Genomic DNA, 232172 nt, shown 5'->3' with positions numbered 1-232172 from the left:
TTATCGGTTGTGATTTTCAACCCTAGATAGGAGAAATTGTCAACGGTCTCAAAGTTGTATTCTCCTATCCTTATTCTTCTTGTTTGACCAGTGCGGTTTGATGTTGTTGGTTGGTTCGTCTTCGGTGCTGACGTTGCCACCATATATTTTGTCTTGCCTTCATTGATGTGCAGCCCAAGATCTCGCGCCGCCTGCTCGATCGAATTATGACCATATACACGATCATTTGACGGATAGTAAAAATTTTTTCATCAGAAAATAGAATTTATATTTTTTACCGGGAAATCGTTGCAGAAAAGAAGCACACCGAGTTCGCCGTATTTCCTTCAGTTTTAGCGTTAACACACGGCCGGTACGCACCGAGGCCGAGATCTTCTCGTAAAATACGACTCATACTTCGAGTTAAAACCCCCATTTCCGCTGACATTCGTTTCTTTTTGCGAAGAGAATTGCGACGAACACGCTCACGCACAACATGCACGACATTCGGGCGACGTACGGAGCGCGGGCACCCCTCCTGCAGCCTGTCAACCACATCAACTGTTTCGCGGTATCGAGCGAATGTCCTGAAAACGAATCGTTCGTTGGCCGGCAGCTTTTTTAACAATCTATGAATCTTTTTCGGGGTATTTCCACATTGGTGCAGCGCAATAATTGCGATTCTCTTTTCGTAGTTACCGAAATTCATCATGTTGTCGTTCACGCGCTACTGACCTTCGGAACCTGAAGAACCTGAAACGGTGACATTGAATAATTTAGTCATTATTTTGAATGCGTCCGCATATGCTCCCTACGGTCGCTGAATAACACTTCATTTTCATTAATCCAAAGTACTAACTGAATTCGAAATACCAAAAACATATGACATAAATCATACAGAGTAAACATTAGACGATATAAATTGTATATGTATAGTCTTAGAATGATCCCTTATTTTCAGTAGACAAAAAGTAAATTCCGTGTCCTACTTATATTCATTCTAACAAGTTTTTTTTTAAATGTTTAAAAACACCTTTTAAACGATTTCAAAGTAGAACGAAAGGAATTTGTTAATTCAGGAGTGCTTAAAAGACTTCTGATTTTATCTAGCAATACCAGTGTTTTATAATATGCTTTCGTACTGTTATTGCGTGCTCATGATCCCATAAGTTTGTGGACATTTGCTACCACTTTTGTTTATAGTTGTCATGACCTGCTTTCACAGTAAGGTGCAGCTTTATATCATATACAGTCAAATAGAGCCTTACTCTCGTATGGATTGAAGTAACACGGGTAATATGTTTTATTAAGCGTCAGCGCTGTTGGGTTTAAGCTCCTGTCGTTCAAATGTTGCCGTATTCTGAAATACAAGGCACTAACCGCTTGTAGGAAAATTCATCTTTCAAGAAGGACCCAAAAAAGATGCATACATTTCTGAAATTTGAAATTTTTCTATGAACCCGGAATTAGTTAGGTAAGTATTCTTTCATCAGGAATTGTACATATATAAACATACTATGTCTTACAACCAGACTACAAACTACATAATCTACATCACACCAACAACTTCTCAAAGGGTAGTTTTAAATAAGTTAGCATGAGATTTGGATTGGAATGTCCATGCAAAATTAAATATTATCAAAGTGAAAGGCTACGGCAATGTAATGAAACTAAACAAAATTAATTTCGCGAATTGAGAAAGTCTAATCTTAAGGAATATCAAAAACATATCAAGGGATTTATTTCCCCCCAACTGAAAAGAAACATATCATTTTAACTTTGAAATTTGGCACTACATATTCAACAATGAAGACTTAAAATAAGTGATCTAGGCACTAAGCAATATTATATTATCTTAAAACAAATGGCTTTTTGCATCGTCCTGATTCTCCCCAGAATTACATGACGGAATATACTGATTTTGGAAAAATAAAATACGTTACAACTACGATGGGGTCTACGAAGGAGAATAGAAGAGCCATAAAATTGGGAAAATTATTTCTAAATATGATAAATCGTTAATAAAAAAAAGTGTTGGAAATATGAATGTCGATGTTTTATCGAAAAATCTAAAATTATATCAAAATACATATCAGAATGCATATACATTACAATCACGTAAATTTTCGTGAAATATTGAAAATATCTGGCAAGAAAAATATTAAAAAATTATTATTGTTAAATGTATATTTTCTCGATGTTATATTATATGCTTAGATTTAATTGGCATGTATACTCAATGGCAATAAATGTAAAGTAATTTATGCTTTCTTGGATTTATTTGACTGTCTTGCATTGACATAAATTTTTGGAAAGAGCTTCGGCAGTAAAAAGATGTTTAAATTCGAAGGTCCATAATTTCAACACACAGTCTGTTATAAATTAAAATTTATTGAAGGGGCAGAATTAAGACTGTTGAATTAAACAGACAATCATTGGAAATCAACTTGATGAAAGGGATTTTTTTAAAATTAGCGAAACGTGAATTGGTACTCACGATGGAGCATAAAATCTGGGAAATGCCTGCTGAACCAACACCAGCAGCTCTATTACCAAACACTATCTCCATCTCTTCGTATTGATCGCTGGGAGTTCTTTCCTCATGAAAAACTGCAGACGGAGAAGGATAAAGGTGAGTCTCCCGCCCTTAAAAGCGAGGCAAAATCTACCAACTGGTCCTCCAGGTTGGGGGTTGGGTAGGGCTGTCGACCCTACATGGAAAACTGAAGTTACGAACAGGAACCTCGGACTGGACGGATAACACAACGACGAACCCGGCAACGACAAAGGAATAACGATTTGCGCATTTTCTCATGGAAAGTGCGCTCCCTGTACAGACCGAATTCTGCTGAGCAGCTAGCCGATACTCTAACCCAATATAGGGCTGATATAACAGCGTTACAAGAGATGCGTTGGACAGTGACCGGTTTCCTGGAGAAGAGCCGCTACATCATATATTATAGTGGCCATCCAGTAAACCATGTGCTCGGAGTAGGGTTTTTAGTCAGCCAAAAAATGAAACCTGCTGTTAACGGCTTTGAAAACATAAGCGAACGGCTATGCACTCTGCGCTTGTGAGGCAAGTTTAGACATATAAGCCTCATAAACATTCATGCCCCTATAGGGGAGACTGCAGAGTCGGAGAAGGATACCTTCTACAAGGCAGTAAAACGAACCCTCGAAGCCTGCCCCACATATGATATCAATCATACTTGGGGGTTTTAACAGCCAAGTAGGGAAAGAGCCCGTATTCAGGCGGTACGTTGGCTCCCATAGCTTACATCAAAATACAAATGATAACGGACTGCGGATTATTCAATTAGCAGTGTCACACGAAATAGTTGTTGGAAGTACCTGTTTGCGCGGAAAGCGCAACAAATGTGGGCCTCTCCAGACGGGACCACTTTCAACCAAATTGACCACGTGTTGATCGAACGCCGCCACCTCTAAGCTTTGATGAATGTCAGAACATATAGGGGGGCCGATATAGACTCGGATCACTATCTCGTTGGCATGGTGCTCCAAGCTCGAATAACAACACCATCCAGAATCCCCTCTGGCAATCAAGTGAGAGTTAACACTGAAGCCATCCACAAGACAGCCCTCCGCAACACCTATAAGAGGGAAATGGATGCCGCAAGAACCGCAATCAACGGAGGACCTGGAGATGAAGCATCAACAAATGATCTTCACAACCACTTGAAGAACGTTTTCATTGATTGTGAACTAGAAAAGTACAGGAAGCAACCGCACCAGGCGCGCAAGTTTTACCAAATCAGCAGGATGAAACCTTACACACCTCGATGGTCATCCTGCCGAGACAAAGAGGGAAATCTGATTTCCGACAGAATGGACATATTGGAGCGATAGGTTGAGTATTTTGAGGTCTCGCCAACTGAAGTCGACGGACAAATACTGCCACCACCAAACATTGAAAAACAATCCGTGCAATTCATCGGCTTAAAAACCATAAGTCGCCAGCAGCCGATTGAGTTACAGCCGAATTGGTTATAATTGGAGGCGGCCAATTACACCAAGCGGTTCATCAACTAATGCTCAAAGTAGGGGATAGCAAATCAATGCCTGACGACTGGCAACAAGTATTATCTGTCTCATACATAAAAAGGGGGATATCATGCAGTGCTGTATATATAGGGGTATCACGTTGCTGAGTACCATCTATAATATATTCTCCTCTATCTTACTAGGCCGGATAGCGGATACGCCCAGAATATCATTGGCCTATACCAAAGAGGTTTCACTCCAGGCAAATCAGTAACACATCAGATTTCCTCTGTTCGGCAAGCGATGGAAAAACTGTTGGAATATGGATATTAGCTGCACCATCTTTTCATCAACTTTAAAGGCGCCTATGATAGCATAGCCAGGGTAAAACTGTACACGGCCATGAGAGAATTCGGTACCTCGACGAAATTGATAAGACTGACTAGGCTGACCTTGACCAATGTACGAGGCCCGATAAAAACAGCAGGATCACTCTCAAGACCATTCGACATCAACAACGGTCTAAGACAAGGGGATGCCCTATCATGCGTTCTCTTTAACCTGACCCATGAGAAAGCGATCCGTGATGTTGAGGTAAATGAAAGAGGTGCGATCCTTTTTAAGTCCAACTAACTACTGGCCTATGCTGACGATATCGACTTCATGGGAAGAACCACCCGAAATATACAAACTGCCTTCATCCAGATCGAGCAAGCGGCAATCGGTGCGAGATCTTGTGCTGCACATCAATGAAGGCAAGACAAAGTATATGGTGGCATAGTCAGCACCAAAAACCAACCAACCAACAACAACAAACCGCACTGGTCAGACGGGAAGAATAAAGATGGGAGACTGTTATGACGGTTATTGGCAGCCAACAGAGCCTATTTCACCTTACAAAAACTGTTTCGCTCGACGTCTCACCATAGGGTCAAAGCTCTTACTGTACAAGACAATGATCCCCATGTATTCCTCGTAAACTTGGGTTCTTAGCAAGAAAAATTGCGAACTCTTGTCCGCGTTCGAGAGAAGAATCCTTCGAAGAATTTTTGGCCCCCTTGCGTGAGGATGAACGACTCCGTAGCCTACATAATGACGAAATCTATGAGCGATACCATGACCGTCCGGTTGTGGATAAAATCTGGCTCTCCGGCGGGTCACTTGATCCGCATGGATGAGGATGATCTAGCCCGGAAAGTCTATAAGGGCAATATCTATGGTAGAAAAAGAAGACGAGACAGACCCTGCCTGAGATGGAGCGATGGCGTAGGTCAGGACGCCAGACAACTTTTAGGGATATCGAATTGGTCGGCGCAAAACCGGGATGTCTGGAGTTCTTTATTAAGGCAGGCCTAGACCGGATACCGGTTGTTGCACCGTTGATGATGATGAGTAATGGAGGTTCCAAAGGATGTTAAAAATGTTGCAATTGTTAGTTTGTCACAGGACAAAGACGGTCAGGAAACTTTTAAGACGAGACAAACTGGAAATTAGGGTTTTGTTTAATAAGAGCAACGCACGCGGTTATGTGCTCGAACAATCACCCTATCCTCCATATCTACCCACATCCACCTTCAACTCTTTCTTTTTCTCAAGTAAAAGCTTCGATGTCAAAAATTGGAAGACAATAGATGGGCAACAACTCCTGCTGCTGTGTTTAGGAAAAAAATCATTAAACCATTTATTTCTTTACAATTTTTTTTTTGTACTTTCAATCATTCAATCATTCTCGGATCAACCCTTTTATTTACATAATTTTTCAAAAATTTATTCGGCAAAAGATTGAAGTTTGGACTTATTGGTCGGGCTGACGATGGTAGCACACTCCGGTGCGCTATCCCACTACTGCTTTCCACGGGAACTCTTGGCTGCTGGCTGTCGCCCCTGGCCCGGTTCGCTCCTCCTTAGCCAACCTGAACACCTGAGACTCCTCTCTGGCGCCCATATTGATGGTAAGCTTAGTGCGGACGCACCGTCCACATATCCTAATCCATCGCACAGGACCCCCGACCTCAGACCATCCTACAACCTGACCTCCGAGTAGCCGGATTACAGAAGACGCCACGCTTCCAGTCGAGAGTAGTTCACTTGAATTGTGAAGCGTTGATAAAGTTTATTGTTCTAATCTAAAAGAAATTAGTTACCCCTTTATAGAAAAGCTTTTTCAATAAAAAAAAGTTGACTGGTATCCAGAATTTCAATTACTTAAGCTCATTCAAATGAGAGTAGCATTTTTGTACTTAATGATTTCACAGTAAGTTTTCTATTATATACAAACTATAACAACAAAAAGATACGATATTTTTAGGAAAAGATAAGGCTTTGAGTAAGTTAGCCAGCACTTTTGCTATAACTATTCATGTCTGCTCTTCTACCAGACAGTTTAGCAGAACACATTCTAGGCTTTCATTTCCGTACACTTGGTTCGATTCTTCTCTTTCAGTTTTAACTCTTTTTTGGCATTTCAGAATAAATGATTTTCATAAAAACGTTTTTTTCGTCGTTCCGATTTGGGAAAATGTATGATTTCGAACATTCGTCTTCGCCTTCATTTAAAAGCATTAATATATTTTCAAAATTTGCAAGCCTCATTACAATTCCTTATAACGCAAAAACATGGAGTTATACTCATTAAAAAAGTGTGGTTGCACACATGGTATAGCCATATTCAACAATCTAGTTTCTTTTTTGTGGTTTTTCCAAAGTATGAGTACAAATCTGAAGTAATAGAGTGTATAAATCGTGAGTCAGAAATGCAATTGTCCAAAAATAATTGACGAAAAAATGGCCGGTTATGGGGAATTGAGTCAAGTTCGCTTGAACATTCATCCAGTAATTGACTGTTAAGCTATACATATGAGGTGGGCAAACAAATAGTTGCAGCAAAGGCGCTTACTGACTAAAAGCGTTATCTTTCTTTCTCAATGTCGCACATTTTTGCATTGATTACACACTATTGGAGAGTTGATACGATATCAATAAGCACAACAATGTTGTTGCCATTTGAATGAGCTTAAACGTCTGGAATACTCGTAAACAGTGAAATTTATTTATATCGAAAAAGCTGTTTATTTCTAAGAAGGTAACTAACTTCTTGTAGATAAGAAGAATAAATGTAAATAAGGCTTCGCAATTCAAGTGGGCTGCTCTCGACTGGAAGCGTGGCGTCTTCTGTAATCCGGCTACTCGGAGGTCAGGTTGTAGGATGGTCTGAGGTCGGGGGTCCTGTGCGATGGATTAGGATATGTGGACGGTGCGTCCGCACTAAGCTTACCATCAATATGGGCACCAGAGAGGAGTCTCAGGTGTTCAGGTTGGCTAAGGAGGAGCGAACCGGGCCAGGGGCGACAGCCAGCAGCCAAGAGTTCCCGTGGAAAGCAGTAGTGGGATAGCGCACCGGAGTGTGCTACCATCGTCAGCCCGACCAATAAGTCCAAACTTCAATCTTTTGTCGGATCGATTTTATGGATATAATTTTGTTATTGAAAATTCCCTATTGAGGGTTAATAAAACTGATCGTTAGAAAATGACTATATGTTTTTTTACGCCGAAATAGTAGTTTCACCTGCCAAATTACTATATCCGTTTAAAAAAATTAATTCGGAACTCTCATTTGTTAATTGTAATGGTTAAAAAATTGAATTCTCACAAGGGGGAAAAGAAAACGCGGTGATGTCATTGGGCCACCCATTTGAATCTTATCTAAGTGAATCCATTCGGTTAAGTGTTTGTTACTTTTCAAGTAATCAATCAGTTTTTAACAAGAATGGATAATCCTTCAAGTTACTTTACATTTCGGCAGCAATGGCAACCAGATATATAGCAAGTTCTGACATTTCTACTTCAACGGCAACAAAACGTACGTTTCTGAAAGATTCACAGGCAGCAAACAAAAATGGAATCGCACTGAGCGGGGTTCGAACCTTGAGTACGTTGAATATTTGGCAGTTTCTGTTCTCTTGTGACTTGATATGAACTTGAATAATAGTGACACAAAATTGTAACGCAATCGTATGTTATCAATTAAGATTAGAATTAAAGTTTAAAAAATGTTAACTCACATTGAAATGATCCTCACAATTTAAACCTCCAAAGGAGCTGGAAACTGGAACTCAAAAATGTTTCTGGCAGATGGTTGTGGAGTTATTTGTGCAGCAAGGCATGAAACAATATCTCATCGTCTACCTTAGCATTTCACGCGGGAAATTAATATTGACAATTTTGTATTTTTATGAGTTGAGACATCACACAACATGGCGGGGGCTTTTCAGTCTGTTTGAATTTGGTTGAAATGTAAAATGCTGATAATTTCAAAAACACATTTTTTTCAAAAACGTTCTTTGAGAGTTTTGTTAGATTGTACAATAGAAGTGATTTCCGTCATTAGTGAAAATGAAGCGGAGAGTCTATTCTACTAAATTTCCCAAAGCTCTTTTTGCGGGTCAGATGGACTACGTTTTATTAATAATTACTCTATTTCGAAGTAAATGGTTCTTCTTTATTAGAAATCTAAACAAGTTGGAAATTGGATAGTGCATTGTGTTATGAGCAGAATATATTTGCCATGCTGCTTTCTGATATACATGTACCTAGACTACCATAGCCTACTATTCCATACTTTGACTTTATAGCTTAACACCAAAATCTAAGACAATGCGCTAAGATATTAACCTCATGCCAGGAAAGTTATTTGTGTAGAACTGGGTCGGGGGTGAAAATGATTCGCACTCCTCTTAAGAATAGAAAAGCAAGCATATTTGTTAAAGTACTTAATCAGGGCGACTGTAAAAATGCTCTGAACCTGCGGGATATCATCCCCTATCCTCCCTCTCCACAAGCTTGACTATTTGGATATGACTCTGCGTAGAACAATGAACAAACTTTCATAAATTACTGCATATTGACTATGTACATATACAATTCATAAATTTATTAGATAAATGAATCCAATTGTGATAAAAAAAATATCTTGTGGACTTATCTAATGTGTTATATATTTCCCTTTTCAAAGACTTAAAAAGGTCGTATCAAGCTGGCAGTAAAAAAGAAAGGAATAATTCGATGTAGTTGAATAGATGCGAAGCAACTGTGTTGCCAAAGTGAGAGAACTAAGACTAAAATACATATATGTGCGGAAAATAAACGAGCCTACTATCTTAATTCCATACCAAACATTGTACATACTAAGACAAGACGCCTTATACGGGCAGCTGTATAAGATAAGGACGAAGAATCCAGCCACAGTATTCTCACCTTGCTGTAAAATCTAATTAAACGAACTTAAGGGTTAATATGTATATTATAAATTGTATTGGCTTATGAGAATGCGCGATGGCGAAATCTATCCCGGTTGGCCTAAGTCCGAATTTTATATGTCACATTTATGTTACGAAAATCTAAAGAAAGTGGCGGAATTAACAGTAAAAATCCACCCGTAATTAATGAAGCTCATGTGAAATGTGCAGTGGAGTATTTGCACGCTTCTATGTTAGAAACACTCTCGAATTTCCTGGGGGAGAGGGATCTTTTTGACATTTCAGTCCTTCTCATATCATTATATGTGATTCCATGTGTCCTTTAATCCGATGTATGGCAGTGCGAAGGAACATGAAGTTCAAGTTAAGAAAAGAACTAGGTGTTTTTCCTTATACTGTAAATATTTTTATTTTTTCTCCCGCATACAATTGTTTCGGAGACCACGTGCCTCCTTCCTTAGTGCTAGTACCTAATTTAGATCACGTGCCTAATAGAAATCTCTGAGAAAGGAGGCACGTGGTCTCCGAAACAATTGTATGCGGGAGAAAAAATAAAAATATTTACAGTATAAGGAAAAACACCTAGTTCTTTTCTTAACTTATATATCAACTGTAGCCAACTGTACTTGAGACCCGAATGCTGCAATGGAGATCCTGACCTACCGCACCCTCAATCAATGTGTCTTTTACTTTCGATCATTATTCCCCTGCGCAAATCTGAAGGCATGGTTTTGTAATCAAGTATGGCCTACGTGCTAAGTGTGGGTTGACACGCTTGATACATTTAGATGGCATCAAGTTGTATGCTAAAAGTCTATTGTAAGTAGTACACATATCTAGCCATGATATTCGGAGAGAATTTGGTCAAATGTCGAATCTAAGCCATGCACAAAGGGCATCAAGAGTAGTATGCTCGACATAGCATTGTTTATCTCCGAACCCAAGTTATGATCGAAATAGATTTCTACAAGTACCTAGGAATTCCGCAAGAAACCCACGGTCGACTTTGCGATTTGAATAATGCTCTGCTGTCCAAATTCCCGAAGTCCCAGATTGCGAACTGACTCCATTTTAACCATTTAACGGATCCATCTTTCAATCCTCTGTGTGAGGTGAGGTTAGTCCAAGAACGTATCGGTGAATGGAAGTCGAAGGCACATCAATTGTCTCTGGCAGCCATTTGTGGAAAAGATGGTCATGTGTTTGAAAATGATGTGCTGAGATTTAGGAATTTATGGGTGCTATTTAGGACGGCGTGGTCGCTACACGAGCTTATAAAAAGTTCATAATGAAAAGGCGGGTGGAGAACGACCAGTGCAGAATGTGCAGTTCGTAGTTAGAGATGTCAGACCATTTGATTTCTGGCTGGATTAAGATAGCACCGATGCAATAAACGGGCAGGCATAATGCTGTATTTAAGGTGATCAACCTTGCAATCACGAGAACATGCTCGGTTTACCGATATGAGCCACAGGGCGGACTCAATAGTTCTGCTTACAGCATGTATTGGGACCGGGAAATTTTACCCGAACGTCATATGCCACATATCAAGCGTGACGTACTGTCAATTGACAAGATGGGTCGCACCGCGTATATTATTGATGTTACTATCCACCATAATGCCACTGGCTCCGAAAATCAAAGAAATTTGGCATCTCGAAAGGGTGATTGTAGTTCCCATAATATTATCAGCTGCAAGAATTGTACTTAAATCTTAATGACCTGGGACTATAGAAAGATACTATTCTGCAAATGTGCTCAAAGTTGTCAGGGGCCCCTACGGGGCACTTATATATATTTTTTTTGGTAGTTAGAATCGTCCGAGCTGAAATGCTTGGCACTTAGTGCTAGTATTATTATCTATAAAAACCGCCATCTGCCGAGATTATGACAACTTGGAAAGAAAAAGAAATGCATGTGAACAGGGAAATGTACCTCACACATTCCAACCAGAAATTATTGAAAGCCTACAAATGCTATATTCTCCGTACGACGCACTCTCAATGGAGAAAATGTCCTTGCGGCTCGTTAACGTATCGGATTTCCCTTAGTGGATGTGATGCCACCCGTCGCAACTGGAGAACATCGGCACCAAAGATCTGAAGCGTCCATAGGCGAGGCTCCCTGGATTCCGCTTCCTCATTACAGGAGGGACACGTATAATCTTGAATAGTTCCTATTTTGAACATATGCCCAGCTACTGAATTATTTCCTGTTAGAATGCCCACAATACTTTTGCTTTTCGACAGGATAAACTTTGCGGTACGCATGTTCGGTTCTGGCAAAAAAAAGTTTTTGGTGTGTCGAGCAGCATTTAGGCTCTGCCACTTGTCATTGTGGGAAGCGTGTTCCCAGGTTTTGAAGACAGACTTAGCCAGTGCTAATTATACTCCAATTGCTGGTTCCTGTCCCGGCATAGAGGAGATTTACGGCTCTTTCGCTAAAGCATCCGAGATTTCATTTCCCTCTACGTCACAGTGACCAGGTACCCAGAGTAGTTCCACCGTATTGAATCTAGAGAAAGAGATCGAACGGTTTCTACATTCCTGAATGATTTTCGATGTGATCCAAGGACTACTCTACACCTTAAGTGCGACTTGGCAATCACTGCAAATTGCGATGCGCCTGTCTTTCAACCGCTCGTCAATTGTCCAGTTTGCCGTCCTTAGGATCGCATAAACTTCGGCTTGAAAAACCGTTGCATATTGTCCCAAAGAAAAAGTCCACTTCCCGTTTTTATTCGAGAAACTTAGACTCCAGCTCCCGAAACCTGTTCTGATTTTGAGTCATCGGTGTAGAAGACTTCCGTAGATCCCGCCACGCATTCCTCTAGGATTTCCCAGTTCTCTCTAAGCTTCAAGGTAACTTCATATCTTCTACCAAATAGATGTATGGGGACACAAGAATCGGAAGGTATTGTAAGAACTGGATTCAGTACTCCAAGTAACTACTAAAAGTTATTATAATTAGGCCATATTAGTAAAAATCAATTGTTTCACAACCCCAAAAGACGATGAGCAGCTGCTGTCGAATTTGAACATGATAAAATTCAGCAGCTTCTTTCGAACATGTGTACTATTTTTGTGTAGATTGTCTCGCGCAGCGTTAACCAAGGATCTGCGCATTGATTTCATTAAGTTAGTTAGGCATCTAGCTCCTTTTGAATGATCTATCTTTCTTTCCATTTTTATGGCCTCTCCATTGCACACATTTTGTGAAACCAAAAAGCACTCCGGCTTCTCATAGAGTATTAGCATTCCCGATTGCACTTATCATAAGTTCCTTTATCTCATTTGAAAGTGTTTTAGTACGAGGCATCTTTTAAAAATTGAAGAAAAAGTTTTCAAAGTTTTCACTAGTTAAAAATTTTACGATTTCAATTTTTGTTGGATTTTTTTTTGTTTTTTTTTAAATTTGAATTCAGAGCAATGATATCCATGCAAAAGAATGTACAGAAAGCTTCAACACATTTTTTTTTAAATACATCATACAAATAAAAATTTTACAACCATTTGATTATCTTCACAGAGAAGCTTCCAAAGTTTTGACCAATGCTGTATAGTCGCCATTTCTATAGCATAAGCGAATTCAGGGATTGCTGGTTGCCAGTCCGCAAACCTCTGCCCTTTTCATTCCCTAGCAGGAGTACCTTGAATACATTCTGCCCACCACAGCTTACAGGGGAATCACCACCTCAGCAATCGATGTAGAATCTATGCCACCTTTCCCCTGTGACGCTTAGGTGTTATACGGTCATTCAGACTATGCTGACTCTTCCTTTCTCTTATTCCAAACGAGCCTCCCAATTATTGGAAAAAATCGATATTTGAAGGAAATCTGTTGAATAAATTCACCACTTATTTGTTTATAATTTAGCTGAATCAAATGCCTGCTTGAAATCCTCTACAACGCAGTTTGACAATATCTGAATTATCAGAACCTTTCATTTAGAAACCATCTAACAGTTCAATTATTTTAAAGAGCAGGTCCACCACAGGAATGTTTGTGAGATAATATTCTGCAGAGTTCAATAATGCTTAGATCAGGATTTTTATATATCATCTTTGTCAGAAAGACGAAACATTATGAAGATTTTGGTTGCTAGCATATTCAGCGTTTAACAGCTGAAAGCCTCTCGCATTCAGCTATCAACAATGGAAATTCCCCGACAGTTTGACAATATTTCCTTTTGTTGTAGCCAACCAGCTGTCTAATTGCAGGGCGACTGTCATATGTGTAGGAGATACAGAAATAGGCGGTTCTCTAGTCAGAGTTGTGTAGTGCCCCGAGTTGTATTCAACAAGCTCTAGATTATAGTTTTGGATAGTTAAAGACTTACACAAGTAATTCACTTCATCTGTAACGAAAATGGCAAGTGATTTAGATTTGGACAAATGCTACCAAACAATATTGACATTGGTCGATGAAGCCGGCAAGGTAATTCGTACTTCGATTTTGATTGTTAATTGAATTAAAGTATTTTGGTTTCGATGTCGTAGATAGTTGCAAGCCGTAATTCGGAGCGGAAAAGTTATGAGCAAAAATCAGGCGATATTGATTTGTTGACAGTTACAGATAAAGAGGTAGAAAAACTACTTATCGACAGAATTAAGGCAGATTTTCCCTCTCATAAGTAGGTTCGATTTATCTCAATTGATTCACAATATAATGTGCTTTTGTAAAATGCAGATTCATAGGGGAGGAAGGGTCCAGCTCTGGGGAATCGAAATGTGTTCTCACGGATGATCCGACTTGGATAATTGATCCTGTCGATGGCACCATGAACTTCGTCCACAGCTTCCCGCATTCCTGCATTTCGGTTGGCCTATTCGTTAATAAGGTTGGCTCAAGTTATATCTAATCGTTTGTGGTGTGTCACAGTAGAGTTTGGTTCTATGCAGGTGCCTGAAATTGGTGTTATATACAATCCCATGTTGAATCAGAAGTTCACAGCCCGTCGAGGCAAAGGAGCATTCTACAATGGAAATCCAGTTCACGTCTCAGGAGAAAAAGAACTCAGCAAGGCATTGATAACCAGTGAATTCGGAAGTTCCCGAGACCCCGAAAAGATGCAAGTTGTTAACGAAAACTTCCAGAATCTCTCCAAAATAATTCACGGGTAAGTTCCTTCCTCCAAATCCCGCTTCATATGAGCACTCATTTTTTTGCTCTATCATTTTCAGATTTCGCATACTAGGAGCATGTGCCCTGGATATGTCAATGGTGGCTATCGGAGCGGCCGATGCATGCTACGAGATGGGAATTCACATATGGGATATCGCTGCTGCCATTCTCATTGTTCGAGAAGCGGGTGGAGTCGCAATCGATCCTAGTGGCGGAGAATTGGATGTGATGTCGAGAAGATGCTTAGTTGCTGCGTCGCCGGAACTGGCAGCAGCAATCGCCAAAAATTTGAAACAATACTATCCAAAGCCACGAGATGATGAATGTTAATCGTTGTAGATGTTTTGCTGGATACGGACCACCATAACCACTGGAAATGATCCGTGCCCCAAAGGAGTAAGAGTAACTAACAAATGGCGGCACTTTCTCAGGTGTTTCCTACTTTGTCTCACCATAATTAACTAAAATAAAGCGTGATGTTGATCAAAATAGTTTGTTTTATTAAAAATATGAGGAAATGGTATTGTCTGGCCATAATTGGCTTACTCTGTTTACGATTATAAACATGTACATGATCACGGTAATGACTGGTTAGTCCTATAGACAAATTCTGTTACTATGGCCATATACATGCTCAGAGGAGGCGGTGAGGAAGACGGGGCGGCAACCCTGTTGGCCAAACAAAAACCAAGTGGCCGAGGAGAACCTCCATAGTGGTGGCACCGGGAGACGCTGTACTCACTTTGGCTTGCCCTGCCGTAATGCAGTAGGCGAATGCCGTCTAATCAGGGCGATCAGACCCGAGTCTGCGCGGGGACTCATCTGAAGTGGCAAATTGGTCACGAAACCTCATCAGGGGTATACTGGTACCATGGAAACCGAGATAGCCCCTCGACTCTCATACTTCGGGTGAACTCCCGTTGTATGTGAGTACAGCTCGGTTATTTGCGGTTGGTCCCCTAGTGGGAGCTTCATGGGGGTTGTTGGTTATGCTCAAGCGAGAAGAGACCTTCGCGCCTCGGCATTTAACAAATATAGATAATAAATTTGAACATTTTACCCATGAGTAAAAAAGGCGACCCCTCACTGCGTAGAATAGCTGTAAAGCCCCTCATTGATCTGAAAACGTTTTTCAATCACGAAATATCACGAAGGTTGAAGGTATCTGAAACCACTGTACGACTTATAAAGAAGAAAGTGGAGTCAGGTCATAAACTAAGCCCGAAACGAAGGAATAGATGGTGTGGGAAAGATATCTAAGGAAAATTTGCCTAGAAAACAGTGGTAGCACAAGTCAGATAAAATCTCAACTGGAAGATGCTAATGTAATTGTGTCTGAGCGCACTGCACATAGAAAATTGAAGGATTTACATTTAAAGGTCTGCCGACCCGCCAAGAGGCCCAAGTTAATGGCTGCGATGAAAGCCAAGCGTCGGAAATGGGCAAGATAGTGGCGTCATAAAGATGCCAACTTCTGGGAATCGGTAAGTTGATATTAGATGCATCATTTTCTATGAAATAATGAAGCACTGATACGTAGGATATTCATTTATTTTTCTATTATTGATAGGTCTGCTTTAGCGATGAAAGCACATTTGAAATTTTGCAGAATAGAACTCAGTTTGTGCGCCGTCGGCCTGGAGAAAAATTTAATCCTGACTGCATTGTTCAAACTGTGAAGCACCCTACAAAGGTTATGATCTGGTCAGTTACCAGCAGCAAAGATACTGGACGTTTGTACGTGGTAAAAGGCATTATGAGGCAAGATCAGTTCATAGAAATCTTGGAAACTCGGTTGGTTCCTCAGCTCAGAGAGTGGTTTCCGAATGGGGAGCCATACATTTTCATGCAGAATGGGGTTCCCTGCCACACGGCGCGATCTGTGAAAACTTATTTGCGAGAGCAGAATATTTCTCTATTGGATTGGCCGGGTAATAGCCCCGATATGAACCCAATTGAAGATGTTTGGGAGCTGATGAAGAGGGAAGTGGCTAAAGAGGTGATCACAACCAAAATTCAGCTTGTAGAAAAAATAAACCATGTGTGGAACTATCATCCTCAATTGCAGGATACAGTACAATCTTACATTGGCAGCGTGCCGCGCGGAATTCAAGCTATCATAGCGGCAAAAGGTGGCTCAACAAAATATTCATATTTTATGGCATACATTTCAAAGTTCTTTAGCAGTTAATAAATACATATTTTTTTTAAAAAGTTGATGTTTTATTTTTGTTAACAATTAGGTTATTAAATATATTATACATATAAATTACAAAAATGCGTCTATTAATAAATTTTAAAGCTGAAAAACACCCGATAATTAAGATTTTGCATAGAATCTGCAGTGCGTCTAATAATATGGCCAGGGACTGTATGAAATTAGGCCCGTCGAGAGAGAATTAAGTTCCGCCATGTCCAGAACTTTCTTGGGCAACGCTAATAGATTATCGAAATTGTATTTAGATATAGTTTGGAATATTTAGTAAAGTGTTTTTTTCTGAGTCGTTCTCACAAAAGAAAAAGACAATCCCAAAAAACGGCCTTCGCACGGGATGACCTCCTTAACTGTGCAATTTCGGCAGGCTCTCTCGTGCGTGCATCTTTTTCGTTTACGACCCTGCCTATGATCAGATAGTTTTTACAAGGTTCGACCAGTGATATTTGAAAGTCGCATTTGTGATTATATACGGGTTTTCCTGATGATAGATGTTACCTTAAGTTTTTATCCTGCTTTGCCATATTTTTCTTTCCACCATATAGTAAATTTTACCAAAATGTATGTTTCTATGACTTGAATGGTGATTAGGCTTTCATAGCATAGTCTGCGATTGCAACGTTAATCATTTTTGATTATAGTCATAATCATTGATTACGATTATGCCCAACTGCGTCTAGGAAAATGTGGACTGGAAATTGTTTGCTCACGCAACATATGTGTGAGAGGTGGCAATCTAACAATCAACTGAAATATTGTAGAGTCATCATGTGATGGGTAAGTGTTGATTTCAAGTGAACGCTTCAATGAGCAAATATTCTCAGTTCCCCTCGTAATCAGCTAGATATCACTACATCATTCTCTGCAAGTATAAACGACCTTGGCCGTGCAACTTTTAATAATGTTCCTGATAATATGATAATGTAATGATTGTCTGTCCTTATTACAGTCCGTCGAGGCTTTGGAGTTTATCTTTCAGTGCTTTTCTCAGATTTTCAGTCTTCACGCGAATATGTGGTGTTGGAAAGTTTATATCAACTTTGAGAATACATACAATGACTTTGTTGTTTCATCATTGGCTTCTCGAGTTTAAGCTTTATCTGCGGAAGTCGTGTTCGACCTGGTCTTTGAGATGGTCTTCTGACATCAAGCAGAAGAATGAGCTGGGTAAAGTTTTTCCTGACCTATTATCTTATATGCTAGAGGCTTGGATTTTTTTGCAATATAATTTGAAAGTTGGAAGATGCACATGGAAAGGTTTTTTAAATCTAATTTTTGGTTTTGTTTTAATTTAACCAATTGAGATGGTTTTCATTACAAAAATTCTTATGTTGTTTTAATAAGGGTGCGGGCGCATATACACAATTTTCTTATTAAGTCTGTTGAATATTAATTTTACCAAGTAAATTTAGTGGTTTCCCTAAATTCCCAAATATTATTGGGTTTATGAAGTAGTAAGTTTCTTTTTACAATCACTCAAATATTTTCAATAGAGTTGTTTGCAGGCCATGGTAGGCTCCCATTCCCTAAAGTATCTTTATATTCCATAACCTATACCATGTTATTCCTTGGTATCAGTAAATCCCAATGCCGCCTAGAAAGAATATTAATTTTCCTTCGATTTAGGCAACTCCCCGTCTCACTGGTACTCCCGAATATTTGGAAGATCGCCCTCCTTGTTTGTACCTGTATGTGCAGAACAGAGGAGTTAATCTCAGAAGGACCTCTAGCAATGCCGTTGGACAAGTTCTCATTGCCCCTCTGATACACACGCAAGCCAGTTTTTGAAGTTTGTATAACTACCTGACTGTTACCGGCCCATAGGGAATCATTGGCCGTACAGTGTATATCTAGTGCAACATTTTCGGGATGCATCCCGATTTTTTCCCAGCAATGTAACTCGCTTCACTACCATGCCAATATAATCTATGTCAATGGCTCTCAGGTGATCAAGCTTGTGTCTCCTAGTGAATGGTGCTATATTGGTCTTGGCTGGATTGATGCGCAGCCCGGCCTTCCTGCACCAGTTACTGCAGTTCGGTTTCGATTCTGTCACATAGGGAATCCTCATATTTGTCCCTACAGATTTCAATGCATTTCAGTGTTTGTTAGCTCCTCTAAGAGTTCATCAACTACCAACTCCACATTAATGGTGATAATACCCCACCTTGCGGACAACCTTGAGTAGTGTTCATCTTTTTCCCTTCAGCCTTTGTCCGCTTCACAAGGGCGGTCGGGTTCATCGTGATCGGTTTCGCCATTTGGCCCTATCAAATGCGTCGTTTACAATCGACTTCGATGTTCAGACTAATCTTGGCAAGTGAATTCCCGTTAGCGCGAATTACATGACCATACCATCGAAGACGCCTCTCTCGCAATTTTTCCACGATCGGTGCAACTCCATAACGATCGCGGATATCCTCATTTCGGATGTGATCAAAACGTGTCACGCCACTAGTCCAATGCAACATCTTCGTCTCCATTATCGCAAAATGCCGCTCATTGTCTTTTATAGTCGGCCAACACTCAGAAACGTAGAGAGCCACTTGCCTGTTTCATGGGGATCGGTCGTCAAAAATTCAGTTTCATTTAGATTCAATCTGAAACCGTGTTGCATAAGGCGATCATTCCATTTTTGGAGAAGTTGCTCAAGATCATTTTTGTTATTAGATACTAGGAAACCACCATTTACATAAAGTAGTGTATAGTGCGTTGGATGTTGGATGTCGTAGAGCATACCAGATGAGTTCGTGTGGCACACGGTCATACGCTTTCTCTAGATCCAGAAATGCATGTAAAGAGGGCGATACTTTCACGGTGTTTCTCCTTGAGTAACTGCCCAGCGTGTATTGCGTCAGTAATTCCTCAGTTTCTGACAAATCGGGTTTTCAAGGTATGGGAAAGTAACTGGATCGGACGGAACTTTAAACATTCTGCTGGACTACTTTTCTTTTTCCACTTTCTTTACTGAGCCACAGTGTTGGGTTCCAGCTCTTCGCTTTCCAGAGCTCAGATGCAATGTCGTCAGGTCAGGTGAGGCTTCGTAGCTAGAGCAACTTCAGATGAGTCCGCTGCAGACTCGGGTCTGATCGCCCTCCTCGAGCACGTGAGGAAGTTGCGCTGACTGGTGGAACTGCTCCAATGTCGGCAATGATTATGGAAGTGGAGGATGAGTAAATTCTTCTACCCGTTGCGGCTCGATATTTGATAAGCAAAGTACCGTTCTTGTGATTAACACAACAGAAGTGTTTTATATCCTATGGGCGTTAGTTTCGGCTGTTGCAAAGTCGTCACAGATCTCTCTCACCATTCCGAGTGTCCAGTTTCTCGTAAAGATTTTTGTAATGGCCCGCTTGGGTGACAGCGACTGCTTTCTTTGCTTCCCAGTTGGCATTCTCATAAATTTACAGATTGGCCAGCGTTTTATCGTCGAGAAATCTGTGCTAGAGGCGTTTATTTTCACGCACCTTTATTTCAACATCGTCATTCCTAAGCCAAGTATCTCGGTTGATGTACTGCTTACCCGGCTCGGTGACCCCGAGCCGTTGCAGAGGTCGCTTTGTGGATCGTGTCTTTCATTTGGTTTCACGATTCTTCGATATTCGTAATGGTTGGTAATCGTGTAAGTGAGATCATATCTTCTTTTTTCTCACGAAATCGCCACCATTTAATGCGCGGCGGGCCAGTGCGTTCCTCACGCTGCTTCATAGGTAGCTTAATTCGCAGAATGGCAATCAACGGCTGATATTGAGTTGCGATGGTCTCATAGGGAACGACTTTGCAATCAGTTACGGTGGTAAAATGTCGGCGTCTTCTGAGAATATAGTCAGTTTGCGTTTTACTGTTCCGACTGTAAAATGTAGGAAATTGAGACAATCGTTTGATGAACGATGAACCATGTATTCATAAATACATAAGTAAGCCACCCTTATTGGGCGCTCCGAACCCCTTTCCCGCACGGCACCTGTTACCGTCTATCTTTTCACCCACACGGCCATTAAAGTCATTGGCAATGATGATATAGTCGTCAGGAGGCACGTGACAAGTCTTTTCATCGAGAAGTAGCCAGAAGGCATCTTTCTCGGCATAAATAGTAAAAGAACCTATCAAAACAGAGGATAGGTAATAACAACATTATTACATCAAAAAGCTTGGCCTGCCCGAAATTAATTTACTTCAGGAAAAATTAATGTGAAACATACATTTTTAGTGGATCCGCAAAATGTAATTTCAGCACCATTACACAATGACAACAATATAACACATTAAATTGGGCCCATAATAATAAAAGATTCATTATCAGCTGTTTGCAGGCTATAGATTGCATAATCAGCTTGAGTTACAAGTTATGCTGTTGGTTCGTACTTGAAAACCATTATCTTCCCAATTAATAAACGCTGCAACTTATAATAACGCAAAATTCCAATATTTTCCTATTCCGTGCCCCTTCATACTCGTATAATCAGTGAATGACTGGAAATCGCCACTTATCTAACCACATTTTATCAGAAGAAAAATTCTGCAAAAAGTAGGACCCCAATAGGAAAATATTTTCTACGACTTCGCGGTCAGTTTAAGCGGTAAAGATAAAAGATGATTTATGTGATACAAAAAGTAATTTTGCAAAAAGATTGAGGTCTGGACTTATTGGCCGGGCTGACGACGGTAGCACACTCCGGCGCGCTATCCCACTACTGCTCACCACGGGAACTCTTGGCTGCTGGCTTTCGCCCCTGGCCCGGTTCGCTCCTCCTTAGCCAACCTGAACGCCTGAGACTCCTCCCTGGCGCCCATATTGATGGCGAGCTTAGTGCGGACGCACCGTCAACGTATCCTAGTCCGCCGCACAGGACCCCCGGCCTCAGACCATTCCACAACCTGACCTCCGAGTAGCCGGATTACAGAAGACGCCACGCTTCCAGTCGAATGCCAATGTTTTCAATTGTCACGTGCTTGTTCCGATGGTTTGTATCTTCACTACGAAAGTATCTTTCAATCTAAGTATATAAAAGTAAAAGCTCGTCATAGATTGTGTGAGATGTATTGACTGACATGCAACATTGCAGAAAGAATGGGAAATTCTTGAGAAAGAAATCAATATTACAATGAAACATTGCTATTTGCAATTGCATTAATTGATTTTTTATGAGTACGGATGTTGTTCAATGAATGAAGTTAGACTAGAAACCAGAAAACATTAAATTGAATTTAACTATTTCATAAAATCTGACTGTACTCTATCTTCGGATTCTACCGGGTTTGAACCGCGGGCTTTAAAGTATGTTCATATTTCAACGGTTCAACGGTTTTTAAGGGTTTGTGTAAAACAAAACCTTATTAAAATTTACTGAAACCCCCCCCCCCCCTTAAATTCATCTTAGGATTTCCGAATTTTATATCAGCATAGAGGACAATATTTCGAATATACATGCTAAATTCCATGGAAATCTCGCCATTAACGCCAGTAATAGCAGTTCAAACTTAGCAATTTCGCGCGAATTAACTGCTTCCAAAGCCGCGGAAATAAGATGCTGACGTCATTATTAACGAGAATAATTGACATTCCCGTGAAATATGAAAGTCGCATTTATGAAGAATCTACTTCTCTTTATCCCTTTTAAGGTTTCGTGTAGAACACTTAAGTGAAATCTAATCCTCGAGAGATGTCCCATTCCGGTATCTGCTCAAATAAATTTACTAATAGTATATTACCAACTTTTAGAAATTGACTGAAAGACTCCCCTTAAGTTCATCCTAGGTGTACTAAATTTTGAACCGCGATTTAATCAGCCAATGAAGAACTACGTTATGCTCCTCACATGGGGAAACACAAAACCTTTTGTACCTGAAACGTCAAGCTTCCGGTTTCCCGACTTGTTTTATATGAACCGCATACTGCCATCTGTTTCTGTTGGCAGTACCTTGTTTTATAACAGGAAACTCACGGGATAAGACGCAGGCTGTTTCACTGTGCGAGAAACAAGTGAATTTTTCCAATGTTTTTATTGTGTGTCACGTTTTTCGTTATTTTGTGAGTTCTTTTCACTTATCTGATAGTTAAATATGTTTATATTATTTATTATAGAATAATTATGAAAATCCAAAGAGAGTTTGTAATTATCTCACACGGTGTTAGCGTGACGCCAATCCGCGCAAAATAGTGCTACTGAGCTTATGTGCAACATTTTTTGTGGGGTGGTGTGTAACGCTCATTCTTCGATATTTTATCATTATTTTATAAAAAAAAATATATCTATTTTAAGTGTTTTAATTCGTTTTCGAACGTTTCTAGGAACTATGCTATGAAAATATTATATCAAAATAAAGCTGTTGGTGTTCCGGTTAACTTTGAACCAATTTGGGCAGCAATTAAATTGGTGAAAGGCGGTCATCCAATAGAATGGATTGACCATTCGACTAGCGATGTATGATCCGTCCATGTTTAATTGGCCATTTCTTCCGATTTATATATTTAATTCGCCAGAGGAAAATGAACTGATTTTGTACGTTGTGAAATGTCCGAAAATGAATGATGGCCTATCCATAAATGATATTTGTAGCTTGGCTTACGAATATAGGAGAAAGTGGGTGTGTGCGATACCGGAACGGTGGACGGAAGTTGGTAAAATGACCACAGATTGGTATTACAGCTTCCTGGGCCGCCATCGCAATATATCGTTGCTGCAACGATCGGAAGGATTTTGCAAAGCATCGGTAGACGTTTTTCGCTAATTTGAAAGCTATCTTGGAGAACACACAATTTGCGGAATACGAAATCTGGAATATCGATGAAAGTGGCTTCACAACTATACCGACTCAACCTGTGAAAGTGGTCGCACAGAAAGGGACCAAACTTGGTTCTTTCCATGTAGGCGCTGCTGGTAATACCATTCCACTTTTTTTTGTTTCCTCGCAAAAACATGAAATCCATTTTCGCGGCTGGATTTTATCGTTTTCCTGAAGTATTTCATGAAGTCCACTTCGGCCTCGAAAGACAAACCGCTGCTGTTAATCATGGACAATCTCATGTCACATGTTTCGATTGATGCTATCGATCTGTGCATTGATAATGGCATTACTGTCTTGACAATGCCGCCTCATTGTAGCCACTGCATGCAACCGTTGGATGCGTCTGTTTTTGGTCCCGTCAAAAAGTCATACGCGGTGAAACTCCATGAATGGTATCTCAGTAATGCTGGGCAAAAGTTCGAGATACACCATGTAGCGTAGTGGAGTGATTGACAAGGCCTTAATTCAGAGCTGGACGGTCTTGAATATCCGAAAAGGCTTCTCATCAACGGGCATTTTCCCTCCAAATTCTGACATATTTTCAGCTGACGATTTTTTTGTGGCAGACATTAGCAGTGAGAATCTAATGGCAAAAGAACCCGATAAAGAGGGAAATGTGTGCAATATGGTTTTCCTAGACAACGATATGGACATTGGTCGCACTGGAATGGTGCCAACAATAGTCTGATATTGCAAGCACATCAACTGCAACAGCATCTGCATGTTCTACGCTCACCACAGCGTCCACATCCCAATCACTTCAGACAGCATTAGTTGGCGTTGGCACAGTTCGTTTTGCTCCCACACCAAAAGCCAATCGTGGCAGAAAATCGTTGAAAAGCAGCATTATGGCATCGTCACAAAATCGCTCTGATTTGCAAAAGAAATCCAATGAACGCGCCAAGAAAAATTTGACGCAATTACCGTGGAAGCAGTTCAAAGATAACATTCAGCCACCCGAAAAACGTAATCGCAAGTCCTCTTCATCAGATGAAGAAGTTGGAGGCTTTTGTCCGCCATGAAAACGAGTTTTGTCAAAAAAAAAAAAAATGAATCGAAACAATTTAACTTACTGCAGCACTTATCAATATAATCTAAAATGTGTTGACATGTAAGGTCGCAGCTACTTCACTTGTGCTGCTTGTTTTTCTCTTCAAACTCCAAAATTTGATTAGTTTCTCTTTAAGAAGTTCATATTTATGTAGATATCATTGCATTACCTGATTTTCACCCGGGATGGTTCAACCCCATATTTTGGAAAAACTCCAAAAACGAACTTTCAGAAAATTTGAAGAATTAATAGAAAAAGATCTAAATTTAAAAAAAAGTAATGATGCAGAAACTTAGTATTTTGCCTCCTTTATATGATACAACCATTTTATGTGCAAACATTTAATTTCCGGATATTTTTCCGGAGTGACTCTAGGTGCTGTCCGCCACGGCCGACAAATCCTACGAGGTGTACGCGCGCCCCTTGGTCGCGAAAGTGTCTAGAGATACACGTCGGGAGGTGGAAGACCTTAGGTCAATGGCAACCAAACTTGCGGATGCGGTCTCTAAACTGATGGCTACTGTAGATACTTTGCGTTTGGGAGGTAGATGTCGATCGCAGTCACGTTCGAAATTTGCTTCCTGAAGAAGGCGTTCGGATAGTCGCAGTTCGGGATCCTCATCGGCCCCAAAAATTTGCTGGTACTACCATAAATTCGAGGCTCAAGTTCCTAAATGTACCACCGATGCAATTTCAAAACGACGAAAAACTAGGCTCACTTGGTGCCTCGGCGGCGACCATCCGAAGAGCAGTACCACATCGCCTTATAATTTTCGACCGTTCTGAGCAGACGTTGCTTTCTGGTCGACTAGGATACTCAGGCGTCGGTTCTCTCCGTACCCCGTCTAAACACTTGAAGCCCGCAAAACTTGAGACTTGCTGCCGCAAACTCCTCTACCATCCACACTTACTGCTACAGGCAGGTGGAGGTGAGTCTCGGATTGCCCCAAAGTTTTCGTGGCGATTCTATTTGGTTGACATTAGCACCCCCCTTTTAGGCACATACCTCTTGTGTTACTATAGGCTGTTGTTGGACTTGCAGAATAAAGCTTTGATAGACCCCGTAACCTCTTTAAAGTCGTCAGGAAAAATTTCCACGTAAAAGACACTCTTTCCATTGTTTTCGAGAACATTACCGACTATCGCATTCGTGAACTCTTCCGAAAATAACGCAAAATCACTACTGAAAGTAGTGGTCTCAAAGTTGTCCTATCTTTATTATTCTCGTTCGGCCAATGCGATTCGATGTTGTTCGTTCTTTGGTTTTTGGTCCTGACGTTGCCACCATATACTTTGTCTTGCCTTCATTGATGTGCAGCCCAAGATCTCGCGCCGCCTGCTCGATCTGGATGAAAGCAGTTTGTACGTCTCGGGTCGTTCTTCCCGTGATGTCGATATCGTCAGCATAGGCCAGTAGTTGGGTGGACTTAAAGAGAATCGTACCTCTTGCATTTACCTCAGCATCACGGATCACTTTCTTCAGGGCCTGGTTAAAGAGGACGCATGTCGTAGACCGTTGTTGAATGGCCTCGAGAGTGATTGGTCAGGGTGAGGCTGGTCAGTCTTATCAGTTTCGTCGGGATACCGAATTCTCTCATGCCCATGTATAGTTTTACCTTGGCTGTGCTGTCATAGGTGGCTTCATAGTCGATGAAAAGATGGCGCAGCTGATATCCATATTCCAACAGTTCTTCAATCGCTTGACGCTGGGAGAAAATCTGATCTGTTGCTGTTTTGCCTGGAGTGAAGCCTCTTTGGTATGGGCCAATGATGTTCTGGGCGAATGGGGCTATCGGGCCTACCAAGAGAGCGGAGTATGTATGGTTAAAGAGAGGCTTGGGTATTACCAGTGCCATCAGCATGACATCCAGCAGCTCTAAATGCATTACTCAATTGGCAGCCCTTAGACATATATATTCAGAGTACTACAATGAGAGCAACTTATAGACTAATTTGTTTAGTTCTATGCAGGAAAAAGAGGACTTGGGGGACATAGAACATTAAAAGAGTTTTTGCAATGCCTTTTAATTTTTAGATCCCCAAACATCTGCTTGGTGGAGAAAACTGGGACGAACTACAAAAAAAAGTCAACAATTCTACGCCAACCGCTTAAAACAGGGTTCTGGAGCAAGAGTCTACTTTTCGAATAGGAACCTGGGTGATTGACGAGCGTTTAAAGGGCAAGTACATCGCAATCTGCAGCCTTAGTTAGGCTGCAGTAAAGATGTTAAGCAGTCATTTGATCATCTCAAAAATTGTTCAGGAATGTAGAAACCGACTGAATTCTGTTTCCTCCTTTGAAGATTTTAGGAGGCATTTGATTTTGAATAGAGAGAAGTTAGTCATTCTGAGTTCTGAAGCCTTCGTAATAATCACTCTTCTATACTATACTGGAAATCTCTATTAATGGAAATTCAAAACACGCACAACTTTTGATCCATTTTTATAGCTCGGAAAGTCGCAATCTTTTCACCTGTAGAACAGACCACAAGCAGATATTTTATCATAAGACAAAATCAAACGACTTTTTAAATTATTGTAAAATCAATTCATTTATATATTTCATCCCAGCAATTTCAGTATCGGCTTACACTTTGTAATAATTCATACCAAATTGAAAGATTAAAGCGAAAAGTTTTTTAATAATACCATAAAAATACATAAAGTTAACATTTGATACCAAATCTTCCAGCTCTCCCAAAAGATACAGTTTTCTCGTTAAAAGAACTTTGACTTATTAATATATATTTGAAAATATCATTACGCACAACTACTTTACAGATTGATTGTTTAAAATTTCATTAATAGTTTCACAGATATATTTTATTGGCTTCAATATTCGTCTATAATAAGATATTAGGTTTGTCCTTTTTTAATGAGTTCTAAAAAAAGTCACTACTAACATCCATTTTCATTAATTTTTCTATTTTTTTTCAAGTAGATTTGAATCTTAAAAGTTATTATTTTTGAAAAAAGTTTGACACATTCATAATGATAGACTATATATATTTATATATACTTTCTTCAGACCATATATTTTGATAAGAGCTTGATAGCTTCCTTATCGTATCAATAATTTTAGTAAAAATGTTCTCAAAGCACTGCTAAAAACTTGTTTATCTTTTTGAATAATAACTAATCAACTATAATTTATGCATTTATGTTGAGCTTGTAATAAGTTATGTTTTGTAAATTTGAATATTAGTACATATTTCAGAAGATACAATATTTTGGTTTTTCGTACGCCCATTCGTTAAGTTATTTATCTAATGCAAAACATATTTTACAAATATAGCACCGTCATTACATTATTAATAAAATATTCCAGATTCACATTACACTTCCAAAAGCGTGAAATTATAGATATGACCATCATTAACTGTAAGAACTATCGTAGATCACTAAATTGCAATTCTTATATATCTACAGCGAAGCAAAAATAAATGTTAATCTATTGGGTGAAGAATCTTATTTCAACCGTGTCAAGTATCTAATATAATTCAATGATAAACTCGATTTCACTGCAAAATTTCAAAGGGACCGAGAAATGAATAACACCTTCCAGATATAAACCATGTCAAACTAATTTAGAGAAGTTCACAGTGAACAACTTAAAGCGAAAAGTAGAAAACCTCTCGGATAAATCTATCTATTGATGATATCCGAAACGTCCGTATTAAAAATTCTAAATCAAACAACTGCGAGCTATTCATAATACCCATTCAACATACCCGCTCCTACCGAAGAATAATAGGAAAGAATTTAACGCTGTCCAAATATTTGTAATCCCATTATCAATATGTTCCAGAATTAACAAATAGCACAGGCGGTCAAAGGGTAGTTTACGTCCTAGGGCGAAACGTGGATTGGTACCCACGATGGAGCATAAAACCTGGGAAACGCCTGTTGAACCAACACCAACAGCTCTACCACCAAACCCTACCTCCACCTCCTGGGAATTCTTTCTTCATGAAAACTGCAGACAGAGAAGGATGAAGGCGAGTCTCCCGCGCCTAAAAACGGGACAAACTGTACCAACTGGTCCTCCAGGTTGGGGGTTGGGTAGGGCTGACAACCCTACACGGAAAAACGATGTTACAAAGCCACAGAAGGAGCCTCTGACTGGATGGATTTTACAAGGACGTGTTCGGCAAAGACAACGGATTAACGATTTGTGCATTTTCTCATGGAAAGTGTGCTCCCTGTACAGACTGAATGCTGCTGAGCAGCTAGCCGATACCCTGTCCCAATATAAGGCTGATGTAACAGCGTTCCAAGAGATGCGTTGGACAGGGACCGGTTTCCTGGAGAATAGTCGTTACACCATATATTATGGTGGCCATCCAGTAAACCATGTGTTCGGAGTAGGTTTCTTAGTCAGCCAAAAAATGAAACCTGCTGTTATCGGCTTTGAAAATATAAGCGAAAGGTTATGCACTCTGCGTTTGGGAGGCAAGTTTAAAAATATAAGCCTCATAAACGTTCACGTAAGAATCGGAGAAAGATACCCTCTACGAGGCAGTTGAGTGGATCCTCGAACAAAACAAAACAACAAAACCAAAATTCTCATTCTGACCGGTCACCGCGTTCTCCCTTTCGGTGTTAACAGGTACAGCGTCGGAGACGTCGATCAATTTGTATATCTAGGAAGAGTAGATTAGCCAACGGTGGAACCGAACTGGATGCAGCCCGACGCATTAACAGCGCTAGATCCGCTTTTGCTGCCCTGTATAAAATCTGGAAATTCAGTTGCCCCAACATAAGGATCAAGTTGAGGTTGCTCTGTGTAGTGTTCTTTCTGTGTTGCTATATGGGAGTAACAAATGGAAAGTGAACCCAACTATTACTGAAAAGCTCCAAGCCTTTGATAAATTTATAAGCGATACCAAGACCGCCTGGTTCTGGATCAAATCTGGCTAAATAGGTTGCGTTGGGCGGGTTACTTATTCTGTATGGGTGAGGATGATCCAGCCAGGAAAGTCTATATCTGTGCTTAAATAGCAAACGTGAAGGTCCTGCCTGTGGAGGGATATAGAACCGGTGGAACTCGGTGCGAAAGCGGGTTGTCTGGAGTTCCTTACTAAGGTAGGCCTGGGCCGGAATTACGTTGACAATAATGATGCCAAACTTTACTCCCCTCCACTGCTAGCCAGGCTGGAAACCTGGCCCTGATATATTTCTGATACAAGAGCGATGGACTCGGTTTAACAAAATCTGGGGTAATGCATCCTCTCTCTCATGAAAGATTCTCAAGAGCCAACCATACTGAGACAATTCCCATGGACTAGCTACTGTCATGTTATAATACCAGGTTAAGAGCAAGAGCAGAAAAGTCATAGTTGCCTCTACTTATTTAGCCTGTGATTTTTTTAAGTCTTCCGTCGTCACAAGAACTAAGCGATCTGGTAGTGTTTGTAGAATGAAATAGTCTTGCTTTCTTGTGATGCGACGTCTCCCTGTCAGACTAGCGTTACTTAGAATTCAGACTGATTATTGCAGCGAACAGACCAACCGAATCCTAAAAAACGAATTGGGCAAAGTTTAGTGAATTTTTTGCCAAAAATAGAGCAGTTCTCTAGGCGCTTAAGAATAGAAGAACAATTGGGAATTCTAGATCGCCCATTTTGAAATTGAGAGGTTTGTCCTATTACCCGAGGTTAACTCGAAAAAACAGTCTCCTAATCAAACCAGGAACTGCAAAAACGCAGGAAATCAACTGGGCGACTTGTGAATTGTGCTTGTTAAAGCAATAAGAATTAAGACTGAAGTTGCGAAGCAGATGTCAATGCAAGATGCACCATCCTCAGCTACTGGCCTACGCTGATGATATTAACATTATGGGAAGAACAAACCGAGATGTATAGTCTACCTTCATCCAGATCGAGCAGGCGGCGCGAGATCTCCGGTTGCATATTAATGACGGCAAAACAAAGTATATGGTGGCAACGTCAGAACGAAAAACAACATCGAATCGCATTGGTCAAACGAGAATAATAAAGATAGGACTTCAATTTTGAGACCATTTAAAATTTCTCCTATCTAGGGTCGAAAACCACAACGATAACAACTATGACGATAAAATCTGCGCATGGTTGTTAGCTGCCAACAGAACCTATTTCAGCTTATAAAAACTGTTCCGTTCCAAACGTCTCACCATAGAATCAAAGCTCTTTCTGTACAAGACTATGATCTTGCCAGTCCTCATGTATTCCTCGGAGACTTGGGTTCTTAGCAAAAAAAAACTGTGAACTCTTGGCCGCGTTCGAGAGAATGAGGATGAGGATGGATGATTCCATAGCCAACATAACGACGGAATCTATGAGCGATACCATGACCGTCCCGTAGTGGATAAAATCCGGCTCAATAGGTTACGGTGGACGGGTCACTTAATCCGTATGGATGAGGATGATCCAGCCCGGAAAGTCAATAAGGGCAATATTTATGGTGGAAAAAGAAAACGAGGCAGACCGTGCCTGAGATGGAGCGGTGGCGTAGGTCAGAACGCCAAATAGCTTTTAGGGATACGGAATTGGTGAACTTCGGCGCAAACCGGGGGTGTCTGGAGTTTCTTATTACGGCAGGCCTAGACCGGATACTGGTTGGTGCGCCGTTGATGATGATGACAAGCGCACAAGGAAGAGAGATCGGTTTTCATGTTCACTGACATTAATTACAAATTTGTCACTAAGATCCAGGCAAGAAAAAAGAGTACTATCAGGCCCTCACGAAGGATTGTTACGACACGTGTAAAATGGGAACGGAAGGCGCTCTTATAAAAAACCACACTTGGCGATACGTTAGCGGAATAACACGGGCCACAAAAATCCGGACTAAGGGCAAGTCAGAAAACCCTCGCAGAATGGACCACTGAGGACCGTAATAACAATTATCGTTAATGCAACCACCTAATTGGGTCTGGGCATTGAAGCGCGTAAGGACCCTAGCAGGCAATGTGGTCAGCATCACACTCGGGCGCAACTATAAAAATCGTCACATTTAACTCCGCGTCCTTGGTCTCCCACGCCCAACGTGCCACCACACAAGAGTTGGTCGATGCTCTGACAGCAGACTTCTTCTGTGTTTCAGAGACACATTTGAAAAGTAGGTACATCGTTAATTTTACCGGACATAACATTATCCGGGACGACACCAACAGCGGTACCGCTCTTTTAGTCAGAAAAGACTATGCATTTGAGGAAGTCTCCATCAAAAACCTGCAAACCTGTTCCGCGGAACGGCCTTAGTTAAAACTAACAACAGAAGACGCATCTCAATAGCTGCAATCTACATAAACTGTAACTCTCCCTCTGAACAACTGGGCCAAGACTTACAAAGCTTGAGCGATCTCCAGTGAAAATCTAAATACCTAATTTTTGGTGGGAACTTTAACTCACGGCACACTTCCTGGGTCGATTTGGCAAAAAACCGAAATAGGGTTGCCCTCGAAAAATGGATCCACAATCAAAGTCCATTAAACCAGCTTGAGATGATCTTGCCAGATACACCCCCAAGGCCTGAAAGTCAGTCAATACTTGACAATTTTCTAATGTCCGCAGACGCCACTCTCACACTGCAGGTGTTAACGTGTAAAACTTTACCAGGAATGTCCGATCACTTCGCAATTGAAATCAAACTTTCCTTAAGCTCTCAACTACAAAAGTAGGCAGAATTAGCACCCCAGCTAAACCTGAGAAAAATCATTGTCTCGCAAAATCTAACGGACAAAGAAATCGATGAGGCCATCACCTTGGCTACTGATGCCATCAACTCTGCTACACGCAGAAACTTAAAGCTGCTCAAAATGGATGAGCTTCAGTTCAATAAACTGCCGCACGAGATAATAAAACACCTGAAAGCCACCCAAATCTGGCGTAGAAATCTCAAGCGGAACTTCCACAAAAATGGCAACAGTACTAATACCGAATATAAAGTGTTAAATTCTCGGATAAACTGCCTTAGTACGTTAAATGGTGGAACAATTTCGTAGCAAGGAACTCACCCGCAAGCTAGCAGATGAGAAACCCGGATCTAATATGTTTGAACACATAAACAGGCTGACAGGCCGCAGCAAATCCAAAAACTTCGTTCTTACCAAGAACAATGAAAACATCGGCAGCGACGCTAGGAAAGCTTAAATACTCGCGGAGTCTTTCCTAAATCAACTGAACTCTCCTTCGCCTAGTAACAACCGCCATCAGTTCGATTGTAGACACGACAATCAAAGACTTTCTTCGTAAGCATTCACTCAAATCAACTACCTTCTCCACCTATAACCCATCCTGCAAACCAAATGACCCAAAAACTTTTTTGAACTTATCACAGCTCGCAGTCATCACTAAAAGCCTTAACGGCAAAAAATCAACCGGACCAGATGGAATAGCAAATATTGTCATCAAAAACCTCCCTAGGGAATCAATGAAGTTCCTTCTTGCCGTCTTCAACAACTGCATCAATAATGGTTACTTTCCCACTACTTGGAAAGTAGCAAAGATAATCGCCATTAAAAAAAAGGTGGCTCTAACGAACCACAAAACTTCAGGCCCATCTCTCTCCTCTCCAACTTGGGCAAGCTCTTCAAAAAGCATGAACAGTGGGGTTAGTCCAACATTGCGATCGGAAAAACATTATTTCGAACTATCAATTTGGGTTCCGGGCAAAATGATTATTCCGATTTCCTACCGGTCACTTCTGGAGTACCGGAGGGATCCATTTCAGGACCTACACTCTATAACATTTTTACAGCCGACGCTTCAATCCCTGAGAGCGGCACAGAATTATTACAGTTCGCTGATGACACGCTTATCTTCTCGTCGAGCCTCCCACCCGGTAAGGCAGCTAATGCTATAGAGAAATACTTAACAGATCTCTGCAAGTACTACCAGATCTGGGGGATAAAAATCAACGAGGCCAAAACACAGGTTATTACTGTTCGGAGAAAATCCAGATACTTGGGATCTAGATCTATCCACAGAAAAGTTAAACGCTTAAAACTACGCATCGGGAATACCGTAGTAAATAGTTCACAAAAAATTAAATACTCGGGAATGCTATTTCATGAACACCTACGATTCGACCCCCACCTTAATCTTGCTCTAAGTAGAGCACGCGGTGCACTATGTAATATCTACTATTTTCTTCCTAAAAGAGTAGGACTTTGCACTAAATCTAAGCTGACTCTATACAAAGTCCTCATTAGATTGACTCTTTTCTACGGAGCCCCTACATGGATCTCTTGTTCGACCAAAGCTATGAAGAAGTGCGAATCCTTCGAGCGCAGAATTTGGCAACACTGCATCGGCTTGTCGTACAATTGGAAAACCAAGAAGTGCGGCCGCAACGCCGAAGTGTACAGGCGAGCAAAAGTTAAATCTCTTCGAGAGTTCACTCTCAACCTGTTAGAAAGATTCTTCGAAAGAATGGAGAATCACCCCAGTCCACTCATGAGGCAACTTTTTCTGGAGGGTAACTCCACCTCATTGGCCACATTCTTAAGGCCTTGCCAAATTCTGAGCTCTGCATTAAAACCCGCCATTGTTTTTCTCTTCGACACTCCTTGCCTGGTAGGGGTGCACATAGGTTAAACGTGGAATTGTGAGCGCTGTTTGAAAATTAGATATAAGAATTAGATTTAAGTATTATTTATTAGATTAGATTAAGTTAGAATAAGTAAGTAGATAAGCCTTCTTGCGCTGTAGGTGCAGGCGCAGTTTCAGTTCATGAATTGTGAAGATCAATGTGTAACGTAAATACACCGTAAAAAGTAATGTCAGAGAAGGACGGGTAGGCCAAACATTGTAATAGCCACCCGTTTTTTAAATATTTAACTATGATACATAAGCTACATTTAGGCTAGAAATAAGAAACAAACGATATGTATTCAATGTAAGTCACTGGTTTTTTTCAATAAATGATTTTAAAACCAAAAGCCAAACCCACGAAGTCAGTCTAGTATTAGAGTTAGAACAGATCGCGTCGCCTCGATTGTACCAGTTGAAGGAATCGTTCTATAATTAATTGTGCAATACGGTTGTATAAGTTATATTAAAGTTATAGAACAGATTTTTGTCTGGCGCTACGCAATCCAGTGATACGAGTCTACGTAACATATGACGGGTCTACGTAAAGCGAAGTACGTAACAATTGGTGACAGCGGTGGGATTACGTAAAGGAAAGAACGTAACAATACATTCAAAAGAAATAGATAAATCCGGAAAACTGAACAGCATTATGGTAATTGAACTAGCAATATTCAACTAAATTATTTATTATTATTTTCATGCAAATCATGGGATTTTTTTACTAGCAGTATTAATAGTAGCACTTTATTTACAGCTACTTAAGTCAAACTAAATGGCCAATTTATTTATCGGTCTCTTTGAAATGGAGCCAGATCTTTACAACAAAACCATAAATAGATACTAGACTTCACCTGATATTTATTAAATTTCACTGAATCTTTTACACATTTTATCAGTTTAATCTCAGATTCATCTTCAAAACTGAAATTTGATTAAATAAAAGTCTGAACCTTAAGGCTAGTTTTGAACATACACTGGTAAATTTTTCGTCATAAAAATTTTCATCAAATCATAATTTAATCATAATTCACAAAACGTATAGAAGATATATAAAAATTATCTTAATGTAATATGATTGCTTCATTTTATATCATTACATCCATTAAATAGAAGATACAAATCACATTCCTTTAGAAGCTTACAAAGTCTATAGAAATATATATATACGCAATTTAAAGGTTGTTAAAAAGGCATAGATCACTAATAGAGTATTGACCAATCAGAAAATAGAAATGACTAGGATACCAAATCATATTGCAGGCAGACAACTTTTATGTAAGCAGCGAAATTTGTAAATGTACAAAGTAGAGGGAAGGTGCTAAACAATTACAGAAGACAGCTATTTATTGTGGAAGCCGTTCTTTCTGAGAACGTTAACAGTAGTCAGTTTTCATACAGAATCCTCATAATATCAAGATTCTTAATTTCCGCTGGTGCAGGTAAGATGTCTTCAGGCCATTGTGAGGAGGGGTCCAGATCACAGGGCAATACTCAACTATGCTTCGAACGAAGGAGAGTATTGAAGAGGCTTGGGCATACTCAAAGAAAAAAGAAGTATGGAATATGAAGCCAGACTTTCTGGAAGCGTGCCTGTCCTTAGAGGAACTCATTTTTGAAAGTTACACCAAGGCCTTGGGTAGACCTCAGCTATGATAAGGAATGACCACCTAGAGAATCAGGAAACGAAGTGGGAGGGGGTTTAAGGGAGTAGTATATCGGGTGACATTTTCTGTCTTTATTGCAAATTCATTGTTAATACACCTCCGAATCAGAGTGTCTAAGTCCGACTATCTATTGAGAAACCTTAAAAAAATAGCTTAATGTCATCGACCTAAAGCAAGCAAGAGACAGTGGGAAGGGACGGAAGGTGGGTCATGAATAATAAAAATGATAGCGGGCCCAGAATAGATCCTTGTGTTACACAAGAGGAAAGAGAAAAGGAACAGAATATGCAACTATTAAATGAAACACCTTTGGAACGGCTAGAGAAGTAGGAGTCGAGTAATATAATAAGTAATAGGCGAATGCAGAATAATGCAGCTATGCACAGACGCTTCGTGTGAATAACAAAGATAAAGGCCTTCGGAAAGTCTTTGCAGGTAGTCCACACTTTTTGTCGAAAATTTAGACATTTAATCATGAATTTGGCGAAGTCAAGTTGTTTGGTAGCAGTAGATCGAGGTCACAGAAACCCGTGCGGCTCCTTAATTGTAAGGCGACCAAAGTGAGCGGTCAACCGGCCGTTCACATTTTTTCAAAGATTTTGGAACCGGAAGAGGGGAGCGAAGTAAGACGGTAAGTCTGGGTGGAAGTATGACACCTGTTGTATAGAAATAATAAGAACGTTCCCATGGGCTAGGAAGATGCTAATGCTAATAGTTTTGTAGTTTTGTTCGGTTCCTAGTAAAAAGAGATTAGGAGGGCTATCTGGAACAGGTCCAACATTCGTGTCAAGATTGCCAGGTGCTCGATTAAGGAAGAGGCAAGAAAAGGTGTTAAAAAAGATGCGGCTCTTGGACAACTATTAACAAATAATAAACATCAAAGAAATAGCTCTGTACGTTTTTGGTTTTTGGAGGTGCATTCGATAGCACATCGCATGTGGAAACACAGAATACCCTTATCCTCCCTCCCTGGCGTTGTGGATGGCCAAAATGTTAAAAAACAGGCAAGTAAAAGTATCAATAGGCATCAACTCTATTACCACAACCAAAGGTGGGATACTTTCATCGTTAATATGAAGTATAGCAATTAACAAATCCTTTCTCTCTAACAAATATGGGAATAAAGGTCTAGGGTTACCTTGATGATAATTAGGGGGATAAATATGAGGACACCCTATATGGCTGAATTTAACTTGGATTGGGAAATACTGACGCTGAGACTGAGTGATTGCCACACACGCATCATTTACTAAGAAGCGTTAAGAACCATTCGAGCAGAGGTCAGCAATTAGGGAAATATGTTAAACCAAGCACTGTAGCTATGAGAATATGCTTAACGATATTCCTGGGGGTCCTTCTGTGATTGACTCCTTTCCACCTTTATATACAAATACAGCCGAAAAGGAAATTTTCAGAAGGCGAAGAGTTATATAAATCTAACATAGAGAAGATTAACACTCTTTCTAGACAGTATCTCGAATTATTCATATCGAGGGACATCATAACAATGAAGTGTTATTTCGATAAGTAATTTGAAACATGACAAGGAGAGTATACAGTATAGAGAGAGAGTATATCATGATGACCTAATGGATCCTTCGCAGTATAGACAGTGGGCGCTGTTGACATTACCAGCATTTCTAGGCAGATATATACGCCTGAAATAGGTGTACATACTTTTAATTCCAATATTTCTATAGGTTGCAGAATATTGCGATCCTGACAGCTTAAAGACGAACTGTTGAAGACATTATGCTGGGCGAACTTACCAGAAATGGATCAGTCCAGAGTGCACATGAAAATAGATGAACCAAGGCACTCATAGGATTGTTGGGACTTCACGCCTTAAGATTATAGTGGGAATAACTACAGATCTGTGCAGGCTGAACTGCCACTCATGAAAGCAGAGGATATATTCGGATATTCTCGGCGGATTCTTTGGGAAAAACAAACTTCCACACAAGTTCTGGGACATACCTACTCAGTTTGACGGGCCATCCCACTTTACTATCAGTATTGCTGGGTAGAATATCGTAGCCGTTGACGAATTTATCTATTATATATCGGGAGCGTTGATTTTGTCAGTGGTGGCACTGAACTTGATGTCGCTCGACACATTAATGGCACTAGATTCGCCTTTGCTGTTTTATCCTAAATATGGGGATGCAATTATCTCAATAACAACTTCAGGTTGAGACTATTACGCGGTTATGTTCTATCACACATTGCGGAAGATCGGCAGCTGTAGGAATGCTACGCCATGCGATGGAAAGCACTATGACAAGATGGCCGAAGAGTGGGTCGCCAAGAAACACATACTACAGAACTGTAGAGGAGGAGTGTAAGCTCCTCGGGAAGTCTTGAAGACCGCGGTTTACGCGATATACTCCTTTAAAGGGTAAGTGGCAACTATATATACAGCGCTGGCACACTAACAAGAAGAGTTCTACGGAGGATGAAAAGCGAATGATATGAAACATCTATACACGTGAAAAAAAAGTAACAAAATTGCTTGGTCCATAGGGTGTTCGCGCAAAATTTCAAAACGCGATTAAGCAAAACCAGGAAAATAAAAGATTTCCCAATTCAAGACTTTGTTGGCCAAGAAACACCACAGAAAGCGAATACTCTCTAATTGTTCGCAATCATTGTATGACCCTTTTGCTACTTCTACGCAAATAAGACCCGCAATGTAATAAGTTTTGGTGCAAATATTTTTGCCAGAACCATCAGACAGCGACTTTTGAAGAACAAGCTCAGAGGATGTCAAAGACTGGAAAAACCAATAGTTATACGTAGTAACCGGAAAAAACGGCTAACCTTCGTCAGGAGGCATATTTACTCCCCGTTTTTACTTTTGCGATTCAGTGATTTGCAGTGATGAACCAAAGTTCATCGTATGCGGTCTTGATAGCAGAACTTGCATTCGACGTCCTCCCAATAAGAAGTTGGAACGTAGGTACACTAGGAAGTCGGTGAAATTTGGTGGCGCCAGTGTTATGATATGGAGCTGTTTCAGTAAATATGGAGTCGGGCTTATTGTCAAGATCTAGGGGAAACTTAAAGCATTAGCCTAGCGGAATTTGCAGTCAGAGCACCTTCAACCATTCCTAGAAAACCTCCCATTGTCAGTTTATTCAAAGGCAACTCTCCAGCAAGACAACGCACCCTATTATAAGCCGCGATTTGTACAGCAAGGGTTCAAGGATGAGGCCATTTCAACCATTGACTGGCCTGCATAAAGCCCGGGTTGAAATCTAACTGAAAATTTATGGGCAATAATTAAGCAGGTAGTTATGAGCCTGAAATCAACCACTGTGCAACAATTTTTGGCCAACATCGAGTAGGGGTGAAAGCAGATACCGAAGAATATATGCGAATAACTTCTGTTCCTGTTATATGTATATAACGGCGATATTTTGTGAAGTAATAAAAACTTGTTGTTTCTTTTTCGTTGGTGTGGGTATTTATTCTTGCAAATACCGATATTTTGGGAACCACTTGTTCAACAAGTTTTTATTACTTCATTTAATTAATCGTTGTAAACACCGCATAGTTTCACTCTGATATTTTGTGGTAATTTCACAAAAAGGATATCCAACCAAATATCAAGTAAGTAAACAACTTACTTTTTCAATTATTTCCATGATTTCTTCAAATTTATTAAATATTTTTCCGTTTTTTCTTTGAGGTGCGTTGATAGCTTCATGCAGCTTTTTCTACCTTTATTTTTATAAGGAATATTTCCACACGTATATTCCCTGAATTAAAAGCAATTTTATTTTCAAAAAAGAAGTTAGGATATAGTATCAATAAAAAAATGTGTAAATTTTCAACAAAATCAATAAATATTTGCTATATATATTTATTCTGTTTTGTACGTCTTTAGGCGCACGTGCCAGGGTGTGCTAATTAGCGTGCCACCCCTTTATATTGAAAAGAATGACAGTAGGCATCTAGTTTGGATTCATATCTTACAAGGACGCAGCGTAGAATCTTGTTGAAGACATGTGGTCAAAGGGTAATATAGGCCCCAGGGCGAAATGTGGATTGGTACCCACGATGGAGTATAAAACCTGGGAAACGCCTGCTGAACCAATACCAACAGCTTTACTACCAAACCCTATCTCCACCTTCACGTGGTGACCGCTGGGAGCTCTTTCTCAACGAAAAGCTGCAGACGGAGAAGGCGAGTCTCCCGCGCCTAAAAACGGGACAAATTTTACCAACTGGTCCTCCATGTTGGGGGTTGGGTAGGGCAGACAACCCTACAAGGAAAACAACTTGTTACGAGGCCATAACAGGAGCCTCGGAATGGATGGGGACATGAACCAGATTCCAAATCGATGGGTTCAATATTTTAACGACCAATGCCGCAACACAATCTCTGAAAATGGAAGAAGCAGGGGCAATCCAGGAATCTTCCCGAAGAGGACAAGGATCCACTTCAAAGGGTTAGGAACAATAAGCGCCTGGTGTGGATGGAATACTTACAAAACTACTAAGCTTCGTTTGCTACTAAACAGCGTTTGGTCTAAGAAAACTATGCCGAAACATTAGCGAAAATTGTAATTTACCCTCTTTATTGAAAAAGGTGCTACGAGAATTATTGAGAGATATCTTTGATGGGTACATGTTACAAAGAACTGACAAAAGATATCGAAAAAAGGTTGTGCTTTTTTGAAAAAAAAAAAAAACAATTATTGGCGAATATTAGGAAGGATTTTATATAAGAAAGTCAAGAATCGATCAGATATTTTCAGCACAACCTATACTGATGAAGTGGTGGGAATATAGGGGGAATGGCCATCAAATTTTTGTTGCTCATCGATTGCTCTGCACCGTACGGAATATTATCTAAATGTGAAGTTTCAGCGAACCTAAGAGCTGAAGTAAGAAAACCACTTTACAGAATGCTTCGCACAGACTTCGAATTAAACCACGGCGATAGGCCGCCCCAACATATTTCAACATTGATCCGGAGTATCGAAAGATACCAATGGATTTAAATGGTACGGTACTGTACAAGTCATCCTAGATATTGCTCTTTACGGATTATAGAAATATCCTGGTACGATCAAAAAAGAGGGTGGAGGAGGTCCTGATGAAGCTTGACGCAGTAGTGAAGTTGGCTTAAAAATCAAATCAATCAAAATCATGACGAAAACCAAGTGAAAGGCGCAAATTTGGCAAAATGTGACACTGAACGGTTTCAACTCCTAACTAGTCGACAGTTTCTTGTAGGTAGGAGCAACTCTGATAAAGGATAAAAACGTTCGTCGAGGGCTAAATTCGTCAACAAAACAGTTCACCTCGTGTTGCCAATTATGAACAAATCGGGAAACCGGATGCTGGTCGCTTCAGGTATGAAAGGTTTTGTGTATTTCTTGTAAAAAGACATTTGAGTGTGCATTTGCCCATTAGTACGTAGTTCATAATATATATATATGTGAGAGTATCCACTTTCGGGTGATATTGACTTTTATAGCCTTGAATTTGCAAGGAAACGACAACTCTGACCTATTATAACTTTGTCAGTAATAGTGTGATTTCCACCAAACTTAGCAGAATCATGCATGTTATAACGTACATTACTGCAAAATTTCGTGGTAATAAGATGAACTTAAGGGGGGTTTTGCAGCCAATTACTAAAAATTATGGTAATATACTATTTTTAACTTTAGTTGAAAGGATATATGCAGCCTCCTGATTTTTTTCAGATTTTTCGGTTGGGTAGTTACTGAGAGGTGCTCCGGATAGCTGAGTGGTTAGAGCGCAAGGCTGTCGTACGGAAGGTCGCGGTTCAAATCCAACTGGTGGCAGTGGAATTTGTATCGTGATTTGACGTCGGACACCAGTCGACTCAGCTGTGAATGAGTACCTGAGTCAAATCAGGGTAATAATCTCGGGCGAGCGCAATGCTGACCACATTGCCTCCTAGTGTACCGTTACGGTCTACCTTTCAACAAATGTCAAAACTATGACCAACTTCGGAGAGTAATAATCGAGACCTTTTATTTGATACCCCACATGGCTATATTTGGTGAAAAAAAATGTACACACCCCTTTTGTATGTATTGGGACCCTCCCCCTAAAATTCAGCGTAAAAGAATGCAACTCACTGTATGCGTCAGCGTTTACAGTTCTCCCCTTTTCACCAAATTGTGTGTCAATCGTTATAACTGCCTCCGAGAAAAATGCGTGTGACGGACAGACAGATAGACAAACAGTAAACCGATTTTAATAAGGTTTTGTTTTACACAAAAACTTAAAAATGAAAATTTGTACAGGAAAACAAACTTTATAAAAAATAAAACTTTGATTTACCCGATCCTGTGTCATTGAACAAGATGTGGACGATAAACGAGACCGGAGAGTAAAAATCAATCAACGTTCACATCCCAGGAGAATCTTAGGTCCAGTGTGGGTGAATGAAGTACAACAGTGAGCAAGTCATGTAGAGCGTGGGGACGACACGCGACGGAAGAATTGTCAGGCTCACACCCCAAGGTAGGTAAACGATCACCCAGAAAGAAGCAGGTGGGAGGAGTTAGTGGACAACGCAAATTATACATTACTCGGTTTCTGAAACTCGAGGATGCGGTTACTCGCCCGAAAAGAACGGAGATGAACACTTCGGGAGGCTAAGTGCCGGTATAGGACTGTAGCAGCATAAAAATAGGAGATAGTAATTATTATTATCGTTGAAAACGAAGTGATTACCCTATTTCTTAGATTTTACTGAGAAAAGTAGAATCGCTCCTTGTTTGGAGTGCGCAAACTTTGAAGCGATGCAACAGGTATGTCATGAATGGCGTTATTTGGTTCGGTGATCATAAAAGTATAGCGATTTTGCGGTTTAGATTCAATTATACTAAGAAGTGAGTCTGCATTCGAAACCCACTTTTAAAAGTAATTCTTTTCGGCATCTTACACGGGGACATATATTTCGAGTTTATAAATTTTATTGAACAGGACACCGTGGTTGGCCAGCAAGGTACTGTAATTGATTGACAGAATAAATAGAAGTGGACTTTCAATATACTTAGCAACGTTCGAGCTGGTGACCTTTTGCTAAATTGCATGTTACAATTAAGTTACTACTCATCGACATTAAGCTGTTATTTTTGGACCTTTGATCGTTTTCGGGGACAGGTTGGCAACAGATCGACAATATGAATGTTGTTAGATTTAAAGACGGTTTAAGGAATAAAAGGGTCTTTAAGATTAAGCTCCCATTACTGAAATGATGAATGATAAACTGATGAAAATAACGAAACCAAAAGATTATGCTTTTTCTTTGTATATACTTTATATCAAAACAAGAAATACAATATTAAATCGAACAAAAAATATTCCAAAAAGAAAATTTTTCTCGGTAGTTTTGAGTTTAAAACGCTTAAAAATTTATTATAAATTTATAATATATTCACTTAAGTCTAGATAAATTACAAAAGTAATAATTAAATGTTAAAGTATCAAATAAAATAAACAACAAGAGCATTTCCGTGATATGTGGGAAAATTTAGTTAAACAATTATTGATTGTATAAGAAATTTCAAACAAGAAAACATAATTTTCATTGGAAGTTCAGTTCAAGGGTAAAAGCAATACGCCCTAATATTGCTTTCGAAAGAGTTCTGGCCTTGAAAAAACCAACCTCCCAGCACAAAGCCTTTTATTGAGTAATCGACTAACTACTAATAGCCAAATTAGATTTCAGTAAAAGCTTGAGTGATTGTAGACTTTAGAATTCAGAGATTCAATTTTCTAAATGCTACTCACAGTGATAACGATTTAACTACTGTTATAATTTTACTATATATTTTATAGTTAAAATAATACGAAATTTTGGCAAACTTCCAATTGCTATGGATTAGGGTTGTATCTACGTAGTTACCAGTATATTCAAAGTTTCTCTACTAAATATACACATAAATTAGAAGTAAAAAAAAAACAAAGTTTCAAGTGAATACGTGTAATAGCAGATAGTCTATAACATATTTTAGCTAATATGATTTAAGTTAACCGTAAATCATTGAAATTAAGTTATAGGCAGCGCGACTGCAACAATATCTTTTAAGAACATGCATTAAATAATATTTTCGCTAGTTATTTCTCTCTATAACATTGTGATGTCAGTAGGTGTTATAATGATATTGTATTTATTTGAAAATAAATAGATGTGTATCTAAGATGATTCCCAATGTCATTCTGCCTACTGATATTATCCTTTTTTCCTAGGTTGTCTATATTAATTCCTTCTTTGCGTCATGTTACTGATGTTGTTGCTTCAGATATCATCATCGGTTTTTGGAATGTCGAAAATCTCAGCAAAGAGTGGAGGCAGCCTTAATTTAGTCCAATTATTTCTAAGCCAGTCTAAATGTGAACAATGTTTGGCACCCAATGCACGCAATTCTAAGATTTTCGCCTCGAGTGCCGGCATCAGTTGCAACGAATTTGTAGATCCAGGACGTGATCGGACGATTTGTACTCTCAGGGCTTCAGCTATACGTTCCCTGGTTCGTGATATGATTTTATGTTCAGTTATTCCAGAACGATCCGATGCTAGTAGAACCATGGCGGAAAATAGACCGATTTCAGTGTCACTTAAGTTATAGCAGTTTATTGCGTTTGAGAAGTTCAGAAGTGATACCACAAAGTCATTCTGGAAAAAAAAAGAAAATAATATGAGTTTTGTTGAATAAATATAAAAGTCCGGTAAAAATGAATAAATAAATGACAATGTTCGGTACAAGTTATATAAGGATGTTTACGATACATAAGTCTAACAAGGGCTTTTGTTTATGGGTTCCAAGAAACTGTAGTGGCTATGTGGAAGAGATTTTCATGATGACCACCTGGATTGGCTATGACCAATAATGAGGGCAAAGCTATCACAAAAAACTTAAACAAGTCGGGAAACCGGAAGCTTGACGCTTCAGGTTAAAATGCTTTGTGCCATTGGCCGCTAGCATTGACTCGAGATATTTAAATCGTTCAGTTCTGTCAGCGGCGTTGACCTGCCCAGGTGTACTCTTAGGATGAACTTAAGGGGGGGTTTTCAGCCAATGTCGAAAAGTTGGTAATATACTATTAATAAGTTTATTTGAGCAGATATCGGGGTGGGACATCTCTCGGGGATTAGATTTCACATAAGTGTTTTACACAAAGGACTAAGGAGAAGTAGACTCTTCATAAATGCAACTTTAATATTTCACGGGAAAGTCAATTAGTCTCGTTAATAATGACGTTAGCATCTTACTTGCGTGGCTTTGAAAGCAGTAAATTCGCACGAAATTGATAAGTTCGAACTGCTATAACTTTGGCGTTAATGGCCAGATTTCTATAAAATTTGGCATGTGTATGCGAAATGTAGACCTCTATGCTGGATGAAGTCCTTGGATGAATTTAAGGGGGGTTCTTCCGCAAATTTCCAAAAGTTGGTAATATACCATACTATTAGTAAGGTTTTTTGAGCAGATATCAGAATGGGACAAATTTTGAAGCCTAGATTTCACCTAAGCGCACTTTCCTGTTTTTTTTCTGATTTTTGGATTGGGTAGTTTCCGAAAATGAGTCCTGTCTCACTTTAAGTGCGTACACTTTGACTCCTTACTCACGCACTTTGCAATTCATGTCAGTTTCGGAAAGTGCAAATCGAGACCTTTCATTTGATACCCTACACGGCTATATCTGGGGATTTTTTTTTTAAATGCCGCCTTTGCATGTATGGGGAGTCCCCCTTTAAACTCAACCTAAATTTATGTCACTCGCTGTATGCATGGGATTTCATAGTTCCCATCTGTCCACAAAATTTCGTTCGGATCGGTTTAGCTGTTTTGGAGAAAAGTGCGTGTAACAGACAGATAGACAGTGAATCGATTTGAATAAGTTTTTGTTCTACACAAAACCTTAAAAAACTGGCAAAGATGACTGTGTAGGCTCGCCAACACATAGATGCAGCTCTACGTGCCAAAACGGGGTTGAACGCCTCTGTGCCAGCCAGGCACGCAAATGGTGAGTGAATCCTATTGAACATTTCAATCTCTCTCACGTCATGTGCGCAAAAGTACGCATAATTCGGTGCGCATCTCCATTTGAAATATTTAATGGGAAATATCTCAACAAGTTCTGGGCACGCAGCTACATTGGAAAGCAAAAAAAGTCCTGACTCGACCACGAGCGCGGAAATGCAAAAACTTGTGATCCGAATGCTCCGATTAAGAGGGAAGATCCATGGCGAATCACATCGTCAATCGCTGTCTCGCCAGTCTCCGTTGTTAATGAGGCGCTGCCTTTGGGATTCCCTCCTTAACACGGCATTTCCCGGCCATTGTAATTGAAAATGTTCTTGATTGAGCTTGAACTAATATGTCTTGCCCATTTCCAAAAATGATTAGAAAAGGACTTTGATCAATGTATTATTTTGAAAATATAAAAGATGATAATATATCTAGTGTAACGTGGTCGTCGTCCTGACTGGATTCGACACTTATCTCAGTCGTAAGTTTGGTTCACACGATTCAAGGTGAATGTTTTCATTTTGAGATTTAGAGATTGCGATATTAAATTATGACATCAGGATACGAGCCGAACCGAGACCTCAGCTCCTGTTTCGGTACGCCGGCTCAAGGGGTCGTGAAGTGACGTGGTGCTGCATTTCGGGTAGCAGTCGCCAGAACTCTTCCCAAACGCAAAGCACCAACGGCCTCTGCAAACTCACAGACAGTAGCTGTTAATGCTGCCACCATTTGGCTTGATGTGTAGTTAGGCACTTCGCCACCCATGGGTCGCACATGGACCTCATGAATTTTCACCGCAGTGGCGGCTAACGTATCCAAAGACCCTGAATCCACACATGCCAGGATGGTCTGTGTGCTCTCCGGAAGCCTCTGCAGCCACAAAGACTTTAGCACCACCCAACCGTTTCATTTCACGTAGCAATTGGCTGGGCGCACGGTCACCTAGCGTTAGCTGACTAACCAGTAAAGTTGTAGTTTAAACTGTATTTAGGTTTCCTCTATTGCTAAGAATGTTCAGCTTCTGGTCAATTGCTTCAATTCCAGCTTGCTCAGCTTCTAGTCGTGAGGGGATGCTTTGAGGATTTTTTCCTGGGCTAATTGTTGTTGTATACTCGTTCAAGACAGTGCTATATCCAAAAGTGCTGATATTACCGATCATATTGGATTGAGTTGAAGGATTGTCAGGGTGCTGCCTCTTCAATGTGCCCAATTAATCAACTTCTTTTCACGTGCAGTGCGATAAATTCAGATAAAAACAATAAATAACCTCCTCTAAACTCGTCTCCTAGTTCAGACGATTTTCAAATCCGCGAAATCTTCTCTTTTGCAAAACTTAAAATTCTGGCTACGGAGGGCTGGATCCTCCGGAGACGATTTGATCCTTGACTCGGAAATTATTCCTTTAGCGTGGGAGCTGCACCTTTATGTTCAAAACTCCAATTATTTACACGGGAATTAACAAAACTAGTAGAAAATTAATATTCTACTATCTATTCTATTTTCTTTGTTGGGATGAACTCTATAATTCGAACACAAGTTTCTTATCTAAATCCACAGTTATAAGTAAGGTCTAAAATGACATTGACGGTTTTTGTTCAAATTTTATATTTTAAGTTTTAATACAATTGTTGTTGTTGTGGTTGTAAGTTTTAGTTGTCCCACGACATCCCAGCAGGCTAACAGAGAGAGCTAAGTTCTCTGGTCCGGCACACGATGATCGAACGTGGGAACGAGAATTGGCCAGGCCTTCGGCCTATGTGTACCAGCTGTCACTCGGTTTTTGGACACTGGGCCTTGTGTTCTTAGACTCGTTGTAGGTTAGATAATCCCCCATTGAATGTTTTTACAATTGCTACTCTATTTGTTGAGATGTAACCTGGTACTTTAACTTGCTGTTCCGGAAAAATTGCCCCAAAATCTTTGTGCTTTTAATCTCGACGTTGCCTGGTATTCATCTTGCTAGTCCTTCTTGATTTTATTCTGCATCACTCATAGTACATCCTCAGCTGCAAAGGATGAAACCATGGTGCTTCCGCCGATTAGGACTACCTTTTGCTGCTGAGTGTACCATCTTGTTCAACATAATTTCACTTTTAGCTGGGCGCCACAGTATTTTTATCTCCTCGAAGTTAGAATTCGCTATTGTGTCAATTATTTTCCAGAAATGGGATGTCCGATGTCTTGCTTCTCCAGAAGAGTGCAAGCTTTTAGAGAGTCTGTGATTATTGCTATCTTCTTTTTTATCTTTCTTTTGCCATTTGCATGGCCATCTTCACCCCATTCAGTTCAGCAGAGAGGGCCGTCATTGCTTGCATCTTGTAGGCAGCTTTGACTCGAGGGTGTTCAGAGACCATTGCACAATTTTAGGCCACAGCCGATGTTGCTGCATCAGTTCCTTATAAGCCAAAACACCTGTTCCTGAGTTTGGTGATTTCGTTTTGAATTTTAATAACTACCTAACCATTTCTGTACCCACTCATGCCTTGCCCTGACTCACTGCAGACCAGAATGTTTCCCACTCTTCTTTCCTCCTCATAGATCTTGAAGCTATTAAAGGCTTGCTGGAAATTCTTATAAGTTACCGATAGACCATTTTTAGCTAGGAAATTGTCTATGACCAGGCGATAGGAGGAGGGAGAAGATCTTTTGAGCCTTATCAGTCTCTTGAAAGCCAATAGCGTCCTTCTGAACTTATGGAGGGGTTCGCCCGCCATAGCATGAGCCACATGATGTGGTGAAAACTTAGTTAAACCTAAGCATGTTTTCAACTGAGACGCCACAATGGTGGCTATTCCGTTGTCCAGGTATTTGGGCATCAATAGCATGGAGGCAGCAGCATAATCAAGCATTGGTCTCACAATGGTCGTAAGCAGTTTTACGGCTCTCTCAGATTTGAATCCCCATGAGAAACCTGTGGCAAAGTTTACTACCCTCGAATCCTGTTTCGGGTTTATGATTGTTTTATTGACTGATGTACCAAAATGTTACATTGTTTGCCATTATTTCTCCTAAAAGCAATAACGTTAGATTTATCTCTGGTTCCAGGTGAGTTTCAGGGTGTTACATTTACTCACAAAAAGGTCAACCTGTTTTTGTAGTAGCCTGATCCACCTGTTCATCTCCTGGCCCCTATAGCAAGGATGATAAAGTCATTTGCGTATTGGAAAATGTCAGTTGAGTTTGGAGTGAAGCGAGGTTGTGTACAAATTGAAAAGTACCGGATTCAAAAAACTTCCTTGGGGTAGGCCTCTGTTTACCGAGCGCGACCACTCATCCAACTTCAACTTCCTATATTCCAGGAAGCGCATGGTCCAAGAGTATGGTATGTCACATAGCAATTTCCGTTGCCAAAAATTATCATTTTAACCATAACCGGAACAGAATTTTCCCTGTCAAAAATTGTTTTTCGATGTCATGGCATTCAGTTCTATGCAGCTTGCTGTCACTGACATTAACCCTAATGGTTTTATTGGGGTATGTCACCAAAACCTCTAGTTTATTCATACGGGCATGGCAGCATGTAAAATTTCACATAAGGCCGATTCATACAGTCGATAACTTGAGATATCACTCAAAATCATAACTAGAAGATAGAATCTGCATACAGTCTGCACTCCAACTAACATAAATTTTAAGCATTCCTACGATAGCAGCACTCTTGTCTGCATGCTTGAATTAACTTTTCAATCATTCCGTCTTACGATGGACGTTTATAAAATAAACCATTTTAAAATAAACATTTTCAATTCTTAAATTAATTTGAAGAGCTTGCAAAAAAATTTATTACTAGAGATGAAATCTCTATTTCCACTTTTCGTTGCTAAATTAACGTCGGAGTGATAAGGCTTTAATTAGAAATTATATGAAAGATACGGGTGAGAAAACATGAGACGTCAAGGCGACATGAACTTTTTGATTGTGAAAAAGCGAAAAAAGTATAGCCATACTGTATTTTTATATGAAGCAATAGAATTGGAAGGAATCGCTGATGATATTATCATAAAATAAGTTATTGGACCACTATAAAAGAGATGCCGAAACCCGGGATTGAACTGGGGACCTTTAGATCTTCAGTCTAACTCTCTCCCAACTGAGCTATTTCGGCGGTATGTGCCGGATTTCAGGCGCGAATTGGGTTTAAATAAATCGTGAATACATTATTAAATAATATTTTCCCTGGAGTAACAACCATCTTCCTGCAGAATGATTTTATGAGTAACACATAAACATAAATTGGTCGCGAATCAGCTGACTTTTTCAGATTGTTATTTCTCTGTTAGAGAAAGTTCGTTTTAGAGAATTTAATACTTTATATATACGGGTTTTCACACATTCTGGATTTCCCATCTAGGGAATCTATCTTCCTTATTGAAAATAATATGTAGATATTTATTTTTATCCAAGAACAAATTTAGGAAAGACTTGCTACTTATCCATTAATTAGCACCCACTTAACTAAGATTAAATATTTATACTTCCAAGAAATTTGTTGAATTATATTATTAGAGCATGATTTTCTTAGAGAAGTGCCATAACAACAATTGGATAATCAAGGCCTTTCTTCCTCTAATCTATTTATTATTGTCTGCATATTTTAAATGACGAAGCCACTCCCTGTACAGACCAAATGCTGTTGAGCAGCTAGTCGATACCCTGTCCCAATATAAGGCTGACGTAATAGCGTTGAAAGAGATGCGATGGACAGGGACCGGTTTCCTGGAGACGACCTGCTATTATAGCGGCCATCCAGTAAACCATGTGCTCGGAGTAGGTTTCTTAGTCAGCCAAAAAATGAAACCGGCTGTTATCGGCTTTGGAAATATAAGCGAAAGGCTATCCACTCTGTGTTTGCGGGGCATGTTTAGAAATATAAAACTCATAAACGTTCACGCCCCTATAGAGGAGACTGCAGAGTCGGAGAAGGATACCTTCTACGAGGCAGTTGAACGGACTCCCGAAGCCTGTCCCAAGTATGATATCAAAATCATACTTGGAGATTCCAACAGTCAAGTAGGGACGGAGCCCGTATTCAGGCGGTACGTCGGCTCGTATAGCTTACATAGGGATACCAATGACAATGGACTACGGATTATTCAGTTAGCAGTATCGCACGAAATGGTTGTTGGAAGTACCTGGTTTGCGGTGAAAGCAGTCCACAAACATACATGGGCCTCTCCAGACGGGACCACTTTCAACCAAATTGATCGAACGCCGCCACCTCTCAGCCTTGATGAATGTCAGAACATATAGGGCGGGCAATATAGACTCGGATCACTATCTCGTTGGCATGGTGCTCCGAGCTCGAATAACAAAACCACCCAGAATCCCTCTCTGACAATCAGGTGAGAGTTAACACTGAAGCCATCCACAACACAGCCTTCCGCAACATCTATAAGGGGGAAATGGATGCCGCAGTAACCGCAATCAACAGAGATCCTGGAGATGAAGCATCAACAAATGATCTTCACAATCACCTGAAGAACGTTATCATTAATACGGCCGCAAACATACTTGGCCCCAGCCTCAAAAAGAATCGGAACGGCTGGTTTGACGATGAATGTAAGCTAGCAACGGAACGGAAGAATGCTGCACACCGAGTAATGCTGCACTTTTAAAGGACGCGGACATGCCCGGAGACTTATCACGAATTCCGTCGAGCGGAGAAGCGACTTCACAGACAGAAAAAGGAAGCCTGGGAGAACCAACAGGTCTGTGAACTAGAAAAGTACAGGGAGCAACCGCACCAGGTGCACAAGTTTTACCAACAAGTCAGCAGGATGAAGCCTTATACACCTCGATGTTCATCCTGTCGAGACAAAGAGGGAAATCAAATTTTCGACGGAATGGGCATATTGGAGTGATGGGTTGAGTACTTTGATGAGCTGCTGAACAACCCGAACATCGGCGAGTTGTAGATCCCGCCAACTGAAGATGACGGACAAATACTGCCACCACCAAGTTTAGAAGAAACAGTCCGTGTAATTCCTCAGCTTAAAAATCATAAGTCGCCAGAAGCCGATGAAATTACAGCCGAATTGGTTAAATATGCAAGCGACCAATTACACCAAGCGGTTCATCAACTTATGCTCAAGGTATGGGACAGCGAATCAATGCCTGATGACTGGCAACGGGGCATTATCTGTCTCATACATAAAAAGGGGTATATCACGCAGTGCAGCAATTATAGTGCATGTTGCTGAGTACCATCTATAAGATATTCTCCGCTATCTTGCTAGGCCGGATAGCCCCATACGCTCAGAACATCATTGGTCCATACCAAGGATTCATCACTCCAGGAAAATCAGCAATAGATGACATTTTCTCTGTGCGACAAGCGATGGAAAAACTGTTAGAATATGGAGATCAGTTGCACCAGCTTTTCATCGACTTTAAAGTCGCGTATGACAGCGTAGCCAGGGTAAAACTGAACACGACCATGAGAGAATTCGGTATCCCGACGAAATTGATAATACTGACTAGGCTGACCCTGACCAATGTGCGAGACCAGATAAAAACAGCAGGATCACTCTCGAGATCATTTAACATTAATAGCGGTCTAAGACAAGGGGATGCCCTATCATGCGTCTTCTTTAACCTGGCCCTGGATTCTGGAAGTGATTCGCGATACAGATTTAAATGCGAGAGGCACCATCCTCTTTAAGTGCACTCAACTACTGGCCTACGCTGACGATATCGACATCATGGGAAAACAACCCGAGATGTACAGTCTACCTTCATCTAGATGGAACAGGCGGCGCGAGATCTTGGACGGCACATTAATGACGGCAAGACGAAGTACATAGTGGCAACGTCAGAGAAGAACGAAGAACTTCGAGTCGCATTGGTCAAACGAAAACAATGAAGAGAGACTACAATTTTAAGACCTTGAAAATTTCTCCTATCTAGGATCGAAAATCAAAACCGATAACAGCTATGACAATGAAATCCGCGTACGGTTGTTGGTTGCCAACAGAGTCTATTTCAGCTTACAAAAACTGTTTCGCTCGAAACGTCTTACTGTCCAAGACTATGATCTTGCTAGTCCTTATGTCTTTTTCGGAGACTTGGGTTCTTAGCAAAAAAAATTGCGAACTCTTGGCCGCGTTCAAGAGAAGAATCCTTCGAAGAATCTCTGGCGTCCTACATGAGGATGGACGATTCCATAGCCTACATAACGACGAAATCTATGAGCGATACCACGACCGTCCGATTGTGGATAAAATCGGGCTCAACAGGTCGCGGTGGGCGGGTCACTTAATCCGTATGAATGAGGATGATCCAGCCCAGAAAGTCTATAAGGGCAATATCTATGGTAGAAAAAGAAGACGAGTCAGACGTTGCCTGAGATGGACCGATGGCGTAGATCAGAACGCCAGACAGCTTTTAAGGATATCGAATTGGTGGACCTCGCCCAAAACCGGGATGTCTGGAGTTCCTTAATAAGGCAAGCCTAGACCGGATACCGGTTGTTGCGCCGTTGATGATGATAAAAAAACTATAACTTGTTTGTTATAGCTCAACGACATTCTGTAGGAAATTTCAAGGACACCAGTGGAAGTGGGGCGAATCTTTAACTATCATAATATATATGGGACAAACGCAACTCATTAAACCCTGTTCTAAAGTGGTACGGAAGATACCAGGATGGTACCATCCCCTAGGAATGGCGAGCTTACGCTGATGATGTTGACATCGTGTGTAGGAATTAACGTACCTTATTAAATGAAACCTATTTTTTGGAACGCCCAAGAAAATTACGAAGTGTTAGTCGGGGAGGAAGGTCTTCCATCGGTCTGATGATAATGATGAATGATTCCAATGCGACTAAATCGACGAACGATACTGTGACTCTAAAGTCGTGAATAAAATTAGACGCAATAGGTTTTGGCAAGCGGGCCAATTTATCCGAATCGTCGCAGAAATTCTTAACGGAAAAGCCCCATTATGAAGGTAATATGTACAATATTTAAGCTCAGAGAGAGCGAGGTAGGCCCTTTTGTTTTTCGGTCTTCTCCTCAACTCAGTAAGTCTACCTCAAAGGAAAATTCACACAAGCCGCTAAACCGATCTTCACGGGATAATTAGCATAATTTAAAAGACACTACGCTATCTTCCTGGATAGAGAGTGAGCATTCAACAACATGAATAACCAAAGCCATTAAGTAGGCTCCAACCAAAATATGAAGGGATGTCTTACGCATTGGATAGTATCCATACTAGGAGCGAGGATAATTTAATCTGATCTGGTAGGCAACAATTTGACCAGGGCTGCGAGCAGAGAGGCGCTCTAGAATGTCACCTTTTCTCCGACGCTCTGTCGCCTTTATGAGCGTAGGCTGAAAACTTGCGGACTCGGCATAAATCAAAGAACCATATGTGTAGATGCTATTGGGGTTCTGCAGTTCTCCACCGCGGATGCAGAGAGAAGTACGACGAAGTACCTTGGCAACTCTGTTAATTTCCAACGCATTGTACCTAAAGAAAGCTGAGCTTCCAGACGTGGGCCTTCCAGTCATGGCAGAATGGAGGATCGTGGATATGTTGCGGGGTTATGCCACAGTATTCTTCATCGACGGACGGTAAGTGGAATCGGAACGGGAGTATTCTCAGATAAGTACAGGGTAGACGAGTCGTACAATTCTCCAGGATACGCCAGTGTATTCTAAGCGGAGCTACTGGCGGTACTGGATACTGGCTTTTCGATGGCTGGGGCATGATCCGAGGTCGATGCGTAACAGTCATTCTGGTCGGTAGCCAAGCGGCCATTAATGCCTTAAGGCTGGTGGCCCAGTGTAGAAACAGCCTGAATGATACGCTCAAAGTCACCTTCCGCTGTTTTCCCGGTCATAGAAATATAGAGGAAATGTGCAGGCCGATGGAGCTCTGCTTTAAACAGTCCCTCGGTGGGGGAAGTCTGCATCCTACGGGTGACTGCCAAGGATAGAATCTATTTACTTTACTTCTCTCTCTCCAAAGGGCTACGCCGCCTAGATTCTGTCCACCTTTCCTTCTAAAATCAGTCACGGTTTTAGGAGTTTGTGAAATCAAAGTGACGCACTACAGGGATAATTCATCGTAGCGTTCATCGGTTCATCGTAGCGGCTGCTTTAGTTTAATTATCCCCACACTTATTTCAACATATCCAAGTACGTCTGAAGCAGATTCGCAACATGGGATTGAGCATTGTAATCACTTTATCCTGCTTCAATACTTGGTTCAAGCGTATCAATTGCACCAATCGTCTATGATAGATTATTGCGGTTTTGGCAGGTCATGTTGCACTGTTTATAGCTAATCCCTCTAAGTATATATGACGAACTTGAACCTTGTTCGGTCGTAGGCGTGGAACGTGCCTGGAAACTGCATTTTTTCTGCAGTTAGGGATATCAGGATCAACTTTTTATCTATCCTTAGTCACAGTGAATTTTAGAAACTCCTTCCACTTCCGTATTTCAAGCAGCTGTTCATAAGGAATCCCTTATTGGGGGTCATTCTTCCTACTTTTGACATAAGTACAGATCAATTCTGCTAAAGGTAGAGAAGTTGAGGGTGAGTTTTGGTACGAAAAGACATCGCCCTTAGTGGTCACAAATGAAATATATAGGAGATTCCGAAGAATTCGCGGTACGCCGCTGTGCAAGCGGATAGCAAAGAAAACAGAGATTGGTGGTAGGAACTAAGTAACAACATCTACCTCATAAATCAATGGGGCATTGGAATGGTGGGATTTCTTAAGAAATAATCGTAAATCAAACATTATGGCAATGGTAATTTTATTGCTGGTTTCATTTAAGGCACTTTAAAATTGGTTATCCGAATTTAAAGACCCAATAATAAAAGCTGCGAAAGTTTAAGATACAAAATTTTTTAAAAAATATTTTATTATACTCACATCATAAATGATTTCCAAATGTTCTCGCATCAAATACGCTCCATCATCAAAAGTCAATGATGTGCCGGTTATCATGCGTGCGACATGCGTTAGCCAAACTTCAAAGAAACCTAACTTAATTAATATCAATTGATCATCTTGGGTAAAATCACAGAAACCAGGTACACGTTTGGCAAATTCAACAACATGTTGTACACCTGGTGTAATTCGTGTGGCATATTGTTGCCACAACCAGATTTTTTGCTCCTCAATCGTTTCCGATAATGAAGCGATCTAAAAATAAACATAAAAATATCACATTACTCCAAGAATTTGCATTTCTGCATACTAAATGTAGTGGAATAGATTGCGCATTGATTTATTGTTGATTCAGTTGGGAAAGAACCGAGGTGTTTCATTTCACTCTCATATTGAAGTTCGAGTTTATTTGCTTCCAATATTCGCGTGGGTGCCAGCAATATCGACTTATGTGCCTTTACCGACATATCTACATAGGTGTATGGACAAACGCATGAACTATCTGTCTTGAGGTCTTCAAGTAGCGAACTTCAGTATACATGGACAAACCACAATGTTCTATTGAGAGAAACACTTTGGAATTTTAACTTAATATGGTTGATACGAGTATTCAACGTTTTCCTAATTTAAAAGGAGGACAAGGACAATTAGGTACTGCCAAATGGGCACTTCAAATACTTTCTTCCTAAGACTCTTACGATCGTTATTGCTGGTAGGATTTTTTTACTTCGAAAATGGGTCACTCAGCGACTTTGTTGCACCTTAGTGTTTGGTACCTCAAGTGGTATGCAAGGAAGAAAGTCAAAATATATGTGAAATGGAAACAGGATACTCTCCTTACAGGTTTTTATATATCAAGTGCACAATGCGCAATGCATTCTCATTAACCGTCGGTTTTGCTATTATCATTGTCATGATACGTACCTCACATTCGTCCTTAACACTATTTTGCGGCAGGATTATTGGTCGCCGAACTAATTCACGAGTTTGTTCCTCTGTGTACGTACAATGGCTCCGATGTGCCTGCGAGACACATAGTATTACATCGTAGACAGAGAGCTCGGTAGAACCGGGTATTTCGGCATCGGTTGCTATTGAAGCTGTGCAGCCTAGTTCGGGCGGTGATGCAACTGAACACATTTGGGGAGTTGTTGGTGTATTCGGCGTTCCAGGAGTACTTACTCGAATACTTGAATCGTCTGTACCGTTTAGTTCACGTGAACGTTTTGGGACTCGACCATAGCGAACAGCTGAAAGGAAAAATTGAAATATTTAAAATAAAACTGCTGCAGTACAAAGGAACTTCAAGGATAAAAAAATAGCTGACAATATCTGGAGTACCTATGGTTGGAATTATAGGCAAATCACCAAATATGCGTTTTGACCTTGCGTCAATCAACGTGACGCTGAGTTAAAATTATACAAAAAGTGGCGAATCAGTTCAAAATAGGTGGGTGTGTGTGTGTATGGTAGGGGAGAGGCTACAGCTTCTGAGCACTCAGGCCGTTTTGGCCCATTGTAGATAGGTAGTGAGTGGCAACTGAACTTCTAAGGAACAGATTTTCCCAGTCAATACATATGGCTGTAATATAATACAAAAACAATAACCGATAAATTTCGAGAGAAATGCATCTGAATAGGTTTTGCGAATTGATGCCGGTCCGCCATTAAGCAGATGGCCGACCTGGGAATCCCTCGATTGTTAAACAAAATTTTTGAAACTTTATTGCTACCGAGACGTTAGCAATGCCCCGAATAGGGACTGACCTCACGACAACGACCTTGGGCTATCGAAAACGGACTATGATTGATTTCTGGAATGTGCGCACGCTCCTCAACAACGAGAGGGTACCCAGAATGCTCACTTTCTCCAACTTGAGCGAGAATTCCTGCGACATAAACTGGACATTCTGAGCCTTGAGCGAAATACGATGGCGGCACTCTGGAGAGTACTCCTCTTTCGCTTGTCACACCAATGGAAATGTGCTTTTGTACTCTGGAATGCTAAGTGTTAGTTGACGCGAATCCGGTGTCGGGTTGCTTCTGATATCTACCGCAAGGTGCGTTCTCTTGACCAGGGAGCCGGCAAATTAAGGAGCATCCCAATTGTACAATGTTATGCATCAACGGAGAATGTAGTGAAGAAGGATGTCTACCACGAGCAATTAAACACAGTTCAGGAGAAGCGTCCTAAAGGTAACATTGTCGTCGTGATGAATGATCTGAATGCCAAAGTGGGATCTGACAACACCCTGTTCGAGCATGTGATGGGAAAGCACAGCCTTGGCGACCGTAACAGTAATTATGAGAGGTTCGTGGATTTCTGCAACTTCCACCGCGTGGTCATTGGTGGTGCATTGTTCGAGCACAGAGCCTGCCATTGGGTGAGTTGGGTTTCAACTGTTCGACGCCGTACGAGCCATCAGATCGACCACTTCGCGATCAGCAATAGATTAATAAGCTGTCTTCTGGATATGTGTAACAAGAGAGGCGGTGATAGCCGCCTCTAAAGGAATTACCATCTGATGGTCGCTTACGTTCGTTTGCGTGTTGCGTCCGCCACTTCTCGCATGGTTGGGAAGCTGCGACCCCCAAAGTTCGACACCTTGGACAACCCAGCTATCGCTCGACAGTAGGAGAGGTATCTCGCTAATCGATGAGCATTAGGTCGCCATCAAAAATGCCCTTTTCTCGGGTGCTACACAGGTTGTCGACCATGTCCCGAAGGGGCTTCATAAGATCTGGCTAACTGCGGAGTTGTGGAAGCGGATTGAAGAACGGAGGGGGTTGAAGGCTTAACTGACCGCTGCGAGTGATGGGAGTGTGAGGAGCTCGAATCACGATACCGAGTGAATCTTGAGAAATTCAGCGTAGTATACGCCGTGAAAAGAGAGAATTTGCTATTACGCTGGTCGCGGAGACGAAGGATGCTGCAGATTGAAATGACTATACAGCATCACCAAAGAGTTCGCATGAGGTTGCAAATCTTTCTACGGTGAGCGTCTCGAGAAATCATGGGGGGAGCTGAAGCGCCTTTCAGGCAACCGCGAGCGATTGCGCGTAGGTGCGCTATACTCCACCAAGGAATGAAAAGGCAACCATATAATATTATTTGTGTTTTGCTTCAAATTGGAGCACGATTTTTTTAAGTATTAGTATATTTTTTTTTATTGAATTAAAAGCTTATATATTTACTTTATCTATGCATTTCTGTTTTACTTCATACTGATAAAATTCCGGGTGTTGCTCACTCTCAATTAGTAATTAAGACTACCAAAACCATCTATGAATCAATGGAAAATAAATGAAATGCATATTTTATTGATACAATATGATAAGGTGTCGTGCAATATACCCAACAAAATAATGGCGGCCTGCCTTTTGTCAATCAGCTTTATTTGGTTCATTGGCAACCAACTTATTTTTCACTCTTTTCCAAAGATTCCAGCTTTAATGTTTTATGCCTAGGGGTAAAATTTCTTTGGGTTTAATATGGTTTACGATTTTGGCAACTACTTTACTTTTTCTAATCCTATGACTATCATCAAATCAGAATATCAATGGTTCATATTTACCCTTAATCCCAAGAAATACAACATCCATTGAAGGCGGTCTAAATACCACTCTGTGACTTTTGAGGCAATATTTATGGTAGCAGGTTAAGTAAGCAAAAATTGTCTTCAAGGGATACCAGGAAGTACTGGCTATCTTGGCTAGGATTAATAGGCGAAAGTAACTGGTGGGTCATTTAAATCTTTAGAATGTGGTTTCGCTATACTTAAAAAACCTAAGTTATTCCATGTACTCTAATGCATTGGGCCTGTTTTCGGAGTTTTTACCACATTTTTTTCTGGTTGAAGGATGAGCATATCAACGGTTGTCGTCTTTCAGGACTTCAAAGGCCTGAGGTTTGTCGACACTCATTTTGGGCGTTGATCATGGAGACTAGACAAAACCAAATTGGGGCTCTGGGAACCAATTGGACTAATAAAGTAGTCGTGACTCATTATCTTATCCCGATTACGTTCTCTATTGATAGTCTTCGAAGTAGAACAAACATCAAGTCAAGAGGTACTACCATGGCTTCTTCAAAGAAGTTGAAATATCTGATTGTCTTTATTTCGGCCTAAGATAGTCGATTTTTACCTCCAGGTGGTGACCGAAATGGCAACCTGGTAGTAGGAGAAAGATGGACCTGGGAAGGACACCCAAAGAAAAACAAACAAGATTGAATCAAAAAACCATTCAATATCGATTTGGACTTGGGGATAGCTACCCAAACTTATGAGAGAGCATGGCGCGAATGCATGACGAACACCGACGCCATATATTGCCAGCAGACATGCTTTGGAAGTAATAGGAACTGGTTCGCATGGGCGTAAAATAGTGTTCATTGAGGCCAGAAGGACAATATGTATGGTTGAACAGGGAATCTTAGGCAGAAAATCAGTCTGGATTCAGCAGTGACTTATTAACATTCCTGTAGTACAAACACAAATAAACGCAATCGCCTAGGAAAATCAGGTATAGGTAAATAGTGTGCGCACCCAATCACAGGTACCCATACAGGAAAGGAAATTTACATAAAAAACAACGTAAAAAATTATATATAATTAATAATAGATAAGACAAAATTTAGCCGAAGCAATTAGAAAGATTACATTATAAGAGAAAAGGTAAACTAACGAAACAGACACCTAAACTTCCTTCATAACCAGAAAAAATAGTTCCGTGAAGCCTGGCCGAGTACGTAACTGGAAAGAAGTACCAAGAAGAAACACTAAGGGTTACCTATAAAAAAGTCAAGGCAGTCCAAAAGGAGGTTACTCAAAACGGGAATCAAGGTGACTATCCCCCCACATGGAACCATATCAAAAATTAACGCCTGTAAACAATACCTAAAGGAGAATCACGGTATAAAGTCTAGTACCAAGGCAAAACAGGGACACTAATTATCAATCGGACAGGACGGATTTTAAAACGACGGACCCGGCAACGACAACGGAATAACGATTTGTCCATTTTCTCATGGAACGTGCGCTCCCTGTACAGAAATGAAGCTGATGAGCAGCTAGCCGATACCCTGTCCCAATATAGAGCTGATGTAACAGCGTTACAAGAGATGCGATGGACAGGAACCGGTTTCCTGGAGAAGAGCGACTACACCATATATTATAGCGGTCATCCAGTAAACCATGTGCTCGGAGTAGGTTTCTTAGTCAGCCAAAAAATGAAACCTGCTGTTATCGGCTTTGAAAATATAAGCGAACGGCTATGCACTCCGCGCTTGCGAGGCAAGTTTAGAAATATAAGCCTCATAAACGTTCACGCCCCTACAGAGGAGACTGCAGAGTCGGAGAAGGATACCTTCTACCAGGCAGACGAACGAACCCTCGAAGCCTGTCCCAGATATGATTTCAAAATCATACTTGGGGATTTTAACAGCCAAGTAGGGAAGGAGCCCGTATTCAGGCGATACGTTGGCTCCCATAGCTTACACGAAAAAAACAAATGATAACGGACTGCGGACTATTCAATTAGCAAGGTCACATGAAATGGTTGTTGGAAGTACCTGGTTTGCGCGGAAAGCGGTCCACAAACATACGTGGGCCTCTCCAGACGGGACCACTTTCAACCAAATTGACCACGTGTTGATCGAACGCCGCCACCTCTCAGCCTTGATGAATGTCAGAACATATAGGGGGGCCAATATAGACTCGGATCACTATCTCGTTGGCATGGTGCTCCGAGCTCGAATAACAATACCACCTAGAATCCCCTCTGACAATCAGGTGAGAGTGAACACTAAAGCCATCCACAACACAACCCTCCGCGACACCCATAAGAGGGAAATGGATGCCGCAATAACCGCAGTCAACAGAGGACCTGGAGATGAAGCATCAATAAATGATCTTCGCAGTCATCTGAAGAACGTTATCATGGATACGGCCACAAACATACTTGTCCCCAGCCGCAAAAGGAGTCGGAACGGCTGGTTTGACGATGAATGCAAGCTAGCAACGGAACGCAAGAATGCCGCATACCGAGTAATATTGCATTCTCAAAGAACGCGGGCACGCGTAGAGACTTATCACGAACTCCGTCGAGCAGAGAAGCGACTTCACAGACGGAAAAAGGAAGCCTGGGAGAACCAACAAGTCTATGAACTAGAAAAGTACAGGGAGCAACCGCACCAGGCGCGCAAGTTTTACCAACAAGTCAGCAGGATGAAGCCTTATACACCTCAATGCTCATCCCGCCGAGACAAAGAGAAAAATCTGATTTCCGACAGAATGGGCATATTAGAGCGATGGGTTGAGTACTTTGATGAGCTACTGAACAACCAGAACATCGGCGAGTTGGAGGTCCCGCCAACTCAAGACGACGGACAAACACTGCCACCGCCAAGTTTAGGAGAAACAGTCCGTGCAATTCAACGGCAAAAAAATCATAAGTCGCCAGGAGCCTATGGAATTACAGCCGAATTGGTTAAATATGGAGGCGACCAGTTACACCAAGTGGTTCATCAACTTGTGTACAAGGTATGGGACAGCAAATCAATGCCTGACGATTGGCAACGAGGCATTATCTGTCTCATACATAAAAAGGGAGATATCACACAGTGCAGCAATTATAGAGGTATCACGTTGCTGAGTACCATCTATAAGATATTCTCCACTATCTTGCTAGGCCGGATAGCCCCATACGCCCAGAACATCGTGGGCCCATACCAAAGGGGCTTCACTCCAGGCAAATCAGCAACAGATCAAATTTTCTCTGTGCGGCAAGCGATGGAAAAACTGTTGGAATATGGACAACAGTTGCACCATCTGTTCATCGACTTTAAAGCCGCCTATGATAGCATAGCCAGGGTAAAATTGTACACTGCCATGAGAGAATTCGGTATCCCAACGAAATTAATAAGACTGACTAGGCTGACCCTGACCAATGTGCGAGGCCAGATAAAAGCAGCAGGATCACTCTCAAAACCATTCGACATCAACAACGGGCTACGACAAGGGTATGCCCTATCATGCGTCCTCTTTAATTTGGCCCTGAAGAAAGTAATCCGTGACGCCAATGTAAATGCGAGGGGTACGATCCTCTTCAAGTCCACCCAACTACTGGCCTGTGCTGACGAATTCATAGGAAGATTGATCCGAGACGTACAAACTGCCTTCATCCAGATCGAGGAGGCGGCGATTGGTGCGAGAGCTTGGGCTGCACATCAATGAAGGCAAGACAAAGCACATGGTGGTAACGTTAGCACCGAAAAACAAACAGCCAACAAGATCAAACCCCACTGGTCAAACGGGAAGAATAAAGATAGGAGACTACATATTTGAGACCGTTGATAATTTCCCCTACCTAGGGTCGAAAATCATAACCGATAACAGCTACGATGACGAACTCCGGGCACGGTTGGCACGGCACCAGAAAAGTCTATAAGGGCAATATCTATGACAGAAAAGGAAGATGAGGCTGACCCTGCCTGAGATGGAGCGATGGCGTAGGCCAGTAGACCAGAAAATAATGAAGAATACAAAGACGTATAGAAAGAAGATAAGTCCAGACGCGGTTTAAAATACCCCGCCGTTAAAAGGAAGGTAACGCGACGAGAGAAGTCGTAAGGACACGTCTCCTTTAAACAAGAGGAGATGTCATTCGTCATCAGCTTCACACACAAAAAGGCGCTTGAGATGAGATAGTATCGTTTCTCATGCAATGGAAAACATTGTGGGAAAAGATCAAATAAGTTAGCGTGGAGTTACCTAGATAGTGAAGTCATCTGTAGCAAGGGGTGAATTAGTAAAAGAGGAGTCAGGAATCGAATGATTCCAAAGGGAATCAAAGTTTCGATAGAAATACGAGACGTTTAAGTAGATAACCGTAGCTGTAGTCCGAGACTGCCTCCCGCAAAAAGCAAGTTAATGCAAGATTCCACGCGCCGTTTGGGTCAGGGTCTGATACAAGGTGTAATGTGCCAAGTGTTCCCTCTTGCTTTGCATCGGGAATACCCTGCCGACATCTTCGATCGATCTAATCCAATCAAATGTATAACAAGCAGATACATATTACTGAAGGTGAATTCTTATACCTCAGGCAGGCGTTATGTCAATGAGTTAGTTAATATGGTCAAATTAATATAATTATATCTAAGTATTTCTCCTTTTTCTTGAGAATCGTGGTCAGCGCTTCTTCCACTCCTTGAAGAAGATCGACATATCTCAGTCTTACAAATGATTGCCGCTGGTTTTCAGGAAATCCCGGAACGATATACATAGATAGATTAATTTGGCATCAGTGCCCAAAGTCTATTGGGTTCATTTTGCGTAAGCGTGGTGATGACTGATACGTCCTATTTCTGATTTGGGTTGTACATACTTCATGCCTGTATGATGTAGTGACTTGCACAAGCTTTTGTTTGAGTAATACCCACCAACTTTCCAGATGAAATCCCAACATTTCCGAGTCAACTGACCTATTTACTTTCGAAACCAAAAAGTAGTAATCCACCTTGTACCGCTTCGCTGATCCAACTGAATCCAAATTCAGGTAGACATTCATACGATGTGGAGATGCTTCGTCTATAATCTACCAAATTTGAAGTTTGGAACCATTGACCATTGACCCACCCTCCTCAACTTGTCCTTATTTGTAATCAACAAAGGTACATACTACCAATATGATAAAGTTGTTTAATTTGCTTGCAAATAATATGATTTTTTTGCTTTGAATCAATTAGATGCTTGTGTTGCTAACTGTAATTGATACCAAGTCAGTAAAACAAAGAAGAAGAAAGAAATCAACGACAAATCCGCTGAGTTCAAGCCAGGTAACGGCGTAGTTATGATGGTTTATGTAATCGCTTTGTTTACTATATAGCTTTGCAGTAATCCCGCTTCCACGCATAACTGATTGCGGTGATTTTTTTCGCAATTTGTGCCGAGATATGCGCTCAACGCTACTTGCCAACTAGCGAAATAGTTCAACAATCTCCACGTAACATAGCACAGCCGTGTTAGAGGTATTGCAGGTGCGCAACCTCTTGCAATGTAAACAAATGGGAAGTTGGTTTATGGTTAATCCACCGCTTTCGGTTGCTTTGTCCATTTCAAATGCAATCTTTCACACATACTTACTCTGGTATGCTATTGCCAAAACTTTTGCCAAAAGTTCGAGCACTTATTGACACCAGCAAACCTTGGTATGCCAGTCTCTTTCAATGTTTATTCACCTTTCGCACACTTATCACATGTTACCGACACAAGTGACTTTTACTTGAATTTTATTAGTTGTACAGTTTTAATCCAGACAAAATTATTGTAGTTTATCTGGTGGTGGAATAATGCATAATAACCAGATGAGTACGATGGAAAAATAAAGTGTTTTTGAATTAAAGTGAAGCGGCTCTAAAATATAGTATAAAAATATATTGTCGGGGAAATTTCTTTTAATCGTTGCTATTCGTCGCTATATTTAACTTCCGTGTGTTATTTCATTGCATTTTCATTTAGATCCCTATTCGGTAATACCTGCAAAAGGTGCGGAGCTTGTACTATTGGGAACTAAGATTTCTACAGTTTTTATCTATTATATAACTATTAACACTTCCTCAAGGTCGTTCTCATGGATAAATTGAAAGTAATGCCATAAAGCCATCTTTCGTTATCTCTCGATTATATCTTGATTATTTATACCCAGTCAGGACCAAAGAAGTCTTTATTATTAAGGGACAGTTCAAGAGGGAGAGGAGTACTCTCCAGAGTACCACTAGCATTTAGGCCCAAAATGTCTGGTTTATATCACTGAAATTCCCGCTCAAGTTGGAAAAAGCGAGCATTCTGGGGACCCTCGTTACCCTTGTCGAGGAGCGGGTGCACATTCCCCTCTCTCTTCCGGCAATGTGCTTTCGTACACTGGAAATCCAAGTGGTAGCAGAAGCGAATTCGGTGTCTTTCTTCTTCTTCTGACGGCTACCGCAAGGCGCGCTCTCTTGACCTGGGAGCCAGTTTCTGGCAGAATTCTAACTGCTAGATTTCGGGCCAGGTTAAGGAGCATCACAATTGTACAATGTAATGCACTAATGGAGACTCCCGATGTAGTGAAGAATGCTTTTTGCGAGCAATTAAACGCGGTTCAGGGGGACCTTCTTAAAAGTGACATTGTGATCATGACGGATGATCTGAGTGCCAAGGTGGGATCTGACAACACCTTTCTCGGACATATCACGCTGAGTCCGCCATAAGGTCACTTGGATTTCAACTAACTGATGCCGTACGAGCAATCAGATCGACCATTTCGCGATCAGCGGTAAATTTAAGAATTGTCTTCTGCATGTGCGTAAAAAGAAAGGCGATGACTTCGGCCTCGAAAGAGATCACCATCTGATGGTCGCTTACGTTCGCTTTCTCCGCCCCTTCTTGCCGGGTTGGGAAGCTGCGACCCCCCAAGTTCAACAACGATGGCTTGTACGTCCCAGCGGTCGCTCGGCATTGGGAGAACTATCTTGCTGATCGAACGGCAGATCTACTGAGTAAAGTACCTAAGAATATCGATGAGCATTTGGCCGCCATCTTTTCCCGGGTATTACATAGGTCTTTGGCCAGATCCCGACGGGGCGCCATAAAATCTGGCTAACTGCGGAGTCGATGAAAGGAAGGGGTTGAAAGCTCTACTGACCGCTGCGAGTGATGGCGGGCATAGCGCACTTCAACTCCGATACTCAGCGAAATCCTGAGAAGTCCAGCGTAATTTACGCCGTGACAAACAGGGAAGCGGAAGATGGTGCAGATCACAATAATTTCGAAAGCGCATCACGAAAGAGCTTGCATATGTTCGCAACACTTTCGGTTGTCCTGTGAAGAATGTCAACGGTCAACTTCTCATCCGCAATGACGAAAAACTGAAGAGATGGAAAGAAGACTTCACCAGGGTCCTTAAGCGTATTACATCCGGTGAGGTTCCTGCTGTCCTGCTCTGAAATGGTTGGTTACCGTAACACGCGGATACGGCCTGTTCCTCCAAGCAGAAGAGAAATCATTTCGGCCATCAATGCACTCAAAGGGAATAAAGCTGCTTGAGTTGATGGTTTCCCCACAGAGTTATATATCGCTGCATCTGCAATTAACGCAGATCTGCTGTTTCCACTCGTACGGAAATCTTAGGAATTCGATCCCTTTCCCGAAGAGTGGAAGAAGGAGGTGATGGTTAAGATTCCAAAAAAGGGCACCCGTTCTAAGTGTGGCAAGTGTGGGGGGGGGGGGGTATTTATGTGCTCCCTGCCGTCGCAAAGAAAATATCTAAAATACTCCTGAAACGCATAAAAGAGCATATCGAAAGATCAATTGTTGATACGTTCTTACACGCCTCTGTGCTAGCCAGGCTCGGCAATGTGGAGGGGTCCTCTGAGCGCTCTGATCCCTGACTTGTCTTTAGTACAATATTATCCCTAGTACAAATCTGCTGCTCTATTCCTGAGAAGGTAAGTACACAGTAGGCTGAAATCCCCCAGTAGGGTTGTGTTGGTCAAGGCTTCCACGCGGAAGAGGAACTGGTTGATGGGCAAAGTTTTTGATGTGCCATCAAAAAACAAATCCCAGAATGCAAAAATTGTGTAAACACGATCCGCTGACATGGTATTAAGCGGTCGTGCCTGGCATCCATAAGGCGAATCATCATCGTCCGAGTCGTTAAAACCGTACATATAGTCGAGTCCGGATCTGTGGTCATGACGGTGAAAGTTCTCGGATCCGGATCATAAAAATCAACGTTGCACGAGTTGAAGTAGGCTGAATTTGAGCTACCTGATGCACTGAGTCCGTGTTTGGGTCCGTTGGAACCGTCGCCCTAGCATCCCGCGTGGAAGGATCAATCCAGCCCACAGGATGCCTCCTCACAGACTCATGCCACCGTCAGTCGTCACGGTATGCTGGCAGGTCAAGCTCAGCAGAGCTTCATTGACCTGGTGGTAGCGTCGAAGGAAGGCGATACGGGCCACGTGAAAAGTTATCTTGACTGAAAGTGGATCGAAATAGAAAAAAGAAGCAAAGTATAGAAAAAAAAAGGTGAAATGGTCGAATCAAGCGAAAAGAAAAAAGGAAGAAAACAAAGCAATGGAAATAATGAAAATAACTAAAAAAAATCAAATAATGTAATAATCCAAAGTAACGACCAATTAATCACACATTCGAGAAAAGAAGAAAAAAAATAATAATAATAAATGACGAGGACTCCTCCTTCCCTAAATTGTCGACTCCTTATTCACATCTCCCGCAAAACTCTCGGGTGGCCAAAATGGCACCCCAACCTCAAAAATTGTTTCACCTGTGTGCAGAAAAACTTCAACACACGGTGCTTGTTAAGGAAGAAACAGCAATCGAGTTGCTCCTCGTCGCAGAATATTAACTAAAAAAAAACAAACAAAAGGAATCGCGAGAATTCAATCTTCTTTGTCTGAAGTCAGAAAGCAAAGTGAAGATGTATCACTGAGGACGGAACGGCACAGCATATACCCGACTATCTCCGCATTCCGTCAAGGATTCACCTCACCCGTCACTTCATCCCTACGAAGAAGAAAAACATATTTAGTTTTTTCAAATTCTGAAACGAAGGGGTAGCCATTTCGCATAAAGGTAGGGAAGGACACTCCTTAGAAGCTCGGACGGCAATACCTTTCAGCATATAGGCGCAAAGGCCTGTAGATTCAGAGACTTCTGGATGGTAATCACCTACGAGACGTTAAGTCTTAAAGACAAACACAACAAACGACTAGCTCCTATGGTATTCTGCCGAGGATAGGGCAAGAAACTCTACGTTACAAGGTGGGAAAGAAAATCAAGGTTTAGGAAAACTTGCTTCCGAGGAAAAAGGCGTCAAACCTAAAACTAGAAATGTGAAGGTAAGTGTACTTGGAGCCTAGCTGGGAAAAATATTGAGAATCTATTTATTCAAAGGACCACCCGCCCCACATTCCCGAGCCTGACTAGCACAGACGCGTGCAAGAACGTGCCAACTGAGCACAATGATGGAGCTTCAGTCTTTGCGGGCGGACCTTCACGGTCAATTTCGCCAACTTTTTAGGTTTCTGGGATAGCTCTTCCCTCTAGGTCGTTCTCGGCCACTTAGGATGATCGTCTGATCCTCCTACTTCCCCTAAGTCCATTACAAGTTTAACAAGTCGGGAAACCGGAAGCTGCACGCTTAAGGTATGAAAGGTTTTGTGTATTTCTTTTATAAAGCCATTTGAGTGTGAATTCATCCCATTAGTACGTAACACGTAATATACGCATATATTATGTGAGAATATCCACTTCCGGGTGAACATTCAAAATTTTGAATTTCCAAAGAAGTGACAACTTTGTTAGTAATGGTGCGATTTCCATCAAACTTCGTAGGATCAAGCCCTATATTATGGCCTACATTGCTACATTGCACATTTCGTGGTGCTTGGATGAACTTTAGGAGGGTTCTGCAGCCAATTACTAAAAATTATAGTAATATACTATTATTAACTTTGTTTGAAGGGATATCAGTATGGAAGGTATTTTGGAGCCTAGCCACCATATAGTGGCAGCCTCTTGATTTTTTTCAGGTTTTTACGTTGGACAATTTCTGAGAATAGCCCCATTAAATAAATGATCACTTTCAACCCCCCGCACTCCCCGCCTTTCCAACAAATGTCAAAACTAAGACCAGCTTCGGAAAGTACTAACCGAGACCTTTCATTTGATACCACACTGACTATATTTGATGAAAAAAAAAATACATCCCCCTTTTGCATGTATGGGGATCTCTCCTTAAGTTCAACGTAACAGGATGTAACTCGCTGTATGCGTGAGCGTTCACAGTACTCACTTTTCCACCAAATTTGGTGACAATCGCTGCTACAGTCTCCGAGAAAAATGCGTGTGACGGGCAGACAGACAGACAGACAATAGGCAATAGCGACCCAAATGCCTATTGTGCGAAGTAAAAGAGGGACAGGATAACCGGCATATTATTGCCGAAAGTGGTAAATGTCCGGAATTTAGGCAGACGCTCCCTACAATGAGAAACTGGGGTTTATTCCAATAAATCTCAATCATTGCAGAGTCGCTCAGGGTTTACTTGAGCAGACCATTTTGGAATCTGAGATAGAAATCGCCATCATAAGTGAACTGTATAGACACCGTCACGGTGGCATATGGGTCAGAGATTCGACTGGTGGAGCAGCGATATGGGGTTGCGGTCAACAGGCCATACAATGTACTGCAAGTCAGGCAGCCAGTGGCTTTGTGTGGGTAAAAATAAGTGGTGTGTATGTATATAGCTACTACGCCCCACCAAGTTTGACACTGTCTGAATTCAAGGAAATGCTTGATAATTTTGTTCTCGACGTAAGGACACGAAGTCCAAAGATTTCACCTTTCAGAAAAGGGGGTCAGGCTCCGTTGTAGACCTGACCTCTGTCAGCCCTGCGTTTGCGCGTGGTATGTCCTGGTGTGTCAGCGAACGCTACACCCACAGCGATCACCAGGCAATCTTCTTTGAGACATGTGTCGAGCTACTGGGCAAAGAGCTATCATGCCCGAAACCGAAAAAGATTTTAGGCTGGTCTGCAAAATCTCTGGATGAGATAGAGGTCCTCCATAGAGGTATGGTCAGATCAACCTGATAAAGCAGGCGCCTCCACGGAAAAAGCCGTGTATCTGGCTCAATGCATCGCCAAAGCATGTCACGCGTTCATGCATAGGAGGTGCTTATTCCCCAGTAAAAGACCAAACCACTGGTGGAATGATGAACTGACCGGCCTTCGATCAGCTTGCCACCGAGCCAGAAGAGCGGCTCAGAGGGCGGTAGGTAGAGTCGATCAGGGGCAGAAAGAGTGCGCCTATAAGGCAGCCCGCAACACCCTCAAGCTCGTCATCCAGCGAAGCAAGAGGAAATGCTCGAAAGCGAACGTAAACCCGTGGGCGAGTGCCTACAGAATCGTGGTGGGACGATTCAGAGGCCGTTCATCTCCGTAGATCACGTGTGCCACCCTCTTGCTGGAAATCTTCCAGGGGTTATTCCCCCAGCAAGAGGAGAGCAACGACACATTCGAACCACATCTGAATGTAACGGTAATTCCGCCAGTCACCTGAGATGAGCTGGTGGAGATCTGCGGTAGAATAGGAGACAATAAACTGCCGGGCCTGGACGGAGTACCGAATAAGGCCCTTAAGCTTGCTGTGAAATCCAGGCCAGACATGTTCGCTGAGCTGTTCGAAGCGTGCATGACCGAGGGAATATTTCCAGTGGCATGGAACCGGCAGAAGTTGGTACTTCTGCTTAAGCCTGGTAAACCTTCAGGTGAACCATCCTCATACCGACCCATATGCCTTTTGGACACTGTGGGGAAAACGTTAGAGCGGGTAATCTATAATAGATTACTCCCGGTTGTTCAGAGCCAAAGCGGCCTTTCAGATCGGCAGTATGGGCTCCGTAAAGCCAGATCAACCTTCGATGATATCAAATGGGTTATTGGCTGGACCGAAGATACAATCCACGGATAGGGTAGTACCAGCAAATATTGCGGGGTAGTAAGCCTGGACGTGAAAAATGCATTCAATTCGGCCAATTGGAATCTAATACGGAAATCCCTGGCGAAGGTTTGTATTCCCGCCTATCTCGCTGCTATCGTCGATAGTTATTTAACTGAAAGGAGACTCTGGTATGACACTGATGACGGACCCCAGGAGTACGTGGTTTCCGCGGGTATTCGGCAGAGCTCCGTATTGGGCGCACTACTGTGGAACATCATGTACAACAATGTATTTAATCTTCCCCTTCCGAGGGAGGTCACAGTGGTGGTTTATGCATCTCGAAGATGCTAACTTATACTCAAGCGAGGCAATCAGTGCTGTGAGCTCTGGTCTGACACTTGTGGAGGAAAAAACAGAAGCGGTCCTCATCACTAAGCGCCGGAAGAGAAATTACGCCTGTATTAGAATCGGGAATCATATGTTATCATCACTTCTAAGCCGACCATCAAATACTTGGGGATGCTAATAGACAGGAAGCTCAGCTATAGGCAGCACGTGCAGTATGTTTGCGATAAATCATCCACTGCTAGTATGGCCCTGGCGAGAATGATGCCGAACGTGGGAGGACCACGATATACTTCTCGGTTGCTTATAGCTAGGGTAGTGACTTCAATCATGCTCTATGCAACCCCAGTTTGGAGGGAGGCGTTGCGGATGTCAGTTAACACTAACAAATTGAGTGCAGTCTACAGGAGGGCAGCCCTGAAAGTATGTTCTGCTTTCAGGACAGGCTCAGATGATGCAGCATTCGTCATCTCGGGAATGATGGGGATTGGCATCTTGGCAGATGAAATGGCGAATATATACAATGCGAAGCCAATCTTTCCCTTATCGCAGACCACAGTAGATCTACTATAGGCAGTACCCTTACAAAAATGACCCCACTTGCAAATGTGCTTGCAGAAGCTTATCTGTACACATCAGAGACGCTAAACAAGGAAAAGGCATAATCTTCGTCAAATCGTATTGGTAAGAGAGAGATCGGTGAGCTTTTGCTATTCTGGTACTACGGCGTGCTCACCCATATAGCAAAAAGTTGTTTCACGTATTCACTTATACATAAGCAAAAACTTGCCAATCTCACCAATACATTGGCAAGTCCGGGCGGTATGTCAAACACAGCTGATCGGGTTTTCGGTACATCTCGCTCATGCTCAAGGGCAAAACAATTTGAAAGCGTGTGTATTCGCACTGATTTCCCCCCTTGAGGGGCAAGGGGGAGTGAGGTAGCTGTCTAGTATCTAACTGTGTCGCAGACGAAGAAGGCTGAGATGGAGAGATCCATAAATAGATGGCAAGGGCGGTGGGAACGCTCGGGAAAGGGTCGGTGGACTCACAGGCTCATTCATGCCATCAAGGAGTGGTTGGAGAGACGAGACGAAACGATTAATTATATTCTCACCCAGTTTTTCACGGGGCACTACTGCATATGTTTAAATTGGAGACCTCACAAGATTGTCCAAATTGGGATAGAATCCACTGTCCACTGTCCGAGATTTGTGGAAGAAAGGAGGAATCTAGAGGTGACTCTAGGAGAGGTGGTGGTACGAGAAAATCTGGTGGCGAAAATGGTAGCACAACAAGAGAATTGCGATGCGGTCAACTGCATGATCGTATCTATCCATAATAAACTGCGAAAGGCAGAGGAAAGTAGAAAACCGCGGTCACGTACGCCGCGTATAGAAAAGAGGTGATTAAGCTAGAATGAGAGAATGACTCCGCCCGTGATGTAATACCTTATGGTGGTTCCGCGGGGCAGGGAGGCAGTCGGGGGTAGTTTTAGTGGGATTGGCAGAGCGGTGCAACTTATTTACGAAGGTTTGAATAAATTGTTGGTGTATAAGAAGTACACAAAACTTTTCATTCCTACACCGCTGAACTTTCGGTTTCCGATTTGATTTTTTAATTTTCAACGCAGCAACTCGCGATTGAAAAATACGACTCAAGCTACTTTCATTTTCGTTTCTTGATTTTTCCAAATTTACAAATCAAATACACGCGGACTACCAAAAATAAGTCAAAATTCTTGTACTTATCTAATAGATTTTGAGATATTTGAATCTTCCCCCACATCTAGCGAACTTCCCTCAGGGAGGTTGTGAGGAAAGTATAGGTGCGTGAAGGAACACTTAATTGCACATTTTTAAAAAACGTCTTTAACGGAAGCTAGTGGTTCTTTCAGTTATAATTGTATCTTCTACTCCAGTGATGTTCCATCATTAACTTCAATTTTCTCGGAAACTCCAGTCGGTCAGCACACACTAACAGGATGTGGTGCATCTGAATGGCGCAATGCAATCACCATTTCTCTAAATTTCCAACCTGCAAGAGTCCACATGTGTGCAGTTTCGCAATTTGAAAGTGAAAGCAGTTGAGTGTGTAGAACAATTCCATTTCTCCCCTAATTTCCATAGTCTTCGGCTGAACGAAATGCCATAAATCATGCACTAAGTGGATGTTTTCTAGGCCCCTGGTCGTGGGTATTGATTTCTAATCGAGGCTGCATCCATTACAGTGACGCGGTCATTCCGTCACTTGACTCTTCGCGATGAATCAGACTGACTCGGACGTTCCAGTCCATTTGGCTATCTTTCCGCGCTGGTATGGACCCTAATCTGACCCGTTCGCTGGCTCGGTTGGCGCAGCGCGTGAAAAGCCTGCGAGAGTGAAACTTGGTTGTCATTGATTATGCGATTATTTATGGTTGCGTGGTCGTTGCTCGGCGAGCTCCCCTTTGCCTCCATCGGCGGAGTGTACTTCATATAATTCTGTTTTCATGAGGTCTTTCCACTTTGTTTTTATTTTTCGTCTTTCTTTCTCGTCTTTTCTGTTTTTTTTTGGTTTGTTTTTCTTTTTTGGCTTTTCTAAGGCCATTGGCCCGCCGCGTGAATTGTTGGCATCCCATCGAACGTTGGCGCTGGTTACGGCTGGGGAGCATTTTTTGTCACTTCCACTTCACATTTGGCGCGCTGGCCTCATTTGAGGTCATCGCAGCGTGTTGCTGTGCTGTTGCACTCTCGCCAGAGAAAGTTTTTGTGCGGAAGACCTCCTCGGCATTTCTGTTTTGATCACTTTTTTATTGCCATTGTTCGGAATTTCATTTTCGGTGATTTCTCCCGAGATGTGCACACATGCACGGAGCCATGGATCTGGTCGGGCAGATGCAGAAGCGCCAACACGAACAAGTGCTGCGCCGGGCAATACTAGAGCCAGGGAGCCAAGGGGATGCGGCATCTGTCCGAGCCCGGGTTCGAGCCCTCCTCAAAGCATTCACTTGGTGATGGCTTCATGATCTATTTTTCTTTTTGCGGTGACTTCTCGGTTGTCAGCGTCCACGTCTGCGGATTGCACACTCTACATTGCCCCCATAATTTGACTGATTCCACTTACATTGTATGGACGCTGGCAGCTTGTGAGGTCATTGGTCAGTTCTCTGATCCCAATTGACTGTTTTCCGTGCCGAAATTCCTAAAATTACTTTTGAAATCTTATTTATAGGCATACGACTTTTTTCTCAGTGGATTCCGCCGTATTCATTTCAAATGCTTTCGTGATGTGGAGGAAGATTCTCTAATTTCTTGGATTTTGAAAAAAAAAGTTCCGCTATGAGATACAGAACAGATTTCAAGATTGCGTGGATCATCGATCATTTTCATGAATGAATGCGATACTGAGCTGCTGGTATTACGGGGCATACTGCGAACGGTGCGCTTGATGGACGGTTCTGACCTTTATACAGTTGTTCAATTCCTTCACTAGAACTTTCAAATCATCTTCATAACTGAGCATGTACGATTAATAACGTTAATGTAATGCATGTTGCCGGGTGAAAAATAAGGTCAAAGTAAGTCGATATATGTGTACATACATACATTCAATCCAAGGAAAGAAAGTTGAAACTAATTGGTCAGGGTGTCACATCAAAACCTTTGCATGATTACTTAGTTACCAGCTGCTTGAAGTCAACGATACTTTTGATAAACTGTCTGGCAGTAGATCGTTTTCTACATAGGACTTGTGAAATAGATACTATAAAATAGATGACAGTGAAAATAATCGAGATAAAACTGCATTTAATGCCAACAATATCGTCTGGCAGTATTGTTTGAATGGAGCAATAATTTGGTAACACTGGAAAAAATAATAGAGTCAATGTTGGCTTTGGAGAATATTGTAATCAATCTTTTAAGAGTCATTATTCTCAAAAGGGAACATGGCTGTAGTCATTCACCACACGAAAAACTAAGAATTTAATATATCTTATTTTGAATGAAGGTCTTGAAAGTAAAAAAAAAATGGTTAAAAAAAGTAGAACGATTTACTGATTTTTTGCTAATTATTTAAAATATTCATCATTCAAGAAGTTTATTCACTATTGAAGGCTTCACTTCGTTACTATTAGCCACTGAATAGGTGTTGTAGAGAGAAAACCCAGGAAAGGGATGAAAATTGTGCGCACCCATTTTTTTGAAGTTTTTTCAAATCTGGTGTGAATTCGAGTTATACTACCGTCGTAGTTCCTTATTTGCCAACTTCAACCTCTGCCGAACCAACAAACACCATCCAAACCAAACGTCTCCATCGCTTGTGGGCTGCACCGCAATAGTAGTCTTCGACAAGTTATACCGTACGCAGCACTTCCTGCTCGTTAATTTCCGTTGTTTACCAGTGTTTAGCTCCAAATAAGTTCATATATTAGACAGATATTGAGCTATAAATTCACGAAGGTATTTAAGCTGAATCAAATAATATATAGTGAGTTTTGTATTTTTGAATTACAAATACGAGGATTGCAATCCTAAATCAGGTATTATACCCAGTGTACCTTCTTAATTCAGGTAAGGCCAGGTTCCTTGAATAATAATAGAATAATATACCGCCGTAGCCGGTCCCAAGCCCGGTTGTGAAAGGAGGAGGGATGGATAGTTTCAGTCTGAATGGCTGTACGCTACCGCAGCGTCTCAGGGAGTGGGTGAGGAAAGTGCAGGAACTTTGCAGTCTTGCAGATTACTCACTAAGGAAGCTATCCCAACACCTGGCAGCTAGGGATAAAATGCACCACCAAAAATGAGAAGAAGAAGAAATTTGAGGTCCGGTACGGATAACTGGCGGGAGTCGTCTGACTTGGTGACTGGGTCGGGCTCCCGTACTGGACAGAACGGCGTCGAAACCGCTAGTCGTGGGGCGGTTCGACGTCTAGGCGCCACGACGACCAGGAGCACTGCTCCGCCTGCTGCAACTGTTTCGCCACAATCTGTGGCGACCCCTTCAGCGGCGGGGGTTGATACAACATCTTACCGCCCCTTGTTGCACCAGAGATTCGTCGAGCGTTTCCCGCAATTCGCGCACGTGACTGTGCAGCGAGTCGCAGACCAGTACCGCTTTATTACTCGCAGCGACACAATCCCAGCCACCATCAGGGTACGTGTTCGACTTGAGGTCATCAGGGAAACTGGTGACCGAGAGTCGATGGGGACAGAGGCGGCGGCATCAACAACACCACGCCGCACTGCAGGCAACAGGTTCAGTACTCGCCAAAGCACTCTTCTCCACCGTCCAGCTGAGGTTTCCGCTGAAGTTCGGGACGAATTCCAAAGAGCGCGTATAGAATTCTCGGATATGGATCCTTTGCATAGGACAGGTATTCCCAGGCTCTATGCATCTCCAGCAACTTCGGGAATTCTATCTCAAATCAATGATGAGATTGCGTCTTGGCTGTGTGCTGATATGTCGCTGCTGCAACTATAATCACTTGTGTATTGTGGTGCAGTTGCAGCTATCAGATTGCACGGTCAGAAGATTCGCTTTCGTGTTATTGGTTTGAGTGACCAAAGAGATCCAGCATTGAAAATTCCTTTGGAACGTCAGCGTGACTCACTAAGGCAGGACATTGCCAGACTGATTCAGATCAGCACTGGCAATGCCAGCAGACGAGTGAGAAATAAAGTGCAGAGGGTTTACCGGAACTATGCCATCCCCAGTGAGACACCCGTAGTTGAAATTCTGGACACACTAAAACAGAAACTTTCTGTCATATGCAGTCGGTTACTACGGTATGACGTGTCTAGAATGCAACATACGCGAGTATGTACACTATACATACAGATGTGGTCAGCATTGCACTCGCCCGAGATTATTATCCTGATTTCAGGTAGTCATTCACAGCTGAGTCGACTGGTATCCGACGTTAATTCACGATACAAATACCACTGCCACCAGTGAGTTTTGAACCGCGAACTTCCGTACGACGGCCTTGTGCTCTAACCACTCAGCTATCCGGATACAGGTTCCTTGAACAGACAAGATAAGTAAACAAGTCGAGAAGCCGGAACCTATATGCTTCAAGTATGAAAGGTTTTGTGTATTTCTTAAATAAAAATATTTGAGTGGACATTTGTCCCATTCGAACCTAGTACGTAATATATGCATATATTATGTAAGAATATCCACTTTCGCGTGATACTGACATTCAAAGTTTCGAATTTGCCCAGAAACTACTACTTTGACTTATGATAACTCTGTTAGTAATAGTGCGACCACCAAACTTGGTAGGATCGTGCTCTATCTTATGGCACACATCGCTACCAAATTTGGTGATTCTAGGATGAACTTAAAGAAATGATCAAATGTCAAAATTAGGAGCGGCTTCGGAAAATACTAAACCCCCTTCAAGTTCGACCTAGGATGATGTATAATATTTCAGTGTATGCGTGAGTGTCCACAGTTTCCACCTTGCCATAAAATTTTCTGTCAATCGCTATAACCGCTTCCGAGAAAAATGCGTGTGACAGACGGGTCCGCCGGCCCCAGACAGACAGGCAGTAAACCGATTTTAATAAGGTTTTCTTCTACACAAAACCTGAAAAAGAAGCCTCTATATTCTTTGATACCTGAGAAACATTCTGGAACAGTTTTAGGGCAAATTTATACATTCGGGAGGCCGTTTATTTTAATACGTCTCGTTAACTCAAAGAAGAAAAATATATGCGTCGCGCAGCTATTAATGCTATTAAAGATTGTTTAACATTGTTTTTTAAAAATAGATAAGGCTTTTCGCGCATTTTATATACAAAACAATTGAAGAGATGACAAAAATATTATTGAGGAAAAAGTTAACCCCAGAAAAGCTCCAGGGTATGACTTAAGTACTGTCAGTAAAGACCCTCAAATTGCTGTGCTATATCTTCGATGTTACCTTGAGAATCGGATATTCCCCAAATTATTGAAAGAATGCAATTGTAACAATGTACAAATTATTCTAGTTTGGAGCCTATGCGGCTGATGTAAATATCCTGATAAGGATGACATCAAGTACCGAGGAAGCCCTGGTAAACCTCACTTATATAGTTTAGCTTCTGCCAGGGCAGGGTATGTAGAGCGGATAGACGATAACAGGATCTGAAAGCCGCCACTTGGAGAGTTTGGAACAGATACGTAGACTCTATGGACAATACAAGTTATCCGCCGTTGGGTTTTCGAAATTGGAAGAATCAATCGCCTGACCGACAAAAACCTGAGACGAAGAATTCGGGAACCAAGGACCAATACCGGACTGTAGTGCCGCTGAAGAAGAAGAAGTTATTGGTGCATTTAAAACAAGAAAAAAATTGAGATATTGTACCGTGTGACAAACCAATTGCAAATTTCGTCTATTTGCAGCTTCAAAAAGAATATTCGAGCGGGAGATATCAGCAGGAGATTATCAAAACTGAAGACTACTCTGAGGCCCATGACCATTCAAAAGTTATTCTGCCAGAAAGAGTCAACAAAACGTTGGGTATGAAAGGATTCGTGGATTTTTTTTATGTAGGAAACCTTTGCATGGTCGATGTTTTCTTTTGAACAACACTGAAAGGGTACATTGTGCTGCCATTCTACGCACAGACGATGTCTTAGCGAGCAGGGACACAAAAAAAAACTCTATATTGTGTCCTACGTTAATGCAAAACCTTGTAGTTCTAGGATCAACTATTATTATTTTTATTTAAGAAGCTATTGATATGGTTGGTATTTTTAGGCCCAGATGTCTTGTAGAGGTAATGGACTGTGGAATGGCGATGTTAAAATGAAGGTCCGTGAAAAGAAACACCTTTACCATAAGTTTCATGACGATAAAATGCTAGCCAACTGGTAAGAAGTAAAGGAAATAAAGAATGCGATCGCTGTCACCCCAGCGGTCCATTACAAAGATCTTTACGATATACTGGACACTCGGGATGACGACAGAGATCTTGTATCGACCTGTCAAAAGCCGACATGAACGCACACAGGATATTGAACACTTCTGTTGCGCTAATGACAAGAACGGTACTTTGCTTACCGACGAACCAGCCGCGATGAATAGATGTCGAAAATATTTCGAGTAGATTTCAACTGAATATTTTGTTCACCCTCCACTTCCATAAGTGTTGCCGACATTTGGAACGACACTCCTGGCAGTGCCACTGAAGCCGAGGAGGCAATAAAACACAACAGAACTGGATGTCATCACATTTAAGATATGGAAACCGAAGCGGGTCGGGTTATTGAATATTCGTAGTCGAGCTGAATATGCAAATTACCGGGTTGCTGTCCCGTACCATGGAGATTTTTGAACGCACCCTTGATAACCGTGTTTGCGAAATCGTTCAAATAAACGTGAATCAAGCCGGGTTTGTTAAAATCTGTGCAACTAGTGATGCAATACATGCTGCGCGGTTACTCATGGCGAAACATCGCTGAATCTGAATAAAACTGAATTTTTGACGACCGATCCCCATGAAACAGGCACTTTCACTGACAATGGAAGTAACCTGCCCAGAAGTGAGCGATTTAAATATCTTGGATCATAGCTTGCAACCAATGGAGATCTGCGTTATGAAATTACTTCAAGCATAAGCGCAACCTGGATGTAATGGCGTTCCACAACTGATGTTCTTTGTGATCGACGTATCAACGAACGTCCCAAATTTAAAATTTATCGCAATGTCGCCCGCCCTATCGTATTCTATGGTTCTGAGTGTTGGCCGAGTATAAAAGACAATAAACGGAGTCTTGCGGTAATGGAGACGAAGATGTTGCGTTGGACAAGTGGCGCGACACGCCTTGATCACCTCTGAAATGAGGATATCCATGATCGGTATGGAGTTGCACCGGGCGTGGAAAAAATGCCAGAGAAAATGACAATTCACTTGCCAAAATTGGTCTGAACATTGAAGTCGATGGTAAGTTGAGAAAATATTGAATTGGGTGGCACCCAACCATAGTAATTACCAGCGCAATTGAGTGGCGATCGAGGGTGCGAGGATGCCCTCAACGCATTCTTAATAACATTGAGTGGCAAATTTAAGCCGGGCAGCAACCGCTCGTAATGCTATTTTTTTTTTCGTTTTACGTCGAAGCATTTTTGCAAAACCTTGATACTAAACACTCGTGATATTGGCCGCATCCTCTCAAGTCTAATGAAATTTTAGTGGCGGAGATAATCTCTGGTGTTTTTGTCTCCCCTTCGACTAAACGACAGTTGCTAGCGAAGCTGTCTGTTCCTGTTGGCTTTGTGCATTCAGCCTCTCTAGGCAGCTGACTTGAATTGCAATACGCTTCTTGCAGACACCACGGCGCGAACATGGCTCCCTTTTTGCAATTATTTGGGCGGCCTCAACCATTAGCCAGACATGGATTCTGGGCGTATTTCACGGATCTTCGCAGTACATGCATATGCTACGTATTCAGGGCTGTGAAGGTTATATCCGTATCACCTCCATGGCATATACGAAATCGGCGCTACAATCTCCAGCAAATTTGAATTAGTCTTCGATCATACCAGAAGATAGGCATGTCTCATTTGAATCGATTTTGGTGGTTGGTAGGAATCAACATTGACTTTGGATGCCTTGGGTCAATGTTTATGAGATGGAACAGGCGCTTATCCTCGTGTTTCCTTTCGACAAAGTACGGCTTCTAGAGTAGAGCTTCTGGTACTCAGTGGGAACATTCCTTTGGCCAATTCTGGCCTTCTCCGCCCTATAACTCGACATATGATTGCAACATTCTAAGTTGTCAGACGACCAGTGCTTTCCAATAATTTGCCAAATGCTGGATCTCTCTCTACTGATCACAGAAGTGTGCAACTCATGTTCCAGACACTGCATACGTACTACTGGATGTCGCAGATCCACAGGTTGCCCAGTGTGTTGCTGTTATCGGAGAAGACTTATTGAATTACAAATGGGTGGGTGGCTTTCCCTTTTCGCTGGCTAGGAGTCAATTATTGGCACGAAATACCCTTGAATCGAATTGAAAGTGTACCTCACGATAGTCGAATGTATAACTTACGTGCGGTGCACATTAGCGTAAATGAAAACCTTAGCTCTCAGGCAACATTACCCTTCATTTAAAATGTCTCTTTCTAACCCTTCTGCTCTCGCATTTTGCAATTGACTTCACAACCAGCTACGGAGAGTACTAATCGATAGCTTTCATTTAATACCCTACGTTGTCATGTTTATACCTTCCTTTTGCATGTGTGGAGACTCTTCTTAGCCTATATCAAAAAGGGAAAGCTGCAAGGATTCGATGTCCCACACATTTTGAAGAAACAGCTTCAGCTGTAAAATGAGGCCAAACACCTCGGAGTGATGCTAGACACGAAACTTAATTGGTACAAGTATTTTAAGATGTACCAAAAGTAAACTATAGATAAGATATGAATATATAAACCACATATGATATACTGGATTTATTAAGTTGTGCTTGTCAAGGTTCTACAGCCCATTTCGGGCGTTGGCCTTCAGGATTGTCCTTCCTCCAATCATCGATCCATCGATCGCGTCGTCCAATTTCGAAATCGACGTCTTCTTCAACAGAATTCGCTCAACATTTATGAGGTTTTCCCCACCAGCTTTCGTCCTTCTTTTTTCCCTTCTAATGTCCTTGTAGGTATTCGGGTGTAGCCCATACGTTGAATGTAACCCGTCCCTACATATTCGAAAAATGACGTAAGGCGAACACAATACTATATTTCAGGCAGATGCGCATGAAAAAGTACATTATATGTCTTCTATTCTTCTAGAGAGGGATAAAGACCATCCTTAGATTACCCTGTAAAGTTTTGTGTAAAACAAAACCTTCTTAAAATCGATTCACTGTCTGTCACTCTAAAATCGCTAAACCGATCCAAACGAAATTTAATGAACGAATGGGAGCTATGAAATCCCACGCACGAAGTAAGTGATATAAATTTACGTGGAGTTTAAAAGGGGGCTCCCCATACATGCAAAGGGGGATGCCATTTTTTCCCCCAAATATATTCATGTGGACTATCAAATGAAAGGCCGCAATTAGTACTTTTCGAAGTTGGTATTAGTTTTAACGTGGATTTTAAACTGCGCGAGTAAGGAGTTAAAGTGTGCACACTAAATGTGAGACAGGACTCAACTTAACTACCCAGCCCAAAAATCCGAAAAAAATAACGACAGGGCGCTTATACGAAATCTAACTCTCAAAATACGTTCCATTCCAATAACTGCTCAAATAAACTTACTAATAATATATCACCAAGTTTTAGAAATTTACTGAAAAGCCCCCCTTAAGTTCGTCCTAGGAGTACCAAATTGCACCAGCATAGAGGACAATGTTTCATATACGCGCATCGCGTCCCATATATGAAGAAGTTACTTCTCCCCAGCCTTTTTACAATTTGGTGCTATTAGCCCTTTTCCAAGTTTTGTGTGGCACCAGGTTGTGTTGAGTTTAAGGGTTGGGGGAGAGGGGGCTCCCTATTCATGTAAAAGGGAGGTGCATTTCCACAGGTAGGGTATCAAATGAAAGGATTCAAGTAATGCTTTTTAAAAATATTTGATATCGGGTGAAACGTAGGGGGATGAGTGTTCAAAATGTGTGCTCCAAAAAGTGTAACATGTCTAGTTCTCAATGGTGTATCTAAGTGAAATCTAGGCCTTAAAATACACCCCGTTCCGATATCCGCTCAAATAAAGTTAGTAATATTATATTAGAATATTTTATAAATTTAGCCCCCCCCCCCCCCTCAAACCCCATTAAATGGACGTACAAACGGTAACAGAACCTCAAGACCTTAACAACTGAAAACGAAGAAATGCTGAAGTGGATAGTGGGGTATAAACGTATTGACAGCAACTAAGAAGTGGATGCGCTTTCAAGAAAGAGTTTCCAAACACCATTTGTAAGATCAAAACCGCAATTGCTGGCTCCGGACTAGCCGCTGCTGTAAAAGCTACACTGGACTGGGAAGCAACACAACTTATCCATTGTCAAAAGACAGCGAAGTCAGATTCCTGGAAAAACTCCGGATAGTGTGATGTAATATTTTCCTTTTCCGTAATGCTAATTCTCGCGGCTTTCAAGCAAATCCTCTCTAAAAGTAACTTGAAAATCGTGCCAAAATGTTACTAATTATTACATTTATTAGGACACACTTTGTTATATCCTCCCGAGTTCTGAGGTACCCTGTTTTGTACCTCTATCCTCCCCACTATAACACGTCACTCTAGTTGAAATTAAACAGTCACGCTGCTCCCAGGGCAGAGGTGAGGCAGCGTCTGATGAGTTGCCTCTGCCCTAGACGAAACCGTTAGTCCCTATTTTTGAATGCTTGGGTGCCATGCCCCAAACGAGGGATCCGTGGACCAAAAAACGTGAGAATAAGTTCCTCTCCATTTGGTCCAGTCCAACCTCATCAAGGATCCCTGACTATCCTAAACAATCTTGCTCTTGCTGGTATACATTTTACTTCTAGAAAAGGTGAAAGCATTGTTTATTTTCTTTCAAAAACATTCAAACCATAACCTTAAATCATAGTTTCATTCTCAAGGTACAGATTTGATAAATTTATTTATTCATTCATTAAAGGGGAGAGGCCTCTGTGCTAAGAAGAGCCCTGTACTGTGTTGATAGAGATTTAAAATGGCACTGAAGAATGACTGTTATTTCGATGGCTCTCAGAGGGGTTAAGGGGGAGCGCAATTTTTAATCTTACTGGAATCCGAAAGATAAACGCTACATTTGGGACAGATTAAAATAAGAATCTTAAGTTTCAGACCCATCGAGCTCTTGTACATGGGAGACACATCCTAACACCATAGCACTATCATTAAATGAGTACTTCCCTTTTAGCCTTCAGTTATTCCTTATTCTTGGGCAGTACAATGTCTAGCAATTATAGCTTCTCTTCTCTGACGCTGATTAGACGACTTCCTCCTGACTAGACAACTAAAGTTCTTAAGAATTTTTTCGCGTAAATAACTCAATTCCATGCGAGTGGACGTGCCATTCCAAGAGGAGCCGTTCAGAGTTAAACGACATTCTGATTTGCTTTCATCGCTCGCTGAACTAATTCAATGATGATTATCATTTTGCGGTACATTTTGGATACATCTCATGCGTAATTGGAGGAGCTGGTGTGCCAAATAGCAGTCCGACATTTTTCGCCCCGCTATGAGACATAGCGGCATGATCGCGCTAATTTAGTCATCATTTCGATCAATGATCTCTCGCCCGGTGCCTGCCTCGATCTCGGCCAGATACGTAGCACGAGAATAGTAGAAGATAGATAGAATCTGAAAAATGGGCACAACAAAATATTTCAATGAATATTCTCACCAGCGTACGTACAGATGGTCTTTGGTCTAGATCTTTTTATTGATGGGGTTTTAGACCTCTTTACACCGGAGCCGGCGATGATCGTTTTGATGACGGCTCGACGGCGCAACAGTGCGATGGCCGCGATCAACATATCTATTCCTATATAAACGATATTTTGTTGTTGCTGTTGTTTTTGCTGTTCCTACTCTTCGGCCTTATGTTGCTGTTGCGGCCATTGTTCGCCTATAAATTTTCTAAGGCCGACGAGCGTTTAGTGCAGGCGTTCTTTGTTGCTTGTGTCATTCAACCGCCCGTTCGACGCTCCTTGGACTAAATGCTTTTTCTAGCGCGAAATCGCTGGCCGACTGGCCACAGATAGATGGCTAAGCTGGCTCTATTCAATCACTTGGCTAATAAGATTTTTCGCATGAAAAGCATTTGTTCATCTGTAAAAATTTTGACCTCAAAATGTGACCAATTAGATGACCTTGTTGTGCTCACATTGACGTCGTTCAGCGGCACAAATTCAATTATGCTCCACAGTAGCACTCACTTGTCCTAATTAACTCAACATTTTCTGCTCTTTTACTATTATGAATATATTTCACCATTCTCCGTTGGTGCAGCTGGTTGGTCGGCAGTAACTGGAATTAGATAATCATTCTTCCGATTTGAGATGCAAGAATGTCGACTTAAGATTTCCAGTCTTCAGTGCTCGCACCTACGCACAGTACTATATATACAAATGCAGAGTCCCCATTGCTCTTAGATTTTTGATAAAGCTCAGACGCGTTCTGGCTTTGGATCAATTACCCTTCCTCAGAACCTCATAGACAATATGGATCTAGATATGGACGCACATGTGTATATCATCATGCGAGATAAGGTGTGAGATCAAGGCCGTCAGTTTAGGCGCTTGGTCATTTTATAGGTGCATCGTTAATCAATGTAGATTGTGCACATCTAAACTAGGTCTTGCAGAATGGGGCCATGACTAACGGATCATCTACATATTATGACATTAGCATCATTGATGCGATTAGAACGAAAGCAGTAAATTGGGGACGGAAATTTCCACCGATGATTAGTCTAATGGGAATATGCGGGAACTGGCGTTTTGAGGTATTGTTAGAAAGGATGATCGTGAAAAATCAAATGAATCTTTTTCGGAAAGCAAAAGAAAGATACGTGCTCCTGAGGAAGTGCAAAATGGCTCCAAAAAGAACTAATGCTGGGGTGTTAGGAAGAGGGAAGAGGAGGTTCCCACTCTGCAAGCCTAATAAAAATTTGTGGCCTGAAACTGAAGGTTCCTCCAAATGGGTTTTTTGACACGTTCTTCCTACATACCTTTCTTACCCTCTGCTTACCCAGATGAGATCAAAATCTCCCCCATTTGAAGCGTCATAACTTTTTCAGGGTACATCCTGCCTGGAAAGAATTCCATACTTTCTGTACTTCCTCCGAGTGTATGTTTCAAAAAAAACTTCGACACAAAAGTAGCCCCTCTTTCTTCTGCATACCGTCCTCATCCGGGAGGAAAGTTCAAAGCGCAAACCACACCATGATGACATCATGAATACCTCACTCTGATGAACCATCACTTTTGAGGGAGCTAACCATAATGTGTTTTCATCAATTTGCAGAGAGAGTACATTGTCTTGTTCCGGGTTTAGGATTGAAAATTCAATCTTTACCCCATCAATTAGATTAGATTGAATCTCTCTACTTTAAAGCTGAACTATTATAATATCTACGTTAAAGACAGATCTCACTGGAAAAGAGATAAGGAACCAGTAAGAACCAATACGACAGTAAACTGAAGCAGATCAGAAAAACGTTACTGAAGCAGCTTGTATTTACCAAATGGCTCAAAAAGTACACCATGATAAAGTTTGAGCTGGCAGGAGCAAGAACAGCCAAGGAACTAACCCTAACCAGGTGCCACTCCTATTAACCTGATAAATGGCCTGGATAAATAAGCCAGGAGGGGAGGATCCTTCCGGGTAGCTTGGTTTCAAATGATTTAAATTATAATTTGTTTGATTTCCACACGCTCACAATCACATCAACATGTGCCTGATACGACCAATCAAAAATAAATTACGAAGGCTGATCAAAAAGTTCCATCTGGTTTAGCGCTCATTTTTTAGCGGAGATCTTCCTGAGTAATCCCTATTTTGTTTTGTTTCTCTAACCTTCCCCAAACCGATTATTTAGCTGTCTTAGTGAAGTGTATTTTTAATGTTCGGCGTTTTTTGTCATATACGTGAAGGAGGAGCAACGTGTTTGCCTGAAATTTTGCGTTAAATTGGGCAAATCGTTCACGGAAACATTCCAAATACTGCAGCAAGTCTTTGGGAATGAAGTGATGAATCGTTCACGATATCACAAGTGGTTTTAAACCGGTTCAAGAAAGGCAGAACATCACCGGAAGATGATCCTCGTTCAGGAAGACCTTCAACCTCAATTGACGATTTTGACTTCGCCAAAGTGAATACCCTTGTGCGTTCCAACCATAGTTCAACGATCCGAGAAATGGCAGAAGAGTGCGATATCTCATTTAGGACACGTGAGGAGATTTTCACTTAAAAATTGGAAATAAGAAGAGTTGCAGTAAAGTTCATTCCACGACAGATGACAGTGCATCAAAAAACGCATTGGTTGGAGGTTTGTCAGCAGGTCTTGAAAATGATCAATACTAATGGAAACTTCGGGAAAACTGTCATTACAGGTGAACAGCTGAACATCATCGATGAAATAGAGTTTTCCAGATGCATGGAACCGTGGAAATACTGGTAGGAGAAGTGTATTTGCTGCCTTGGAGAGTATTTTAAAAGGATATAAATTAGAAAAATTGTAATTTTTTTGTACAGCGTGCCCTACAATGGAATCCGCTGTACAAGGATGGGCGATCAGTGTCGTTTTAGAACTACCTGGTGTAGAACAGTGGAGCTTCCCGAAAGTCTAGTACGACCTGATTGTTCCTGAGTAGGAATGGAGCAGTTTAAGGTGCTCATGGGGAGATGTGAATCTAAGCGCTTGAACGATTGTTTAAACCTCAGCAGGAAAAACCTCCAGATCATAGTAGGAACGTTCACTGGTCATTGTAGACTAAACTATCAATTCGGTTAGCGATCTGCAGATTTTGTGAGGAGAGTGAGGAAACCTCCATACATGTTCAGAGACAGTGTCCAATACTTGTACAAAGTAGGTTAAGGGACCAGTTTTTGATAGCAGCATCAGCCAGTGCTACTGACACCCCAATTGCTGGTTCTGGCCCGGCCATGGGGAAAGTTGAAGCCTCTTTTGCCAAGGCATCCGAGATTTCATTTCCCTCTACACCACAATGACCAAGTCATCATCATCAACGGCGCAACAACCGGTATCCGGTCTAGACCTGCCTTAATAAGGAACTCCAGACATCCCGGTTTTGCGCCGAGGTCCACCAATTCGATATCCCTAAAAGCTGTCTGGCGTCCTGACCTACGCCATCGCTCCATCTTAGGCAGGGTCTGCCTCGTCTTCTTTTTATACCATAGATATTGCCCTTATAGACTTTCCGGGTGGGATCATCCTCATCCATACGGATTAAGTGACCCGCTCACCATAACCTATTGAGCCGGATTTTATCCACAACCGGAGGGTCATGGTATGACCAAGTATCCAGAGTAAATCCACCGTATTGAATCTATAAACTGAATTCAATCGGTTTCTACATTCCTGAATGATTTTTGAAGTGATCAAAGTACTACTCAATGCCCTCAATGCAGCTTGACTATCGCTAGAGATTACGATGTACCTGCCCTTCAACCGCTCGTCAATCATCCTTAGGATCGCATGCACTTCAGCCTGAAAGACCTTTGTGTATTGTCTCAAAGGTAAAACTTACCTCTCGTTTTTATTCGAGAGGTAGACTCCTGCCCCAGAATCATTTTCTGTCTTTGAGGCATCGGTATAGAAGACGTCAGTATATCCTGACACGCATTCTTCTGGTTCGTCCCAGTTTTTCTCCGTTTCAAGATGACATCATATCTTCTACCAAATAGATGTATGGGGATCGGAAGGCATTGCGAAAACTAGATTCAGTTCTCCCAGTGTTCTGTGCCCCCCACGTCCATTGTTTTCCCATAAATCTAATCGAATTAGTCTATGAGCTGCTCTCATTGCAGTGCTCTGAACAAACAAATCCAAGGGCTGCAAATTGGGTAATGCATTCAGAGCCGGGCCGAATGTGGTGCTCATGGCACCGGTGATACCCAGACACACAGTTCTTTGTAGTATGGCTAGTTTACAGTGGAAATTCTCCAGTGTCACCTTAACCCACCACACTACGGATGCATACGCGCACATCGGCCTAATGATAGCAACACATATCCACATCCTGAGGCCTAAGTCCCCACGTCAAAGCAAAGGTCCGCCTACACAGCCCACAAGCTGGGAGAGCTCATTTCATCTTTACCTCTACATGTTTGAAAGAGGCTTTTTGTCTGGAATAACTGCTAGATATTTCACTTGTTCGGAGAGTTGAAGGGTTGTACCCTTCATCTCTGGAAGGCAAAGACCATTCAGTTTCCTTCTTTTTGTAAATAATACCATTGTGGTTTTATTTGGATTAACTGAAAGTCCATGCCTGAGACACCAACTGTCAATCAAATCAACCTGGAAGTCTCCCTTTCACCTTCCAGTTCCTCGCAGTATGCTCTAAAAGAGTCTCGTTTCGAACATTTTACGAGCCACTTATATTCACGCTGTGAGTTCCGGAAGTTTAGCCAGTCTTCATCTTTTTTGCTTTTGCAAGCTCGATTTACAAGTCGTCTGGTTAATTTCCAGAGTCTCTGCAGTTCTTGGTTCCACGATGGAACCGTTTTACCACGTTGGCCTCGGAAAATAGGACAAGCCTCTTCAAAGCACTCTAAAATGTGCGATTCATTTGATCTTCTATCGCCAAAGGAGTCCTTAGTCGCCTAGGGAGCTCAACTCCGTTTTCCTAGGATTCCGTCTTTGTATTACAGGCTGTTCGCCTGCAATAGTTAGACTAAATTCTAAGTAACGGTAATCTGAGAATGAGACTTCATCTAGCACTCGCCAGTTTCTAATCAACTCTAACAAATTTGAAGTGCAGATTGTTAGGTCAATTACTTTACTTTTTCTTGGCCCCACGAACATAGGGGCGCACCCTACGTTCGCGGTCATCAGACCTTCCGAAGTGATAAAATCAAACAGCTTCTCTCCTCTAGGATTGCATTTGCTACTGCCCCAACAAATATGTTGAGCGTTCGCATCAAAACCTATTAAAAGTTCAAGGCCACTTGATTCTGCATACACTACCAGATCCCTTAGTTCTTGCGTCGGCGGAGGGCACAAAGAATCATAGGGTAAGTAGGCAGAGGCAACTATGACGTTTCTCCCCTTACCATTAACTTGGTATTGTAAGTTGATCGCAACAATGTCCTGGGAACAGAATTATCTCAGCATAACCATGCTCTCTCTAACAATTTTGTCATCAAAAGGCAGGCCCTCGATCTCGAGGATCTTTCATCGAAGAAGATCCTAGTCCCCTTGACTGATCCAATACCACAGATTCTGTTACAACGGAACCATGGCTCTTGAACTAGAAATATATAAACACAGTCCTGCAACTTTGCCAATTTTGCCACCAGCAGATAGGAAGGGGCTTGGGCATGCTGCAGGTTGATTTTACTAACTCTTATGTTTGTAGCCATAAGTGCAGTCTAACATGAAAACCGCCGCTAATTGAAAAGTCTGTTGCGTTCAGTATGGATCTGACCGGGGTTACTAGCTTGTCCTTACCTTCCGCCGAAAGTTCCGCTTTCTTGCGTTCGATTTCTCTGGATACCGCCACACTTGGTGGTATAGCAACGTGCATGTCCTCATTCCCAAGAAATCGCTTTGTTTCGCAATGCCTTCCATTGTTGTCGCCCTCCTAGGTTACCGGAGTGCGGGCTGCATGGATTTGTTTTCACATTACCAGCTTCCCTTTCTTCCGATTTTCCAGGTACAGGCGGAGGAGAAGGTTCTGATAGGCAAGCCTATAGTCTTTTCTCCTTTGCGGCTAAAGTTTCCTTCTGTCGACCCTTCCTCCCCGGTATTTTAGAAGAGGTAGGCAACAGTGTCACCGACAGGCCGGCCCTAGTCAAATTTCCAGTTCCTCTTATTAAGGGAGTTGCTGTACTATCCTTTTTGGCTGACCGCGCCGTAGACATCCACTGAAGTGGAAAGCCTGTCTTCCACAGATTTCTCGGTGAATCAGGTAAGGCCTCCAAAATCCGTGCCTCGGCCACGATCTCATTTCTCAGAGTCGCGGGTGGATTCGAAGTCTACCATTTGGAGAGTTACAATCCTTTGTTTCCATCTTCATGTGTTTTTGGACACTATTAGTGTAGTAGTAAAATACCACTACCGGGAAGATACTTAATATCAGATGCCAGGTTGAAACACTTGAAAGTAGGACACAAAATACAATTTTTGTCGGTTATAGACTTGATCGACATACTATAGTTAGTAAGTATATACCCTAACCAGTAAAGGAGTAGTTCTTCTAGGTCCCATTGCAGCTGATTATTATTATTCCTGCAGGCTAGCTGGAATGTGTGGATACTTGTGTGATAGGAATGGGCAGGAATGAACTTTTTTAAAGTGCTAAAATGTGTTATGCACCAGCGCAGCGCTAACAAACGTCAGTCCCACAGTTGAGCCAGATTCTGTGACCAGTATCATGACCACCTGCACAAAAGTTAACAATAGACTGCGAATCTTTGAGTTTTTGTTGGGCATCAGTTATTGAGTCACAAGCCTCGGAGAAACGCTAGGGCGTCCACCTCACTCACAAAAAAAAAACATGTCTGCACGCTAAATTTTGGCACCCTAACTGGAAAGACTGAGGAACTCGCAAGAGCCCTTCAGAAAAGGCGTATTGATCTGCGCTCTGCAAGAAACTCGATGGTCTGGTGCCAAAAGCTGCGACATTGAACGCGAACGCAGTAAAAATTGCTATAAACTCCTCTATTTTGGTATTGATCAATATGGTATTGACATTGCCATCTCAGAGGGTTTCCGGGATGCGATTAAAGAAGTGGAACGATTTGATGATTGGCTGATGAAGCTCTCCATTATATCCGCTGATCGCACTATTCACTTCTTCGTCGCGGACGCACCGCAGACAGGTCGACGTGATGCCAAGAAAGATGCCTCCTGGCAAACTCTCAATAAAAAAACTTGTCACGTGCCTAGTGACGACTATATCATCATTGCCAGTAACTTTAATGGTCATTTGGGTGAAAAGGCAGACGGTAACAGGTGCCATGGGGGAAAGGGATTCGGAGCGCACTATGAGGGCGGCGAGCGTATAATCGATTTTGCGGACACCCATGACCTTGTACTTATGAATACATGGTTCATCAAACGATTGTCTCATCTTCCTACATTTTATAGTGGGAGAAGTAAAACGCAAATTGACTATATTCTCATAAGGCACAGATATTTTACCACCGTCACTAATTGCAAAACCGCTCCCTATGAGACCATGGCACCTCAACATCGGCCGTTGAATGCCGTCTTGCGAATTAAGCCACCGATAAAACAGCGTGAGGAATGCATTGGCCCGCTGCGTAGTAAATGGTGGCGATTTCGTGAGAAGAAAGAAAAAATTATCTCACTTACGCAGTTACCAATCATTACGAATCGTGGAACCAAATGAAAGACATAATCCACAAAGCGGCCTCTTCAACCCTCGGGGTCAGTAAGCCGCATAAGCGATATATCAACCGAGATACTTGCCTTCTCGACGATAAAACACTGGCCAACTGGTAAATTTATAAGAATGCCAACCGGGAAGCAAAGAAAGCGGTCATTGTCACCCGAGCGGACTATTATAAAAATCTTTACGATAAACTGGACACTCGGGATGGCGAGGGAGATCTGTATCTATATCAACTTGAGATCTATATCAACTTGCCAAAAGCCCGTAACGAACTTACACAGGATATCGAGCACTTCTGTTGCGTTAATGACAAGAACGGTACTTTCTTTACCAATCGTCGAGCAGCGACGGGTAGATGGCGAGAATACTTTGAGCAGATTTCACAATCATTGCCGACATTTGGAGCGGTTCCACCTGTCAGCGCAACTTAAGTCGAGGAGGCAATAAAACGAATGAAATCTGGGAAAGCCACATGACCTGATGACATTGCATCTGAGCTCTGGAAAGCGAAGAGCTGGGACCCAGCACTGTGGCTCAGTCAATTCTTTAATGGGATTATTCAGGAAGGAAGAACACCAACCATATTCGCGAAATCGTTGAAATAACCGTGAATCAAGCCGGAGTTGTCAAAAACAGCGGAATTACTGACGCAATACATGCTGCGCGGTTACTCATGGAGAAACACCGTGAGAAGCATCGCCCTCTTTACTTACATTGCATTTCTAGATCTAGAGAAGGCGTTTGACCGTGTGCCGCACGAACTCATCTGGTATGCTTTATGACAACACCTGGTACCAGGGAAACTCGTGGGGTGGATTATACCGAAAAGTAAAGTTCGAATTATGGCGGGTGTATTAAAACTGCTTCGTGTCTCTGTTGGTGCCCATCAAGGGCCCTCTCACCACTCATCTTTGTTCTTGTTATGGACACCGTCACACCAAGGTCCAGCGCCCTACACACTGCTTTATGGAGATGATGTTTTCCTAGCATCTGATAGCAAAAATGATCCCGAGCAACTTGTCCAAAAATGGAATGATCGCCTTATGCAACACGGTCTCAGATTGAATCTAAACAAAACTGAATTTTTGACGACCGATCCCCATGAACCAGGCACAATCACTGTCAGCGGCAGTGATTTGCCCAGAACTGAGCGATCAGGTTAGCGCTATCAGCGTTATCGTCCATCCTGTCGCTCTCTATGGTTCTGAGTGTTGGCCGACTATAAAAGACATAGAACGGAAGATTGGCCTGAACATCGAAGTCGATGGTAAACGACCAAAAGACAGACCGAAACAACAGTGGCTTGATACGCTGGATGGGGATTTAAAAGCCTCGAGATTGCACCCAGATCAGGCATTTGATAGAGCGAAATGGCGAAACCGATCACGACGAGTCGACCCCGCGTGTGAACGGGACAAAGGCTGAAGAAAAAGGAGATTAGCAATTACTTGGGCATTGATGAACAAGCTATCGAAACGAATCCCCGTCAAAATAAGATTTGAAAATGCGTACCAGCTATACCGCCATCTATCTTAGTTGATAGAGTCTTATGCAATCCCGAGGGATTTTGCAACGTACGCTTTTATTGCTACTGCATTAGTCTAATTTTTGATCCTTTCATTATTGCAAGGTTCCCGTAAGGTAAATTTGGGAAGTGGTCTGGGAATGCGACTCTTTAAAGGTAAAGATTGTTTGTTTCGAGCATTTGAGGCTTGCAGCAATGTGGCTATTATGGGGTGAAAAGGGGTCTCTCTGGCGCAAGCATTGCATGTAATTGTTTCGGACCATGAAAGATGAGGTCCTTGCACGTACCTCCTGCAACCTAAAATGAAAATAACAAATCCTGGCAATATAGGGGTTTACCATGGTTTTTTAATCCGTAACAACTGTGTACCGACATAGCTGAAAGGGTGAAGTCTGTATTAGGTGGAGGAAGTTAGCTTTGAATAAAAAAAGGACGAAGCGAAGTTGAAAATCGGAAATGAGGGAGAATTCGGGGTCGAGATCTCTCCACTGAATATGTTTGCCACAAAATTTCCTCCACAATTCGTGCCTTTCTCTGACCACAAATGACTTTTTTTTCGTAAAAAAAAGAAGCCAATCCAATTGGAGCGCCTTTCATATCCGGGAGAGAGTGGATGCAATAAAATTTTATCAGAGATTGGCCTGCGTGAATAATGCGTTGCTTTGTTCCGTGAAAACTGTTTCGATTTAAAACAATTTCGACGTCAAAGATTGTCTATGCAAATGCCAAATTTATGCATAGATGAGATTGTTTTCTAAATCAAAAATAGTCAAAGTATCTGCGGGTGTTCGCGAATGTATTTTCATTCCACTCAAAGCAGAGTTTAATGGGTTAGTCGGAAACGGATTGGATTTAGGAGGTCAGCGATTGTGGTCATAAAGATTTTATGGCTGGTCGCTGTGTGGTTTGCCCGGAGTGCTCTGGGCTCCGTTACTAGGAGGACGTCCATGAAAAGTAGAACCACCGAGGGGAGCTGCAACGGGGATGTTAGTATATTTCACATAACATTCTACTTACATTTTTCATTGAGAGAAATACTGTCGCAAAGCAAACTGTTGGGCAGGTCACACTGCATTTTTGAGATGAGGTCCGCATAATAAAACCATGAAAAGCAGGAACACTTTCAGTTGCACGCCGTCAACACTGACCGTGACTGTTCCCGATTCGCCTTACTTATCCGCGGGTTTTATTTTTCACCAGTGGCCGCAACGAGTACGTTCTGATTCCGAACAAATGCAAAATTATTCAAATGATCTTTTTGCTGGCGGCTGCTATGTAAACACACAAATCACGATCGCACCCACACTTGATATATAATGGAAAGGGGAAGGCACTTCACTGCAGCTACTTTGCAAACTCGGCACGATCGCCTGCACGAACACTGAGAACATCTGATCGCGAGCGGCTCCGCGGAAAGGAGTCGCCAAGTGACTTCTGGAGTATCTTTGTCTTCTTTGGCGCTTTCGCTTTTTCCTTCGCGCCTTCTTGCACGTTTTATTCTTGCGTACGCGAATTCTTTCTAAGATTTACAGTTCTTACTTCTGTCTTAGATATGGGGTGTAGGGAAGATGCGACTTCAGAGTGCACAGGTCGCGGGAAGCAGAGGTGAGCCAGGGTAGTTCCCCTAGCCACCGGGAAGGATAGTCGCGTGGCGCGCTGCGATCGCGGAATTCACCGAGTAGGAGTCTAAAGTTAGCTCAGGACTGGGTGATTTCGCGTCTGAATGGGCCTCAAACTCGCGCCGCAACCAGCGGCGATCTTGCCAATGATCTTGTCCGTCCGTTCGTCTGGCTCACTAGCTGCGGAGCAGGCTGGGGTTCTAGAACGCGGGCGCGTTGAAGATGCACCGGGTTGTGTCACTCTCCTCAAGCCAGACGCGCGCTGGGTAGTACTCGTGTAGTACACGATCGTGGCGCGCGATGCCGTTGACCGTTGAATGAATCTCCGTGCGGATTACAGCGCGGAAAAAATCCAAATAAAAGTATCTACTTAGAACGCCGCGAATAATAAACTGAATGCGAATGGGAAGAGGAGGAGAGCAGAGAATCTGCTGCTTTTGTTGCCGTGGGTATGGAGGAACGATCGCGGCCCCAACTCGATCGCCACAAAAGCTAGAAAGCTACGTACGCCCGTCCGCACACGGGATCGTGTTGCGGATTATGGAACGCGGGCAATGCACAAGATGATCGCGTGAAGAGGTCTCGAGTTCGGTATCTGGTGTACAAGATGCCGGTGCGGTCACTGATCGCCAGCGTGCCGTAGCTCAGTCGTACCGTTGACTGCAAGAATCTGAAGATAACTGCGAAATGTTGAGCGGGATTTTCGACGTGGATCGGACGGTCTGTCTGCCACCTTCTACTCTACGACCGACAACCACCACCAGCTCCATCCATTGTACAGAAACACCAGCCGCGACGAAGAGCCGCTAGAGCCTCCCGCAGACAGCCCAACAACAAAACGATCTTTCTTAGCGATCTCGTCGCAGCCTCAGTTCACCGATACAAAATACAGTTCGCCGAAGAGGCGGTGAATTACGCTCGAGTTCCGCAACCACCACACTCCATAGCGCCCGGCTAGCTACAAGCTGATCATTGATCCGAGCTGGCTAGTTCGGAAACTAATGTAATGACTAATGAGAATCGAATCGAATCGAATTAAGTGTGGCTGCAATAATTGAGTTAACTGTTCAAAAGTCAAAAAGCCATTGAACACTTGACTTACACGATTGCGCCATCGCTTTTGTGCGGGACAACAATGCGCGGTCAGATCAATACACCTCGCACGGTGTTACGAGGGGTATCAAGGGAGTTAACAACTTCGATCCGAGCACCTAATTCTAAACTTGCTAATTAGTGACGTAACTACCCCCGATGTGATAAGGAAACCACAACTAATGAGTTCGATAATGTGCTTTTCAGCCTAAAGAGCCAATGTACCCAATTGGGGATTTTGAAAATACATACATGCTCCCCTCGCTCCTCCGACCAAAGTAGAAAGATTCATTTGGGATTCCAGGATTATGACTTCCCAGCGACACAATATTAAATTTCGTTACTTTATCTTTTCGTAGCTAAACTATGATTAGTTAGCAGTACATGTAAAATTCTATGAAATGAAGGAGGTGCGTGGCGTAGAACGAAGAAAGTTCAAAATAAAAACACAAAATATAGTTCAGTCATTAAAGCCGAAAATCGAGTGCGATTTCCGAATTCTTTCAGTAAAGATCGATTGATATGAAATTTGGGGTGGAGGTAGAGCGTGGCATAGAAACAAAAGTTATATAGCACCGCTGTGTGCCTCCCTTCTCCCCTCTCTCCGGGGTGGACATTTTGTTTGTCGGCTGCTAGCAGAGCCTATTTCAGCTTACAAAAACTGTTCCGCACGAAACGTCTCACCATAAGGTCAAAGTTTTTACTGTACAAGACTATCATCTTGCTGGTCCTTATGTATTCTTCGGAGACTTGGGTTCTTAGCAAAAAAACTGCGAACTCTTCGAGAGAAGAATCCTCCGAAGAACCCTTAAATGGGGATGGATGATTCCGTAGCCTACCAAACGACGAAATGAGCGATACCACGACCGTCTGGTTGTTGGTAATATCCGTTCAGTACTGGCCGAAGCACTCTTCTCCACCGTCCAGCTGAAGTTTCCGCTGGGGTTCGGGACGAATTCCAAAGAGCGTGTATTGAATTCTCGGAAATGGATCCTTTTATAGACCAGGTATTCCCAGGCTCTATGCATCTCCAGCAACTTCGAGAGTTCTATCTCAAATCAATGATGAGACTGTATCTCGGCTGTGCGCTGATATGTCACTTCTGCAACTACAATCACTTGGGGCGGCCTAGTCTGATTATGCTTCAGGTTAAAGTTCCATAATTCAGCAAGTCCTCAAACGAGCTCCTCGTGGAGCCCGCTGGAAACCATCCTCGGACGGGCCAAGAGTATGTAGGGCCGGGCTGGGAGTAAGCTCATCTAACTGACGAGGACCTGCTTGTCTGCTGGTCATGTGTTACGGGAAAGTAGATCTAGCGGGGAGATGGACCAAAGCAACAGCCTGGGGATCGTTCTCCCTGCACTTGAAAAGGTGCTAATAGGACCCCAAGGCAAGGGGGAACAGTATACCTCGAGGGCTGCGTGGCCAATGGGGAGCTTGGTCTTTAGTATGCGAACTCTGAATACCTTGGGCGCCTTTAGTTTCAAATAAGACCCTTACCCTGGTGGCCAGGCTACCCAGGGTGGACATTCTTGCCGGAATACCCTTGGGACCAGATTAGTAGGCTGGCATTTGTAGAGAACGGAAGTGTCTACAATTAATATTACAATAAAAGGAATTTAAAATTTAAATTAAATTAAATTAAATTTTATCAATAATATAAAAAGATATTTTAGATACTTAATTAATACAATATAAATTAAAACTTAATTTAAACTAGCTTACTTTTGATTTGTTATCTAAGTTTCTTTTTTCTTGAATTTTCTAAAAGAATTCGTTTATTTGGCTTGTATGTTATTGACGGGAATGAACGGCGCGCCACCCACGGGTGGCGGGCTAGACCGGCCCCCCACCATAAGACCTAGGGCCACTCGGATTGGTCGTGGAGTTCGTAATGAGGAGGATAGAGACCTCAAAAGAGCCAAAGTAAGGATAGCCAACCTTGAAAGAGAAAATGGTGGACTGGCGAAAAAGATCTTAAAAATCAAATGACACTATTGATGAAAAAAACAGAAAGCTTACGGAGCAGCTAATGCCTGGGGAGGCGAGCCCGCCGTCTCCAAAGGTAGCCAGGAGAAAAGTGAAGCTTTCTTCGACTACTTCTGCAGCCATGGAGGAGCCGGGCTGCCTTAGGGGCGAACAAGTTTTCGATAGGAATGTCCCAGAAGAGAGTGCTAACCAGGCTGGCTATAGCGGTGACAAGTGCGGCAATGATAGCCATGAAGAGGAAAAATTTGGTGAGTTTGCGCTATGTTTCTAAAAATTAAAAAAGGAAAACAAAAATGTCAACTGATATAAAAAATAATATAACTAGGATTGAAAATTTAAAAAATGGTCCGACCGGGGCCACAAGTAGGTGGGTAGAGATTTAGCGACTCTACTTAATGGGAGCGAGGAGAGAGAGTCCAAGTCAAATGCAACAAAACGGCAAATTACAAGAAAGCACGGGAGGTCCTCGAGCGAGTGAAGGCTCCTCACTTTACTTACACTCCAAAGGAAGAGAGGGTGGGAACCTTCCTTTTGAAAGGCTTCGATGCGGAGGAAGAGCCCGATGAGGTGCTCAAAATGCTCCGGGAGACGGGAACTGAGGTCAAGTTCATCTCAGTGTCACGTCTTAGTACGAGGAGATCCGTTTTCGAAAAACGAATCCTGCCGCCTTCGTGCAGATAAACCCGGAGAGCCGGGGAAGCGGTCTGATCGGCATAGGTCGCTTAATTATCGGGCGATTCGTTTTGAGCACCTGTTGAGGAGCGAAATAGTCCAGCGTCGAAGATGCCAGCGCTATGGTCACTCGGCAGTGAACTGTCAAATGACCTTACGATGTGTAAAGTGCGGGAAAGGCCACACCGCAGCCGAATGTTTACTGACTGAAGCAGAGGGCAAGGAAAAAACCTTCTGTGTCAACTGCGGAAGCGGAGGGCATCCGGCTTCGTACCGTGGATGTCCTGCATACCGGAATGTTAAGGTCACAAGGCAGCAGCCGTCAAGATCGGCCCAAAGGACGAAGGTGTCAGCGGCATGGAACGGTACCGTCCCTTCGGCAGCAATCGTCCCGGGGATCCCGTTTGCAGAAGTAGTCCGACAAGGGGGAGCTAACAAGTCCCAACAAGATGCAAGTGGCGGGATGAACACCATCCTCAATAAAATATTAACCATGTGTGAAAACATGCAGCATACGCTACACGTACACAATACAAAAATAAACAGTATAACAGAATATTTACACAAACAGCATGTCCGGTGCTAGGTCTACAGTCACAGCGGTATCACTGGATGGTCTCCGGATCGTCGCGATTAATGTGAATTCCATCGTAGGAATCCACCGAAGAGCGGAGCTCCTTGGTTTCGCTGCCAGGCAACAGCCTGATATTGTCTTGATTTCAGAAACCCACCTCAGTCATTCAAGGATTTTGAATTCGTGAGGAACGATAGACGATATTGTGATGGGGGAAGTGGTACCGGAATACTTGTGGGTCGCCATTATCGTTTGAGGCATATTAGTAGGCCTGAATTTGAAATCTTTGAATGTTTGGAAGTCTCTTGTATTCTGTTTTCACTGCCTAGAGGAGGGAATTTATACGTTCTGTCAGTCTATAGCAGTGGGAAACAATCGAGCCAAGTTCAAGGAGGAATTCCATTCTCTGTTTACGATACTCGAACTGAACAGGCTGCATAATTATATTATAGCCGGCAACTTGAATGCTAAGCATACCTCGTGGCTAAACGCCGCAAACAATCCCAGAGGGGTATTCGTCAAATCTTGGACAGAGCAATACCAGATAGAGTATAAATACTAATTATATGGGTCAGAGAGTCCGACCTGGCCCAGGGCAAATTCCTATCGGGATTTGTGCATTGCTGACGCGCGCCTGGACTTTAATTTTAGGAACCCTCAACGGAAACTACAGACTCTTCCTTACGATAGTGACCATAACGCTATTCTTATTGAGGTTTTGTTTGATCGACGCTGCCGATGGACAATGGCGTCCACAGGCTGAACACAGGCATAGGCATAGGTCAGCTTTTAGGGATAACGAATTGATGGACCTCGGCGCAAAACCGCAATATCTGAAGTTTTTTACCAAGGCAGGCCTAGACCAAAAACCGGTTGTTGCGCCGTTGATGATGGTGATAAGCTTTTATTTTTGCGACAGAAGGAAGTACGCAAATTACTCTCTAATCATCGCACTCGCGACATGTTCCCTTCTTCGGATTCATCTCTTCTTCCATTAATCAGGATTTTCTAAAGTTCTCATAATTTATGGACGAAAGGGGGAATCAACCGAAACTGCAGTGAACAGTTTCACAGGGAACCCCAACGGCTCTTTTGTTTGCAGAAGTAGTTCTTGCCCACTTGTTACAGTGGCTAGCCATTTCATGTCCAGGAGGTGGAACTTGGCCAAATATTTATAGGGTTAAATACCGAGGCGAAATGCGTTCTCCGCCTTTGAAGCTACTCCTCGATACACCTTCATAAGGTGGCAGGTAATTACACCTTATAACGCCCCTTCAGCACGTGGCCAGCAACCTCACTTACACCGGGGAGAAGAGCAAAGGCTAGAGAGTTCTCGTCTGATACTTGTGAAGGAAAAAACGGAAGCGGTCCTCATTACTAAACCCCATAAAAGAAATTATACCGGTATTCAAAATGGGGATTACATCTTTGCTTCCATGCTGGCCAAAGTAGACACAAATCGTGCAGTATATTTGCGACAAAGCATCCACAGTAAGTATGGCCTTGATTATGCCGAACGTGGGAGGCCACGGCATCCATCTAGGTTTCTTATAGCTCGATCTGGCTTAATGCAGTGTCAATTTGGCGAAAGGCATTGTAGATCTCAGCTAACGCTCATAAACTGAGTACAGTCTACAAGAGGAAAGCCCTAACGGTGTATTCTGCCTTTACGATAGTCTCGGATGACGCTGCGTTCGTCATCTCGGGAGTGATGCCGATTGACATCTTGGCATATGAGATGACGAATATATACAATGCCCAGCCTATCTCTCCTTTGTGGCAGACGAAGAATGCCAAAACACAGAGACCTGTAAATAGATGGCTCATTCCTGCCATTAAAGAGTGGTTGATTTAATCATTCTCACCGTGCCGGCGCTTGACACTGGTGGAAAATTGCTCGAAAAGCTCATAAGAAATATACTCGCTGAAGGGATACGCGCTGCCGGAGATTTATCTCATCGGCAGCTTGGTTTTAGGGCAGGGAGATCCACGGTTGATGCTGTCATGCAAGTTGTGGATGCTGTTTGACGAGGGGAGGCACATAGCAACTCGACGGGTGGTGCTCTTCGTCACGCTTGACGTCAGAAACGCCTTTAATTCCGTAAGATAGAAAGACATTTTAGGCACACTAGGCAATACTTTCCACGTGCCGAACTATTTCGTACGGATATTGAGGGACTATCTGAGGAACCGCACCCTGCTCGATGAAACACTAGAGGGTCAGAGGAGGATGGAGGTCACGTCGGGGGTAGCACAGGGATCCATCCTAGGGCCTTGCAACCTTGCACTGGAAAAAACCGAAGTAGTCATGCTGACTGAAAAAAGAATTCCAGCCCTGCGTCCCATATCGTTCGGTTTCCACCGTGCACTGGAAAAAATCGAAGTAGTCATCCTGACTAAAAAGCGAATTCCAACCCTGCGTCCCATATCGTTCGGTGAGTCGATAATCGAGTCAAAACCAGCGGTAAAGTACCTCGGGTTGACTCTTGACTCAAAGATGAGCTTTTTTGAGCAAATCAAAGCAGCACCGAAAAAGGCCATAGCTGAAGTTTCGGCGTTAAGTAGGCGAATAGCAAACGTTGGGGGTCCTACGTCTAGCAAGCGACGTCTTCTAATGAGTTCAACGCAGTCTGTCCTGCTTTACGGTGCAGAGGTATGAGTTGACGCTCTTGGAAAGGAGGTTTATCGTAAACGTCTCCCGCACGCGCTTTGCGCACTGTCTCTGAACCGGCCGTGATTTTGATCACGGGAGTGATCCCCGTTGCCCTTCTTGCTAAGGAGCGTCAAGCCATATACAAGCGCAGGAGAGATCAGCCAAGGGAGGTTGTTGCTCGTGAAGAACCTAATCGATCTAATTTGAGTTGTATATGGCGTAGGGTGTTAAAAATGCTTTGCTAATGGTTAACAAATGTCCTGCAAAGGACTTGGGCGTATTTGTTGTTAAACCTATAGCGGTTACTACGGAAGGGTCCGTTGAAGAATGCAATAGCAAAGTCAGTTTTAAACTAGGGGACAATTACAGTTTCAGGAAGACAATGTAGCATATTTAGATAGCTCTAGTCTGAACCCTCTCTATACTAGGTGCTTCCGCGAATATTTCCAGGAATCAATAAATCGTGAGCATGGTTAATGCTCCGTTTAAGGTTGATCAACCTATCGTAGTAGTTATAACACGACAGAGATAGTTTTCGTGCGAAAAAAGTGTCTAGTCAGTTGATATTGTTATCTGCGATATGCACAGGCTATTACAAAGCCTGCAAACAATGTAAGATAGTAGATTGCGTTGGGTAACAAATGCTCTAATATAAGTGCATCAAAGCATATTACTCATCATACATTAACGAGTATACGTGTAGGTGTATCTTTAGCCTGCACCGTACTATCGTGAGTTGCATTACTATATCGCATATGAAGCGAACGCCATTTCAATATCTTATCGTATCTGATTTAATTCAAACAAAGATTCGACCTCATTTCCCGAAACACAATGCAGATTGAAGACGAGACCTTCACTTGCTAGTTTCTTCCCATTTATGGTATCACATCGTTGTGCAGAAACTTGGACAACTGATCACTATTTTTGATTCTCCATCAAATTTCAATGCTGTGCCTTTTATCTATTGAAATCGAAATCCGCTTCGTTCGAGGTTGAACACAATCGTTTGGATTTCACTGAATATCCGATGTTTGTTTTATGGCATTTAGCTTGACCCACTAAAGGTCCACCTTTGTGAGCTCGAGCTTTCTTTCGCCAAGTAAGTACCTTGTGGTAACGAGCGCCATTACAGCTGCCTAATTGAATCGTAAAGAATCGAATCTCATTTGAGGTACGAGACCTGTGGGCCCTTGGTGCGCTTATGAAATAATAATGAGCGTAGATAGCTGTCGGTGCTGCAAATGGATTGCCCACATATCTAGATTAGCGCTCCGAAGAAAGGTCGGTCTACTCGCAGCGGGCCTACCGCGAGATCGGCACGTAGACTGCAGACCGAGCTCTGGCAAGTCAATGTACCCGGAAAAGAGTTGCACCACCAATCTTGCGGAGAAAGTTAGTGTTCTTGTTCGTTGTTTGTTGCCTCGTCGTCAGCCTCGTTATTGTTGCTTCACTTCTCGGATGCCGCGGACCCAGCATTGCAGCTATCTGTTTGGCTTGGTGAAAAACGATCACATGAAAAAGCCATCAGCGATCCACAAAGCATTAGCCAACTATGCCACTTACCCGAAGTGAAAGAAGCTCAAACTCATGGAAATAAATAAGCAATAGTTTTCCCGAATAATGAAATCTCCGTCGAGTGGAAAAAGTTGTGGCGTTGCAGAGTGAAGACCTGCAGCATGGGTGAGTGGATAAGGAAGCAACCACAGAAACTGTCACCTGAGCGTGATCAGCCACCTGAGGTTTCGCAATGGGTTCGCTGGTTGAATTGGTGGTGACGCTCGGTTTAAATTGCTTTTCGCACTTCACCACTAATGACTTTATTGCAGCCAAAGTAAATGGAAATAACTCCTGAACTGAGCTAATAATTTGGCTGCCGTAACAGCATCATGGAGAGGCGACTCCATTATCTAATGCGGCAACTATCGCCTCGAACAGGGCGAGTATCGACACTGGCCGCAATTAGGATAGACTCCAACTTCCAGTTGAGACCCTAACTGCACTACTGCAAATGAAAATTTATGGATTTCGCGGACGACAGTTGGAAAATCCATATTTTCCAAAATAAGATATTTCCGACTATCGTTGCTCCATCTTTCGCAAGACACTCCTTTCCCGTGCAATGTGGCATGCACATATTCAGTATCTATTTATGCAACTTGGATGTGAATTCGAGTCGCTGTCGTCAGTACAAATGAATTCCCATTGAATTTATAGCTGAAAAGCGATTTGTTGCCTGCGGAAAATTGCATGCTCTGCTTAGGTGCAGGCTAGGCATGACGGGTCCGACCTGGTGCCTATGCCTACTCGCCTGTTGATTTTGCAGTTTCGCTGTTAAGTAATAGATCGCGCAATGCCTGGGTTCCTAACGAAGAGAATTGCTGTGGCTGCGCTAAATTATCTGATCTCTAACCCAGGGCTAGACATGGAAAACATGCCGAGCCGAGGATTTCTCTTCCGTGTTGCATTGAAAACCATGCAAACGACGCTGAAAGGTAATGAATTGGTGGCGATGCATTTGAAAATGTATGAGGTTGAGCGTGTCGTCGGCGTTTCAGGCCATATAATGATAATACTGAGTGGGAAAATGGACCCAATGCACTCCGAAGAAGGCGGAAGTGCAATGCAACCGAGGAACATTATGTTGCTTTGATTTTCCATTGATCTACAATTGCAGGTGACTTCCTTAGTGCCCGTAATTAAGTAAATCAGGCAATTGCGCAAGTTTTATTGCTTAACAGTTATCATAAATTAAATCGCTTCGTGAGGTTCCATCGCAATTTTCATTTAAAACTTAGGTAACCCAATCTGAGAATACTCCAGTTCCCAGAAATTGCATATCCCTTTTAAAGATACTTTCATTTTAGTTGATGTTGCGCTCCATCTGGTATAGAGGTGAGGGTATTGAAAATAAACGATAATTTCCTGACTTGAATGTAACGTAAAATTTCACTGTAGCCTTCGGACGGGATCCCTAATAACCAGAACTGAAGAAGCAAAGCACAATCAGTATGAGAGAAGCTCCGAAGAGAACTATCTACTCAGTAAGCCAAAGAAGGGTAAAACACTATGGTGGGACTATCATTTGTCAAAATAGCAAAGAACGGCAAGGGCATTCTTCAGTCGAGCTCTGAAGTTTGATTAAGTTCATGGGTGGAATAGATTCTTCATTCCAGAAAACCTTGCCAAGGTGTCTTCGTCTGAGATCTGAGGAGGCCGGGCAGCTGCATAAAAAGTGCAGGGCCGTCTCCTCATCCTCCTCACATTGGCTGCACACAACCGAAAGCACTACCCCAATCTTTTCCATATGGTAGTTTAAGAAGCAGTGTCCCGTTAAAAGCCCTACTAGGCTTTTCATGTCCCACTTCTTAAGGGACAACAAAAATGCCGCTCTAGTGACCCCAGGTTCTTTCACTAGGGTTTTCGCCTGCCGGCAAGGGTTCAAATTTCTCCACTCGGCTGCGTGAATCCTTGCAATTTCGCCCTTCAGAGTAGACTTGACAGTGGATGACCGGATTCCAAAAGCTGGTTTTGGCCCCACCATTGTGGATCGAGACCCTCGGCGAGCCAGTCTGTCAGCTTCCTCATTACCAGCGATGTTAGAGTGCCCCAGCACTCACATCAAGAATGTTTCGTTCAGTCAGCCAAGTTTCAGCAGCACCTGATGACAACTCCACACCAACTGACTACTCATTGCTCCAGTAATACTTAGGCAACCAAGTCTCTAAATCTGCGTTATCTACGTCCTGCTGTTAGCAAAGTTCAGTCTCGGTCACCAGACGATGCATGCATACATCAAAATGGATATAGTGTTTCCGTTTTGATCAAAGTCCCCAGGTATTACCTATCGCATTCCTACAGCACCAGAGCAATATGCAGGATTTCTGATATTGTTCCTGGATATGGTGCTTCGACGTTAATTTGGAGTCGAAATGTACTCCTAAATACTTGACTATTTGTGCCAGCTGGATTTCCGCCTCTGCTAAGGTGGGTAGCGTATAGCTGCCCCACCTGACGTTCCTAGTGAATATAACTAGCCCAGCCTTCCAGCGTTCACCGTGAGTCCATTGCGAAGGCACCAACTGTGGATTTTATGCAGAGTTACATTCAAGTGGTCACATACTGTGTCTGCAAACTTGGTAATTATTATGACTAGGTCGTCCGCAAATGCTTGCGCGAAGACTTTTTTGTCCTCCAGGAGCCACAGCAGCCATAACAGTGAACAAATTGAACCAATGGGTCCTCAAGGTTGGGAATTGTCAGGAAGCTACAAAAGGAGCCTCAGAATGGACTGACAACACAGCAACGCACCCAACAATGAAAGCGGAATAACGATTTGCCCATTTACTCATGGAACTTGCGCTCCCTGTAAAAAGAAGGAGCTGCAAGCCGATACCCTGTCCCAATAAAGGGCTGATGTAACAGCGTTGTATGAGATGCGTTGGACAGGGACTGGTTTTCTGGAGAGGAGCCACTATAAAATACATTATAGCGGCGATCCAGTAAATTATGTGCTCGAAGTAGGTTTCTTCATCATCATCAACGGCGCAACAACCGGTATCCGGTCTAGGCCTGCCTTAATAGCGAACTCCAGACATTCCGGTTTTGCGCCGAGGTCCTCCAATTCGATATCCGGTTATAGGTTTCTTAGTCAGCCAAAAATGAAGCCTGCTGTTATCGTCTTTGAAAACATAAGCGAACGGCTCTGCACTCTGCTCTTGCGGGGAAAATTTAGAAATATAAGCCTCATTAACGTTCCTGGCCTACATAGTAGATTGCAGAGCCGGAGAAGGATACCATCTACGAGGTAGTAGAACGAACCCTCGAAGCTTGTCCCAGGTATGATATCGAGATTTTAACAGCTAAGTAGGGATGGGGCCGCTATTCAGGAGTCACGTCGCCTCACATAGCTTACATAAGGATACCAATGATAACGAACTGTGGGTTATTCAATTAGCAGTGTTACACGAAATGGTTGTTAGAAGTACCTGGTTTGCGCGGAAAGCGCTCCACAAACAAACTTGGGCCTCTCCAGACGGGATCACTTTCAACCAATTCGACCACTTACTGATTGAACACCGCCACCTCCGCCTTGATGAATGTCAGGGGGGGCAATATAGACTCGGATTACTATCTCGTTGACATGGTGCTCCATGCTCGAATAACAACATCACCTAGAATTCCCTCTGACAAATCAGGTGGGGGTTAATACTGAAACCATCCACAGCACAGTCCTCCATAACACCTGTAAGGAAGAAATGTATGTCACAATAACGACAGTTAACAGAGATCCTGGAGATGAACCATCATCGAATGATCTTCACAATCAACTGAAGAATGTTATCATTCATGTGGCCACAAACGTTCTTGGCCTCAGTCGCAAAAAAAGTCGGAACGGAAGAATGGCGCATACCATTTAGTAGAAATGGAATTGTCAGTCAGGCTGCGAAAACCCTGAAAGTGCTATATGCCGTGTATTGTTTCTTCCGATTGCTTTCGCGGGTTAGTGGTTTTTGCAAACTATTTTGGTGTATAAATGAGCGGAGGAGACTACCTATCACCAGATATTGAGCATTATCCGTGCTGGCGAAATTCTACCATTTACCGCTTTTCCGCATGCAAATTCTACTATTATGTATATCGTTTTGTCCGGCTTGTTTTTTAGTAAAAAAAAACAAAAAAGAAAAGATAAAATTTTTCTTTAAATGCCGAACAAGCATTTGTATTTCCTGGTATTTCGAGGACCAGTTGTCCTCTTTCTCAGTGAATTTAGATTAAAACTACGGATGTTCCTTGAAATCACAACTGGCATTAGTCATTACCATTATGTACCTGTCAACCTATTTTGAAACGGTAGTGCAGCGTCATTAGGTCAAGCTCAGCCATTTATAGCAACCTTTCTATGATGTAGATGGTCTTTATACTTCAACATCTTCAGGTTCTTTCGCAACAACAACCAAAGCTAAATCATCAGCACCGAAAATATTAGGTCCGTATTATCCATTTCATAGATACTATACCCTGCGGTACTTCTGCTGTGAAGGTTTACTCCTTAGTTACCCTATCTATATTGCATCAAAATCCCCTTCCATCAGATTACTCAAGTAACATCCCCAGAGCTTCCTCCTATAATTCATATTCACGTTGTTTTTATGAATTGTATATACAGGTAAAAAAAAACCGCTTCAGTCATGTTGTTCCCAGGGCAACGTCTGATAAGTCGCCTCTGCCGTAGACGAAACCAAAGGTTGCTTTGACCAAAAACAAGGGAAGAAAGTTTCTTCCAAACTGGTCTGATCCGCTATCAAGTGAACTCAACACCCCCTCAATTCCTTAATAGTTTAGGGACGTAATTTTTGTCCAATAAGCTCTTGCTGCATTTCTAGCTAGCTGAACTTATCGTTCTTTTCAACATCAATCACCTCGAGCTAGCGAGCACTTCTTAAATGTCAATCATAGAATACGGCTGGCGAAAATAATATAATTTCGTGCGAATAGCCCATTCCCACCTTCCATCATAAGGAGAAACTTACAGTAAATTTCCCTCTTTACCATCTTCCACCCACTATCTCTACAAGGGAAATCGCACGGTATGGTGATGGCTCTTCTGATTACTTTTGAGTTTTTGCAGTACAACCTCAGCCTTTTCCTCCAGACAACTGAATTTCCGGTTACCAGACCTATCTTGAAAACGATAATAAACCAACCGGGTCAGTTCTCTACACTGACCTCAAGGGGTTTATTAGAAACAGCATCTACTCCGGAAGCTTCATCATTTCCAATTCTCTTGCAAATCTCCATAAGTTCCTTGTGGCGGCACATTGGAGGAAAGAACCGCGACTACATTGCCAGTGGTAAAATCACCTCTAACGCACTGAACCTCGGCCGACACAGCTGGTGGCCTAAAAGCTTTCCTTCCTGTTCTAACCGCCGGCGAATATGGACGATGACTGGTAAACCTTTCTGGTAATTAATTTGAGGACCGCTAGTTGTTCACGGATCACAAGCCCCTTACTTTCGTTCTCAAGCAAAAGCCCGGCAAAGCGTCTCCTCGCCAACTTCGGAAACTGAGCTTCATCAGTTAACTTCCGATATCAAATACGTGTCTGGAAAATATCGGTGAGTTGTAGTTGAACAACTGAAGACGACGGACAAACACTGCCATCACCAAGTATAGAAGAAGAAGTCCTTGCAATTCATCGGCTTAAAAATCATAAGTTGCCATTAGCCGATGGATTTACAGCCGAATTGGTTAAATATGGAGGCGACCAGTTACACCATGCGGTTCATTAAATTATGCCAGTCCTCATGTATTCTTCGGAGATTTTGGTTTTTAGCAAGAAAAATTGCGAACTCTTAGCCAGGTTCGACAGAAGAATCCTCCGAAGAATTTTTGGCCCCCTACATGAGGATGGACGATTCCGTAGTCTGCATAACGACGAAATCTATGAGCGATACCATGACCGTCAGGTTGTGGAAAAAAACCGGCTCAATAGGTTACAGTGGGCGGGTCACTTAATCCGTATGGATGAGAATAATCCAGCCCGGAAAGTCTATAAGGATAATATCTATGGTAAAAAAAGAAGACGAGGCAAACCCTGTCTGAGATGGAGCGATGGCGTAGGTCAGGACGCCAGACAGCTTTTAGGGATATCGAATTAGTGGACCTCGGCGCGAAACCGGGATGTCTGGAGTTCCTTATTAAGGCAGGCCTAGACCCGATATCGGTTCTTTCGCCGTTGATGACGATGATCACCATGAAATAGGAGCAATCACTGTCAGGGCAGTAATCTGCCCAGAACTGCGCGATTTAAATATCTCAGGTCAATGCTATCAGCCAATGGAGAATTGTCCTATGAAATTGCTTCACGCATTATAGCGACGTAGAAGAAGTGGCGCTCCACAACTGGTGTTCTTTGTGATCGACGTATCCATGAATGTCTCAAATCTAAAATTTACCGCAATGTCGTCCGTCCTGTCACTCTCTATGGTTCTCAGTGTCGGCCGGCTATAAAAGGAAATTAACGGCGTCTTGCGGTAATGGAGACCAAGATGTTGAGTTGGACAAGTAGCGTGACACGTTTTGATCACATCCGAAATGCAAGTGAGTCGTCTTCGATGGTATGGTCATGTAATTCGCGCTAATGAGAATTCATTTGCCAAGATTGGCCTGAACAGCGAAGTCGATGGTAAACGACCAAAAGGCCGCCGAAACAACGGTGACTTGATACGCTGGATGGGGATTTAAAAGCCTCGAGATTGCATCCAGATTAGGCATTTGATAAAACAAAGTGGCGAAACCAATGACGACGAGCCGCCCCCACTTGTGAACGGGACAAAAGTATCGCTTGCCTTTCCTGTCTGACTTATACGTAGGTTCTGCAAGTCCTACAAATATATGATTTAGAATAACTGAAAGCCGGTTAAATTAGTCGAGAATGTTATAGCCAATAGACAAGAACAGACAAGGATGAAGTGTAGGCGCAGTTGATGCACTATGCCCCATTGCATACACCGGAGTGCCAAGATAAGTTGAACTATGGTCTCCATTTGCCCTACACCATCTAATCGAGGATGTCTATTTCTGTCCTATGATCATAAATATCACTCAACACGCCTATAAGGTAACATAAATATCTACACCAAAATGCCTAAATCTATTTCGAAATGGAAGACAAAGTACTCACTTCCCCATTATTCGCACAATACTATCATGAGTTGCACAATTTCCCTGCATACCTCCGAATACTCTTCCTACAAGGAAATCGTGAGTTGGCTTTAATTTATGGACACTTTCAACTCGCTTATAAATGCAATTATCGCACATACACCAGAGAATATGAGTGCTGCTAACTTGCATTGCAAAAATATGTCTAGTAAGACACCTATTCCGGAGATATCCGCGGGAGTAGTACGTTTCCCATTTTTCATTTCACGAGTCATAGAGTCTGGTCCCGAGCGGGTGAATGGCGCAAATATGATATCAGGGCATGAAATATGTTAACGATCCACATAACTGAGGCTTTGATCAACTCAGCCCAGCACAAATGCAACTTTGTTCTGCACCTCCATTCTCATGTGGGTTCCAATCCTTCAGCGTTTTATTCATAGGCAATTTATGGACGCGATCCTCCTCGCAGGGAAAACCAAGCGAATAGCATTCAACTCATGGAATAGCGTATGCAATTTTCATTATTCGTTCCGCCTCCTCAGAAAGATTGTAAGGCCCTTGCCAGGCCTTCTATTGAGCCTCTTACCTCGTCCGCAGTTCAATTTTATTACGGATAGCGGAAAATTCGTTTCACAAGATCTTCTGAGAGATACAGATGTGCATTTGCAGTTCCTACATTGTTGTAGTTAGCGGACGTAAAGTGCTACGCGTTCTTATTAAATGTAACGCTGGAAACTGGCAAGCATATGCGAGTGTTGCAATCGGAGGGAAATCACAAACTCAAAGGTTGACATGATCATAGTGGAAGATACGTAGATGGAAGATACGATCCCCAAAATTAGTCAGGCGGAAATACCTTTGTTGGAAGGTCTCGTTTTGTCTTAAAGTGCAGATATTTCATCTTTTGCTCAGAAGTATGTCAGGTGATGAGAGTGTTAGGTATTCTCACCTTTTCGGACAGAACTTCGTTGACCATTCCTTGGAATACGGCAGTAAATCTTCCAGAACATTCCCCAAATGAAAAATGAGCACGAAGTAATGAATATTTTGAAGGAAGCAATTGGAGAGTTCACATATTTCGGCATATATTGTTCTGGTGGAGGGGTCAAGCAGTGCACTGCAGGATAGACTGACGCGGAACATAGCTCCCTGAGGCCAACTTATCTCTCCCTGAAGATGAGCTGTCTCTCCTCTGGGGCGGTGCGTGATTTTCAGGGGCCAAGCCTCTCGTCTACCAAGGCCGTTAGTGAGTGGTGATAGCCACATCCTATACCTGGTGACCCTACTATTAACAAAACGCTACGGATCTAGACTGAGGAGTCGAAAAACACCTCCCCCAATCCAGGGTGTTATGCGAACCGTGCCCATTGGATAGTTTGTAGTCGGGGGTAACTGACTGTATTCGAACGGAGCCTCACTGATACCTGGTCGCCTCAGTGAGTAAGTTAAACCTTACCGTGCTACGGGGGGCTATGGCACGGCGGACCTCCTAACCCCCATACTCGTGGGAATCAAATGAGTACAAAAAAAGGAAAGAAAACGAAAATCAAACAAGCGGGGCTCCTTACCGCACAAAAACTGGTTAATCAGGCGGAGGCACATCTCCGAATTACTGAGAGCCAGGTGATTACACCCAAGAAGGGAGAAGTTGGGACGTCAAGCAGTGGATCCAAGGTTAACATTGGTAAACTGCGTGGACAACAGCCAACGAACACCACTGCTCAAAGAGCAGGGACCAGAAAAAGCACCTCTAAGATAAATATAACAGACGTCAGGAAGGAGACAGGTCTGTGGCGCCGGTGTTAAATGGTACCTGCACTATTTGAAGATAGGCCTGAAACCAGAAGAGGCCCTTAAGAAGGCTCAGGACAGACCTAAACCATCTCTACCGGAGCCGAGAAAGCGGGGAGCAGCATTAGCCCACATGAAGGGAATGCTCCCAAAAAATCCAAACCTGAACCCAAGCGGGGAGAAAACTCGGACAGGTCAGGAGTGAAGGCAGGACCCAGAAAGCCCGCCATTAGCTATGCTAGTGCAGTCAAGGGCATTCGACTGACCATACTACCAAAAATGATTCCCGAGAAAATACTCACTCGTGAGGAGCAGGAAACCATTGAGGACCTTGTCGTCAGGCAGATGATCAAGGGATGGACTTCGAAAGTGGTGTTCACCGGGATACGCTTTCCACCAGGCCTTATACTGGTGGACTGCGCGACGAAGACACTGCAGAGTGGATTAAGACCATACTTCCTAAATTGCCAGGCTGGGAAGGAGTAGAACTGCCAACATGTGCTGGGGATGATATACCAGGAGCACATATGGTGACAGTTTTCTCCTAAAAGCCACGACAATAGAGACGGAAGATCTCAGGGGCCTCCTAATCGCTCAGAATGAGGATCTCCATACGCGTTTATGGAGAGCCTTCAGAAGCAGGGTGGAGGGAAAGGGTAAACTCCTCACGATCAGGGTAGATGACGGATCCCTGGAGGCAATCAAACGTCGGAGTTTCCACATCAACTATCGATTTGGCAACATACACGTGCATGTACACATTGAAAAGCCGAGGAAAGACACCTGGGAGGAGACACCGGGTGAAAAGCATACCGAGGTCCCCGAAGAAGTCTCAAAAGCCAAAGAGGCGGAAAGGAGTGGATCAACCAGGGAAGTAGACCTGCAGCCCAGTGAAGAGTAGAAGCTGGATGACCTAGACCTAGGACTCCTAGGGCTCAGGGTGGACAGCGATGCGCAGGAAAGCGCCATGTTGGAGGAGGAGGAGGGCGACACTCCGACAGAGGAGAAGAGGACCAAACAATAACGGGGCCAATGGCCAGCACTAAGATAGCCCAGATAAACCTTCACCATGCGAAAGCTGCATCTGCAGTAATTGCAAAGGCAAGTTCCAAGGAGAACGTTGGAATAGTGCTGGCTCAGGAGCCCTGGATGTACCGTGGGCAGATTCGCAGTCTGTAAGGAGGAAGCATGCAGGTAATTTGGGACTTCTCTTGTGAAAAACCAAGAGCTTGCATAATTCTTAAACGTAATTTAAAATATATATGTCTTTCAGAGTTCTTAACCGGGGACCTTGTGGCTATCCAAGTCTCCTTGGAAGCCGGGAGGAGCACTCGAGAGGCAGTTATGGCATCGGGATACTTCCCAGGAGACGAAATCCACCAGAACAAGTCACAAAACTGACGAAGTATTGCGAGAAAAGGGCGTTACTACTCCTTCTCGGCTGCTATGTCAACCCCCCCCCCCCCCCCCCCCACGAAGTCTGGGGAAGCAGCGACACCAATCGTAGAGGTGAGTACCTTCTTGAACTTATTCTTAGCAATAAGTTAGAAATATATAACGTCGGGAACACTCCAGCATTTGTGACCACCACCAGACAGGAGGTACTAGATACAACTCTAGGAAATACTCTAATGAACGGAATGGTCAGGAATTGGAGGGTGTCGGATGAACCCTCTTTGTCTGATCACAGGATAATCAGATTCAACATTGAGAGTAACTCCGAAATATAATAGAAAGAATAATTAGGATAGCTGAGGGGTTAGAGCACAAGGCTATCGTACGCAAGGTCGCGGTTCAAATATCACTGGTGGCAGAAGGATTTGTATGGATATTTGACGTCGGATACCAGTCGACTCAGCTGCGAATGAGCACCTGAGTCAAATCCGGGTAATAATCTCGGGCGAGCGCAATGCTGACCACATTGTCTCCTACAGTGTTCTGTAGTGTGCCGTTACGATCTTGAATGAAGTGCTCTAACACACTTCGAGGCCCTAATCCAATATGGATTGTTGCGCCAACGGTTATTATTAATAAGGAATCACAGGAGAACGGATTGGGAATCTTACACAACGCACTTGAGCAAAAACATTGCCCACCTTCAAGGGGGCGGTGACATCAGGAGCGAACTGGAACTAGAAACAGTGGTGGAAAACCTCAACACATTCGTCATTGACGCATATGAGGCCAGCTGTCCGGCTAAGACGGTTAAGTCATCAAGGGATGTACCATGGTGGAACAAGAACCTGGCCAGAATGAGAATACAGGCACGAAAACTCTTCAACCGGGCAAAACAAACCGGGGACTGGCAGAGGTACAAAAATGCACCGACTAAGTATAGCAACGCGATCAGGGAAGCGAAACGGAAAAACTTCAGGGAATTCTTTGATCGAACAGATCACAGAAGAAACCAAGCTGTACAAGGCTGCAGCTAAAGTGGGGGAATATCCTCTGTCTGTTTGAAAAAGGAAGATGGGATATTTACCGAGAATGAGGAGCACACGGTACACCTGCTTCTCAGAACTCATTTCCCGGGGCCCTACCCCACGGTGGCAGGCGACAACATTCTGCTCGATACCCCAACAAGGAATAAAAGGGGAAGGAAGGAGAGCTGGAAACTAGCAAAAGAGATATGCTCAGAAGCTAGGCTAAGATGGGCAGTGGGAACTTTTAATCCACTGAAATCTCCCGGAGTAGATGGCATTTTCCCAGCACTAATCCAGAGAGGACTAGGAATTATCTTAGAGTTTCTTCTGAGGGTGGTAAGGGGGAGCATAGCACTGGGATACACACCAAGGACATGGAGACCGGCAAAAGTGGTGTTTATTTCGAAAGCGGGTAAAAAGATTCCTTTTCACCCTAAATCTTTCAGACCAATTTGCCTAACATCGTTCGCACTCAAAACGTTGGAGAAGGTCATAGATAACTATATTAGAATTAACGTTCTAAAGCGTAATCCTCTACATCACTGTCAACACGCTTACCGGGCAGGACGGTCAACTGAAACTGCTCTGCATTAGCTGACAGAGGTACTGCGGGATGCCATAGAAACAAAAGAAATTGCACTGTGCGCGTTTTTGGATATCGAAGGAGCATTCGACAACACATCGCACACAGAGATACAAGATGCCCTGAGCTGCAAAGGAGTGGGAAACACCCTGGCATTCTGGATGAGCAAAATGCTAGAAAGCAGGCAAATAGAAGTACCGACAGGTACAAATTCTATTGTCATGAACACCACTCAAGGCTGTCCACAGGGTGGAGTACTATCGCCGCTGATGTGGAGTATTGTAGTGGATGAACTCCTGGACGTGTTAACAAATACTGGAATACAAGTTCAGGGTTACGCGGACGACATTGTTTTAATCTGTAGGGGCAAATATGAAGATACCCTATGTGATAGAATTCGAACTGGACTAAGGGTTACTAGTGCCTGGTGCAGGGAGGTCCTTCTGGGATTAACCCCTGTCCATCTGCGCATACAGATTGCAGGCTAGGAGGGCAATATTCAGGATGGCCGATAGTATGAGTGAGGCGGGGAGCTGCCTAAATCGAAGGAAGATTGATATTCTCTCTAGGCGGTATTCCGAATTACTGATACCAAGGGATAACATGACAACGAGGTTTCACTTTGATAAGAAGTTTGAAACACATTGGAGTAACAAGGCAAACTGGGAAAACGTGGCTGCGACATACGGCTTAAACCAGCAACTGATTACTTGGTACACTGACGGATCCCTTACAGCAGAGGGAGCGGGTGCTGGTGTCATTGGTCCAATGAGAATGTACTTTGAGGCAATGGGCAGGTACACTAGCATATTCCAGATAGAAATATACACCATAGATGAATGTGCCTCCTTTAATCTGCAAAGGAACTACAGCGGGCAGAACATAGCTATTCTCACGGATAGCCAAGCAGCGATCAAGGCTCTTAGGTCCAACCAGGTGAACTCTAAACTGGTGTGGGAATGCCTTTAGAGACTGAATACACTCGGTTCGTCCAACAAGGTCTGGATACTTTGTGTTCCAGGTCATGCTGGGTTGGAAGGCAACGAGGCAGCGGACGAACTAGCCAAGAAGGAAGCAGGGACGCCTTTATATGGGCCAGAACCTTTCTGTGAAATCGGAAACGGTTTCATGACTATGAATCTAAGAAATGAAGAGGAACGGTTGACGGAAATATACTGGGCGGGCCTACCAGGGATGGATCAGTCCAGGGTGCTTATTGGGGGATATGAACCCATACGTACAAAGGATTGCTTAAACCTCACCAAAAAGAACCTCCGAATCATAGTGGGAATTCTCACCGGTCATTGTCGGCTGAACTATCACCTAGGGAAGCTAGGGATATCTACGGACACTGCCTGCAGGTTTTGTCAGGAGGAGGACGAAACCTCCATACACGTCCTGGGACAGTGTCCGGCACTTGTGCAAAGTAGGTCGAGACATCTGGGAGAACACTTAATATCAGATGGAAAACTGAAAGATCTGGAAGTAGGGAACATACTAAAGTTCCTGATGGTTATAGGCCGGTTATAGGACGGCTATGATGAATAGGTACACTATAACCAGTAAATGGGCCACAATAGTTCTTTAAGGACGCGGTGCGACTTTCCCTTAACAAAACAATAATAATATGGTGAAGTCGAAAGCAGTTCTGTGAACTTTTTTCTTTCGCAAGGTCTCAATTTTAATTCAATCTCGTAACCCCGTTGTGCCAAAATATTTATTTTGCTTGAATTCTAGGTCAGTGCCTATCCAATTTTAAACACTTTAGTACTCTATGAAATTAGACGATCACGACTTTACTTGAAAAGCAGAAACTGAATATTTCGCAATTGTTTTAAAACAGCAAACATTCATGATGAAATCAGGTAGAGTTTCGCCGTGAGTACGGAGTGTGATACGTACAAGTTCGTATGTATATTAGCCAGCAGAGATCGTAGTTGCAGTTTATCTCTGCTACTAATTGGTTAGTTTAGTGCCGCTGACCCACTTATCGTCTGTTAAGCCCAAGCTTAAATTCCATGTTTCTGGACTAACGTGAATATAATTAATTTGAAATCTCACCACAGCCTCCAGCAACAAGCACGTAGCTACCGAGACAATGCTGGCAAGTCTAGTTCCTCCAATGTATATTCAAGAATTGAAAGTGAGGGCGAAGTAATTATCTCAAGAGGCAATGTAACGTTTCATCAAGCACGGGGGACCTTCCGTCTCTAGATGAATTCGAAATCGGTTACCCCATCCAATCACAACAATCAGCTGGAAAGGTAAACAGACGTTCATGGAAAGATTATTTAATCTGCTCTCAGGGCTACACAGCTCTAGCCCCGTCCTCTATCCAAACAGCATGTAGGGTTAATCCACCCAACCTCCGGAGAAGATGGCTCACTAAAGCACCGACTATTGCTCAACTTTGTGTGCACTGTGACTGTTGTCTTCGTTGCGATGTACGAAATGGTTGTATTTGATTAATTAGCTCTTGTTGAAGGTAAGGCGGTTTCTGGTGTCCTCCGCTTTAATGGTCATAGCCAAAGTGATGGAAACGGTTGACATTATGACTCCGTTGTCGACAATAATTTACTTGACACAATTCCAGTCATGCTAGCGTGAACTCGCTCTATGAGTTCAGCGCAAACTATTGTGCATATAAACCCACAGACGCGCCCCTCAAATATTTACGATCGGCGCAATGACGGTAATATCTTCGCCTATAATGGAGATGCTCACTCCGGCTATAATGGAGCCAAGAATAGTGAAAATAGCAATAATGATGGTGACAACTCACTCTGAAGGCACTTTCGGTGTGGCATGAGTTCATTAATTATAACAATTTTAAACACAGACTGAATTGCGACAAAATTTCGCAAAAGCCCTTCAGAGTCTGGCATCATTGAATTGATGGATTGGTCGGTCTTTTTGCATATTACCTTCTTCGACACTTCTTAGTGCTGAGTGGTTGCCTATGTATTCGTGAATATACGACATATAATTTATATGCACTGAAACTATCCCTTAGGGGTTGTCTGCCATTTTTAACCACGATACGACGAATGACGTCCTAAGGTGGCCGAGCCAATAGTTATGACTCTCTAGCCTTGACTGGCTCAGTCAATGAGGTAGTTGTGGTCGATATCAGGAATCAGCCCCTTCGGTACGCTGGGGGAAGTGTGCATTGAGTCGGTATTAGTAGATTTCTTCGCCCCGAGCAAACGCTAATTTCCGCTTGATTCTGAGGACAAGTGTAGGTCAAGCCTTAGGGAAGTCGGGTACTGACTTTGGTCCCGATAGTACATCGGTTCCTGACTATTGCGGCCCGTTCCTTTACATACGATTTTTTTGCATTCATGGAGATAGAAAATCTTAGAAAAACAGGTCTGCTCAGCTCCGCCGCACAAACACCAAAGGTAGAGCGGATGTGTGTGGGATCCGTACATACCAAAAACCACCCTCGGTTTCAACAGTCCTAGTCCCACGGGACCACCATTTAAGTATCACTTTGCGGGTTAGGTTTGCCGTTAATCACTCGTCCTTCTCCTCATTTCGGCTGTCCTTATTCATTCCTTCTTCAGCAACTCTTCCTGTAATTTCACCACTGCGAACGAAACTGTAAGCCAGTTCTCCTTCAACCTCAACATCTCCGCAACCAAGTTCTCCGGGCTCACCCTCCTGTCCAACGCTTGAATCAGATTTCGCCTCATCGTTGCGAACCTTGGGCAGTAAAACATCACTTACTCTGGATCCTCATCTAACACAATTCGGTGAATCATCGAATCCAAAGCGGTGCAGATATTGCCTGTAGCAACCACCGTGGCCAGTAAGGGATTGGGTGTATTTGGTCTCCCCTTGTTTCTACTTAAGGCACACCCAAATGTTCGTAGACTCGCCCTACCTGCATTGCTAGATAACATTCGACTCTCTCGCATTCCAACGTTCTGTGTGCCTCTCCATACATCTTGCATTGTGCAGCATACTTATTTCTTTGAGCAGCATGTCAACAAGGATCATGCCCGCCGCCACCAGTACTGTCTCATTTGATGTGGTTCTAAAAGCACTCCAAACCCTCACCATCACCCAGTAAACCGAATTCATCTGCTTCTGTCTCTGAGAGTTTACAAGCGCCTCTGCCTACATAAAGCAAAGCAGGATGGATCGCAGCAGTCCGGCTAGAAGCAACCTTCGACAGTGTTTCGGCCCGCCAATATTCGCCGAAATTTGTGCAAGTGCCGCGCTGGCACTGGCTGTCTTTTAGCAACCAGTGTCGTTCTAAACTTTAGTGCGTGTTTAACACCACCGAGTTTCACAGTGTTTTCTTTCCTACGGTTCGTTATTAGGACCGCTTCCGTTTTCGCGTCCGCCAAGGTCGGCCTGGCTCTTTCTAATCAGGCCTTACCGCTCCCACTGTTTCCGTCCTGGAAATCTCCACATTTCCTGGGTGTTTTGCACTAACCACAGCTAGATGATCTACAAAGCGGACAATCGTAAACCCCTTCGGGACGGGAAGAGCAACCACCCCATTTTACATGATATTCCACAACAGGGGGGATTACCAATCCCTTTGGTACCCCTGATATGACAGTGTACTCTTTGGGCCCTCATCCTTCCCATACTAGAGAGTCCTCTGTGAGAGGTAATTTTCCACCAGATTCCCTAAATACACGGGAACACCCATGTCGGCCAATGCCCCTTTAATTCTGTTCCAGTTTGCCTAGTTGAATACGATTTTGATAACCAGTGCCTGCACACAAAGTAGCCGCAGAAACCAGTGCGCCTTTTGCCAGGTTGACGACCATGCTTATTGCATCCACCATAAAGTGGGCATACCGGAAACCAAACTGAAGCCATCTACAACAGACTCCCATTCATCGTAGAAAACAGCAATGGCTTGCGGATAGGACGATAGATACGGGTCTGCTGTAGATGACTTTCTTCATCATCTTGTCCATTGTATCAAGCAGACAGATTGGGTGATATGATTCTGTGCCTCCAGGTGGCTTGTTGCATTTGGGAACACCAACTTTTGCTTTTTCCACTGGTATAGAATGGTCCTTCTTTTAGGTATGCCTCGAAGATTTTGGCTAAAAGGTCGGACCTATGATAGTTTTCACTGCCACTTTCAAAGCTCGGTGAGGGAACCTTTGGCTTTGTTGTCGCTAATTTTACCACGAATTTCCTAGAGCTCTTCCACTGAGGATATTATGCCCTCGTTGAGCTCGAAATCGTTTGGTAGCAATATCTTTCAGGGGGCGGTTTCCGCAGCCTTTTCATAACCACCCTGTAGGCCTCGTCCTAAGGGTTTATATCCACATTGTTATACAGCAGTTTTTTTACTCCTCCTAAAAGCTTCTTTTAAGCGGTCACACAGGTGACTGTGTGCCTTCTCTCGACTAGAAACAACAGACTCGCAAACTTGCGATTTCGTTGTTCCACCAGTAGTTGGGTTGCCTACTGGGGAGCAATTGTATTCTGGGCATAGTAAGATAGCATACTTATGTCACCCACCGGCTGATTTGAGTGTCTTTTCCATGGCTGTACCATCCAGGGATATGTAGGGTTTGAACGCGGCAAAAAACGTATCCTCCTCAAAAGCTTTCGCCGTCCAGCGGATTTGCCTTTCATTTTGCTTGGTGGTCACTCTGAAAATAGTCCCCAATGACTTGCCAAGCGACTCTGCTGGCTAAAGTGGCACTCACGTATGCCAGATCCTTATAGATCCCAGGTCCATTCCCCGGAAAGTGTACGAAGTCTCTACATTCGCGAATACCACGTCCAGTTCTGCGAATGCTTCGTCCACTCACAGTCGTTGTCCGGCTACTCTATTCTAGAGCCCATCCATTAAAATCGCTACTATGATGGTCAGCCGACGTCCTCTTGCATCCAACACCAGAGCAGGTGGACCATAGCAGCTGTATATGTGAAGTCCTTTCATTTTTGTTCTGACGAAGCCTTCCTCCGGGTGCTCCATTATTTCCTGGAAGGTTTGTTCTTCGCAAACCAATAGCGCTGTTTTGCTCGTTTGGTTTTTGACCCAAATGCCATCATCGTGGTTTCGATATGGTTCAGTAATCGATGTTTTCCCCGCGAATGGTTTGTGATAGTAGGTCCTACGCCGCTTACTAGTGGTGGAGGCTGATTTGTATCAACCTCATCTGTGATTTGAGTTAAGTGCTCTTCTGTATTCCGAGCACCTACTACTGTCTGCAATGTGTCGATGGTCACACCATCCATTCCTTTGATGGAAGCCAAGGCATCTGAGTCACCGCGTCAATGCCGGCTGCTCTCTAAACGGGCGCATAACTCAGTCTATTCTTACTCGCCCTGCTGTTAATGGTTAGAGTGCTGCCTCTGCTGGTAGGCTGATGATGGCGGTCCACCTTCGTGATGATATCATCTATATTTTTGCAGATTATAGTAATCTCTATGTCGGTTTCCTGTCCTAAGGACTGTCGAATTTAACTCAAGAATTTGCCAGCGGTTAATCCGTCGCAACGCCTAGAAAGCAGATAGCAATGGCTGAAACATCAGACGAGACCTCAGGGTGCGCACAGACAAATGCGGAGGAAGTCTCGCAAAGTAATGCGGGAGCTGGAACAGGAACGGCAACAGTGTAGTGTAGTGTAGTGTAGTGCTCCTGTCCCGGAAAGAAGCAAGGGGTAAGTCGTTGAAACGGGGCAGTTGACTTCGAAAATAGGCCAAGTCCAGTCCACGAAATGCGGGGCAGTTGTGAAATGGTTGAAGTCCGTGACCTTCCTTCAGAAAAACGCCCGTATGAAAAACGGTATGATGGAATTGGAAGAGCTCCTGGATGGCATTCCTTCCTACAAGCGAACATGGAAAGCACCAGTAAGTGCGCGCAAGGCATAAGCAACCGTACTTCCCGCGGTAAACACAGTAAGCGCCAAATGGACCGTAGATAGTCCGTTAACGAACTGCAGTAAAGCCGAAAGGAGAAGACTGCTCTGCCGACAGAAACCAAGGCTTTTGCGGAAGGCAGTGAAGAAGAAGCATCTTCCATATGAAAATTCATGGTTGGATGATAGGCCACAAAGCGAAAACCTGCAACGAAAAGTGGACTTGAGTTTTCTGCATTGCATATACTGTGGGCTTAGTTCGGTTTCCGGTCTTCAAGACGGATCTAGAAAGGATTAGGACGCAAATAACAAACCGATTCTTACAAATAAAAAGAGATTAACTGCTCACCAGTTAGTACAGGTTGCTGGAAAGCTAGGAACTTATTTATTGTTAATTAACGAATTGCATCGGAACCACCCTAATTAATCTCGACTTATCAGGTACCACTGTCATCTGAGTCTATCGAAACGCCCGACTTCGGGTGCGGCACTTGACTGACGCTATCCTGGAACCGTCCTGGTATCCAAGTTGCAAAGGAAGTATTCCGGACGTAACTTTCAAGTTGGAATCACTGGTGCGGATGCTGATTATGTCGGAATCATGGAAGAGTATCACAGGCTCTGTTATATAGCACAGCGTTCAACCCCGAGAAATCGAGACCTTGCGGAGATTATGTTCACGAGATGCTGAGTAGATGGAGCATTGTTCGTTACGCATGTCAACATGAAAGAGTTAGAAGAGGCAAGCTTCTCCCTTAAAATAAAAAGCACCTGACTCTATCCCGGTCAAGATACATAAACCGTTGTTTCATCATTAGTCGAACCTACTGTCCGGCGCATTCAACGTTTGTCTGAAGGGAGGAGGGCAGTTTTTATTGTCGTTTGCACTTGGCGGTGCTCGCGAAAATCAGGAAAGCATGTCGATCACTCTGAATGCTTAACAAAGCAAGGAGTATACTCGAAAAACTTCAGACGTCGAACGACATCGAAACACGCCGGAGCGATATATGCTGCTGGGGCCTTATTCCTAAGGCAGTTCGGTTTTAGAGCATGCAGATCTATGGTGGATGGCCTTATCACATATCCGTCGATTTTGGTGGACATGCTTGATATTGACGGATTATCTGAAAGGCCACTCTCTGCTCTATGAGACGCTGGAGGGCTAGAGATTTCGTCGAGAGTAGCAAGGGGATCCATCCTGCAGTCGGATCCCTAGAACGTTTTCTACGATAATCTGCCCAGACTCGATATGGCAGAAGACCCACCCCTTGTCGGTTATGCAGATAATGATGGGGTTCTTGTTGCCGGACACACTACTGAACAAGTGCAAAGTAAACTGGGCATATTAGTCCGACGGGTAAGAGAATGGATGGCTGCTCAGCCTTGCACTGGGAAAAACCAAAGTAATCTTGACTAAAAAGAGTGAAAACCAACGATGGTTTGATGCTTATAGGATTTTATTCTGCATAGGTGAATCTAGTAAATCTATCTATTCAAATTATACTTACAATCTCTACTCATTCCTGCTGACAGGCATTTCTTGAAACGGCAATACTGACATCGATTTCTGTTCAGCCGAATTACCAGGCACTTTCCGTCACGCAAACATCGGTATTCAATTTGCTTTTGAATGCTGCGTCGAAAGAAACCCTAAATAGAAAAGATATATGAATGGAAATAGAAAAATTTACGAAATATTTATTTCTAATTTTTTTTAAAGGCAGCTTCAGATAAATCTTATATACTAAATTTAATAATTTATTAATAAAATTATTTTTGACGTTCATAGTTGTCATGGTACTTCGTCTAAGATATTACTATGGCCATAGAGCAACGCAGCCCGGAGTGTAATTTAAGGTCTTTACCTCAAGCAGATTCTCAGATAATGGGTTAGGAAGAATCTTCTGTCAGAAGTCAGGAGGACCCTTAAGATGGTTCTTACAGGTTAAAATTGACAGCGAAGAGAAGCATGACACAATTATGGACTGAATGGAGGTTTGCATGCAAAATAAAAAGGATGAATAAGACCGAGAAAGCAGAGTGTTGAATGCCAAGTTGGGCTCTGACAACACCTTGCTCGGACATGTGGTGGTGATCTAGGTGACCGCAACAACAACAGTGAAAATGTGTCGACTTCTGTAATTTTCCCTGCCTTGACATGGCACTGTTCGAGCAAAGGTCCTGCCATAAGGATAGTTTCCTTTCTACTGACCGGTGCGAATATCTGAACAGATCGATCATATCGCGATCAGTAGTAGATTTACAAATAGTCTTTGGAATGTGCATAATGAAAAAGGCCCTGACATCTGCCTCGATGGAAGCCATCATTCGATGGTCGCCTACCATCGTCTGTGTGTCGCTACTGCGACTGATTGCAGGGGCAGAGTGTCGGTATTCCAAAGGCAATACCGGCCATCACCACGACCAGATTGTCGTCTAGCAGTAAGAAAATTGTATTATTGCACCCGGCTGAGAGCCCATCAAAAGTGACCTTATCTCTGAAAACGGAAGTCACCAACATCCAGGAAGGCTTGACTGACTGCAGAAACATGGAGGCAGTTCGATTGACGTTAGGAGCTAAGAGCTTCGACTGGAGCTCTGTTCCCGTGAAATGCATGAGAAGCGCAATACCGCATCACGAGATAGCTTCCAGGTGGTCGTAGTCCTTAAGATAGTCCAGTGAGGAACGTAGATCATAAGCTTTTGATCTACCATGGTGCGCAGCTGGAAAAGTGCAAGGAGCACTTCATAGCAATTCTGATTTGTAAAACATTCGAATTCAACCCTTGACGGATGATATAACAAGCCATCGTAACACGCAGATAAGGGCTGCTCCTCCAAACAAAAGTGAAATTATCTTTATCATCAGCGCGCTCAAGCGAGGTGAAACTGGCAGCCTTGATGGTCTTTTTGTAGAAATGTTCCTTGTAATCCTTACCGTCTCTGCAGGGCTGTTGCTTCCATTCATTCATAAATCCTGGAAATTTCAGATCTTTCCCAATTAGCGGGAGAAGGGAATGATCGGTAAGATTCCGAAGAAAGGTAGCCGTCTTGAGTGTAATAATTGGACAGGAAATTTATAATATTTCTGTAACCAATCAAGTAACATCTGGAATGCTTGATTAGCATAGAACAGGTTGGCTTCTACTTTAGATCATCCTGTATCGACCAGATTATCACTCTTCGGATCATTGTAGTCCGAGGTGTAGTCCGTGTGAACGATACGCATCTGTTATTAACACCCCTAGAATATAATTGAACGTTCTACTGCTACTGCTGTATAATAAATTGTGTAAAGTTATAGAATGGATTTCTGCACGAACGCTACGCAATCCAGTTATCCGTATTGATGGGAAGAGTGTGAACATTTTTTACGAGTGTGAGGAATGACACTTTTGGATTTACTTACATATGTTGGTGTCTCGGGTATTCGCGTAAAAGAGGCTTTCACGACAACAGGGGTTTCGGCATCCAGGTGAGTAATCTATGTAACATTATTATCAAAGACATATATGACGGAACAAAATGTTGCGTGCTGCATCGACGTAAAATCCTGGAGAAATTTGAAGTCGAAAATGGGGTCTGAAAGGCTGGTATTTTGCCGCCGATATTCGCTGTCATTGATGCCCATTATGCTGTCTTGGTTGGTGGACATGGAGGGGTGCAATCGACAATGTCAATCAGCTCGACTACGTTGATAACATCTGGTGGTTCGCTATCCAAGTCACCTTGACCAAATTCGCCAGAGGCAATTGTGTTATCTATAGCAAGGGCAATCTGACAAAGCTGACCCCGACCTAAAAGATCTAGGCGGAAATGTCGAAGGACGGAGAAAGGCGATCTCATGTTCGAGCTGAAAAAATCCACGTTGGGCAAAACTGATGGCTTCCGTAACCAAGTTAACAACTCACTTGGGGGCAATGTCACGGTACCGGTCCAAAAACTTGAGATCTATATACAGTGCACGCATATTGCCGGAAGTAGTAAATGCCCGGAATTCAGAAAGTCGTTAACTGCAATAAAAAATCAGGTTCAAATAATCCTCAATCATTGCAAGGTCGCTCAGGATTAACTTGACGAGGCGACTCATGAGAACCCATCACGGGGGCGTTTGGGTCACAGACACACAATCCGGAGATCGCGCTTTTCCAATCTTGCGCAAGTAAGACTGAAAACCTCCATGCCCACTTAAAAGTTGGGTAAGGAAATAGTCAGTCTCACCATGCTTGCGCTTCAGCCACGCATTTAAGTTGCTGATGAGCCACGAAGTCCATCTGCTTCTAGTTTCATTTTGCCAAGAGAGGTGCCACTCGTCTAGAGTGCGTTGCCGTTGTTCACGATCAACAACCTCCCTTGGCTCATCTCCCTTGCGCTTGCATATGGCCTGACGCTCCTTAGCAAGAAGGGTAATGGGGATCACTCCCGCGATCACCATCACGGCTGGTTCAGAGACAGTGCGGTACGCAGACTCGAACAGCAAAGCTCCCCGTTTCTGTACTTGCGCGGTTTTTCCAGTGCAAGGTTGAAACCATGAGTAGTCATCCATCCGCTTAACCGTCGCATCCTGTTCGACAGTGCGTCCAGCAACAACCGCCGCGACATCATTTGCATAGCCGAGCAGGCGCAACTCTTCTGGCATGTCGAATTTAAGTAGACTATCATAGGTAGCGTTCCAGAGGTCCGGCCCTGGGATGGATCCCTGTGTGATACCCGACGTGACCTCCATCCTCCTCTGACCCTCTAGTGTGTCATAGAGCATGGAGCGGTTCCTCCGATAGACCCTCAATATCCGCAACAGATAGTTCGCCACGTGGAAAGTATTGTCTAGTGCGCCTAGAATGTCTTTCCACCTTACCGAATTAAAGGCGTTTCTGACGTCAAGCGTTACGAGGAGCACCACTCGTTGAGTTCTGCGGCTATGTGCCACCGCTCGTCGAAAGGCATCCACGACTAGCATGATAGCATCAACTGCTCTCTGCTGGATCTCCCTGTTCTAAAACCAAACTGCCAGGGAGATAAATCTCCGGCAGCACGTATCACTTCAGCGAGTCTACTTTTGATGAGCTTTTCGAGCATTTTTCCAGCTATGCCAAGCATACATAGTGGGCGGTATGAAGGTGGCAACTCAGGGTTGCCTTTCCCTTTGTGGATCAGCGCAAGCCTCGCAACCTTCCAACGAGCAGGGAAAGTGCCCTCTTTTAGACAAGCGTTGAATGCGCTGAGTAGTAGGGTCTGGCCGATGTTCGAATATCAGTTTGTATACCTCTGCAGGAATACCATCGGGTCCTGGCGCGTTCTTGCTTTTCATAGAGAGGACTGATTGTTCCAACCCTTTTATAGAGAAAAGCGGACAGTCCTCTGCACTCTTTGCGCCGAAGTCATCATTCCATACGGGGTGCGCAGGGAATAGTGCCTTTACAATGCGGTCCAGCTGCTCGGCCTGAAGTGAACAGGGTTTCCGTAGAGCCCTGATTTTTCGGGTTACAAGTTTGCAACCGAGTCCCCACGGCTCCCAATTCACCTTGTCAACCAGATCTTGTCAGCAGCGAGTATTGCTTTTGTTTATTGCGCTGCGGAGTCTCCTCTTGGCTGATTTGCACTTCGTCATTATGGTACATGCCTCCTCCATGTCACTTAGACGTTGTGTTAAGCGGCGGAGCCTGTGACACTCCTTCTGGAGCTCTGCGATTTCCGCTGCCCACCCATACATAGAAGGTCTGCCACGTCTCGATGCCCTCCTGGGAATGGAGGCTCCGCAGACCGTCGTTATCAGGTTCATAACTGAATTTACGACAGTGTCGGCTGCAGCGCCACCGCCCCCAGAAGTATCTTGGAGAACTCGTCACTCGTCCACCAGCGACACCTGTGACTTTGACGCGAAGGTTACGTCCGGAGTACTTCCCTCGAAGCCCGGGCGCCGGACCGTTGTGGTGGATCCGGTGTTTAGAACTACCAGTCCTGTTCTCGCCGCCATTTCCAGAATTCGTTTCCCTCTGGAGTCTGTGTGAGGCATGCCCCATTCAAGTGCCTTGGTATTGAAGTCACTCCCGACCAGGATCCGCCCATCTGTGCTTAAGATAGCGTCCTCCAAAGCATCAAGCCTGGGTTCTTCTTTTGGTGCTGCTCACTGATTTATTTATTTATTTATTTATTTAGTGAGCGGTTGCACTCCAGTGCATATTGATATGTGGGATGCGAATCATATTGACTGCGTCCTAGCTCTTTCCAATGCTGCTCTGAAAACTGAATATCGCCCCGAGCCCGCAGTGTGCTAAACGTTCCGCAGTGTGCGAAAACTTGTCATCAGTCGCGCCACGGTCCGTGCATAGGACGCAGCTGTCCTTTTCATTGCAGGTGTTCGCTTTATGACCTGTCTGACCACATTTACTGCATGTTACCCTTCTGTCAGATCCCGGACAGGTTGCAGATGTGTGCCCATAATCCAAACATATGTAATATTTGGTTGGGCCGGCCGGGATTCGTATGCTACACACTACCCAACTAATTTTTATTTTCTCGCTGTTTAGAAGCTTCCTCGCGGATTGATTGGCAACTTCCACCACAGCGAGTTTTTGGCCTCGGGAGGTCGCAGAGGTGATACCAATCCGGCATTGGTTACCTTCGGACATTCATGTTTGATGGCCTCTTCTACCTCGTTTTTTTCTGTGAGGCAGTCAAGCTCTCTGATTTCCAGAGAATATGTGGGTTCCAGGCTGGAAATCAAAGCTTTTTCTCCCAGAAGACCATTGACTGCTTCACAGAACGTAACTTTATTGATTGTCTTCGGGCCTAGTTCGGCTAGGACTCCACCACCCTTCGTTTTGCGAATGGAAGACACTTCTGCTCCGTTATCTTCGGGTTTAATTTTGTAACGAATTTCTCTGAGGACTCCCGCAAAAGTCTTGCCTTCCGTCGGCTTAATAAGCAGAATTAGCGATCTAGTCTCCTTCGCCTCCCCACCTTTTCTTTTGGTGCTCCGTACTTCGTGTCCGCCTTAATTTTAGGCAGAGGTTTTCTGATGGCGCGACGTGTTGTTGTCTCTTGTTCCTCTTCGCCTTCTTCTATTGAACCCTGGAGAGTACCTGATTGATGTCTCTTCCTCCTTTCGTTTTTCCCCAGTTCGCTCTGCAATGGGCTGTTTGCGATCTGTTGCGTACTCGTAGTGTTGCGCGGTTGTTTCTGCTCCCTGTGTTTTTTTTTCCTACTCTCCATGTCCGCCTATAATATAACATGGATAGGAGCTCCTCCAGTTCCATTAGCCCGTTTTTCACACCCTTGCCGACGTTTGTCTGGAGGAACGTCGCAGATCGCATGGGCTTCACAACTGCCGCGCATTTCTTAATAAGCCTTCCTCGTCAGCTTGCGCCAGAGTAGTTGACAGCCCTCCCTTGGCTTATATTCGAAACTATTTAGCTAGTTTCGGCAGTTTCCACTGTGCCTCTTTCGGCAATTATAACACTGCATTGTACTGTGTCCGGATAGCTGAGTGGTTAGAGCACAAGGCTGTCGTACGGAAGGTCATGATTCAAATCTCATTGGTGACAGTGGAATTTGTATCGTGATTTAACGTCGAATACCAGTCGACTCAGCTGTGAATGAGTACCTGAGTCAAATCAGGGTAATAATCTCGGGCGAGCATTGCCTCCTAGTGTACCGTTACGGTCTTGAATGAAGTGTTCTAACACACTTCATGGCCCTGATCCAGCATGGATTCTTGCGCCAACGATTATTATTATTATCGTACTGTCTGGACTCCTGTCTCCGTTGCAGGTGCCGCATCACTTTGCGAGTAAGTCTCTCCGTCTGTGCGTCTCAATATCTGGTCGGGTATTTCAGCCCTTGCTGCGTCTTTCACTGGACGCTAGAGTGAGGGGCGCATTTTCGTACTGCGAATAAACGCAGCCAGCTCACCCTCCACTTCTACTTTCTCCTCGTTTGATTTGTTTTTGTTCTCCATTTAAGTTGTTTACCAGCGTATCGTGTGCAAGGCAGCGGGCCGCAATAGTCAGGAACGGGTATACTCTCGGGGAAAAAGCCCCTATCCCAGTTCCCTGAGGCCTAACCTACGATTAACTGTTCCCGGAACTCACGGACGGATCAGCGCTCGCTTGGGGTAACGCGGTCTACTAATTACCGGTTCAATGCACACTATCCGACCAGGATCTTGAAGGGGCTGGCTCCTGATACGCAACTACCACCTTGGCAGAGCTAGGCACACATCATCCCATCGAAGTCGATAAGAAGTTGTCGACGGCTCCGGAGACTCCCAGTGTGTCTCGGCCTGTATTAGTCATTAGCAGTTCGCTCTTCACGGAGAAACTGTCTTGAAGCCACTACCTAGGATGCAGGTATTATGCCTGCCTAGGGGGTCAGAATTACTTGCTTGGGCACCTTGGGGACGCCACTCCCCGGATCGTAAGCGACTCGTTGAGGATCGTTAACGATCCCAGAGGGACTAAAACTAAACCTTAAAAAGAGGGAGAAAGTACTACCGACGTAAGCGCTTGAATCTTACAAAAATTCCAATTTCAAATGAGGCAATAACCTGTAAGTGTCTGTTCTGATCAACATCAGCATTGGTAGCAGGCTTGGAACGAACATAGGCTCGGTAACGGCGATTGAGTACTTGTCGTCATTATCACTCATCTTCTTCTTTTTCTTCAGCCTTTGTCCCGTTCACAAGCGGGGTCGGCTCGTCGTGATCGGCTTCGCCATTTGGCTCTATCGAATGCCTGATCTGGGTGCAATGTCGAGGCTTTCAAATCCCCATCCAGCGTATCAAGCCACCGTTGCTTAGGCCTGCCTTTTGGTCGTTTACCATCGACTTCGATGTTCAGACCAATCTTGGCAAGTGAATTCTCGTTTGCACGAACTGCGTGACCATACCATTGAAGACGCCTCTCTCGCAACTTTTCCACGATCAGTGCAACCCCATAACGATCGCGGATATCCTCATTTCGGATGTGATCTAAACGTGTGACGCCACTAGTCCAACGTAGCATCTTCGTCTCCATTACCGCAAGACGCCGTTCATTGTCTTTTATAGTCGGCCAACACTCAGAACCATAGAGAGCGACATTGCGGACGACATTGCGATAAATTTTAGATTTGAGACGTTCGTTGATGAGTCGATCACAAAGAACACCAGTTTTGGAATGCCACTTCATCCAGGTTGCGTTAATGCGTGAAGCAATTTCATAACGCAGTTCTCCATTGGCTGATAGCGTTGACCCGAGGTGTTTGAATCGATCAGTTCTGGGCAGATCACTGCCGCTGACAGTGATTGTGCCTGTTTCATGGGGATCGGTCATCAAAAATTCAGTTTTGTTTAAATTCAATCTGAGACCGTGTTGCGTGAGGCGATCATTCCATTTTTGAACAAGTTGCTCGAGATCATTTTTGCTATCAGATGCTAGGAAAACATCATCTGCATAAAGCAGTGTGTAGGGCGCTGGACGTTGGATATCCCGTGTGACGGTGTCCATAACAAAGACAAAGAGGAGTGGTGAGAGGGCACTTCCTTGATGAACTCCAACAGAGACACGAAGCGGTTTTGATACACCCGCCATACTTCGAACTTTACTTTTCGGATCGTGGTAGAGCAATTGAATCCAGCGCACGAGTTCTCCTGGCACGAAGTGTTGTCGTAAAGCATACCAGATGAGATCGTGTGGTATACGGTCAAACGCTTTCTCTAGATCCAGAAAGGCAATGTAAAGAGGGCGATGCTTCTCACGGTGTTTCTCCATGAGCAACCGCGCAGCGTGTATTGCGTCAGTAGTTCCGCAGTTCTTGACAAATCCGGCTTGATTCACGGTTATTTCAACGATTTCGCGAATACGGTTGTCAAGAATGCGTTCAAAAATCTTCATGGTATGGGAAAGTAACCGGATCGGACGGTAATTTGAACATTCTGCTGGGCTACCTTTCTTTTTCCATATTGGAACAGTGCTACTTTCTTGCCAGTCAGATGGTGTTCTTCCTTCCTGAATAACCCGGTTAAAGAATTCATTGAGCCACAGTGTTGGGTCCCAGCTCTTCGCTTTCCAGAGCTCAGATGCGATGTCGTCAGGTCCTGTTGCTTTCCCCGATTTCATTTGTTTTATTGCCTCCTCGACTTCAGTTGCGCTGGCTGGTGGAACTGCGCCAAATGTCGGCAATGATTGTGGAAGTGGAGGATGAGCAAATTCTTCAGTTGAAATCTGCTCGAAGTATTCTCGCCATCTATCCGTTGCGGCTCGACGGTTGGTAAGCAAAGTACCGTTCTTGTCATTAACACAACAGAAGTGTTCGATATCCTGTGTGCGTTCATCACGGCTTTTAGCAAGTCGATACAGATCTCTCTCGCCATCCCGAGTGTCTAGTTTATCGTAAAGATTTTTGAAATGGTTCGCTCGGGTGATAGCGACCGCTTTCTTTGCTTCCCGGTTGGCATTCTTATAAATTTGCCAATTAGCAGGCGTTTTATTGTCGAGAAATTTGTGGTAGAGGCGTTTCTTTTCACGGACCTTCATTTCAACATCATCATTCCAAAGCCAAGTATCTCGGTTGATGTACCACTTACCCGGCTTGGTGACCCCGAGGGTTGCAGAGGCCGCTTTGTGGATCGTGTCTTTCATTTGGTTCCATGATTCTTCCACATTCGTAATGGTTTGCAATCGTATGAGTGAGACCGTTTCTTCTTTCTTCTCACCAAATCGCCACCATTTACTGCGCGGCGGGCCAGTGCGTTCCTCACGCTGTTTTATCGGTGGCTTAATTCGCAGGACGGCAATCAACGGCCGATGTTCAGGTGCGATGGTCTCATAGGGAACGACTTTGCAATCAGTGACAGTGGTAAAATGTTGGCGTCTTCATCATTATCACTCATAAAATAAATAAAATATGCAATGAACCAATAGCATACCTTACATCCCTCGCAGGATGTTACTCCATAGTGGTAGCCAGATGCCTTATCACCACAAACTTTGCAAGGAACGAAAGTCTTAACTACTGAACTGTTCGAGTTTGAATCGGCAACCGCAAATTGTTGGTCTGGAAATAGAGAATAGAGAATACAAAATGGCATTTAGTGCTGGTGTGCTAGTCAAAATAATGCAATTTTGGACCATCTAACTTAATATTAAACAGATACACTCGTACTATATCTAATTTCCTTTTCGGCAATAATTGCACTAACCCTGAAAAAGCAATTTAGAACCCCAATGGAGGTCAGGAGTTTAGAATTGATTGCAGCAATAAAGAAAGATCATCCAAGTTCATGAAGTACAGACGTATGAGCCCCCAAAAGGTTCGGCATCACTTTCGTACATAAAATAACTTCTCCAAGGAACATGTGCTGAAAATTTTCGCCCATTACCTGATCGCTTAACGGAGACCTTTCATGATTTTCGGAGTGCCTGCAAAAACATCTGCATTTCCTGCAGACCATAAACCGTTTGGGAGTGCAACCCAAGGTACCACGACTACGTGACGCAGTTCAAATTCGCTATAAAAACGCGAAAATGTGCAAGAAGATTTGCCGCAATGCACAATTACGAAATGGTTCATAGGCACAGGTAGAAGCTGCAGATGATTGTGTAACATATGCCGAGATGCATCGAGAGGTTCTGTTGCGCGGCAATTTAAGACCCCAGAGCCATTTCGTTCCGCGTTTATCCGGGCAATTGGCACATACAAGTTAAACCCGGTGGCGAGCGGTGGATGTAACAACCACAAAATAGGCATCATGAGTATCTGGAAAACCTGCAGCCAGAACCACCGCTATTACATGATTCGAATGAAGAAAGTGCACCTCGTTCAACCGCCAGTTGCCGCCGTCCCAGCAAATGCTTCAACATGGTGCATTCGGTGCAACGTACACCCCCTAAAGCTATGAGTATATTTGCAGTTGGTGATCTAAAACGTGTTGCCAGTTAATGATAGCTACCATGTAATTGTAGGTATTTCAACGATTATACCCCAGCCAGTTAAATGCTTTACCATAGTTTTCAGGTCAAATTTGATGGAACTTTTCCAATACCTTCATGCAATCGTGTTTCCTGGGAAAATTTCGAACCATCAATAGACTCTACAACCCAGTTCAGCACTGGTATGAGTGCATTAGGAAAATTGTCGACTTTCATTAACCAGGTTTTCACGTTAACACTACCCACAAATGTCTTCCTTCTTTTAATGTCTAGAAGTGCATCAGGCAAGGGTTACATCATAGTGCGAGGCGGATGTTCCTTAGCGCCCAAGGGGTAATGACCGTTTACACTCATCTTTGCGATAAACTGGAAAATGGCAGTAAACCTTCCTCCTTCAGTGAATCCAATACGAATAGCTGTAGCCGAACACCATGTTGTCTTTATCTTTACCGGAGATGTTATTAGGCTTTGCGGCGAGGTAAGAAGATCGCGTACACTTTGAACAAAGCGCGATGCATTTATCTTATGTAAACTGGAAGCCTACAAGATACTAAAACACTTTGTAACGAACTCTGGTTCTCGGGCATGAAGTCACCCAGCTTGTGATGCAACTTCTAATGAAAACACTTCCACTAATTTTATTTGCTTGTATGGCCTAATTGCTGCAGATTGGTACAGAAAAGGACTATACATATGTACATATAACCGTTTGTGGGCTCATTGTTAAAGTAAACTTAACTATGCCCTTTGATTCAAAAATCGAAGTCAAATGGAACTCTTGGGCAGAAATGGAATTCGAAATTTTTTATATAAAATTATTGCAATCTCAATGGCAAAAAATATCTCATGTGAGCTTTGAGATTTTATACAAAACAAGATTTCGGATCCAGCGTTAAAGTCTATTTTTATTGAGCAGCTGTTAAACAAGCCCCGATATGTTATAGCCGCAGATAAAGATTACATTGTGGGTACCATTACCAAGATAGGTGACCGTATCGTCGAAATACAGCAAGGCCTCACGGTAGCATTAATCCAAAAACGTCTGGTGGTAACAAGGACTCAACTATTATCGAAAAACACCTACCCCAATCCAGGGATAGTTTGCAGTTGGAAGTAACTGACTGCATTCGAACGGAACCTCACTGATGCCTGGTCGCCCCAGTTAGTAAGTTAGACCTTACCGTGGCACGGCGGAGCTCCTAATCTCCATACTCGTGGGAATCAAATGAGCACCGGTATCAGGTATCAGGCGGAGGCACATCTCTAAAATACTGAGAGCCAGGTGATTACACCCAAGAAAGGAAAAGTTGGGACGTCAAGCAGTGGATTCAAGGTCAACTGTGTGTACTGCATGGACAACAGCCAACAAAAGCCACTGTTCGAAAAGCAGGGCTTAGCAAAAGCACGTCTGGGATAAATATATCGGGCGTCAGTAAGGAGACAGGTCTCAGTGGCGCAGCTGCTAAATGGTACCTGCGCTACCTGAAGAAAGGCTTGCAACCAGAAGAGGCCCTTAAGAAAACTCAGGATAGACCTAATTAGGCCGCATGAAGGGAATGCTCCCAAACAAACCAATACCTATAGCCAAGGGGGAGAAAACCCGGGCAGGTCAGGGGTGAAGGCAGGATTCAGTAAGCCCGCCATTAGCTACTCTCTACTCTACTCTCTAGCTCACTCGTGAGGAGCAGGAAACCATCGAAGAGCTTGTCGTCAGGCAGGTGTGCAAGGGATGGACTGCGAAACTTGTATTCACCGGGATATGCTTTCGACCAGATCTTATACTGGTGGACTGGGCGACGAAAGACACTGCAGAGTGGATTAAGACCATACTTCCTAAATTGTCGGGCTAGGATGGAGTAGAACTGTCAACATGTGCTGGGGATGATATACCAGGAGCACACATGGTGACAGTTTTTCTCCTAAAAGCCGCGACAATTGAGACAAGATCTCATGGGTCTTCTAATCGCTCAGACTGAGGATCTCCTTACGCGATTATGGAGAGTCTTCAGAAGCAACGTGGAGGGAAAGGGTAAACTCCTCACGATCGGGGTAGATGACCGATCCTTGGAGGCAATCAAACGTCGGAGTTGCCTATCAACTGTCGATTTGGCAACATACCCGTGCATGTGCACAGGAAAGGCCGAAGAAAGACTCTTCGGTGGAGACACCTAGTGAAAAGTATACCGAGGTCCCCGAAAAAGTCTCGAAAGCCATAGAGGCGGAAAGAACTGGATCAACCAGGGCAGTAGACGACCTAGACCTAGGACTTCTAGGGCACAGGGTGGACAGCGACAGGAAGGCGCCATGGCGGAGGAGGAGGGCGATACTCAGACGGTGGAGAAGAACTAGAAACAATAATGGAGCCAATTACTAGCACTAAGATAACCCAGATAAATCTCCACCATGCGAAAGCTGCATCTGCCGTAATTGCGAGGGCACAGGTTCTGACAAGGTAGTTGAAGAGTTTTAAGCTCGAGCTGGATTGAGGTAAAGTCGGAGGAGTAACGTAGGATAAAACCACACATTTTGGAAGCTCTATTGATGATGTCAACGAAGTGGGAATTGAAACGAAGTTTGTCGTCGAATATTACACCCAGGTCTTTGAAGGAGGTCGGTAGTGAAAGGGGTTGTCCACTGAGAGAATAGGAAAGGGATGTTGGGGAGGTTTTAGCGAATAGCAAATCCAGTGGCATTTGTTGGCATTCAGTCTTAGCTTGTTGACTGAACACCAATGGACTAAATTATCAAGGTTGGACTGCAAGAGAGCACAGTCCAACGGAGACGAAACAGAGACAAACAATTTAAGGTCGTCTGCGTAAAGCAAATACGGGCAGGTGAGGATGGAGACGAGGTCATTGATAAAAAACAGGAAGAGTACCAGGCCAAATATGGAGCCTTGGGGAACACCAGACGAAGGAGAGAAGAAACGAGATGAATAACCATGAAATTAAACTTTGAAAGAATGGTAGGAGAGAGGAAAGCCAGGAGATGACTGAGGGAGGAAGTCTAGCAATGAAAGTTTAGAGAGGGGAATGTTATGGTTAACGGTATCAAAGGCTTTGGAGAAATCGGTATAAATACCATGTACCTTCTGTCGTGAATTCAAGCATTTAGCAACAAAGTCGGTAAAGACCAGAAGGTTTCAAGCCGTAGATCTATGTTTCACGAAACCATGCTGCTCTTTGATAATGAGATGACCGAAGTCCGCGGTCAACCAGTCGTTGACGTATCTTTCCAGGATTTTGTAGCAAGAGGAGAGAAGAGAAATGGGGCGGTAGTTCACAGCAAGAGAAGGATCTCCGCTCTTGAGGATAGGGATGATAAGAGTCTCTTTCCAGAGATGGGGAAAGTAGCATTCAACTAGACTTTTGTTGTAGATTATACTCAGGGGGAGGGAAATGTGTTTTCTACAGTTAAGGAGGAAGAGGTTAGGAAGCACGTCGGGGCCAGGTCCGACATTGGAGTCAAGGTTACCAATGAGGAACTGAACCAAGGAAGACGTAAGGAGAGGAATGGGCAGAGATTCGGAGGAGTCTACAGTTATGAGAGGTGTAGAGGGTGGAGTGCTCGAGGGAGAAAACACTGAAGAGAAGTACGTACAGAGAACAAGTAGGTGCAGAGAATATGGCAGGATTGTTGTGGGCAGTTGGCAATGGAGTCAGCGAAACTGATAGAAGAAGGGAGAGATTGAGTGGGATTACGAGAATTGCGACTGTGAGACCAAAAGGGTTTTAAGTTACCGCTGACAAGAGCGGCTTCGACGCTCAATAAGTACCTTTTACGCGCTTTTCTGACCATTGACTTCGCAGTAGAGCGTGCAGTATATGTTTCAAGCGAATGTTAATAAGAATTTCCGTGGTGGACCAAGTTGGGTACGAACGTAGACAGGGAGGGGAAAAAGGGACATAACAGGAGAGGAGATCCAACAGAATGTTGCAAAAGGTGTTTAAAGGTTGATCACACGATGAGTTGCTTAATATATGTACCCAGTTGAAAGACGCTAAAGCTGAGTTCAGATCGTCAAAATTGGCTTTGCGGAAGTTGAACTTAGTGGATTTGCATTTAGTTTTGGGTTTTGAACGAGGAACTGATGATACCAGTGGAGCATGGGGAGGTTAAAATCCCTGCAAAGAAAGAAAGGGAGGAAAGAGATTCTGACAGTAAGGAGTTCAGACAAACTGTCAAACAATTCTTCATACAGGCGAAAAGGGCAAGCACAGGGGACATATACACAAGATACAATGAAGAGGAGGAAGTTGGGCGGGGAGACACGAGGAGCAACACAACCCAAAGGAAAGCCAGAGGAGGAGAAGACGAGTTCCGCGCGGAGTGTATCTTTTGTTGCAATTAGGACGCCACCGCCTGTGGACTTACGAAATGCATCCCGGTCCCTGTCACAGCGGAAAGTGGAGTGTCCTTCGGGGAGTTTGGAGTTTAATATGGCATTGTCCAGCCATGTTTCGAAGATACAGATGGCATGGTGTTGCTGAGCCAGCGCGGATAAATTGTAGCCCCCCAGCTTGATTCTTAAGTCCCTAACGCTCTGATAAAACAAACGGACAGTAAACATGGATCCAGTTATATAGCTCGGCGAGGTAGGCGGGTTGCCCTGAAATTTACTCGTAAATTGAAGCGCTTGTATGGCTTGATGAATACACCTTCAGGCCAGAAAGAAGGGTTGCCGAGGACGTCAACTTCGTGTGGTTAAGTCACCTTGAAAGATGCAATCACCCGGTCAATGTTGTTATCTTTTGTCAGTTTAACGGAGGACAGAAGAGAACGTAAACCAACTTTGCTCTTTTTATTTACTCCAGAACACCGTCCGTAGAAGTTGCGAACGCTAGCCTAGAGATAAGGAGCTGTTTATGTGGGGCCGCCACCTTTAGTTTAGGGCCACTGGTATGACTGGATGAAGTGCCAGGATATATGGCAGCGGCGGGAAGTGGAGCTCCGTTGGCGCCAGGAACGATGTCAAAAAGGGCGGTGGCTGTGTTCCGATTCGTGACTTGCTGAGGAGGCATTGCAGACGAAATCAACTTAGATTGAGACGCCTAGTGCATGGACTCCTGAGATGATGTTGAAGCTACATTGTTAGGCACAGTAGGAAGCGCCTTTTCGAAAGTCAAAGTCTCATCTAACGAATTCCTAAGCTGCCGGGAACACGTAGATAACGACGACTTAGGATGGAGCCTTATACACCACGATGCTCATCCTGCCGAAACAAAGAGGGAAATGTGATTTCCGACAGAATGGGCATATTAGAGCGATGAGCTGAGTACTTTGATGAACTTCTGAACAACCAGAACAGCGGGGAGTTGGAGGTCCCGCCAACTGAAGACGACGGACACCAAGTATAGGAGAAACAGTCCGTGCAATTCATCGGCTTAAAAATCATAAGTCGCCATCAATGAAGGCAAGATAAAGTATATGGTGGCAACGTCAGCACAAAAAATCAACCAACCAACAACATCAAACCGCACTGGTCAAACGGGAAGAATAAAGATAGGAGATTACAACTTTGAGACCGTTGATAATTTCTCCTAACTACGGTCGAAAATAATAATCGATAACAGCTACGATGATGAAATCTGGGCACGGTTGTTGTCAGCCAACAGAGCTTATTCCAGCTTACAAAAACTTTTCCGCTCGAAACGTCTCATCATAGGGTCAAAGCTCTTACTGTACAAGACAATCATCTTGCCAGTCCTCTGGTGTTCCTCGTAAACTTGGGTTCTTAGCAAGAAAAATTGCAAACTCTTGGCCGCGTTCAAGAAAAGAATCCTCCGAAGAATTTTTGGCCCCTTACATAAGGATGAACGATTCCATAGCCTACAGAACGACGAAATCTATGAGCGATACAATGACTATCAGGCTGTCGATAAAATCCGGCTCAATAGGTCACGGTGTGCGGGTCACTTATCCCGTATGGATGAGGATGATCCAACCCGGAAAGTCTATAAGGACAATATCTTTGGTAGAAAAAGAAGACGGGGCAGACCCTGCCTGAGATGGAGCCATGGCATAGGTCAGGACGCCAGACAGCTTTTAGAGATATCGAATTGGTGGACCTCGGCGTAAAACCGGAATGTCTGGAGTTCCTTATTAAGACAGGCCTAGATCGGATACCGGTTGTTGCGCCGTTGATGATGATGGTAATAGAAACCACCAAAGTTTATTCATTCATGATCAGTGACTTATGCATTCTGCTGAGATAAATATTTAGTGCTTTGTTTAAAAAGTAGACAACTTTCGAGCTGAATGGATTTTCTCAATGTACCTCTGCACGGACAGTAACCATAAGACGCAGAGGAGTAGCAAACGAACGAAAATATTCTCGACTTTATCTTAATGGGTAATTCTCGTTGTACATTTTTGGCTATTCCAATGAAATTCGCGAATTGATATTATCTAAATGCAAACATCTCGCGTTCCATTTTCGGAGAGAGAATGATTTATGAATCTTCTGTAGAGCTCATTACCAGTAAATTCAGACCATATTTTGGAAGATTACTAAATCAGAATGCTCAGCAATCATTGGAGTGAATTTGGTCCATTGAACCGTGGCAGAGATAGACGCATGTAAAGATACGTTCTAGCTTATGACGATCCAGATACTTTCGCGAACGGTTCTCTTTGCATTCTGAGCAAATGATGCCAAGTATGTGTATGCGATTTAGAAGCAAATTACAAAAATTGATAGCTTAGGCGGCCCGGCGACCGGACAGTGGCATAATCAAGCGGGTTCAACGCTCTGCGATCTGGGATAAGGCTAGACCAGCTATCTCCGCGTCTCGAGATGGTGGAGCATCTTCGCGGCCGGCGCACGATCGCTACGGCCAGTGCTTCTAGATTCCGCCATCTACCGCTGCTCCGCCACTCGCCGAGGTCCATAACTTTTCTAATTTTAAATGCGGTAGCAATTCGCGGACCGTTCATCGCTCTAGCCCCTCGCAGCGTAGTCAAGGTCGGCGCTTATTATTACTTTTAGGCAGTTCGCTTAGTTTGATAGTCACTTCCAATCTCTAGAAACTTTGAACGCAGACGCGATCTGGAGGTGGCGATCGGGGTGGCGAACTGATCGCAGTGCTAGAGTGCATTGCCCAGCGAATGTTTGGATTTCGCGACGCGATTCGTCATCATTCCCCATCACGTCAGCGACAAGTGGGAATTGAACTATGGCGATATTGTTTGTGCAAACAATGAGGGGAGCAAACAACTTAATTAGCACTTTGGTCGCCTCTCAGTGTAAACTCCCGAAGAAAACAGCGTTCTTGATGGGCCGAGTTGCCAAAAAACACGCAATTTCGGCTTCGCCACACACATGCCTCCCTCCACCTTGACATTGAAAATTAAATTAAATTAGCGAGAAGGTGGCAGAAGGTGGTAGTTTTTAGGAGATATTTCAAAGTCAAGTTCGTTTAGCACTTCTTCACCCGAGGGAATGTTGTTTAATGATGTTAGCGCGCATGCACTGTGGCATGACCCGTGTTTCAGCTCTGAAGGATTCATCGAAAGTGGTCTGAGGTCATTCATCGCTGGCAAAGATGAGGATGGAAGCATAGATTTCCAGCTAATTGGCTATAATAAGGCACATACTGCAGCCCAAAGTTCCAAAAAGTGGGTGTCGTCACGTACATACAAATGTACATATGTGAGAGGTGAAATAATTGATCGCGCAAATGGCTGGCATTGCAGACGAAGCGAATCTATCACTCTCAAATTTTCTTTTACAATTTTCACATTTGTATTCAACAAATGCTTAGCAAGACGACATTGGACTGAAGGTCAATCTCGCTAAGGACAGACACTTACCCAATTTGCAAACTACGATGAATCTTTAATTGAACACGAGATGGTACGGAATCTAACCAGGTACTTCCGATGCCCCCAATAGGAAACTTTTATCAAAATAATAAATCACGATATTCCATCTAATAAACTTTGCATAATCATAACCGTCCAAAGCGCGCATAGTTAAGTCGTACTTACGCACTATAGATAGCGAGTCCGCAAATATGGTTTAGATATCTCAAACGTCTGGATAGATTGGAGAAAGATAACATTAGCAGCTTTTCAATGCATAAGCCATTGTCGCTGGAAATGGTAAAGTGCGTCAACGAGGGACGGGCATTCACAAATAAAAAGGAAGAACGCTAATTAAAAATTTTAATATGTTATTAGTTTGAAGTCGATTACCAAGAAATGAAGTACGTAAAGACATGGTGAGGAGGCAAAAGAAGCTTAAAAAATGTAATAACAATCTAAGTATATAGAAGTAATGATATGCGTAGAATATAGTTTAGCTTCCCCAAAGATGGTTCCAAGGTCCGTTGAAAAAAGGAAAAGTAAATGACCATAGTGACATTGGTTTATGGAATCCAAGGAAATGGTAGTTTGAAAATCAAGATACAGCTAATAAAAGACACTTTTAACTTTTAAAGCTTCAACAATCCACTGATTACCTGATGATTACCTATGGAGCAGAAAGAACTGAACTCGGCACACAAGTCAGTGAGTGACATAAACTCCAAAGACTGGCTTACGTGTATGTCAGTGGGACAATGTCCAACGGCATGCCTGGAGGTCCTCCATCTGCACATACAAATGCACGCACGGAGAGCAATATTCAGGATGGTCGGGAGTTTCAATGAGGCGGGGAGCTGCCCAAGTCGAAGGAAGATTGATAGTCTTTGTAGGTGGTATCCCGAATTATTGATATCAAGGGATAACATGGCAACGAGGTTTCACTTCGATAAGAAGTTTGAAGCACGTTGGAGTAACAAAGCAAACTGGAAGAGAGTGCTGTGACATACGGCTTGAACCAGCAACTGATTACTTAGTACATTCACGGATCCCTCACGGCAGAGGAAGCGGTAGCCGGTATTATTGGTTCAAGGAAAATGTCCTTGGAGTCAAAGGGAAAGCACACTTGCATATCGCATGCGGAAATATGCACCGTAGACAGTTGTGTCTCCTTTAATTTCCAACGGAACTACAGGGGGCAGAATATTTCTATTCTCACAGACAGCCAACCAGCGATTAAGGTACTTAGGTCTAACCAGGTGAACTCTGTACTGGTATGGGAATGGCATGAGAGACTGAATACGGTCGGTTCATTCAATAAGGTCTGTATTCTCTGGGTTCCAGGTCTCGTTGGGTTGGAAGGCAATGAGGCAGCAGACGAACCCCCCGAAAAGGGAGCGGGGACGCCTTTACACGGGCCAGAACACTTCTGTGGAACCGGAAACGGGTTCATGGTTATGTCATTAAAAAGTCAAGAGAAGCGGTTGAGGGAATTATACTGGCCGGGCCTACCAGAAATGGAGCAGCCAAGGGTGCTTATCGGGGAACCCGAACCCAACTGCACAATGGATTGCTTAAGGTTCACCAAAAAAACATCCGAATCATAGTGGGAATTCTCACTGGTCACTGTCGGCTAAGCACAGGGGAGCTTGGGAAGCAAGGGATACCTACGGGCACTGCCTGCAGGTTCTGTGCGGAGTATGATGAAACCTCTATACACGTTCTGGAACAGTGTCCGGGAGTTGTGCAAAGTAAGTCGAGGCATCTGGGAGAACACTTAATCATCATTATCAACGGCGCAATAACCGGTATCCGGTCTAGGCCTACCTTAATAAGGAACTCCAAACACCCCGGTTTTTGCGCCGATATCCCTAAAAGCTGTCTGGCATCCTGATCTACGAAATTGCTGCATCCCAAGCAGGGTCTTCCTCGTCTTCTTTCTCTACCATGATATTGCCCTTATAGACCTTCCGGGCTGGATCATCCTCATCCATACGGATTAACTGACCCGCCCACCGTAACCTATTGAGCCGGATTTTATCCACAAACTGACGGTCTTGGTATCGCTCGTAGATTTTGTCGTTATGTAGGCTACAGAATCGTCCATCCTAATGTAGGGAGCCAAAAATTCTTCGGAGAATCCTTCTCTCGAACGCGGCGAACAGTTCGCAATTTTTCTTGCTAAGAACCCAAGTCTCTGAGGAATACATAAGGACAGGCAAGATCATAGTCTTGTATTGTAAGAGCTAAGACGTTTCGAGCGAAACAGTTTTTCTAAGCTGAAATAGGCTCTGTTGGCTGACAACAAACGTGTGCGGATTTCATCGTCATCGGTTTTGACTTTCGACCATAAATAAGAAATTTTCAACGGTTGTAGTCTCCTATCTTCATTGTTTTCGTTTGACCACTGCGATTCGATGCTGTTTGTTTTTTCGGTTTTGGTTTTGGCGCTGACATTGCCACTGTATAGTGGCATACTTGGTCTTGCCTTCATTAATATACGGCCCAACATATCGCGCCACCTGCTCAATCTGGATAGGAAAGAAGGTAGACTGTACATCTCGGGTTGTTCTTCCCATGATTTCAATATCGTCAGCGAAAGCCAGTAGTTGGGTGAACTTGAAGAGGATGGTATCTCTCGCATTTACATTGGCATCGCTAATCACTTTCTCCGGGGCCAGGTTGAAGAGGACACATGATAGGGCATCCCCTTGCCGTAGACCGTTGTTGATGTTGGATGGTCTCGAGAGTGATCCTGCTACTTTTATCTGGACTCGCACATTGGTCAGGGTTAGCCTAGTCAGTTTTCTCAATTTCGCCGGGATACCAAATTCTCTCATGGTCGTGTACAGTTTTACCCTGGCTATGCTATCATAGGCGGCCTTGGAGTCGATGAAACGATGGTGCAACTGATGTCCAAATTCCAACAGTTTTTCTATCGCTTGCCGCAGAGAGAAAATCTGATCTGCTGCTGTTTCGCCTGGAGTGAAGCCTCTTTGGTATGGGTTAATGATGTTCTGAGCGTATGGGGCTATCCGGCCTAGCAAGATAGCGGAGAATATCTTATAGACGGTACTCAGCAACGTGATACCTTTATACTTGCTGCACTGCGTGATATCTCCCTTTCTCTGTATGGGATAGATAATGCCCCGTTGTCCCGATGACTCTCGTCTGTCCTCTTGCTCCAAAATCCTCGAAAGATGCGTCAACGACTGGTTGACCGCGCACTTCGGTACCTCATTGTCAAAGAGCAGCATGATTTTCTGAAACACAGATCTACGACTTCAAACCTTCTGGTGTTTAGCAACTTCGTTGCTAAATGCTTTAATTTAAGACAGGAGGTTCATGCTATTTATACTGATTTCTCCAAAGTCTTTGATACCGTTGACCATAATATTTTCCTCTCTAAACTCTCACTAATCAATTTCCTTTCCTCATCATCCTGCAGCGTTTTTTTTCATTCTTACTCATCTCATTCCTTCTCTCCTTCCTCTGGTGTTCCCCAAGGCTCTATAATTAGCCCCCTACTCTTCCTGTTTTTTATCAATATACCTCACCTGTCCCTGTTTGCATTAAGCAGGCGACCTTAAATTATTTGCCTCTGTTTCGTATCCGCTGGACTATGCTCTCTTGCAGTCCAACAATGATAATTTGGTCCGTTGGTGTTCGGTCAACAAGCTGACACTGAATCTCAGTAAATGCCACTGGATGTGCTCTTCGCTTAAACCCTCCCCAACATCCTTTTCCTATTCCCTTAGTGGACAACCCCTTTCACTACTGGGTGTAATATTCGACGACAAACTTCGTTTCAATTCCGACTTCGTTGGCATCATCAATAGAGTTTCCAAAATGCCTGGTTTTATCCTACGTTTCTCATCCGACTTTACCTCAATTCAGCTCTCCTTAACATTCTTTAACTACCTTGAATATTGCTGGGAAGGCTACTCCCCCTTCCGCATCCGTGACTGTCGCGACGCTTGAAGTTGTACAATGCAAATTCATCCGGACCCACCTTTACGAAAAGAACCTTCCTCGGGTCGATTATCCGTCACGACTCCGCACCCTCAATTCCGCCCCCCCCCCCCCCTTCAGCAAAGCCGTATCATCCTTAATATGTGTACTCATTTGAAACCCGGCAATTGCCTGATGGACTGCTCCGCCAACTCGGATATTACTTTCCGCACCGCCTCTCATACCACACGTAGCGCGAACATTTTTGAAGCATCCTTCACGAAACTCGAGATTTACTTTCACTCCCCGATCCCGAGGCTATGCCAGTCCTACAACACCCTAAAGCTTGGGTTCTTTGACTCTACTCCGTTCTTTTGCTTTAAGCGTAACGTAAACATTTACTTGCTCCTTCCCCTAAGGACAATATGTAACAAGGAATTTATTTTCTGTGGATTGCCTTCATTAAATAAATAAATAAATCAGTTTTAGGACGCCCCATTGCGGACACAACTGTTGAAATTCCGAGAGTCGTCAGGCATTGATTCGCTGTCCCATACATGTAATAATTGTAATGTAACTGGTCGCCTCCATATTTAACCAGTTCGGCTGTAATTCCATCGGCTCCTGGCGACTTATGATTTTTTAGCCGATGAATTGCACGGACTGGTTCTCCTAAACTTGGTGGTGGCAGTATTTGTCCGTCGTCTTCAGTTGGCGGGACCTCCAACTCGCCGATTTTTTGGTTGTTGAGTAGTTCATCAAAATACTCAACCTATCGCTCCAATGTGCCCATTCTGTCAGAAATCAGATTTCCCTATTTGTCTCAGCAGGATGAACATCGACATGTATAAGGCTTCATCCTGCTGACTTGTTGATAAAACTTCTGAGTCTGGTGCGGTTGCTTCCTGTACTTTTCGACTTCACAGACTTGTTGGTTCTGCCAGGTTTCCTTTTTCCGTCTATGAAATCACTTCTCCGTTCGACGGAGTTCTTGGTAAGTCTCTGCGCGTACCCGCGTTCTTTGAGAATGCAACATTACTTGGTATGCAGCGTTCTTCCATTCCGTTGCTAGCTTACACTCGTTCCCCGCGAATGTTTGTGGACCAAACCAAGTACTTCCAACAACCATATCGTGCGGTACTGCTAACTGCATAATCCACGGTCCGTTGTCGTTGCTGTTCCTATGGAAGTTATGGGAGCCAACGTATTGCCTAAATACGAGCTCTGTTCCTACTTGGTTGTTAAAATCTCCGAGTATGATTTTGATATCATACTTGGGACAGGCTTCGAGAGTCCGCTCAACTGCCTCGTAGAAGGTATCCTTCTCCGACTCTGCAGCCTCCTTTGTAGGGGCGTGAACGTTTCTGAGGCTTATATTTCTAAATTTGCCTAAATTAGGACAAGGTATCGGCGAGCTGCTCAAAAGCATTCGGTCTGTACATGAAGTACACTTTCCATGAGAAAATGCACAAATCGTTATTTCGTTGTCGTTGCCGGGTTTTTCGTTTTGAAATTCATCCGGTCCGAGACGCCTTCCGTGGCTTCGTAACTTTGGTTTTCCGTGTAGGGTTGTCAGCCCTACCCAACCCCCAACCTGGAGGACCAGTTGGTACATTTTGTTTCCTTTTTAGGCGCGGGAGATTCGCTTTCATCCTTTTCCTCTCTGATTCGGATGCCGATAAGAAGTTTCGCATAAACCAATGTAACAAAATATAAGTTGAAAAAAGAACTAGGTGTTTTTCCTTATCCTGTAAATATTTCTATTTTTTCCCCGCATACAATTGTTTCGGAGACCACGTGCTTCCTTCCTCAGTGCTAGTACCTAATTACCGAATTACTACACTGATAGTATAGGTTCCAGGGCGAAACGTGGATTGGTACCCACGATGGAGCATAAAACCTGGGAAACGCTGGCTGAAACAACACCAACAGCTCTACTACCCAACCCTATTTCCACCTCCACGTAATGACCGCTCGGAGTTCTTTCTTAACGAAAAGCTGCGGACGGAGAAGGATTAAGGCGAGTCTCCTGCGCCTAAAAACGGAACAAATTGTACCAACTGGTCCTCCAGCATGGGGGTTGGGTAGGGCTGATAACCCTACACGGAAAACCAACGTTACGAAGCCACAACAGGAGCCTCGAACTGGACTGATAACACAACGACGAACCCGGCAACAGCAACGGAATAACGATTTGCGCATTTTCTCATGCAACGTGCGCTCCCTGTACAGAGGTGGAGCTGCTGAGCAGCTAGCCCATACCCTGTCCCAATATAGGGCAGATGTAACAGCGTTGCAGGAGATGCGTTGTACAGGGAACGGTTTACGGAGAAGAGCCGCTATCTCATATATTATAGCGGCCATCCAGTAAACCCTGTGCTCGGAGTAGATTTCATAGTCAGCCAAAAAATGAAACTTGCTGTTATGTGCAGACGGGACCACTTTCAACGAAATTGACCACGTGTTGATCGAACGTCACCTCTCAGCCTTTGACGAATGTCAGAACATATAGGGGGGCCAACATAGACTCGGATCATTATCTTGTTAGCATGGTGCTCCGCGCTCGAATTACAACACCACCTACAATCCCCTCTGACAATCAGGTGAGAGCGAATATCGAAGCTATTCACAACACAGCCCTCCGCAGCAGAGAAAGGGTAAGAGGGAAATGGATGCCGCAATAACTGCAGCTAACAGATGGCCTGGCGATGAAGCATGAAATGATCTTCCCAACCACCTGAAGAGCGTTATCATTGCCACGGCCCCAGTGGCATAAAAGTCGGAACGGCCGGTTCGATGGTGAATGTAAACAAGTAACGGAACGGAAGAACGCCCATTCTTAGGGAACGCGGGCACCCGCAAAGACTTATCACGAACTCCGGCGAGCGGAGAAGCAAGCGACTTCACAGACAGAAAAGGAAGACTAGGAGAACCAACAAGTCTGTGAACTTGAAAAGTGCAGGGACCCCGGAAGTTTTACCAACAAGTCAGCAGGATGAAGCCTTACACACCTCGATGTTCATCCTACCGAGACAAAGAGTGAAATCTGATCTCCGAAAGAATGGCCATACTGGAGCGATGGGTTGGTACTTTGATGAACTGCTCAACAAATATCGTCGAATTGAAGGTCCCGCCAATTGAAACGACGGACAAATACTGCCACTACCAAGTATAGAAGAAACAGTCCGTACAATTCATGGGCTTAAAAATCATGAGTCACCAGGAACCGATGGAATTATAGCCGATTTGGTTAAATATGGAGGTTCATCAATTTATGCTAAGGTGTGGGACAATGAAGAGACATTATTTGTTCCATACATAAGTGCCGAGCGCAATGCTGACCACATTGCCTCCTAGTGTTCTGTTTCTGTCTTGAATGAAGTGCTCTAACACACTTCAAGGCCCTGATCCAACATGGATTGTTGCACGAACGATTATTATTATTATACATAAGAAGGGAGATATCACACAGTACAGCAAATATAGAGGTATCACGTCGCTGAGTACAATTCTCCGCTATCTTGCTAATCCCATACGCCCAGATCATCATTGACTCGTACCATAGAGGCTTCACTCCAGGCCAATCAGCAACAGATCAGATTTTGTCTCTGCGGCAAGCGATGGAAAAACTGTTGGAATATGTATCATACATCAGTTGCATCACCTTTTCATCGATCTTAAAGCGTAGCTAGGATAAAATTATATAGGGCCATGAGATAATTCGTTATCCCGACGAAATTGATAAGAATGACTAGGCTGACCCTGACCAATGTGTTAGGCCGGATAAAAGCAACAGGATTACTCTCGAGACCATTCCACACCAACAACGGTCTAAGATTAAGGGGATGCCCTATCATGCCTCCTCTTTAACTTGGCCCTCGAGAAAGTGATCCGTGCTGCTGAGGTAAATTCAAGAGGTACGATCGCGTTTAACTCCACCCAGGACGATATCGACATCACGGGGAGAATGACCCGAGATATACAAACTGCCTTCATCCAGATCTAGCAGGCGATAATTAGTGCGAGATCTTAGGCTGCACATCAATAAGGGCAAGACAATATATATGGTGGCAACGTCAGCACCAAAAACCAACCGACCTACAACATCAAACCGCATTGGTCAAACTGGAAGATTAAAGATAGGATGCTAGAAGTTTGAGACCGGTTATAATTTCTCCTATCTAGGGTCAAAAATCAGAACCGATAACAGCTACTATGAAGAAATCCGTGTACGGTTGTTGTCAGCCAACAGAGCGTATTTCAGCTTACAAAAATTGTTTTGCTCGAAACGTCTCACCATAGGGTACATAACGACGAAATCTATGAGTGATACCATGACCGTCAGGTTGTGGACAAAATCCGGATCAATAGGTTACAGTGGGCGGGTCACTTAATCCGTATGGATGAGGATGACTCAGCCCGGAAAGTCTATAAGGGCAATATCTATGGTAGAAAAAGAAGACGAGGCAGACCCTGGCTGAGATGGAGCGATGGTGTAGGTCAGGACGCCAGACAATTTTTAGGGATATCGAATTGGTTGACTTCGGCGCAAAACCGGGATGTCTGGAGTTCCTTATTAAGGCAGTCTTAGACCGGATACCGGTCGTTGCTCCGTTGATGATGATGATGAGGTAGTGGGACGAATTTGTAAAATTTCTGTTTATAGTTTTGTAAGAATCATTAACGGAAAATGGCGGAACTGTCAAACTTCTAGTAAAGCTATACTGATAACTCTCAAGAATTCTCTATTTACTCGTAAAAGTGACAATGTTTCAAATCACATAATGCGCAAATAGTTGGAATACCTTCGAATAGCTAGACGATTCCCAAAGTATTGCGTAAGAGTCTTTCACTTATTTGAGTTACGTGCGCGAACCTATGAATGTCAATAAAAAAAGCCGCCTTCCAGCATAGCAAGCAGCAGTAGCTGTAGTCACCGGCATAAAACAAACACAAAACAAAAAGATAGAGATTGTTGGAAAACAAAGCAAAAAAGGCAGCACAAAAAAAGATCCAGATAAAGAAACCAAATGATAAAAACTACAAGAATTTACTTCTGAGCCCATTGGCCTTAACGGGTCGATCAATCAAAGGTTCTGCTCTCCGCAGAGTGTAATGATCGCTAAATTACCTTTTTGGTATTCACAATGTATAAATTCAATGATCGTTTTTGGAAACGCAAAATTAAATCTAAAATAAGACCAGCCAAACATATAAAATCTTGCGTACGGGGAACGAGACCAACTGCCTGAATCAATGGCGGCATAAGAGGGGCCTAAAAATCCGATCGCGACATGACAGAGGCAAATGATTAAACATTGTTGATTGTTGATCGTTGATCAAAAGCGTTGCGATTAAAACGGTCGTGAAGCGATGAATCTCGCGTTGATTTGCAAAATGTTCGCATAGGTCAGATACACCGTCCAAGCCTACATTTGTGTTCGTACGAACACTCGGCATGCATTACCCATTGGCATTAGCAATTCTATGCTGAATTTATGAGCAAGCCTAATAATAGCACTAACCTCTCCTTGGGAATGGGGCTGACTCAGATCTTGCACGGTTTCGTGCTGTTGGAGAAATTAGTATTCCAACGAAGAGTGTATAATTAGCATTTAGAGGTGCATAATGACGCTAGGCATGAATAGATTGTCTAACGCAGATATGTTTACTTTTATGGTGCATTATGGTTAAACGTTTCACAGCCATGAACTTTCCAGGTTACGATGCAAATCTCCGCTAAATGGTTTCACGCATTTGAGGAAAATCCAAAATATCTCATAATAGGGCAACCGGAAGAAATTGCTATCTCAGAGATTGAAATAAAACTTTGGCTCTAATTAGATGAAATGTTGTTACGGTTATGAACTTGTTCGTTGCTATGAAAGCATTTCGGAAAATTCCATGACAGGATAAGTTTCCACCGGTACGAATTAAGCGGGCTTCCATGTATTCGAAGGAGCAAATTATATTTTAGCACCTCAGTCGACCCGGCAGGACGGGCTCCGGTCCTATCGAGAAATGGGCAAGGGTTCTTGATGTATGGACGGCGTCAGGACGTAAGTAAATTAGTCCGAGCAAATCAAATGGGTGTCTGCACATTAAATATTGGCATCTTCATTGCAAAGATCGAGGAATTCTCCAGAGCCCTTCGGAAAAAGCGCATTGATATCTGCAAAATGACTATAAACTTCTCTATTTTGGTAACCCACACACTCAATACAATGTTGGCATTGCCATTTCTGAGGGCTTCCGTGACGCCATTAAAGAATTCTAAAGATTTGATAACCGGCTGATGAAGCTCACCTTATATCAGCTGCTCGCACTATTCACTTCTCCTCCGCGTACACACCACAGACAGGTCAATCTGATGCCGAGAAGGATGCCTTTTGGCAACTTCTCGATGCAAAACCTGCAACGTGCCTTCCAATGACTATGTCATCATTGCAAGCGGACTTAATATGACCATATGGGTGAAAAGGCAATCAGCAATAGGTGCCATGGGGGAAAATGGTTTGGAGCGAGTAATGAGGGTGTGAACCTATAATCGATTTTGCGGACATCCATGACCTTGTAATTGTGAATACAAACGAGACAATCGTGCATTTTATAGTGGGTACAGTAAAATGCAACGCCGTTCCCTTTAAGACCATCGCACCTCAACATCGACCGTTGATTGCCGTGCACTGGCCCACATTAATTGGTGGTGATTTAGTGAGAAGAAAGAAGAAATGATCTCATTTACTCGATTACCAAGAAGAAGAATCGTGGAACCAAGTTAAAGGCATGATCCAAAGCGGTCTATGCAACCCTCGGGGTTAGCAAGCCAGATAAGCGATTCATCAGCCAAATATACCTGGGATGGGATATTGAAATAAAGGTCCGATAAAACGCAGACCAATTATCAAATTTACAAAGAAACCGATCGTTGTCACCCGAGCGATCCATTACAAAAATCTTTACGAAAAACTGAAAGAAAGAGGGAGAGAAAGAGATCTGTACCGACGTGTCAAAAGCCGACACCGCGCACGCAACGCACACAGGATATCGAACACTTCTGCTGCATTAATGACAAGAACGGTAGTTTGCTTACCGACCGATAAGCCACGACAGATAGATGGCAAGAATATTTCGAGTAAATTCCAACGGAAGAATTTGTTTATACACCGCTTCTATAAGCACTCCCAACATTTGCACCAATTCCATCAGTTAGCGTCACTTAAGTCGAGGAAGCAATAAAACGAATGAAATTAGGGAATACAACTTGAACTGACGACATCGCATCTAAGTTCTAGAAAGCGAAGGGCTGGGACGCAACACTGGCTCAGTGAATCCTTCAATCGGGTTATTCGGGGAAGTAGAACACCATCTGACTAGCAAGATAGTACCACAGTTCCAATATGGGAAAAGAAAGGTAGTCCACCAGAATGTTTAAATTACCGTCTGATCCAGTTACTGTCCCATACCATGAAGATGTGAATTCATCTGGTATGCGCTACGACAACACCTAGTACCAGAGGAACTCGTGCACTGGGTTAAACTGCTCTATGTAGCGGGTGTATCAAAATTGGTCCGTGTCTCTGGCGGTGTTCATCAAGGAAGCGCCCTCTCACCACTCATCTTTGTTCTTGTTATGGGCACTGCCATACGGGACATCCAACGTCCAGTGCCTTATACACGGCTTTATGCAGATGATGTTTTCCTGGCGTCTGACAGCAAAAATTTTGGCAACCGATTGCCATGAAACATACACTATCACTGTCAATGGGAGTGACCTGCCCAGAATTGGGCTATTAAAATAGCTCAGATCAATGCTATCAACCAATGGAGAACTGGGTTATGAAATTGCTTCTTACATTAGCACAACCTGGATGATGTGACGTTCTACAACTACTGTTCTTTGTGATCGACGTATCATTGAACGTCTCAAATTTAAAATTTATCGCAATGTTGTCTGTCCTGTTCTGAGTGTTGGTCGACTCCAAAATATAATGAACGGCGTCTTGCGGTAATGAAAACTAAAATGTTGCGTTGGACTAGTGGCGCGACACGCCTTGATTAATCTGCTATCGATCGTGGAAAAATTGTGAGAGAGACGTATTCGATGGTATAGTTATGTAATTCGCATTGGAGAGAATTGATTCGCTAAAATTAGTTTGAACAGCAAAGTCGATGGTATGCGACCAAAATGCCGGCCGATACAACGGTGAGTCGATACGTTGGATGGGGATTTGAAGGTCTCACGACTATATCCAGATCAGGCCTTTGATAAAGCAAAAAGATGAGCACAATGTCTACCTTTAATATGTAAATATCATCATCATCCGGTCTACGCGTGCCTTAATAAGGAACTCCAGACACCACGGTTTTGGACCTCGGTCCACCAAATTGTATATCCCTAAAAGCTGCCTGGTGTCCTGACCTACGCCTACGCCCGCTCCATCTCATTCAGGGTTTGCCTCGTCTTATTTTTCTATCATAGATATTGCCCTTATATACTTTCGGGGCTGGATCATCCTCGTCCATACGGATTAAGTGACCCGCCCACCGCAACCTATTAACCCGGACTTTATCCACAACCAGACGGTCGTGGTATCGCTCATAGATTTCGTCGTTGTGTAGGCTACGGAATCGTCCATCCTCATGTAGGGGGGCCAAAAGTTCTTTGGAAGATTCTTCTTTCGAACGCTACCAGGAGTTCGCGGTTTTTCTTTCTGCTAAGAACCCAGGTTTCCGAGGAATAAATAAGTACTGGCAAGATCACTAATTCTGTCGGCTCCTTACGAATTATGGTTTTTAAACCAGCGGATTGCAGAAACTGTTTGTTCTATGCTTGGTGATGGAAGCGTTTGTCCGTCGTCTTCAGTTGGCGACTCGTTGATATTTTGGTTGTTGAGTAGTTCATCAAAATACTCAACCCCATCGCTCCAATATGCCCATTCTGTCGGGAATCAGTTTTCCCTCTTTGTCTCGGGAGGATGAACATCGAGCTGTATAAGGCTTCATCCTGCTGACTTGTTGGTAAAACTTGCGCGCCTAGTGCGGTTCCTTCCTGTATTTTCGAGTTCACAGGCTTGTTGGTTCCCTCAGACTTCTTTTTTCGGTCTGTGAATTCGCTTCTCCGCTCGACGGAGTTCGTGATAAGTCTCTGCGCGTGTCCTTCGTTCTTTGAGAATACAACATTACCGGTATGAAGCATTCTTCTGTTACGTTACTAGCTTACATTCATCGTCGAACCTGCCGTTCCGATTTCTCTTGCGGCTGGGGCCAAGTATATTTATGGTCGTATCAATTATGTCGTTCTTCAGGTCGTTGTGAAAATCATTTGTTGATGCTTCATCTCCAGAACATCTATTAGCTGGGGTTATTGCGGCATCTATTTCCCCTTATAGGTGTTACGAAGGGCTGTGTTGTGAATGGCTTCAGTATTCACTCTCACCTGATTGTGAGAGGGGATTGTAGGTGGTGTCGTAATTCGAGCTCGGAGCACTATGCACACGAGATAGTGATCGGAGTCTATATACGCCCCCTATATGTTCTGACATTCATCAAGGCTGAGAGGTGGCGGCGTTCAGTCAGCACGTGGTCAATTTGGTTGAAAGTGGTCCCGTCAACAGAGGCCCACGTATGTTTATGGACCGCTTCCCATACGAACCAGGTACTTCCATCAACCATTTCGTACGATAATGCTAACTGAATAATCCGCAGTCCATTATCATTGGTAGCTCTATGTAAGCTATGGCTCCCGAATTATCGCCTGAATACAGACTTCGTCCCTACTTGACTGTTGAAATCTCCAAGTACAATTTTGATATCATACTTAGAACAGGCGTTGAGAGTCCGCTCACCTACCTCGCAGAAGGTATCCTTCTCCGACTCTGCAGTCTCCTCTGTGGGGGCGTGAACGTTTATAAGGCTTATATTTCTAAATTTGCTTTACAAACGCAAAGTGCATAGTCTTTCGCTTATATTTTCAAAGCCGATAACAGCAGATTTCATTGAGGCTACTGCTCCGATCACATTTTTGACTGGATGATCGCTGTAATATATGGTGTAGTGGCTCGTTCCAAGGAAACCGGTCCCTGTCCCTGTCCTGTCTTACAACGCTATTGCATCAGCGTTATATTGGGACAGGGTATCAACTAGCTGCTCAAAAGCATTCTGTCTGTACAGGGGGCGCACGTTCCATAAGAAAATGCGTAAATTGTTATTCCCTTGTCGTTGGCGGGTTCATCGTTTTAAAAACCATCCTGTCCGGGGCTCCTTCTATGACTTCGTAACGTTGGTTTTCCATGTAGGGTTGTGAGCCCTACCCAACCACCAACCTGGAGGACCAGACAGTTCCTGTTCAAGGCTCCTTCTGTGGCTTCGTACCATCGGTTTTCCGTATAGGGTTGTCAGCCCCACTCAACCCCCAACCTGGAGGACCAGTTGGTACAATTTGTCTCGTTTTTAGGCGGGCAGACTCACCTGCAACTTCTTCGTCAGTTTTTCATTAAGAAATAACTCCCAGCGATCATCACGTGGAGGTGGAGATAGGGTTTGGTAGTAGAACTGTGTGTGTGTTGATTCAGTAGGCGTTTCCCAGGTTTTATGTTCCATCGTGGGCACCAATCCACGTTTCAGCTTGGCACCTATACTACCCTTTGATATATACTACCCTTTGTAAGTATATTTTGGACTTTGGAAATGTATGGAGAAATATTTCGAATTCTTAACTATGTAGAGATTGCGCAGCATGCGTAGAAAGTTCCTCACATAAGATGAACACAAAGCCTTTATACCTGAATCGCCGAGTTTCCGGTATTTCCACCTGTTCATTTATGTTTTCCAGGGAATATAGGCGGCTCTATTTGATTGCGACGCCCTATCTGAGGCGTACCACGTTAACCGCACCTATTGCCTATCTTATACTATCTATACCTCAGGAAATATCCCAAACTTTGTTCCGTATCTAAAGCAAAAGGTGAATTGTTATCTTGTATTATTATTTCTCCGTTCAACGGAAAAGCGTTATAAAAAATTATAATAAAGCTTTTTTGGAAGCACTCACAAGAAGTAGTCTATACTGCTCAATACACAAGGCACCTTTCCTTAATCCAATGTATCTACCAATATAGATACTGACCATATGCTACCCTCATTTCTTTAATGCTCACAATTACCATTTAAGGTAATAAGCATGATAACAGCTTTGTGTATACCTTTCCAGTCATACCCATTAGTCTCACAGCACAATTCCCTTCTCAAATTACAAAGATCGATTATTACCCCGTTTACCATCACTCGCAATTGGTATCAATTACATGCGCACCTATCCCAGCTCCAGCATCTGAGTATCTGCAAGGAAAAAGTGGTCTGCCCAGATGACGAAAGTCAGGAAGTGAACGCGCGATTGTAAATTAATATCAGATCAATGAACGCTCAGTCTGCGGGTCCAAATCACGGAAATTTTACAACCATTTGATCACCAGAGGATCGTACCAGAGGGGATCATGGTTGGCACGTGAGGTACCCCGTCATTCTGATGGTAATATATGCCCACGGAACTGGAGGAATGGAGAAATGTCCATCTGAGTTTGTTTACTTATGGCATAGTCTTGGGTAGTTAATTCTTAACTGTTCAACTTGCTTTCCCGGCAAGGTATCGATAAACATGGGAAAGATATTCAGTGTCGTCTTCATTTTACCTTTTTATTCCTTGCCTCATATTTCACGTAGTCTTGAACTTCAAAATAACACAGACAGTGGAATAGATTTGAATTTCTAAAGAAACGTGATCTTGCCCTTCGATCATCGATCTTGAATTACTCATTCAAAGTTGGGGATTTAATTTGAATCTTTTTGAAGGAAAAAGATATAAGAAATAGGCGTGAACTATATTTTACATTTCTTTCGGAGAAAAGTGGCTAGGAATATATATGTATGTATCTATTGACTTAGAATAACTCTAAGGTCACTAATGACAGTGAATAGTTTGCATTTTTCATGTATTTAGTATATTTGCATTTGGATTTCTACCCTACAAATGCATAATACACTCACGAAAACTATTTTTAAGGTTTTGTTTGCAAAACAAATCTTGAAAAGACTCTGGCCTGGGCACGCCAGAGTGTGGGATTTTTACCCACTAAAACCACCCCCGACTCCCCTCCTACCCCGTGGAACCACCTTTAGGTATTACATCACGGGGCGGAGTTAGCTTACTTTAGCTAGGTCTCCTTCCGTCTTCCCGTGGGGTTCGTAACCGCGCCTTCCTCACTTCTTCTGCTTTTCGCAGTTTATCCTGGATTACTGCGATCATGGAATTGATAGCATCCCAGTTTTCCTGGCAAGCTGCCATTCTCCGGACAAAATTTTCCGATGATAGCACTTCACCTAGAGTTTCCTCTAGGTTCCTTCTTTCTTCCACGAACCTAGGGTATTGGAAGAATACGTCCGCTGGGTCCTCTGGGATTGTCGCAGTTTGGACAATTAGGTCCGGTGTCCAATTTAAGCCTGTACAGGTATTGACAGTATCCTCCATGGCCGGTGAAAAACTGGGTGAGATTCTAATTGATCTCCCCATGCTTTCTCTCCAGCCACTCCCTGATGGAAGGGATCAACCTGTAAGTCCAACAACCCTTTTCTGACTGGTCCCATCGCTTTGCCATCTGCTTATGGATCTCTCTCTTTCGGCTTTTTTCACCTGCGATAAGGGAGAGATGGACCTGGTGTTATAAATGTTCATCATTTCGGTTGCCAGGAAGTCAATTGGCATCATTCCCGAGATGACGAACGCTGCATCGTCTGAGACGGTCCTGGAGGCAGAACACACCCTTAAGGCTGTTCTTCTGTAAACCGTACTCAGTTTATATGCATTGCCTAAAACCTGCAGCGCGTTTCCCCAAACTGGGATCACATACAGCATGATAGAACTCATCACCCTGGCTACGAGCAGCTTGCAAGTATGCCGCGGTCCTCCTACATTCGGCATCATCCTTGCCAGAGCCATACTCGTGGTGGATGCTTTTTTACAAGTATGCTCTATGTGCTGCTTAAAATTGAGTTTTTCGTCCATCATCACCCCCAAGTATTTGATGGCAGGCTTGGAAATGATGACCCCAATTCTGATGCAGGCGTAATTTCTTTTGCGGCGCTTAGTGATGAGGACCGCTTCCGTCTTTTCCTCAGCGAGTGCCAGTCCAGTACTGTCTAGCAAAGCCTTAACAACACTGATTTTTTCACTGGAGTACAACTCAGCATCCTCGAGATGCTTTGCGACCACAACCAGTGCTATGTCATCGGCGTAACCCACCACTGTGGCCTCCTCCGAAATCGAAAGGTTAAGCAGATCATTGTACATGATGTTCCACAGTAGTGGGCCCAGTACAGAGCCCTGTGGGACACTCGCGGAGACAACGTACTCCTTGGGATCATCGTCGGTATTATACCACAATGTTCGCTCATACAAATAGCTATTTATAATAGCGGCGAGGTAAGTGGGAACACCGATCGTCGCCAGAGACTCTCGTATAAGGTTCCAATTGGCCGAGTTAAATGCATTCTTCACATCCAGGGTGACCACCACACAATATTTGCTGGTACAACCCCTTCCGTGAATTGCATTTTCGGCCAAGCCAGTAACCATTTTGATGGCATCAATGGTCGATTTGGCTTTACGGAACCCATACTGCCTATCTGAAAGGCCCCCTTGGCTCTCGACGACTGGGAGTAGTCTATTCTAAATAACCCGGTCCAACATTTTTCCCATAGTGTCTAGAAGGCATATGGGTCTATAGGAGGACGGTTCCCCTGGCGGTTTGCCAGCCTTAGGCAGCAGCACCAGCTCCTGCCGCTTCCACGGTGCTCGGACATGTACGTTTCGAACAGCTCCGCGAACATATCCGACCTACATTTGACGGCAAGTTTGAGGGCCTTATTCGGTATGCCGTCCAGACCCGGGGCGTTGCTGTCGCCTATTCGACTGCAGATCTCCAGCAGCTCGTCCCTGGTGACTGGTGGAATCGGCGTCACATTGAGGGGACGCTGGAAAGTGTTAGTACCCCGTCCTTGCTGGGGAAATAACCCCTGGATTATTTTCAACAAGAGCATAGGGCACGTGATCTGCGGAGATGATCGGCCTCGGAATCGCCCTGTCACGATTTTATAGGCGCTACCCCACGAATTTATGTCCGCTTCCAAACATGTAAAAAGGGGGTGTAAAAGTTTTTTTCACCAAATATAGTCATGTGGGGTATCAAATGGAAGGTCTTAATTAGTACTTTTCGAAGCCGGTCTTAGTTTTGAGATCTGTTAAAAAGACGGAGAGTGGGAGCGGTGGAAAGTGATGATTTCTTTAACGGACCCATTCTCAGAAAATACCAAACCGAAAAATCTGAAAAAAATCATGAAGCTGCCTCTATATGGTGCCCAGGCCTCAAAATACTCTCCATATCGATACCTGTTCAAATTAAGTTAATAATAGTATATTAGAAATAATCTGGACTAATTGTTTTCCTTCAGTGCTAATCCTGTAATGAAATTCGTGGTAATATACACCTGAATGTTATTCATGTCACTGGGAAAGTCACCTAGATTTATTCAGTGGGTCAGGGAGGCATAACTCCGCTAAAGATGATCCCAAGTCCAGGCGGATAGTGCAATTCGTTCAAAGTATTCTATACTTGTCGTAAAAGGCTACCGAAAGAGATAGACATTTTTAGGCTAACAACCTGCAAAATTTGTTTTCTCCCTTTTACTAATGAAAAGTTATCGATGCATCGGGTATGTACGTACTAATCGGTTATGATCTTTGGCTATCGCACAAGAACTCGACTCGAGGTATAGAAGCTCCCAAGATGCCTGCTCTCTTCAACTTGACCGGAAGTCCTAGCGTTACAAGCAAGGCATTCTGAGATTAACTGAGGATAGATAGTGAGACTCTCGAGAGCACTGCTCTCCCTCTTACGGCACTATGCTATTATATTCCAGAAAACCTGACAGTAGTAAACGTGCTTCTGGTTTTGAACACATGCAAGGCGGGCCCCTATTAAACGCAGAATAGGAATTGACTACGGGATTCCAGTCCACCTCATTGATACAGTGGTATGCATTCAGGAATACTTTCAATGCAGAGGAAAAGACGGCTTCATATGAACAATGGAATGGAGTCCAGGTAAGGCTACCTAAAAATGACATTGTGATTGTAGCTGATCTGAATATCAGGGTGGGCCCTGACAAGACTTTTTTGAAACTGTAATGGGGAAACACAGCTTTGGTGACTGCAGCCTACGAGCAACAGATCGACCACATTGCGATCTTCTGAATGTGGGTGACAATTAGGGCACTGATACCGGCTTCGAAAAAGATCATCACGAGGCAGTCTCCTGCCTTCGCCGGCGTGGTATTTCTGTTGTTTTTCGCAGTATTGAAGAGCTTCGCTCCTCCAAGTTCAGCACTTCTATGATTCAGTTGAAGCTCGATAGTGGGTACGCTATGCTACTGATCGGAGGGAGAACATTGGTTAGCATTTGGCCGACAGTAAAATTTTCTTTTCTCGGGCGCTACTCAAGTCAGCGACTATATCCCGAAGAGGCGCCGCGAGTTCTGGCTGATTGCGATATCGTCGAATCAAACCTGTGGACATAATGGAAGGCACAATTAATCGCTGCCGGTGGTGGCAAACGTAACGCCCGCTCGCTACGCAGACAACACTCAAGAATAATAACTCGAAGAGTCCGAGGGATATACATATTGCCGTTTTTGGAATATCTTCTGGAGTTAGAGGAATTTGATGGTACGCCTTGGCTAAATTAAAGGTCGGGAAAACGGTATGGGATATCGGTCTGGAATGGCCTGAGCATCCAGACGTCTGTAATCACCACATGGTGTCCATTCGCCGTTGGAGTTTAGGACCATGTATAGTGGAGAAGACCAGCAGCTGTTTGATAGTCTGCGAATACCTTGCTTTAAAAGTGTGTCGAATTCTTTCTTAGCAACAGCGAGTTTCTGGGGTGGTAATGGACGCACGTTATGATATGAAAGCCAGTAGTGCGGATGTGGTGATATGCATCATGCTTAGCTGGCTGCGAGAGACTACTTTCGGTAGTTATTCTTCTGTATTTTTGTAGAAGCGAGGCCCCTGGCTGTCTGTACATAAGCCTCTGTTTTGCGTGGATGCTCCCCGGAAGTCCTTGCAACCACCATATGAGGGTCCATATGAAGTGTTGAACAGAGGGGTGGACTTCTTTAGGCTTGACGTCGACGGCAGGCCCAAGAACATCTTCGTGTCCAGATTATAGCCTTTTATCTCCGAGGCTAAGGTTTCGGGGGAAAAGGGTGCACGGCGCGTGAGATTTGATTTAGGTTGGAGGGCCAGAAGTCGGTTTTATCGCTGATACTCAAATTCGCTGTCACTAGATTGAGTTTTTTTGGAATCAGTTTGGGTTAACTGAATCCGAATTGGGATGCAGTTTGTTGTTTGAGAAGCGACTGGCTAATGAAAGTGACTCACCTGGTGTTGCGGAGCACCACTACTGTTGTTCATTGTCCTTTTTGTCGAGTCTTTGAGGCTGCAGGTTCTAGGAATTCGGAACTTATGTTGTTGATCCTGAGCTCGTGCCTAAATAGGAGGGAGTTAGAGTCGCAGAAGCGCAGTTCGATTTCTTTTTATATTATAACTTCGGGATTTTCTTGAATTTGCACCGGACGGAAATTGTAAATATACTGGGTGGGATTAATTTTGTCCTCCGGGGTCACCAATTGTTAAAATGAAAGATCTAATTTGAACAAATACGTATTTCGGGGACCAACTGTCCCCTTCTTCAGTGTTTTATCTTCTGAAAAATTTCCCCCATTTGGGTTTTTTTACAGCTATTCTTCTGATTATAATATCCTAATTCTATTCTTTTCTCAGTCTTTCCTAAAAGTGTCACCAAGGTGGAAAAATTGTTGCCCATGTTCGTATTTAACCTTTTTTCGGGTGTATTTTCAAGATGTGGAGACTCTCATAGAAGTTTAGTCTCCTAACGTCGTTCACCTCCTTCAAGATATTGGCGTTGTCCAGCGATATATGGTGCCCTTGTTCTATTATGTGCCTGGCAACCGCGGACCTTATGTGCGGGTTATTCTTATTTTTAGCGGATTCGGCGTCCTTTAAGTGTTCTAACACCTTGGTGCTGACAAGCCGTTTTGTTTGCCATACGTAAATCCTGTCGAAGTGTGGGCAAGCGAGCTTATAAATGCCGCTTTTTTCCGTACACTCATTTTTGTCTTTGACTGATTGTAACCGGGTCCTAAGTAGGTATTATTTGCTGCGTCGGGTCCGATTAGGTTAGTATTATCCATTGCCTAGGTTCTGTGTTCACCTCCTGGAAGATTGTTAAGAGTTGTTGTCTTGAGGCCTGACGCAGTTTCTTTTTGTTCCGATTTTCGATGAGGTTCTTGCTGTATCAGTTTTGCTTGGCTGTTCCAGGATGTAATTCATTTCTTTACTTCTTCTCTCCTCATTGAGCGGTGTTGGGACCATCCTGTGAATCCGTTTCCTATAGATGTCGAATTCAAAATCCCCTCTTTCCCAGATTATTTTTAAGCCTAAGAGCGGTATCTCCTCTTCCTTTTCGATCTCCATGGTGAAATCGATGTTCCTGTGTGCCCGGTTGAGTTTCTGGAGGATTGTTCCTGCTTCTTCCCTTTTGATAATTGCTAAATCATCGCCCACGTATCTGATCTATCTCGGGAGTGTCCCAGCTTCCTCGAGTTCATCCTCCAGGTTCTCCATAAATACCTCGCATAGCAACGGTGAGAGGGGGTTGCCCATTGCTGCTCCGGATGTTGTTTTATAAAATTTATTCCTGAATGTGAAATAGGATTCACTCATGCACGTGAAGGCCACTTTCTTATACAATTTACCCTTCTTCCTGCATTCGGATGAGTTTTCGTGTGTCGTGATCTATTCCTCGAACAAGTGCTCCTTCATCAGCACGCTTGGGAACAGCGCTTTTACGTCGAAGAATACTAACATTACATCACTTTGTGTATTTATTTATTCAATTTAACGGACAAAACAAAGCAAACTCCAATTACTTATTGTCCTCAGAAGGAGGAGAAAGCAAAAATCTTATCCTTTGTTTAAAACTACTTAAAATAGAGAAGTTAAAACGAACAAGCTATTGTGCGCTATAATTTAGACAAAGCCCAAGAATCGGGCAATGAAAGTAAACTCCGAGTTCTACGAACCGCAGGTGATGTCGTTAGTGGCGGAGCAATCCATCAGACCCGAGGAAAGTTTAAAAAATTAGCATACATCCAAATAGGATCTACGCTGTTGTAGGAAGGGAAGGCTCATAAACAGGAGGCGGGAGGGGTAGTCCACACAAGGAAAGCTTTTCTTAAAGAAAAGGGAAGAGGTTAATTTACGTTGCACATTTTCAGATCAGGGAGCAGTACTCGAGGGTATTCCTCACGAGGGAGTTGAAGAGAGCTAAGGAGGGTTGGATGGAGTCAAAATCAGAGGAGGAGCGAAGTATAAAGCCTGACAATTTTGCTGTTCGATTGGTGACTTCGGGGCAATGGGTGTCAAAGAGGAGCTTATTATCGAAAGTGTCTCCGAGCCCTTGAGTGGAATTTAACAGGATAAGAAATGTCAGTTAAGAGAGTAGGAGAAAGAAGTGGGTGAGGATTTTTGGGAGTAGCACATAGAGTGACACTTTCTGACATTCAGCGCTAAACCATTAGTCGAGCACCAACGAACCAGAGTGTCCAGATTAGATTGAAATGAAACACAGTCCATAGCCGACGATATAGCGGAAAACAGCTTAAGGTCGTCTGCATAGAGAAAACAGGGATATTGTTTAACTATACTAATTGTAGCTAAGCACATTAAGTAGTTTTAAACATTTATTAATTCTAAAACATAAACGTTAAATTCGAAAAATCAATTCAACTTTTCTTTCTGACAACTAATTCTCCACTAAACTTCCACGATTGCCCTGCCGGCCTCGTGACTGTCACCCCGCTACCGACAGGTAGGCGGAAGAGTTTAACTTCGTGGCGAAGTATATTATTCTGGTGCGGAGTTCGGACAATCCTCGTTAATCAGCTCGCGCCTCCACACTAATTTGATATCAATGCCTCTTGTTTCCTTTGTAGAATGTAGGCCATGAACATGGTTGGGTCTTTATTATATTTCTATTAAAACATTTTATTTTCAATGCAACTGTGTCTCAAAGTCATTATTATCACATTTAATGCTGTGCAAGTAATTAGCCTACAACAGAAGGGTAGGTGCAAAAACGAACACAAATATTCATGGCGAAGTGGGATTCGAAAGCAAGACAAAGAGATCGAGATGCAGACATTCAACCAACTCAGCCATAGTTCCATCCCGTTGATATGCATTTCACTTTTTCTTCTTCAACAAAAGTGTTGACAAAAACGTTAAAGTTAAAATGATTAAATATTTATTCACAGCTTGAGTGATTTTATAAAACAAAAACCAGTTATAAAAATTTTGATTGACTTTTGGGCAAAGCCAGTTTTAATTAAAAAAATAGAAAATACAATGTATCAACAACTCAGGGTAAAAAACTTATTGGGCTACCATCATTAATCATCTCCACCTTTTTTAATATTTGTGGAAATCATTAGTGGCAACATTTAATCCATCAACCTGTTCCGGCCAAATAAGCAAAACAGCTTGCACTAATGCATATTGATTTTTGCGAAATGCAGGAAACTGCATCGAAAAAAATATGTATCTTCACTTTTCAATCATACATATCCATGGATAAGATTGAACCATTGAATTAATGGTTTGTGAAAACGATCCTTTGCTTTTTATTTTTAATGATGTTTTTGGTTCAAATGGTTAATAGGTCTCTCACCTCTCACTGACTCCTCGATATTTCGTGGCTGCGTTGGTTAATGATCTTTCACCTTTTGTTTTTTTCAACGGTTTTGGAAGCAATTAACGGATAATAAATTGCAAGAGTCATCTTTGCGATGAGGCACTATTATTTATCATTAATTATACAATAAATGTGTATAAATAATTAATGGCGGACGACCTGACTTTATAACTTGTGGATACGAGTGCACGCCAACTTTACATGGATATTAACATGTACGTCTTCATCCATGTTCGGCCTCGTGACATGGTTTTAATTAAATTATCTAAAAATAAATTTTATTACTATCATATTTTACTGTAATTTTTGTATCATTCCTTTATTCAGCTTTCTATGTAGTCTTCTGTGTATTTGAAGTTGTTGTGATGTTTTGATGCTAATATTCATGATGAAGATATTTCATCTCACAATATATTGACTGAGCGATCCTCCAGAAACGAACACGGTGATTAAAGTCTCGCTATAATGAGGGATAATAACATCCTTATCAAATATGTACGTCAGGCATATATGGCGTCAGGCGTCAGGCATATATGGCGATCAGCTAAAACCTGCCAGTCACAATACATGTTATAAGGAGAACCATCGAATACCGCCTGCAGTTAATATCAGTAAACTGGACATGCAAGGTTCAGACGCTAACGCTGAACCAAACATTCTGCACTGATCGTTCTCCACCCGCTCTTTCATAAGCATGGGGGTACACCACGCCGTCCTAACTGGCACACATCAATCCCTTGGTCTCAACAAAAAGGTTCCCAGCACACAGCCAGTTCGGCAAATTGAGATCAACAATCAGCTGTCAGAAACAATTCAATTGTTTACCATGTATTGTCTTCGACTTCCATTCATCGTTCAGCTCTTAGTCTGAGTTTACCTCACTCAGAGGATTGAAAGATTAAGAGATGTCAGCAATCACCCGCAAGAAAGGGACTCAACCGTTATTTCACAACGTCAACCACGTCCGTTTCATGACAGAATTTGGGTACTGCATTCAGAATTTGGACATAGTATTCCGCATCTGCCACTGGACGTTTTCACGACGAATATTTCAAATGCATATGCCAGTGAGGAGATAGCGAACACATTCAGTCGGTTTATTTTATTCTTCTTCGAGAGACGCGATTTCAGCACCATCTTCACATGTCACAGCAATTCAGAAAATCCCCCAAATCGACAGCTCGAGCATGGATTCCTAGGTACTTGTATATAATAGTCTGCCTCGGTCATAGTTTGGATGGGGAGGTCACCAATGCTATATCTGGCATGTGACTCGTGATGACCTTGGCTTAGATTTATATTTCACCATCCAACTTGATGTCATCCAAGTAGCTCAAATATGTCAGCATGCATTTAACACTTAGGCCAACTTTGATTGCGAAACCATGCCTATGATTCAGTGGTCATACAAAATTATATGGGGCTCAATGAATCTCCTAGAAGATGCCTCGCGGTATACACAAATGGGCTCTGGGGTGTTGGCACACCTTATGAGCGCACTGATAAGGTAGCATGTAGTGGTCGCGGTTTTGCGGCATTAACAGCATTTCCTTTGCCTTGTCCAGGATAAGCTGACGGTAGAATACATTTAACAATATGCAATATAAAATGTTAGATATGGCCTTCTGTTTGTAGTTAAGTCTAAAATTGATAGACCAGTAGCTTACTCCAAACTACAATTTTATTTTATTATGTATATATATATTTCGGGAGCAACTTACTGATGAAGAGAGTAAGTTGCTCCCGAAATATATAAGCTAGCCAGCTTTGTACTGATGAAGGGTGTAAGTTACTCCCGAAATATATAAGCTAGCTAGCTTTGTACTGATGAAGGGAGTAAGTTGCTCCCGAAATATATATATACATAATAAAATAAAATTGTAGTTTGGAGTAAGCTGCTGGTCTATCAAATATGCAATATTCTTTCGTTTTCTCCCTCTCCCATTAACCATAATATTCTCCTCTCTAAACTCTCTCTACTCAGCTTCCCTCCCTCAATCATACCCTGGCTTTCCTCGTATCTCTCATACCGTTCCTGCAGAGATTATTTTCATGGTTACTCATCTCATTCCTACCTCTGGTGTTCCCAAGCCTCTATTCTTGGCTCCCCACTCTTCCTTTTATGACATTTATCAATAACCTCACCTGCTCCTGTTTGCTTTATGCAGACGACCTTAAATTATTTGCCTCTGTTTCGTCTTCGCTGGACTGTGCTCTCTTGCAGTCCAACCTTGATACTCTGCTCGGTTGGTATTCAGTTAACAAACTGGCACTGAATGTCAGCAAATGCCACTGGATGTGCTATTCGCGTAAACCCTCCCCAACATTCTTTCCCTACTCTCTTAGTGGACAACCCAGTTCACTACTGACCTTCATCCAAGACCTGGGTGTTATATTCGATGACAAACTTTATTTCAATTCCCACTTTGTTGACATCATCAATATGTTCCTCCTTCGACTTTACCTCAATTCAGCCTTTCTTAACACTCTTCAACTCCCTTGTCAGAAACATACTTAAATACTGTGTAGTCTGGTCCTCCTTCCGCATCTGTGATTGCTCGCTCTTTAAATTATACAACACAGATTCACCCGGACCCTCTTTTACAAAATGAACCATCCACGGTTTGACTATCCGTCATGACTCCGCACCCTCAATCTCCTTTCCCTGCAGCAACGCCGCATCTTCCTTGAAATGTGTACCCTTTTGAAACTCTGTAATTACCTTATGGACTGCTCTGCCCACTTTGATAATATTTTCCGCACCGCCTCTCATAACACACGTAGTGCGGACATTTTTGACGTTTCCTTCGCGGAGTTCAAAATTTACTTTCATTCCTCGATCCCGAGACTATGCCGATCCTACAACGTTTACGCTTAAGCGTAAGATAAGCCATTTACTTGCTCCTCCCTCTGAAGACAATATGTAACAAGGTTACTTACACTTGCACAGTTCCAAATTTTATTTTAATTACCCCATTTGCACTATGCAAACGGACAACGTTGTAGCGTTAGCGTTGTTATTGTTTTCGGAGCGTATGAGGTGTTGCTGTTGTCGCTGAGCCGACATCAACTTCGAACTGCAAGGCCAGGTTTAGCGACCGGCTGATCTGTAGACAGCTGATGAGCGAGGAGATCGTTTGTGGCTGTTAGAGGGAGAGTCTAGATTTTGGACTTGCTAGGACCGGGTGTGATTTGATAGTTGTACCGGTCAAACGAGAAGACGTATTTTACCCCGAGAATCACACTTCTAAGTGAACGTGAACATAATAAACAGCCTCCCGCGATTTATACATTCGTTTGTTTTTTATATGATTTTTTTCCTAAATTAGGAAATCACAAGATTATTATTATTATTTATTGAAAAGTTGTCATTTCGGTGCGCATTTTCCTTTTTATTTCTATTTTGTTAATACCTCGAATTTTGTACATAACCTCATGAAGATGTGAAAAATTAGTCGGATTCGGTGAACATTTTCCGAGCGGATCGAAACTGCCAATTTTTTTTTTAAAAAGCAAATATTTATTTCAGATAGGTGAGGAGCAGTTATGTCGTTTTCCTTTATGAAGTCGAGCTCTCCGATTTCTAGCGGTGTTACACTTCAAGCGGTAAACAAACTTCAAATTTGGAAACGCGTCGACTAGGCCAATCGTAGTGTTTTGCAGTCGCTTATCGTTCGTTGCTCGAAAGTCATTCACTGTGATTCTAATAGAAATCCCAAAAAAACTCAGAGAGAAAAGTCGAGGAAAATGTCCAGAAATATAGAAGGTAGTTGGAAAAACGAGACAATAAACAGGGAGGCGAGTGAAAAGAAGGAATTGGTTGGAAATTTGACCGGTGATGAACAGAAGGGTGACGGTCGTGAGTAACTTCTCTACGATCTGATGAATTTTGGATCAGAGGAGACTAATTTATTTTCGAGGCTGGGAGTAATTAAAGAAGGATACAAAGGTCACCTTCTGCGAAAACCAGGGTTAACGGGGTGCATATATTGTCCCAGTCAAATATCCTGTTGGTGGGATTTTTGGCCGGATATCACTTTGCATCCGTTAAATTCAATCAAATTTCATTTCGTTGTGAATGACGCAAGAACGGCGACTACTTCGAGCTATCACGGATTGACAGGTGCGCTCTTGCTTCGTTGATTCTGTGAGCCATCAAGTTTGAACACAAGGAGGAGACTTGCTGTTTAATTGCGGGAACACATTTGTTTTCAATTGTTTCCTCTAAATACTTAAAAATAACTAGGGTCTAAGGAGAGAACATAACGGACTGGAGAAGGAGTAGAAGTGACTACCATAGTGGGGATGTTGATTAAACCTTAAAAGGGAACATCTCGGAAGACCGGCAGCTCGGCGCTTCAAGTGTGAAAGGTTTTGTTTGCTTCTTCGGTAAGTATATTTTTGAATGTAGAATTATCCCCTTTGTACGTAATATGCATTTAGCAAGTCAGACTACTGACTTTATTGTGATATTGATATTTAGTTGAAGTAAATTGTATGTATGGTAAAGTCAATTTTGAACTACTGTAACTTTTTAAGGAATTGTATGATCAAACTTGGGGATAAAATGCCTCATGGGCGGACCGACGCACTGGTATAGGCACGCGAATTTTGTATAATGACACGTGAGAAATCAAAGTGCTCAAAGGACCCGAGTCTGCATTGGGATTCATCTGAAATGACTTCGCTCACGAGACTTTACTGGGGGTATACTGGTACCTGGGGAATCGGGATAGGCCTCTGAATTTGCATGTCTTAGAAGAATTCCTGTTGTAGTGGTTGACCCCTTAGTGGGGAGTTTCATGGGAGGTATGATTACATCCAAGCGGACGTTTTGTCTTCAAACGTAGAGTTACCTTTCAGGGCGGGTGCCGTACTCCGTAGATCGGGAGAGATGTAGGATGTAGGAGGTGTGGTTACATCCAAGCGGACGTTTTGTCTTCAAACGTGGAGTTACCTTTCAGGTCGGGTGCGGTACTCCGTAGATCGGGAGAGATGAAGGACAGTCTTGTATCCACCACTATGAACGCTGAGCCAAGCACTCAGCATAGTCTGGTACCGTTGTGCTTGTTATAGCGGGGCTCTGATTGTGGTCACAAAATCAATCCGTGCCTTAAGAAGACCATGGGTTTAAGTTTAGATGACAGCAATTCACATTAAACCACCAGGATTTAACTGTCAGCGCTACTGAAATGGAGGATACAATAAAACGAAATAAATCGAGAAAAACAACAGGACCTGACGACATCCCATCTGAGCTCTGGGAAGCGAAGAGCTGAGATCCAACACTGTGGATCAATGAGTTCTTCAATTGCGTTATTCAGGAAGGTTGCACACGGCCGATTTTGTCAAGGACTACGGAATTACTGACGCAATATACGCTGCGCGGTTACTCAGAGAGAAGCATCGTGAAAAGCATCGCCCTCTCTATATAGCATTTTTAGATCTAGAGAAAGCGTTTGACCGTGTGCCACCCGAACTTATCTGGTATGCTCTATGAAAACACTTAGTGCCAGATGAACTTGTGCGCTGGTTTAAATTACTCTACTACGTTCCGAAAAGTAAAGTTCGAAGTATGCCGGGTGTATCAAAACCGCTTCGTATTTTTGGCGGAGTTCATCAAGGTAGCGCTTTCTCACCACTCCTCTTGTTACGGACATTGGCACGCGGGACATTCAACGTCTCATAGCAACTTGTCTAGAAATGGAATGATCGTTTTATACAACACGGTCTCAAATTAAATCTGAATAAAATAAATTGTTTGTCAGCCGATTCCCATGATCCCCCCGACTAGAAAGGGCAATGAACAGTGTCTCGTGGTAATGGAGACAAAGATGTTGCGTTGGACTAATGGCGTATGATGCCTCGATCACATCCGAAATGAGAATATCCGCCATCGATATGGGGTGGCACTGATAGTGGGAAAACTGTGAGGGAGGGATTTTCGATGATATGGTCCCATAATTCGCGCTAACGAAAATTCACCTGCCATGATTGGTCTAACGACCAAAAGACCGGCCGAAACAATGGTGGCTTGAAACATTGGATGGTGTTTTGAAAGCCTCGCGACTGCATCCAGATCAGGTAAAGGCAGAGAATCATGATGCATGGTGATTAGGTAGTGGAAACTACAGAACTTGGGGACTTGGGAACTTTTCACCATTATCGATATGGTTGCCACAACTATGTTTCCTCATCACATGTCTGAGCAAAACGATATCAGAGCTAACCTTGTTATTAAGATCATCTACCTTTACAAATCTCCTCCTAGACTGCATTTAGTTGCTCATAGAGAACGCCATTCCCCTCTTCTTCGGAAGTCTCTGTTGGTGCGTATCACTGCATTATTGCCATATTCCACATTCTGGACCTGGACCTGAATCTCACTGAGTGTATCTTAAGTAGTGAGAGCGCCCCTCGCGATTGCGGTGAGTATTATTCGGACGGTGGATTCAGGTTTTTTTCCGTCAAGTTTTGTGGAGTCCCGTAAAAGAGAGAGGATTGTTCTCAAGAATTCTCCATCTAACCTCATTTAGCTCCGGATCCAGTTTGTATTACTAGAACCCTCTTCCAGACTAATGAAAGCGTGAATTTAGAGGACTCTCCATACTTTTATCGAGCATGTACACATATTGAAAAAGCCAATTCATGTTTTATGTACAATAATAATGGGCATAACCGATAAGTTTCTCCTTATCTAAGCCGTTGACAATGTTTCGATGGCAAGCAGAAGTACCAAAATATTCAGCCCATCAATTTTATCCCTTTTTGTTACCCAATAGAACGTCATCAATTCTCCATTTTTTCAACGGTTTTGATCAAATTATGCCTCTGATTTTACATCTTCAATAAAGCTCTGTTTTTCCATCGTTATGCAGCTTGCAGGGTGGTTGGGTAGGGTTGCAGGGTAGGGGTTGGGTAGGGCTGACAATCCTTTACGGAAAACCGAAGTTACGAAGTCACAACAGGAGCCTCGGAATGGACGGATAATACAACGACCAACTCGGCAACGACGAACGAATAACAGAGTACAGAGATGAAGCTGCCAAACAGCTAGCCAATACCTTGCTCCAATATAGAGCTGATGTAACACCGTTACAGGAGATGCGTTGGACTGCGACCGATATCCTGGAGAAGAGTCACTACACCATATATCATAATGCCCATCCAGTAAACCATATGCTCGGAGTAGGTTTCTTAGACAGCCAAAAAATGAAACCTGCTATTATCGACTTTGAAAACATAAACGAACGGCTATGCATTCTGCGCTTGCGAGCGTTCATGCCCCTACTGAGGAGACTACAGAGTCGGAGAAGGATACCTTCTACGAGGCAGTAGAACGAACCCTCGAAGCCTGTCCCAGATATGATGTCAAAATCATACTTGGGGACTTTAACAGCCAAGTAGGGACGGAGCCCGCATTCAGGCGATACGTTGGCTACCATAGCTTACATCAAAATACAAATGATAACGGACTGCGGATTATTCAATTAGCAGCGACACACGAAATGATTGTTGGAAGTACCTGGTTTGCATGCAAAGCGGTCCACAAACATACGTGAGCCTCTCCTGTCGGGACCACTTTCAACCAAATTGACCACGTGTTGATCGACGCCACCACCTCTCAGCCTTGATGAATGTCAGAACATATAGTGGGGCCAATATAGCCTCGAACTACTATCTCGTTGGCATGGTGCTCCGAGCTCGAATAACTACACCACTCAGTATCCCCTCTGACAATCAGGTGAGAGTTAACACTGAAGCCATCCACAACACAGCCCACCGCGACACCTATAAGAGGAAAATGGATGCCGCAATAACCTCCCATGCCGCATTGAAGACAATGGACAAATACTGCCACCACCAAGTATAGAAGAAACAGTCGGTGCAATTCATCGGCAACCGAATTGGTTAAATATGGAGGCGACCAATTACACCAAGTGGTTCATCAACTGATGCCCAAAGTATGGGGCAGCGAATCAATGCCTGACGACTGACAACGAGGCATTATCAGTATCAAACATAAAAAGGGAGATATCACACAGTGCACCAATTATAGAGGTATCTCGTTGCTGAGTACCATCTATACGATATTCTCCTCTATCTTGCTAGGCCGTATAGCCCCATACGCCCAGAATATCATTGGCCCATACCAAAGAGGCTTCATTCCAAGCAATTCAGCAACAGATCAGATTTTCTCTGTGAGGCAAGCGATGGAAAAACTGTTGTCATAAGGACATCAGTTGCACTATCTATTCATCGAGTTTGAAGCCGCTTATGATAGCATAGCCAGGGTAAAACTGTACACGACCATGAGAGAATTGGGTATCCCGACCAAATTGATAAGACTATCTAGGCTGACCCTGACCAATGTATGAGACCAGATAAAAACAGCAGGATCACTCTCAAGACATTCAACATCAACAACGGTCTACGACAAGGGATGCCCTATCATGTGTCCTCTTTAACCTGGCCCTCGAGAAAGTGTTCCGTGATGCTGAGGTAAATACAAGAGGTACGATCCTTTTAAAGTCCACCCAACTACTGGCCTATGCTGACGATATCGACATCGAGACGTACAAACGGCATTCATCCAGATCGAGCAGACGGCAATCGGCGCGAGGTCTTGGCTGCACATCAATGAAGGCAAGACACAGTATATGGTGGACACGTCAGTACCAAAAACCAACCAACTAACAACATCAAACCGCACTGGTCAAACGGGAAGAATAAAGATAGGAGTCTACAACTTTGAGAAAGCCCAACCGATAGCAGCTATGATGTTGAAATCCACGTACGATTTTTGGCAGCGAACAGAGCCTATTTCGGCTTAAAAAAAACTGTTCCACTCGAAACGTCTCACCATAAGGTTAAAGTTCTCACTCTACAAGGCAATGATCTTGCCAGTCCTCATGTATTTCTCGGAGACTTGGGTTCTTAGGAAGGGAAATTGCGAACTCTTGGCTACGTTCGAGAGCAGAATCCTCCGAAAAATGTTTGGCCACCTACATGAGGATAGACGACTACGTAGTCTCCATAACGACGAAATCTATGAGTGATACCATGACCGTCAGGTTGTGGATAAAATCCGGTGCAATAGGTTATGGTGGGCGGGTCATTTAATCCGTATGGATGAGGATGATTCAGCCAGAAAAGTCTATAAGGGCAATATCTATGGTAGAAAAATAAGACGAGGCAGACCCTGCCTAGGATGGAACGATGGCGTAGGCCAGGACGCCACACAACTTTTAAGGATATCGAATTCGTGGACCTCGGCGCAAAACCGGGATGTCTGGAGTTCCTTATTAAGACAGGCCTAGACCAGATACCGATTGTTGTGCCGTTGATGACGAAGAGAATAAAGTGAGTCTGTAAGTTACAGCCAAAGGGTTTCCATTAGATCGCGCAATAGTCGAGAAATATTCAATTTATTCAAAAAATTGATTTTTACACTAGATCCGACAGCAGTCGGGAGATACTTGATTTATATACACATTATCAGATGAGAAAACCTAAAAAAATTGTAGTCTGAATGCCGAACTCAAAAAAGAATGTACATAGGAAAATAGTTGACAACAGAATCGAAAGTCCCCTATTTTCGGACCAGTAAGTGTATATCATGAATGTCATGCAACCAAGGACTGTCACTGATATGACAGCGTCACTGAAATAATACTCCAAGCACTAATTATATTTTGAGGAATAAGCCTCCCCCAAGTAACGAGTAATTTCTTTAAGGAAGAGAAGGTCATCAATTTTCCGACTTCCTTAGCAAACTCATCTAAGTTTCATAGACAAGAATTCTATTTTCACTTTCTTTATAATCTGAATAAGAAGGAAGCAGGCACTCTTCTAAGGATCTTTTAAGAACAAACAAATTTCGAGACTATTCTAATTACCTGCTTTGGTATTGGCGCTGGCACTGCTTAAGGAGCTCGATAATCTTTCAGCAGTTGCAAATTCATTATCGTCATGCAACAAAAATTTATTGACAGCCACAGGTGGTGGTGATCCCACAGACACAGATTCCACTGATCCTGGATCACTAAATCCACCTTGCACCGATGAGTCTTCGGTGGTATCAAAGAAGTCCAAGTTAAAATCTGAACTTGCATCAAAACTAACTTCCGGCAAGTCGTCAAGATCGTCGTCTTGCTGTCCACTACCACCACAGTTGTTATTATTCACTGCAACAATGTCAATATCACTACAACCGTTTTTTACTAAACTTGACCGAAGCGTTGACGATTGCTCAAGATTGTTGTAAATGTCCATGTTAACTCAGGGCGATTAGTAATCGAAAGCGAAATCAATATCTTCAGTGGACGGGCCGTAGGGAGGGCAATCAAAACGCGTTTCCATGATAGCCTTTGCTCAAGAATCCATCAAGAATTTCAACAATCACCAATTAGGTTGCCTCCCGTTCCCGCCAAATTGCGATAAATCCGATGCTGGGCATAAACACTTTACACTCACTGTGGAGGAATCAGTTGACTCTTGCACCATCACTGTCAACGGGAAGCTTCTCAGTGTCACTCAAGAACGGAGACAATTGCAAGCCACCCTCCAGAGGTCATTGACTACCATCTGATCGCGTTTCACCAAAGTAAGACGACTGCAAACCCTCCACCAAACATCACTAGAAACCAGATCGTTCTCGATAACTATTGTGACCGCGATGGTGACAACGATGATCAAGACGATAATAAAGCGGAAGATATTCAGTGATCAGTGATCGATACTGATCACCATCAAGCCCAGATGATCGAGGCAATTCGAATATCGAGGAAATTGCTCCCTTCAGGAATCAAATCCAAGAATCGAGCACCACAACGTCGGTGTCGCGTCGGTTGGAACCGATCATACTGGACTTTCAATAACGTAACATGGCTAACGTAACGTATAACGAGCTCTTCATGTTTTCAATTTGAATTTATCAAATAAGAACAAAAAGAACAGTAGAAGTAGTGGCCGAAGTGGTAGAGCAACACAAGATCCCAAAAAGACCGAGGACGGAAGAAGACGAGCGCGAAGACGTAATCAAAAACAAAGTCTGAGGAGTCGAGCGAACAGGGAATCACTTTCTTGAAAGCAAGAAAGCAGAAAGTACGCGAAAGTACGAAAGAAGTTCTTGATACGCCCAACAGTGGCCCAACCTCATCATATACAAGCCGAAGGCTAAGTGTTTGAATCCGGGGGTTACCATTAGGATTGCGGTTGGGCTATAAATTCTGAGCTTGGGGTCTAAACCAGGAAACAATTTTAGATACAAATGAGAAAAGGAAAGTGAGATAAATTCATCTTTAATTTTTAATGGGGAAGTTCTTTCAAAGAGAAAGTCCTTAGGTCCTATGGGACTGCTATTGAAACTTGGGTGCAGCACGGAAGGTTAATTAGGTATAAATCATGACTAGTAAGGGAGCTATTTAATCTCTGATCAGATAATACTATTTGCAAACATTAACACATCATTTAAAGTGATTAAATTGATTTTGATTGTGAGAAAGAAATTGCCTTCAAAAGGAAGGACACTGTGGGCTCCCGTAAAAGCTGCGATCTTGACATGTAAGGCAGTGGAGTCTGGTCGAAGTGGAACCAAAATTATAGTTTCAGATGAAGTGATCCTTGTTCTCTAGCACATAATATGTATCGTACCCATCTTCTAGTAGAACCAGCTTGTTCGGCTCCATCCGATCCGAGTTCCAGTCCACCTCCATCACACGAATCACGGTAACCCAGCTAACTCTGAGAAATTACAGAAGATAGAATTCTATTCTGAAGCTACAAGCGTGCTAACTTGAAGAAAGGTAAATAGAATAAAACATCGACTTAGATTTCTTAATGTCCAAGACATAGAGTGAAAACTAAATGAAAACAAAAAAAAAAATAACAACGCCAACATGTTTGGAATGGAACTTGGCAATAGATGCGACGTTGGATTGGAGACAACGGACAAAGTATGAATAAAACAGAGAAAGACGCGCATAGGCAACAAGCGTACAAGTTCAAAAGAAAGCATTAGAATTTAATGGCAAGCAACGGAGAAAAAGGAAAGAATTGAAAGCAATGTATTATTTATGTAGATGCTGCGACAACAGATACTCTGAAACATCAAGATAGATAGCTTGCTTTGATACAAATCATTTGTTGTTAATAGGACTTTGGCACTAAACTGTCTTGTTGTGGAGAATATGGCAAGGGGAAGGGTCTTACTATCTCTATGTGTGGAATCGTTAAGGAAGATACACAAATTAATATTTATAGGATCGCTATTTTACAACTGAATATCTGCCTTCTGCAAGATTCCAATTATCGCTAGGTACAAAAGACCACTCTGCGGAGACACTAGGGGAAATAAAATTCGGCTGGTTCCAATTCTAGGGTTCAACTCGTAGAGTTCTCAAAAGATATCAACCCAGGTTATAAATCTCCCTGAGGTCACCAAAGAACCATTGACCTAGTGTCCGTTATCTAGCTTTAATCAGACCTTGGCAATCGCAAAGGAGGTGCATAAAGGCACCGTCATTTTATCTCCAACCAAGTAGATCGCCACAATCTGTACGTCTAGGTACATATCTCAGTTATAAGCTTCCGTGTCTGCGTTTAGTCGAAGGTTATTACTACAGGTAATGAGCCTGGATATCTAAAGTTGGTGGCCAAAAAGTAGGGTTAGTAGATTCTACTCCTTACAACAGTAGACAAGGTTCAAATTGCTAAGTAATCACTCCCGTTCATTCCCCTCTATGTTCGAGAATCTAGATAACAGCGAACCACCTAAATTATTCTTTTCGTCCCTGCATAGGCTTACTTTGCGCATCTGAGCACAGAGCACACTTGTAACTCGCCGGTGAAAAATAAGGTGTCATAACTTTGCGGTTTGCCATTTTGGCCTAGCTATGGATACTCCAGCAAACTTTTGCTTGAAGCTCTCCTGTCATGTAACGTGCTTTTAAGTAGCGGCTAGGAGTTGGAAGCAAGCAATCTTTCTATTCTAGGAATATCTGGAATGCTTTCAGCCTTTGGGAGAAAGGATTCGAAACAGTAGCTTCAGAGCCTCTTCAGATGACTCCGACAAGGAACCATTTTTCAGGGAAATGCGGGTTGCTGTATTCTTTGACCAGAATCTTACTGAGCCTTACAGAATCGCTTGAACTCTCAATATTCAGTACGAGAAAGACCTCTGATTGAACACTTTACTAAGTGCCATTGCCAGTTAGGAAGGTACGGGTTCAAAAACTGTTCCAGAAAGTTAGCGTACCGCAACTCCAATATGCGTGTAGCCTATACTGAACCTTGTAAGTATAATTGGGATTCCAAATTTCAAGACTATTCCTAACGCCTACCAAAGCACTGTTTAGCTGACCATAAAAGTAATCGTATTTGCTTTATAGATTTCAACAGCTTCTATCACCCTACCATCGGTGTCACATAGTTAAACCATGGATTAAGTATAATAAATGCAATTTTAATTAGCCGGTTAGGCTTCCCCCTTGATTTGAGGATAAGAGTTCACTCAAAACATTCCCGATAGCTGCAAATGTTCTTACTGAAGCGTCAATCGTGTGTGCCTACGATGTTCGATCGCCGAACACTTAAAAGGATTACTTCCCAGAATATACGTGCTCCTCAAAAATGATATCGGATGTCCCCAGACTACTTACCTTGCTCCTCAGAAACGATACCGGAGATCCCCCCAGAATGTTTGCCTTCTGGGGACCCTGGAAGACTCTTGAAAGTACAACTCCCTCTGGTAGCACCATGCTTTTGTATTCTGGTAAGTCAAGCGCTGGTAGAGCAAATCCGGTGTCATCGCGGTACTGACAGCAGCTACAATGCGCGCTCTCAGAGCCTGGGAGCCGATTCCGACGTGATTTCTTATGACAACAACAAGTCCACGTTAAGAAGTATAATAATTGTATAGTGCACAGACCAACGAAAAATGTCCAATCAAGAGGAGGAGGATGCTTTCGGGGAACTGACGTTATCTCAAAGATAAAAAAATTTGTGGGTGGAAACTTGCTATTAAGAACGATTAATTGAATACGTTGTTTGAAGTGATCCCGCGAACAACCATTCAGAAACTGGCTTCTCAACTCGGTAAAGCAGAAATGGCTTTCTCCAACCACCGGCGAAAAACTGGGTAGTCAAAAGAGCTTAACCAATTGGTAGCGTATGAATTGGAGGAACAACACGAGAATGATTGTTTTGAAGTTGTGCCTCCTCTCGCTTTGTGCGAAGACGATACATTAGCTCGATTAGCCCAGCGGTTGAACCGCGGCTAAGTATTACAAGGTTTCTCAAAACTAAGTTTATGGCAAAACAGATTACGGTGATTGTTTGATGGTCTGCTGTTGGTGTTATTCATTATAACTACCTATATTCGCACATCTATACTTCTTCGTGACAACGCTATGCATGCGAGGCAAAAGGAGCGTAACAACAGCCACGAAAAAGCCCATCTTCAGCTGTTCTACTAGCAGAAGCCCAAAATGACCGGCGGTATATTGAAAACAACCTCTTTCACGAGGGAGAAACAGGATATCAAAAGTACTTTTATCCTTGAAACTTAAGTTGTCAACTGCGTTCCAAAAAGACTTCAATCCTAACAACTTCAGGCGAGGCAAACCTACGCATTGAGATTCCTAACATAACTACGAAAGAAGTCATTGAGGGCAATATCCAATTGGTTCAATTTTTCGCACAGTGGAAACAACGGAAACTAGTGAAAATTCCTAAGTCAAAAAAACATTTAGGCGGCTCTTCGTCCTACACGCCTACATTCTATGTCCATCGCATCTATAAGTTATTCAAACGAGTCATTTACATCAAACTTATATTAATCCAATTTTTTTAGGAATATGAGGGAGTCCTGAATCCAACATCCCCCGCATAAACGAGGCAATTTGGCAAACTGAATCCTGGCTATATCTAGGAGTTATAATTGACCAGAAACTAGACTTCATCCATATCATGAGAGGTTAGCAGCGAGCATCTAAAATGAGTACTTTGATTGCGAGCCATCCCCAGATTGTTATCTTGAAGATTGTTAACTCGATATAGCTCGATATAGATCCTGTCCTGTCTTAGCTTTAGAGGAAAAGTCATATAAAAAAGATTGGAGCTCCATTCTGAGTAAGGACATTTAGAACATCGTATCCCTATTGAGTAATATCCAACGAAACAGCATTGTGACCGCAGTCTTGATCCCCATCGACATCTTAGCAAACGAGAGTCGACGCATCGATGGAACAACATATACAATCGTTGTGTCTCATACCTATCATTGGTGTACAACGTCGACTAAATCTATTCTGGTATGCCAAAAAAGATTGGATGAATCACCAAAAGGACGCTGAACTTACACAAATTAAACGACGACTTGGAAAGGTTAGCTACTACCAAACACTATTTTTAAGTGGACACGGAGGGTATTTTGCATATTTTTATCACTTCCGGCAGACGCCTGGAGAGAAGATGACTACGGAACTGGAGACTGAAGCCAAGAAAGTCGCTAGGTTGCTCTACAAAGCTTTAGATGAGCAAACATTTCAGGAGGTGTGGTTAAACTAGCCCAATAAGACAAGCGCCTCTACGGAAAGAGCTATTCATATAACGCAATGCATCACCAAAGCTTGCTCAGATTCAGCCAGCATATGACCCAAATATTTGTAAAATAACGAACTTGCCCCTGACTCAAAAAAAGATAGGTAGGATCCACCAGTCCCAAAAAGAGCAACTTCCCTAAACTCACATTTCCCGCATCATGCTAGCAGCAGATGTTGGTGTTGAAACGAATGATCTACAGTGTGGCAGTTTGGGTTCATGAAATTGGTTAATAGCATGCTCGAAAATGCTATGCACACAGAAAGGGTAATATTAGCAAATATTGCGTAGTGGTGAGCTCAGTCGTGAGAAACACATTCAATCACCCTTATTCGGAAGTCCGTGACCATGACTGCAGACGACATAGCAATGGTTGATTGAGTCTCTAACAAGGAGAGGAAACTCGTAATTAGAACGGTACCAAGTATTATGCCTGTCTAACACAAGGGGCTCTTCCACAGAGTGGAAGTTTCAAAAGCTTATACTGATCCTGACGGCGGGTAAACCGATAGGTAAATTCATGCGCATTGAACCGGTGTTAGTAGATCGCGTCGCCTCGAGTTAGCGCTGATTCGTCCATGAATTCCGGGATCAGCTAAGCGTAGGTCAGGCCTCAGGGAACTGGGGTAGGAGCTGTGTCCCCGAGGGTACACCCGTTCCTGACTATTGCGGCCCGCTCCCTTGCACATGATGGGGTCCATGGAGAATTCACATAAACTAACAAAAAAATCGACTAAATAACAGGAGGAGGAAGAGCTGAATGTGTTTGGACGCAGCACGGAAATGCATGGTTCACCGCAGCGATCAGCGAAAGAGGCAGCGAGGGCTGACATACCCGATCTGACACCGGGGCGCTCAAATAAAGGCGAAGCCTGATCAAGTGGCGCGATTGACCGTGCCTGTTCCGAAAAAAAAACAGTTAGAATCGCTAGTCCTCAGCAGATGGATTCGGACACAAACCAAGTCGAAGTGCAGTCGACCGTCCTAGCTAGAGCCGAAGAGGAAAGGCTCATCAGGAAATGCGCAGCAGTGATGAAGCGTATGTGGTCGGTAACATTTCTCCAGAGGAATGTCATCAAAGGCGTCAAAAACGGACTGATGAAACTGGAGAAACTATTGACCGCATCTCCTTCTAAAGGCGAACGTGGGGAGCAGCGCAAGACGATTGGAGAGCAGAAACAGCCGCGCTTCCCGCTGAGAACGCTGTTTGCGTCAAACGGACCGCAAATAGCCCACTGCAAAGCGAACTGGGGAAAAAGCGGAAAAAGGACGACGTGCCTGAAGGAGACTTTATCAAAGCAGTTTCCGGGGTCCAAAAAAAGAAGACGAAGAATGAAACAAGGAAACAACTGACTATGCCGCCAGACACCCGTCTGTCCAAAGACAAAGAGGCTGCAAACCAAAAGCCAGGAGCAGAAAAGACGAGGAAACGAAGACGCTTCACAGAAAAGGTCGAAGTGGCGGAGGCAATAAAGGATAAATGTCCAGAAGTAACCAGTACCCGGATAGGTATCACCTCTGTAAATGCTCGAGGCCAAAAACTCGCCGTGGTGGAAATCCCCGAGCAATATGCGAGGTACGAATGTGGATAGTCTCCACCAAGTGCTATAGGTGGACTATGGACATACGTCAGCAGCTTGCAAGGGACCGGACAGAGATCGTGGCGCGCCTAGTGAGAGCGTCGCACGCACAGCCGAGTCGGGACCGTGTCCAATCTTCAGGGCGGAATTAGAAATGTCTTCGGTGCCCTATATCTATTAGGAGACATCTCCTTATGGGAGTAACGCAGTCAGTTCTGCCCTATGGCGCGGAGGTATGGGCTTAACAAGAAGGTGCATGGCAAGGACCTTGCTCACGTGCAAAGACGGGGAACTCTCGTCTGCTTATCGCACTGTCTTAGAACCAGCCGTAATAGTGATCGCCTGAGTGATCCCCGTTGCCCTCCTTGTCAAAGTGCACAAAGCTATCTACCATCGTAAGGGCGAGAACTTAAGTGAGATGATTGCCCGCGAGGAAAGTCAACGTACCCTTACCGAGTGGCAACTCTGTTGGCAAAATGAGCCAAGGAGCAGATGGACTGCGCGGCTCATCGACAATTTAGACCCATGGCTGAACCGAATGTACGGTGAGATTGATTACTTCCTTACCCAACTTCTAAGTGGGCATGGAGGTTTTCAGTCTTACTTGCACAGAATTCGGAAAGCGCAATCTCCTGATTGTGTGTTTTGCAATGGAGTGGCGGACGACGCTTAAGATACTTTTCCTCTTCCGAGAGGTGGGACGGCTTTCATCAGCAGCTTTATGCAGACACAGGGAGCTCTCTACAGACAACATTGTCAGAGAAATGTTGAACAGCGTTGGCAGATGGAATCGTGTTGCGCATTATGTTCGGGCTCTTCTTATTGCGAAGAAGATTGAACTCGACCGACGGAGGGACCGGATGGTAAGGGGTTCCCTGAACTAACAGCTCCTTTTCTCCCCTCCCGTTGGTGAAAAGGATTTCCTGACTTGAAGGCTCCCAAAGCCGGGAGAGCGGAAGGGCTAGCCGGAAGTAATATGTCAAACGGTTGCAAGCTAGTTCTCTGATGACAGGGAGGTGTTTAGTTGGTAGTCCGACAGCGTACTATTGCGGCAGTCCAACACTCTGTGCGTAAATGCATTCACCTACCCTACTACCCCTACCCTACTCCAAAAAAAGAAGAACAGTTAACGACTGAACCGCCCTCCGAAGCAATACCAGGGTGATGGTTTCATGAGCAGAATGTAGTTTTAGTCGGTAAAATCTAGCATGTGCGTCCTCTCAAAGCCCTAATTACTTCATTGTGATTTGTTTAAATTACGCGGCACTATTTTATTCTAACCGTCTAACGAAGGTATTGATTCCATTCATTTTGTTATAATCTAACTTTCGTAAATGTAAGAATTTTGACCATTTGACCATTGTGAAGATCTGAATGACAAACTCAATATCACTGCGACAGTGAAAGTTTTTGAATTTCTACCACATTCACTGGGTCACCATTGACGTCTGTTTCAAGACACAGTTTGGCGGAGGTCAGTTGGATTTTGTTATTCTGCCTTCACTGATCTGTCTTGAAATTTGTTCTACTTTTGTCCACAATTTTGGTAGAAGGTACAGTCTGTAGAAGTGAATTGGAAGGGGCAAGTGACAGTGTGAAGGTCACATATTAAGAAAGCTCCTTGGCCACATTACTGCCTATGTTAAGCACAAGAGAAACCTTTTTCTCAGCAATCCAACAAAGGGTTGCTCTTAAGCGATATGGTGTAGATCGGGAAAGGAGGACTATAAGATTTTCTCGAAGTCTTGTGAATAATTCAATGCCAATGATGAATAGGCCTGTTTGGATGTTCCACACCTAAATTAGATATTTACAGCAACAATATAATATATTCTGCAGACCGGGTGTGGATTTATTCTTCATGCAAACGATCTGTCGAACTCCCAATACAGGTTTGCCTAAAAATTCTTGCATTTCAAAACCAATCAGAAAATAAATCCTAATGGATATGTTGAATATTTTACGAGTATATCTTCTGCCTGTCCCATCAATAATCCAAACAGTTACCTCAGTTTTCTATAAAATTCTCACACGAGCTCTTGTAATTCCAATGAACTCGTCCAAAAACAGTCACGTTCCATTGTATCGTATGTGCTAATAAAAATCAGTCACTAAAGTGTCAACGACATTTTCAAATACCTTTGCCATTTATGAATTTCTCTCGCAACACAGAACACGCTGATGGCACCTAAAAATAAGCATCTAATTCCTCCAATATAAATATGCTCCTCTGCCATTCGCCAATCTGTGTCGCCTCTCCATTTCACCACCTTCTTTTCGCTTGACTTTAACATTTTCATTGAGCATTTAATGTCGCTATAATATTTATAATAGAATGCAAATGATTAGCACTTTTCTTTTCGATGAGGAAAAAGTTATGGAACTATTTTTGGGATGAAAGTGAAATGAAATTGCGTTGGCGAGTCAAAAGGGGACAAATTCTGGCAATTTGTTGCTTGAATTCGGTTCCCATGATGTTTTCAGATGCTTAAACCTGAAAGATACTTATTTATTCATACATCCATTTCGAGAGATTTAAGACAGCCAGGATACGTATTTTAATTCATTCACACAAATATTCATTCATTTGGTAGTGTATCTTTTCTCCCTTCGGACACCACCTTGTTGTGGTGGGGGAGCTTGCGGTAGTTCACTACTACACTAAGAGTGTCCAAAAACACATGAAGATGGAAACAAAGGATTGTAACTCTCCAAGTGGTAAGAAGTCACAGACTTCGAATCCACCCGCGACTCTGAGACTGCCGGTGACACTGTTACCTAACGCTTCCAAAATACGGGGGAGAAAGGCTCGGTAGAAGGAAACTTCAGGCGAAAAGGAGAAGCAACTACAGGCTTACTTGTCAGAACCTTTGTCTCCGCCTGAACCCGGAAAAACGGAAGAAAGGGAGGCTGGTAATGTGGACGCAATTGGTTTAACGCCGGTATAATAAATCCATGCAGCCCGGACTCCGTGAACCTGGGAGGGCTTCTAGCCGACGACAACGGAAGGCACTGCGAAAGAAGGTGAAGTTTCTTGCGAATGAGGACATGGACGTTGCTACAGTGTGGGGATGTCCAGAGAAATCGGACGCAAGAAAGCGGAACTTTCGGTGGAAGGTGAGGACAAGCTGGTAACACCCGTGAAACTTCTCAGTTAGCGGCGGTTTTCATATTAGACTGCACTTATTGCTACAAACATAAGAGTTAATCAAATCAACCTGCAGCATGCCAAAGCTTCTTCCTATCTACTGGCGGCAAAGCTGGCAAAGATGCAGGACTGTTCTTATATATTTCTGGTTCAAGAGCCATGGATTCGTGTTAACAGAATCTGTGGCATTGAATCAGTCAAGGGGATCAGGATCATCTTGGATGAAAGATCCTGCGTTCTGATGTCAAAATTGTTAGAGGCAACCATGCTGAGATAATTCTGTTCACAGGACCTTGTTGCGGTCAATTTACAATACCAGGTTAATGGTAAGAGGAGAAGCGTTATAGTTGCCCCCGCCTACTTACCCTATGATTCTTTGTGCCCTCCGCCGACGCAAGAACTAAGGGATCTGGTAGTATATGCAGAATCAAGTGGCCTTGAACTTTTAATAGGTTCTGATGCGAACGCTCAGCATATTTGTTGGGGCAGTAGCAAATGCAATCCTAGAGTAGAGAAGCTGTTTGATTTTATCACTTCAGCTAGTCTGATGACCGCGAACACAGGGTGCGCCCGGGGCCAAGAAGAAGCGAAGTAATTGACTTAACAGTCTGCACTTCAAAGTTGTTAGAGTTGATTAGAAACTGGCGAGTACTAGATGAAGTCTCACTTTCAGATCACCGTCACTTAGAATTTAGTCTAACTATTACAGACGAACAGCCTGTAATACAAAGACGCAATCCTGGGAAAACGGATTGGGCAAAGTTCAATCAACTTCTTGGCGACAAAGGACTCCTTTGGGGATAGAAGATCAATTGAAAACTCTGAATCGCACACTTTTAGAGTGCTTTGAAGAGGCTTCTTCTATTTCCCGAGGCCAAAACGGTAAAACGGTTCCATGGTGGAACCGAGAACTGCAGAGGCTCAGGAAATCAACCAGACGATTTCTAAATCGTGCTTGCAAAAGTAATAAAGATGAAGACTGGCTAAACTTCCGGAACTCACAACGTAAATATAAGAGCCTAGTAAAACGTTCGAATCGAGACTCTTTTAGAGCGTACTGTGAGGAACTGGAAGATGAAATGGAGACTTCCAGGTTGTGCAGAGTCCTTAATAAGGATGAGTCGGCCAAGTTAAATTCTCTTGGAAAACCGGATGGTACTTTCACGAACTCCATAGTTGAGTCTATACAGACTCTCTTGGAAGTACACAACCCGCGAGAACAGGTGTCACAAGTGGGAAGAAGAGAATTGGCGGTTTCTGCAAACCCTTCAACACGAAGATATTGCAAAGGGAATTGGGATACTGCGAGAACGGTTGTTACCAATGAAAAAGCTATACTGTCATTTGAACACTTCATAGCACCTGGTTTGGATGCTATCTACCCAGCGATGCTAAAGGAGGGAGAGAGAGCACTTACAGAAACTTCTAAGAAATATTTTTCGAGGATGTTTTTCTCTGGGTTACGTGCCTTCCTCTTGGGAGAAGGTGAAAGTAATCTTCATACCAAAGCCTGGGAAAGATCACTATTCTAATCCAAAGAACTTCAGACAAATCAACCTTACATCATTTTTGCTGAAATGTCTGGAGAGATAGATTGAGCGTCACATTCGCGAGAAGGCGCTAAAGTCGTACCTCCTAAATGAAAACCAACACGCTTACCAACATGGAAAGTCCTGTGAGTGTGCTCTTCATTCTTTGGTTTCAAAGATAGGGGATGCAGCTCTGAAAGGTGAGTACGCGATAGGAGTGTTCGTGGGCATTGAAGGGGCCTTTGACTGTGCGCCCTTCCAAAAGCTCTGTGATGCCGCCAGAGAGCATGTGTTGACGAAACTCTAATAAAGTGGATCTACACTATGCTAACGCAGAGATTGTTGTGTGCTGAAGTGGGTGTTGATCGCTACTTAACAACGGAAGCGACGAAAGATTGCCCTCAAGGAGGTGTGTTATCACCACTTTTGTGGAGTATGTTGATCAACTCATTACTATGCGAACTGCATAATCTGCCAATGGTTCAAGCTTAGTTGGGCTGTGCAGACGGACCTTATCCTCGACATGAGGACTCAGGCCTCATGTGGTAATGTGAATATACGTTGCCATCATTAGGCCGATGTTTGTATATGCATCCGTAGTGTGGTGGGTTAAGGTGAGACCAAAAGGTTTTCACCGTAAACTAGCCGCACTGCAAAGAACTGTGTGTCTGGATATCACTGGTGCCATGAGCCCGATATCCGGCACAGCTCTGAATGCATTACTCAATTTGCAGCCCCTGGATATATTTATTCACTGCAAACTGGGTCACTGCAAAGACAGCAGCTGGACTGAATCCAGTTCTAACAATGCCTTCCGATTCCCGTGTCCCCATACATCTGTTTGGTAGAAGATATGAAGTTATCCTGAAACGTAGAGAGAACTGGAAAGACCCAGAGGAGTGCGTGGGTGGATATACGGAAGTCTTCTATACCGATGGGTCAAAAACAGAAGATGTTTCTGGAGCCGGAGTTTACCTCTCGAATAAAAACGAGAAGTGGGTTTTTCCTTTGGAACAATATGCAACGGGTTTTCAAGCCGAAGTTTATGGGATCCTAAAGACGGCAAACTGGGTGATTGACGAGCGGTTTAAGGGCAGGTGCATCGCAATCTGCAGTGACAGCCAAGCTGCGTTGAGGGCGCGACAAGTCCTTTGATCACTTCGAAAATCGTTCAGGAATGCAGAAACCTTTTGAACTCTATTTCTAGATTCAATACGGTGGAACTACTCTGGGTACTTGGTCACCGTGGCGTAGAGGGAAATTAAATCTCGGATGCTTTAGCGAAAGAAGAGTCGACCTCGCCTATGCCGGCATCGGAGGCAGCAATTGGAGTATCAGTAGCATTGGCTAAATCTGTTTTCAAAAACTGGGAACAAGCTTTTCACAGTGACAGGTGGCAGAGCCTATATGCTGCTCAACACACCAAACTTTCCCTGCCAAAACCGAACATGCCTACCGCAAAGTTTATCCTGTCGAAAAGCAGGAGGACTTGCAGGTGTATTGTGGGCATTCTGACAGGCCATAATTCACTAGCTGGGCATATGTTCAGAATAGGAATAATTCAAGATGATACGTGTCCCTCCTGTAATGAGGAAGCGGAATCCACGAAGCATTTCCTATGTGAATGCCCCGCCTATGGACGCATCAGGCATCAGATCTTTGGTGCCGATGTTCTCCAATTGCGACGGGTAGCATCACATCCACTAACGGAAATCCTGCGATACACTAACGAATCCGGAATATTCCGTTAGACGGGGGTGGCGAGTACAATAGGCCAACACGGCCTGAGTGCTCAGAAGCTGTAGCTTTTCCGCCACCATACACACACACACATGTCTTTTCAATTGGATACGAAGCTTTTCAACCCTTATTTTAAACAGTCTGAGAAAATGGTTGACTTTTAACTAGGTCGAAATCAAGATTTGGATCCCCGAAAAATGTTCAACTTTCAGGCAACACTGATGGTTCCCATGTCGTGATCTGATAATTTAATTTCATTGAATTCCTTGCACGACGCGATAACGCCCTTAGGGGTTGAAAGAGCCACTTTTAAATTAGCTTTCAACCGGTTAGAAAAGTAGTTTATGATTCGCTCCTCACAAATATTATCTGTAATGAGAACAATTAAGACGACTAGTCTATCTGAAGCCAGTTCAACGACTTCCCAATCGAATGATTCAACGGATCAGGAAGGGGTTTGTGTGATGCATCCACTGGTTACCGAAGCTTAATCAAGTACTCTGTTGTTTCTATTATCCAGGCATGGTCCTACAATGGATGCAAAACCATCCCGGTATCACTATATGTTCTGATATGTAATGTGCAAGATCATAACGTCGTGGACTAGTTGACACGATCCCCAGAAGAAATGCAAAACTAGGAAATGAATTGAAAAATAGCAGAAGGCGGCAAAAAGATACTCAACCGTCGACCGAATCGGGGGAAAGAAGAAGCGCACCAAATGTAGGTATGTAAGAGAAATGTTGGAGAAAGAAATTCTGAAGTTGGTCAACGAACTCGGAGACGTTGGTCGAAAGCATTTCTTCCTCATCGTCGTAACGTTGCATTACTTTTGCCTGCATTCTCCGTTTTCTTTTTCGCGGCTCCGCAGCGCTTCCCCGTGCATGCATGCAACCATCCGCAACAAGCAGCCACAAAGTCTTCCTGTTCACCACCAGCAGATGCATAATACACACGAATGGCTGATACCCAGCCACGGCTACGGTTGCAACCAGGAGACAGACCAAAGAAGCACCATCGTGATCCAACCAAAACCCATGGTACTGGGCATGGATTACTCGGGAGCGGTGGTTGTAGGATTGTTCATGTGTTGCAACCAGCCCGGGATTGGCATTGGCGGTATCTCTGCCTGGTTCATGGCCCTTGCGATTGCCTTATTTTGAATTACAACAGCATTTAGCGAAATTCTGAACGAGATCATTAGAAAAGATTACGTATGTACTCGTACGTACATGATAAGTAATTATTGCGGAAGCATGTCGTGAGGACGGGTAAGCCGCTCTTGTAAATGCTTTTCCGTATTCATGTTGAATGGCTATTTTGCATTTAGATGCGATGCACCTCAATTGAAGACACTTTGTAGTAGCTACTATGGATATAAGTGCATAAAGAATCAACTAGACTCATAAGCATGTAAGATCCTTATACTGAACTTAGAAAATATCTTATAATGATAAGCAAACGCGCGGTGTTTTTGCTTTTTGTGCCACATCTGTTATAGTTTTTGCCTATTAAAGCGGCGACGAACCGTCCACACATTTCAATGGAAATATATCAGAGGAAGGCCTCCAATTGGGGATGCATTCGTCAACACGTTGTCAGCTGGGAAGGATGTGAAAGGTCCCACTAGACAGAGCATAATGTAGATCGGAGAACACGGTCCTCTATACCAAGTCGACCAGCGTAACCTAGGACGCAGCCAAGCCACTACTGGTCCCCTCAGGGGTCGTCAATGACCCTTAACGCTTACGATACGGGGAGTGGCGTCTTTGAGGTGCCCGAGCAAGTAGTTCTGACCCCTAGCTGGCATAATATCTGCGCCCTATGCCTCTAGAAAGTTTCTCGGTGAAGAGCAAACTGCTAATGGCAGATACACATTAAGAAGGGTAGGTAGATATCAGTCGCCGCTTCGAGAAGCCCAATTAGCGCCGTTTTGATGCCACAAACTCCTAACACCGTACCTACTGTTATAAGAGCAGGGAAGCAGATTCAAGCCGGCTTGGATTTTCAGAGTTAGCCCGTAGCATTCACAAAAGAAAGCAGCTCTCCAATCATGTAGCTAGAAACCTCTCTGTGGAAGTTTCGAAATGTGGAGACTCTCGTAAGAATCTAGTCTCCTAATGTCGTTCACCTCCTTCAAGATATTGGCGTTGTCCAATGACATGTGGTGTCCCTGCTTTATTATGTGTCTGGCAACCACGGACCTTTTGTGTGGGTTATTCTTATTTTCAGCGGATTCGGCCTCTTTTAAGTGTTCTAACACCCTGGTGTGGACTAACCATTTTGTTTGTCCTATGTAAATCTTATCGCAGTCTGGGCAGGAGACCTTATAAATGTCACTTTTTTCCGTACACTTTTTTTGTCCTTGACTGATTGTAACCGGGTCCTAAGTAGGTATCGTCTGCTGGTCGAAGTGACCCGGAATCTACGTTTATGTAGCCTCCTTTTGATGTTCTCCGGCCGACCAGAGTAGGTTAATGTCACCCATTGCCTAGGTTCTGTGTTTACCTCATGAAAGAGTGTTGAAAGTTGTTGTCTTGAGGCCTCACGTTTCTTTTTTATCCGATTTTCGATGAGGTTCTTGTTGTATCCGTTTTTCTTGGCTGTTTTCAAGATGCAATTCATTTTTTTATTTCTTCTCTCCTCATTGAGCGGTGTTGTGACTATCCTGTGAAGCATGAAGTTGTATGCCGCCATCTTATGGTTGAAATCGTGGTTTCAGGTGTATGTGACGGTTCGTTGTGTATGGGTCGGATTCCTGTAGATGTTAATTCAAAATCTCCTCTTTCCCGGATTATTTTTAAGTCTAGGAACGGTATCTCCCCTTCCTTTTCGATATCCGTGGTGAAATCGATGTTTCTGTGTACCTGGTTGAGTTTCTCGAGGATTGTTCCTAATTCTTCCCTTTTGATCATTGCTAACACATTATCAACGTATCTGATCCAGAGTCTCCGGAGTGCCCCAGCTTCATCGAGTTCATCCTCCAGGTTCTCCATAAATACCTCGCGTAGCAGCGGTGAGAGGGGGTTGCCCATTGCTGCCTCGGAGGTTGTTTTATAAAGTTTATTCTTGAAAGTGGAAAAGGATTCACTCATGCACGTGGAGGCCAGTTTCTTATACAATTTAGCCTTCTTCCTCCATTCGTATGAGTCTTGTAGTGTAGAGCTTCCTTTATCGCTACGCTTGATAACACCGCTTTTACGTGGAAGGATACTAATATTTCATTACTTTGTATTCCCCCGGCCTCGTTTAGTCTGGCAATGACTTTTCTGCTGTTTCCCACTGCTCGTTTTCCTATTTTAAGGCCTAACCTTTTGACTTCTTCCAAAAGCCACTTCGCAATATTTTGGCTCGGTGAATTCGTTGCTGCGATAATCTCCCTGACCTCGTTGCCTTCCTTATGTATTTTGGGGAGGCATTTGATTCTGGGCAAAGATGGGTTAGGCATTCCCAATTCGGCAGCTTTTTTAATAATGGGCTTGCATTCAGCCACCGCCTTTTCCACTCTTTTACCGGAGTCTGGCAGAGGGTCCTTTCTGGTGACGTGAAACTTACCTTCTTCTAATTTTTGGAGTACTAAGTCGTCGTATGATCTTTTGTCCATGACGACCACAGCGTTTCCTTCGTCTGCTAGTAAATAGAAGACGGGTTTCTCTTTTAATTCTTAGATGGTTTTGTAATGGTTGGACGATGCTCTTTTCTCTGTGGCCGTTCGCTCGGTGGGGGTCAGTAGTCACCCAATTTCTTTCCGGGTGCCGGGCTTTTCTTCTTGTGATGTATATTTGATTCCTGCCTCGATATCAATTACGATGTCCTCGTTGGGGAGAGTGGGGTCCCTTATGGCGAAGTTCAAGCCTTTTTTGAAAAGTGAAAGCTGCTCCTGGGTAAAGTGTTCATTGGATCTGTTGATCACATAGTTGGGTATTAATTGTTCCTTTGGTTTCCCTATTGCATCCTGGCCCACTTGTGCTGTGGTGAGCGCCTTTAATTTCTTTTCCAGTATGCTCCTCTTACTGGCCTTTTCGCAGGCGTAGGCTCTGTTTATTTTCTCCCATATGTCGGTCATGTCGCCCTTGCTTCCATGGATGTTCCTGCTGATTTTTAAGTATGCGGAGTAAGTATGGAGTGTGTTATGTTCTAGCCTAGTGTGAAGTGACTTAATGCTTTGTGTTATGGCCATCCTTTCCATCTTCTTTCTTTGCAGTTTGGCTTTGGGTAGGGCTGCTAAAATATGGATTCCATGGCTTTTAGGCGTAACGTTCTGTTTTATATACCATTTGAGCAACCTGATGTCCTCGCTGATGCTTGCTATTGCTTTTTTGGATTTCAGAAGATTATTGAACCAGCCTAGAGGATATTGTCGCTGAATACAAGGCCTTGATGGCCGTTTGGCTGACGGTCAGAATGCCTATGTTACGCTTGGAGCTCGGATCACGATCCAACCATTGACAGACCAGTACTTCCTCCTGGAATACACTGGTGAAACCTGGGAGATCATACGACTCGGATACACTGTGTGTATTTGAGAAAACCCCCACGCCGACTGCACAGACCATCTTTGATCCATCGGTAAAGAATACTGAGCCACAACCTTGCAACACGCCGCCGGTCTTCCACTTTGCCCTGGTTGGAAAGTCCACAGTAAAGTTTCTCGTCAAGTTCAGTTTGCGTGTGGCATAGTCCGTGGGGAATGCCCAGATTTCCCGAGGTACTTTGTTTAGGATGTTACTGTGGCCGTAGGACTTCGCTGTCCAGCATCCAGACTCACGTAGTTTGATGGCACTGCACGCTACAACGTATTTAATGTCTGGAGGGAGGAGATGCAGGAGTACATTGAGAGCATCTGCCGGGCAGGACTGCAGAGCCCCAGTAGCCCCTGCACACACGGTTCTTTGAATCTTTCATTCTATTGTATTTTTTGCTCAAAGCCTGCCACCATACAATAGAGCCGTACGTTAGGATTGAACGCACCACAGCGGGGTACATCCAGAAAACCATCCCCGGCCAGAGTTGTTATGTGCCATCTTCAATTTAGTTTTGAATCCAGGATTACACCCAGATACTTTACATTGGAGGAAAGAACCAATCTTTGTTCATTCACCCGTGGTAGATGGAATTCAGGTATCATTGGCTTGGTGGTGAATACCTTTAATTGTGTTTTGGTTAAGTTTATGCCAAGTTCGCATCTTCCATGATATCGCTCATAATAGACGCAACATCCCTGACACTAATATCATCAAGTCGTCAGCATATCCCACCACCTTCACCCCGCTGCTGTCCAATACTCGTAAAATTTAGTGCAGAGCACCGGAGAGATGGCGCCACCCTGAAGAGTGCCTCTGTTCACAGTTCTGGTCAAGTGATTGCCTCCCAGATCCGACTGGATTATCCTGTTACTTAACACGGATATAATCCAATGCGTAAAATACCCCTCCAATCCAATACTGGTCAAGGCTTCCTTGATGGCGTTAGTACTAACACTGTTGAAAGCTCCCTCTATATCCAAAAAGGCAACTAGTGTATACTGCTTGTACTGCAGTGACCGCTCAACCGTGCCAGTTACCTCGTGGAGAGCGGTTTCTGAGTATTTTGCTTTGAGGTAGGTTGGGAGTGTTAGACCGTTGAAAATTTCTCCTATCTAGGGTCAAAAATCACAACCGATAACAGCTATGCCAGTTGGAAACCCTTAGCAAAAAAAATTGCGGGTTCGACAAAATTTGTTAGCAATACCACGACCGTCTGGCTGTGGATAAAATCCGGCTTAACAGGTTGTCTTGGGCGGGTCACCCAATCCGTATGGCTGAGGATGATCCAGGCCGGAAAGTCTATAAAGACAATATTTATGGTAGAAAAAGAAGACGAGGCAGACTCTGCCTAAAATGGAGCGATGGCGTAGGTCAGGACGCCAGACAGCAGGGATATCGAATTGGTGGACCCGGCGCAAAACCAGGGTGCTTGAAGTTCGTTATTAAGGCAGACCTAGACCGGATACCGGTTATTGCGCCGTTGATGATGATGAGAGTGTGAGCAAACCACTACTATAGGATGCCCTACTGAATCTACCGTAATGCATCTATCACTTTGTGATGTTACGCTGAAGTTGTACAGCTGGCTCAAATAAGTATTTAGCCCCTTTCTATATAATAGATTGGCAGACCAAAGATAAAATCGTTATGAATATGATAATTTGCTCGTTTGTTCAACGAATCTGTAACTTTCGAAAATACCGTACTTCAAAAATGCATCCCTATATGGCTATTCTCCATTCAAAAGCACCCCTTAAGGTTTCCTATTTGTAATATTTTCACTTTTACAATTGCCTCCCCAACAAACAACTTGTTTCCCCAACCAGAAGAAAATTCCGAAAGCACAACAGGGAAAGGCAACAGAATTCCATTATGAAGGAAGAATACTGAAACACACGAAATTGAATGTCAACTCGGTTTATTGAATAAGCAACGGCAATCCGTCTTAGTGATTTATTCCAAGTTCACGGAATAAAAAGATAAATCCGCGAAACGAATAAATCACCTTGGAAAAAGCGAGTCCCATACGAAAATAGAGTCAAATAACGTATTCATCACCAAATTGAATACAATTGATCGATACAATCGGTAGGAGCACTTTCTTATGTGAAAATTTCGACTGTATAAATATGCTTGACTGTTCGTTGAAATATATATGTATGTATGGGCATATGTAGAGTGACCGATTGAAAAGACAACTTAGGATTAGGAATGGACCGTGGACCATTGTCCCTGCCCAATTTTCACTGGGTGCTGGGACAAGTATAGCGAAAGTTCTGGACTGATATTCAGAATAGAAACGACCTAGAACCCCCCTAAATTTCCAGATACCATCATTCCTAGAAACTCAACTCTATATATCTATCTATGTATACTCCTGGCAATTGTTGAGCAAAACCTAGACGGACATAATTTTCAGTATTTTCCAATTAAAGATTTAGTCCTCTCGCATCTTTTGTGCTTCATAAAGATATCTCCAGAGTGTTCTTTACGAGAACTCCCACTTTCCGCCCTGGCCGCTTCAAACGACCCTTCATGCATACACTTCAAAGATAAATCGCTCCATCGATTTCTATCGATGTTCCCGAAAAATTCCCACTTATGCCATCAGACATGGAACACTCACCACTCACCTCGATTCCACCCATGCAAAACGATCAGATAAAATTACGGGCAAGGTATGTGCACTCACGGAATGATCGTATGCCGCTTGCCAAAAAAGATACAATGGGCGTTTGCATTTACAAAAGGGTAGACATTTCACACAATCTGGAAAGTATCAATTTGCAAGAATTATGCAAAGGTCATTGAACGGGATATTGCGACATTCGCTTTGAGTTCTTTTTTGGTATCAACCAGGTTCCAGCGATGCCAAGCGTGACGATGATGGAAAGGATTAAAATGAGCCGCAGAACGACTATTCATGCAATGAGTGCCCGCCAAAGAAAAGCCTTTCTTTTGGAGCTCGAATCCGAATAGCTCCTTTGAAAGGTTCTAGTGGTGAACGTTTTAACTGAATTCCATTATACAAATCAGGAGTTTGCATATGAGATTTATTTATAACATATTTTCATTTACTGGGAGCGTAAAGGAACAAAGGAAGGGACAAATGTATTCATGAATTGCTCGCCTGTTTTGCATTTTTTCTCAGTGAGCACAGACTGACATACTATATAGTATCTGTATCTATGCATACATTAATCTGAAATGATGGTGTTAACATTTCCTTCAACATGAATTCGATCTAGATAACTTTTCATAAAATATTCATGGGGCAACAGGAAAAAGAGTCCTTTTGGGATTTAGCATATATTTCAGTTCGAAATTTATGCTTTTTCTCACAGAAAAGGTAAATTTAAAAAGTAGTGACCAGTTTTCAATTTTCTAGGAGGTATAAGTGTCTTTGTGGAACTCATTGTCTAGCTTTTGTGGATTTATTTCTTTATTATCAGACAATGAATGGACGAACAATTTGCACATCCATATGTAGAAGTCAAGAGTGCCTGTAGCTTTTCTATTTGGAAGCAGCCTAACTGGAAGCGACTAGAAACTCACAACATTTTAGGTAGGGCTGAGTGAAATGGCACAAGAGCCCCATGACTATCGCTTAGAAAAGATTAAAAATCCCTAAATAAAAATTAAAAATACGAAGATTACACGATAAGTTGAAACATTCTATTGTGGCGCAGCAGGATTCGCGCCTTCTAGGGAGAAGCGGAAGTATTTGATGCTCAAGTACGCGTAGTTCCGTTAAGCGGGGTTCAACTGCCTAGAGAAGAAGCTGAACGGCTGCCAGACTTGATTTTCCTTTTGGTGAAGAGCAGTACCTACTGCGATGTCAGAGGCATCAACAAAAACGGTTAGGGGTGCATCTTGCAGAGGAAATACCAAGAGTGTAGCGTCGGCCAGTTGTTAACGGGATTTGTCAAATGCGCGGACAACCTCTTCAGACCACACGATCTCTGGTGTGTCCTTAGTTTTGGGGCCAGATAAGTACGCGTTCAAAACGGACTGGTTTTGGGTGGCCTTGGGCAGGAAACGACGGTAGAAGTTTAGCATGCCCAAGAACCTCCTCAACTCCTTCACTGTCTTCGGACGCGGGAAGCTTGTAATTGCTTGCACCTTGTCTGGGTCGGGCTGTATTCCGTCAGGGAAAATTGAGTGGCCGAGGAATCTCACCTGTTTTTGAAGGAATTTGCATTTCTCAGCGTTTAGGACTAAGCCGGCCCCAAGGAGACGTTGACAAATGCACTCGAAATGGGCTAAGTGCTCAGACTCAGTGGAAGAAGCGACCAAAACATCATCCAAGTATGCGAAACAGAAATCGAGGTTTCGCAGGACTGAGTGAATGAACCTTTAAAAGGTTTGCACCGCATTGCACAATTCGAAAATCATCCATGTGAACTTGAAAAGTCCAAAGGGTGTTTAGGAGCTTGTATTCTTGATGAGTTGAGTTGAGTTGAACCGATGTTTATCCCTTCACTTTAATGAAAACTTAATAATATCTAGACAATTCGTCCGGAATTCCAGGTAAAATTAACAAACCAGGTACGTTTGAAATAGTTTTCTGGCATGTTTTTTGTATTTTACAAAGTTCTCGTATTTAACAACGTTCAATACACAATTTCAAAAAGTACTCCTATTTTAACTCAGGGATATTAGAAATTATACTGACTTCCGTCCGTAACTATTTTCTTTCTGCACAAAACTCGTTCTTTTCACAATGACTGCCAACTGTCTTTTTTTTACTTATATTATTATTCTTTTCATCTGACGTTTCTCGTCACCTACTCTGTTCTTCACTCTTGTAGCGAGGTCTGAACTGAGTGGAGTGCCGGTGACGCCATCTGTCCGCTGGTATTCGCGACATAGGTGTGCATTAATACCGTCTTTGGTATGTCTTCTGGAGCTACAGGGATTTGATTATAAGCCTTGGTTAAGTCCAAGGTCGAAAAGATGCGGTAGTTTGCGAGATGATGCGCAAAGTCATGGATGAGTGGAATAGAATATCGATCTGGAACAGTCTGCGCGTTTAGCCTTCTGTAATCCCCACAGGGGCGCCATTCGCCATTTGGCTTACGGACCATATGGAGTGCGGAGGACCAACAGCTTTTTGAGGGCCTGCAGATTCCCTGTTGAACAAGCTGTTCAAATTCTTTCCGCGCAATAGTCAGTTTCTGGGGTGGTAGAGGACGCACCTTCGAGAAGATCGGGGAACCAGTAGTGTTAATGTAGTGCTGCCCATGTGCTTCACTGGATTTGAGAGACTACACTCGGTAGTAATCTGGCTGAACTTTTGGAGAAGTGCCTGAACACGAGAGTCGGTTATGTCTTCGAAAAGAACGGAAAGATTATTGTCTGGGTGAGATGCCATTTGGCCCGACGAATTAAGGTTGGTCGTGGGATCTATAAGGGACTTATTTTGCAAATCCACCAGCAACCCATTGTGGCACAAGAAGTCTGCGCCTAGTATGGGGAAGCTGACATCCGCCAGGATGAAATGCCACGAAAACGTCCTACGCAAGCCAAGACTCACGTCCACTTGCCTATACCCGTATGTGTTGATGCGGGAGGAATTTGCTGCCGCCAGTTTGAGAGGTTGTGGAAAAAGTCGATGGTGCCGGGGTACGGGAAGAACCGAAACTTCCGCACCAGTATCCACGAGGTAATTGCACCTGCTGAGGGGGTCGAAAATAGTTAGGCGACGTGGCGCTGCGTTCTGGGTGGACGTCGCCAGGACCCCCCGCGGACCTATTTTTTGCTGTAGGCGCGAATTTACACGGGAGCGTTCATCTGGTCGCTTTATCCCCGAATCTAAGATGGTACCAGCAAATGCCTCGGATCGTAGGCTGTCCTGACGACCTGCTACCCGAACGCCCTTTTCGAGTGGCAGACCGCGAGCGAGCTCGTGATCTGGCGCCCGGACGCTGAGCGTCTAGCGCCGCCCGCATTTCGGCCTGGGTGTTAAGGCGGTTATCTCGCGCCTTAAGTCGCCCACCTCGTCCACCTTGTCGGCCGCAGCTGCCAGTTGCTCCAAGGAACTGGAGACGCACGCGAGGACCATTTGGGTGCCCTCCGGGAGCCGACGCAGCCAAAGCGACTTGATCAGGGCTTCCCCCCAATTGCCTCATTTCGCGCAGCAATTTGAAGATACAGAACTGTCACCGCGAAAAGGCACAAGCCGTTCGAGAGAAGAATCCCCCGCAGAATTTTTGGCCCCCTACATGAGGATGGACGATTCCGTAGCCTACATTACGACGAAATCTATCTTAATCGGGTATCTTAATTCGGTTGGGAGAGGATGATCCAGCCCGGAAAGTCTATAAGGGCAACACCTATGGTAGAAAAAGATGACGAGGCAGACCCTGCCTGAGATGGAGCGATGGCATAGTTCAGGACGCCAGACAGCTTTTAGAGATATCGAATTGTCGGAACTCGGCACAAAACCGGGATGTGTAGAGTTCCTTATTAAGGCAGGCCTAGACCGGATACCAGTTGTTGCGCCGTTGGTGATGATGACACTATAGCCTATTTACTTGATGATTGTAGGATCAAGTTAAGGGGGCTACCAGTAAATTTCTAAAATATCTATAATATACATATTTTATTGGCAATATACTTTATTTAAGTAGGTATCGGTATGGAGGCCTAGGTACTGTGATTTCTTTTTCCGATTTTTGGTTTGGGTAGTTTTTGAGAATGGCACCGTGAAAGATTTGATTACTTTCCAGCCCCGAACTCCTTATGCACCAGACGAAGGAACTGATACCATCTTTCATTTGATATCCCACATAACGGAAAACCAAGAAGTTGTTCGTCAATCACAAGGCGCGAAGGGGTGCAAACTTGACAGACAAGTGTATATGTCATCAAATCTGAGGCAAACAACCAAAAATTTAAATCGCATTTCGCTCATAATACGTCTATATTCAGAGGATCATGGCCACATTTCTTCAGTGCTCAGATGACCATCCTTCCTCATTCCAGCTAAGTACAATATTCCAATAAGAACCTTTATTTCAATTTCGTCCGTTTCATGTCCGTTTCCAGTCCTAATACCTTTATCAAGGTTTGTGTACTGAATAATTATTTCAATTATGGTTTGGCCAATAAGCAAGCTTAGAAAACTGAGTTTGGATGAAACATTCAAACTCGTCTTGGCTTTTGGAATTTTTACAAGGTTGCGAGCTTGTGTTCTGGATCGTTCAGATGGTAATAGTGACCATTTATGGCCATTCTTACCTTTCCCAATATTCGAAACATATTTCGTTTCATCCTCATCATCAGAAGACCTTCAATTTCGTCTGAAACTTCACTATCTGTCATCACTATATCCTCTTGATCACTTGGCTTTGAGCGCTTTGATTCGTTGCGTGAGTCCGCCCTGAGTTTCGAAGTAGACAATAAGCAAAGGAATTCGCGACGGCCTAATGAATAAAAACCAGAACGCAAGCTAAAACGGCTCGACCGCGCGGAGCCGTAAGTTTCCGGACCCGAGTGCCGCGATCGAGAGGGAAGGTTCACGACGGGTCGCAATCCCGATCATGGTTTCTTCTGCCTCAGATGATGATTGAGGCGCGGCCATTGAGGTCCCCCCCCCCTTTTTCTTGATATCCTCAGGCCAGTATTTCAGAGGATGTCCCTAAAAAAGTTTTGCGGGATGAAGGAGGAGGAGGAGGAGGCTCCCAACTTAGTTTGGTGGAGTCGGATAGAGAATCGATAGATTCTCAATATTGTTCCCGGCTAGGCTTCACGTATATTTGCCTTCACATTTCTAGTTTTAGGTTTAACGCCTTTTTCCTCGGAAGCAAGTTTTCCTAAGCCTCGATTTCCTTTCCCACCTTGTAACGTAGAGTTTCCTGCCCTATCGTCGGTAGAATACCATAGGAGCTAGTCGTTTGTTATGTTTGTCTTTGAGACTTAACGTCTTGTAGGTGATTGCCTTCCAGAAGTCTCTGGATCTGGGCCTTTACGGCTATATGCTGTAAGGTATTGCCGTCCGAGCTTCTGAGGAGTGCCTTTCCCTACCTTTATATGAAACGGTTATCTCTTTGTTTCAGAATTTGGAAAAAACTAAATATTCTTTCTTCTTCGTAGGGATGAAGTGACGGGTGAGATGAATCCTTGATGGAATACGGAGGTAGTCGGCTATATGGTATGCCATTTCGTCCTCAATGATTCATCTTTACTTGGTTCTCTGTCTCCAAACGAGGAAGATTGAATTCTCGCGATCCTTTTCGTTTGTTTTTTTCTTTTATTTTATTCCCGGCGACGGGGAGCAACTCCATTGCTGTTCCTTCGTTAACAAGCACCTTGTGCGGAAGTTTTTTTTGCACATACTTAAAACACGCCTATCCGGCGAGAGACGACACTCAACAGGGAACTTCTAGCACGGCGCCTCAGGCTAGAGGACCATATGATGTGACATCGGAATCGCCGTTGATGTCATATTTAGAAACCAGGTTGATTTCGAGGCTGAGTATGTTTGTTAAGGAGGTGTTGCACGAAGAACAGCGTTCTTCCACGCCTAAGATTCCCCAGCTCCTGTTTCTCTTTCGTCGCCACTAGCCCCATTAACACTCCCTTCCAGTTCATCGGTACGTGTGCGCGGTATGATGTCTCCCGGCAAAATATATCATTTCTTGAAGTCTTGGGGCCTAAGATATGACGGCTCTGAGGGATCGCTACCAATAGAAAAATTCCTTTTCCGAGTCGAATCCTTAGCTCATTCGACTCTGCAAGGGAATTTTTCTCTTTTGTTTGAATAACCTACACTGTTTACCGGAGAAGCGGCGGACTGGTACTGGGAATATCGGCAAGGCAACCCAGACGCTCAATGGCTGGCTCTGCGAGACGCTCTCCGGGATCAATTCCGGGATCGTTTGCCAGACATTGATCTTTGGAAGCTGATTCGGAGCGTACTCGAAAAGACCATTAACCTTTCGCGGAGATTTTACAAAGACATTTGGTGTCTCGACTCCAGCAACCACCTAAAAAGGCTGAACTGGTGGAAACTCTGCGTTACAGCCTGAGGATGTCAAGGAAGGGAGGGAACCTCAAGGGCCGCACCTTAATCACGGCAGAAGAAACCATGGTCCATGCCTCGTCTTCTTTTTCGCATCAGTATAGACACGTTGATTTTGTATTAATGACACGTGAGGGATCAAAGCGCTCAAAGAACCCCCCCCCCCCCCCCCACAGTCGACCGAGCACTTGGATGGAGCTTCAGTCTTTGCGAGCGGACCTTGACGGTCAATTTCGCCAACTTTTAGGTTTCTGGGATAGCTCTTCCCCCAGGTCGTTCTCTGCCACGTAGGATAATCGTCTGATCTTCCTATTCCTCTAAGTTCATTACACCTAATATAAATTTCTTTGCTTGAGTAGTGGATCATAAACGACCACTATCTGTTGTCATTCGTAGTGAGCAAAATATTTTAAAATTTATCAGATCCCGACCCCCCAATCCTATGCTATAACAAACGGTACGAATTCTATTTGCCTCAATTTTGTATTTTCCTTTTATATCTGACTTGTTTAAAAAGGATCTCATCGCTGATTTCAGTTTTCCAGCTAGTTGCCTGCTATACATGCATAACATACATAGCAAAACATAGTGTTCTCTCTACTCACGTCTTGGCTTATCATTAATGTACATATACGGTAGTCATATCCAATCTTCATCACAAATCGATGCGTCTGTACATGACAACAGTTACTCCGCTAAACATCTCAACAATTACAAACAATTACAATAGTTTCAATAGTTCTTCCTCATTTTCAGGGTGAATAACCTGAAAACTAGCGCCAATATTCCGAGGATTACCAGCAGCACAGCTATCACTTGCTCGGCCACTGCTTCCCACTGAACCAACAACTTCTGCAATCGCATACATTGCAGCGAATTGCCATCTCGAATGCAATGTGGAGCAAAATGTTGAATGAAATCTAAAGAAGCAGAAGCAATCGCCATTCAACTCTCACCATGCATCATTCAGATTTTTTTTCATTAAAGACTCATAGTCACTTGGATGTACACATATCGTCAGAATGTATCATCACCTGGTAGCGGATGTGTAAAGAATTCTTACTGCAACGTATGAGATGCAATATTGAATATGCTGTTATGATTTTGCAACTCATATGCATGCATTCCGACGAAAAGATAAACAGGAAAATGCGCTATAATGGGCCTGAACAATGCTTCGTTTGACGGAATGTGGACCAAGGTGACTCCATATTTCATCTAGCTTTTGAAGCGTATACGTAAGTGTGTATGTATGCATCATTCAAGCCTATACTTTTCAACTCTAATGGATTTTTTAAAAAAATTATCGATTTTCCACGAACCCATCTAATATGTTGTCTTTATAAAGTTGAACTTTCCAAGTTCCTCCATGGATCCAAAAACATATTTACCGCTTCAGCAATCTCGCAAAACAAGGTCAATAGATTCGAGACAGTCTTCCGAAAAATCAGCGGCATCTTAGTTTTTTTGTTGAAACTGTGATGCTATCTTTGTCAAATAGTATGTGAAGGTGAAAGTTGAGTTCTTCAACAAACTGTACTGACTTTACTTATGAAGCTGTTCTGCTATTGTTTCAAGGAAGAAAATAAATTTCACACTAATTTAGGCGATCCCGTGCCAGGCTTCCACAAACAACCGTTGCACTTCAAATTACGAAAATAACAAGCTACGGATTCAATGGTATTGTTGACGGCGGTTCTTTCAAAAAGACCCTGTCTGATGAAGAACAAAAGTCAGTAGGTACCAGCGTCAGTCTTAAGGGGACTTAAAAGTCCTAATGAGTTATAAAGATTTAAACTATCGCATTCGAAAATCTGATTGGCAGACTTCGCTATATATACGAGGAAAAGATGACACTGCTTCCAAAGCATACATTGGTTAGCGGCGAACCTGCTCCCTTGTTGACTTCACAAAACACACGTTGGCACGAAGCAGCATAAATAAGGGTAATGAAGACTAGAACAATGGGGGTGGTTTCTAGCGTTGAACTTTTTGGTTGTCCTGTGTTTAAATGAAACGAAAAGATTGTTTTTTGATTGGGGACAATCTTATTGTATTTATTTTCAGATATCAACACTACATCACAACATACCGCACATCAAAATGTAACACGAGAACAAGGATTACAATTGTTTGGGGGATCCTAAGTCCAGATCTATATGATGTTGGACCGGACCAAATGGGGAGCAACTTACTCCCACGTTTTTCGATCCGCGAATCCCTTGTTTGGAACATAGCAACCGCTGCCTCACCTCTGCCCTGGAAGCAACGTGACCGAAAGTGGCAACAGGTGGAACGCTGCTTTCACGGCAGAGGTGAGACAGTGTCTGTTGACTAGGATCCCCCATATCCTAAACAATTACCTAGCTTTAGTCTAGCTTAGACTCAAATTACAGGCGATTTAACTTCAATATAATTCGCAACTTTATTGTGTTTTTTCCGATTATATAAAGGAGCGTTTTCCCACCTGGTGTCATGGGCAGAGGTGAGGCAGCGTCTGAAGAGTTGCCTCTGCCCGTTAGTCCTTTTTGTTTTTAAAGGATTACAATTTTTATATAAAATTTTGAAAGTCTGTAGCCACCATCTGAGAACATCAGACTAATGTCTTAAATCCAACGTCGTTACCGCGTCAAGAAGCGATGAAAAACTTGAAAAGTAAATTAGAAGAACAAATGATTAATCTCAAGCTAGAGAACTTGACGCTGGAAACAATTGAACAAGTCGTCCCTAAGATTAAACCTCGCAATAATATGGAAAGATATGAAACTGCAGCCATAAAACGATTGAAAAAAGTAAAAAGCCTTCTGCTCACTCGCGTCAACAAAATCTATCGGAGATATGGGGACTATCATCATCCCATATTGGTTGAGTTCAAATCACTTCTAAAGATCGCGCGGGATCTTATCCGTCAACATTACGTAAATGAAGTGAACTTCCAATGGCAGGAGAAGTTAAAGGGTATTTCACCAAGCGATCCAGATTCCATGTTTACTAAGATAAATACGTTATTCCGGAAGAAGTCACGAATAACCGGCCCAGAACGGACTTAGAGCCAACGCGACTTTCGGAAATTGTAGAACGGGATGTCCACAATTTCAAATATAGCCTGAACGGCACCACAGTTCTCCAATTTAGCTCTGCGTTGCAGGCTGATCTCATACCGAGTGATAATCTGCTTGATTACTTTGTCTCATGTGTAGAGTTAACTTCCATATTCAGAAGAGTAAACAATAAGAGATCATCCGGTATGGATGGCATTTCCAACGTGATCCTCAAGCATTTACCAGACATTGCCATTCGTAATTATTGCATTTTGTTCAATAATTTATTGAACAATTCCCTTCTTTCCAGGACAATGGAAGAAAGCCCGAATATTCCCGATTTTAAAGAGAGGGAAGGATTCATCCAGCTCTGAAAGCTACCGCCCAATCAGTTTGCTGCCTAACATCAGCAAGGTGTTTGAGGTTTTGGTATTGAACGCCTTGAACGGGCATATCAAGATGAAGGAATTATTGCCGAACGCGCAATTCGGATTTCGATCTGGATATTCGACAATACATGCAATAACGAAGGTAACGTCTGGTATTTGCTGGCGGATTAACAATGGTGAGTGCGTAGGCGCTTGCCTTATAGACATGGAGAAAGCCTTTGATACCGTCTGGTTGGATGGACTGATTTTCAGGCTCCTGAAGAATGAGTTTCCCAGCCACTTCGTAGCGATGATGTGTAGTATGCTGTATGGCGAGTGCTTTGTCATTACGGACGGAAATCTCACTACTAGCAGAGAATTTCATGTTGTGAAAGGATTACAGCAAGGGGCAGTTACTGCGCCTACACTTTTTGCGGTATTTGCCGGCGAATTACTCAACTCTTTCGATTTTAATAAATATCCTAAAATGTCGTTGGTTGCCTTTGCTGACGATCTGAACTTAAGAAGATGTTCAATGATATTAAGTTCTTCACGAACAGTTGGCGGATGAAAATCAATGCGCAAAAGTGTGAAACGATTCTGTTTCGAAATTCCTTGACGTATGCCAGTAGGAACTTGAAAAGGAATTGGAGAGATTTGCACATTGTTGCAAACGAGGATAGTTCTGAGGGCATTCCTCATAAGAAGTGCGTTATATACCTGGGTGTGCGTCTTGACGAGCGTCTCCAATTTAACGAGCACTTTAAAGTCGCGCTAGAAAGCGCTCGCAAGGCATTCATGTCTCTTCGAAGACTCTTTTATGCTCCACATCTTAGCCGGAAGGTTAAGATTATTTGCTATCTTACATTGGTTAGACCGGTGCTCACCTACGGGTGTGCTATCTGGTTTAATTTGAGTGCTAGCCAAATGGAGAAAATAAGGATCTTTGAAAGGAAATGTCTGCGTGCTTGCACGGGGCTTAATAGGACTGCTTCGTCAAACTATGAGCACTATGTAACCAATGGAGTGATGTATGCAGCTGCTGCTGTGCCAAGAATCGACACAGTTATCGTCAGATTGATTCAGAATCATATAGTGCGATCTGCTTCGCATGGTGAGAACCCTTGGGTTTCGCAGCCGTTCTACCCAAATGATGGGTATTTCGAGAAAACTCTCACGACAGACTTCATTCCTCCCGAAGCGTTCGTGTATCTTGACAGGAATGGTCTAATTCTTGATTCTGCCGGTGATCCGGTTATGTATCATATACATAGACGGGCCACGGACAAAAGGATAGGATACCCCCCGAATTTGACAGTGGGGGCTCCGGGATTCGACTGGAGATACTCCAGAGCCAGAGCAATTGATATTAAACGGGATGAAAAAGAGAAATCCTGGTACTGGTGGCTGCGGGATGCCGGTTAGTGGTGGCCGTGCTCAGTTCTGCCATTTGTTTCTTGGTGGGGCTTTGTAAATATGTACATATTGAACGGGTGCTGATTTTGCCTCCAGTTGTAACTTATACATACATACGTTATTATTCTTTGTTTCTTTGTAAATATTACAACTGTTATTATTACCTTTTCTAACTATGGATGTTATTGTAAAAAACACAAAGAAAAATATATAATATAAAATATATAATTATGATAGTTTTAAGCACAATAATTTAAGTTAAAAGTATCTTTTGAAGCGATAAAACATTTATTACTATTATTACTTTTATATTTCTTTATTTGCCACTAAGGCCAAGTGAATCCTGTCGGCTTTTTGACCATTTTCCGACAACTTATTGTAAAATTAGATTTTTATTTCTTACTGTTTCTCTTCTCTGCCTGTAAATTGTTATTCGAAAACTTTGAGAGCCCACAGTAGCCATTAGATTTAAGTTATTTTTGTTATTTTAAAAGATTGTTTTTTATTGTTCATTTTTTCAATCTATATACTATTGTTACCTATTTCTTAAAAATAAAAATGATTTTAAAAAACGAAAACAAAAAACAGATGATTAACAACACTATCAACTCTCTTTACCAGAAATTAGATGACATAACTTTTCGGGCATACCATCAACATCTAAAACTTGTCTGCGCTACAGAAAGACGTAAAGGCACCGTTGAGGAGATTACAGCTAAGGTAAACAGGACTTTTCAATGAGAGAAGAAAAGAAGACAACCAATACTTACGAAGAAACTAAAGGCCCTACAACGCTTCAACATGGGCAGCACTGAGACGATAGATAACAATATCCAATATTCAAATAAACAATTTTATTATAAACAGGTCCAAAAAAACTTATCAAGGAAGAACTAGCCCTCCACAAACAAGGGAATGAACTACGCTCTCAAGGAAGGACTCCCAATACAGGACATCGAAACGGCCATTCAATACCGTCCAACGGATAAACAAGAAACTGTAAGGAAAGGCCTAGTGAAAATCATACTAGATGATACCAAATATAACAGGACCAAAAAGGGAAACAAACAAGCCACCATCGTCAGGAGTCTCAAGGGAACACCAGTTTTGCATCATAGACAAGGAGAAGTACCATGAAGTCGCCATACCAAGGGGTGACTCGAAAAGTACAGCGCGCAACCGCACCAGGCGCGCAAATTTTACCAGCAAGTCAGCAGGATCAAGCCTTACACACCTCGATCCTCATCCAACGGAGACAAAGATGGAAATCTGATTTCCGGCAGAATGGGCATATTGGAGCGATGGGTTGAGTGCTTTGATGAACTACCGAATAACCAGAACATCGGCGAGTTGGAGGTCCCACCAACTGAAGACGACGGACAAATACTGCCACCACCAAGTATAGAAGAAACAGTCCATGCAATTCATCGACTTAAAAATCATAAGTCGCCAGGAGCCGATGGAATTACAGCCGAATTGGTTAAATATGGTTAATCAACTTGTGCGCAAGGTGTAGGACTGACTGACTAGACTGACCTTGACCAATGTGCGAGGCGAGAAAAAAGCAGCAGGATCACTCTCAAGACCATTCGACATCACAACGATCTAAGACATGGGGATGCCCTATCATGCCTCCTCTTTTTTTTTCTCAATATTTTTATTATTCAATAATGATCCTGTTCCTGGAGAAAGTGATCCGTAATGCGAAGGTAAATGCGGGTGGTACGATCCTCTTTAAGTCAACCCAACTGCTGGCCTGACGATATCGACATAATGGGAAGAACGACCCGAGACGTACAAACTGCTTTCGTCCAGATCGAGCAGGCGGTAATTGGTGCAAGATCTTGGGCTGCATATCAATGAAGGTAAAATATATGGTGGCAACGTCAGCACCGAAAACCAACCAACCAACAACATCGAACCGCACTAGTCAAACAGGAAGAGTGAAGATAGGAGACGACAACTTTGAGACCGTTGATCATTTCTCCTATCTAGGGTCGAAAATCACAACCGATGAAATCCTCGCATGGTTCTTGGCTGCCAACAGAGCCTATTTCAGCTGACAAAAACTGTTTCATTCGAAACGTCCCACTATAGGGTCAAAGCTCCTACTGTACAAGACAATGATCTTGCCAGTCCTCGTGTATTCCTCGGGAGGCTGCGTTCGAGAGAGGAATGAAGATGGACGATTCCGTAGTCTACATAACGACGAAATCTATGAGCGATGCCATGACCGTCAGGTTGTGGATAAAATCCAGCTCAATAGGTTACGCTGGGCGGGCCACTTAATCCACATGGATGAGGATGATCCAGCCCGGAAAGTCTATAAGAGAAGACGAGGCAGACCCCGCCTGGGATGGAGCGATGGGGTAGGTCAGGACGCCAGACAGCTTTTAGGGATATCGAATTGGTGAAACTCGGTGCAAAACAGGGATGTTTGGAGTTCCTTATTAAGGCAGGCCTAGACTGGACACCGGTTGCTGCGCCGTTGATGATGATGATGTGGCAACGGCAATAGCTAAAATGATCCCCAGAACACCACGAATGCTTGATCGATACTAACCTTCTTTCCGTTTCAACTTTTTAGACGTTTGTGGAGAAGTGTGTGGTATTTGTACACCCGCTCGACCTGCTCCTCATTAATTGCGGCAAACCTTTTTACAACATCAATAGGGACGTATCTAGACAAGTTTAGGCAGGAGACGCTTTCGCAGAAACTAACAGCCAGAGTGGCATATTATGGCGCTGAATGTCACATGAGCAGTTCGACAAAGCTGCTCCCTATTAAGGGGACATTATTTCTTCCGCTTATCGCTTACGATTTCTGAGTAAAGTTATTTTGTGCAATTCTTGTTTTTTGCGAACATCTGAAGATTTTGTCACCAAAAATTAAGTTTGTTTCGTTAGAAATCCACCTGCGTTAACGGTTCCAGTCTTGACCTGACTAAACCCTGCTCGCTTTGGTGATAACTTCATATCTCGCCAATAACGCGTTCGAACTTATCCATTATCTTTCAAAAAAATATAATGAAATATCAATGGCCAATCTTACCTGCAACGGTATCACTGGAAGATCCTGAAGAACTCACTGAAGCATGTCCGTCTGGGCTGTGCGTTTCACGTGGGCTAATTGATGATGGCGATATTGGTGTTGGAGAAGTTGATGTTGATATTCGGTCGTCAGATTGTTTAAGTTGAAATGTGATCTGAATGGTATTAACTGGGACACTGAAATGGAACGAAACAGTACAGTAAATTCTAAATATGCACATTTATTCCATAACCAAAAAATCAAAAAGCTGACCCTTTTGTGCTCCTCAACTTAACGATATTAGATAGTTTAAAATAAATTCTTAAGTTTTGTGAAGTCACATGTTATTAATGCAACCGCACTGGTCAAACGGGAAGAATAAAGATAGGAGACTGCAACTTTGAGACCGTTGATAATTTCTGCTGTCTAGGGTGGAAAATCACAACCGATAACAGCTACGATGATGAAATCCGCGCACGGTTGTTGGCAGTCAACAGAGCCTATCTCAGCTTACAAAAACTGTTCCGCTCGAAACGTCTCGGGGACTTGAGTTCTTAGCAAAAAGAATTGCGAACTCTTGGCCGCGTTTGAGAGAAAAATAATAAAATTTTTGGCTTCCTACATGAGGATGGACGATTGCGTAGCCTACATAACGACGAAATCTATGAGCGATACCATGAACGTCAGGTTGTGGATAAAATCCGGTGCAATAGGTCACGGTGTGCGGGTCACTTAATCCGTATAGATAAGGATGATCCTGCCCGGAAAGTCTATAAGGGCAATATCTATGATAGAAAAAGAAGACGATGCAGACCCAGCCTAAGATGGAGCGATGGTGTAAGTCGGGACGTGAGACAGCTTTTAGAGATATCGAATTGGTGGACCTCGGCGTAAAACCGGGATGTCTGGAGTTTCTTATTAAGCCAGGCCTAGACCGGATACCGGTTGTTGCGACGTTGATGATGATGAACTACCTGCGAAACCCTACTTTGATCTAAGCTCCGATCATTTGCCATATCTCGTAACTATCTCAAATCTCCAACCAGTCCCTACCAAGTCTACCAAGCTGACGACAAAGCAAACTGATGTGTTTAATGACCGGGAATACATCATTTTATCGTTGGTAGGACTTTGCAATATGACAATGTTCTTCGACTTGATATTGCTGCTTAGAAAATTTGGAATAAGGATATTTTTTTAAGAATTGTGGGTTCCTAAGTCCGCATCCACTTGATGACGGTCCGGACCAAATGGGGAGCAACTTACTCCCTCTTTTCTTGGTCCACGGACCTCTCATTTAGAGCTTAGCACCCAAACTTTCAAAATGTTAGGCGATGACGACTTTATGGTTTCTTACCAGGGCAGAGGCAAATCGTCAGACGTTGCCTCATCTCTGCCCTGGAAACAGTGTGACCGAAGCGGCTCGCAGATGCGGACTTAGAACCCCGCAATTCTTAAAATAAAAAAAAAATATGTTCAGCTCTGGCCAAGCTTAGGTCCAAAGTATGGGCGGATTTACGCTCAATATAATTTGTAGCCATGTTGTGTTCTGCGAATTATATCAAAGGGCACTTAAGATCTGCGAACCGCTTCAGTCACGTTGCTCCCAGGGCAGAGGTGAGGCAGCATCTGACAAATTAACTATATAACTAAAAGTAAAAATAAACTTCCGGAACTCACAGCGTGAATATAAGAGGCCCGTTAGTTGTTCGAACTGAGTCTCCTTTAGAACGTACTGTGAGGGGCTGGAAGGCGAAAGGGGGACTTCAGGGCTGTGGAGAGTCCTTGAAAGGGATGAGTCAGCCAAGTTAACCTTAGAAAACCCGATAGTACTTTCACGAGCTCCAGACTGGAATCAGTAGAGACCCTTTTCGAAGTACACCATCTGGGAGAACGGATGAGAGAAGTGGCAGAAGCGGAGTTGACCATTCTTGCAATCCCTTCAACACGGAAGTGCTGCAAGGTGAACTGGAACACTACGAAAGCGGTTGTTACTTATAAAAAGGTGAGAGTTGCCATACTGTCCTCTGAACATTTCAAAGCACCTGGCATAAGTAACACCTATCCAGCAATGCTAAAGGAGTTCATGGAGCACTTAGAGCGATTTCTAAAAAATATTTTTCTACCAACCCTTGTTTTGGGCCTTGTGCCTACCTCTTGGCAGAAGTTTAAGGTAGTCTTTATACCGAAGCCTGGGAAAGATAACTATTCTAATGTAAAGAACTTCAGACAGATCAGCTTGACTTCATTCTTGCTGAAAGGTTTGGTTAGACTGGCTGAGCGTCACATTCGTGGGAAGGCGCTTAGGTCCAACTTAATGAAAACCAACATGCTTACCTGTGAGTCTGCTCATCATTCTTTGGTTTTAAAGATATGGGATGCAACTCAGAAGGGTGGTGGGGGTGTTCGTGAACATTGAAGGCGCGTTTGACTAGGCGCTTTTTTAAAAACTTTGTAATGTCGCTAGAGCGCATGATGTTGATGATGCTTTAATTAAGTGGGTCCATGCTTTGCTAACGTAGAGATTGCTGTATGTTGAAGTTGGTGTCGATCACTATGGAACAACAGAACAGGAGAAAACTAGATTTTGCCTCCCGGAGATGAAGGGTACAAATATCTGAGAGTCACTCTAGGTAAAAGACTTCTTTGGAACAAACATGTAGAGGTAAATTTGAAACGAGCTCTCGCAGGCTGTGAGACGGACCTTTGCCTCGACATGGGAACTTAGACCTCATGTGGTAATGTGGATATACGTTGCTATCATTAGACCGATGTTCGCTTATGCATCCGTAGTTTGGTGGGTTAAGCTAAGACAAAAAGGTTTTCACTGTAAACTAGCCGCACTGCAGAGAACTATGTGTCTGCGTATTACCGGTGCCATAAGCACGACATCCGGAGTCTAACTCTCGAATAAAAACGAGAAGTGGACTTTTCCTTTGGGGCAATATGCAACGGTTTTTCGAGCCGAACTATATATATTAAACAATCCTAAGGGCAACTAATTGGATGATTGGCGAGCGGTTTAAAAGCAGGCGCATCGCAATCTGCAGTGGTAACCAGGTTGCATTGAGGGCGTTGAGTAGTACTTTAATCACCTTGAAAATCGTCCAGGAATGTAGAAACCGAATCTCTCTCTCACCTTGTCACTGTGGAGTAGAGGGAAATGAAATCTCGGATGCTTCACATGCACTAACGGAAATCCTGCGATACGTTAACGAATTCGGGATATTACGCTAGATAGAGGTGTCAAGTACTGTCGGCTACCACGGCCTGAGTGCTCAGAAGCTATAACTTCTCCCCCACATAAAAAAAAAATTATATGAGTCTATGGCTTTGCCAAACGTTTTCTTGGTGCTTCGTTATAGCGGATATTAGCGCTTCCATCTTAGGAGCCTCTATGGATTGTTAACGGATCTGCACAGTAGACGTTCCTTAGGTCATCATGGAGAACCTCGACATGTACATTCAACGCTTTTTCCATCGTTTTGAAGACGTTACCGACCCACGTATTTCCGCAATTCTTCAAAAACACCGGAATATCACTATAGTGCGTAGCCTCTCTGCACGAAATCAACACTACTAACTCCTCCATCTTCTCTAAGTAGTGTTAATTACCAACGCAGAAGCTCGCAGCTGCGCGTAAAAAATTCGAAGACTATTTATACAGATTATTTGCAGACCTTCAGACAGCTGTTGATCCCTAAACCCAACGATGAATGTAGACCTTGTGGCGATTATAGACGCCTCAATTCCGAGACGATTCCATATCAACAATTTATTCCACTCATGCACCACTTAGAGCTCCTTTTCGGAGATTGTCGCAGTTTCTCGACCTTCTACTTAGTCAAGCCATAACAGAAAATCCCCGTAGATCCCGAAGACATTCCGAAAACAGGTAGGCCAGAATCGCTGATTTTCCGGCATTCGTGGGAGGCAGAAGGACGGCGCAGTTCTTCAGAGCCTTAGAGAAAAATTCAAATACTTATTAAGGGAGTTTCCTCTTTTCGGTTAAACATTCAATATGTATGAATTTGACCATCCATGAACAAAGATAGCACAGCGTAGGCCAAACATGCAAAACAATGGTTTTAGGTATTGCCTATATTGTCAGAAGATACCTATGAAAAAACATTACTGCATAATCTAATGACAAGACCCCTGTCGAGAGTGGATTCGACGCTTCGTTGTGTCAGCAGTTATAATCCCGCAGTTCGAGACCTTCCTTTTTCGGAGTCAGGCAAACTGTTCGGCTTGAAATACCACCGGATTAACGTGTACGTCATTGTTTATTAATTAAAAACACAAAGACATTATTTAGAGATTTGAAATATAAATTTAAAAAAGTAATTTACAACATACTAATGACATAAGCAGAATCGATGTGTCAAAAGGACCTCCTCTTCACATTCCCAAGCCTAGCTAATAAAGAAGCGTGCAAACCCCTGTCGACGGGACACTTCAGAAGAACTGCACTTATATACTTGGAGACCTGCGGGGAAACTTGCCTAGTTATTTTTAGGTTTCTAGCTTCTGATTGACCCTGTTCAACTCCGGTGGTCTTTCTGGTCATCCCCCAGTTTACAGAGTCGTTACATACCTAATATATGTTTACAAAATTTCTCAGTCAAGGAGCAGCTTTGAAAATTAAAGGAAATAAATTAACATGTAAAATAGATTTCAACCGAACCTTAAGGCTATTTTCGATACAATATCCTTTTTCTCCCCTTATGTGTTTTCCACTAACTTTTAAGGGTTAGTGCCCAGAGTCAAGCTCAATTTTGCTTATCAACCAATAATCAATCAAAAAATAAATCATTTTGTCCAAAAAGAAAGTTTTTCCAACCTTTTTCAAAACAGCTTAATTTTACTGTCAAACAGGTGGCAAGTGAAATTGAAAGGATATTTCCATAATTTTCAATAAGATTCCTTGCATAACTTCCCTTTCAGAGAAAAACAATTTACCAACCGCATCTATGTATGTATAACAGTTCAATACCCAGATAATGTCTTACATTCGATACCCTTTTCTGAATCTCGATGAAACTTTTCAGATGAAAGTTGATACTCAAAAGTTACGAATGTTATGAAGTTTCTCAAAGAATAATGAACTGACTAGCCTTGAAAAAACTTTCCTTTGAATTATAACATCTCATTGAAGTTGATGCCATTGATGACTTATAAATTCCCGTAAAGTAAGTCAAAGTATAAAATTAGAATATTTGTTGACACTTCCAGCAGAACTCAGAAGCGCCTTTAAGCTTTAAGGAATTAAATCTTTAAAATGTCAGCCTAGTATGGCTATAGCACAGTTCTATCTACACTAACACTTACATACGCTATACGGAATGTATTCCCGGAAAGAAGTCGATGACCATCTATTTTTATCAAAATTCGAAAACCTTGTGAAGAGACTTCGCACCTCATCCCCTTTATTGGATTTCCATTCACTCAATCGGCATTTTTTCACTCACCTGTTCGTGGTATTCGCATTCAAACTAGTTGAACTAGGAAACTCCATGGGTCGCCGGCCCTCGCAGGGGCTGGCCTAAATCGATAGCACTAAAACACATTTAAGCCAATACGAATATTCGAATATTATCTAAAAATTAGAAAAGCCGGAAAAGGGGTGAGCACGCGGATGTAGGGAATAACTTGTAAGAATTGATGGTGGTACGACTTCACAACGCTTTTGTTCCAGATACCGGCACCAAGGCACAACACAATAAGGATAATCGGGCGAGAATTATAATTACTTTGATTTTATCCTAAAAACACAGTTTTTCCTTTAATGCACTTAATCTCCATGTCCCGGCTGAGGCGCACACACAGGATATGAAAACCCGACGACGAACTCTTTAAGGACTCTTTATTTTTCGCGAGAGTGAATCGAAGGATCTAAGAAGGTAACTGGGCCAAATGTAAAGCTGCTGGCAGCCAGGCTTTCTGCAGATGGGGCGAATCCTAAATTCATATGCACGTATATGTTATGCATATATGCGCGTCCTGCACATTACCCATCGTTTCAATTACAGGAAAGTGAACACGAACCGGACAAATGATAATGTATTTGCCGAAATGGTCCACTGCACATAAATGGCACCGCACCGCTATTACTCAATTCGGTGACATGCTATTCCCGGAAACATCGGTGTTTGTGCTGGCAAGCAAAATAGGCACACACTGAACGGGAGAGCCCAGCGAAAGCCTCAACAAAGCCAAAGCCAGATCCAGGGCCGACGCCGGAGTCTCTCTGTTGTCAGGAGGCAAACCATCAGGTTGGACCCAACCTACCTCAGTCCCAATCTGTTCGGTTCAATTCCGCTCCTCGAATCGCGCCTCACTCCGCTTCCCATCTTCCGTGACCCTGTTCACATCCCTTAGCGTATGTATGGCCTAAACAAAATCACAAGGATTTTATTTCAGCTCCGATTGGCAGGATGAGAGCTGGGGAGTGAGCTTTTTCGTTGTCCGTGCACGAGTACATACGTAAAGTCAGTCAATCCACTTTTCTTCGGTGAAAATGCAAGAGAAAATATCAGCTGCTCCTGACTGGAAAAACTTTTAAGCGGAAAGCTTGAACCTTTCGCATTGAGAATGAAAACAGGTCACGGCCGTTGTTCTCTTGTGCTATACAGAATCACTCATCATTCATCCCCCAGACACCCTGGACTAGAACAAGTGCCAATGCACCGTTATATACTAGAGCTACAGAACAGCAGTCGATTCTCGGCAGGAGCAGGAGTTGGTGCAGGAGTGAATGATGATGCAAAGACGTTTCTGTGCTCGGGTTAATCGTCTCTTGTTTATTGCTTGCAGTGTTATGGTATATTACGTATGGACAGGTGATTGGGAGGGCGAAGGTCGTTTATTGGTAAACTACTCATAATCCGTTTGTAGTGCGGATGAAAAGGAAAAATATGGGTTAGAGAGTGCTTATAGAATGACCTCGATTACCCTAAAGTTCGTTTTTTCCGAATTTGGTGACATCATGATATAGAAGCAGAATTATTATCTAAGAAATCAATTTGTAAGCGAAATGTTTTCCAATGGGGAAGGACTTCGGTCGGAAAATATCTGGACAAAGATATCATTCCAATTAAGCAAATCAACGAAAGAATCCTTGACTTAGAGTTATGTTCTTAAATTAAATCTTTGGACACCAATCCAAATTGAATAAATACTGCTGCCTAACGAAGGCTAATAAACGAAAATTAAAATTTGGTTAAGAATTGAGGGAATCCCGAGTCCAGCATTCGGTTGATGAGGGACCGGACCAGTTGGGAAAAAAACTTTGGATTAGCACCCAATTTCCCAAAATAATGTCCTTTTTAAGGTTTTGTTTGTAGAACAAAACATTATTAAAATCGGTTCAATGTCTGTCTGTCTGTCCGTCTTTTTTTTTTGTTTTTCCCGATGGAAGGTGGAAAGCTTCAAAAGCTACCGCAGGCTCCTGCCACACGGTTATATGGGACTCTTACCCACTAAAACCACCTCCTTCTCCTTCCACTCTCCCCGCGATACTCCCATTTGATATTACGTCGCGGGGCTGGATCAGAATTTATTCTGCGCTCATATCAACATTCGTGTTCCTCTCGCGTTCATTGTTTCGGATGACTTCCTCCTGCCTAAGCTTCTTTCCGATGGCTGTAATTACTTTTTCAACTTCGGTCCATATCCCCTTGGGTTTCACCATAAGCTCCATTATATTTTCGGGTGTAAAGTGCTCCCCGGTTGTAGCTTCTAATGTAGCCCTTTGGGTTTCGAATCTGGGGCAGTAAAAAAAGACGTGTTTTGCGTCCTCTGGAATGTTTGCACACTGTGGGCAATAAGGCGAATCATCACGCCTAAATCGCTCAATCGATCGATCGATATGCTCGATAGCCTCCGTGTCTGCTCAAGAATTGAGTTAGATCGAAACCTACTTTGCCGTGAGGTGGCTCGATCCATTTCCGGATATCCCATATGATTTTGTGGGTCCAACGGCCTTTTTCTGACTCGTCTCACTTCTCTTCTCATTCCGCGACAGTTACAACTCGTGCGAACTGTCGCCGACGGGCAGGAGATTCTCCGGTGAGGTACGTTCGATCGTAAAGTCGTTGTATTTCTTTCGCCAGAATCTCAATCGGGATCATTCCTGCTATCACGCAAGCTGCTTCATTGGAAATTGTTCTGTAAGCGCAACATGTTCGGAGTACACTTATGCGATACGCAGCTCCAATCTTTTTCTTATTTATTATATTTTCCATACTGGGGCTGCATACAGTAGGGTCGAACTAACCACCCTTGAAATAGGAAGTCGACGGCTCAGCCTTGGGCCACCTATATTTGGTAGCATTCTCGTAACCAGCGCTCCGATGTTATATGCCTTGGTTGCTGCACCCTCCACATGCAATCTGAAATTCAACCTCTGGTCAATCATTACACCTCAGTACTTAAGTGCAGGCTTGGAACAAATTGTTTGCGTTCCAACTTTGATCTTCATGGAAGTGCACTTTCTCCGCTTGATAATAAGTACTACTTCCGTCTTATGTTCTGCGAGCTGTAGACCAGCATTCTCTAACCAGGATTTAATCTCATAGACTGCTTCATTTGCATAGAGCTCGGCTTCCTCGAGAAGGCGTGCAATAACCATCACACCAATATCGTCCGCGAAACCAATGGAGGCCACGCCAGTAGGAAGGTCTAGGGAGGCTCCCTAGACGGCAACAATACGCACCAGGTACTTCGCCACGCCTAAGTTAATTAGGGACTCAAGTATCTTACTCCATCTGGCGGAATTGAAGGCATTCTTCACATCAAGTCTAATCACTGCACAACATTTGCCCTCGTCCGTCTGTCTGTCTGTCACATGCACTTTTTTCAGAAACGACTATACCGATGCAAAGTGATGATTTCTTTAACGGAGCCATTCTCAGAAACTACCCAACCGAAAAATCTGAAAAAAATCGTGAAGCTGCCTCTGTACGGTACCCAGGCCTCAAAATACTCTCCATATCGATATCTGTTCAAATTAAGTTAATAATAGTATATTACCATATTTTTGGGAAAATTGAGTAAAACCCCCCTTAAGTTTGTGTCAGAGTTATAAAAGTTGGTAGTAGTATAAAATATAATATGAAGCATATTATCTCTAAGTTTAATCAAATTCATACTATTAGTAACAAAGTTACAGTAGCTCAAAGTTGCCTTACCGTGTAAATTTACAATCCGAAGTACTAAATCTGATATGCTAAATGCATATTCTGAACGGGCTACGTACAAATGGGATAGTTCTACATTCAAATATACTCACACAAGAAACAAACAAAACCTTTCATACCTGAAGCGCCCAGCTTCCGGTTTCCCGACTTGTTTTGTAATCAATATGCGAGTAATTCATACACACGTACGGTTATGAATGTAAATACATATGAGGCCAAATGACAGCTCATAATCACTTCGGTCACGCTGGTCCCAAAGCAGAGGTGAGATAGTGTCTGATGAGTTAGCTCTGCCCTGGACAAAAACCGTAAATCGTCTATATGCAGAATGGTGCAATTTTGCATAGTTTGAAACAGACTGAGGAAAGCCCCAGGACATGGGATACAAAATACCTGTAGTTGACAATTTTATCGGAATTTGGGACCTTCTTAAACCACTGGTTCATATGATTTTGTCTAAAAATTGCATCCACCAAATGTCGTAAAACTTGGATTGTCACTTGACGGAACGTCTGCCTGTCAAGCGCGACAAGCAACGACAGACAATTTGTATGGCACAAAGCAGTCTGGTCGACAAATGACGCTCAAAAACAATTCAAATATTTACCGATCTTGGTCCAACTTGAACCCACTCAGAGGATTGACGGATCGATCTTTCAAGTTAAGTGGAGCTAGCTTGTAACCCGTCGTACAACCAGCCGCATGCAACAAACTCACCTGCTTTTTGCTATAAATATAAACGCCAGTGATGTTGTGCGACACGTGGACAGGTGAACACTAAATTACCCGACTCCATTCTCTCCCCGTTACTTATAACTACGCAGAACCGATATGTGCCCCCTCTTTAGACTTTCTGTTGGCCTTTTGAACTGCTTCGCCCCTACCGCTTTACCGCACGGCTTTGTAAAGCACGCGCTACTCTGATACTTTTGAAGTGACTTTCCAGAAGCTTAAACTTTATTTCTATTCCCCGTTTTCCAGGCAATGTCAGTGTATAACGCATTACAGCTTATCCACTAGACTCCTGCTCATACTCTAGTCTTAAGCGTAGGCTAACTTTCTTCTCCTTCCGAAGGGCAATACCTAATTGAATGATTTCCGTTTATTCCCCTTAAATAAATATTCTTGGGCGGTTTGTTGGAAATCCCTGCCATCCATGCAGGTCTCCCCTACAGGACAACGGTTTGAAAACAACTTGTGTTGAATTTTGGAGGCTGTTGCAAACATTCAGAACAACTCCCGGATCTATTGGTCACGATCTGGTCCATCTGATTGCTAGCATGCAAGGTGTTATCAAAACATGTCACCTTTAGGCCTTTTCCGAATTGCGCCCATTCGCTCATAGAAAACGTCCGTCTCCTTTGTGTCGGAAATTTCTGTTTGTGTGTAGGACTGCACAATTGTAATGCTTCTGAATCTGGATCGGCAGTTATCAGGATCTGTCTGACATGGGATACAAAAAGGAATGCTCCCCAGAGTCTCGCCAAGTTGGTGATAGTGAGCCTTTACTTACGATTTCCTGATTTTTCGTAGAAAACCACGAAATTTTCGGGCCCATTGAGCTAGTTAATAATAAATCTCACCATGTCTACTGTTGAATCATGTTTACACATCTCTGTACGGTACATCTACACCTCGATTGGTCCTCCGAGGATTGTTACCTCTCTCTTTACAAACACCTCTTTGCATTGGTCACCTTTTCTATGACGCAGTATGTGAAACGATAAAAATAACTGCAACGCTGCACTGCTTCTAGTTACTGACGGAACCAGGCCACACTGTAGATCCGTAGGGGAGGAAGCACTGAAACGCGTTCATTAGTCATCTAGCGGACCCGGCGCCTCATTGGGTAGCAGCCGTGCTCCGAATCTGCTTGAAGAAATTCATTATTATCATTCATTCGTATTTTAATTTCGCTGACTTATATAGCAAGAAATGTGAAAATTCTATCTTGGGTCAGAACAATCACTTAGTTTTCTCTGGATCTATGGAGATTCCATGTTCGGTCATCCATCAACTGGCTCTCCAAATCACCATCCCCAGTATGCGCTAAGTTCGCTCGACCAATGCCAACATATCATGCAATGTCAGAAAATCATCAGCCCTATGTATAAGATAGACCAACCACTATACATCTCAAATATTACCAGTAACCCAGACCAATAATAGATCCCGCTTCCGATTTGCCTTCAGTTTTCGTTGATTATTAAAGGCAAGGTGCTGTCCATTTGGTAGTCCTTTACTAGCCGCAAAAGATATCTGGAAAATGAAAACGATTTTCCAGCACCATAACGGCCCATCTCGTAGAATTGAAGATATTACTTATATTCAGTGTTACGGGGAACACTACACTTCTACAGCTCATTCGCACTTAAGCACTGAGATAACTTTCTCAGTTGCATCGATTGTGAAGCGTTCTGCTCTAGAACCCTGAGGCGACAAAGTTCCTGCAGCGCTAATTTTGTCAATTAGTCTTGGCTTGATGAGCTCCTTGAGCAGTTTTTCCGCTGTGTCTGACATACTAAGAGAAAGCTGCACTAACTGCAATTCATAGTCTCTTCTTTGCCTTTACTGATCAACAGGAGTCTCGTAACCTTCCGAGGGGGAAACCCATGCCCTGTCAAATATACATTGAACAAGCACATCTCTTCCAGTTCTTTAGCGGTGAGAAGTGAGCAATCTTCAGCATGTTTCTAATATCGAAAACATCGACTCCGACCTAGTCGTCCTTTTCATTCATTTTAGCTATTTCCATGGAACAAGGTGATCGATGGACTTTTAAATTTTAGAGGAAACTCATACCCAAATCCTTATGTTGTAAACTTTACTAATTTAGCTTCTGCATTGTGGGTTAGAATTCTTTTTTCGGGGTTTGAATCCTGCGGATGGAAGAGCTACTCTCGACTGCTCCCTTGCACGTTGTTTAATATATTAATCCAGCACCCATGTTAAGAAACTTTCGGAAAATTTACCTACATTAACTTCCCCGATGGTCTACCTGGAAGATGTTTGCCGGATATCAGACCATTAAATCACAGCGTTCGTCACTTGGAAAGAAGTGTACTGGTTATCACTGACCGTGTAATCTTCCAGTATCCTCGTTCTGTTGCACTCCTGATACTAAGGAGTGCGTAGAAATCTTGCCTTTACTAAAGAAAAGAATTATACGAAACGCCAATAAAACGATTAGAGAATACTAAGAAGGTCGTTTCATTGACTTTAAGCAGGTATATGACAGTAGTGATCGAAATGTACTGTACTGTTTGGCTTGGGTATTCCAGCAAAACCGGTAAGCCTTACCAAAATGACAATATCCCACTCAACAGCGCTGGTCAGTGGCAATAATAGCCTGAGAGTCGCATTTGAGATAAACGTCGGGTTAAGGCAAATAGATGGACTGGCACATCTACCGTTCAAACCGACCCTGGAGCAGGTTACACGAAAGTTGCATGTGGACACAAAAGGCACGCCGCTCTATAAGTCCTGCCAAATCGTCATATATGCGGACGATATAAACATCTTCGCGGGATCTTCCATATCATCAAAAAGGAATTTTATAAACCACGACAAAGCAGCAAACGTGGTTGATTTACAAATTAACGAAAATCATGACCTACTGTCCAGATTTTAAAATTGGAGGACGCGGTCGGTGGATCGAGATGATTGAATGAAGGACATTCTGAAAACCAATGCCCAAAATGGCCTAGAGAATCTCAACGACGACGATGTACAAGCCCATATCTTCCAGTTTTTTTACAGTGATGAGTGGGCAATCTTTAGTATGTTTCTCCCGTCGAAAAATAACGACTCGAATGGAGTTAACATGCAAACGTGCCTGTACCATTTCATTCACTGTAGCTACTTCCATGGAACAAAATGATCGATGAAGTTCGAATTTTTTATGGAAACTTACACTCGACTCCTCATGGATCCTTGTTAATAATTTTGTCGTTGACCACCACAGGATATTTTGGTAAGGCTTATCGTGCAGTCTACTACTACTAGCAATTCAATAACAGCTGCCCCTTGGAAAAAATGAACTGACTATCAATGACAGTGTATTCTTCCAAAATCCTCCACTGTTTACTAAAAGCGTCGTTGTGAAAAGATGAAGAAGGCTCTCGTAATAAAGGCGGAGGAATGTAGGAAAGCTACCGATATTTAACACATTGTGTTTCATGTTGAGGATCATTACCAAATCTCGCGTACCATGAGAATCTGATTTTGTCATATCCCACTCAAGGGCTTTGGCTTTAGAGTTTCTGAAACTACTTCGGATCTCATCCTCCAAGACGCGGTGTTTATCCCGAAAACCCTGGTTAGCAGTAATCAGGTCTAACAAGAGGAGATGTATTCCCCCCCGGGCGTGGATCGTCGGGGGACCGGAATAAAAATTTCAAGAAAAAGGGATAATAGGCGGGTACACATAATTTTCTCCCTAAACCCGTATATTTCTCACCCCGGGTCCCATTTTCTGCATCATTTTCACCCCGGGCCCGGGTTTCTCTCTACGGCAATAGCAACAAGTCAGCTTCTATTTCACACCATCTTCCCCATCCGTTCGTGAGCAATTGCATTCTTGCACATATTCACTTGAAGCATGTAGATCACATTGCTGACTTCACACCTATCTTATTCACTTCTCACTTTCTGCAGTTCCTTGAAAATATGACATCACCCCCACCCAGGAACGTGGACCACGTCTTCTTTCCTCATACTGCGGTTCTTGCAGGGAACCCAACGTTATTCTAACGCCCTACTCTTGATTTTATGTCTGAGCTCGCCATACTTATAACATAAAATTCTCCTTTCTTGGCTTTTGCGTACCGTGACTATGCGCCCCTAGAGCGAAGCACTTGAATTGCCACCAGGGTCAAAACAGTTTTCGCCGTATCCTGCAGATGATCCACCGGATCCTTATTTTCCTGCCTTCGAGAAGTCGCTTATATAAGAAATGGTTCGACCTCTTAGAAGGTTGATCAAGGTATTTCTGCAACTAGTGGGGTCGCCTCCTCCTAATCAACTCTTTCGGGCGTATTGACGATCTGCTAAAGTTTCTCCGCTAAACCCACTAGTTTCCGAAATATCTTTATCAATCTTCTATCGAACCATCTCTAATTTAAACGATATTCATCATCAACGACCCAACAACTGGTATCCGGTGTAGGCCTGCCTTAGTAAGGAACTCCGGACACCTCGATTTTGCGCCGAGGTTCACCAATTCGACATCTCTAAAAGCTGTCTGGCGTCCTGATCTACACCATCTACACATCGTTCCACCTCAAGCAGGGTCTGTTTCGTCTTCTTTTTCTACCATAGATAATGCCCTTATAGACTTTCCGGCTTGGATCATCCTCGCCGATACGGATTAAGTGACTCGCCCACGGCAGCATGTTGAGCCGGATTTTATGCACAACTAGACGATCGTGGTATCACTCACAGATGTCGTCGTTATGTATGCTCCAGTAATTGATACTGATAAAAGCTAAAAAAGAAAAACGAAAATGGACCCGACAAAGAAAACTATACACAATAGGAGCAACTCCAGCGGCCAAAGGGATGGAATTTCATTGTGCCCCTTTCGGGGAGTGACTAGGTACGTAATGGTTTTGATGTGTCGATGTCGCTAGATGGTTTTCTTCTGTGAGGTTCTTCATCTTATCCTGCATCCGAAGGATTGTTCTTGGATGCATCTACTTATTTCCTCCTCGTTTTCTAAGAGAGCAAACATGGAGCTATTGCTTCCACCAAGCATCCCATAGAGAAATTTTGAAGCAGCATTCGCTCACTGATTAAATTAAGATCTATTACCGTTAATCCGAAATGAATTTTTAAGAAAGCTCTGCTTTTGGTTCCCGCTCGGATGTTGCAAGTCATAAACAGCTGCAATGTCTGTTGTTATTACAGATGCTACCACGTGCTCATAGCAACTCGCAGCTATGTGCTCCCAACCACCTGGATGCACACCAATGCACTGCATCAAATACACGGCACTAACACCAGCCCTTATGCGCGGAATTTGCTCGCGCAATTCCCGTCACAGTCGATAGTGTGCAAAACTTTTCCGTCTCCATAAAATTTACAAGAATGTGCTGGAAGTTGAATCTTCAGCGCATTGTCTTATTCACTTTTTATGATGATGCAATGCGACAAATGAGATGTGATAAAAAAATTTTACACCTCCTTTCGTTTCCATGGAGAGCTCCCACTTCAAGCTCAATGCAAAATGGTGCCAAAGGGATTCACAGACCACAATTTTCACCAAATTTTGTGTCAATCGGTTCGGGCGTTTTTGAGTAAATCGGGTGTGACCGACAGACAAACATTGAATTGTTTCACACAAAACCTTGAAACTACGTTAACAGTGTCACTTTCTAAAATTTTCGTATCCCAACCCTCTATACTTCCGCCAAATACCGCTCAATCACGCATAGTTACCAAAAGATTGGAGAGAGCAATCGAACACCAATGGCTCTGATAATCATCTGATTCAATTTAGGTGTTCCCATTTTAGATTGGAATGGCTCTAGATTGGAAACTTCATATACCAGGAGCTTGAAAATCCAAAGTACTATCAAACAGTAAAGCAACATAAACATTTTTCATTACGAGAGGAATTAGTAGAAGGGCACAATTTCTTTCAACATTATCTTGCAATCTCTTGTGATATTACAACTTACCCATGCTACCAACCGGAGTATCTCATCAAGCAATCAAAGACAACGAATATCCTTTACCGCCCGCTCGAATTCATCCTTCTCACCTGTAAGACCAAACACAAGGTAACAGCACTCTAATTTGCTCTGATTTCCATCCCCTTCTTCGTACCCTCCCAGTGCATACCACATACTCACCTTACAAGTGTTAATTTCTCCTTCAACCCCGTGTTCTACATTTACATGTCCTCACAGAATTCTTGAGGGAGTCCAACCAGAATTTGAGTCGGGGAGAAAGTGAAGGAGCCCACGGTTGCCGGCATCACTCCACGCCGCATCGTGGGTTCGAGCTTCGAGATATGGCGCTCATTTCTGGCTCACCTATGTATATAGGCTGGCTGTTGTCGATGCAAGAAAATAAAAGGCAACGTGAAAAGTAGGACATCATCCTGTTGGCTTGCTCCAAATGAATTTTAATAAATGCAATTTTAATGACTTTTAAATTGGAAAGGAGGTAAAGTGTTGGAATGGGGTTGACGAAAAACAAGTGGAAAGCTGGCACAATGAGGGATGCAGGCAGAATGATGTGTGTAGTTGTCACTGATGTATGCGAATCCATGCATTGTCCATTGTTTATCACCGATAAATGCTTTCCCTACTTTATCTGGCCTGGATCCATGGGTGGTGTTGTTTAAGCTTGAATGAGATTTTCCACTTCGCCCTGCAGTGATTTATGCTTTGAATTCCATTTGCACGATTGAATTTTTAATCTAGTTATGGCCTTGGCAGTGAGAATAGTTCTGTTTGGTAAATGATTAATAGAAACTATTCCAGATATTGAATGAGCAATGAAAATACAAGTGAAATGAAATCATCGATCAAAGTGAAATATAGGATATGTATGTGGCTATAATGTTATAGTATAGTAAAGCTTAGCAACTTATACTCACAGTAAGACCACGACATCTTCCTCCCCAAGGTGCTAAATAGCCCTATAAGGAAATGACGGCCAGGAAGAAACGGTAATGAAGGAAGCGGGCCAATTTTCCCAAAGATAACCGTGCCATGCTACCATGCCAAAGTGGAGTTTGCACCCTAGCAGGAAACCACAAAACTAGTAGAAACAGGAAATTGAAACTTTGAAATTGTCCTATTTCTGAGCACTACAAGAGCCAGTATTTGCTGAATTAGCGATGTAACCTTCAGGAGGCTATAGGAAGAAGTGATCTGAATGACCCAGCGCTCGTAAAATATCTACCACGGAAACCCAAATATAATCACTTCTTCTTCACAGCACAGTAGACTGCTTTGAGCGATGCCTTCTTTCAATTGCCACGATTGAATGTTCGCGTCCTCTAATTTCTTACCATCTTTCTTGTTTCACCGTAAGCATCTACTGCGTCTTCCATTTTTTCCTTAATTTTCTGACTGACCTACTTTCGTTATTCTTTGTCTTTCGGTCGCTCATAAGGTATCAATTACACTGATGGGGTAACATTAGTAAAGAATATTCAGTGATGAAACAGACCATAATTGTACAATCATCATCATCATCATCAACGGCGCAACAACTGGTATCCGGTCTATGCCTGCCTTAATAAGGAACTCCAGACGTCCCGGTTTTGCGCCGAGGTCCATCAATTCGATATCTCTTAAAGCTGTCTGGCGTCCTGACCTACGCCATCGCTCCATATCAGGCAGGGTCTGCCTCGTCTTCTTTTTCTACCATAGATATTGCCCTTATAGACTTGCCGGGCTGCATCAACCTCATCCATACGTATTAAATGACCCGCCCACCGTAACCTATTGAGCCGGATTTTATCCATAACTTGACGGTCATGATATCGCTCATAGATTTCGTCATTGTGTAGGATACGGAATCGTCCATCCTCATGTTGGGGGCCGAAAATTCTTCGGAAGATTCTTCTCTCGAACCCGGCCAAGAGTTCGCAATTTCTCTTGCTAAGAACCCAAGTCTCCGAGGAATACATGAGAACTGGCAAGATCATTGTCTTGTACAGTAAGAGTTTTGACCCGACCGAGTTTTTGTAAGCTGAAATAGGCTATAGGCAGCCAACAACCATGCGCGGATTTCATCATCGTAGTTTTTATCGGTTGTGATTTTCGACCCTAGGTAGGAGAAGTTATCAACGGTCTCAAAGTTGTAGTCTTGTGCTATTTGCACTAGACTGCTTAACGATTTCCAAGTGTAATTCCAATCTATTTGAAAGGAAAAACACGATGAGACCAGAGCACGGATTAATCATAAATTTCAAATGACGTCGTTATGAATTGAACTTTTATTTAAACAATCAAACTTAATTTACGAAAGGAATAATAGAGACACTTTTAACAGCGCGAGAGATCCGTCGTTGTTCCAGGCTGGAGGCAGAAGAGAACTCTCTGTCTTCATGTGTTTCTTTCTACCCCCAACTCATAGCACACTATCTCCGTTAGTCCTCCACTTCCGTGGCGAGTTCTACAAAGTGGAAAGTTCCGCGCCATCTATTTGTTCGCATTCGCAACATTCGAAATAAATTTCGAATGCTGCGAATCCTGCCGCGCCACAGTCTCCTTGATGTTGTTGGTTGGTTGGTTTTTGGTGCTGCCGTTACCACCATATACTTTGTCTTGCCTTCATTGATGTGCAGCCCAAGATCTCGCGCCAATCGCCGCCTGCTCGATCTGGATGAAGGCAGTTTGTGCGCCTCAGGTCGTTCTGCCAATAATGTCTATGTCGTTAGCATAGGCCAGTAGTTGGGTGGACTTAAAGAGGACCGTACATCTTTCATTTACCTCAGTATCACGGATCACTTTCTTAAGGGGCCAGGTTAAAGGAGACGCATGATAGGGCATCCCCTTCTCGTACACCGTTGTTGATATCGAATGGTATTGAGAGTGATCCTGTTGATTTTATCTGGCCTCGCACATTGGTCAGGGTCAGCCTAGTCAGTCTTATCAATTTCGTTGAGGTACCTAATTCTCTCATGGCCGTGTACAGTTTTACCCTGGCCATGTTATCATAGGCGGCTTTAAAGTCGATGAAAAGATGTTGCAAATGATATCCATATTCCAACAGTTTTCCATCACTTGGCGCACAGAGAATATCTGATCTGTTGCTGATTTGCCTGGAGTGAAGCCTCTTTGGTATGGGCCAATGATGTTCTGGGCGTATGGGGCTATCCGGCCTGGCAAGATAGAGGAGAATATTTTATAGATGGTACTCAGCAACCTGTATAATTGCTGCACTATGTGATATCTCCCTTTTATGTATGAGACAGACAATGCCTCTTTGCCAGTCGTCAAGCATTGATTCGCTGTCCCACACCTTGACCACAAGTTGATGAACCACTTGGTGTAATTGGTCGCTTCCATATTTAACTAATTCGGCTGTAATTCCATCGGCTCCTGGCGACTTATGATTTTTAAGCCGATGAATTACACGGACTGTTTCTTCTATACTTGGTGGTAGTAGTATTTGTCCGTCGTCTTCAGTTGGCGGGACCTCCAATTGTTCTGGTTGTTCAGTAACTCATCAAAGTACTCAACCCATCGCTCCAATATGCCCATTCTGTCGGAAATCAGATTTCCCTCTGTCTCGCCAGGGTGAACATCGAGGTGTGTAAGGCTTCGTCCTACTGACTTGTTGGTAAAACTTGTGCGCCTGGTGCGGTTGCTCCCTGTACTTTTTGAGTTCACAGACCTGTGGGTTCTTCGAGGCTTCCTTTTCCCGTCTGTGAAGTCGCTTCTCCGCTCGACGGAGTTCGTGATAAGTCTCTGCTCATGCCCGCGTTCTTTAAGAATACAGCATTACTAGGTATGCAGCATTCCTCCGCACGGTTGCTAGCTTACATTCATCGTCAAACCAGCCGTTTCGACTCTTTTTGCGGCTGGGGCCAAGTATGTTTGTGGCTGTATTTATGATAACGTTTTTCAGGTGATTGTGAAGATCATTGGTTGATGCTTCATCTCCAGGATCTCTGTTGACTGCGGTTATTGCGGTATCCATTTCCCTCTTATAGATGTTGCGGAGTGTTGTGGATGGCTTTCGTGGTAACTCTCACCTGATTCTCAAAGGGGATTCTGGGTGGTGTTGTTATTCGAGCTCTGAGCACTATGCCAACGAGATAGTGATCGGAGTCTATATACGTCCCCTATATGTCCTGACATTCATCAAGGCTGAAAGGTGGCGGCGTTCGATCAGCACGTGGTCAATTTGGTTGAAAATGGTCCCGTCTGGAGAGGCCCATGTATGTTTCTGGACCGCTTCCCGCGCAAACCAGGTACTTCCATCAACCATTTCGTGTGACACTGCTAATTGAATAATCCGCACTCCGTTATCATTTGTGAACGTTAATGAGGCTTACATTTCTAAAAGCGCAGAGTGCATAGCCGTTCGTTTATGTTTTCAAAACCGATAACAGCAGGTTTCATTTTTTGGCTGTCAAAGAAACCTACTCCGAGCACATGGTTTACTGGATGGCCACTATAATATATGGTGTAGCGACTCTTCTCCAGGAAACCGGTCCAACGCATTTCCTGTAACGCTGTTACATCAGCCCTATATTGGGACAAGGTATCGGCTAGCTGCTGAGAAGCTTCATCTCTGTACAGGGAGGGCACGTTCCATGAGAAAATACGCAAATCGTTATTCCTTTGACGTTGCCGATGGAGGTGGAGATAGGGTTTGGTAGTAGAGCTGTTGGTGTTGGTTCAGCGGGCGTTTCCCGGGTTTTATGCTCCATCGTGGGTATCAATCCACGTTTCGCCCTGGGACTTATAATACCCCTTTCATATTCTTTACCAATTTTGGCTTTGATACGGCCCATCCTCGTTA

General features: G+C 43.2%; 2 protein-coding genes, 1 long non-coding RNA gene and 1 other non-coding gene across 4 annotated transcripts; 2 read left to right on the top strand and 2 right to left on the bottom strand.

Moving 5' to 3' along the window:
• The first annotated feature begins 6924 nt into the window (after window positions 1-6924).
• On the top strand, window positions 6925-7434 carry LOC119649220. The gene is made up of 2 exons (XR_005249106.1): window positions 6925-7066; window positions 7124-7434. It is a non-coding gene; the product is annotated as an uncharacterized LOC119649220 (long non-coding RNA).
• A 6031-nt stretch (window positions 7435-13465) lies between these two features.
• Window positions 13466-14846, top strand: LOC119648167 (inositol monophosphatase 1). The gene is made up of 5 exons (XM_038049746.1): window positions 13466-13676; window positions 13739-13872; window positions 13929-14079; window positions 14141-14358; window positions 14423-14846. The coding sequence occupies exons 1-5, from the start codon at window positions 13608-13610 to the stop codon at window positions 14691-14693; spliced, it is 843 nt and encodes a 280-aa protein (XP_037905674.1). The 5' UTR covers window positions 13466-13607; the 3' UTR covers window positions 14694-14846.
• Window positions 14847-42947: 28101 nt separating this feature from the next.
• On the bottom strand, window positions 42948-177325 carry LOC119649181 (ecdysone-induced protein 78C). The gene is made up of 6 exons (XM_038051208.1): window positions 176372-177325; window positions 133827-133954; window positions 124429-124570; window positions 56523-56848; window positions 55581-55853; window positions 42948-44331 (listed from the first exon to the last, which is right to left on the bottom strand). Exons 1-6 carry the CDS (start codon window positions 176745-176747, stop codon window positions 43954-43956), a joined length of 1623 nt encoding a protein of 540 aa, XP_037907136.1. The 5' UTR covers window positions 176748-177325; the 3' UTR covers window positions 42948-43953.
• Trnaf-gaa lies at window positions 49721-49793 on the bottom strand. Its single transcript has one exon. It is a non-coding gene; the product is annotated as a tRNA-Phe (tRNA).
• Window positions 177326-232172: the final 54847 nt, after the last annotated feature.

Source organism: Hermetia illucens, chromosome 2 (genome assembly GCF_905115235.1).
Source record: "Hermetia illucens chromosome 2, iHerIll2.2.curated.20191125, whole genome shotgun sequence".
NCBI lineage: Eukaryota > Metazoa > Arthropoda > Insecta > Diptera > Stratiomyidae > Hermetia > Hermetia illucens.
This window is presented reverse-complemented; position numbering and strand designations above follow the sequence as displayed.

Coding starts and splice junctions, on each gene's coding strand:
- LOC119648167 (XM_038049746.1), top strand. CDS start 13,608: ATGGCAAGTGATTTAGATTTGGACAAATGCTACCAAACAATATTGACA. Junction 13,677..13,738: donor TGGTCGATGAAGCCGGCAAG/GTAATTCGTACT, acceptor TCGATGTCGTAG/ATAGTTGCAAGCCGTAATTC. Junction 14,359..14,422: donor CTCTCCAAAATAATTCACGG/GTAAGTTCCTTC, acceptor TATCATTTTCAG/ATTTCGCATACTAGGAGCAT.
- LOC119649181 (XM_038051208.1), bottom strand. CDS start 176,747: ATGGACATTTACAACAATCTTGAGCAATCGTCAACGCTTCGGTCAAGT. Junction 133,955..176,371: donor CAGCGCCAATACCAAAGCAG/GTAATTAGAATA, acceptor CTCTATTTCCAG/ACCAACAATTTGCGGTTGCC. Junction 44,332..55,580: donor ATTTGGAAATCATTTATGAT/GTGAGTATAATA, acceptor TTTTTTTTCCAG/AATGACTTTGTGGTATCACT.